The 288,358-nt window shown below is 43.7% G+C and overlaps 8 protein-coding genes across 11 annotated transcripts in view; 1 reads left to right on the forward strand and 7 right to left on the reverse strand.

The window, feature by feature from the left end:
• Positions 1-33,674: 33,674 nt before the first annotated feature.
• Positions 33,675-103,580, reverse strand: LOC311135997 (coxsackievirus and adenovirus receptor homolog). The gene is made up of 7 exons (XM_084170047.1): positions 103,420-103,580; positions 53,109-53,278; positions 44,165-44,366; positions 36,884-37,039; positions 36,225-36,347; positions 35,934-36,072; positions 33,675-34,328 (listed from the first exon to the last, which is right to left on the reverse strand). The coding sequence occupies exons 1-7, from the start codon at positions 103,568-103,570 to the stop codon at positions 34,043-34,045; spliced, it is 1,227 nt and encodes a 408-aa protein (XP_084026173.1). The 5' UTR covers positions 103,571-103,580; the 3' UTR covers positions 33,675-34,042.
• Positions 103,581-104,221: 641 nt separating this feature from the next.
• On the reverse strand, positions 104,222-112,316 carry LOC311136677 (protein BTG3-like). Of its 2 annotated transcripts, none has more exons than XM_084170893.1 (5): positions 112,228-112,316; positions 111,365-111,571; positions 111,031-111,168; positions 105,068-105,272; positions 104,222-104,931 (listed from the first exon to the last, which is right to left on the reverse strand). In XM_084170893.1, the coding sequence occupies exons 2-5, from the start codon at positions 111,538-111,540 to the stop codon at positions 104,707-104,709; spliced, it is 744 nt and encodes a 247-aa protein (XP_084027019.1). In that variant the 5' UTR covers positions 111,541-111,571; positions 112,228-112,316; the 3' UTR covers positions 104,222-104,706. The 2 variants fall into 2 exon arrangements, with proteins under 2 accessions (XP_084027019.1, XP_084027018.1); XM_084170892.1 differs by having other exon boundaries at positions 111,365-111,574; positions 112,228-112,315.
• A 5,078-nt stretch (positions 112,317-117,394) lies between these two features.
• Positions 117,395-172,421, reverse strand: LOC311136679 (protein EURL homolog). 2 transcript variants are annotated; one of them, XM_084170895.1, is made up of 5 exons: positions 172,333-172,421; positions 149,533-149,660; positions 122,598-123,116; positions 121,579-121,641; positions 117,395-121,103 (listed from the first exon to the last, which is right to left on the reverse strand). In XM_084170895.1, the coding sequence occupies exons 2-5, from the start codon at positions 149,657-149,659 to the stop codon at positions 120,928-120,930; spliced, it is 885 nt and encodes a 294-aa protein (XP_084027021.1). In that variant the 5' UTR covers position 149,660; positions 172,333-172,421; the 3' UTR covers positions 117,395-120,927. The 2 variants fall into 2 exon arrangements, with proteins under 2 accessions (XP_084027021.1, XP_084027022.1); XM_084170896.1 differs by having other exon boundaries at positions 149,533-149,664; positions 172,333-172,407.
• A 28,076-nt stretch (positions 172,422-200,497) lies between these two features.
• On the reverse strand, positions 200,498-218,713 carry LOC311136082 (receptor-interacting serine/threonine-protein kinase 4-like). 2 transcript variants are annotated; one of them, XM_084170156.1, is made up of 9 exons: positions 218,373-218,677; positions 212,403-212,482; positions 212,191-212,316; positions 210,972-211,120; positions 210,647-210,696; positions 205,108-205,266; positions 203,295-203,401; positions 202,456-202,696; positions 200,498-202,247 (listed from the first exon to the last, which is right to left on the reverse strand). In XM_084170156.1, exons 1-9 carry the CDS (start codon positions 218,377-218,379, stop codon positions 200,941-200,943), a joined length of 2,226 nt encoding a protein of 741 aa, XP_084026282.1. In that variant the 5' UTR covers positions 218,380-218,677; the 3' UTR covers positions 200,498-200,940. The 2 variants fall into 2 exon arrangements, with proteins under 2 accessions (XP_084026282.1, XP_084026281.1); XM_084170155.1 differs by having other exon boundaries at positions 212,191-212,482; positions 218,373-218,713.
• Positions 218,714-223,891: 5,178 nt separating this feature from the next.
• prdm15 (PR domain containing 15) lies at positions 223,892-237,843 on the reverse strand. The gene is made up of 25 exons (XM_084169914.1): positions 237,779-237,843; positions 236,464-236,500; positions 235,940-236,033; positions 235,591-235,744; positions 235,316-235,468; positions 234,992-235,094; positions 234,746-234,832; positions 233,526-233,753; positions 233,250-233,403; positions 232,548-232,669; positions 232,249-232,343; positions 232,031-232,118; positions 231,633-231,800; positions 231,012-231,109; positions 230,775-230,906; positions 230,490-230,630; positions 229,929-230,092; positions 229,645-229,724; positions 229,310-229,429; positions 228,750-228,881; positions 228,449-228,532; positions 228,155-228,330; positions 227,573-227,653; positions 227,270-227,473; positions 223,892-225,201 (listed from the first exon to the last, which is right to left on the reverse strand). Exons 2-25 carry the CDS (start codon positions 236,492-236,494, stop codon positions 224,668-224,670), a joined length of 3,423 nt encoding a protein of 1,140 aa, XP_084026040.1. The 5' UTR covers positions 236,495-236,500; positions 237,779-237,843; the 3' UTR covers positions 223,892-224,667.
• A 3,524-nt stretch (positions 237,844-241,367) lies between these two features.
• Positions 241,368-267,546, reverse strand: LOC311136572 (C2 domain-containing protein 2-like). The gene is made up of 13 exons (XM_084170758.1): positions 266,422-267,546; positions 265,583-265,678; positions 264,373-264,492; positions 249,921-250,022; positions 249,576-249,692; positions 249,187-249,298; positions 247,797-247,905; positions 247,539-247,603; positions 247,183-247,298; positions 246,839-247,019; positions 246,296-246,540; positions 245,864-246,167; positions 241,368-244,576 (listed from the first exon to the last, which is right to left on the reverse strand). The coding sequence occupies exons 1-13, from the start codon at positions 266,737-266,739 to the stop codon at positions 244,308-244,310; spliced, it is 2,154 nt and encodes a 717-aa protein (XP_084026884.1). The 5' UTR covers positions 266,740-267,546; the 3' UTR covers positions 241,368-244,307.
• A 323-nt stretch (positions 267,547-267,869) lies between these two features.
• On the forward strand, positions 267,870-269,587 carry LOC311136109 (autophagy-related protein 101). The gene is made up of 2 exons (XM_084170191.1): positions 267,870-268,479; positions 268,613-269,587. The coding sequence occupies exons 1-2, from the start codon at positions 268,228-268,230 to the stop codon at positions 269,012-269,014; spliced, it is 654 nt and encodes a 217-aa protein (XP_084026317.1). The 5' UTR covers positions 267,870-268,227; the 3' UTR covers positions 269,015-269,587.
• A 14,052-nt stretch (positions 269,588-283,639) lies between these two features.
• The window catches only part of LOC311136707 (zinc finger and BTB domain-containing protein 21-like), a 5,056-nt gene continuing 337 nt past the window's right edge, over positions 283,640-288,358 (reverse strand). Inside the window, exon 2 of the mRNA XM_084170952.1 lies at positions 283,640-287,344. Within this exon, the coding sequence (XP_084027078.1) occupies positions 284,262-287,339 (3,078 nt within the window). The 5' untranslated portion in view covers positions 287,340-287,344 and the 3' untranslated portion in view covers positions 283,640-284,261. The remainder of the gene's footprint in view (positions 287,345-288,358) is intronic.

The raw sequence follows: 288,358 nt of genomic DNA on the forward strand, positions 1-288,358 counted from the left end.
AATCATCTGTCCTCGGTTGCAACACTCACTACCGAGTTCCAAACTGCCTCTGGAAGCAATGTCAGCACAATAACTATTTGTCAGAAGCTTCATGAAATGGGTTTCCATGGCTGAGCAGCCATGGAAACCGCACACAAGCCTAAGATCACCATGCACAATGCCAAGCGTCGGCTGGAGTGATGTAAAGCTAGCCACCATTGGACTCAGGAGCAGTGGAAAAGCATTCTCTGGAGTGATGAATCACACTTCACCATCTGGCAGTCTGACGGACGTATCTGGGTTTGGTGGATGCCAGGAGAACGCTAGCTGCCCGAATGCATAGTGCCAACTGTAAAGTTTGGTGGAGGAGGAATAATGGTCTGGGGCTGTCTTTCATGGTTCGGGCTATGCCCCCTAGTTCCAGTGTAGGGAAATCTTAACGCTACAGCATACAATGACATTCTAGACGATTCTGTGCTTCCAACGTTGTGGCAACAGTTTGGGGAAGGCCCTTTCCTGTTTCAGCATGACAATGTCCCTGTGCACAAAGCAAGGTCCATACAGAAATGGTTTGTCAAGATCGGTTTGGAAGAACTTGACTGGCCTGCACAGAGCCCTGACCTCAACCCCATCAAACACCTTTGGGATGAATTGGAATGCCGACTGCGAGCCAGGCCTAATCGCCCAACATCAGTGCCCGACCTCACTAATGCTCTTGTGGCTGAATGGAAGCAAGTCCCTGCAGCAATGTTCCAACATCTACTGGAAGGCCTTACCAGAAGAGTGGAGGCTGTTATAGCAGCAAAGGGGGGACAAACTCCATATTAATGCCCATGACATTAGCAACTGTAATTTAATTTCTAGGGGTAAATGAGTTGAAATTAAATAGACAGAGAACAGAACTACCGCAACGTTATTGTTGTACCTGCCATCATAACAGCTGGCGAGAAGTGCACAATATCTGTCTTATCTTTCAACAAATGTACTATCAGACATAATTTCATGTTTGTGTCGATTTGAATAATTAATGCTATAGGTTCGAAATTTATAAAAATGAACCATGCGTCAACATCGCAATGTTGCGCATCCACAATATTTTGACTATTCATGCTTAGATCTACCAATCAGGTGCGTTCCAGCTGTCCTTGTCATGCGCGCTCCTCTTGTCTTGATGGAATAAACGTCTTTATTCTCTTCAGAAATGGCAAACTCATCACATTACCATGGCTTGACATAAGGAACTTGACTCCCAGAATCATAAACATATGTATTTTTAACCACTAACCTGTCGATAAAAGCTTATGTGAGAAGCTGATCCATCAAGTCAATTGATTAAGGGATAATTCTAATGATGTCATATATAATTTTCAAACATTCAGTCACTTGTTGATATTTTGCTAAAATTATTAAAACAATATGAACTAGAGGAGACAATGGCCTGTGCTTAAACGTTTTTATTTTTTATTCCAGGTCATCAGTTTACATTGTGTTACTTTCGTCCCACCCATCTCTCCTGTAACTTCTCCCAGGCTAACACCCAAGACTAGCTAGCATGATACTTGAAACCTATTATGTCATTTAGTCACTAGATGGGTTAAGAAAATGACATGTTTGGAACCTTAAAAAACTAAACACAACACTACAACCGAAAAATACTTCCAGGTCCGTTTTTTTACTTACATCACTCAAAACCACTTTTTGTTGATAACTGTTTTTTTTGCAGGGAGCTCGTCCTCCACATTAGGAACGTGCTGATTTCACTTCCTCATTCTAGTATCTGAGAAAATGGGCGTGTTACTTTCGTCCCAGCTCTCCCCTACTTTACTTTACTATTTATATTTTTGACAGCTTTTACATTTACTCCACTACATTCCTAAAGTAAAGATGTACTTTTTACTCCCAGAACTTTTTCCTGACACCCAAAAGTACTCGTTACATTTTGAATGATTAGAAGGACAGGAAAATGGTCCAATTCACACACGTATCAAGAGAACAAGTGGTCCTCCCTACTGCCTCTGATCTGGCAGGCACACTAAACACAAACGCTTTGTTTGTAAATGATGTCTGGGGGCTGGAGTGTGCCCCTGGTTATCTGGAAATAAAATAAAAGAAAATTGTGCCATCTGGTTTGCTTAATATATGATTTGTAGCATTTACTTGTGATACTTAAGTATATTTTACCTTTTACTTCTGATACATAAGTATATGTAAAACCAGATACTTTTAGACTTTTCCTCAAGTAGAACTTTACTGGGTGACTTTCACTCTTACTTAAATCTACCTGTGCCGGGCTGACTTCGGGCTTAGGGGCATGATGCTTTGCATTATACCGAAGATGATCTATTGACAAGATAGTCGACTGACCGCTCTAACAATGGAAATACATGTCCCCAAAGATGGAAGGCAGGCGGGAGGAGGCGAGAGCAGGTGGGACCATTCTAGCCAATGAGAGGACAGATACGCGTGTGAACAACAGGCACAACTCCAATATAACCATTTTTATACCAAGTCGCATAAATGCTACGTGCGTCCACTTCTATCAGTGCATTCGTAACAACCTAACCATAACGAAACTTATATTCGATCAAACAAGCCTCACATAGCAAATTAGCAATTACATTTTTTGTTGACCAAATTTGACACTTCGTGGTCTTATTTTCATGGACAGATTTTGGGCGGAGTAAACCCTCTCGCTTCGCCTCTTCTTCTCTGATTATACAGGGGCAGATTGGAGAGCACTGAAAAACCATCAATATCTCTATCACTCTAAATCAGCAGTTACTCACAGCACTGTATGGCATTCACATTTCCTGAAGTGAATTACGACCTTATGATAGATATTTATAGCCAAGCACCTCATATTTATCAATTGTCCTGTGATGGCCCAGTAGTCTCCCTGGACTGACTTGTTGCCTTCCAATGTGGTCGGGTTTTCGAGACTAATGGCCAAGTCCTCGGTCTTGATGACACCAGATTTGTGAAATGAGCTATGAATTTCCACACTGTTATCACGCTCAAGTGTGTTTGCTCAGCAGAGGGTGCTATAATGCAACAGCATAAAAGGGTGTTTTTTCATCAAGGTGTAGTTTATACATTAGTGCTTATCCTGTAAACCGTTGTATGCCTCAATTCAGCCTGGGATTCAATCAAACGTGCATTGTTGATAAGTAAACTTTCAATGTAATTTACATGGCCTGGCCGGTCCAGCGGTAATGCCGCAGCCTCCAACACATGTCTACGGTATCGGCATAGGTTCGAGTCTTGTCTACTGCCCTTTGACACAACATCTCTTATCTTTCGTCCTCTATTTCTATTTGTTCAATAAAATCAGAAAGTCTTTTATATAATTAATTTACGCTTGAGCCAACATCTGCACCAAAGTCATACATGTATGTACCCACTGTACAGAATGCTATATGTAGTTAGTACTGTTATCCCCATTTTCACAATGCTGATAGAATAATTAAGTAATAATGCCCGAGAAGCCGGTGTTTGTAGGATATATTGGCACGGGTGTTGTTAGGGCTGAGACGAAGTCCAGGACCGGCAAACCGTGCCAATATATCGAGGGCATACAACGGGTTAACCAACATATTCAAATAATGATTGACATATTTTCATTAAAAACGTTATTTTGATGAATTTATTCATACTATTTCATCCGTCCACAATATATAGTCCTGACACTAATCTAGGGTTGCTACCCAAGCCGGCTGGTCGTTCGTTCTATCGGTTCGGTTGCCAGAGATGCGACCCAGTCCTTCAGTCTTTTTCTTCTGTATTTATGGATGCGACCCATTCGTCCGTTCTAAATGTTCCATTGTCATACTGGCTGCCAATGTTCTTATCCTTTGCTTGCTAGCTAGCCAACTACGGCTAATTTACAGTCACGTCAAACAGTGCAGCCAGAATAACAACAGTAGCTGGATTTGCATTTGTTTAAGCTGTTTTCTATTGACATTTATTTGGATACATCCATAACAATGAGCTAATGAGGCCTGGCATAGAAAATGTGTTGTCTTGTCAGTACACTTTTGTTCACAGGAGCTAGCCAACAACACAGCTACCACAATCACTTCAAACTGAAGCTGGAAAGACTTCAAACTAGCTGCACTTCGTTTCGTTTCGCTTTACCTTTTTTCAATTGACATTTCTTTGTATATATCCATAAAAATGATGCCATCTGATTAATGATTTCGACTGGCTGAGAGAAGCTGCCTGCCTGTCTGTCTCATCCCGACTCCCAACAAGTTAATTACTGTGGTACAGCTGGAAATCTAATGTGAATATTGATCTAATTTGAATATTGAAACAATGTTGCAAATGTCGTAGATACAGACAGCATGGTTTATACAGATCTCCACTGTTGAAAACTAAATGTTAATCTAAAAGAAATGTGAGATAATGTCTACATGCTTTTTATAGTGGAGATCAAGTTTATAAATTGCCTGGCTGGGCTGATGAGACAGTGGATTGCGCAGTCAGATGGAACAGACTAAATAGGCATTTTAATGTCATAGATTTAGCTGGTGGTAACTTGTGGAATTGACTTTTAACCAATCAGCAATGTATGCAATGCACTTTTTAAAGGCAATGTTCCTGCGTTCGCTCGCAGAGACCAGATTCACGGTAAACCCTGCATATGTCATCTTAAATTACCTTTAAATGGCGTGTTGTCCAAATCCGTGATGAGCACAGTGAGGTGGCAGTTATCACTCTGCAGTTTCTATTGATTCATGTAAACGGTGTAGAGGCAGAGTTGCCAGAATGGTCTCGGAAGCGTAGCCAGAATGGTCCCAGGAGCGTAGCCAGAATGGTCCCGGAAGCGTAGCCAGAATGGTCCCAGGAGCGTAGCCAGAATGGTCCCAGGAGCGTAGCCAGAAGGGTCCTGGAAGCGTAGCCAGAATGGTCCCAGACGCGTAGCCAGAATGAAGCGCAGCCAGAATGGTTGAAGAAGCGCAGTCAGAATGGTCCAAGAAGCGCAGCTAGAATGGTCCAAGAAGCGCAGCCAGAATGGTCCAAGCGTAGCCGGAATCACTCCCGAAGGCGTAGACAGTCTTATTTGTAGAATTCTTCCTCTTAATCATATGACTAAACCAGCCAATATATATTTGTTTGTATAATTTTTTGTTTTATTTTTTAAACACCATGGCATGGGGCATATCGATCTCTGATCCCGAGTGGCACAGTGGTCTAAGGCACTGCATCGCAGTGCTAGCTGTGCCACTAGAGATCCTGGTTTGAATCCAGGCTCTGTCGTAGCCTGCCGCGACCGGGAGACCCATGGGGCGGCGCACAATTGTCCCAGGGTAGGGGAGGGAATGGCCGGCAGGGATGTAGCTCAGTTGGTAGAGCATGGCGTTTGCAACGCCAGGGTTGTGGGTTCGATTCCCACGGGGGGCCAGTATGAAAATCAAATCAAAAAAATAATGTATGCGCTCACTAACTGTAAGTCGCTCTGGATAAGAGCGTCTGCTAAATGACTAAAATGTAGATGAAAAGTTTACTATGAATGGAGAACAACAGTTCAGAGAATGGTTTCATTGAAAATGTGTGCTCTCCTTCTCTAACACTAGATGGAGATAAAGTATAATAAAACATTAAGTCATGAGCGCAGACAGAGGCAGAGAGCTCCCAGAATATAATTACTTGGTGTAGCGTTGTGCTCATGTATTTTCGTCACATAACGAGAAAGAACCAGTCTGGCAGGTATTTTGTTGATGGGAAATGTAAACCACTGTCATCAGCAGCGATGTATGCTGTCAAACTGGAAGAGCAGCAGTATGGCAAACAGAGAAAGGGAAAAAAAGTGTTTACCTTACATTGACTTTGGTAAGAAGTAAACAGAGAACCTTGGGAGATAATACAAATACACATATAAAAGCATGAACACATCCGTGCACATGCACAGACACACACACACAGCCAAGCCTTAACCCTTAGCCCTAACCCTTGACTGGTAATACAAGGCCTACTACTTACAGCAGTAGAACTAGCCATAACTCTAATCCTAACCCCAAACTGGTAATACATTGTACTTACAGCAGTAGAGCTAGCCATACCCCTAACCATACCTGGTAGTACTTACAGCAGTAGAGGTAGCCGGGCATTTGTGGGGAGTCCATGTGATAAGCTTCCCTAGGAGTTATTCTTCCCTCCTTCTTCATAGGTTGCCATTATAATGGTTTCTTATTGTGATATTATATGGCAGGGGAGGGCCCCAGAAGAACCCAGATGGAACCCCAGAAGATCATAAAAACGTAAACATGTTTAAAATTGACTACCCCTCCTCTACCCTTCAGATGCATAATCTGCAGCAGATGACTATTTTCCCTTTGGTAGCCTTGTGTTGCCTCCTCCACCACAATCCGATACAATGCACTGACTGCCCATGACAGCCAAAATAAATCTATAGAAAAGGTGATTAGGTGGGAATACACAGAATCTTTCCCCTGACAACAATCCTAATCACATCCATACGAACATGCTCCTTCCAGCTCTCCTAAAAATACTTTCCTTCTTATAAATGGTCAAATATCCCTGGCAGTCTCTGTGGTAATGTTCCCCTGATGTTTGTTCACCCCTCAGAGAAACAGGTTATAAACAGAACACTGTCATTAATCTGAGCTCTATTAAGGCTGGTGCTCCAGCTATTAAAATGAAAGTGATGCTAGGAATCACAGCAGAAAAAACGTTTATTTTGTACAGTTCTTAAATCATTAGAGGAGAGGCATGGGGTAATGTGTGCAAGGAAAAGGCTATGCATTTCGACTTCAATATGCATAACAGAGATTGTAAAACGGTATTCAATCAACATGCATTGCATTGTTCGCAAAATAGCATTTTACATACCTTTTTCGATTAGGAACTGTAGTCAACCTACCTCTTTGCTATAGGTACTATTGGCTATAATCACCTAATTTTTATTTTTATACCAAACTCACCTCACACTAGAACTAAATGCCTCCAGTTTTCTGAAATAAGGCATGGACACATGGGCATGTATCTGTGTTGTTGAGCAAACAAACACTGCATAAACATTGCTGAGGGAGGTTCAGTTGGAATCTGGCCCAAACTTTAAAACAATAGGAATTCCTTTGTATTATTGCCTGCATATTTTGAGAAAGGATGGGCAGGGCGGTGACAGTTGATGTGGAAAAAGACTAAATATATGGTGTGTGGGAGATGCTGTATAACACTATGTCCCCTGTGCAGTGTGGGGGAAGCTATACTGAAAAGACAGTTTACCAAGCTATCAATTACTTTACACTGAAAGAAGTTAAGCTACCCTTAAGAAAAATATAGTTTACTTAACTAAAGTTACTTTGAAAAAGTAGTTCTCTACATCCAAATTACCTCGTGAAAAAGTATCATTTAAATCTGAAATGTCATAGACTACAAATTGCAAGAACAGATCACTTTGGGTTCATATGTTAACATAATGTGTAATTTAGCCTATTAAAAACAAAAACGATGTTTCAAGTGAGAGTTAGGCATGTCTGATGCCGAAAAAGAAAGGAAATGATTGCCTACTGCCTACTTGCAAAAACATTGTCAGTAGTTCCGGTAGTTCTTGGTCTTGGCTAGAAGGAATACAGCTTTTGTCAAATTAAGGTCATTTTTTTCATTTGAGCTAACCCTAACCCCTTTCCTAACCTAATTCTCCTAACCTGCTACATAAATTATCCTAATCGGCGGCATAAATTCTCCTAACCTGCTACGAAAAGTCAAATCTGACGTTCATTTGACAAAAGCTGGATCCCTTCTAGCCATGACCGTAGTTCTTCCATATCAATGAGGTATCGTGGAAGATTCAAGTTAAAATGTAAAGGTAATTTATGATTGAGAAGACACATGCAGTGTTTACCAGGAACGCAGTCTCCGGCGAACACGGGAACATTGCCTTTCAATTTCAATTATGCTATGGAGCTACAACGCGCCGATCTCCCGGGATACGGATTGAATTGAGCCTTTAGTGCATATGGATTGAATTGAGCCTTAGGCTGCGTGCACAGGGCCGGCTTAATGCAGGGGTTTACCGGGGCTGAAGCCCCTGGGCCCAGGCCTGTGCGGGGCCCAAGAGGCAGTAAGAAATAAATAAATACAATTCTAAAAATAAAGGAAATATGTACAGTATATATTATATATGTAATATATATATATATATTTTACTGCAATGCCAACCACAGGAAGATTCAGGCGCTTGCTCTCAATGAGTGTAGAAAGCCTGCTCCTGCCTGCTGCTGATCTGCTAATCGTCAGATAGGGGGAGTAGAGGAGGAGGGGGCACACGTGGGTAACTGATTTATAAAAATAACAAAATAAACAGCATAATAAATAAATGTGACTGGTCAATTGTGTGAGTCAGGGGCCCAAGCCCATAGGGGGCCTAAGAGGCAAAAAAAAATTATTATAATTTTTTATTCAACAACAAGAGCCCGCTCTCAATGTTCAAAATACACCAAAGAGCATCAAAAGTTACAAAAAAATTACTTTGGATTAAATTTGATCACAAGCACATACAGTTAACTTCCAAAATAAATGAAACACCAACATAGTGTCTTTAAGGGTGTTGGGCCACCACAAGCTGCCAGAACAGCTTCAATGCACCTTGGCATAGATTCTATAAGTGGACATAAACCATGGCAGGAAAATGCACCCCACACCATAACATATTATTTGTATCCCTCATTTACTCAAGCGTTTCCTATATTTTGGCCGTTACCGGTTGCCTACAGTTGGGAAGGCCGCAATTTGTCAAGCATGCGCGCCAAATATATAGCTTGTTGTGTTGTGGCCATAGACATATAATCCATAAAAGGGGTTTGGAACCTCTTACCCTGGCAATTTGACTATTTAACTCATGGGTACACTAGCAATGGCTGCCAGTCCTGACTTGAATGGGAACTGCCATTTTATGGATTATATTTCTATGGTTGGTTGCAGCTCTATGTTTGCCTTTGACAAATTTCAAAATACAATCACAGGAAAAAGGTACAGTTTGGAAAGAAAATGCCTACTGCTGAAAAGAGAAGACTAATCTGTCTGTAGAACCACTAGAAAACATTTTTTCTCAACAACTCCCAATGTTTTGCAAACAGCAGCACTGTTTTTCAAAGTAGCTAATCTTGAGATAGGCTATTGCCAAGATGCACGCATCGGCCATCACCGTGAGTAGTAGCCTATGGTGAGTCACTGTGCCACTGGAAATGTTATTTAGTAGCCTACTGTAGCTTTTAATATATATATTAAATGGTGTGGGGGTGCTTTGCTGGTGACACTGAAATACACATGCGGAGATCATCCGTTCACCCACACCGCGTCTCACAAAGACACAGTGGTTGGAACCAAAAATCTCAAATTTGGACTCGATGTCAATTGGTCGTGTTTCTTGGCCCAAGCAAGTATCTTCTTCTTATTGGTGTCCTTTAATAGTGGTTTCTTTGCAGCAATTCGACCATGAAGGCCTGATTCACACAGTCTCCTCTGAACAGTTGATGTTGAGATGTGTCTGTTACTTGAACTCTGTGAAGCTGCAATTTCTGAGGCTGGTAACTCTAATGAACTTATCCTCTGCAGCAGAGGTAACTCTGGGTCTTCCATTCCTATGGCGGTCCTCATGAGAGCCAGTTTCATCATAGCGCTTGATGGTTTTTGCGACTGCACTTGAAGAAACTTTCAAAGTTCTTAAAATGTTCTGTATTGACTGACCTTCATGTCTTAAAGTAATGACGGACTGTCATTTCTCTTTCTTATTTGAGCTGTTCTTGCCATAATATGGACTTGGTCTTTTACCAAATAGGGCTATCTTCTGTATACCCCCCCCCCCCCCCCCCCCCCCCCCCTCTCTACCTTGTCACAACTGATTGGCTCAAACGCATTAAGAAGGAAAGAAATTCCACAAATTAACTTTTAAGAAGGCACACCTGTTAATTGAAATGCATTCCAGGTGACTACCTCATGAAGCTGGTTGAGAGAATGCCAAGAGTGTGCAAAGCTGTCATCAAGGCAAAGGGTGGCTATTTGAAGAATCTCAAATATAAAATATCTTTAGATTTTTGGTTACTACATGATACCATACGTGTTATTTCATAGTTTTGATGTCTTCACTATTATTCTACAATGTAGAAAATAGTAAAAATTAAGAAAAACCCTTGAATGAGTAGGTGTTCTAAAACTTTTGACCGGTAGTGTATATATATATATATATATATATATATATGTATATACAGTGGGGGAAAAAAGTATTTAGTCAGCCACCAATTGTGCAAGTTCTCCCACTTAAAAAGATGAGAGAGGCCTGTAATTTTCATCATAGGTACACGTCAACTATGACAGACAAAATTAGAAAAAAAAATCCTGAAAATCACATTGTAGGATTTTTAATGAATTTATTTGCAAAGTATCGTGGAAAATAAGTATTTGGTCACCTACAAACAAGCAACATTTCTGGCTCTCACAGACCTGTTGAATGATGTAGAATTGCATGAAATGCGTTTTTAAAAGGCAAAATAAAATCTGAACCCTGCTAACAAATCTTCCCCATGTGTGGAAATCCTAAAAACGCCTCTGCTCAACTGTAGCTTATGCCACATTGCAATCGTTATGGCTTTATTATAAAGGGGCTTTTTCTTCAACAGTCAATTTACCACGCATCGAATTGCATCTTGGAGCACGGATTTGTTTACCAAAAATGTAATTTAGATGTCTTAATCCGACCCTATGCGTGCACACAGGTTATTGCCATACAGTACATTTTAGGTAGTCTTTGAAATCCACTCACCGCATCACAACAAAAAGAATCACGCCACACATTATCAACGTCTTCTGTGGTTTACTACTGCGGCAAAGCAACGCACAAGTTGCAAAAATCCAATACATGTGACACACTGCAACCTAGTCTGGCAGATGAGTTGCAGCGGTGCGGATTGCCTCCCAATGATATTTAATGGACATCTGCCAGAACCGTACAGGAACACAACCAGTGTGCACAAGGCTTTGGGACCAGTGTTTCTAAACTGTACTGTCTTTGTTAGGGCTCTATTCGATACTTCCGGGATACGGATTGAATTGCAGCGTAGGGCTCTATTTAATATGTATAGTGGAAGTTCAGCACGGTAAACGCTGCATATGCCAGCTACATCTGAAATTACCTTTTCATTTCTATCTCGATACAGATTGAATAGAGCCCTTAGTAGCGGAAGTGATTTCTTGTTTGAACCTAAATTAGCCTGAGGGACCTGACATCCAGCTTATGGTCAAAATGTGCACAGACTGGTTCAGCCAATATTTCCATGCAGCCTCCCTAGAGCAATCCTTTTTCTCTGCAGGCCTACATCAGACAGACTGCTACATTGTTATGTTCTACTGAAAGTCATTTAGGAAATAACACACACCACACAGGAGAGGAATAGCTCAACACAAATCTTCCAACAGCAGTATTGTTTCACTGTAAATGTTTAAGGTTTTAATCATTTCAATGCCAGTAGACCTACAACAACAACATACTGTGGTAGACTAGCAAACACTTGTATTTTTTTCAGGTCTTAGAATTAGATTCCTGCTTGATGAATTAACTTAGCAGCAGTAGTTGGTCCTTATACAACTAGCCAATACTAAGCAGATCGACTCATTCCAGCCTTGACGAGACAAGGGGCTTTAATACATCAATTATTGATCTTCACCAGGCTCATTCATTTGCATGACACCTCTCCTCAGCCGTGCCAAGAAAACAATTCTTTATTCATGAAATTGGAGAAAGCGGTCGTGTAAGAACAGGCAGAGGAGAGGGAAGATGTGTGTAGTGTTCACAATGACTTATCTTTTCCTACCTGTTATGAGTTCCTGGTTCATGAATAGCAGCTAGAGGAGCAGGGTAGCTTTTTCTAGAAGGTGGAGCACTTGCATGTCAACTGTGAGTGTGAATGTAATTTTAAAGTAGAAACTATTTTTCATCCGTGAAAACAAAGTTTAAAGAGACTTCATTTTCTATCTACAGTTTCTAGCATGTACAGTAATGGTCAAAAGTTTTGAGAATGACACAAGTATTGGTCTTCACAAAGTTCACTGCTTCAGTGTTATGAGATATTTTTGTCAGATGTTACTATGGTATAGTGAAGTATAATTACAAGCATTCCATAAGTGTCAAAGGCTTTTATTGACAATTACATTAAGTTTATGCAAAGAGTCAATATTTGCAGTGTTGACCCTTCTTTTTCAAGACCTCTGCCATCCGCCCTGGCATGCTGTCAATTAACTTCTGGGCCACATCCTGACTGATGGCAGCCCATTCTTGCATAATCAATGCTTGGAGTTTGTCAGAATTTGTGGGTTTTTGTTTGTCCACCCGCCTCTTGAGGATCGACCACAAGTTCTCAATGTGATTAAGGTCTGTGGAGTTTCCTGGCCATGGTTTGTTCCCCGAGCCACTTAGTTATCACTTTTGCATTATGGCAAGGTGTTCCATCATGCTGGAAAAGGCATTGGTCGTCACCAAACTGTTCTTGGATGGTTGGGAGAATTTGCTCTCGGAGGATGTGTTGGTACCATTCTTTATTCATGGCTGTGTTCTTAGGGAAAATTTTATGGAAAATTGTGAGTGAGCCCACTCCCTTGGCTGAGAAGCAACCCTACACATGAATGGTCTCAGGATGTTTTACTGTTGGCATGACACAGGACTGATGGTAGCGCTCACCTTGTCTTCTCCGGACAAGGTGTTTTCCGGATGCCCCAAAAAATCGCAAAGGGGATTCATCAGAGAAAATGACTTTACCCCAGTCCTCAGCAGTCCAATCCCTGTACCTTTTGCAGAATATCAGTCTGTCCCTGATGTTTTTCCTGGAGAGAAGTGGCTTTTTTGCTGCCCTTCTTGACACCAGGCCATCCTCCAAAAGTATTTGCCTCACTGTGCGTGCAGATGCACTCACACCTGCCTGCTGCCATTCCTGAGCAAGCTCTGCACTGGTGGTGCCCTGATCCCGCAGCTGAATCAACTTTAGGAGACGGTCCTGGCGCTTGCTGGACTTTCTTGGGCGCCCTGAAGCCTTCTTCACAACAATTGAACCTCTCTCCTTGAAGTTCTTGATGATCCGATAAATGGTTGATTTAGGTGCAATCTTACTAGCAGCAATATCCTTGCCTGTGAAGCCCTTTTTGTGCAAAGCAATGAGGACAGCACATGTTTCATTGCAGGTAACCATGGTTAACAATGATTTCAAGCACCACCCTCCTTTTAAAGGAGGTTATTCTAACTCAATCAGCATGACAGAGTGACCTCCGACCTTGTCCTCGTCAACACTCTCACCTGTGTTAACGAGAGAATCACTGACATGATGGCAGCTGGTCCTTTTGTGGCAGGGCTGAAATGCAGTGGAAATGTTTTTTTGGGATTAAGTTCATTTTCATGGCAAAGAGGGACTTTACAATTAATTAGAATTCATCTGATCACTCTTCATGACATTCTGGAGTGTATGCAAATTTACATCATCAAAACTGAGGCAGCAGACTTTGTGAAAATTAGTATTTGTGTCATTCTCAAAACTTTTGACCACGACTGTAGGCTACAGGGGTGATTCCAGACCAGAAAAAAACACGGAGGCTGATGCATCATTAGGGTATAAGTTATTTGGTGAAGATGCTAGATTCTGCTCCTCAAAACAATTGGATGAAATTAAAATATGTAGGGGAGCTGACACGAATGCTTGTTACCATGCTTGTTACAAAGTGCACGTTTCCACAAAATTCAACAATTTAGTGTTTCGTTTCTTCTTAGCTGCATTCAATTCCGTAACAACTGTCACAAGGTTGTCATCTCTCTTCGACAGATGTGCTGGCTGTCCAAGATTACAAAGGTTGGAGGCTCAATAGGCATTAATTACCTACCTGTGAATGCACTCTTCAAAATCTCCACTCAATGTTGTTCCTAGCACTTGCCCCCCAAAAGTGTACCATCTGGGTTAACTTGAAACAGATCAGATATAGACGGGTTGGTTGTTTAGCAACAGAACCGATGCATGCACATCTATGGGGCAAAACAGCCGGGGTTGGCTTAGATTGTTGATCTAAACATAAATCAAGTTGCACAATGAGCACGTCTCTCAAATTGTCACGATCGTCAGGGAGAGAAGTAGACCAAGGCGCAGCGTGTGAAACAAACATGACTTTAATTAGTTAAAGTATACCAAAACAAAACACGACTCGTGAACTCCACGGTAAACAATACCGACACAGAACAAAAACCCACAACACCCAAGGGAAAACATACAGTTTAAATATGGCTCCCAATCAGAGACAACCAGCAAACAGCTGACACTCGTTGCCTCTGATTGGGAGTCACTCAGTCACACATAGAAATGAACACAACAGAAATACCAACATAGAAATACACCCAATGAATGAACACACCCTGGCTCAACATACTGAGTCCCAGAACCAGGGTGTGACAGTACCCCCCCCTAAAGGCGCGGACTGCGACCGCGCCTCAACTAAACAAAACAGGGGAGGGCTGGGCGGGCATACCTCCTCGGCGGCGGTTCTGGCTCCGGCCTTGACCACCACCCTTCCATAATTCCCCCGTAGCGCCCCTGGTCCGGTCTGACCCCGCTGGCTGGATCTGGACTGGACATTGACGGAGCGGATTGCTTACGCTCCGTTGTGGAGCAGCTGACCGGTCTTACCAGGCTGACGACTCGCACCCCGGGCTTGGTGCGAGTAGCAGGAACGGGCTGAAACAGGCTGACGACTCGCACCCCTGGCTTGGTGCGAGTGGCAGGAACGGGCTGAACCAGGCTGACGACTCGCACCCCTGGCTTGGTGCGAGTGGCAGGAACGGGCTGGACCAGGCTGACGACTCGCACCCCTGGCTTGGTGCGAGTGGCAGGAACGGGCTGGACCAGGCTGACGACGCACACCGTAGGCTTGGTGCGTGGAGCAGGGACAGGCCGGACAGGGCTGGCGACGCACCCCGTAGGCTTGGTGCGTGGAGCAGGGACAGGCCGGGCTGGGCTGACGACGCACACCGTAGGCTTGGTGCGTGGAGCAGGGACAGGCCGGACAGGGCTGGCGACGCACACCGTAGGCTTGGTGCGTGGAGCAGGGACAGGCCGGGCTGGGCTGACGACGCACACCGTAGGCTTGGTGCGTGGAGCAGGGACAGGCCGGGCTGGGCTGACGACGCACACCGTAGGCTTGGTGCGTGGAGCAGGGACAGGCCGGACAGGGCTGGCGACGCACACCGTAGGCTTGGTGCGTGGAGCAGGGACAGGCCGGGCTGGGCTGACGACGCACACCGTAGGCTTGGTGCGTGGAGCAGGGACAGGCCGGGCTGGGCTGACGACGCACACCGTAGGCTTGGTGCGTGGAGCAGGGACAGGCCGGACAGGGCTGGCGACACACACCGCAGGCTCGGTGCATGGAGCAGGAACAGGCCGGACCGGGCTGGCGACGCACACCGTAGGCTTGGTGCGTGGAGCAGGGACAGGCCGGGCCGGGCTGGCGACGCACCCCGTAGGCTTGGTGCGTGGAGCAGGGACAGGCCGGGCTGGGCTGGCGACGCACACCGTAGGCTTGGTGCGTGGAGCAGCAACTGGCCGGACTGGGCTGGCGACGCACACCGTAGGCTTGGTGCGTGGAGCAGGAACAGGCCGGGCTGGGCTGACGACGCACACCGTAGGCTTGGTGCGTGGAGCAGGGACAGGCCGGGCCGGGCTGGCGACGCACCCCGTAGGCTTGGTGCGTGGAGCAGGGACAGGCCGGGCTGGGCTGGCGACGCACACCGTAGGCTTGGTGCGTGGAGCAGCAACTGGCCGGACTGGGCTGGCGACGCACACCGTAGGCTTGGTGCGTGGAGCAGGAACAGGCCGGGCTGGGCTGACGACGCACACCGTAGGCTTGGTGCGTGGAGCAGGGACAGGCCGGACAGGGCTGGCGACGCACCCCGTAGGCTTGGTGCGTGGAGCAGGGACAGGCCGGGCAGGGCTGGCGACGCACACCGTAGGCTTGGTGCGTGGAGCAGGGACAGGCCGGGCTGGGCTGTCGACGCACACCGTAGGCTTGGTGCGTGGAGCAGGAACAGGCCGGACCGTACTGGGAACACACACCACTGGCCTTAAACGGGGATCAGGAACGGGCCGGACCGGACTGGCAATACACCTCAGTACCTCTCGCCGTGCCTCTACAACTTCCTTCCCCCTTCTCACCAATGGCTCCCGTAACCTGGTGGCCCTCTGAACTCGCCCCTTGTCTGCCTCCGTCAGCCCCGTCGTCCATGCCGTGTGCCCCCCCCTAAAAATTTCTTGGGGTTGCCTCTCGCCTGTCCGACGTTGACCCGTTTGGCGCCGCTGCTCCTCTCCTGCCTGGGTCTCCCCCTTTATCGCCTTCCGGTACCGGACGGCCTCCTCCTCAGTAATCTGCCCCCAACCGAGGAGGACATCCACAAGAGTCACCTCCTGCGTGTGTTCCTGGACACGCTGCTTGGTCCTGGTATGGTGGGTTTTTCTGTCACGATCGTCAGGGAGAGAAGTAGACCAAGGCGCAGCGTGTGAAACAAACATGACTTTAATTAGTTAAAGTATACCAAAACAAAACACGACTCGTGAAGTCCACGGTAAACAATACCGACACGGAACAAAAACCCACAACACCCAAGGGAAAACATACAGTTTAAATATGGCTCCCAATCAGAGACAACCAGCAAACAGCTGACACTCGTTGCCTCTGATTGGGAGTCACTCAGTCACACATAGAAATGAACACAACAGAAATACCAACATAGAAATACACCCAATGAATGAACACACCCTGGCTCAACATACTGAGTCCCAGAACCAGGGTGTGACACAAATACACCGTTACAGTTGTTAGTTAGCTAGCTAGCTAGCAAATAGCCACATAAGCACAGATGTGACATCAGACAACACACCTCAAAACAAGACATGGTATCAAGAACAAGATCAAACGAGCTGAAATGAGCCACTTACGATTCACTACATGGCAGTTTCTTGTCATTGTTGCTAGCTATCTGGCCATCCAGAACCATAACAACACATGGCCTTCTGCCCCTTAGAACGTGCATTGTTTTCTTGACATTGTCAGCTAACCCGTCTATAGGTCAACCTCACTAATCCCAGATTACAAAAAAAACAAAAAACACTTAGAATGAATGTTTACTTGACCCATTATGACAACCTGAACCTCCTTGCCATCTAAGTGGGAGGATAAACACATTGGTACACCATAGAGTACATGTAACATCTACCTAAGTACAATGTAGTTACTAGGTGTTACACAGGATTTAGCTACTTAAAATGAAGTGTATCTTGAGGGGTACTTACTTGTAATAATGTGTACTTACATAGTACATTTCCCATCCTAACAGCCTGGCCTTCATTTCAAAGCTTCTGGAAGCGCCATCCAAGTAGGATGATAATCACTAGTACAACACAGAGTACATGTAATATCTGCCTAAGTACAATGTAATTACTAGGAGTTACACAGGATGTAGCTAGTTAAAATGAAGTGTATCTAGAAGGTACCTACATAGTACGCTACCTACATAGCTCTCTGCCATCCAGGACCTCTATACCAGGCGGTGTCAGAGGAAAGCCCTAAAAATTGTCAAAGATTCCAGCCACCCTAGTCATAGACTGTTCTCTCTGCTACCGCACGGCAAGCGGTACCGGAGCGCCATGTCTAGGTCCAAGAGGCTTCTAAACAGCTTCTACCTCCAAGCCATAAGACATCTAATCAAATGGCTACTGTCACGTCTCCTCCCGTTGCTCCCCTCCGGCGCTCTGATTCGCCGGTCTACTGAGCCACCGGTCTGAGCGCACCACCTCGGCAACACCGGAATGGAAACCCAACGCACCCTAATCACCTCCAGCACCTCATCATCTCATCACCACCCCTATATAGCCCTGGACTGTTCAGTGTTGTGTTGTGTGTGATTGTTAGTGTCATGTCATGTACTCACTCTTTGTTGTTCTCTTGCTCAGTGTTAATTAAACCTTTACATTGTTGATTCCTGCGTCTGCGTCGTGCCTCTTCATGTCCTCAGTACTTGTCACTGCTACCCAGACTATTTGTATTGCCCCCCCTCTTTTACGCTGCTGCTATTCTCTGTTTATTGTCTATGCATAGTCACTTTAATAACTCTACCTACATGTACATATTACCTCAATTACCTCAACTAACCGGTGCCCCCGCACATTGACTCGGTACCGGTACCCCCTGTATATAGCCTCGCTATTGTTATTTTTACTGCTGCTCTTTAATTATTTGTTACTTTTATTTCATATAATTTTATATTGTATGTTTTAGTGATTTTTTTGGGTATTCTTTCTTAAAACTGCATTGTTGGTTAAGGGCTTGTAAGCATTTCACTGTAAGGTCTACACCTGTTGTATTCGGCGCATGTGACAAATAACATTTGATTTGAATTTAGCATAGGTAGCTGGCTCGCTGCTCTGGCACCCCAATGGTAGAACAAGCTCCCTCACGACGCCAGGAGAGCGGAGTCACTCCCCACCTTCCGGAGACACTTGAAACCCCACCTCTTTAAGGAATACCTGGGATAGGATAAAGTAATCATTCTACCCCGCCTTACCCCACCCCACCCCAAAAAACAAAACAAAAAAAACATATTGTAAAGTGGTTATCCCACTGGCTATAAGGTGAATGGACCAATTTGTAAGTCGCTCTGGATAAGAGCGTCTGCTAAATGACGTACATGTAAATGTAAATGTAGCTGGCTAGCTAGCTAGGGTTAGCTAGCTAGCTAGCCAACACTAGGCTAGCTAGCTAACATAGCTAACTACCTATGCTTAATCGTCCAGCACAATTTCTGTATCCAAAAAGCTAAACAAATTGCATAGAAAACCGCAGAGTTGTGTCAATGAGGTGGTTGGTTTTCAATTGGCTAACACATATAACATGGTTTGTGCAGGCTGAAAAATTGTGCATTCAGTTGCTATCGGAAACTTGAGCATTTGTAACAAACATGGTGACAAGCATTCAATGTTACACCTCTGTAATTACAGACTGCAATTACCACCAGTTTGTTGTTAGTACAATGTAACAATTAATTATTACAATGAATTACAATACTTGTTACAGTGTAATTACATATTAAAATGAAGTGTTACCATTTTTTTGTATACAATGCAGATGCCTGTAGAGTGACTCTTCCTTTCCCTGACCCCTCCACCCCATCAAATTCTCTGTCTGTCAGATCTAATGGTCTAGTGCCCCAGTCTCATCTTCTCTCTGATCACGTCTGCTCTCTTACCCCTCTCTGTCCCATGGAACCACTGGGTCCTACATGAAAACAATTTATACAATCTTTCTCCTGAGGGCAGCAAAGCCACCCTGCGATCCTCCAACCCCCATCACCCCACCACCCTTTGTATCGCGTCTGATCAAGCCCTGATGGGTAGGCTTGCGGGGACCAGGGAGGTCTCAATCTGTGGTGCTGGACAGCAGTACGTGTGCGGCATTGAGAGGGAAGGAAGGGCACTCTAATTGTCTGGTTGTAAATAGCCTGGGGTGGGCTACTATCATCTCCAGGGGACCGTGGAGGGAGAGGGATGGGCCCATATGACAAAATCACCACCCTGACCTACGACCTATACTGTGGCGACTCAGGGTGATGATACTGCACAGTGTATGGACACACACAGACAAGCACGCACGCACGCATACACACACACGCACTCACATACAAACATAAACACAGATTTATCATTGACATCACCATGGTAATTACAGAGATGACCCCAATCAAGGCGAGGAAAAAGGAAACACATCACATTCCGTCGCCAAGGCTACATTTTATTCCCTTTGCCATTGTACCCTCCTGATTACATGGCATTGGAGGTTGATCACTTGTAATTGAGTCCAGCAGAGGTGCAGATTAATAGCACAAATCAATGGGAAGGGCACTGTCTGTCAGGGTTCAGGGAACCTGTTTTTCTTTCAATTACTTTATCTGAGCTTGATTGACCTTACCTGGGCACAATGGAACCAGTGAAATAGATCCAAAAAGAACAAACCCACCCAGCCCGGCCAGACAGGCTCAATCAACTAAAATATCAAAGAAATTGAAAGAAAACCAATACTATTTGAATCTAGCAGGTCTGATCAGGGTCTGGGTCTGTGATCTCCAGGGTGAATAAATACAATTCCTGGAAGCAGGCAACAGTGGTCAGAGAATGGTGACCGGGAGACTCAACAGCCTCTGTGGAGCTCAATCTGTCTGATAAGAATAACAGAAAGTGTGTGCTTGTACGAGAGGGTGACAACAAAACGCAACTAGTTTCAAGTTTCAAGACTACCGTATAAAAGAACGCACCTCCATAAGTGTGAGAGCGAAAGAGACTTCACTTCCATGAATGAATGCCTGTGCCCTATCTGTCCATCGGCTCCCATTACAGTGGGCTACAATACAGATGTAGGATCTTAGTTTAATCACCTTGTTGCAGGAGAACTTTCCTGCAATGCAGGATATATAAAACTTGTAGTGTAAAACTGATCATTTTCACTTTGAAATCTAAAGGCCATCAACAGTCAAAATCATGTTTTTCATTAAATGTAATGATATTTGGATGAAACCAGATGAAAAATGACTGTTGCTTCTACATTGATAAAGTTTGATCATAAAGTTACTGGTCCCCTACCCCATGTCAAACACTTGGATTCAGGAGGTGGGATTATTAAGGGTATAGGGTGACATCACCCTAACTCTAATTTTAATACACCAATGGAAACATGATATTCTCTTACCTAATTTAAATATGTACAGCCTTGTAACCTCTGTAGTCCCCTGTAGCTCAGTTGGTAGAGCATGGCGCTTGCAACGCCAGGGTTGTGGGTTCGTTTCCCACGGGGGGCCAGTATGAAAATGTATGCAGTCGCTCTGGATAAGAGCGTCTGCTAAATGACGTAAATGTAAATGAGTAGCCAGCCAAGGCTCATTTGAGTTTCCAATCTGTGATTCACTAGGGAGGAAATTCAGACCTCAGTTACACCATTTATTTCACTTTTCTCTCTACCCGTATTCTGACCTTGAATTTAAGCACGGGGAAATTACCAGCGGCAGCAAGGTACATGTTTGGGGTGGAGATCAAAGAAATGGAGGCGTGGCGGAGGTGTGTCTACAGACCATGAATAAGGTTGAGTTAACCTGCCGTTTCCAAGTGGAAAAAGCATCTACTTTCTTTTTTTCTGATAGAAATAACAGCATTCTCCATGCACTGTAATTTATAAATTGATAAAAGCTAATGATAAGAGCTAGGTAAATGAGCAATCCGTTTGGAGAAGGGGATTGTAAATACACATAGCAATTGTTTTAGACGATTTTCCCTTATGATCCCTAGAGATCACTGTGAAACCAGTTATATGGAAGCAAACTGAAAATCATATCAACTGTGAAGTAGGCTATAAATAGCTGTGCCTATATTCAGAATTTGTATTGTATGCCCTCATAATGTGTTGGGAGGAAATTTGTAGACCCAAGCTATAGGCTTCTGTTGATTTATGGCTTTAGAATATTGGCCGGGTCGATGGCCGACAGGGCTGGGTTGAAGACTAGTGAGGCTGGCTCAAAGGCTGGGACGACGTCTGGTGGGGCCGGGTAGGAGGCTGAGGTCGAACACAGATGAGGCTGTGTCGAATACTGTGTCAAATTCTGATGAACCTGGGTCGAAGGCTGATGGGCTGGGTCGATGGCTAGCTGGGACTAGCTGGGACGAAGGCTGATGTCGAACGCCAATGGGGCTGGGTGGAAGTCTGGTGGAGGCTGGGTCAAAGGCTGGGATGAAGACTAGTGGAGCCGGGTCGGAGGCCAAGCGCTGGGGGAAGCATTACATTTACATTTGAGTCATTTAGCAAACGCGTTTATCCAGAGCAACTTACGGGAGTAAATAGGGTTAAGTGCCTTGCTCAAGGGCACATCGACAGATTTTTCACCTAGTCATCTCTGGGATTCAAACCAGTGACCTTTCGGTTACTGGTCCAACGCTCTTAATCGCTAGGCTACCTGCCGCCCCGGCAGGGCCGTGAAACGTGCTCGGGAGAGTGCTCTTGAGAATGGGCTGCGGACGCGCCGAGGTGAATAATTTCCTGAACCCAGACCTGGTCGGCTTGGCGGGAAGGAATTGTCGGGAAGGCAGGTAGCTTGCTGGTCCGCGAAGCGAGTGATGTGTTGTGTTCAGCACTGATTGTCTATTATAAACTGGGTGGTTCGAGCCCTGAATGCTGATTGGCTGACAGCCATTGTATATCAGACCGTATACCACGGGTATGACAAAACATGTATTTTAACTGCTTTAATTACTTTGGTAGCCAGTTTAATAGCAACAAGGCACCTCAGGGGTTTGTGGTATATGGCCAATATACTACGGCTAAGGGCTGTATCCAGGCACAATGTGTGCGTCCAGCATAAGAACAGCCCTTAGCCGTGGTATATTGGCCATATACCACACCCCCTCGGGCCTTATTGCTTAAATATAGCATTCATGATTCGTATCATCGATTGGACAGTCTATTTTGTTGATATGTTTTTATCGGAAATGACTGGGTGATTTGGTGGTTCTATTTCCGTTGTATTTTGAGATGCTACTCGTTGAGATAAACGTCAGCCTCAACATAGAACAAGTGTTTTTTTACATAACAGCGAGAGGAACGAGGGAGAGAGCCTGAAGGCAGCGATTTAACCGAAATAAAACTCTAAAGCATGACGCCAAGAGCCAAATGATATTAACAGCGAGAGATAAGAGGTAGAGGTTTAGTAAACGAGACCTGATGGGAGCAGGTGCGAAATGTAACAAAATATTACGATAACAGAAACTGGGTAGGGCATTGATTGGTGATGGGAGGAGTAGTAAACGGATTGATTAGTAGGAGGGGAGGAGTTGTAAATTGTTTGATTGTCGAGAGGGGAGGAGATGTAAATGTTTCAGGTGTGGTCTTTCCTCCCAAACTTTAGCTAAATTACACATAACACCATGAAGCTGAGCTGCTGCTGTGGGATGTAGATGTACAGATAGCAGCTCTGTCTCACTGACAGGAGATCAGAGCGTGTGGCATCTCTCCCCGCCTGCCTGCTGGGATTCACTCCACTGAGAGGGTATTAAACCAGCTCACCCACCCCCACTTCCCAGTCTGCCTGCCGCTGACCTCATCTCCTCCTCTTCTCTCCGCATTTATAAACACTCCTTTCTTCTTCACCACAATATGGAACAGAACTGAAGAGCAGCTCTCTGATGAAGATCAGTCACCACACGCAGTGTACTCTCCATTCCTGTGGTGCTGACTGACTGGCTGGCCTGATGATGTCCTTGGTAGTTATTATAATGTCATACTCATCCATTGACCACCATCGTCCTCTAGTCTATACCCCAAGCACTATAGTCCTCCATACAGTACAGTAACTACAGGAAACACTTGTAAAAGCAGCCTGGATGTCATTCTTTATAAGTTACATATCTGTCACCAAAATGTCTTGTCGTCACTAAGGGTTATGTCAGAGCTGACTTTAGTTTATGAACTTCAGCGTCAGCTAATAACACATGACCCTTGATCTAGCTAAGCTAAATGATACTAGTAGCCAAATGGTAGTGGGGAATAGGAGATAAAATAGGAATGACTGGGAAGAGGGATATGACTAATGAATGTTCAGCAGCTGGGAAAGTCTGGCATTCTAAATGCAATATGTTGGGAGTGGGTGGTGGTGTACACTCCTTCACTCTACCACAGTGACTCTAACTATGATTCTGGTCTAAAAAGGGAGGTTTTCTACAGAATTTACAAAATGTAGAATCGTTCTCCCTCTACAACATTACTGTTGCTAAAAATAGCACTGCTTTGCTGCGGCAGCAGCAGCAGGTGAGGAAACGACAAATTGGAGAAGAGTAAGTTTGATTAGACCAATGCTTTTAGAGGGTCCTTTTGTTAGCAGTGAGCGATTACGATTACAAGATAAATCATCCAGCTATGCAGCCGGCTTAGACTGTGTACAACCAGATAACGTTGCCAAGGAAACCTTCCTGGAGAACCAATAAGCACTCTCCCCCTCTTTCCCCATAACCCCTGATATGTGCAAACAATTAATACCTTGACTAGCAGGCAAATGGGAGGGAGCTGGGGAGGTAGGCTGCACAAATCCCCAGGTGCTTAACAAATGCGTCTTTTCCCTCTCTCTCTTTGTATGAGGTAGAATTTGTCACATATTGAGAATGGAACGAGAAAATACATTTCAATAAAATATATTAAAGACAGAATGGGACTAGGGAATTAAATGAGAATGGAATGGCACAAACATAATCCCATAAATCCAATCCCACATGAAATATAGGAGACATCTACTGAATGCCTTTTTAATGAATGTTGTGAATACACAGTTACTGTCATTATTATGCCAGTAGACAATCCATATGGACTATTATGATGATGATGGTAATGACTGTGATAATTCAAGGCAAGCTAAACAAACCCATTGCATAGCCCCAGTGTGTGTGTGTGTGTGTGTGTGTGTGTGTCTGTGAATGTAATTAGAGAGCTATCGGCTCCAGTCATTAGGGTCCACGATTGTTTTCAACACTCACCGCAGATCAGATCAATGCTCTGGGGTCCTATCCATTAACAAGCACCCAATTATAGCTATGGACGTCCTGCTTTAGTCGGTTTATTGGCCACCAGTCAAACACTCGGCCTGCCTACCCAGACAGACACAACAGGCACTCAGAGCTATTGATCCAGCCATCCATATGTCAAGATCATGAGCAAAAGGGCAACATAAAAACAGATTTAAAAATCTGGACGCACGCACGCACACATCAAGGTCAAAATTATACAATCCATAACATGGCTGATCCATCCAATAATCATTCATCTTAGTTACTCCACTGTATGCAACTCAGTTGAGCTGCTATCGGAGCTCATTTGTACCACACTGCTTATTGACTCGCCATGCAGTTAATTAGCAACCACATTAACTAAGGCAGGAAATTGTCTATAATTGAAAGCGGCTAAGTAAATGTTGACTTCTAGTTCTCCCTCAGTCCTTTCACAGAGTAGAGGAGTGATGACGTGTTGTGAGAGAGGAAAGTGCTACACTACAGCAGATGAATAACAATGAGTCAGTAGGGCTAAAGGACAAGTCAGTGGGTGAAACACAGAGCAAAGACATTACTCCCCTGTTCCCTAAAGTCAAACCAGGCCTGGAGTAGGGGAGACGGGGCAATTGTATATTTTTTTGGTCTTTTACTCTATTGCTGAGACCGCTTGAACTAGGCCAGTCATTTTTTATATAAGAAACTTGCATCTGTCTCCTAATCATTCATACCATTTAAATGTCTGTACATAAAACGGTTGGATCACAATATTGGTTTAAATCTGAAATGTCCGGACAATACATTTGGCCCTGTGCCAGGGGCAATTCTAACAGTAGTTGGGGTCAAATGTAACACTTAAAAAATGTACTAAATAAACACACTTTTATTCATTTATCTTTATTTTATCAGGGAGTCATACTGAGACCAAGGTCTATTTTACAGATAAGCCCTGAATTACATACAGTGGGGGAAAAAAGTATTTAGTCAGCCACCAATTGTGCAAGTTCTCCCACTTAAAAAGATGAGAGAGGCCTGTAATTTTCATCATAGGTACACGTCAACTATGACAGACAAATTGAGAAAAGAAAATCCAGAAAATCAGATTGTAGGATTTTTAATGAATTTATTTGCAAATTATGGTGGAAAATAAGTATTTGGTCACCTACAAACAAGCAAGATTTGCAAGCTCTCACAGACCTGTAACTTCTTCTTTAAGAGGCTCCTCTGTCCTCCACTCGTTACCTGTATTAATGGCACCTGTTTGAACTTGTTATCAGTATAAAAGACACCTGTCCACAACCTCAAACAGTCACACTCCAAACTCCACTATGGCCAAGACCAAAGAGCTGTCAAAGGACACCAGAAACAAAATTGTAGACATGCACCAGGCTGGGAAGACTGAATCTGCAATAGGTAAGCAGCTTGGTTTGAAGAAATCAACTGTGGGAGCAATTATTAGGAAATGGAAGACATACAAGACCACTGATAATCTCCCTCGATCTGGGGCTCCACGCAAGATCTCACCCCGTGGGGTCAAAATGATCACAAGAATGGTGAGCAAAAATCCCAGAACCACACGGGGGGACCTAGTGAATGACCTGCAGAGAGCTGGGACCAAAGTAACAAAGCCTACCATCAGTAACACACTACGCCGCCAGGGACTCAAATCCTGCAGTGCCAGACGTGTCCCCCTGCTTAAGCCAGTACATGTCCAGGCCCGTCTGAAGTTTGCTAGAGTGCATTTGGATGATCCAGAAGAGGATTGGGAGAATGTCATATGGTCAGATGAAACCAAAATAGAACTTTTTGGTAAAAACTCAACTCGTCGTGTTTGGAGGACAAAGAATGCTGAGTTGCATCCAAAGAACACCATACCTACTGTGAAGCATGGGGGTGGAAACATCATGCTTTGGGGCTGTTTTTCTGCAAAGGGACCAGGATGACTGATCCGTGTAAAGGAAAGAATGAATGGGGCCATGTATCGTGAGATTTTGAGTGAAAACCTCCTTCCATCAGCAAGGGCATTGAAGATGAAACGTGGCTGGGTCTTTCAGCATGACAATGATCCCAAACACACCGCCCGGGCAACGAAGGAGTGGCTTCGTAAGAAGCATTTCAAGGTCCTGGAGTGGCCTAGCCAGTCTCCTGATCTCAACCCCATAGAAAATCTTTGGAGGGAGTTGAAAGTCCGTGTTGCCCAGCGACAGCCCCAAAACATCACTGCTCTAGAGGCGATCTGCATGGAGGAATGGGCCAAAATACCAGCAACAGTGTGTGAAAACCTTGTATTGAGAAACTTTTGTTATTGACCAAATACTTATTTTCCACCATAATTTGCAAATAAATTCATTTAAAAAAATCCTACAATGTGATTTTCTTGATTTTTATTTCTCATTTTGTCTGTCATAGTTGACGTGTACCTATGATGAAAATTACAGGCCTCTCTCATCTTTTTAAGTGGGAGAACTTGCACAATTGGTGGCTGACTAAATACTTTTTTTCCCCACTGTAAATTACAGAAAATACACATTTCAAAATATAAATACAAAATCCAAGCAGAAAGAAAAATACCGTCATAAAAAAAAAACATTCATCAGTAAAAAGCTCCTCAATCAGCTTTCTGAATTGGCCTAGAGGCACAAAAACATCAAATGGAAGAACATGTTGAAGCTGATTTGGGCGGCAGGTAGCTTAGTGGTTAAGAGCGTTGTGCCAGTAACTGAAAGGTTGCTGGTTCTAATCCCCGAGCCGACTAGGTGAAAAATCTGTCGATGTGCCCTTGAGCAAGGTACTTAACCCTAATTGCTCCTGTAAGTTGCTCTGGATAAGAGCGTCTGCTAAATGACTAAAAAAAAATAAAAATAATAATATTACTTTTAACTCAGTAGAGACCTAAGGAATTTCCAGAGTTAGCCATCCCTGAGACCGAGTGTGGTAACTTGTATGTCTAAAGTTTAGTAATGATGTTAGGTACAGTGGGACTTTTTGTAAAAGGGCTTTATAAATGAAAACAGCAATGTATCAACCTATGTGACAATCAACCAACTTTCTGGTAGAGAATGCATTTAGTCATTTTTAGTCATTTTTTGCAGTGATGAGTACAAAAATTGTCGCCCGTAATAAGGCGCAGTGTGCTATGATAAACTGCCACTTTAATGAAGTGGCAGCTGCGTTCATATAGATGATGTCGCCATAGTCTAGGACCAATAGGAACGTTGACTGAATAATATGCTTTCTATTTGGCGAGAGGCAGGTCCTATTTCTATAGAGGAAGCCCATTTTTATCCTCAACTTCTCAATATGCTTTTTAAAAGACAGCTTTTCATCTATTCTGATGCCCAGATATTTGTAAGCAGGGACAAGATCAATATGGACATCATCCAAAGTACATATGCTTAAATCAGTTATTTTTATGTGCTCTAGAGAACAACATATACTTAGTTTTACCTGCATTCAATACTAATTTAAGGTCAAAGTTGTTCTGTATACAATGAAGGCAGACTGTAGTTCAGATAGAGCCTGGTCAACCGTGGGGGCAATAGCATTCACAACAGTATCATCGGCATACAAGTGCAGGTTACAATTTTTTACAGTCAATATTGTTAATGTAAACAGTAAAAGGTACAGGACCCAGAATCGACCCGTGGGACACCTTTCCTGATATCCAGGAAACCTGATTTAACACCATCAGGGCGGCAGGTAGCTTAGTGGGTAAGAGCGTTGTGCCAGTAACCGAAAGGTCGCTGGTTCTAATCCCCAAGCCGACTAGGTGAAAAATCTGTCGATGTGCCCTTGAGCAAGGCACTTAACCCTAATTGCTCCTGTAAGTCGCTCTGGATAAGAGCGTCTGCTAAATGACCAAAAAAAAAAAAAAAAAAAAAAAATACACATTGAGTTCTGTCAAGTAATTTTTTTAACAGTTACATGCAGCCTGATCTAGGCCACTTGAGGAAAGCCTTTGAATTAGCAGTGAGTGATCAACAGTATCGAAAGCCTTTGACAGGTCATGTAAATGAAGAGGGCAGCACAATGTTGCCTTTTATCCATACAGTTAACCACATCATTTATAACTAGGGATGCAGCAGAGATAGTGCTATGACCTGGTCTAAAACCTGACTGATGTACATTTAGAAATACATTTGAAAGATAAAGATCTTAGCTGAGAATTAATCAAGGATTCTAATATTTTAGCTAGGCAAGAAAGTTTAGAAATAGGGCGATCATTATTTAGGTCACAAGGGTCACCACCTTTGTGAAGGGGGAGTACATGGCCCGCCTTCCAAACCTTGGGGATGGTACGAGATATAATCATCCGGTTAAAAATATGTGTTAATGATTCAGCAATCAGGGGGGCAGAGAGCTGCAGCAAGAATGGATCAAGGATATCAGCCCCAGTGGATTTTTCAAGGCATCTAGCACATCACAGAAAGTCAATTGTTAAAATGAAAACAAAGATTCACTAGAAGTTGACGGGTTAACCGTCGAGTCAGCTAGAGGCTGGCAGAGGGAAGAGCAGTCGATTGACTGACCAGGGTCAATTAAACCACTGTTTCAAATAAGTCTGCCGAGATAAAATGATGATTAAAAGCATCACTTCTCATTCTTGTCAGTTATGATGCCAGAGTCAGACAGAACTTGCTTAGGCAGGGAAGAAGAGGAATTTGTACACTTTAGTGCAATTAACTTTTTAAAAATTAATGTTTATGAATTATATCATAGACATACAGTATGTAATGATTTTGCAAGAAATAAGTATTTTTATGTACATTACCAATATTTACAGTAACACCCGTTTGTGCGTGGCCATTCGGTTAGTCTCAAAACATCTTGAATAGTCTGATGGTTCCCAGATCACATCTGTTTACAACTTATTTGGCACTCTACAGGATCCCAAGGCTATTTAAAGTTACTATTGGTATAATTCATACCATCTTAAAATTAAAATCACTATTTTAAATAATTTGGCTGCTTGGCTCAGGGCCATTTTAAATTCAGATATTTGGCAAAAACCTTACTAGCAGGTAGAGAACCTAAACGGGCATGTACTGAGAGTTGCATTACTCTAGCTTGTTTCTGTTTGGAGAAATTCAAGGTGTTACAATTGCCCCCGGTTTCCCCTACACAGTTTTGATTCACACTATACGCCCAACCTGAACCACACTGTGCTTGCGCTGATAAAAATGTTTCACATTGTCCTTTCCAGCATGGCTCAAGCAACTCTTGTGGCAGAACTTTTGTAAAACATCACAGTACAGTTGAAAAATATATGGCAAATAGAAATCCAATATGGATGGTGTTAAGAGATAGATGGGTGGCGTTGAATGGAGTTGAAGGATGGGACTAATAACTAACAACAACTAATAACAACAAGATAACGCATGTAAAGCATACTGTGTCCATAATAAGTATATAGGTTATAGGTTGAGAGCTTTTGTGAAAGAGCACAGTTAGAAAGATATGGCATATAGAAGCAAACCGGATGGACATCATGAAAATGATCGGAGAGGTTGAGGAAGTCCATGAGTAAAAACAAACAAAATAGAATTATTGTAAAATTGACTGTGTCCATAAAATGTATATAGTATGTATAAGCTGGAAGTAGAGGCCTAAGCGTTGTTGTTCACTAGTTTACTCCAATTAGGGAAGGGGTGGTGGGGTTGGAAAGTAATAAAGGGAAATATATATTTTTAAAGGATATGTATATATATGTATGCATGCATGCATGTATATATATATATATATATATATATATATATATATTTGCGAGAAAAAAAACATGGGGGATTGGAAGTGATGCAGACAATTACATTGATGGAAGTTACAATCTATCTGCAATATTAAAGCTGATCTACACCCTAAAAAAAACAAAATTAAAAAATTAAAAAATAAACTGGTGGATGCGTACCCAGGCCAGTCCAGTCCAGCTCGGCTTGGCCCTATAGGGTTAATTCAGGCTAGTATACGTAATGCTCTAGTGCTGCCTGTTTCAATGGAGCTGTGGATTTTTGCCAGGCGGTTTCTGATCGTAGTGCCTCTGTGCTTCATTGATTAATTATAGTCATTAGAGGTTAGAAAGTCACCTCAACTGCCATTAGGGGTGAAAATCACTGCCTGATTAAAATTAATCACAATGGAAGCCTGCAGGAGGCCAGCCAGGGCCCCAGAGGATAAAGATAGGCTGGCTGCTGAGAGAAAAGCTCTGATTTAAGACAAAGTCAACAGCTGCTGCTATGGAAAAGAAAGGCAAAAGAACAAACTATTTTGATCATTTTGTGTCCTTTTATTATTTAAAAATACAGCACAAAAATTACACGCACAAAAAGAAAAATTTAAACAGGTTTGATCACACAATGTGCAAACGAACCCCCAAAGAAAAATCTTCATACAATATTAGTACACTTGTTTTAAAAGCTACAGTAAATATCATGTTAGTAGTTCTTATCATTACGTTTTCGGAGTTGAGAGGGACTGTACAATATGACTCCCTAATGGCTCTGTAAAGTTTGTCAGCAGTTGAAGGTCTATTCTACTAAAATACTATATCCAGGCCCATCCAGACAACCAAGACACACACACACTTGGAGAGAACTGGCAGGTTTTCCACCTTGGGGTAGTGTATAGGGTGGGTTTCACTTCACATCCTGCCTCGGTGCAGCAGGAGGATGTGGCTGCTGTCCCCATGGGTGTGAGGTTACACCTGCCACAACGAGGAGAGGCGCGGGGCTCCACTTTATCCACCCCAAATCTACTACATTCTATTCACACACAGAATTGGGCTCTGTTTCAATAACCATGCTAGTATACTATTTAGAATCTGGACACCCACATCCATGTAATAATAATATATAATAAAATAATAATCCATGTCAAACTTATACAATCCATAACATGGCTAATCCATCCAATAATCATTCATTCTAAGTAAGATGCTAATGTGGATCTTGAAACAGAGCTGCAGTAGTGCCCACCTGAATTAGCAGGCTTTCACCCTCTACTGTTATTGATAAGACCCAGCGATCATGTTTTAGATACACATTAAGCAAAGCACTGCCAGAGCATCATCATACATCCAGAGCATTAGAGTAAGTGTGGTGGGATAAGTTCTAGAGATAGTGTCACTTTTACAGTATATTTACACATACAACCAATTCTAATAATAATAATAATAATAATAATAATAATAATAATAATAAAATAAATGACTAAAAAAAGAAGCAACAACTGTATGAATCAATTTTGGGGAAAATATTTAAACATTGCAACAGTTTAAATACAGAGATAATGTAATTTTCTAAAAAAGTATAATATTCTGTCAGGTAGACAGAAACTTGGATGGGGGAACAAAGCAACCAACCTCTACTCAGTTGACTGAACTGCGATGCAGATTTACACAGGATCCGGAACCATGGACTGGTTATTATGCCTGATGTAGGCCTGATACTACAGGTCCATTAGAGCCATACTATATGTACTGAAGCCAACTATTGCGCCAAGCACCATACATGGCAATGATAGTTGGCTACAAAACATACATGTATGGCGCAGAGCAATGATACAAGACTAGCACACAACCTGGGAGACTTACAGTATGGAGTCTGGGTCCACTAAGACACCTACTTAGGGGCTTGTGGCTACAACAGTATGTGTGTAATAAAAGTCAATACGGACAAGGCACAGTGATGTCAATCACAGAAACAAGTAATCTGGGCTGAGTAGAAGCACTGGGGCTGTGAGTAAGACTGGAGACCAGCCTATTGTGACTGAGTATTAGAGTAATAGAGCATGGGTACAGCATGGGAACCCTGGAAAACAGACTTACTGTACTGTAGGTGCAGCCTAAACCTGTGAACACCTGTGACTCAGTATTCTAGCTTTTACTTCTTCCCCTTTACACTCACTTCCTTCCATATAGCATGTCACATACTTACTAACATTATATCATGTAACATACATGTACATCCTTCATTTATTCGTTTATCCTTCATAAATGGTGGTGCATGAATGAAACACTTAACTTAATAATGACCATTGAGAGAGGTGGTTCATTGCGATATTGAATCCTAGGTATGTGGTTACAACTAGAGAATGTTTTCTGGGAACGACTGTGGGGAGACCTTTGGGTTGGATGGTTAGACAACAGAGAGGGTTAATAATAGCTTACAGTGTAACCGCGGTCGTCCTGCTAATATGGAATGTGTGTTGGGGGAGGGGTGTACTGGTGGGGTCAGAGGGGTTGGGGGCCTGAGCTGGTGGCAGTTAAACACAATCAAATATGATTATTCAGTGAAGCTCACCCTTCACCCCACACTCCCCTATTCTTCAAAACACTGCCAGTTCTAGGAACTTGAGGAGAGGGGGGGGAGAAAGGGGGAAGATGGGGTGTAAGCCCGGCAAAGAAACAACAATCCACCAATCACAAGATGTGGCGGCTTTAACTCCCCCTCCTGTGTCGTTTACCAACCCTGTCCGTACATCCCGCCCAGCCCAAGCTGGACCTTTCAAATGGTCAACTGTAGAAATAACAACCCATTACAACAGCCAGTCCAACCAGTGGAATGAACATCTTTAAAAAGGTAACTACATGATAACAAATTCATTTAAAAAGCAGAAATCTTAAATCCCTTTGGCAAACCCTATTCTTAAGATAGATTTAACAAATGTGTGTGTGTGTGTGTGTGTGTGTGTGTGTGTGTGTGGGGGGGGGGGGGGGGGGGGGGTTATTGTCAAATATGTCATATATTAAAAAACAATTTTACTGAAGTGATTTGATAAAAACATTTGTGGGCATTTCATTCAAAGACAGTGGAGGAGAACTGTACATTTCCCACCCCCAGAAACATACACATACAGCTGTCAAACTTTCACAGTACACACCTACCATAGGCCAATCAGAGACCCTGGTCTGCTCTGCACACACCTCTACGGACAGGGCCAGCTGGATTAAAAAACTTAATGCATTCAACTATATACAAAGCAACCTTTCTGAATTGACCATTAAAATGTAGCTAGCCACCCTAGTATTTTTGTGTGTCTGCTTGTCAGAAAGATCAGGAAGTAAAATTCATAAAAGGATCTGTTGTTTTTTGTCTTCAGTAAATAGTTCATAGTGGGTCTGATGTGATATGGTACAGTACTGCATCTATTTTCTCCTCAGTACGGCACCACATCCAGACCTCCATAGAGCAGAGCAGAGTGGGGGCTCCCAGTTGGTGTTGAGTGGTGGAGGATATAAAATCAGTCAGCCCAGTCCTCAGCCAAGACACCCCACCTCCTCTCTGGCTAGTGTCCCCCAGCCCCTCCCCTCCATCTCTCCAGCCCAGACACCCCACCTCCTCTCTGGCTAGTGTCCCCCAGCCCCTCCCCTCCATCTCTCCAGCCCAGACACCCCACCTCCTCTCTGGCTAGTGTCCCCCAAACCCTCCCATCCCTCTCCCTTTCTCCTTCTCTCGCTCTCTCCATTACACGATGGAGCCGTCCCTGTTTTGGGCGGGGATCATGACGGGGATGCCGCCCATGCGGCTGAGGTTACGGCCGGCCATCTTGCTGGCGACGGGCGGTGGCAGGGGTGTGTGGCTGGGGGGCCTCTCGTACTCCTCCACGGAGGGGATCTTGTCGTACTGGGGCTTGAGAGCGTACTCGTGCAGGTTGGAGGGGGACATGGAGCCCAGGGAGGAGCGCTGGCTGCCCACGCTGGTGAAAGAGCGAGCCGTCGACACGCGGCTCTTCGGAGGGGGAACGTCCTCTCTGAGAGGGGGGGTAAGAGAGTGAGATGGGCATGTAAACAACAAGAGACAAGCTTTTCCACTCACCTTTCACATTCACTTGGGTTTCACCCAGGTGTCCAGCCAGACAGAGTCAGAGAGAGATAAACAATGAGATATAAGAAAAAGACAGAGAGACAGACAGAAAGAGAGAGGAAGAGACAGGCAGACTGAAAGAGAGGGAGAGGGGACAGACTGACAGAAAGAGAGAGGGGACAGACTGACAGAAAGAGAGAGAGGGTGAGGCGAGTGAAAGAGACAGAGGGAGAGACAGAATGACAAAGAGGGAGAAAGAAACAGACAGACGGAGTGAGTGAGAAGGGACAGACAGACAGAGAGGGTGAAAGGTTGTGAAAGAGACAGAGAAAGATGATAGCTAGTGGGGATGGGATGTAGTTCTAGCAGTACCAGCTCTGATCAGCCACAGTAAGAATCAGGATTCTCAAGTGGTAACTGAGCAACATTCATTCCCACCAACCCCCTTCTACTCCCAGAGCAACACAATTAACACATAATAACCCGCAATAATCCATTAAAGAGCTCAATCAAACTGAGCCTGAAGGGCCAGTGGCTTTCAATATGTTGGTAAATGTGTGTGCGCGCGTATATGCGCACAAGTGTTTGTCTGTGTGTGCCTTAATGTCACTAAGCGTGTATTAGTGTCTGTATGCGTGCTGCCGTGTGTGTGTCAGGGCTGGGCACAGACACAGTGCTCATTGGGCTTATCCTTATGGTGCTCCACTGTGCTGCCAGGCAGATAGACAGACACAGTCCAGGCTAATGCTAGCAGACCCAAAGACAGCGAGAGAGAGGGAGGATGCTGTGTGGATGGAACGCTGTGTCCAGAGGGGCTGGGGCTGGGCAGGACAGACACAGGATCCACAGAACAAACAAAATCACCCAAACTGATTAACACAGCCGTTTACTTGAGGTTGTCGCTGATGGGGCGACAACCTTTTTTCCTGGCCCTTTGCTGTGTGTGTGTGTGTGTGTGTGTGTGTGTGTGACTGGATAGGGAGGAGCTGGGGCCAGAGAACGTGGCATGGTCACGTTTTCTTTGTTTTATCTCAGGCTACAGCAGCCAAATAACCCAAATAAAAGACAACCTTTAGAGGAACCTATACACTCTTCCCACAATGCTATTAAGATAGTTGTAATGTACTGTATACTACACTGTTATATGTGGTTGTATGTGGAATCATGGACATTGAAAGTTAGGGTTGTGCAATAACATTATGTGCAATGCTCAGTGACCTGGACACTAAGGGGATGTGCAATAGAGTATATGAGGGCGGGGGGGGGGGGGGGGGGTTAGTTATGTTATGGGGAATGGAGGAGTAACGTCCTTAAGCTGTCATTTCTGTTGTTCTTCATGAATGTGTATGTTTGTTATGTCTCCCACTATTGCAGTGCATTCTTGTACGTAAAGCAAATATCTGAAAATCCAACCATAAAGAAATATCTAATCTAATCTAATAGCAGTTTGGTAGTTTGAAGCAATGTGTGCCAGTGCTGTACAATGAAAGTGAATTTGGGGGACCCTACACACACACACAGTATTTCTGGTGTAATAATGCAGTGACCGTACCTGATCTCGTAAGAGATCTCCTTCTCGTACTTCTTCCTGTTGCGGGCGCGGCAGCAGCAGAAGAGGATGATGGCGATGATGATGAGGGCCAGCAGCACAGTGATGATGGTTCCAGCTATGATACCAGCAGTGTTGGGGGCTGGATCACAGATCATAAAAAAATACATTATAATATTACACAATCCCACCATCTTGACTCTATACAGCCAGTACAGGTCCAAGTACGAATGCACGCCTGATAAAAAAAATAAGACCAGATAAAGGTGAATCAGGGTGTGGTGAAGGACTCACGGGGAGTGATGCCAAGCTGTATAATACACTCCTCCATGCCCACACGGTTCTTAGCTGTGCAGCGGTAGGTTCCAGAGGAGCTGGTGGACGCGTTCCTTACATTCATGGTACCTCCCACAGGGTCTACAGACAGAGAGAGGGGGGAGGGGTTACATGGGCACGTTCAGGAAGCCAAAACGTTTCAGAAACATTTCTGTCCATTTACTTGAATTGGCAGTGAATACCCATTCTGTTTGAAAGCATCTGCTCCATCTGGGGATTGTGAAACCTGGCTTGTGTAACCACGTGTTTTGTGAAAATATACAAAACATTAAGAACACCTGCTCTTTCCATGACAGACTGACCAGGTGAATCCAGGTGAAAGCTATGATCCCTTATTGATGTCACCTGTTAAATCCACTTCAATCAGTGTAGATGAAGGGGAGGAGACAGGTTAAAGAAGGATTTTAAGCCTCGAGAATTGAGACGTGTATGTGTGCCATTCAGAAGGTGAATGTGCAAGACAAAAATTGTAAGTGCCTTTGAATGGGGTATGGTAGTAGGTGCCAGGCGCACCGGTTTGCCAGGCGCAAGGAGGAGTTCCTAATGTTTGGTATACTCAGTGTATAATTACAACCCGTGTACACGTGTGTATGTGTGTTTACACGAGTGTGTGTTACCTAGCACGGCTGAGGCTGGCAGAATCTTGTTGTCGCTGGTCTTCTCCCAGGTGTACTGCAGGGGGTTGGTCCCCTCACTGGACGTACACCTCAGGACCACGTCCTTACCCTCCTGGGTGGGGCCTTCGGCATAGCATCTGGGCTTGGATGGCCTCACTACCAGGGGAGAGGGCATAAGCTATTAGAGATGGCAGACATGGCGGAAAACAGAAATTAGCTTGAAGCTACACAAACCCTTCCTGATTTTCCAACGCACACCCCCCTGGCAGGTTCCCGCGCTGTGTGTGTGTGTGTCCTTCATAGCAGCAGTCATCAGCGTAATGAGAGCAGTAATCAGGGTAATTGATACAGCTGCTGTCATTACAGGTGCTGTCACTAAAGATGAAGATTGGAGAGTGACGTGCGCGCACACACACAGACACATGGGGTAGGGCCTCTGTGAAAGCCAAGCGTACGCAAACAGTCTCCTCAGTCTGTTGGCAGGAGATGAGATGAGAATTCAAAAGCAAACAAAGCTCCAAATTCAAACCAGGCCAGATCCAGTGCAAGGCAAACATGAACAGACCAACTGAACTCGCTGTCTTTCTGTCTGCTGGAGAGGAGAAGTGGGGGTGGGATGAGGTAGGAGTACTAAGCTAGGGGTGGGAGGTGGAGGGGCATTCTAAATATTGGCGTCTTTAGGAAGCCTGATTGGCTGTGTGTGTCTCTCAGATAGAGCTTTGTGCTGGAGCGCTGACATCATGGTTTGGTAATGGGCGCTGTCACAACAAAGCCCAGGGAAAGGGAGGGGATAGAGGAGAGGAAGGGGAGATCAGGGACAGGGACTTATCAGGCAGAACCATGTGGATTAACACCAGACAGCCCTGTCCTGTGGGACACTAAAGCACATAGTGCAGCTCTAGTCTGAAAGGCAGGGGTCAGGATGGACAGAACGAGAGAGGGGAGTAGATATGGAAGAGAGAAATTAAACAAAATTAAACGAGTGGCTGATGGACGGTTGGTGGAGTGAAGGGGGCCAAGGCTGCTCGCTCTCCTGACATTTTGAATTCACATTAAAGCTCAAAGTCAGCTTGACATATCAAGTGTTACATATAGCTTTTCATCTGAGCAGATTGAAATGTGCAATAAGAGCGAGAGGAGGTAAAGATAATAAAAAAGAGAATGTCTTTAGAGATACAGTGAGGGGAAAAAGTATTTGATCCCCTGCTGATTTTGTACGTTTGCCCACTGACAAAGACATGATCAGTCTATAATTTTAATGGTAGGTTTATTTGAACAGTGAGAGACAGAATAACAACATAAAAATCCAGAAAAACACATGTCAAAATGTTATCAATTGATTTGCATTTTAATGAGGGAAATAAGTATTTGACCCCTCTGCAAAACATGACTTAGTACTTGGTGGCAAAACCCCTGTTGGCAATCACAGAGGTCAGACGTTTCTTGTAGTTGGCCACCAGGTTTGCACACATTCTCATGATCATTGCAACTCCACAAGGTGAGATCTTGCATGGAGCCCCAGGCCGAGGCAGATTGACAGTTCTTTTGTGTTTCTTCCATTTGCGAATAATCGCACCAACTTGTCACCTTCTCACCAAGCTGCTTGGCGATGGTCTTGAAGCCCATTCCAGCCTTGTGTAGGTCTACAATCTTGTCCCTGACATCCTTGGAGAGCTCTTTGGTCTTGGCCATGGTGGAGAGTTTGGAATCTGATTGATTGATTGCTTCTGTGGACAGGTGTCTTTTTATACAGGTAACAAGCTGAGATTAGGATCACTCCCTTTAAGAGTGTGCTCCTAATCTCAGCTCGTTACCTGTATAAAAGACACCTGGGAGCCAGAAATCTTTCTGATTGAGAGGGGGTCAAATACTTACTTCCCTGTAGCTCAGCTGGTAGAGCATGGCGCTTGTAATGCCAAGGTAGTGGGTTCGATCCCTGGGACCACCCATACACAGAAAATGTAGGCACGCATGACTGTAAGTCGCTTTGGATAAAAGCGTCTGCTAAATGGCATATTATTATTATAAAATGCAAATCAATTTATAACATTTTTGACATGCATTTTTCTGGATTTATTTGTTGGCAAAACCCTTGTTGGCAATCACAGAGGTCAGACGTTTCTTGTAGTTGGCCACCAGGTTTGCACACATCTCAGGAAGGATTTTGTCCCACTCCTCTTTGCAGATCTTCTCCAAGTCATTAAGGTTTCGAGGCTGACATTTGGCAACTCGAACCTTCAGCTCCCTCCACAGATTTTCTATGGGATTAAGGTCTGGAGACTGGCTAGGCCACTCCAGGACCTTAATGTGCTGAGCTACAGGGAAGTAAGTATTTGACCCCCTCTCAATCAGAAAGATTTCTGGCTCCCAGGTGTCTTTTATACAGGTAACGAGCTGAGATTAGGAGCACACTCTTAAAGGGAGTGCTCCTAATCTCAGCTTGTTACCTGTATAAAAAGACACCTGTCCACAGAAGCAATCAATCAATCAGATTCCAAACTCTCCACCATGGCCAAGACCAAAGAGCTCTCCAAGGATGTCAGGGACAAGATTGTAGACCTACACAAGGCTGGAATGGGCTACAAGACCATCGCCAAGCAGCTTGGTGAGAAGGTGACAACAGTTGGTGCGATTATTCGCAAATGGAAGAAAACACAAAATAACTGTCAATCTCCCTCGGCCTGGGGCTCCATGCAAGATCTCACCTCTTGGAGTTGCAATGATCATGAGAAAGGTGAGGAATCAGCCCAGAACTACACAGGAGGATCTTGTCAATGATCTCAAGGCAGCTGGGACCATAGTCACCAAGAAAACAATTGGTAACACACTACGCCTTGAAGGACTGAAATCCTGCAGCGTCTGCAAGGTCCCCCTGCTCAAGAAAGCACATATACAGGCCCGTCTGAAGTTTGCCAATGAACATCTGAATGATTCAGAGGAGAACTGGGTAAAAGTGTTGTGGTCAGATGAGACCAAAATGGAGCTCTTTGGCATCAACTCAACTCGCCGTGTTTGGAGGAGGAGGAATGCTGCCTATGACCCCAAGAACACCATCCCCACCGTCAAACATGGAGGTGGAAACATTATGCTTTGGGGGTGTTTTTCTGCTAAGGGGACAGGACAACTTCACCGCATCAGAGGGACGATGGACGGGGCCATGTACCGTCAAATCTTGGGTGAGAACCTCCTTCCCTCAGCCAGGGCATTGAAAATGGGTCGTGGATGGGTATTCCAGCATGACAATGACCCAAAACACACGGCCAAGGCAACAAAGAAGTGGCTCAAGAATAAGCACATTAAGGTCCTGGAGTGGCCTAGCCAGTCTCCAGACCTTAATCCCATAGAAAATCTGTGGAGGGAGCTGAAGGTTAGTTGCGCCAAACGTCAGCCTCGAAACCTTAATGACTTGGAGAAGATCTGCAAAGAGGAGTGGGACAAAATCCTTCCTGAGATGTGTGCAAACCTGATGGCCAACTACAAGAAACGTCTGACCTCTGTGATTGCCAACAAGGGTTTTGCCACCAAGTACTAAGTCATGTTTTGCAGAGGGGTCAAATACTTATTTCCCTCATTAAAATGCAAATCAATTTATAACATTTTTGACATGCGTTTTTCTGGATTTTTTTGTTGTTATTCTGTCTCTCACTGTTCAAATAAACCTACCATTAAAATTATAGACTGATCATGTCTTTGTCAGTGGGCAAACGTACATACAAAATCAGCAGGGGATCAAATACTTTTTCCCCCTCACTGTACTGTAGAGAGAAAGTGTGATTGGTTGTGGTGGACTATATGGATGTGGTGTAATATGAAGGGCTAAAGATTAGGAGATGTATTGGCTGTGCTGGACTACATTGAGGTACAGATAGGATACAGTATAGATAGAGGGAGAGTGATACATTGTGGTAGACCACAGTAGAGTGGCTATGAAGACAATGAGGGATCGGTTGGGACTGAGGCCAGGGAGACAGAAAGATTGGCTGTTGAAGGCTGTAGCGAGGTCAAGGCAGGGCTGATTGGTTGTTTGGACTCAGGTCAGGGAACTTCAGAGATTGGCAGGTTAAATACTGTAGTGGTGTATGGGTAAAGAGATAGTGATTGGTTGGTTGGTTGGGACTAAGGCCAGGGAGAGAGAAATTGTGATTGGCTGCGGAAAGCTGTAGTGAGGTGGCGGCGGACACTGATTGGTTGCGAGGGTTGCTGACGTGCCTGTCCGGTGTGCTGTACTGACTGCAGGTGTGCCCTCTCCTCCTGTTACCTTCACTGTCTATCTTCATACAGGGAGAGACACCACACATAGCTCCTAACGTTACCTGCACTCAGGACAGATGCCTCGGTGTGTGTGCACGCGCCCCTACTGCCTTAGAGTGCGTGTCTGTGCCTGAGAGTGTGTGACCATGTCTGTGTCCATCCCTGCCAATGCGCTCGGGAGTATTTATGTTCTGGTGACAATATCGACCTGAAGGTAAACTGCAGCGCAGGCAAGATGTCTTCCTGTCCCCTTGTCACACTGCTCTCCTCTAGAATAGGAATAGCTCTGCCCCAGGGGTCAATGGCTTTAGGCCTGTCAGAGCCACTACCTGGCGGCGGCACTAAACCAGTAAAGACAGACACTAGATCACCAGCTCTGTGGCCAAGAAATGCCTCGGCACAGCTCCCTAATGGCCATCGGCCTGCTTAGGTATTTGCTCTAGTCAGCTCAAGCCCATCTTTCCTTGGCTGGCTCAGGTACACTGAACAAATCTATCTTCCTTCCTGTAGACCTGAGAGAGAGGCTTCGAGCCAGCCTTACTAGTGAAGGAATGACTAAAAAGCAGTTTGTTTTAGTCTAGTTCCTGGTAAAGGAAGTTAAACATAACATCAACGGATCATGTCACAACACCAGTTTCTCAATAGAGAGATGTGGTTAACCAGGAAAACAACCTTGTCCTAATCACATTTTATCCATGCACACACAGCGTTTATGAGAAATCCATCATCAGTGCAGGGCTCTAATAATAGTTAATATGTTGTTTGACCAGAGCCGTCAGCCCACACACTGCTTTTCATATGTAAATATGCTGAAAGGTTGAGTGACTGAGTGAGTTTCTGTAAGTTCAGAGTGAAGTTAACTCATCGAGCAGCCATATACGACAAGTCTGTATGCGCAGACATCACTATGAATGTTCTGCCTATTCTACACCCACTGTCATGTTTGATACATGCTTAGCTAGCTGAGTGGCTGTCATAAGGCCTGTATCACTTCATTTTACACTACTTTACTGTCACTTAACAACAACAATGGAACAGCTGGCTGAGGTGACATTACATTGTGTGTGTGCTCATCAATCACACCATCACTTAATGGCAAAGCAAAGTACTTAGCATACAGTTGTGTTCAAAATTTTTGAGAATGACACAAATACTAATTTTCACAAAGTCTGCTGCCTCAGTTTTGATGATGGCAATTTGCATATACTCCAGAATGTCACGAAGAGTGATCAGATGAATTGCAATTAATTGCAAAGTCCCTCTTTGCCATGAAAATGAACTTAATCCCCCAAAAACATTTCCACTGCATTTCAGCCCTGCCACAAAAGGACCAGCTGCCATCATGTCAGTGATTCTCTCGTTAAGACCGGTGAGAGTGTTGACGAGGACAAGGCTGGAGATCACACTGTCATGCTGATTGAGTTAGAATAACAGACTGGAAGCTTTAAAAGGAGGGTGGTGCTTGAAATCATTGTTCTTTCTCTGTTAACCATGGTTACCTGCAAGGAAACACGTGCAGTCATCATTGCTTTGCACAAAAAGGGCTTCACAGGCAAGGATATTGCCGCTAGTAAGATTGCACCTAAATCAACCATTTATCGGATCATCAAGAACTTCAAGGAGAGAGGTTCAATTGTTGTGAAGAAGGTGTCAGGGCGCCCAAGAAAGTCCAGCAAGCGCCAGGACCGTCTCCTAAAGTTGATTCAGCTGTGGGATCGGGGCACCACCAGTGCAGAGCTTGCTCAGGAATGGCAGCAGGCAGGTGTGAGTGCATCTGCATGCACAGTGAGGCGAAGACTTTTGGAGGATGGCCTTGTGTCAGGATGGGCAGCGAAGAAGCCACTTCTCTCCAGGAAAAACATCAGGGACAGACTGATATTCTGCAAAAGGTACAGGGATTGGACTGCTGAGGACTGGGGTAAAGTCATTTTCTCTGACGAATCCCCTTTCCGATTGCTTGGGGCATCCGGAAAACACCTTGTCCGGAGAAGTCAAGGTGAGCGCTACCATCAGTCCTGTGTCATGCCAACATTAAAGCATCCTGAGGCCATTCATGTGTGGGGTTGTTTCTCAGCCAAGGGAGTGGGCTCACTCACAATTTTGCCTAAGAACACAGCCATGAATAAAGAATGGTACCAACACATCCTCCGAGAGCAACTACTCCCAACCATCCAAGAACAGTTTGGTGACGACCAATGCCTTTTCCAGCATGATGGAGCACCTTGCCATAAGGCAAAAGTGATAACTAAGTGGCTCGGGGGAACAAAACATCAAAATGTTGGGTCCATGGCCAGGAAACTCCCCAGACCTTAATCTCATTGAGAACTTGTGGTCGATCCTCAAGAGGCGGGTGGACAAACAAAAATCCACAAATTCTGACAAACTCCAAGCATTGATTACGCAAGAATGGGCTGCCATCAGTCAGGATGTGGCCCAGAAGTTAATTGACAGCATGCCAGGGCGGATTGCAAAGGTCTTGAAAAAGAAGGGTCAACACTGCAAATATTGACTCTTTGCATAAACTTAATATAATTGTCAATAAAAGCCTTTGACACTTATGGAATGCTTGTAATTATACTTCAGTATACCATAGTAACATCTGACAAAAATATCTCATAACACTGAAGCAGAGAACTTTGTGAAGACCAATACTTGTGTCATTCTCAAAACTTTTGACCACAACAGTACATCATTTCAGAACAAGGCTGCATTAATATACATTTTACAATACTTTATTAAATTTGCAATTAGTAGGCTATTTTGATTTCATCTGATAGTGACATAGCCGTTTCCCTACAGTATATGGATTGAATGGAATTGCAATATCAAGGGAAATTCTAGCTCTATACACCCCACTAGGAATATTAAACATACCATCACGCCATTCTAGAGGGCATTACATAAACACGTATCTAGTCAGCCACATGTACCCTTTAAAAAGCATTATGCTTGGAGTTTTTACTGAACAGATAGATAGCAGAGTAGAGGCTGTTTAAAATGTAAAAATGTCACCCATGGCACCCCACTCACCCATGACGGTCAGTATCATCTTCCTGCTGCGGATGCCTGGGGCCTTCTTCACCTTGCACTGGTAGGTCCCCGTGTCTGAGGACTTCAGACCAGTCAGGTTGATGGAGGCGTCGCCATTCTTAGGGTCGGGTGAGTTGAAGTGGGCCCGCCCCTTCACCGCAGGGTAGTCCTCATAGGCCCTGTCCCCAGAGTACAGGATCACCTGGGGGTGGAGGGAGGGGAAGGAGAGCGGGAGGGAGGAAGAAAAAATAAGGGAGGGAATAGACCGAGAATTAGAGGGAGATAGCTGCGTGTAAAAGTGTTACAACTTTTTTTTTTTTTAAACAAGCCTGGAGAAATAATCCAAGCTGTAGCTGGATTTTAAGAGTGAGTGCAAGGCCCCCTGTCTCTGTTTATTAAAACAAAAGACACTGAAATGGAGAGTCAGTGTATTGTTATCTCCCTAATGTCCTTCTACGCCTGGCTCTGGCTTGTTTTTGCCCTTTCCTTTCCGTGCTACTGCTGAGCTGAGGTATGGCAAGGAACAAACAAAGCACTACTGTGGAGTCAAATCAACACCTGCTGTGTCAACACACACACAGAGAGAGAGCGAGAGAGAGAGAGAGAGCGAGCGAGCTAGAGCGAGAGAGAGCGAGCTAGAGCGAGAGAGCGAGCGCGAGAGAGAGCGAGCTAGAGAGAGCGAGCTAGAGCGAGCGAGCGAGAGCGAGCGAGCGAGAGCGAGAGAGCTATGCCCTGGGCTCAGCAGCAGCCCCCAGCCCTAACTTCCTCCACCTCCCCTACCCACCGCCTGTCTCTCCCCCTCCCCTCCGACACAGTGCTCAGAGGAGAAGCCAGAAGATGGAGTCAAGGTGGAGCCAACGGACAACGAGCCGAACAGGAGCAGCACAAAACACCACAACCACAGCACAAAGGAGGGAAAGGAGGAGGGAGGGACAAACAATTCTCTCACATCGCAGGCAGACAACACGCACGTAGGTAGGCATATTATTCTCAATTTTCCATGGAGCTTGTCAGAGACAGGGGCTTGTGGTGTGTGCAGTGATCACCATCATACACACACACTGGAGAGAGTAAAGGAAAAACTGAGTAGGCATCCTAATGAACACAGAGGTAGCAGCAAGCTCCAAGGGAGAGCGAGGGAAAAGAAAACAAAGAGAGACGAACAGAACGGAAGGATGGTGGGCTGTGAGGGAGCGAGAGAAAAGAAAACAAAGAACCGGAGGGATGGTAGGCTGTGAGTTGTCGAGCAGCTCAGCTGGGGAGCCTTGTTGTTGACCCCACGGCAGGGCTGCCAAGGCTGTGTAGGCTAAGCTACATCTTGTACCTATTAGCCACGTAAACTGTAATGCATTCCACCTGGATCCCAGGAGAGACACGGAGCTTTCAAACTAACTTCACTGGGATGAGAACATCGGCAGTAATAACAACGCGATGAGAGAAGGTGGAGGAGAGGAAATTAAATTACCTGAGGCACTGGGGTAAAGACAGGCAACAAGCACTCACTCACACACAGACTACAATCTTGTACATACCACATGTAAGAATGGGGCTCAATAAAACAAATCCTATAAAAACTCCAAGAGGGCCTACGTACTTGAAATCAAAGGGCAGACGTTAGTGAGAAGAGAACCAGACAAGCGGAGTTGAAAACAAGGACACGTTCATTCCTGAGTTCTGATTCAGAATAGGTAGACCAGTACTACAGTATCCAGCTGGTGAAGTCAGAATGAAAGTCTCTGTGGACAAATATTGCACTAAGGGACCTCTATCATAATTATAATAGTACATTGTATTAGTTAGGGTGGCACCTGTGTGGACATTTAAAGTCACCTTAAATAGTAATGAACTAACAAAGAAAATAGTAAAAAGTGCAGAAGGGAAACAACCTCTATTATACTGGCAGCAGCTGTAGCAGCAGCAGGAGTGAGACAAAGGTTAGGTTATTTACATGGGACCATTTAAAGATGAGGTCATCGTCATGTGACTCCCCTGCACGGAGAGGGAGGGGCTAATTTGAGAGGCAAAACAGGGAGTGGCATCACCTGTGTACACGACACTCATTGTCCCGGTCTGTCCCAGACTCTGGCGACAGTGTTGTTGCGTCTTTGGTAAAGTCAGGCTTTTCTCCTGAATCGGCCATGCCCCTATAGTCAGTTTCAGAAATGTACCTTGGCTCCAAATTGATTCTCAAGGTTTAACCTGAACCACTACACTTCCATGTCAGATTTTCTTCAGTAAACAAAGCTCTAGTGCTTTCCACCAGGAATTTGAAGCAGCTAGCTACCGTTCCATTCTCCCAGCTACCCTTGAGTACAGCACTATAGGCAACTATCATTCATGTATTGTTATCATGACTGTAGTAACCATTATCGTAGTTGAGAATACAATACCCAGGGCGCACCCACATCTGTAATGTACCCTGTGATGAGTGCTAAATGCTAATTAGCTCTTACTGTAGGCATGGCATCTCCTCATTTCAGGCCAACAAAGAGAGGTGCATTAGCTATGCTTTACTGACTCCCTGAAGCCAGATATGTAGGGCTATGCCAAATAAACAGACCACAACCCCCAAATCTCTAAATTGAATATCTGATGTAAGCAGTGCATTGTTGTTTCCCTACTTTATGAATACAAAAAATGCCAGTTTGACTGTGCAAACTCATAGTAGTCTGTCATAGGGAGTGGCATGTAAAGGGTCTCAGATGGTCAGCTCGTCCTGCTCCTGGTCAACCTAAGCCCTTATCAGTTCTGAACCTCTCGAATCCCTCCACTCCCTCTCCTCTGCTACTTCCCCTTCTCTCATTTTGTCATATTTCCCCATCCTCTACTCTCCTTCCCCCCTCCATCTCCTCCCCCCTTCCAGCAGAGTAGAGCAGTACTACACGTCCAGTAGTCCAGTAGTCCGGCCTGCCACTCCATAATAGCCCCATCATCTCCCCTCCCCTTCTCTCTATCTTTCTCTCTCTGGACATCCAGTAGTACAGCATAGCCCCAGCCCCATCATCTCCCCTCCCCTTCTCTCTCTGGACATCCAGTAGTACAGCATAGCCCCAGCATCTCCCCTCCCCTTCTTGCGCTCTGGACATCCAGTAGTCCAGCCTGCCAGTACAGTGTAGCCCCAGCTCTGGTTTGCCAGCACTAATCCTACTGGGCACTGTCACATACACTAAGTCAGCCCTGCAGCCACTGGACTTAACAGGCCACTAATTACTGATAATACACATGACATCACCCCACCAGGGCGCAAGTAGGCTGTGTGTGTGTGTGTGTGTCTATGCACTGAGTGCCCCTCTGATTGGTCAATTAATATCTACCCACTCAGACGAAGATAGAAACTTGGCCATTGTGAATGTAAAAATGGTCTGGTGAGATTGTGGCCCTTGTAAACGATCGGCGACGGTTTGAGTGGCAAAGAAAGATTTTAAAAAAATAATGAGCCGTGAAGATAAACTCTGAGTCTGGAACATTGAAAACATGATGTCTACAGATGAATCAACTACAGAGGAGGAGGTAGACCACAAACGGAAAACCATCCACAACTGGCTCCTACAGTTATATCCACATGAGCATCGTTGTCTTTACACAGAAACGCCAAACCTTGGGAGCACAATAACGGCTCTATAATAATAATGTTGTTTTTTTGGAAATACGCCACTTCTTCCACCCCCACCCCTCCCAATTAATCATCAGTGGTTCCCACTGTAAATAAAATGAAGTAGGTCAAAAACAAATGGGGCTCTCCTGAGGCAATGCTCCCCAATAAAAAAAAAACTGAATTTAGCAGAGACAATGGAAGGAGAGGAAAGAGCAGGGCTGGAATGAATTTGAGCCAGGGAGGAATGGTGAGAGGGACAGCTAACGAAGGGCTCCTATACTGAGCTTCATCTACCCCTGGAAAAAAAACGAGAGAGAGAGAGATGCAGAAGCCTCGCTAGCGGAGGCGTGGAACGGAGATACACAGGAGAGACTCCCCCACCATTCAGAGGCCTGGAGTGAGGCCATCTATCCCTCTATAAGCTTCTAGCTACATGCCCTCAGGCACTGCATGGGCTATGTGGATCTATCTATCCTCTCAGCAGCCCTGTGCACCCCATACCTCCAGGCTATAGAGGGATGACTCTGCATGTACACAGAGCTGCTTGGTTCCCACAGCACGGCTGGGAGGTGGCATTCCACTCAATAGAGGTACCATGCAGAGAGCAGGTGGGTGAGGTCACGAGAGCCAACTAACACACCCCCATTCTCACGCACTAACGAGCATGCACAGTGCACGCTTGCACACACGCGCACACTGAAAGAGCAACTGAAAGAGTGATGCCACACACTCAAACCCATGTGGGATATTTTATAGAGCTTTAAAAACATGCACCAAGTAAAACATTAACTGCTGTTTTTATAGTCATGTTCAGGGGTTGTGTGGGAGTTTTCCCTTACCACACATAGAAGACAGAACTCGAGGGTTCCATCGACTGGTTAACAAAAAGGAACAAAACCTGACATCTCCTTTTACTTCTCAACTGACAGGCACTGTATCAAAGTTTGACATGATGGTGTGTCATAAAAAAAATAGATAGTTAACCACAGCGCCATAGAGCAACACATACAGTTTATGGCTCTTGTTAACCATATACAATTTTTTTGGGGAGGTGCTAGAGCTGGCCGATATGGACAAAAAGTAATCAGGATAAAATGTAACAATTTTGCTCGATAACAACAAATACAACAATAAAGAAAATGTTTGAATGGACAGTTACTTTACATTAACGGCAGGACTCTAGACCAGGGTTCCCCAACTGGCGGCCGGTGACCATTTTTTTCCAGTGCCAAGGAAGACAACCGAGATGGCAGCCTTAGCCTATGATTAAATGCTACACTAATATATATATATATATATACATACACACACACACACACACACACACACACACACACACACACACACACAGTGGGGAGAACAAGTATTTGATACACTGCCGATTTTGCAGGTTTTCCTACTTACAAAGCATGTAGAGGTCTGTAATTTTTATCATAGGTACACTTCAACTGTGAGAGACGGAATCTAAAACAAAAATCCAGAAAATCACATTGTATGATTTTTAAGTAAATAATTTGCATTTTATTGCATGACATAAGTATTTGATACATCAGAAAAGCAGAACTTAATATTTGGTACAGAAACCTTTGTTTGCAATTTCAGAGATCATACGTTTCCTGTAGGTCTTGACCAGGTTTGCACACACTGCAGCAGGGATTTTGGCCCACTCCTCCATACAGACCTTCTCCAGATCCTTCTCCAGATCCTTCAGGTTTCGGGGCTGTTGCTGGGCAATACGGACATTCAGCTCCCTCCAAAGATTTTCTATTGGGTTCAGGTCTGGAGACTGGCTAGGCCACTCCAGGACCTTGAGATGCTTCTAACGGAGCCTCTCCTTAGTTGCCCTGGCTGTGTGTAGGGTCGTTGTCATGCTGGAAGACCCAGCCACGACCCATCTTCAACGCTCTTACTGAGGGAAGGAGGTTGTTGGCCAAGATCTTGCGATACATGGCCCCATCCATCCTCCCCTCAATACGGTGCAGTCGTCCTGTCCCCTTTGCAGAAAAGCATCACCAAAGAATTATGTTTCCACCTCCATGCTTCACGGTTGGGATGGTGTTCTTGGGGTTGTACTCATCCTTCTTCTTCCTCCAAACACGGCGAGTGGAGTTTAGACCAAAAAGCTCTATTTTTGTATCATCAGACCACATGACCTTCTCCCATTCCTCCTCTGGATCATCCAGATGGTCATTGGCAAACTTCAGACGGGCCTGGACATGCGCTGGCTTGAGCAGGGGGACCTTGCGTGCGCTGCAGGATTTTAATCCATGACGGCGTAGTGTGTTACTAATGGTTTTCTTTGAGACTGTGGTCCCAGCTCTCTTCAGGTCATTGACCAGGTCCTGCCGTGTAGTTCTGGGCTGATCCCTCACCTTCCTCATGATCATTGATGCCCCACGAGGTGAGATCTTGCATGGAGCCCCAGACCGAGGGTGATTGACCATCATCTTGAACTACTTCCATTTTCTAATAATTGCACCAAGAGTTGTTGCCTTCTCACCAAACTGCTTGCCTATTGTCCTGTAGCCCATCCCAGCCTTGTGCAGGTCTACAATTGTATCCCTGATGTCCTTACACAGCTCTCTGGTCTTGGCCATTGTGGAGAGGTTGGAGTCTGTTTGATTGAGTGTGTGGACAGGTGTCTTTTATACAGGTAACGAGTTCAAACAGGTGCAGTTAATACAGGTAATGAGTGGAGAACAGGAGGGCTTCTTAAAGAAAAACTAACAGGTCTGTGAGAGCCGGAATTCTTACTGGTTGGTAGGTGATCAAATACTTATGTCATGCAATAAAATGCAAATTAATTACTTAAAAATCATACAATGTGATGTTCTGGATTTTTGTTTTAGATTCCGTCTCTCACAGTTGAAGTGTACCTACGATAAATATTACAGACCTCTACATGCTTTGTAAGTAGGAAAACCTGCAAAAACGGCAGTGTATCAAATACTTGTTCTCCCCACTGTGTATATATATATACACATATACATACATACATACATACACACACACACACACACACACACACACACACATACAGACAAAATTATGTGGACACCCCATGAAATTTGTGGATTCGACGATTTCAGCCACAACCGTTTCGACAACTGTATAAAATCGAGCGCACAGCCATGCAATCTCCATAGACAAACATTGGCAGTAGAATGGCCTTACTGAAGAGCTCAGCGGCTTTCAACGTGGCACCGTCACAGGATGACACCTTTCCAACAAGTCAGTTTGTCAAATTTCTGCCCTGTTAGAGCTGCCCCGGTCAACTGTAAGTGCTGTTATTGTGAAGTGGAAACGTCTAGGAGCAACAACAGCTCAGCCGCGAAGTGGTAGGCCACACAAGCTCACAGAATGGGACCGCCGAGTGCTGAAGCGCGTAAATAGTCTGTCCTCGGTTGCAACACTCACTACCGAGTTCCAAACTGCGTCTGGAAGCAACGTCAGCACAAAACCTGTTGGTTGGGAGATTCATGGCCGAGCAGCCGCACACAAGCCTAAGATCACCATGCGCAATGCCAAGCGTCGGCTGGAGTGGTGTAAAGCTCACCGCCATTGAACTCTGGAGCAGTGGAAACGCGTTCTCTGAAGTGATTAATCACGCTTCACCATCTGGCAGTCCGACGGACGAATCAGGGTTTGGCGGATGCCAGGAGAACGCTACCTGCTCAAATGCGTAGTGCCAACTGTAAATCAAAAAATGTGGACTCATCAGACCAAAGGACAGATTTCCACCGGTCTTACGTCCATTGCTTGTGTTTCTTGTCCCAAGCAAGTCTCTTCTTATTATTGGTGTCCTTTAGTAGTGGTGTATCGCTGCAGAATGCTGTGGTAGCCATGCTGGTTAAGTGTGCCTTGAATTCTAAATAAATCACAGACAGTGTCACCAGCAAAGCACCCCCACACCATAAAACCTCCTCCTCCATGTTTTACTGTGGGAAATACACATGCGGAGATCATCCGTTCACCCACACCGCGTCTCACAAAGACACAGCGGTTGGAACCAAAAATCTCACATTTGGACTATATGTCAATTGGTCGTGTTTTTTGGCCCAAGCATGTATCTTCTTCTTATTGGTGTCCTTTAGTAGTGGTTTCTTTGCAGCAATTCGACCATGAAGGCCTGATTCACAGTCTCCTCTGAACAGTTGATGTTGAGATGTGTCTGTTACTTGAACTCTGTGAAGCATTTATTTGGCCTGCAATTTCTGAGGCTGGTAACTCTAATGAACTTATCCTCTGCAGCAGAGGTAACTCTGGATCTTCCATTCCTGTGGCGGTCCTCATGAGAGCCAGTTTCATCATAGCGCTTGATGGTTTTTGCGACTGCACTTGAAGAAACGTTGAACGTTTTTGAAATGTTCTGTATTGACTGACCTTCATGTCTTAAAGTAATGATGGACTGTCATTTCCCTTTGCTTATTTGAGCTGTTCATGCCATAATATGGACTTGGTCTTTTACCAAATAGGGCTATCTTCTGTATACCACCCCTACCTTGTCACAACACAACTGACTGGCTCAAACACATTAATTCCACAAATGAACCTTTATCAAGGCACACCTGTTAATTGAATTGCATTCCAGGTGACTACCTCATGAAGCTGGTTGAGAGAACGCCAAGAGTGTGCAAAGCTGTCATCAAGGCAAAGGGTGGCTACTTTGAAGAATCTCAAATATAAAATATATTTAGATTTGATTAACACTTTTTTGGTTACTACATGATACCATATGTGTTATTTCATAGTTTTGATGTCTTCACTATTATTCTACAATGTAGAAAATAGTGAAAATAAAGAAAAACCCTGGAATGAGTAGGTGTCCAAACTTTGGACTGGTACTGTACATTCACAGAAAGCTGCGACTCTCCTCTCTGTAACAAGAACAGTAGTATTTTTTCCAGCAATAGCATTTTGTGCTTCTCAGAATGCATCTCGCCCTCCTCCTCCGTGCGCAAAGTTGGGAGAGGGAGTGAGAGTCAGCAGCCGACAGCGAAAGATGGACAGGCAGATACATTCATAGCAGAAATCAACAATGCATTGACTATTACTGTTGACCAAATAATGGTTTTAGAACAATCTACAGGGACGTTGTGAAGCAAAATCACCTATAATTACTGACTTAAGCAAAATGCTTCGGTAAAAAGAAGGCAATGTCGGTGTCAGTAATTTTCGGTTTATCGTCCCATCTCTAACATAACACTTCTGTTTTAACATTGGATAGTTCCGACATAATATGATGAATTCTGACATACCAAAAGCAGGAATAACCCCAAAAACCCTTTTCATGGATGAAAGAACACAAACCACTTGGAGGGACCCCATTAAACAAACAAACACACACACCACTTTGTCCTCTTTCTGGTTGTCTGAGGCCAGCAGGCTCCATTCGATGTCCAGGGGTCCAGAGTCCTCGGGGGCCAGAGAAAACTGGCAATCCAGCTTGACACTCTCACCGCTGGCCTTCTCTATGTTCGTGAGCCCCTGGGACGTGATCTCCAGGCCATGGCCTACACCTGGACACACAGAGAGGGAGGGAGAGGAAGTCCATTAGCCTAATAGCACACACACTGATTTCATGGCATTCCCTTCATGAGCACCTAGGGGCTACATATATAATTAGAATGACTAAATCTATGATGTTACTTCTAAAACAAAATCAGGATTTCATCTGAGTGCCTCGGTGTTCATACTTATGTTTCAGTTAAAAGTAACTGTCCAGTGTTACCAGATTTCTATGAAATATGATAATTAATTATGAGTGAAATAGTTTTCCTTCCAAAAAAATTGCAATTAAGTATCTTAAAAAGCTGCTTTTCTGTGTTGGAATGGTGTGGGCGTACCCCAACAACAGAATGGTCTGGTCATATTATACCAGTCATAAAAAATATTAATGCGAGTAGACCGACGATTGGCCAGCTCATCCTGCTCACGAGGATGGCATCATAATTTATGATGAAATGGCAAGCCTTTTTGAAACGGTCAGTTTTTTCTCATTTTTTTGTGTGTGCTCAAACCCTACACCCCAACCACAGCACTCCGTTCTGCCACCTCTGGTCTCTTGGCCATCCCACCTCTATGGGGGTCAACTCCCGCTCAGCCCAGTCAAAGCTCCTCTCTGTCCTGGCACCCCAATGGTGGAACCAGTTTTCCCCTGAAGCTAGGACAGCAGAGTCCCTGTCCATCTTTCGAAAACATCTGAAACCATACCTCTTTAAAGAGTAGCTTAAATGAATCCCACGGCACCCCCACAAAGAAAGAGAAACAAAAAGAGAACTGACTTTGCTGTTAACTACTTTATTGAGGGAAAATGTACTTGCTACGACTGTGATATGTTTGTCTCACCCAGCCATCTTAAAATGAATGCACTAATTGTAAGTCACTCTGGATAAGAGTGTCTACTAAATTACGAAAATGTAGATGCAACTTTGAGGTACGGCTGGGCGATATATCGAATTAATTCGATTCATTCAAATGTATGTTTTCTTGCGATATTCCAAATGCCTGTTTCGCAGAATCAAGGTTTTTTGTATTTTTCGTTTTTATGAGCGTTTATGTGCGTTTGTTCTCATGTTGTCTTTTTGGTCTCTGACAAGCGGTTTCAACTCGCTATTTGCATTTGAGGTTTGGTCCAACAGAATCGGTCATATGAACACCAAAACACATTAAGACATTATTTTACTGTAACAGAGAAGTTAATCTTTCTAACCATACCCTGTTTATGTTTCAACTCCTCAAATTTCAAGCAAAGTAGACTCTACTAAAGCGGATGTATCAATAAACATTCATTCTGGAAAATGCATGCCCAGTTTGTCGCGTGCGCCTTACGGTACCACGTATTGCTAGCAGCATTTTAGTCAAATAAAGATTGTTATACTATCTGTTAGTCTGTGTTTTATAAACGTGCAATAAGCATAAAACTATTGTATAACGAATTTCCATCTCGTTCTCATTCTGATAAATAAGGTAGGCCACTTGATTTCAACATCTGAACAAAGTCGACAAGCTAGTATGCTGTTCAAACATTTGGAGACTGACAGAAGGGTGTTTCATAACAATTCAACTGTTTTGCCCTGTTATCTAGCAAATATATCCAAGTTGGCTAAACTTGAAATGTAAGTATTAGCTGGCTACTCACTAGCACGTGGGCTTGTGCTTGAGAGATTGTTTATGAGACCTGTGTTAATTTTCTATAATGCCTGCTACATTATTAATGAATGTGCATTATGCATTGTTCTGGTTAAATCTGTAACAAAAAGGGCATTTATATAGACAGACCCGAAAGCCAGATCAGTGATTATCCCCCCCCCCCCAAAAAAAAGCAGGTAAAACGATTGAACCTAGTGGTTAAGAGCTTTGGGCCAGTAACCGAAAGGTCGCTGCTTCGAATCCCAGAGCAGACTAGGTTAAAAATTATATGATGATGTGCCTATGAACGAGGCACTTAACCCTAATTACTTCTATAAGTCTCTCTGGATAAGAGTGTCTGCTAAATTACTAAAATGTACATTTCTTATGGTTATGGAAGGCATATGCAATGGCTTGCGAAAGTATTCACTTCCCTTGGCATTTTTCCTATTTTGTTGCCTTACAACCTGGAATTAAAATTGATTTTGGGGGGGTTTGTATAATTTGATTTACACAACATGCCTACCACTTTGAAGATGCAAAATAATTTTTTTTGTGAAACAAACAAGAAATAAGACAAAAAAACAGAACACTTGAGCGTGCATAACTATTCACCCCCCCAAAGTCAATACTTTGTAGAGCCATAAGCTTGACACATCTAGCCACTGGGATTTTTGCCCATTCTTCAAGGCAAAACTGCTCCAGCTCCTTCAAGTTGGATGGGTTCCGCTGGTGTACAGCAATCTTTAAGTCATACCACAGATTCTCAATTAGATTGAGGTCTGGGCTTTGACTAGGCCACTCCAAGACATTCAAATGTTTCCCCTTAAACCACTTGAGTGTTGCTTTAGCAGTATGCTTAGGGTCAATGTCCTGCTGGAAGGTGAACTTCCGTCCCAGTCTCAAATCTCAAGAATTTCCCTGTATCTAGCGCCATCCATCATTCCTTCAATTCTGACCAGTTTCCCAGTTCCTGCCGATGAAAAACATCCCCACAGCATGATGCTGCCACCACGCTTCACTGTGGGGATGGTGTTCTCGGGGTGATGAGTGGTGTTGGGTTTGCGCCAGACATTATGTTTTTTCTTTAAGCAATGGCTTTTTCCTGGCCACTCATCCGTAAAGCCCAGCTTTGTACGGTTTAAAGTGGTCCTATGGACAGATACTCCAATCTACACTGTGGAGCTTTGCAGCTCCTTCAGGGTTATCTTTGGTCTCTTTGTTGCCTCTCTGATTAATGCCCTCCTTGCCTGGTCCATGAGTTTTGGTGGGCGGCCCTCTCTTGGCAGGTTTGTTGTGGTGCCATATTCTTTAAATTTTTTAATAATGGATTTAAAATGGTGCTCAGTGGGATGTTCAAAGTTTGATATTTTTTTATAACCCAAACCTGATCTGTACTTCTCCACAACTTAGTCCCTGACCTGACCTGTTTGGAGACCTCCTTGGTCTTCATGGTGCCACTTGCTTGGTGGTGCCCCTTGCTTTGTGGTGTTGCAGACTCTGGGGCCTTTCAGAACAGATGTATATGACAGATCATGTGACACTTAAATAAAGTCCACCTGTGTGCAATCTAACTAATTGTGACTTCTGAAGGTAATTGGTTGCACCAGATCTTATTTAGGGGCTTCATAGCAAAGGGGGTGAATACATATGCACGCACCACTTTTCCGTTATTTATTTTAAAGAATTCTTTGAAACAAGTTATTTTTTTCATTTCATTTCACCAATTTGGAATATTTTGTGTATGTCCATTCCATGAAATCCAAATAAAAATCCATTTAAATTACAGGTTGTAATGCAACAAAATAGGAAAAACGGCAAGGGGGATGAAAACTTTTGCAAGGCACTGTATTCAGGCAAGGTGTAATTTCACAAGCCCTGAATTCATTAGATTTTTGCTGACTGTTTGAAATGTAGTGTATTTGACCTTTAAATTGTACAACAAAGCTTATTTTGAGAAAACATAAAAATAAAAAATAAAAAGATATCATGAATCGCACATAAGTTTGAAAAAAATGTCGTTATGAGTTTTAGGCCATATCACCCAGCCCTACTTTGAGGTGTTTCTTCTCCAATTTATGCTTTGGCCATAAATATGAGTATAGGAAGAGTCAACAACATTATTTGAGTATGAGTTAACAGAATATTAACTTTTAAACTGTCCAGATCTTCACTGGACCGTTACTTTAAGGTTTAAATCAGTGTTTTGGTTAACTGGAGTATTTCATATTTTCGAAATAGAGCCTTCATAAAATTACATATTATTAGGATGTCAAGTGCTACTTCAATAAAGGCAAAACACATCTTTGTAAAATGTGAACCACACAGGGAAGAACAGGCTTATAATAAAGCAGGTTGAAAAAATAGGTTGATGTGTAAAAAAAAAAAAAACACATAAAAAAACAAAACACTGTAGCTCTGCTCATCATCCAAATGGAGCATCATATTTCTCAAGGAGTTATTCTTAGAATGAATAAACTTATTTTCCTGGTGACATCAACGGAGCTAAATATTTTCTCCATTAAATTCAATAAGAGCTTTAAGCCTTCAGCATGGAACCACAGTCCATAGAGAATGGAGTTGTCACATGCTGCCACCACATAGAAAAATCATTTTGACAGTCAGTCTATATCCCCTCGATGTAGCTCACAGATTACTAGTTGTGTATAATGCAATACCACTGAAATGATACTGTGTACAGAAACTACATTTTTACTACAACCTGGTGAAACGATGAAACAATCTGAATTAGCACACACACACACACACAGGCGAGAGACCAGAGCCTGGGTTGAAACTGCATTCTGTAATCTAAAAGTAAGCAGGGACCTGGAGCAGGTTTTGGACGCGGGCCATGGCCAATTCAGACCCAGAGCTACATCAATCGCACCCATCTGCTGCATGTTCTGCCAGCCCAATGTTTTAAAGTAATCCACCCCCCCGTGTGTCATTTGGTGGTAGGACCCATTCGTGCTGGGGGGCATGCAGCATCCAAGAACCCCTACAGAAGTCAGAACATACAGAATTTTCGGTCCTGCTTTATTTGAAGTGTATCTTCATAAAGCCTTCATAAGCACTAAATAGATGCTTCACAAATAATCTATAACCATATCATGCTCTATAAAGATGAATGTGGCATAACTATGTGACAACAATCAAACTATTTTTTCACATTTATTAATCTTTTATAGAGCATGAAATACAGTTATAGATGATTTGTGACACATTTATGCAGTGCTTATGAAGACTATATGAATGCTTTATGAAGCCTTCATAAGATGCACTTCAAATAAACCGGGACCGAATTTTCTATATGCTGAAAGTCTGTTTTCCCCTCATTTGTCTGCTGAGTCTAATGTGTTGCAGTTGTTTCTCCAACCTAGACAGCCAAGGGATATCATATTACATACACAAGCGCAACAATTATAATTTCCATGATGATGAGAAAACACTCATATATTCACTCATAAATACTGTATAGTCCCCATTACATAATGGTTCACAATCAGAGGTTGAACAAGAATGAAAAGCACAATGCAAATAGGAGTGGAATTCCCTTGTGTCATTCTTTGAACTGAAGGCACATTGTGTTTGTGGTGACTCAGTTTTAAGTGAGTGTGTTGTCAGCACAATGCTGCTTCCGACCTCCTGGAGCCTGTTTGTCCGGTCCTGGAGGTTAGGCCTAGTTAGTGATACAGGTGCACTGCCCTCACTGCTCCCAAGACCCTCATCATCTGTCTCCAACCCCGTCGCCTCACCTCCCTCTGGGGCATAACAGACTGGGATCACACCACACAGCCCAGTCTCAGTCACACCCACTATTGTGGAGAGAGAGATGGCCCTCCGAGCGTTTCATATGGTCACAGAGTACTAAGCTCTAACAGCTATGAACCCCACATTGCTGCGGTAGCTGATTCTGTTGTCCATTGGATCTGACAGATGTCCTTGTTCACAGTGACTCAGTCACAGCCCTGAGCAGTAGACAACAACGCCAGTGAAATGAGAGCAATAGAAACAAAGTGAGATGAATGTCTATCAAAGTCAACACTGATAGAGAGCCTGACGTCTACGTGACACAGAGTTATGTATTAATTCATTAGGTGCTGATAAATACCAGAGAAACAGCCTACATGCAGAAACAGAAAATGACATTTTCAAAACAAATTCCATTCAGCTAGAACTGTTTATCAGGGAATTGTTCTCTCTGACGTTTTATCAGGGGGCACCAATGTTGTTTTTTATCTAATTGATGAGTCTGGGATCTTGATGACCTTGGGCTGCTTTTGTCTTTATTACAGTTGATACTCACTGACGTCTCTCCCGCTCTCCACCACCACCACACACACGCACACTTGGGGAAAAGTGATATTTCATGCCATCATCTAATCACATTTAAGCTTTCCAGTAAATCTGCCATGCATGTTATGAGGGTTCAGATGAGAACAATGCAGGCAGGCAGGCAGGCAGCTCTGAAAAGAGGAGATAGCAGCATTGTGTGATTTAAGATTAATTCAACATTACATAAACAAAGTGGAATTTATGACCACCACTACCTCCCTAACCTAACATAGCAGGCGTAAAATAAAAAGCCTGAGCGGAGTTCCCACATCAGGTTTCCAGCAGAAAACGAAGCTAGGTTGAATTAGCTGTATCCCTGAACAACGCATACAGAGCCTTGCAAAAGTATTCATCCACCTTGGCATTTTCCTATTTTGTTGTATTACAACCTGTAATTTAAATGGATTTTTATTTAGATTTCATTTAATGGACATACACAAAATAGTCCAAATTTGTGAAGTGAAAATTAAAAAAAAAAAAAAAAATATATATATATATATATACGGAAAAGTGGTGCGTGAATATGTATTCACCCCCTTTGCTATGAAGCCCCTAAATAAGATCTGGTGCAACCAATTACCTTCAGAAGTCACATAATTAGTTAAATAAAGTCCACCTGTGTGCAATCTAAGTGTCATATGATCTGTCACATGATCTCATTATATATACACACACCTGTTCTGAAAGGCCCCAGAGTCTGCAACACCACTAAGCAAGGGGCACCACCAAGCAAGCGGCACATTGAAGACCAAGGAGCTCTCCAAACAGGTCAGGGACAAAGTTGTGGAGAAGAACAGATCAGGGTTGGGTTATAAAACAATATCAGAAGGTTTGAACATCCCACGGAGCACCATTAAATCCATTATTTTAAAAACGGAAAGAATATGGCACCACAACAAACCTGCCAAGAGAGGTCCGCCCACCATAGCTCACAGACCAGGCAAGGAGGGCATTAATCAGAGAGGCAACAAAGAAACCAAAGATAACCCTGATGGAGCTGCAGAGATTGGAATATCTGTCCATAGGACCACTTAAGCCGTACACTCCACAGAGCTGGGCTTTATGGAAGAGTGGCAAGAAAAAAATAAGCAAACACGTTTGGTGTTCGCCAAAAGCCATGTGGGAGACTCCCCAAACATATGAAAGAAGGTACTCTGGTCAGATGAGACTCAAATTGAGCTTTTTGGCCATCAAGGAAAACGCTATGTCTGGCGCAAACCCAACACCTCTCATCACCCCGAGAACACCATCCCCACAGTGAAGCATGGTGGTGGCAGCATCATGCTGTGGGGATGTTTTTCCATCGGCAGGGACTGGGAAACTGGTCAGAATTGAAGGAATGATGGATGGCGCTAGATACAGGGAAATTCTTGAGGCAAACCTGTTTCAGTCTTCCAGAGATTTGAGACTGGGACGGAGGTTCACCTTCCAGCAGGACAATGACCCTAAGCATACTGCTAAAGCAACACTTGACTGGTTTAAGGGGAAACATTTAAATGTCTTGGAATGGCCTAGTCAAAGCCCAGACCTCAATCCAATTGAGAATCTGTGGTACGACTTAAAGATTGCTGTACACCAGCGGAACCCATCCAACTTGAAGGAGCTGGAGCCATTTTGCCTTGAAGAATGGGCAAAAATCCCAGTGGCTCTGATTTTTGATTAGCCAATAATATACATAAAAATGCAAGTGAAGCTAATGGGTTATGAGCCATCACTCTATATTCTCCACTGTTCAAGTCCCTTGGTAATGAAGGTAGTGAAAAGACATTCAGGACATCCTCCACACTTTAACACTACATATAAAAACATACAGATGGCTGTGGCTTTCATAGACCATTAAATTTTTTGTAATGGAGATTGGAGATATGAGCCCACTAAACAATCATTTTAATAAACAAGCAATAGAATGGGAATTAACTGGCATCACATGGTGTAGCATGACAATGAGCTCTGACCAAAGATTATCTGCTAGATAAGCCGATAGGAAATAAATTCCTGCCAAGTAAATAACGATGAAACACAATATATATTTAAGGACAATGAAAGTGGTGGCGGATAGATTATGCTAGATCCTTTCACGCGGCAACTAGAGCCATAACAATGAAGGACAACAATTCTAACTAAGTATGTGGAACCCAGCGCTGCCAGAGAGAACTGTTCTATGGTTCTATGACACGTGGATGTTCCAACAGCTGGAACATAATTTCAACATAATTAGTTAATGCTATAATCCCCTTGATACAACACTCACTTATAGCAGAGTAACAAAACAGCCTACCCTACATAACACTGACACAAACAGACGGGGAGGTTGGTAGTTAGTGATTAACACTGAACACACACAGGCAAGTGATTGGGAAATTGCCTTTATTCCACTGTGCTTTGACTGAGGCCCAGTGAGATAGGGCTATGTGTGTGTGTGTGTGTGTGTGTAATCAATGGGTAATATTATGGGATGTCCTTCAGTCTTTATTCAGAGTAATGGCAGCCTAGCTCAGGGAAACGGCTCTGCTCTAATGGCAAATAGAGGGTGATAAGAGAACCTATTACTACGGTCTCAAGAAAAGGACCACTATGAAGATTAACCTGCTGGTAAATGTGGGTAAATGTACACACAATCCTTGAAAAATTGTGACCACATTAGTTAGGAACTGTCTGCCTCCTGTTGCGGTGGTGTGTTGAGTGTGTGTGTGTGTAGAGGGGGAGGGGAGCGAACAGTGGGAACGGAGTTACACTGACTAGCTAATTAAAAACTCCTCGAATGACTATTCATGCCTGCTTCCCTCCATGTGACTGAGTGACTGGCTCCTCTCCCCCACAAATTGTGTCTGTCTGACACAGCACATCCCAGCAGGATTACATTGCGACCAGCACTGGCTAACGGGAATTGTATGTCAGAGCCCCCCCAACCCCACCCTGTATCCCCTCTAGTCCTCCCTCTGTCCCCCCAGCAGCCCTACCCACCTACACCCCTGATTGTAGAGTGTAGGTCCCCAGGGCCCCTGATTCTCCCCAGTCGTGCAGATTGTAGACCCCCTTTATCACAGCACAATGGGGAGAGAATCCTGTCTCCTGGCAACTGATCCTACCAAGAATGCTGCTGCCGCTATGACACTTGAGAGACAGAGGAGAGAGGAGAGGGGGAAGGTGAAAGAAGAGAGAGAAAGGCAGAGGAGAGAGGAGAGGGGGAAGGTGAAAGAAGAGAGAGAAAGGCTAAGCAGGGGGAGGAAGGAAGAATGGGGATTTGTGAAAGAATGACATGTTGCGCAGAGGTTTATTATCTTTGTGGTAAAGGAAGGAAGAATCATCAGCTGGATCCAGTCAAGGGAGGGAGATGCCTGTATTAAAACTGAGATCATCTTAAAACAGGGGCCTGGAGGATAGAGCGCAATGAAAGCACCCACAAATTGAAGTGCCAAAACCATGGTTTTCAGTTGTCCTTCAAATATATCCATGATTAAAATAATGTCAGTCAAGAGGCGACTATTGTTCAGTATATTCCAGATTTTCTGTGCCTATGCACCCTACACAGCTAACTACTATACTAAGACAAAAATGACTATTTTCTAGCACAGATAACATTCTCAGTGCCTATGCACTTGTACACAGATAAAATACTGAGACAACACATGCCAGTGTCTGTGATATGACTGGCGCAGCATCATGTCCTCACAGTAGAACAGATTCTATAAGTAGTGTAATGCTGTTCTGTTCTCTTATCGACTTACAATATTTCATAATGTCGTTGGCTGGTATCTGTAAGTCATTGAACCGGTTTGATCCTGAGAGGTCTTAGAGCAGGAAGTGAGTTTAAGCGGTGCAGCAGTGGGAGTAGCAGCAGCAACACTAGACCCAAAACAGACACTAATAAACCCTAGAGGCTAAAGCCCAACGACAGTCTGACAGTGTCTATCTGCCCTGCTCTGCTAGCCAAGATAAAGACCTCCGATCAACCGTTGGCTGCATGGGCTGGCTGGGGCTACCACAGACAATAAGCCTATTTCTCAACCCACTTTTTGACCCAACGGAGCCTCACAGTGTGTGTATATGTGTCTTATAGACAGTGAGGCTATAGGTCTCTAGGACCAGGCTATTTCAGGCTCCAGGGCTAACAACGTGTAAACAAGGATGTAGAGAATTAAAGCATGTCAGGCAGGGTGAGAGTGTGTTTGCTTGTGTGTGTTTACTTTTGTTGAGGTAGCCTTTGTATCTCTGTAAAATTGTCTCATGAAGAGCATGTCTCTGTCCGTTTATGTAAAAACACCAAGTTACAGCCGTATTACATTGAGAGAAAGGTCTTGCTAGCTACAATTCTTCTGTTAAGAAGAAAAGTGGGTGACTGACAAGTGTGTGTGTGTTTGAGGGGGAATATGTTTGTGGATCTGGTAAGAAGACAACAGCCTGCTCCTCACGCTGTGACAGCAAGATACCGCCTGTGAATTTAACGAGCCTGTCGTTTTCTAAAACAGAGTTTTGGTCTTCGTTCTTTTACAGAACAATTTTGAATACAAGAGGGAGTTATTTTAGGGCCGCGATAGATAGGAGCTTCTTCCTTTCTTGGCTGAGTAGAGCCCTCAGTGACAGGACTTTTGAATAGCGAGCGTGGCTGGCTGGGTGGGCTGAGAGTCTGTTCTGTTGCTGCTCTGGTGGGATTAAGCTCTCATGGCAGTCTGGGGCCCCTGTAGCGAGCAAATTAAACAGCTACTGATAACACTTCTTTCATTAACGCTCTGCTCACAGACCCTCTGTGACCGTGTTGAAGCGTGTCAACTCCGCCGCCTGGCCTGTGCATTACGGAGATGACTTCATGGCACTAGAACTGTCGAACGTGAACGCTGCTCCACCAACCGCCAACCAGCTCCCCAGAGAGTGAAACCAATCAAATTTATTGCAAATCTGCATGCGTTCAGTGTGAGCGGGTTGTGGTTTGTTTTGTGTTGGCTGGTTGTTGAATCATACACAATGCACTATAATGCCGGCTGAAAGCTCAGCTAGTCAGCTAGCCACAGCAAGAGGGCTGGCTAGCTGGTTGTTGAATACACAATGCGCTATAATGCAGGCTGAAAGCTCAGCTAGTCAGCTACCCACATGGCAATGTCAGCAATTCTCAGAGCGAATGACCTGAAGGCTGTTTGGACATAATTGAACGTTAACAGACAAGCATGTGACAAATAACATACGTTTTACTTCCCCACTACAGTACATTAAAACAGAGCACTGAGGAACGCATGCCTATGGGAGTGTATGCATTTAGTGCCACTGGATTGAATGAGCATCCATTCAGGAGACATCCAGACATTGTTTTAAGGGTTACGTTACAGAGCTCACAATGAGATATCAGGAGGACATCATCATGACACTGACCTCAGCTGTGACAACCTTGACCTGCCTTACCAAGGAGCCTGGAATTATTACTACCAACAGCCCGTCTCTGCTGCCCTGAGAAATAGGTGTGTGTGTAGTAGAAGAAGGTCTAGTGGTAGTAGCAAATAAAGTAGTAGCAGGGCCACTTCAGCTCAGAGCTGTTAAAGGGCACAGCCGCAAGTAGCCTCCTTCACTTAAGAATACATTTGCAGTTTTTCTTGTTAAGAGGTAATATGCTAATCAGACTTGGATAATGCCATACACTGAGTAAATAAGCAGTGAAAAGTACAAGATGCCTCTAGCCTCACCCACTCACACACACACACAAACACTTAAATGGTCCAGTAATCAAAAGGTGAGAGACTCCTTATTCCATTGACTCCCTAAGACCATGGCCTTGGGAGGAATAGCTGCTTATTTATACAGTGAGGGAAACGTATAAGTATTTGATCCCCTGCTGATTTTGTACGTTTGCCCACTGACAAAGACATGATCAGTCTATAATGTTAATGGTAGGTTTATTTGAACAGTGAGAGACAGAATAACAACAAAAAAATCCAGAAAAACACATGTCAAATATGTTATAAATTGATTTGCATTTTAATGAGGGAAATAAGTATTTGACCCCTCTGCAAAACATGACTTAGTACTTGGTGGCAAAACCCCTGTTGGCAATCACAGAGGTCAGACGTTTCTTGTAGTTGGCCACCAGGTTTGCACACATTCTCATGATCATTGCAACTCCACAAGGTGAGATCTTGCATGGAGCCCCAGGCCGAGGCAGATTGACAGTTCTTTTGTGTTTCTTCCATTTGCGAATAATCGCACCAACTTGTCACCTTCTCACCAAGCTGCTTGGCGATGGTCTTGAAGCCCATTCCAGCCTTGTGTAGGTCTACAATCTTGTCCCTGACATCCTTGGAGAGCTCTTTGGTCTTGGCCATGGTGGAGAGTTTGGAATCTGATTGATTGATTGCTTCTGTGGACAGGTGTCTTTTTATACAGGTAACAAGCTGAGATTAGGATCACTCCCTTTAAGAGTGTGCTCCTAATCTCAGCTCGTTACCTGTATAAAAGACACCTGGGAGCCAGAAATCTTTCTGATTGAGAGGGGGTCAAATACTTACTTCCCTGTAGCTCAGCTGGTAGAGCATGGCGCTTGTAATGCCAAGGTTGTGGGTTCGATCCCCGGGACCACCCATACACAGAAAATGTAGGCACGCATGACTGTAAGTCGCTTTGGATAAAAGCGTCTGCTAAATGGCATATTATTATTATAAAATGCAAATCAATTTATAACATTTTTGACATGCATTTTTCTGGATTTATTTGTTGTTATTCTGTCTCTCACTGTTCAAATAAACCTACCATTAAAATTATAGACTGATCATTTCTTTGTCAGTGGGCAGTCGTACAAAATCAGCAGGGGATCAAATACTTTTTTCCCTCACTGTAAACTGCTCTGCATTATAATCTTACAAGGTGTCAGAGCTGTAGACTTTCAACAACTGCTGCTTGTCTAAGCCTCGGTCTCTGGTCTGGAGATAAAACACTACTACCACCAACTACCCACCTTCTCTCCATCCACTCTCCTTCCCTCCATCCCCCTCTCCTTTTGCCATCCCTTGAAGATGGGAGTTAATTTATCTAAGCACCCTGGACAGTCAGATAACAGTGCCCCCTCTCAAGTCCCTCCTCCCCACTCCCCTGTGCTCTCATTGGACACACACACACTTCTTAGGGACAGTGTGTGCCGTGTGCTGGCGACAGGACGGGGAGGCAGATGCAGTCTCTGGAGACGGGCTGATAGGCAGCATCCCAGGCCAGTCCAGGGAGCCTGATAACACCTCCATGGGAACCACAGACAACAGCCAGTGGGGGACAGGAGGAAAAGACAAAAGGAGCGGGTTGAATTATGAATGCATCCAGTGTCTCTGGAGACTCCAGTACATGTTGCCTTGTTTAGAAAATACAAGTCTTGGTAGATTTAGTTGGAGGCAGAGGGGATGCAAACAAAACAGACACGCATTCAGAGTGTTTTCTCCAGTCAGGGGAGCTAACTGCTGGAGTAATTACTAAATCGTGTCATCTTCATTCCTCAATTTGAAAAACAGTTCCCTGTGACCGATTACTACAACGCCAACTGAGGATGAATTGAGTGTTTAAAAATAGAACATGCACATCCGCACACACGTCGCAGTTAATGGAATGTGTCGAATTTCAACTAAAGTATTTCAAACTACAACAATGCTTTATGGTTCAGTACATTCATGCTGGTGGAAAGCATGGCACAACTTAAATTTAAATTCAGTCAGAGGAGTGGTATACATCCTTGAGTTAAAACTAATCTAGAGTGGAACGGTGCAATTTAATAAATGGAACACTAGTCACTTTAATAATGTTTACATTTCTTGCATTACTCATCTCATATGTATATACTGTATTCTATACTATATCTTAGTCTATTCCGCGCTGACATTGCCCGTCCATATATTTATTTATATATTCTTAATGCCATTGCTTTACTTAGATTTGTGTGTATATGTTGTGAAATCGTTAGATATTACTTGTTAGATATTACTGCACTGTCGGAGCTAGAAACAAGCATTTCGCTACACCCGTAATAACATCGGCTAAACACGTGTATGTGACCAATAAAATTTGATCTGATAGTTACAATTTAACTCATCAGGTTTAAAATAACTTTTGTAAGCAGGCTCCAGGACATTCCGTAGTGGTCAACGTCACTGACAGTGACACAGAGTGGTAAAATGGCAGTCGGTCAGGTGTCTTGGAAACTTGTTATCTCACATTCCCATTAGAAATAGCTGAGTGAATACGTCGGAAGACTAGGAAGTGTAACAGCGTAAGAACGACAACGTGTCCTGTGGCAGCTGGGTCATTAAGAGAGCAGTGCGATGGAGTAACACACACATTTATTTTACTATCCTTGTGGGGACCAAACAATTGATTCTCACAAAAAATCCTATTTCCCTAACCCCAACCCTTAACATTAACCACAAATCCCTAAGCCTAATTCTAACCCTAAATAGCCTTTCTTCTTGTGGGGACCAGAGAAATGTCCCCACAAGGATAATAAAACCAACACACACACACACACACACACTGTTCCATGAGGCTGTAAATCTTCACACTCCCTCTGGGAGATTGCAGATGCTGAATGTATAAGGTCAGTAGATGCAGACCACTAGCCTGTGGCTTCACATTTGTCTACATAGGCTACAGTACATTACATTTTAGTCATTTAGCAGACGCTCTTATCCAGAGCGACTTACAGGAGCAATTAGGGTTAAGTGCCTTGCTCAAGGGCACGTCGACAGATTTTTCACCTAGTCGGCTCGTGGGATTAGAACCAACGACATTTCGGTTACTGGCACAATGATCTTAACCACTAAACTACCTGCCTTCCCAAATACGCAAAGATGTAGCTAAAGCAGCTTATTGCAATGATTATTCTTAGAATTGGTGTTTTGATCTTTTAAATATACACTGATCAAAAATATAAAGGCAACATGTAAAGTGTTGGTCCCATGTTTCATGAGCTGAAATAAAAGATCCCAGAAATGTTCCATATGCACAAAAAGCTTTTTTCACTCAGATTTTGTGCACAAATTTGGTTACATCCCTGTTAGTGAGCATTTCTCTTTTACCAAGATAATCCATCCACCTGACAGGTGTGGCATATCAAGAAGCTGATTAAACAGCATGATCATTACACAGGTGCACCTTGTGCTGGGGACAATAAAAGGCCACTCTAAAATGTGCAGTTTTGTCACAACACAATGCCACAGATGTCCCAAGTTTTGAAGGAGCGTGCAATTGGCATGCTGACTGCAGGAATGTTCACCAGAGCTGTTGCCAGAGAATTGAATGTTCATTTCTCTACCATAAGCTGCCTCCAACGTTGTTTTAGAGAATTTGGCAGTACGTCCAACCAGCCTCACAACCGCAAACCACGTGTATGGCGTTGTGTGGGCGAGCGGTTTGCTGATGTCAACGTTGTGAACAGAGTGCCCCATGGTGGCGGTGGAGTTATGGTATGGGCAGGCATAAGCTACAGACAACGAACACAAATGCATTTTATCGATGGCAATGTGAATGCACAGAGATACCGTGACGAGATCCTGACGCCCATTGTCGTGCCATTCATCTGCCGCCATCACCTCATGTTTCAACATGATAATGCACGGCCCCATGTCGCAAGGATCTGTACACAATTTCTGGAAGCTGAAAATGTCCCAGTTCTTCCATGGCCTGCACACTCACCAGACATGTCACCTATTGAGCATGTTTGGGATGCTCTGGATCGATAGCGTGTTCCAGTTCCCGCCAATATCCAGCAACTTCGCACAGCCATTGAAGAGGAGTGAGACAACATTCCACAGATCATAATCAACAGCCTAATCAACTCTATGCGGAGGAGATGTGTCGCGCTGCATGGGCAAATGGTGGTCACACCAGATACTGACTGGTTCTGATCAATGCACATAACTTTTTTTTTTTTTAAGGTATATGTGACCAACAGATGCATATCTGTATTCCCAGTCATGTGAAATCCATAGATTAGGCCCTAATGAATTTATTTAAATTGACTGATTACCTTATATATACTGTAACTCAGTAGAATCTTTGAAATTGTTGCGTTTATATTAATGTTCAGTATACATCTGGTGAAGGATCCCATTTTTTTGATTGGAGATTAAAAAACAAGAAAAATAAAAGGAGTGAAACAGACAGTGAGCAAGAGAATTAGAATCCATGACTACCAACTTTGGGGGAGTTGAAACAGGTTGAGAGAGAGTTTCCAGGAGGTGAAGCACCTAATGCTTAGACAATTGAAACTAGGGCAGAAATGAGAGCCACATGTTTTTGGCATGTACCCCATAGCTCCCTCCAGACACAGGAAGAGCTATGGACAGGGGGTAAAATAGATCCCTCCCCTACTCACCCTAGATAACCTCCCACCCCCCAAAACAAATAGTCCCTGATAGGGCCCAGGTCTGCCACTCTCTGCGCCCCAGCCCCATCCTTCAGCTCTATCCCCCAGCCTTTGTCCAGGCCTTGGGGCACAATGCCCCTTTGATTGAGGGGACAGCGTCACTGATCAAACACAGAGAGCCATACTGCTGAGTGCAGCCACTTCATTCAGACAGAGGGCCAATGGAGTCACACACACCATTGCTCTACATCAGGGAGGGAAACAGACAGGCTGTTTGGGAGATGCAAAAATAAACAGGCACAGTCGACAAAAGCCTTGTTCACACTGCAGGCCTTAATGCTCAAATCAGTTTTGTTAGTTATTCAAATCGGTTTTGGAATACTGACTGTCTAAACAGCAAGTTACAAGTGACCAAATTGGATTTGTGTGTGTTCAGACAGCAGTCATTTGCTGACATGACTACGCTAGTTGTCACAGCCACGACGGGTAGTGTAGGCTGATTGGTGGTGGTGCTCATGGTTACGATCACTCAGAAGTTATGTAGCAAGCTAAGGTGACAATGCCTGCCATGGACGTTTCCCAGTTGCTTTTGAATGTTTAAAATCATAGTGTAAGAACACTTAAAGCCTCAAAAGGATAAGATGATCCAACTTTCAAAACAAGTCATTTTTGGCAAGCTACAGCAGTCAACTAGCTAGCTAGCTGGTTAGCTTTCTAGCTCGTTCACTAATTTGTTTGTAAACAATGAACAAACTAGTTAGTTTGACAAGAATGTGGTAGCTGTCAACAGAGTAGCTAGCAAGCAACAAGAAATGCAAAATAACTGTCTTTAGGTGAAATAAAATCAGATTTGACCACTCAGCCACATGTCATATGGCCAGGAATCAGATTTGTATCTGACTTCAAGCCACTTACGAAGGTCGTTTGAAATGTGACTTGAAATATCCAATTCCATGTGCTTTTTGTGATCGTGTCTCAATGCAAAATAATCTATTTTTGGGCTTACTTGTGGTCAATTTGTAGTGTACAAATGATACACATTTTGTTCCGGCCCCCTGACCATCAACTCTGACAGTTGCCTATCCCTGCAGTAGGAGATTGTCCCCCAGCTACAGACACACATCATAATAGCTTAATTTAGAGGAATCTGGAAAATTGACCTTGTGTTTCTATTGAACTGTGTGTGCGCCGTCTGTGGGTTCATTTGAAAATGGAATGCTGTGAAAAACGGTTCTCACAACAGTCCTTAATGATGTTGGCGAAGGGAGGGGGCACACCAGAAGTAACCAACTTAGACTGACGAAGCGTGAATATCATACCAGAACATTCTCCCTTGCAACAATTAAGGATTAAGAGTCCTCGCTAGCACTCCTTTCAAGCCTGGTTCTCAAACTTATCAGTAATGGGAGTTTATGAAAAAGACCGACGGGCTGGCCTGAAAAGGGGTCTCGGCTTAGCCTCTGACATCTCAACAGACAGGTCAGCCATGTCTGAAATGAGCCAAACTCATCCCCCTGGTATCTACTCTGATAGAACAAGCAGCAAAAAGGCAATTGGTCAGACTGCATCAGGCCTGTTACAGCAGGGCAGGGCAGTTTTTGAGATACGTTTTTTCCTTTACCTGATATGATAAACACTGCTGGCATGCCTCAGCTTCTGTCTAGATGACGCATACTTACAGACAGGGCTTTCAGGTTACGTGTTCATTAAGACCCTACAGTTTGACTTAAAGGGATACTTAAAGGGATTTTCTAGCGCAGCGCAGCTAGCAGATACCCATATACTTCAAGTCATTGCGTTAAGGCTAGTCAGCATTGGCTTGCGAAACTACCTCTAACTTCCTTCATACTGGACACAGACATAGAAATGGTATCCACAAGTTCATCTGAAACAAAGGGCCTCATTGCCAAAATCCCGAAGTATCCCTTTAAGGCCAGTTATGAGGAAGTCAACACACACAAACAAAGGGAGGGGTAAAGACGGTGGTGGTTGGTTGCCAAACTCAAAGGATTTAAGTGTGGGAGGCCTAGGCTATGTGCAGTACAGAGGTATGCAAAGACTTGCTGTACTAAGCACAAATGGATCCCTCCAAATACTACTAGGGAACTAGGATACTCCCTAACATAACAGAAGAGGAATCTTCAACTAGAGACAACTTCGGCAGGTTCTCTTCTATCTTTTTTAAGAACACTTATCTATGGAACTTTCAGTTTTCCAGGACATTTTTATTTTTTAATCAAATTTTATTTGTCACATGCTTAGTAAAACAACAGGTTTAGACTAAAAGTGAAATGCTTACTTACGGGTCCTTTTTCAACAATGCAGAGTTTAAGATTTAAAAAATAATATATATATTTATAGAAATAGTGACAAGGAATAAACACAGTGAATAACAATGATGAGTATAAATAACATGGCTATATACAGGGACTACCAGTACCGAGTCGATGTGCAGGGGTATGAGGTAATTGAGGTAGCTATGTACATACACTACCAGTCAAAAGTTTGGACACACCTACTCATTCAAGGGTTTTTCTTTATTTTTACATTATAGAATAATAATGAAGACATCAAAACTATGAAATAACACATATGGAATCATGTAGTAACCACAAAAGTGTTAAACAAATCAAAATATATTTGAGATTCTTCAAATAGCCACCATTTGCCTTGATGACAGCTTTGCACACTCTTGGCATTCTCTCAACCAGCTTCATTAGGTAGTCATCTGGAATGCATTTCAATTAACAGGTGTGCCTTCCTTAAAGTTAATTTGTGGAATTTCTTTCCTTCTTAATGCGTTTGAGCCAATCAGTTGTGTTGTGACAAGGTAGGGGTGGTATACAGAAGGTACCTTATTTGGAAAAAGACCAAGTCCATATTATGGCAAGAACAGCTCAAATAAGCAAAGAGAAACGACAGTTCATCATTACTTTAAGACATGAAGGTCAGTCAATACGGAAAATGTCAAGAACTTTGAAAGTTTCTTCAAGTGCACTCGCAAAAACCATCAAGCGCTATGATGAAACTGGCTCTCACGAGGACCACCACAGGAATGGAAGACCCAGTTACCTCTGCTGCAGAGGATAAGTTCATTAGTGTTACCAGCCTCAGAAATTGCAGCCCAAATAAATGCTTCACAGAGTTCGTCACAGACACATCTCAACATCAACTGTTCAGAGGGGACTGTGTGAATCAGGCCTTCATGGTTGAATTGCTGCAAAGAAATCACTACTAAAAGGAAACCAATGAGAAGAAGAGACCTGCTTGGGCCAAGAAACACAAGCATTGGACATTAGACAGGTGGAAATGTGTCTTTAGGTCTGGAGTCCAAATTGGAGATTGTTGGTTCCAACCGCTGTGTCTTTGTGAGACACGGTGTGAGTGAACGGATGATCTCTGCATGTGTAGTTCCCACCGTAAAGCATGGAGTAGGAGGTGTTATGGTGTGGGGGTGCTTTGCTGGTGACACTGTCAGTGATTTATTTAGAATTCAAGGCACACTTAACCAGCATGGCTACCACAGCATCCTGCAGCGATACGCCATCCCATCTGGTTTGGGCTTAGTGGGACTATCATTTGTTTTTCAACAGGACAATGACCCAACACACCTCCAGGCTGTGTAAGGGCTATTTGACCAAGGAGATTGATGGAGTGCTGCATCAATCAGCTGTCTTGCCCTCGTCACAACTGTGTGGGTGTGGCCCATATTCATTAGTGATGTCGACACAGAGGAACTTGAAGCTCTCGACATGCTACACTACAGCCCCATCAATGTGGATGGGGGCGTGGTCGCCCCTCCATTTTCTGTGGTCCACGATAATCTCCTTTGTCTTGCTGACGTTGAGGGAGTGGTTGTTGTCCTGGCACCACACTGCCAGTTCTCTGACCTTCTCCCTATAGGCTGCCTCATAGTCGTCTGTGATCAGTCCTACCACCGTCGTGTCGTCAGCAAACTTGATGGTGTTGGAGTCATGTGCGGCTACACAGTCATGGGTGAACAGGGAGTACAGGAGGGACTAAGCACACACCCCTGAGGGGTCCCAGTGTTGATGGTCAGCATGGTGGATGTGTTGTTGCCTACAGTCACCGCCTGGGGGCAGCACGTCAGGAAGTCCAGAATCCAGTTGCAGAGGGAAGTGTTCAGTCCCAGGGTCTTGAGCTTGGAGGGGACTATGGTGTTGAATGCTGAGCTGTAGTTAATGAACAGCATTCTTACATAGGTATTCCTTTTGTCCAGGTGGGTGAGGGCAGTGTGGAGTGCAACAGAGATTGTGCGATCTGTTCGGGGTGGTATACGAATTGGAGTGCCTAACTAAATTGCTTAAATTTGGTATAAGATTTATGGTAACAGGAATCGCATGTTTCAAGTTGTTCATATACAGACGTGCATATTTCATGCAGATTAAGCTATTAACATGTATTCTATGCATATTTTACACAGTAACCTATTTTTACCCTGCACATGAGCATGCATTACTGTCAGCTGGTTTGGCTAGCAGCAGTCAATGATGAGTCCGTCTTGCTCATGCTTCCCCCTCCCAGATTCTGGGTCCACACCCCAGGTTGTTGCATGGTGGTCCTCTGGACATATTCAGACAAAATACACATAACATCATGAATGTGTGTCCATGTGATGTAGGCTAGATAGCTAGTCCACGACTAGTATTGGCAACACATAACATAGGGCAATTCCACGGTAACGGAATTACGCTTTGATGCTAAGATTTTTCACTTTAAAACAGAAAACATTGATTTCAAAGTATAATAAACCATACAACTCTATGCACAAGGACTACTTTGAACAATTGACACAGAGCATTTCACAAAAACACATTTACTGGAAGAACTGTGCAGACGCAAAGTTTGGTGACAGAATTAAGGTGAGAAAAATACAAAACCTGTACACTGCTCTTGCTAGTATCACTGCTCTTTATTAAGCTTTACGTATCGGCCTCAAGGCCTTCGTCAGAGCTTTTGTGTGTTTTTAATTTGCACCCTTATGTAGACATTGTTCCACCCACATCCGTTCAATACATCGAATGGGGTTGGAGTATAATGAAAACAAGCATATGTTACCAAATATAACAATGTGCATTTCATAAGTATTCTAATAAAGTGTGTACATAAAACTTATTAAACAAGACTGTGAAACCACGAGGCTATCGACCTATCAAGCAAGTTTTCATAAATCATTGGGTACAGTACAAGAAAAAACGCAGAGCAATCTGAAGTGGTGGCATTAACAGAATTAAGGTAAGATCTCCATCAGTTTTTTAGGCGACCACGTTTTCCAGAAACTCTTAAATATCTGCTCCGAATTAAGATTCAAAGTTGTCTGCAGAAAGAAAGGGGTGTCAGCTATAACATGACAACTTCAGTAATTATTTTTAAGTTGGTTATTGAACTACAGTAGGTGAAGTGGATTTACATCCGGCAATGGAATTACGGTAAAAGACGTGACATCATTGGCCCCTGATCTGTACTATACAGAAATGAATAATTATGGATATGAATACCCTTCTCTTCATGGAGAATAAGTATACACAAAAAGGTAGAAATATGCAATATCCTTCTTTTGCATATTTGGGTATTATTCTACACACTATTATTGTAATGAGCTCCGCCCCCAAACAAGACCACATTTGGTTGGTCCGGACCAAATCATAGTAATCTTTGTTTCACAAGTTTGGACATCACAGCACAGTACAGTACACTGTACTCTACTCTAGTGTGCTTTACTGTACTGTTGTCCAATGTGTTCTACTGTTCTGTCCAAAGTTGTGAAACACAGATGTCTATGATTGGTTCAGAGCTGGTCCGACCTGACCAAATTTCCACGTCCATGGACGTCCGGTGCTCAGTGGGTGAGGATGCTTGTTACAGGAGAGAGAGAGAAAGAGTACGTGAGTGAGTGTGTGTTTGAGAAAATGCTTTTCTTTCGAAAACAAGGACATTTCCAAGTCACCCCAACCTTTTGAACGGTAGTCTATATGCCTTAATTTCTCAAAAATATAGACTGCTTTCATTTGACATGCTCTTATGAACATCACATGTTGGTGCTCATGTGTCCTTTTAGATGGAAATGCCCCCTACACAATTAAATCAAAAAAAATATTGTATTTCCAATAATGGAGCTTTGGGGACTGGTGTATTGATAAAGTACCTGGTAACCACAAAATATCAATATCACTTCAAAATGGATGTGCAGCATCCCTCCCTCCCAAATGCCCACTCATCCGGTCTCTCTCCACCAGGGAGAATGCATGCTCTGGGACCTGGATTAAAAATACCCACTCTTCCTGTCCTCTGTGAGGAGACGACATACAACAGGACATCAAGATAAGCTCTCTGTCAAAAGATAACAGGCCTGCTTTATGCCTTCCTGATAATCATCCTTTGACTCCAGCAGCATCCCTTTTCTCTCTCGTCACTGTTAGGGAAACCCGAGCTCCCGTTTCCCTATTGAGTACCGTAGTATCCCCACTCTGTGGACTCCAAGGCACCAGCCAGCCAGGTGAACTAAACACACCTGAGTGTTCATGCCCGTTAGGTAGAGTTGCAGAGTCTGTCAGTTGCCATTACAGCTAAGCTGAGCCCACTGGGTATATTCATCCCTCCTCCAGCTCTCATTGTGAGCCTGAACATGATGAGAAAGACCGAATGTCCCACCCCCCACCCCCTTGCCTGACTTATTCAGTAAGTGAGTGACAAAGAACAATAGGGAATAGAGAAATAAAAAAAATCTAAACCGCTAGAGCTTTAGTTAAGCAATCTCGCACAAACAGATATTGCAAAAGATTTCTACCCACTATCCGCTCCCTCCATGATTCTGCCATGACATCTAGTCTTGGAGGAGGTATTTATTCTTGATGTTGAGTTGTATTACAGCGTATGTGAGATGAGGCTTGTCAGACTGATATAAAGAGGAGACGGTAGAGTCTGGACGGCAGAGATAAATGCAGTAAGACCCTTACCTCTTAAGGATCGAATCATTTTTTTCAGTTTTTGCCTAATATGACATACCCAAATCTAACTGCCTGTAGCTCATGACCTGAAGCAAGGATATGCATATTATTGATACAATTTGAAACGAAACACTTTGAAGTTTGTGGAAATGTGAAATTAATGTAGGAGAATATAACAATTTTTTTTGCATAATCTTTGAAATGCAAGAGAAAGGCCAGACAGTGATGTAGGATTCTAGATGTAATTTAGATGTTGTCCACCAGCAGTGTTGTCCACCAGAGTGTGTGCAACGTTTGACTGATCAAATCAAATTTTATTTGTCACATGCGCCGAATACAACAGGTGTAGACATTACAGTGAAATGCTTACTTACAAGAAAGAATACCAAAAATACTAAATGAAAGTAACAAATAATTAAAAGAGCAGCAGTAAAAATAAACAATAGCAAGGCTATATACAGGGGGTACAGGTACCGAGTCAATGTGCGGGGGCACCGGTTAGTCGAGGTAATTGAGGTAATATGTACATGTAAACTGAGTTATTAAAGTGACTATCCATAGATAATAAACAGAGAGTAACAGCAGCGTAAATGGGGGGGCAATGCAAATAGTCTGGGTAACCATTTGATTACATGTTCAGGAGTCTTATGGCTTGGGGGTAGAAGCTGTTTAGAAGCCTCTTGGACCTAGACTTGGCGCTCCGGTACTGCTTGCCGTGCGGTAGCAGAGAGAACAGTCTATGACAAGGGTGGCTGGAGTCTGACAATTGTTAGGGCCTTCCTCTGACACCGCCTGGTATAGAGGTCCTGGATGGCAGGAAGCTTGGCCCCAGTGATGTACTGGGCCGTACGCATTACCCTCCGTAGTGCCTTGCGGTCGGAGGCCGAGCAGTTGCCATACCAGGCAGTGATGCAACCAGTCAGGATGCTCTCGATGGTGCAGCTGTAGAACCTTTGGAGGACCCATGTCAAATATTTTCAGTCTCCTTAGGGGGAAAAGGTTTTGTCGTGCTCTCTTCACGACTGTCTTGGTGTGCTTGGACCATGTTCATTTGTTGGTGATGTGGACACCAAGGAACTTGAAGCTCTCAACCTGCTCCACTACAGCCCCGTCGATGAGAATGGGGGCGTGCTCGGTCGTCCTTTTCCTGTAGTCCACAATCATCTCCTTTGTCTTGATCACATTGAGGGAGAGGTTGTTGTCCTAAATATGCCATTTAGCAGACGCTTTTATCCAAAGTGACTTAGTCATGCGTGCATACATTTTTGTTGTCCTGGCACCACACGGCCAGGTCTCTGACCTCCTCCCTATAGGCTGTCTCGTCGGTGATCAGGTCTACCACTGTTGTGTCATCGGCAAACTTAATGATGGTGTTGGAGTGGTGCATGGCCATGCAGTCATGAGTGAACAGGGAGTACAGGAGGGGACTGAGCAAGCACCCCTGAGGGGCCCCCGTGTTGAGGATCAGCGTGGCGGATGTGTTGTTACCTACCCTTACCACCTGGAGGCGGCCCGTCAGGAAGTCCAGGATCCAGTTGCAGAGGGAAGTGTTAAGTCCCAGGGTCCTTAGCTTAGTGATGAGCTTTAAGGGCACTATGGTGTTGAATGCTGAGCTGCAGTCAATGAATAGCATTCTCACATAGGTGTTCCTTTTGTCCAGGTGTGAAAAGGCAGTGTGGAGCGCAATAGAGATGGCATCATCTGTGGATCTGTTGGTGCGGTATGCAAATTGTTATTCTACCATTAGCTGTAAGGCTCTAGACTGACTTTTTCCAATGCCAAGTAAAACACGAAAGATGTTCGGGGAATGCATGATGGCTATTTTTACGTGCAACATCTCAAAATAGGCTCCAGTGCTTAGGGTAGTTGTCCTGTTGGAAGGTGAACCTTCGCCCCAGTCCGAGGTCCTGAGCACTCTGGAGCAGGTTTTCATCAAGGATCTCTCTGTACTTTGCTCCGTTCATCTATCCCTCGATCCGGACTAGTCTCCCAGTCGCTGAAAAACATCCCCACAGCATGATGTTGCCACCACCATGCTTCACCGTAGGGATGGTGCCAGGTTTCCTCCAGTCTTGACGCTTGGCATTCAGGCCAAAGAGTTCAATCTTGGTTTGATCAGACCAGAGAATATGGTTTCTCATGGTCTGAGAGTAATTTACAGTTGAAGTTGGAAGTTTACATACACTTAGGTTGGAGTCATTAAAACTTGTTTTTCAACCACTCCACAAATTTCTTGTTAACAAACTAAAGTTTGGCAAGTCGGTTAGGACATCTACTTTGTGCATGACAAGTAATTTTTCCCAACAATTGTTTACAGACAGATTACTTCACTTATAATGCACTGTATCACAATTCCAGTGGGTCAGAAGTTTACATACACTAAGTTGACGGTGCCTTTAAACAGCTTGGAAAATGCCAGAAAATGATATCATGGCTTTAGAAGCTTCTGATAGGCTAATTGACATCATTTGAGTCAATTGGAGGTGTACCTGTGGGATGTATTTCAAGGCCTACCTTCACACTCAGTGCCTCTTTGCTTGACATCATGGGAAAATCAAAAGAAATCAGCCAAGACCTCAGAAAAAAAATTGTAGACCTCCACAAGTCTGGTTCATCCTTGGGAGCAATTTCCAAACGCCTGAAGTTACCACGTTCATCTGTACAAACAATAGCACGCAGGTATAAACACCATGGGACCACGCAGCCGTCATACCGCTCAGGAAGGAGACGCGTTCTGTCTCCTAGAGATGAACGTAATTTGGTGCGAAAAGAGCAAATCAATCCCAGAACAGCAGCAAAGGACCTTGTGAAGACGCTGGAGGAAACGGGTACAAAAGTATCTATATCTATAGTAAAACGAGTCCTATATCGACAACCTGAAATGCTGCTCAGCAAGGAAGAAGCCACTGCTCCAAAACCGCCATAAAAAAGCCAGACAACTGCACATGGGGACAAAGACCATACTTTTTGGAGAAATGTCCTCTGGTCTGATGAAACTAAAAAAGAACTGTTTGGCCATAATGACCATTGTTATGTTTGGAGGAAAAGGGGGGGTAGCTTGCAAGCCGAAGAACACAATCCCAACCGTGAATCACGGGGATGGCAGCATCATGCTGTGGGGGTGCTTTGCTGCAGGAGGGACTGGTGCACTTCACAAAATAGATAGCATCATGAGGAAGGAAAATTATGTGGATATATTGAAGCAACATCTTAAGACATCAGTCAGGAAGTTAAAACTTGGTCGCAAATGGGTCTTCCAAATTGACAATGACCCCAAGCATACTTCCAAAGTTGTGGCAAAATGGTTTAAGGACAACAAAGTCAAGGTATTGGAGTGGCCATCACAAAGCCCTGACCTCAATCCTATAGAAAAATTGTTGGGGGAACTGAAAAATCGTGTGCGAGCAAGGAGGCCTACAAACCTGACTCAGTTACACCAGCTCTGTCAGGAAGAATGGGCCAAAATTCACCCAACTTATTGTGGGAAGCTTGTGGAAGGCTACCCAAAACGTTTGACCCAAGTTAAACAATTTAAAGGTAATGCTACCAAATACTAATTGAGTGTATGTAAACTTCTGACCCACTGGGAATGTGATGAAAGACATAAAAGCTGATATAAATAATTCTCTATTTTATTCTGACATTTCACATTCTTAAAATAAAATCCTAACTGACCTAAGACAGGGAATTTTTACTAGGATTAAATGTCAGGAATTGTGAAAAACTGAGTTTAAATGTATTTGGCTAAGGTGTATGTAAACAAAAGTGTTGTGGTCAAAAGTTTTGAGAATGACACAAATACTAATTTTCACAGTCTGCTGCCTCAGTTTTTATGATGGCAATTTGCATATACTCCAGAATGTCATGAAGAGCGATCAGATGAATTGCAAAGTCCCTCTTTGCCATGAAAATGAACTTAATCCCCAAAAAACATTTCCACTGCATTTCAGCCCTGCCACAAAAAGGACCAGCTGCCATCATGTCAGTGATTCTCTTGTTAACACAGGTGAGAGTGTTGACGAGGACAAGGCTGGAGATCACTCTTATGCTGATTGAGTTAGAATAACAGACTGGAAGCTTTAAAAGGAGGGTGGTGCTTAAAAGCATTGTTCTTCCTCTGTTAACCAGAGGTTTGCACAAAAAGGGCTTCACAGGCAAGGATACAGTGGGGAAAAAAAGTATTTAGTCAGCCACCAATTGTGCAAGTTCTCCCACTTAAAAAGATGAGAGAGGCCTGTAATTTTCATCATAGGTACACGTCAACTATGACAGACAAATTGAGAAGAAAAAAATCCAGAAAATCACATTGTAGGATTTTTTATGAATTTATTTGCAAATTATGGTGGAAAATAAGTATTTGGTCACCTACAAACAAGCAAGATTTCTGGCTCTCACAGACCTGTAACTTCTTCTTTAAGAGGCTCCTCTGTCCTCCACTCATTACCTGTATTAATGGTACCTGTTTGAACTTGTTATCAGTATAAAAGACAACTGTCCACAACCTCAAACAGTCACACTCCAAACTCCACTATGGCCAAGACCAAAGAGCTGTCAAAGGACACCAGAAACAAAATTGTAGACCTGCACCAGGCTAGGAAGACTGAATCTGCAATAGGTAAGCAGCTTGGTTTGAAGAAATCAACCGTGGGAGCAATTATTAGGAAATGGAAGACATACAAGACCACTGACAATCTCCCTCGATCTGGGGCTCCACGCAAGATCTCACCCCGTGGGGTCAAAATGATCACAAGAACGGTGAGCAAAAATCCCAGAACCACACAGGGGGACCTAGTGAATGACCTGCAGAGAGCTGGGACCAAAGTAACAAAGCCTACCATCAGTAACACACTACGCCGCCAGGGACTCAAATCCTGCATTGCCAGACGTGTCCCCCTGCTTAAGCCAGTACATGTCCAGGCCCGTCTGAAGTTTGCTAGAGTGCATTTGGATGATCCAGAAGAGGATTGGGAGAATGTCATATGGTCAGATGAAACCAAAATAGAACTTTTTGGTAAAAACTCAACTCGTCGTGTTTGGAGGACAAAGAATGCTGAGTTGCATCCAAAGAACACCATACCTACTGTGAAGCATGGGGGTGGAAACATCATGCATTGGGGCTGTTTTTCTGCAAAGGGACCAGGACGACTGATCCGTGTAAAGGAAAGAATGAATGGGGCCATGTATCGTGAGATTGAGTGAAAACCTTCTTCCATCAGCAAGGGCATTGAAGGTGAAACGTGGCTGGGTCTTTCAGCATGACAATGATCCCAAACACACCGCCCGGGCAATGAAGGAGTGGCTTCGTAAGAAGCATTTCAAGGTCCTGGAGTGGCCTAGCCAGTCTCCAGATCTCAACCCCATAGAACATCTTTGGAGGGAGTTGAAAGTCTGTGTTGCCCAGCGACAGCCCCAAAACATCACTGCTCTAGAGGAGATCTGCATGGAGGAATGGGCCAAAATACCAGCAACAGTGTGTGAAAACCTTGTGAAGACTTACAGAAAACGTTTGACCTGTGTCATTGCCAACAAAGGGTATATAACAAAGTATTGAGAAACTTTTGTTATTGACCAAATACTTATTTTCCACCATAATTTGCAAATAAATTCATTAAAAATCCTACAATGTGATTTTCTGGATTTTTTTCCCTCATTTTGTCTGTCATAGTTGACGTGTACCTATGATTAAAATTACAGGCCTCTCTCATCTTTTTAAGTGGGAGAACTTGCACAATTGGTGGCTGACTAAATACTTTTTTCCCCCACTGTATTGCTGCTAGTAAGACTGCACCTAAATCAACCATTTATCGGATCATCAAGAACTTCAAGGAGAGAGGTTCAATTGTTGTGAAGAAGGTGTCAGGGCGCCCAAGAAAGTCCAGCAAGCGCCAGGACCGTCTCCTAAAGTTGATTCAGCTGCGGGATCGGGGCACCACCAGTGCAGAGCTTGCTCAGGAATGCCAGCAGGCAGGTGTGAGTGCATCTGCATGCACAGTGAGGTGAAGACTTTTGGAGGATGGCCTGGTGTCAAGAAGGGCAGCAAAGAAGCCACTTCTCTCCAGGAAAAACATCAGGGTCTGCTAAAGGTACAGGGATTGGACTGCTGAGGACTGGGGTAAAGTCATTTTCTCTGATGAATCCCCTTTCTGATTGTTTGGGGCATCCGGAAAACACCTTGTCCGGAGAAGACAAGGTGAGCGTTACCATCAGTCCTGTGTCATGCCAACAGTAAAGCATCCTGAGGCCATTCATGTGTGGGGTTGCTTCTCAGTCAAGGGAGTGGGTTCACTCACAATTTTACCTAAGAACACAGCCATGAATAAAGAATGGTACCAACACATCCTCCGAGAGCAACTTCTCCCAACCATCCAAGAACAGTTTGGTGACGACCAATGCCTTTTCCAGCATGATGGAGCACCTTGCCATAAGGCAAAAGTGATAACTAAGTGGCTCGGGGGAACAAAACATCGAAATTTGGGTCCATGGCCAGGAAACTCCCCAGACCTTAATCTCATTGAGAACTTGTGGTCGATCCTCAAGAGGCAGGTGGACAAACAAAAACCCACAAATTCTGACAAACTCCAAGCATTGATTATGCAAGAATGGGCTGCCATCAGTCAGGATGTGGCCCAGATGTTAATTGACAGCATGCCAGGGCGGATTGCAGAGGTCTTGAAAAAGAAGGGTCAACACTGCAAATATTGACTCTTTGCATAAACTTAATATAATTGTCAATAAAAGCCTTTGACACTTATGGGATGCTTGTAATTATACTTCAGTATACCATAGTAACATCTGACAAAAATATTTCATAACACTGAAGCAGCTTACTTTGTGAAGACCAATATGTGTCATTCTCAAAACTTTTGACCACGACTGTAGGTGCCTTTTGGCAAACTCCAAGCGGGCTGTCATGTGCCTTTTACTGAGGAGTGGCTTCCATCTGGCAACTCTACCATAAAGGATGATTGGTGGAGTGCTGCAGAGATGGTTGTCCTTCTGGCAGGTTCTCCCATCTCCACAGAGGAACTCTGGAGCTCTGTCAGAGTGACCATCGGGTTCTTGGTCACCTCCCTGACCAAGGCCCTTCTCCCCCGATTGCGGTTTGGCCAGGCAGCCAGCTCTAGGAAGAGTCTTGGTGGTTACAAACTTCTTCCATTTAAGAATGATGGAGGCCACTATGTTCTTGGGGACCGTCAATGCTGCAGAAATGTTTTGGTAACTTTCCCCAGATATGTGCCTCGACACAATCCTGTCTTGGAGCTATACGGACAATTCCTTTGACCTCATGGTTTGGTTCTTGCTTTGACATGCACTGTCAACTGTGGGACCTTATATAGACATGTGTGTGCCCTTCCAAATCATGTCCAATCATTTGAATGTACCAATGAAGTTGTAGAAACATCAAGGCTGATTAATGGAAACAGGATGCACCTGAGCTCAATTTCGAGTATCAAAGCAAAGGGTCTGATTTTTTTTATTTTTTATACATTTGCAAAAATGTCTAAAAACCTGTTTTCGCTTTGTCATTATGGGGTATTGTGTGTAGCTTGATGAAGGAAAAAAATAATTTCATCCATTTTAGAATAAGGCTGTAACGTAACAAAATGTGAAAAAAAAGTGAAAGGGTCTGATAACTTTCCGAATGCACTGTATGATAACCATCATATCGAAGTAAACTTGGGAGGTGTGTTGTCCTCCAACTACGACTCGGGAAACTGTGCAGTGTATTAGGCTACAGATTAAATAAATTAATGATAAACTTCACTGGGTGGTGAAAGTGCACAGTGATTCTGATGCTCCTTTCCAATAAATATTGAGGGTCTGGTGACATGACGATCGATGCTTGGCTGCCGTTTGAGAAATACAAATAATCTTGCTCTTTTGTCCATAATAATCTCATCAAGTAGGCTATACCCGCACTGTATCTGCAAGCGGTTGGCTAGAGTACACATGCCAAGACCAGAGTAGGCACATTTGCCATTTAACGCAACAGTTTGTGACAAAGCTATCAGTAGAGTTTAAAATGTGATGGAAACACACCGACATTTTTATTCAGTAGAAGAACACTTAAGCGAAAAATTACATTGTGTGCACTACGTCATCACGCACTGATTTTTATCAGCAACAAGTCTGTTTGGTGGAAACACCACTGGTGGGAAAATGTTAATATTTTTATACAAATATTTCATTATTTGCATGAAAATCTGTGGCCAATTGGATGGAAACCTAGCTAGTGACTACATACCTAGGGATAGGCTATGCCAAGGCCTGACACAGCTGCATATTCAAGAAAAACTATCTTGATCTTTCACAGCCTCACAGTGAAATATTACTCACTAAAAATACAGCCGCCATGACCTGAATTACTACTAGCCAAATGTTGTCAAACACCCCAGGGAACACACACTGAGATGGCCGTTGTTGTTCAACACAATTGAACTATGTTAGCCAACCACTCATCAATCAAGGCAAAAAAACTCCATTGTATGAAATCACTACGCTTAGGTAGCCACAACAGAAATAAAATTTGCAAGGTCAGTGCAGGTATCAACCTTTAAGTTTTATGCCTCAATCTGAAACTATTTGCTAGCTGTGCCACTAGAGATCCTGGTTCGAATCCAGGCTCTGTCGTAGCCGGCCGCGACCGGGAGACCCATGGGGCGGCGCACAATTGGCCCAGCGTCGTCCAGGGTAGGGGAGGGAATGGCCGGCAGGGGATGTAGCTCAGTTGGTAGAGCATGGCGTTTGCAACGCCAGGGTTGTGGGTTCGATAAAATAATGTATGCGCTAACTGTAAGTCGCTCTGGATAAGAGCGTCTGCTAAATGACTAAAATGTAAATGTATTTGAATTGATAGAAGACATCTAGCAGCCAGGTAAGAGTGCTTTGCTTTAACATTGGGTGCACACAGCCCAACACTCCCAGACAATCTGGTAACTCTCCAGGTCTAGTGACATCTAAAAGGGCTGAGCCTTGAGTGGTCCAACAGACAGACAACCCTACAATGATTATAGAGCACCCTGGGTCAGTCTAGCAAGCACATTATCGCAGGGAACGTGTCCGATGTAAACTTGGAAAGCAGATGGAGGATCTTATCACACAGGTAAGCTAGTTATCAGGTAGGAAAGGAGCATAAACATACTATACAACTGTATGAGGAGAGCATGTAGCAGTGCCTTCAGAAAGTATTCATACCCCTTGACATATTTCACATTTTGTTGTGTTACAGCCTGAATTAAAAAATTGATTAAATTGATTCTTTCTCACCCATCTACACACAATAACCTATAAAGACAAAGTAAAAACATGTTTTTAGTAGCCACCATTTGCCTTGATGACAGCTTTGCGCACTCTTGGCATTCTCTCAACCAGCTTCATGAGGTAGTCACCTGGAATGCATTTCAATTAACAGGTGTGCCTTCTTAAAAGTTAATTTGTGGAATGTCATTCCTTCTTAATGCGTTTGAGCCAATCAGTTGTGTTGTGACAAGGTATTGGAGGTATACAGAAGATAGCCCTATTTGGTAAAACACCAAGTCCATATTATGGCAAGAACAGCGCAAATAAGCAAAGAGAAACGACAGTCCATCATTACTTTAAGTGATGCAGGTCAGTCAATATGGAACATTTCAAGAACTTTAAAAGTTACTTCAAGTTCAGTCGCAAAAACCATCAAGCGCTATGATGAAACTGGCTCTCATGAGGACCGCCACAGGAAAGGAAGACCCAGAGTTACCTCTGCTGTAGAGAATAAGCTCATTAGAGTTAACTGCACCTTAGATTGCAGCCCTAATAAATGATTTACAGAGTTCAAGTAACAGACACATCTCAACATCAACTGTTCTGAGGAGACTGCGTGAATCAGGCCAATTGCTGCAAAGAAACCACTACTAATGGACACCAATAAGAAGAAGAGACTTACTTGGGCCAAGAAACATGAGCAATGGACATTAGACCAGTGGAAATATGTCCTTTGGTCTGATGAGTCCAAATTTGAGATTTTTGGATCCAACCGCTGTGTCTTTGTGAGACGCAGAGTAGGTGAACGGATTATCTCTGTATGTGTGATTCCCACCGTGAAGCATGGAGGAGGTGGTGTGATGGTGCTTTGCTGGTGACACTGTTGGTGATTTATTTAGAATTCAAGGCACACTTAACCAGCATGGCTACCACAACATTCTGCAGCAATACGCCATCCAATTTGGTTTGCGCTTAGCCGGACTATCATTTGTTTTTCAACAGGACAATGACCCAACACACCTCCAGGCTGTGTAAGGGCAATTTGACCAAGAAGGAGAGTGATGGAGTGCTGCATCAGATGACCTGGCCTCCACAATCACCCGACCTCAACCCAATTGAGATGGTTTGGGATGAGTTGGACCGCAGAGTGAAGGAAAAGTGGCCAACAAGTGCTCAGCATATGTGGGAACTCATTCAAGACTGTTGGAAAAGCTTTCCAGGTGACTACCTCATGAAGCTTCAGAGAATGCCAAGAGCGTGCAAAGCTGTCATCAAGGCAATGGGAGGCTAATTTGAAGAATCTAAAATATATTTTGATTTGTTTAACACTTTTTTGGTTACTACATGATTCCTGTGTTATTTCATAGTTTTGATGTCTTCAGTATTATTCTACAATGTAGATAATAGTAAAAATAAAGAAAAACCCTTGAATGAGTAGGTGTGTCCATTTGCATTGATGTCAGAGTGATTAGAGGGAAAATAGAGTGCTGAGTATCAGGCAGTTTTTCTTTTTTTTCATAGGGGGTAGATCAGCTTAATATTGCATTTAGATTGTAACTTCCATCAATGTAATTGTCTGCATCACTTCCAATCCCCTATGTTTGTGTGTGTGTGTGTGTGTGTGTGTGTATACACATACACACACACACACACACACACACACACACACACACTCTTAAAAAATATATATTCCCCTTTATTACTTTCCAACCCCACCACCCCTTCCCTAATTGGAGTAAACTAGTGAACAACAATGCTTAGGCCTCTACTTCCAGCTTATACTTACTATATACATTTTATGGACACAGTCAATTTTATAATAATTATATTTTGTTTGTTTTTTCTCCTGAACTACTTCTACTCTCAACCTCTCCAAATCATTTTCATGATGTCCATCCGGTTTGCTTCTATATGCCATATTCTTTCTAACTGTGCTCTTTCACAAAAGCTCCCAACCTACAAACGATATACTTATTATGGACCCAGTATGCTTACATTATTAGTTATAGTTATTAGTTGTTGTTAGTTGTTATTAGTCCCATCCTTCAACTCCAACACCATCCATATAGGATTTCTATTTGCCATATATTTTTCAACTGTACTGTAATGTATTACAAAAGTTCTGAACCTTTCTATTCTCATTGTTTCTACAGATTGTAAATTGAAAATAAACATTTTTGCTAAAAGTATTATTATATTATTGATCGATTGACTAGGACATTTCAGATCACCCAGTAATGCTATCTGCAAGGTTAGCTCCAGGTAAATATTGCAATCCTTTAGCCATTCCTGGACCTGTGTCCAAAAACAAGCTACAAATGGACAGTACCAAAACAAATGATCTAATAATTCTGTCTCTTCGCAGCAAAATCTGCAGAGCTGGGAAGATTGTAGGCCCCATTTAAATAACATTATATTGGAAGCAAGAATTGTATATAATAATTTAAATTGAAAGATTCTAAGTTTTGAATCCAGTGACGTTTTGCGTATCAGTTCATAAACACTATGCCATGGGATCGGTACATCAAAAATCTCTTCCCAACTATTTTGCAATCTATATGGGACGGCTGTCAATCCTTTGGTCCTTAAATAAAAAAGAATACCAGTTTCATTTATCACAGTTTTCTTTAACCAATTATGTTCTTTAATGCAAGGCCGACAGACAAGTTCCTTACTTTCTCCCCCTTCCACTTTCCTCTTCTATTTTTGCGGTAAGGCTGCAATTATTTGGTTGTAATTTTGGGTAGAGCAGACATTTCCATATGTTTTTGTTAGCTGTGCGACATAACTCCACCAGTCCTACCGATGATATCATTTACGAAGATTATACCCTTTATAAACATTTTGTCCCAAAACAATGGGTTTTTATCAATTAGTATATTTGAGTTTAACCACAATATTTGTTGCATTATTTGTTCTGTGGTTTCTGGAGGATTAAATTGAAATTGCAACCAACTTTATATGGCTTGTTTTAGAAATAGTGATATTTGGGAGATGATTTCCTTTTCAAATAACTGAAAGTGAGAGGTTGTGATCTGAATAAAGGGAAAAAGGCCATTCTTGAACATTGGGTGAGACAATCTTACTAATTTGCTAGAGAACCAGTTCGGATTTAAGTATAACTTTTGTATGACTGAAGCTTTTAGTGATAGGTCTAATGCTGTAATATTTAATAATTTCTGTCCTCCGAATTCATATTCATTATATAAATAGGCCCGTTTAATTTTGTCTGGCTTGCCGTTCCAAATAAAATTGAATATTTTTTTCTCATATAATTTAAAAAAACAGTTCGCTAAGCGTAGGCAAGACCATAAGCAAATAGGTAAACCGGGATAATACTAAAGAGTTAATCAGGGTGATTTTTCCACAAATTGACAGGTATTTACCTTTCGATAGCAAGATCTTATCTATTTTTGCTAACTTTCTATTAAAATGTATTGGAGTGAGATCATTTATTTCCTTTGGGATATGTATTCCGAGTATATCCACATCACCATCAGACAATTTTATTGGTAAACTACATGGTAATGTACAATTTGTATTTTTTAGTGATCCAATACGTAATATAGTACATTTGTCATAATTTGGTTGTAATCCAGAGAGGTTAGAAAATGTATCTAGATCCTCTATGAGGCTGTGGAGGGATTCTAGTTGTGGATTTAAAAGAAAACATGAATCATCAGCGTACAATGACACCTTTGTTTTTAAGCCCTGGATTTCTAATCCCTTGATATTATTGTTGGATCTGATTTTAATAGCTAATCTCGATGGCCATAATAAATAGATATGCCGATAGTGGACCTCTTGACAGTTTAAAACGTTGAGAAATAGCCATTATTTAGTACCAGGCAGTAAGCAAGTTTGGTAGGCTACTAATGACCAGCAGCAGCATCAGAGCTTGGAGAAGCCTAATTACCATGACTAAACGGAAATGTGGAATCAAATCAAATTTTATCGGTCACATACACGTGTTTAGCAGATGTTATTGCGGGTGTAGCGAAATGCTTGTGTTTCTATCTCCGACAGTGCAGTAATATCTATCAATTTCACAGCATATACCCAATACACACAAATCTAAGTAAAGCAATGTAATTAAGAATATATAAATAAATATATGGACGAGCAATGTCAGAGCAGCATAGACTAAGATACAGTACAATAGTATAGAATACAGCATATACATATGAGATGAGTAATGCAATATATGTAAACATCACAATTATACTAACAAATAATAACAACAAGATAACTAATGTAAAGCATAATGTGTCCATAATAAGTATATAGGTTATACAGTGAGGGAAATAGGTATTTGATCCCCTGCTGATTTTGTACGTTTGCCCACTGACAAAGAATCGATCAGTCTATAATTTTAATGGTAGGTTTATTTGAACAGTGAGAGACAGAATAACAACAACAAAATCCAGAAAAACGCATGTCAAAAATGTTATAAATTGATTTGCATTTTAATGAGGGAAATAAGTTTTTGACCCCCTCTCAAATCAGAAAGATTTCTGGCTCCCAGGTGTCTTTTATACAGGTAACGAGCTCAGATTAGGAGCACACTCTTAAAGGGAGTACTCCTAATCTCAGTTTGTTACCTGTATAAAAGACACCTGTCCACAGAAGCAATCAATCAATCAGATTCCAAACTCTCCACCATGGCCAAGACCAAAGAGCTCTCCAAGGATGTCAGGGACAAGATTGTAGACCTACACAAGGCTGGAATGGGCTACAAGACCATCGCCAAGCAGCTTGGTGAGAAGGTGACAACAGTTGGTGCGATTATTCGCAAATGGAAGAAACACAAAAGAACTGTCAATCTCCCTCAGCCTGGGGCTCCATGCAAGTTCTCACCTCGTGGAGTTGCAATGATCATGAGAACGGTGAGGAATCAGCCCAGAACTACACGGGAGGATCTTGTCAATGATCTCAAGGTAGCTGGGACCATAGTCACCAAGAAAACAATTGGTATCACACTACGCCGTGAAGAACAGAAATCCTGCAGTGCCCGCAAGGTCCCCCTGCTCAAGAAAGCACATATACAGGGCCGTCTGAAGTTTGCCAATGAACATCTGAATGATTCAGAGGAGAACTGGGTGAAAGTGTTGTGGTCAGGTGAGACCAAAATCGAGCTCTTTGGCATCAACTCAACTCGCCGTGTTTGGAGGAGGAGGAATAATGCCTATGACCCCAAGAACACCATCCCCACCGTCAAACATGGAGGTGGAAGCATTATGCTTTGGGGGTGTTTTTCTGCTAAGGGGACAGGACAACTTCAATGCATCAAAGGGACGATGGACGGGGCCATGTACCGTCAAATCTTGGGTGAGAACCTCCTTCCCTCAGCCAGGGCATTGAAAATGGGTCGTGGATGGGTATTCCAGCATGACAATGACCCAAAACACACGGCCAAGGCAACAAAGGAGTGGCTAAAGAAGAGGCACATTAAGGTCCTGGAGTGGCCTAGCCAGTCTCCAGACCTTAATCCCATAGAAAATCTGTGGAGGGAGCTGAAGGTTCGAGTTGCCAAACGTCAGCCTCGAAACCTTAATGACTTGGAGAAGATCTGCAAAGAGGAGTGGAACAAAATCCCTCCTGAGATGTGTGCAAACCTGGTGGCCAACTACAAGAAACGTCTGACCTCTGTGATTGCCAACAAGGGTTTTGCCACCAAGTACTAAGTCATGTTTTGCAGAGGGGTCAAATACTTATTTCCCTCATTAAAATGCAAATCAATTTATAACATTTTTGACATGCGTTTTTCTGGATTTTGTTGTTGTTATTCTGTCTCTCACTGTTCAAATAAACCTACCATTAAAATTATAGACTGATCATGTCTTTGTCAGTGGGCAAATGTACAAAATCAGCAGGGGATCAAATACTTTTTTCCCTCACTGTAGGTTGACAACTTTTGTGAAAGTGCACAGTTAGAAAGATATGGCATACAGAAGGAAACAGGACGGACATCATGAAAATGATCGGAAAGGTTGAGGGTAGAGGAAGTTCAGGAGTAAAAATAAACAAAATAGAATTATTGTAAAATTGACTGTATCCATAAAATGTATATAGTATGTATAAGCTGGAAGTAGATGCCTAAGCATTGTTGTTCACTAGTTTACTCCAATTAGGGAAGGGGTGGTGGGGTTGGAAAGTAATAAAGGGAAATACACTGCTCAAAAAAATTAAGGGAACACTAAAATAACACATCCTAGATCTGAATTAATGAAATAATCTTATTAAATACTTTTTTTCTTTACATAGTTGAATGTGCTGACAACAAAATCACACAAAAATTATCAATGGAAATCAAATGTATCAACCCATGGAGGTCTGGATTTGGAGTCACCCTCAAAATTAAAGTGGAAAACCACACTACAGGCTGATCCAACTTTGATGTAATGTCCTTAAAACAAGTCAAAATGAGGCTCAGTAGTGTGTGTGGCCTCCACGTGCCTGTATGACCTCCCTACGACGCCTGGGCATGCTCCTGATGAGGTGGCGGATGGTCTCCTGAGGGATCTCCTCCCAGACCTGGACTAAAGCATCCGCCAACTCCTGGACAGTCTGTGGTGCAACGTGGCGTTGGTGGATGGAGCGAGACATGATGTCCCAGATGTGCTCAATTGGATTCAGGTCTGGGGAACGGGCGGGCCAGTCCATAGCATCAATGACTTCCTCTTGCAGGAACTGCTGACACACTCCAGCCACATGAGGTCTAGCATTGTCTTGCATTAGGAGGAACCCAGGGCCAACCGCACCATCATATGGTCTCACAAGGGGTCTGAGGATCTCATCTCGGTACCTAATGGCAGTCAGGCTACCTCTGGCAAGCACATGGAGGGCTGTGTGGCCCCCCAAAGAAATGCCACCCCACACCATGACTGACCCACCGCCAAACCGGTCATGCTGGAGGATGTTGCAAGCAGCAGAACGTTCTCCACGGCGTCTCCAGACTCTGTCACATGTGCTCAGTGTGAACCTGCTTTCATCTGTGAAGAGCACAGGGCGCCAGTGGCGAATTTGCCAATCTTGGTGTTCTCTGGCAAATGCCAAACGTCCTGCACGGTGTTGGGCTGTAAGCACAACCCCCACCTGTGGACGTCGGGCCCTCATACCACCCTCATGGAGTCTGTTTCTGACCGTTTGAGCAGACACATGCACATTTGTGGCCTGCTGGAGGTCATTTTGCAGGGCTCTGGCAGTGCTCCTCCTGCTCCTCCTTGCACAAAGGCGGAGGTAGCAGTCCTGCTGCTGGGTTGTTGCCCTCCTACGGCCTCCTCCACGTCTCCTGATGTACTGGCCTGTCTCCTGGTAGCGCCTCCATGCTCTGGACACTACGCTGACAGACACAGCAAACTTCTTGCCACAGCTCGCATTGATGTGCCATCCATGATGAGCTGCACTACCTGAGCCAATTGTGTGGGTTGTAGACTCTGTCTCATGCTACCACTAGAGTGAAAGCACCGCCAGCATTCAAAAGTGACCAAAACATCAGCCAGGAAGCATAGGAACTGAGAAGTGGTCGTGGTCACCACCTGCAAAACCAGTCCTTTATTGGGGGTGTCTTGCTAATTGCCTATAATTTCCACCTGTTGTCTATTCCATTTGCACAACAGCATGTGAAATGTATTGTCAATCAGTGTTGCTTCCTAAGTGGACAGTTTGATTTCACAGAAGTGTGATTGACTTGGAGTTACATTGTGTTGTTTAAGTGTTCCCTTTATTTTTTTGAGCAGTGTATATTTAAAAAAAGGAAATATATATATATATATATATGCGAGAGAAAGAAAAAAAACATGGGGGATTGGAAGTGATGCAGACAATTACATTGATGGAAGTTACAATCTGCAATATTAAAGCTGATCTACCCCCTAAAATAATAAAGAATTATATATATATATATAAAATCATCATTAAAGTGACTAGTATTCAATTTTATTAAAGTGGCCATTGATTTCTAATCTATGTATCATTAAGGTAGCATTCTCTAATGTGCTAGTGAAGGCTATTTAACAGTCTGATGGCCTTGAGATTGAAAAACAGCTTCTGTCTCTCTGTCCCAGTTTTGATGCACCTGTACCAACCTCGCCTTCTGGATGATAGCAGGGTGAACAGGCAGTGGCTCGGGTGGTTGTTGACCTTGATGATCCTTTTGCCCTTCCTGTGACATCGGGTGCTGTAGGTGTCCTGGAGGGCTGGTAGTTTGCCCCCGGTGATGCGTTGCGGGCGGTGCAGTTGCCGTACCAGGCGGTGATACAGCCCGACAGGACGCTCTCAATTGTACATCTGTAAAAGTTTGTGAGAGTTTTAGGTGCCAAGCCAAATTTCTTCAGCCTCCTGAGGTTGAAGAGGCACTGTTGCACCTTCTTCACCTGTCTGTGTGGGTGGACCATTTCTGTTTGTCAGTGATGTCTACGCCGAGGAACTTGAAGCTTTTCACCTTCGCCACTGCGGTCCCGTCGATGTGGATAGGGGGGTGTTCCCTCTGCTGTTGCCTGAAGTCCACGATCATCTCCTTTGTTTTGTTGATGTTGAGTGAGAGGTTATTTACATGGCACCACACTCCCAGAGCCCTCACCTCCTCCCTGTAGGCTGTCTCGTCATTGTTGGTAATCAGGCCTACTACTGTTGTGTCGTCTGCAAACTTGATGGTTGAGTTGGAGGCGTGCTTGGCCACGCAGTCATGGGTGAGCAGGGAGTACAGGAGGGGGCTGAGCACGCACCCTTGTGGGGCCCCAGTGTTGAGGATCAGCAAAGTGGAGGTGTTGTTTTCTAACTTCACCACCTGGGGGCGGCCCGTCAGGAAGTCCAGGACCCAGTTGCACATTTGACTCCCTTCATGACTTGTAACAGCCGGTGTGGCGGTAATACGGTCACCGCAACAGCCCGGTGTGTGGATACTTTCTGAAGGCACCGTAGCTACAGAATGTAGGAAATGAGTTGTTTTATCAATGTTATGTTAAAACATTGTTTACAAATGTAACATTACCCTGGACAATCTAGAGAAATGTAACATGTAACACGTGTAATATTTGTGTGACACGTGTAATCAGCTATTGTATTGTTGACCTTGGCTATTTTTCCCACTTCTAAAAATATGGGCAAAACATTCTAAAAGAATGTGTCTCTACCCATTTCAGAAGTGATACACTGAGTTAACTCAAGGAAATATCTGTAAAGTACTCCTTGTTCTTTGTTGGGCATTTTACCGTAATAAACAGTGTTCCATGTTGCAAGAGCAACTCCCTGAATTCCAAGAACAATCAAATGTTTAAATGTTTGTTTTGATGCGAGTGAACATTTGGTCCCCAGCATATTGGAATATATACCAACTTTTGTTCTGACCTCAACTCCAGAGAATAATTCCATAGGCTAATTGTCACATTACGTTGTCCACCCAGTCACCCCTTTGTGCCTTCATATTACATTGTGGCTAAGTCGGTAAGAGTGTGGCGCTACCAACGCCAAGGTCGTAGGTCTTATTTCCATATTGATCACATACTCACTGTACAGTTAGTCGCTTTCGATAAGTGTCTGCAAAGTGGAATATATTACCATTATGTTATAAAACAGGAGCACATGCATGTGATTAAGGTCATACAGTACTAACATATTCTAATGAAACTCGTTTAAATGCACTGAAGACCCATTAAGAGGTGAAATTAAACATTTATACCAGGGCTTTGTACTTCCACGCTCACTCTGCCACTCTAAAGCTATCCTCCCTTGAATTTAAGAAATCAGAAATTGAAATGTAATGCTCTTTGACGACAGAACATGAAAGCTCTGCCTGATTTATTTATACTCCCAAATCACAACAGATTAGAGGTCTTAACAAAAGGTTATACTGTAAAATGTCACGATAGTTACCCAGCTTTGTGCAATTACAGCTAAAGAGCGAACGCAATCATACTTGTGAAGAGTATTCAGAAAAGGACAAAAAAAGGAAATGTGCGCATATTAAGTCATCTGGGGAAAACAATTCACTTTCCCATGAAAACAGGGGTCATTTACAGATGTATACACGTAATAATAATTTGCATCGATTTAACACTAGACAAGGAATGACTTGAATACCAATGCCAGAGGGTAGGAGTAGAGAGGGAGCTTTGAATCAAGGAAGAAGCTTTTAGCCTACAGTCTGTGCATATTTGCCTTTTTCCCCCGTGTGCTGGCAGTCGACAATGCATAATGTTTCTCAATGAGATACAGGCGTTAAAAATGGCTCCTCCAACAGCTGCTTCAACTCCCTCCTCCCCTCCTAAATCCAGCCCCACCTGCCTGTGCTGCTTATTTTCTGAGCCATATTTTAAGATTAGACTTGCAATTAGCTCTGTTCTTAGTGGGAGGGGGGCACATTGTGTAAAATACAATGTGTGGATATGTTAACAATAGCACACACACCTTAAAAGGCAGACTGACCCTGCTCAAATGACTGCATGGCAGGGGTTCTTGCTTTGAATATGCCAGGGAATAGATGGAGGTAGTCTTCTGTGGAACCCATTTCATTATATTTTTATTCCATCTTTATTTTTCCCTGGGTTTTTTGTGCAAGAGAGACCTGGTCAGGATCTAGCTGGCAGGTAGAGAGCAGCTGACTGCCCACAAACACCTGCAGATGCAGAACCCTGGGGCAAGGCCTGTCACATTGTGTACCATCACACTGTGGTGGTCCAACATGCACAACGAAGGAAGAGGCCAGTATTAACCTAGAATACTAGAATCATGTATTGGTCCTCTGTAGCTCAGCTGGTAGAGCACGGCGCTTGTACGGCGCTTGTAACGCCAAGGTAGTGGGTTCGATCCCCGGGACCACCCATACACAAAAAAAAATATATAATAATGTATGCACGCATGACTGTAAGTCGCTTTGGATAAAAGCGTCTGCTAAATGGCATATTATTTATTATTATTATTATTTATAAGCCGAATAACCTGAGTTAAACCAAAGAAAGACAAAGATGGTTTACATAATAAGCGGATCAGGGAAATAGAAGGGCTGTCCTTAGCCTTTGGGCCGAAGGTATGTTCAGTGATTAACCCTGTCCAAAGCAGTCCTGTTCCTTTTCCTCATCTGAAGACACTTCATCCGGACTGATGAACGTCAACATCTTCAGAGGAGCAACATCCCTTGAGAGAGGATCAAACAAACTCAAAGAGCCTTAATATGACAGCCAGCTGGGGACCTTTTTGCTTAGGCAAAAATAATGTACAGGTAACTGCCAAAATAAAGGAAACACTAACATAAAGTATCTTAATAGGGCGTTGGGCCACCACAAGCCAGAACAGCTTTAATGCACCTTGTCCATGGCTTAGAGTCTGGAACTCTATTGGAGGGACGCGACACCATTCTTCCACGAGAAATTCCATCATTTGGTGTTTTGTTGGTGGAAAACATTGTCTCAGGTGACGCTCCAGAATCTCCCATAAGTGTTCAATTGGGCTAAGATGGCAATGGCATACATCGTTTTCATGCTTATCAAACCATTCAGTGACCACTCATGCCCTGTGGATGGGGGCATTGTCATCGTAGCCAAAATACATGACCCTAAGCATGATGGGATGTTAATTGCTTAACTAACTCAGGAACCAGACCTGTGTGGAAGCACATGCATTCAATATACTTTGTATCCCTCATTTACTCAAGTGTTTCCTTTATGTTGGCAGTTACCTGTACATTGTGTGTTGTCTTGAGGTTTGCCGTCTTTTCTCAGACTAAACACGAACAATCTGGAAAGGCTTATGGTTTGTCTCGCTCCACAAGCTATTAACAGCATCTTTTACGTTTCAGATCCATTGTGTAGGCCTACCTTCTAACATAAGCTCTACCAAGGAATAAAAGGAAAAGAGGCAGACTTATTTAAGGTTTTTGGAGACCTGCACACTTGACCTTAGGATTCTGCCATTGACAGTAAATCCATGCGCCATCTTTAAAGAAAAGAGAAGTGGGTAAAAGATGGTAGGGCAGTTTGTGTGATAAATATCAAAAGAGACGAATTTGAAAAATCCCATTTCCCAGTTATCCGTTTAGCCATCAGGGTGACCATTATTCCTCATTAGGGGATGGAGGGCGTTACGGGGCTGTGCGTATCTGAACATTGAGTGGCCAAGTGATGTGGTGGGGTGTTAATCGTCTTAACAGACCGACGGCCTGATGATGACTAATGAGAGTGGAGAGAACCAGCTGCACCGTGACCTTGTTTTTATTTCTGGGAGGGAGGGAGAGCGAGAGAGAAAGGAGGAAAATTATTCGCCTCCAGTTCCGTTCACAAGTGCATGTCCAACTTTTCATGGCACATCTGCATTGTAATCATTAGGCACGCAACTAAAAGGAGTGTTTCTTATAGTCCAGGTAGTCCCTCCCTGTTTCAGTCCGTTTTATTTTATTTGGTTCCTAATGAATATCAAATCAAATTGTATTTGTCACATGCTCCGAATACAACACCTTACCGTGAAATGCTTACTTACAAGCCCTTAACCAACAATGCAGTTAAGAAAATGCAAATAGTCCGGGTGGCCATTTTATTAATTGTTCAGCAGTCTTATGGCTTGGGGGTAGAAACTGTTAAGGAGCCTTTTGGACCTAGACTTGCCACTCCGGTACCGCTTGCTGTGCGGTAGCAGAGAGAACAGTCTATGACTTGGGTGACTGGAGTCTTTGACAATTTTTTGGGCCTTCCTCTGACACCGCCTAGTATAGAGGTCCTGGATGGCAGGAAGCTTGGCCCCAGTGATGTACTGGGCCGTACACACTACCCTCTGTAGCGCCTTACGGTCGGATGCTGAGCAGTTGCCATACCAGGCGGTGATGAAACCGGTCAGGATACTCTCGATGGTGCAGCTGTAGAACTTTGAGGATCTGGGGACACATGCAAAATCTTTTCAGTCTCCTGAGGGGGAGAAGGCGTTGACGTGCCCTCTTCACGACTTTCTTGATGTGTTTGGACCATGATAGTTTGTTGGTGATGTGGACACCAAGGAACTGGAAGCTCTCAACATGCTCCACTACAGCCCGTCGATATGAATGGGGCCGTGTTCGGCCCTCCTTTTCCTGTAGTCCACGATCATCTCCTTTGTCTTGCTCACGTTGAGGAAGAGGTTGTTGTCCTGGCACAACACTGCCAGGTATCTGACCTTCTCCCTATAGGCTGTCTCATCGTTGTTGGTGATCAGAATATGAATACCCCATTCCAATCCCGCCTTCTCTCTTTACCAATCACATCTCAGTGACACATCACTTTATGCCCTCATTAAAACAATGATGGGCTAGCCGACCAACTCTTCAATAATTGGCCAGAAGTTCAAACAAGTTTGATATGACTACTAACACCATCTGTTAATATAAAATGACCATGCCAGGCTTTATGACCAGGAGGGTTCAAATGAAGGGTTACAAATATCTCCTCTCTGTGTAGTGCTTTGGATGCCAGCCCAGTGGCAGGCGGAATTATTGCTCCCAGTACCTGTGAATAAGGAATGAACTCTGAAAACAGTGGCCTCACCGCCAGCCAGCATTTAAATAGGGCTTGAAAACACAAGCTACTATTAAATCATTATCACTGGCCGTAATGGAATGTAATCGGCACGCCTTAAATGGTCTACTCGCTCTCTAAGTCAAAAATGGATAAAAACAAATAAAAAAGGAACAGGGTTAGCGGGTACGTTCTGGTTAAGGGATCAGCATTGTTTCTCACTCCTGGGCAGACGAGGGAACAAGAGTAGTCACTCGACAAGGAGCCTGTACGACTCCGGCATGTTAAAATATTTAGGGTCCGCCTGGGTCTCTGAATATTCATGAGCCGTCGTTCTCATCATTCAATTGTGGATGACACAGCAGCGGTGTCCCCGGAGTGTAATCCGATTCTACATGTTCTTGCTTTATTTTCTAATAAAGCAAGGGGCTTTGGGCAGATTTTGGTTTGGAGGGGAAGCTGGCTGCTACCAGAGCTTCTTTGAAGCGAGAGGGATGGGACAGTTTCAGCCATGTCACGAGAACTGAATGTGAAATCATGACCTCAAGCCAAAGCTGCTCGTCTACATTGGGTCCATGCATGACTATAGCTCAGGCTGAACAGTACATGATGCCTTCTCTTATCGCTCTTGCTGTGTCACTTTCTAGATTTTTCCATGGGCCAGACTTTCCAAACCATCAAATATAAAATTATATGTTCTCCTGCAATTGTGTTATTACCTGAGCAAATATATCTCAACTTCTTTCAGACAGTGGAACTGAAAACTAGGCTGACTGGCTGCCTGAAACCACATACTACTTTTTGAGATACTACAATATGATATGCTTGTTTCTGAGTCGAAACCGGAAAGGGTGAGTTTAAGTTAGGACAAAAGAACCTCACCCTGGCCGTGATCAGCGAACAATAGACTAAGTGAACATTTAGAAAAATGCATTTGTGTGTAAGAATTTAGTTTTGATGAGTGACTCAAAAGGAATCCCTTCATATCCACCAATATAAGGGGAGAATGGCTTAATTTAAATGAAACCCACACCCAAACACACTCCCAGGATCTACTGAACAGGTAATCAAATGGCTACCCGGACTATTATCATTGACCTGTTATTGTATTTTTTTGCACCGACTCTTGCACTGGCTCTACGCACACTCACTGGACTCTACTCACACACTTCAACACACACACACTCCACATACGCTGCTGCTACTCTGTTTATCATCTATCCTGATTGCCTAGTCACTTTTACCTCTACCTACATGTAGATATTACCTCAACTACCTCGTACCCCTGCACATTGACTGTCAGTACTCCTTGTATATAGCCTCATTATTGTTATTTTATTGGGTTAGTATTTTCTATTTTATTTAGCAAATTTTTCTTTTTAACATTGTTGGGAAAGGGCTCGTAAGTAGGCATTACACAGTAAAGTTGACACCTGTAGTACTCGGCGCATGTGACAAAAAATATCAAATTGATTTGCTTATTTTGAAAAGGTATCCTAGCAACGAGCTCCCAGCTGAGGTGTGGAGTGCAGCAAGCTTATCAGGTAACAACATCCTTGGTCTGCTGCACTCTGAGTCTCTCTGTGTTTACCTTACCCTAGGTCCCAAGTTTCACTCAGCGCTGACCAGCCCACAGCCAGAGATGAAGGGGGGCAGAGTAGGCCAGGGGTGAAGGGGGAGGAGGACCAGAGCTGGCCAGAGCCGGCTCTACAGGAGACGACCTCAGGTTTCAGGGAAAATAACCATCCAGGCCCCAAAACTCAAACAAACAGTCAAAGTGCTGACTGGCTGGAGGATGTCTACCGGCATCTGCTTAATGCAGTCAGGACTAGACAGGGCTGTCAGAAACTATTGAGAAGATCTCAAGAGTATGCCTCTGACATGACAAACACAGAAGCGCTTTGGACACAGCCTTGACACAAGCCTCGGGAAAATGAGAATCACCTTTGATGTTGAGCTCCCTGTAAAAGCTTATTTGTTTCAGTAGGCAAAGCTAGTCTATATGAAGGGTTTTAAGAAACCGTTACATCACATATCCGGAAACTAACCATAACCTGCTTGACATCCTTTGCTTTATATAGTATGATATTTGGGGGTAAATGTTTTTGTTGAAGCATTTAGGTACACCTAATAAAATAACGAAAGCTTTATGAAGTCTAACATATAGGCTAGACTACTTCATTTAAAGAAATGTCCTAGTTGCATAGAATCCCCATTGTGAAGAGGACGCCTATGCATAATTTCTGGGCCCTACCCTGTGCAATGTCAGATGAATGCCACGATAAGGCTGACAGCGCCCCAAATGATGGGCCCATGAAGCCATTATGATGGTAATGAGCCTCTACTCATGTAGAAAAATGTATTGCATTAGAGAAAAATGCACTGCTGGGAAAGTATAACAACACCCCTAACCAGACCTTTAAACATTACCCTCCCTGTCCCAGGGCTTTAATACAGCATAAAGACTTGTGCCTGCCTGTGTAAACGAAGCACTTCATTATTGCAGGGGTTTATCAGTAACCAGTGGAGCGGAATGTCATTGCCCTAACCATGGCTCCATCCGCAGTGGCAGCTCCCCTTTAAAAGCTCAGGGAACCTTTGAGCTACAGAACACAGGCTGATACTAACAGCAACACAATCTATCTACAGTACCATAGTTTCACTTCTGTGGTGAGAGAGGGAGGGGTGAGCTGGTTTCAGTGGAAATTCCAGGACAGTGACAAGTGTGCAAGTGACACACAAATAATAATAGGAGTGCTAAATTCCCCTCCAGCAGTGAGCTCCCATCTAGCAATAATACAAACTGTCTAAAGGGCATCCCAGATGACAAACGTTTTAGCTGTATTGTTTAGTTTTATTTTATAGGTAATCAATGTTAACAACCCATCAGCCAGACCTGCTGATAATAAGAGGGCGATGTCCATCCCAACTAGATGTCATGAGAGTCAAAACGCATTTCAACAGTTCCCAGACAGTTCAAGCAGCGTTTCTACATGCATCTCTGGCCTCAATATCTTTTCATCACTGATTCATAAGAGCAGGACAGTGTGTGTTGTAGTGGCAGATTACTTTGGGGAGGAATAGTGACAGAAGTGTGGGATATTATTAGCAGGCAGGCAGGAGAAAATGGACCTCAACAAATCAATCCTCATATCTTAACTGGTGAAGGATTGTGAATTAAAACGAATTAAGCCCTCTCTGTTCTCCATCCATGCGACTAAAGGAAACATTAATACCAAAATGGGTTACACTTACTGTTGGCCTAATAGTATAAAGTTCCCACTCACATACAGTAACAACATATTTCAGGGACATGAATGTGGGACGATACTCATCAAACAACACGTGATTAAGATTAATTTCTGTCTGGGCTTAGAAAGCACCTACATGGCATTTAAGACCTTCGGACCCCTGCCTAGCGCGGGAGGGGGGATACAGTTTAAATTGTCTTGGCAGATGGCAGACAGAAAACGCAGCACTTTGAAGCCCTTTACAGGTTTTAAGGCGGATCAGGCTATTGTGTGAGTGTTAACTACCAGTTGCTAAACAAAAACAGCTAACGTTAGGTAGCGTTCAAAAATGCTTTGCAACGTGATGTAGGAAAACAAATATCCCACGATGTAATGTTAACCTCTATCAATTTAGCAACTATGTTAACAGTAAAAAAAAAACGACTTCTAATTTAGCACATTAACCATAATAAGTAAGTTAATTCAATAAACCATGTGTTGAAACATAACGTTACCTAGTTACATGTTATTCAATTCAAAAGCATTTCCAGTAATTTGAATAATAAATAGCTAGGTTACTTTATGCACAATGCGCCTACATTTGGGATTCCAGAATTAAAGCATGGAATTTTTGGGGAATCACACATTTTCACCAGTGTTATTTTGTTAGCTAACGTTAGCTTGCTACAATTTTGAATTCCTTAGTTAACAATACTATGCTAAACTAGTTAGCCATTTTGAATATAAGTAAAAACAGGCGTAAACAAATTAGTATAATCTAAAGTACAGTTATTTTTAAACGTTATTCAATAGAGCAGCCAACCAGTTCGTTATTTTATTCACAAACATCTAGCTAACTTTTTTGCATGTTGCTCGTCGCCAGCACTCTATTTTCGCTCGCGTTTATGAAAATGGAGGATTAAAAAAAAAGTAGCCTGTGGACGCCAAACTTACCTGCGATAAGACTAATCAATACACAGCAGAGGTGGGGTATCGTGAAATACATTCCTTTCTGTCTATTCCAATACTTTTCCTTCAAGACACGGGTGAAAAATAAACTTATGCGGTGCCTCTGACTGCCAGACAAACCACTCTCCCGAAACATCAAAACTCTCCGATCCCTCTACGCCTCAGCAGGTGTATTATAGGAGAGCTGGAGTCTGGACACGTGATTTCCGGAGGGTACCAAAGTCGTGTTTTCCAAGACACTTTCACGCCCCCTGCCGTATTACATGCGTTTACGTTTTACGTTAGTCATTTAGCAGTTACAGTTGGTGCATATTTTTTTTCTTTTCTTTCATACTGGTCCCCCGTGGGAAACGAACCCACAACCCTGGCGTGGCAAACACCATGCTCTACCAACTGAGCTACACGGGACTACAACACTGAATGGACACAGCTTTCTAATCAATGGTTATAGAAATTATAGTAATTTTACTGTTAAACTTTGAAACACTGAACAAGACAAGCTAAAGCTATAAAATAGTTATGAAAAGCTTTAATTGTAAGCCTGACAGTGCACACTTGTTTTTTTATCAGAAAGTCTAAATTCAACAGGTGCAATACAAATATGTACATGCTTCTTTTGACCGTCTGCCATTGACAATATTGTATATGCATATAATATGGTTTACTGTAAGCCTATGGGTCTTTAAAATATAAAGGTGTTAAATATTTACCAGACATGGTCTAATGGTGTGAAGGCAATAAGCATTCAAATTACACAGCAGTAAAATGTATCAAAACAGCAACCGAGAATGATTAGAAAATGTGTTTAATGTCTCATAATTTAAGTGGTTGGCACAATTCATAATATGAGTACACTGTGAATAAATAAAACAAATTCTCATTGGAACAATTGATGGACAGTACAGTAGGTAACATACAATTTTCCCATCAAATATAAATACAGTACATATATCTTCATAGCTATAAAATACATCAAATTCCAATATTCCTTCTCCATTACAACTGTAGATTCCTTTACTCACACGATTACAAATTATCTAAAGTGCAAAGAGTTAATGTTCTTATCACAAAAAAATAAAACAAATTCAAGAGTTTCCAGAGTGACTATTAAACTACTAAAATAGTTTTTAAAAATATGGTCAGTCATGTTAGTGAATTTAGTTTGCTCCCTCATTCCCCTCCAACAAGAACTATATTGCTTGCTCTAGTGGTCACCCTTTCACAGCTCAGGGAACAGGCTAATCCTAACATTAACACTTTCTACAGTGGTCCCTAACAGTGAGCCAGGCCTGGAGTGCCACCCCAGTATCCGTATCCATGCCCCCTTCTGTGGCCAGACGGGGCCCAGTCGTTGTGTCTGAAGGGCTGGGTGGGTCTACCTTGGGTTCTGAAGTCATAGTGAGGAGGACGTGGAGGTCCATTATATCCTTTACCTGGCCACATCTTCTTCTGCTTGGGCACTGGAGGACGCCACAAAGGAGCAGCTGGGTAGATCATCTTTGAACAATAAAACATGGGTCAATTTCAATTATATTTCCCCCATTGTCAGAGCTGACCAAGGAGGTATTCAGACAAGACTGTATGTAACACTAAATTGTTGCAACACAACCTCTATGTTCATTACTTGTTGTACCTGGTATTTGTGGCGATTTTGAGGGAAGGTAAGGGGAGGACGGGTTTCCCTGAGGCCACTATCCTCATCTGAGGAGGAACAAGAGTGGTAGTCAGACGTCACCCTCTCGACAGCGCTGGTCACCTTCTTAGTCACATCCTCTTTGTCATCCTCATCATCACCAGAGAAACTGGCAACAGTGAAAGCAATGTTTTTCTCTCCATACCTGCGCGAGAGGAAAAGAAGCCAACAAGACAATGCTTTGTCACTGAATGTATATCAACAATTTAGTGACTCGACTGGTGACCCAGAGAGGGATTTAACATGAATGGTGTAGCTACAGAGGTAAACATTGGAACCACCAAGGCTGCAAAATGACTCAGGTTTTGTATAGACAGTGGCAAGTCAAATTCAAGGACTTAAGTACTTTTTCAAGCACTAATATTTATTTTTCAAGGACCATCAAATTTGTAACAGTTCCTATTATGAAATTGTTTCTAGTCGCCACCAGACGGCTGTATATAGCCACAAGCTCATAAAAAATATTTATCACCAGTTGTGTTTCACTACATGAGTGGTAAGTCAGTAGTGATGTTGTAATTTGAGTAGAGATTAGCAGTTTTGGGACATGTACTGGTTAACAAACATTTCCTATTCGCATTACTACATAATTCCAGCTTAATGACTATTGCATTACTATTGGGCATCTACTATTTAATAGCTACTAAGTAGTGTGGTGACTATGCAATTGTGTTCATGCTATGTAACATTGTCTAATTGATGTGTGACAAATTTTATTGTCAAACCGTAGCAGCAATAATTTTTGAAGCCACAACAACCTGTTGCTGGAGAAATCAAATTCATAAAATGTAGCTATGGATTAAAGATCAGGACAGTCAATGAGATCAACATGATCGTTTAAAACGTACTCAATGACAACAATAAAACTGAGTGGGAAAAACTTTTAATTTTAGGTTACAGACCAAAATGTACTCATTGAGTGAGTGAGTGTTCACAACGGTCCAGTAAGCTCATCCTTTTTATCTTTGGAAACTGTTGAACTTGATTATGCATTCTCTGGACTTTGGGGTGGTCTCTGCCTACCCTTTCCATTTATTTTTGCAAGTTTCATGTCCTTTTCGAGGCGTCTCTTCTCTTTCAGGTCTTTGTTGTCTCGCTTTTCTTTTCTCTGCCCTCCTGTGGTCCTACATCTAGGTAGTCTTGATATTTCTGGCTGATTTGCAGGAAGATATCATTGGTGGCGTTATGTTGACTTTCTTTAGTCTCTGTGCTGTGTAGGACTGCTCCTTTTTGTTGACAACAGTGAGAGCAGAGCTGACTGCCGAGGCCTATCCGTAGGAAAGCACAAGGACAATTTGAGTTACTGGCCACAGGTCTCGGTTGTTCTCCTTACCCTTCAGACGCTCTAAAAAGAAAGATGTCCAGATTAGTTCTCTGCGGATCATACTCGCTGAACAGACAGTGGTCAACACCACCTGTTGTATGAAGCACTTCAACTGCCTCTGGGCATCGTCACATCATGCCTCAGGAAAACGCTTCAGGTCAACTAAGTTTGTGAGAAGACGTTTGAATTTGCGCTCACAAATTTGCTTCAGGATTCCTTGTCATCCGTTGTGGGATGAGACAAGCGGCATTGTCACAAAACTGGACATGATTGGGGTTTTAAGCATCAACCTCAACAACTGGAGGCACTTCTTTATGTCACTCTGAAACTCAAAAATCCTCCTCTCACTCACTTTGCTAGCCGCTTGTTTAAGCATCATACATGTTGAAAACCCAGAGTCAACTTTGGAGGGGCCCCATGGCCTAATCCTCAGTCACAGTGTATTTCAGGGAGTCTAATGTGTGTCACCTCTTCTTCAGGACTCTGCTCATGACATTAGTCAATAGGTCTGCCCAGTCTGCTGTCAGGAATGGGACTGTCTGTTTGGTAGCTTTGAAGGTACCCTTGAATGTGTTGCTACAGCCAGTGTCAAGTCAAATTCAAGGACTTAAGTACTTTTTCAAGCTCTAATATTTATTTTCAAGGACCATCAATTTGTAATAGTTCACTTATGCAATTGTTTCTAGGTCGCCACCAGATGGCAGTAGCCTCATGGGGGAAAAAATAACTTAGTATTCATCCCTACCGTACAAGTTCTACTCAATAATATGTTGTTTCACTACATACCTCTCATGTAAGTCAGTACCGATGATTTTGTAATTTGAGTAGTGATGAGCAGAGTTTTGGGACATGCCTACTGGTGAACACACATTTCCTATTCGCATTACTACACAATTCCAGCTTATAAATGACTGTTTTTATTGGGCATTTGGGAATCTACTACTTAATAGCTACGAAAAAGCATCCTGCTTCCGACTGGCAGCTTTAGTGTCAACGGTCGGAAGGGCTGTGTTAGGAAAACAGAACGTGAACAACAGGAGCATGGCTGCCACTTGATAAAACGGAATATCGCAGGTGCCCCATGAATGAGGCGATTGGGGAAAAAAAGCTCTAGATGTTGTTGCAGAGAAAAAAGGTCACATGTAGAACTGGCGCCAGCGCAGGATGCAGCGTTGTGTCTTTCCCCCTTCATGTGGCTCTTCAGGGCCGATTCACCAATGCTTGCAATGCCAAATTCTGACTCATTTTTTGCACCTTACACGGTACGGTGTGGGTTGGTTGGGTCCAGTGATGTAGTAGTAAAAAAAAGGTGGATAAACTATACTGAAACAAAATATAAAAACGCAACATGTAAAGTGTTGGTCCCATGTTTCATGAGCTGAAATAAAATAACCCAGATATTTTCCATATGCACAAAAGACAGGATTGAAACATTTGCCAGGCATTTTAGCTATCGATGTGATGTTGTGGTCCTCTGTAGCTCAGCTGGTAGAGCACGGCGCTTGTAACGCCAAGGTAGTGGGTTCGATCCCCGGGACCACCCACACACAAAAATGTATGCACGCATGACTGTAAGTCGCTTTGGATAAAAGCGTCTGCTAAATGGCATATTATTATTATTATTATGTTTGGCGGTGCCTAAACAGTCAGTTCTGTACCTGCCTGGCTGAGTGGCAGTGTGGGTGGAATTAGCGAGCTCGCCTAGCAACCGCAGCGCAAAACAGGTGAGGAAATAAAACTCTGTAGTCTGCCCGGAAATTAATTCACAAGACCAATACATTTATTCTAATATTTTTCATAAACATTTGATCATTATATGTTCTCCTCTCATTTTAATTCAAGTACCAACTTGAGAAAATGCCTGATTGTCAATGTATTCCAGTACTTGAATTTCAGAGTGCCAAATGAAAGTACTTTAAGCACCTTGTGCGAACCCAGTGGGAGAAGTTTGTCTGCCATCGCTTCCTTTACAGTTGTGAATGTAATGCATGTCGGTGTTCTGTAGGATTTGTCGCTTTCGACTGCTTGTACAAATGTTATTAGGTTTGGCAAAACCTCTAAGGCTCTAGTTGCAACCGCTATGTTTTCTACCCAGTGATGTCCACAAAACTGTAGGCAAAACTGAGGAGCCTGTGATTGTCACAAAATCATCCCGTCTTGCAGGGACGTCATTCATCAGTCTATAGAAAGCATTTAATGTGCCCTCTATGTCCCAGTCTATGAAGTCAAATGCATTTCGAAATGCATTGTGGACACTGTGCAAGGAACATGTTCCAATGTCAATTAGCTCTGTCTGCGGCTTCTGCAAAGACATTAGATATGAATTCTGTAAAACTTGTGGTTAACATTTGGTCCATCCATTTAAATTTGTAGGAGGTGAGACATGTTAAGTTGATCTGTCAACTCTGAAGTGAGAAAGACAGTCCTTAGCTGTGCCATGTCCCATAAAGGATGAGTCCAGGTAGTGAGAGTGGTAACCTTGTTGGTTGTGGGGTCTACAAACCTTAAGTGGACATCCATTTGCTTGAGCTGAAGTGGTTTTTTCAGCAATTTGTCAAAAAGCAGCACATAACGGTCGTTGTTCTGTAACTTGTCCAGGAGGTGGTGCCGAAAGTAAGGTGCAAGACCATGATTGATCACGTAGGCAGTCTTCTTTTCCCCACGGGCATATGACTTGGCATTAGCACTGTCAGGAAACATCCAGGGGGAAATTGTGGCATTGTCCTCATGCACTTTTGTAGTGGGAGACGCGTCATTGTCCATAGGATCTCTGCGCGCCATGAATCATTGTTTCGGACCCATGAAGAGAGGTTAGAAAATAACTTGGGTAGAGGAACCTGAAAGCAATACAATTCTGCTCATGTTAGGTTGTATTTGTAATGTACTATCCCTTCGACATTTACACTGAGTGCACAAAACATTAAGGACACCTCTTTCTATGACAGACTGACCAGGTGAATCCAAGTGAAAGCTATGATCCCTTATTGATGTCACTTGTCAAATCCACTTCAAATATGTGTAGATGAAGGGGAGGAGACAAAGGATTTTTAAGCCTTGAAACAATTGAGAGAGTTCTGTGTGTGCCATTCAGAGGGTGAATGGGCAAGAAAATATGCAAGTGCCTTTGAACAGGCTATGGTAGTACAACTCAATATTAGGAAGGTGTCCTTAAAATGTTCTGTACACTCAGTGTATATGCAACTACCTCTTACATTTAATTTTCAACCCTTAAACCCATAGCATATGCTACATACTGCATGTATTTTTATTTCCCCTTCAAACCAATGCCTTTGGCTATATTACCATTGAACAGACAAACCAAACATAAACAAACAAATAGAACAATGACGGTAATTAAAACCATGGTTTAAAGAGAAATTTATTACATGTGTAACGTTATAGCTTGCCATTAGGTGCAGCTGTAGAAACTACTTTCAACAACGGTGCTGAAAAATGATGCCAAGTTCATAACTCAGCAGATCTTGACTGGCTTTGATGGAAAAATTTACTCTTCTGTATCCAGACATGTACAGAGTTCGAGTTTGCAAGCTAACTAGCTAGCCAAATGTTAGCAAGCTGACTACTCAATGTTAGTTAGCTCGCTATTTTAGCCAAGTTGGCTAACGTTTGCTGGCTAGCATAATTTCGCCCAAATCATTCAACACACTCACTAACCCAGATCAACTGCCTTGAAGGAGGCATAGATAAAGTGCTATAGCTATCTAGAAATCATTTAATACTCCAGCTTCAGTTCCCTTAGCTAAGAGTTCTAACTATCTATCTAGCTTAAGCTAGCTGGTAAACTCTAGCTTGCTAACATTAGCTAGTAGGCTAGCTAGCCCTTTTCATCACTCAAATGTGGCTATACAGAGAACTACTTAATGTTTGAAACGTTTCTTTACCTGTTGGTCTGGTTGAGCTGTTGCTGCTGAAGCTCTGGAGGTTGTTGCAGAGAAAAAGTCACAAAGTAGAACTGGTGCCATCCCAGGGTGCAGCTTTGTGTCTTCCCCCTTCATGTGGCTCTTCAGGGCAGATTCACCCATGCTCGCAATGTCAAGTCTTTGACACATTTTGTACACCTTGCATGATGTGGGTTGGTTGGGTCTGGCAACACTCATTCATAAACATCAATATCCTGCCAGGCAGGATTTAACCTACATTTGCCCGGCATTTTAGTGTCATTGTGACGTTTGCCGGCGCCTCATCAGTCAGTTCTGTACCTGCCTGGCTGAAAGGCAGTGTAAGTGGAATGAGCGAGCTCGCCTGGCAACCTGAGTGCGCAACACGAGGGAAAAAAAAAACTGCCTGGAAATGTATTCTTAAGACCAATACATTAAACAAATATTTTTCATATTAACATATTTTATAATTTTCTGTTCTCCTCTCATTTTAATTCAAGTACTTTTTAAGTACCAACTTGAGAAAATGTCAGATTTAAGGTATTCCAGTAATTGAATTTCAGAGTGTGAACCCTGTGACTGCCCATCTCCCAAAGTGAGCACTTGCACACTCCTCGTCATGGATTCAACTCCCTCCAGCCAATGCATACACCAATCCAATGCTTTTAAATAAGACTGACCTGCAACACACCTCCCCTGGATCCACCCACAGGGTGAGTTCTCTGGGCAGGCCAAGGTCCTTGTACTGAACCCCACTCTCCTGGCAGGCCCGCAACAGCTCTGGATCCTCCCTCTGCAACCTGTTCACCCGAATACACCTGCAAAGTAATAGAGTATGCAACACAGACCTTCGATAACTCCAATCATACAAATCACTGCATATCCAAAATACACCCTATTCTTCTTAGGGCATGATGCCCAAGACTAGAGGTTGATAAAACTACTGATATGGTCGTCAAGATAGGGGGAGTGAGAGCAAGGCCACAGACAGGCATCTGATCCATAGCTAATTACCTGAAGGCCTGTCCTTTGCTGGGGTTGTCAGGATACCAATGCCCTCTGAACTTCTCCTGCAGTGCAACAGTCAACCGCTCCACAAACAAGTCCACTTTCTGGGTATCCAACTTTTCCACCTTCTTGAACAGCTTTTTCAGGAAAAACACCACTGCTGCAATCTCCTTCATCATCATGTTTCACAGATGTGTTGTAACGATGGTCCAACTTCTGGAAATATGAGGATTAGTAACTACCACAAATTTTGACCAGAAACAGTAAACTCACAAACAAGTTAATAGCCTAGAAACAGTGGTTTTATCCATCACTTCACCACCATGTCCTTCATATTATGCAAAGTATATTAACTATGTAGCAAGCAAAGCCTACCTAACAACACAAAACAAACTTACAAGAATTCGTTGAATGTAAATATTCAGTTAATTTAATGGGTTAACCATTGTTAAATCCAAACGACATTCCAGTTTGGCGGGACATCTTCCAGAAATGCGCGCTGTGACCAGTGGCTGTGATGCATTATTTCCGTTTAGCCATGTGACCGCCAATCATTCATAGCTGGCTAGCTAACAGTGCTAGCTAGCTAACAACAAAACCCACACAAAAGCTTAAAAAAGATATAGATACATACATTATGTACATATTAATTGCAGACGTTTTGGTGACAAAACTTTTCAAGTGAAGTAACGTTAACGTCATCCTAGCTAGCTACTGTAACGTTAGCTAACGAGAAAATGTTCAAACAGCTTGCTAGAAATAATGATGAATACATTCGTCGGGAAACTAGCTAAGTAAACGTTGTAAAATACACATCAAAATTTGTTATTTGATTATCCACAATAACAATTAAAAGGCCATCATATTACCGTAATTGCTGTTCATCACCATGTGGAAAACTGTTGCCAGCTCAGCTCATGAATGTCTGAACCTCCGTATGAGATCACAACTTGCCCGGGAGGCGGTGCGCGCGATTCCTGGACTAGCCCTACGTCACGGTCGTCACTAGTTATCACAACCACAGAGTCATAATTATGGCTAAACCCCGCCTATTTCTACAATGTATATTTTTATAATCTGATTTTAAACCTAACCGTAACCAAACTGCTAACCATATGCCTAACCCTAACCTTAAATTAAGACCAAAAAGCAAATTTTTGTTTTAATTAATTTTTACAATATAGCCATACTTTGTGGCTGTGGTAACTAGTGACAATCTGACGTCATCCGCAATGAGCAACGCGACCAAAATGGCTGACTTGAAATCATCCTTCAGCTACAAAATAAAGTTAAACAATGTGGGGACGTAATAATGTTGTTTGAAACTATGAAAGTGCGTACTATATTTTAACTGCTCCAAAATTACATTGCGCTGCTTATTAGTACACGTCCTGTGTGAACCAAAATACAGCTGCAATCTTTTTCCACAGGGGGGTGGTCAACCTCCATCTAAATCACTGGCCTGTATGTATCAAATCAGAGTGGGTAGAAACCTTGTAGAAGACTGTACGTAGTTTGGATTATTAATTATCAAAAGGTTTAGAGGGCTCCAGGGTCTCGAGACCACATATTGAGTGTCGGATACATTAGTCTCGGTCTCGGACAGTGAGGACTCGTGTAATTTCTTCCCGAGACCAGCCGAGTAAAAAACTCATAATTTTCAGCTTCCATTCCGTTAGCGCATAAAACCTCTTCGCCAGGCCAAATATATACACTCCTTTCTTAAAACATTATCTTAACAGTCTTTATATCTATTATAGACATGTTTGGGCAGTGGCGAACCTATAGGCCTTCAGTGTGTGCCAGATTCGTGATTCTGAAAGGACAGCAATCGCAATACCAGCACACTAATGTAGGAGAGTGCACTGGGCCAGTGACGTAGTGGAGGGTATATGCAGGTTTAACCATATACCCACACCCGTCGCTATGGGCGGGCCATAGTAAATGCTAACTAAGGCAACAATGGGTATGCAACCAGGTATTGAAAAAGTTTAGTGTTTGTTAGTAGGCTATTTGTGATGCCCAATTGTCGTCATGCGCTTTTTGCATCAGAGGCGTAGACATGGGTGGACAGAGGCGCACCCACTGGGGAGCCAGGCCCTCACAGGCCCACCCAATCAGATTGATGTGGTTTAAGCATGGTCGTGGACTTAAACCATACATTTTTTGTATTTAAAAAAAAAAGGTATGATTTTGAGAGTGAAAATCTGTCTATAGGAAAACTCATATACAACCATAGGAAAATATAGGATTTGAGAACTTTTGGCCCAAATTAGAGTATACCCACTTCTCCAGGCACCACTACACCACTGCATGGGGCCAATGGAAAGACAGCAGTCACACACAGCATAATGTTAAAGGATAAGCAGTCCATGAACTGGGACATAATAAGCCTGTAGGTCCCAATCATAAGAATACAAAAATACAACCACTAAGCATTTCCCAATCAAAATGTACAACTATTACTTCCCGTTGCAAAAAACATTTCACGTTCAGCACACAAAGTAACCGGTGACCTAAAGTTTAAAGTGGAACTGACAGCGTTTTAACTACTTTGCAGATATGAAACAAACAGACAATCATAATATCAGTCAAAAATATCAAATTCCCAGTTTATGCTACAAAACCAACTTTCAGTCATAACGTGGCTGATAGGCTAGCGTATCTATTTATGTAGCAAGCTAAAAACATGGAGCCTAACGTTAGCTAGATAGCTAGCTAGCTACACTACATGGCCAAAGGTATGGCCTCCTGAGTGGCGCAGTGGTCTAAGGCTGTGCCACTAGAGATCCTGGTTCGAATCCAGGCTCTGTCGTAGCCGGCCGCGACCGGGAGACCCATGGGGAGGCGCACAATTGGCCCAGCGTCTTCCAGGGTAGGGGAGGGAATGGCTGGCAGGGATGTAGCTCAGTTGGTAGAGCATGGCATTTGCAACGCCAGGGTTGTGGGTTCGATTCCCACGGGGGGGGGAAATAATGTATGCACTCACTAACTAGATAGCTAGCTAGCTACACTACATACAAGTCGCTCTGGATAAGAGCGTCTGCTAAATGACTAAAATGTAAATGTATGTGGCTCCTCAAACATCTCATTACAAAATTATGTGCATTAATATGGAGTTGGTCCCCCCTTTGCTCCACTCTTCTGGGAAGGCTTTCCACTAAATGTTGGAACATTGCTGCGGGTACTTGATTCCATTCAGCCACAAGAGCATTAGTGAGGTCGGGAACTGATGTTGGGCGATTAGGCCTGGCTCGCAGTCGGCATTCCAATTCATCCCAAAGGTGTTCGGTGCGGTTGAGGTCAGGGCTCTGTGCAGGCCAGTCAAGTTCTTCCACACCGATCTCGACAAACCATTTCTGTATGGACCTCGCTTTGTGCACGGGGGCATTGTCATGCTGAAATAGGAAAGGGCCTTCCTCAAACTGTTGCCACAAAGTTGGAAGCACAGAATGTCATTGTATGCTGTAGTATTAAGATTTCCCTTCACTGGAACTAAGGGACCTAGCCCGAACCATTAAAAACAGCCCCAGACCATTATTCTTCCTCCACCAAACTTTACAGTTAGCACTATGCATTCAGGCAGGTAGCGGTCTCCTGGCATCCGCCAAACCCAGATTTGTTCGTCGCACTGCCAGATGGTGAAGCGTGATTCATCACTCCAGAGAACGCATTTCCACTGCTCCAGAGTCCAATGGCGGCGAGCTTTACCCCACTCCAGCAGACGCTTGGCATCTATGGCCATTGTTGTTCCTAGACATTTCCACTTCACAATAACAGCACTTACAGTTGACCGGGGCAGCTTTAGCAGGGCAGAAATCTGACGAACTGACTTGTTGGAAAGGTGGAATCCTATGACGGTGCCACATTGAAAGTCAGTGAGCTCTTCTGTATGGGTCGTTCTAATGCCAATGTTTGTCTATGGAGATTGCATGGCAGTGTGCTCGATTTTGGTTGGGACAAGTATGCATTTCCAGGCAAGCAGCTGAAGGACGAGGAGGCTACAATTCCCCATCGTTTATCAGTGCAATTTTGACGGCCAACTAGCTGAAAAAGTTTGAGAGGGTTTATCAAATGTTCCTTCGTTAGATTTTAGCTCATCTTGCTCTGGCTAGCATTAGTTGTTGATGTTGTTGTTGTTGATGTGCATAACTGAGGGAGAGAGAGCCTACCTTTTCATGGTTGTTTGATCAATAGGACTGTAAAGTTCCCAAATGTAAGTGAACTACCGTGGTGTTTACATATTTGCAGAAATCCATTCAGGTGTATTTTGTTGCTTTTGGCAAATGCGTTCCAATGATCTAAAGTTGTGCTATTGCAACTGCCTGTAAACACACAGTAAGGTTCAAGGTGAATGATGGCAGGCCCGTGTGGAAAATTACTTGTTTGTATAAAGGCCTACTATAGCTCCGATTGGCTATAGCGCACCGATCTGTGTAGACTCCGGTCCTGACAAGACAGATGTTTTTGTTCGGTTTTATTTACTGCAGTGTCTATTAATTGTCCAAACGCATGACCGCTTTCCCACTCTATATTGCTATAGAATATTCACAAATGCCTTAGTATACGTAATTCCCAAACGTTCTAAGAATTTATGAAAACATGAAGTGTCATTCTTCCTGAGGGTGTATATGAACAGATTTTAATAAGAATTCATGTTGCTAAAATGGTGTCAGTTCCACTTTAAATGCAACAATGTTTCACACACATAAGTTATTTTCAAAGAGATGCCTAACAACAGCAAGCGCGCTGCAATAAAAAACAGTTCCACTGACCAGATGATGATCATTTGAAAGTTAACTTCTTGTTGAAAGTTATTCTTGAAAAGGGAGAAACTAACAAACTACAACAACATCCTCTTTGATAACACCTGCTGCAGCCGCTGCAAACTAGCCGACAACAAAAGCTAACTAGCTAGACTGTGGGAAAACTACTGCTCGCTATTGCACAGTGACCTGTTGACCTTCAAAAAGGCAGCAGTTTCCATACGTTTTTGTAAAAACAGTCGCATCCATTAAGTCAAAATGTGATTGGTTGATTCCACTGTCACTCCAAAATGTTGCCCTAATACATTTGAATGGCAAATGCCTTTATCTAGCTTCTGATGGCCTAGCCAATGGCTGATTGGATCTTTTTTCTCTTCAACCCTTTCCTTTACAGAAAAAACTTAAGAGATTAAATCAGAACATCATTGAAAATATAATTATCATTATAATAATTATTTTATAAATTCTTAGCCCTTCTCTGAAGGCGTAGAAGGCCCATTGTTCACCACGGTGTTTGGGTTAGTAATCATTTGTGGAGTGGCTCTATTTTCCCTCAGCATGCATTCTTTCACTATTCTGAATGTCTAAAGAATCCATATGTTGTTCTGAAATATGAACACAGAAATACTGGACATTTTGAACTCTATTATGGTGGTGATAGACTCCCGAGTGGCGCAGTGGTCTAAGGCTGGTTCGAATCCAGGCTCTGTCGTAGCCGGCTGCGACCGGGAGACCCATGGGGCGGCGCACAATTGGTCCAGGGTAGGGGAGGGAATGGCCGGCAGGGATGTAGCTCAGTTGGTAGAGCATGGTGTTTGCAACGCCAGGGTTGTGGGTTCGATTCCCACGGGGGGCCAGTATGAAAAAATTATGTATGCACTCACTAACTGTAAGTCGCTCTGGATAAGAGCGTCTGCTAAAATGTAAATGTAAAAATGTGATTTGACAAAATTACAATAATAGTCTTGAATTGGACTCGCATTTTTCTGGTCTCGGTCTTGACTGTCTTGGATCCCTTGTCCCCCTCCCGGTCTCAGTCTTGCCCCCACTCTGGTCTTAGTCTTGACACAGACTCGATTTGCTCTGGTCTTGGTCTTGAATCAGTCTCGCTTTAGGTGGTCTCGAACACAACACCGGAGGGCTCTGATTAGAGACAATTGGTAATTGACAAGATATCATAGCATGGTCTCATAAGTTGTTCTGTAGCCAACTCGATTGGTTGTCATACCATGCCTACATCTACTCAGCCAATATGACACCAAAGAAAATGTAAGAAAAATATGATAATTTTATTGAAATATTTTGGAAAAAATACAAAACAATTAGACACATTTCACATAGGCAGTCAGCTCCACAAATAAACATTTTCTACAAAGAAATCCACACAGCACAAGCACAGGCCACACAAATTACAAAATGTAGGATAGTTCGCCCAAATTATAAAAATGTAGGATAGTTCACCCAAATTACATATTGGACAATGATGACAGCAATCCATGCTTTGGTTTAGTTTCCCTGGCACTGTTTCCGAATGCTAACGTTGGAGCGTTTGTGGCACAAATCCCATTCAAGTCCTGATACCGATATTAGCATTTTTTGCACATCATGTTCAAAACATCTAAGTGACTGAGTTTCACAATACATTTGAGATACTTTCGAATGAGTTGGACATAATGCGTGAAAAAGCTTATGTGCCAAATGCTGGAAACAGTGCCAAGGAAATAAAAACAAAACATGCATTGCTGTCATACCTTGTCCATAGACTGCTTACAGGGTAAAGAAAGCAATGTCATTTTGTAACTTGGTTCAACTATCCCTTTAATGTATCAGACCACCAAGAAAATCATGAGTCAAGTCAAATTTAGCAGAAAGGGGAAAGCAATGCAACAGGTATGTACACATATCCAGATACACACACACAGCTAATGACATTCACCCCAGACAGACACAGATGGCTCACGAGTCTTTCCAACCAGGGAAGCAACCGTTCAGACATATATAAAACTTTACCAAACCTATAAACCACTCAGTGGGCAAATCTGAAATGGCACCCCATCCCCTAGTATAAGTGCACTACAGAGTACCACAATATGAGTCACAATAACCATAAAACCAAGCGGTAAAACAGGGAAATGGTTCAAATCGTTCTTCCACCATTCATTTTTCCCCTTAGGGGATTTTTACAAAACCTTATAATAAGGGCTGTGTTTCATGTAGGCTTACCCTGGCGTGATGTTTTGATAACCATGTAAATCTGTATTTACCCTCAAACTACAAATGCCATGATGATCTGGGCGAGACTGCCGAATCGAAGCAAAGGCAACAATCTCTGGATTAACTATCTAATGTTAGCTAAATGTAGTAATGAATAAATTGGATACATTTCTTTAAAAATAGACAATTCTGTGAACTGTCTTGATCAAGTTTTAAATTGACACAATACCTGTTAGCAAAGGTGTCAGCTAGGGATGACGTGCAGGAGCTTGTAGGGATTTGTAGTTTTGCATGATGTCTACTTTGATGCTAATTAGCATTTTTGAATCAGATAAAAGTCACCTTGTCCGAGAGAGATTTACATGGTTATCAAAACGTCACGCCAGGGTAAGCCTACACGAAACACAGCCCTTATTTTAAGTGTTTCTTAAATCCACGATGTGGAAAAATGATTGGAACCATTTCCCTGTTTGACCACTAGGTTTTATGGGTATTATGACAACTCCACTGTGGGGTTCTATAAAGGGAAAAAGGTACTTTTGCAAACACCCAGGAGTCAAATCTCAAACCCAGACTATAGGGAAAATGAGAATGCGCATAAAATGTGTACAACATACCAGACATTTGATGTACACTTACAGCAACTCATGCTCAGAAAAAAACACAGGATAAGAGTCAAAAGCAGAGCTAAAACCTTTCTTGTAAACCCCAAAGGGGTCAAATCTGATCTCTTATAAAGAGGGAGACTAACATTGGGAGATTCAAATACATCACAACCTGATTATAATTGTTTCTTTGTTCCCCAAAATATACAAATTCATTTTGGGCCCAATATATAACTTTCCCAAGAGGCTCCACCTAAGTGGTAAGAACCTCTGCAGTAATTTTAAACCACCACCAGAGGGTGCCTAAATTTCAAATGCACATCAATTATTGACCAGACATAAAATCCATGTTCTTACTACAGCTGTTTCCCAAATATTCATGAACAGTTCATTTGTTTGTCACATTTGTTTTCTTCCAAAATCACTGATCTGACCAGGCTGGATGGGTGAAACTAATCATTATTTGGGTTTTCTTTCCGCTATATTGGTTTCTTTTCTTTTCCGCTATATTGGTTCCTTCCGATCAGTGCCTTTAAAGCAGGAGGCAAGGGAAACTATTGGACACATCCTGTTAAGATAAAACATGATTCGGCAGTCTAGTTAGAGTTCACATATCCATAATTTGAACTCCACACAGCATAGGCCTACCCCCAGAAAATAATTTGTTAAAATAAAGAATAAAATAACATGTAAAAACCAAAGCACATTTGAAACACGCAACCACAAAAGAGTAAAACAATATTAAAATAATTGCCTACATAAATTCAGTCACACAACATAACATCAACTTGACGTCTGTCTGAAACCAGGGGAGAAGTGTTGAACGGTTCATAACATAGGACATTACAGCTAAACCTGTTATAGAAGTTTATAATTGAGCCACATTTCAAGTGAATTTGGTATCAGTGAATTCTATTGCATTTCACTATCAATTCTAGTTGGTCTAGCGTGGCCTATACTTGTAGGCCACAAGTAAAATAATAAATACTGACATTTACTGCCCTGAAGCAAATAAAATACTTTGGTTTGGCGATTGGACCATATTACGCTTACAGAGTTGAGCCTTCTCTGCTATCAGCATGCATTTCATGTCACTCCCTTGTTCAACTACAGGCATGACTTGTGCTCGACAGTCATAAAATACCTTACCAGTTGAAATCAAGAGAACTTAAGTTAAGACTATCAGAGAATAGCATTTGCAGCATGCCACTAACAAAACAAACATCAAAATTCAACCCCAATCCATAACTGGCTAAATAATAAAAGCAACAAACTGTAAACCGCTGGACTTAAAATCCCACCTCCACTTAGAACTAGATTGTGGGTGATGTAACATAATTTCTTCAAACCTCAAGAGTAGGTTTCACTGCACGGATTACAAAATAAAATCTCACTCCTCCTTTCGTAACAGTTACCAAAGCAACAACAGAATAAATCAACCAAATATTTGCTGAAGAGGAGCGAGGAAATGGTGTGATTAAAATAACAAAAGAAAGCTCAAATGTAAAAGATATGAGGAAAACCAAAAAATTAAATGTTGGTGAAAAGAAAACAACTTTAGCTAGATATATGCAAACAAGATCTTTCTCATGTCACTGAATCAAATACATTTGAATAGACATTCTTTAAAAAATACTTTATATCTGCATAGGCAACAGGTCCACCAACAGCGAGGATCAACAACCCACAGTTCCCATTTGGAAGTCGATGGATCCCAAGGTCCTTCAATTTTATTGCCTTTCCTCAAGCCCCTTATTCAAGTACTGCAGTCAGAAAGCCTTAAGCATGATGAGAGGAGGCCATGTCCATTCCTCTGGGACAAACCACACCTCGCAGCAAGTCTTTCGCAATACAAAGGGCACTGGCTACAGTGGCCAGCCTGTCTGTCTGTAGCCCTGGGAGTGAGACAGCCAGCCCCCTGAGAGAGAGACAGCCAGCCCCATGAGAGAGGCAGCCAAGCCAGGTAGGTACCCCCAGACTCCCCTCACTCCACGGGGGCATTGCTGCTGGCCTTGACCCCGGACCCGGCTCGGCTGATCTGCAGCCAGGGCAGCTTGGCACAGTTCTTGAAGAGCTGCTCGATGGCGATGTGACGAACGTGCAGCTCCGACGCCAGCGAGTCTTTCTCCTGTACAGCCCCCGTCAGCTCCTCAAACACCTCTGTAGGGAGGGGGAGGCAGAGATCAGTATACCACAGGGTTAACACACACACACACACACACACACACACACACACACACACACACACACACACACACACCTCTGTGGATGGCATGACAGAGATCACAGAGCAAGGCAGTATATTGCAAGCCAGGGACCACACACAGAGACAACAATTAGTTAATAAAAAAAAAAGTCAATCAATTAAGCAGAGGGGGCAGACAGCAATGACAACACAGTACCGCCGAGACATAACAACAATACCACCTCACAAAGACACGTCACATCAAAGACACCAGCACAGAAGAGACGCAACAAAAAAATAATGCAGCATATTCAGTTCCTTCCATTTATGGTCATTTACAATTAGATATTTCAAACCCATGCACTCCAAAATAGATGATATGTGCAAAGCAATAATTCAGATATCTGGTCACAGTTAACTTCAATTGATGGCTATTAAAGTGTATCTTACTTTGAATCTGTAGCAGGAGCTGGCTGTTCACCTGGTGGAGCTCATCCACACTCATTTTAATCACTGGAAGATAAAACAGATTGGGTCACAAAACAAGAGAAACATAGCATGTGTGATAAAGTAAAGCAAACTCGTTCTAAACCGTCCTCTAACTAACCAACTAACGCAACCTCAGGCACTTGATGCATAGCAACAACGAACTATGCAGAGAGAAGAGTTAAGGGTCATATAGCTACACTGTCGTCATTTACAAAGGAATGGAATTCTAAGAACGGCATGAAAGAACCACCATCCTTGGGAGATATCCCCCCTCTCTCCTCTCCCAGAGCGCGTGCAGCAGGCACAAACAACATTGGTGCTGTTACAGTGACAGGACATGGACACTGAGGTAGGAGAGAGAAAGGTTTTCTCTGGTGTGATGGTTTGGGGAAAGGAGGGAAAGTGGTGGTCGAGGAGGAATGTGTGAGGAGGATGCTCTAAAAACGGAGCCCTAGCCTGCATCACTACATTGTCGTGTGCCATTAATGAGTAGGGGAGATGGAAGAGATAGGAGTCCATATAACAGAGAACAGATCAGAGAGGGGAGAGAAATGGATGCGGCGCATCCCATCTGTCTCCCTCCCTCTTTTCCTCCCTCTTCAACACGCCTCCTCCCACTCAATGCCATTCATCACAGAGACACAGACACCTTCTGATCCAACCTTGAGATGCCTCTTTGATGAAGGGAATGTATGCAGGGAAGACAGATACCCTGAAGCATCTCCAGTGATGACTCTGGGCTAAATAACACTGGCTATAGTCTGACTTCTCTACCCTCCTAAAATGGTGCACTCGTTCCCAGAGGCTTCCTCTAGCCCCATGCTTAGACTACATCAATACAATGTTGTGTTTTTTTTTTTGAATGCAGAGAGCTCACATCTGAAGAACAGAGGGGTAGAAAATCTGACCACAGCCAGTGTGGTGTGTTGGGAATAGAGGTAGCCAGTTAGTGTTCATTACAGGTGGTATAAAGAACTCACACTCGTGTCTGCTGTGGCCATTGTTTGAGTGCAGCATCTGGTGGTCTCCTCCAGAACACCGGCTGTGGCAATGAAGGACCCTCCTCCCTGTGGCCCCCCACAGGCCCTGCCCGTCCTCCAGTAGTCCCAGCCCATCGGCCGAGTGGCACTCCAGCATGCTCGTGGCGTAGTCCGGCAGCCCTCCTGCCCCCGTCCCCTGGTTCCAGCATGGGGTGTAGCGAGGCACCTGCGCGTCTGACTGGGGAAGTGGTTTACGGTCTCCATTCTGGCTGTAGCAGAGGAGCTGGTGCTTGCTCCCCCGGCAGCCCGGACCTCCCTCTGAGCCGACAGAGTCTTTGTTCTGGGCGTACTGAACAATGCGGCTGATCTTCTGGCTCAGGGCCAGCTTCATTCCCTCGTAGGCACTACGGGAGACCTTGGAGCGGGACAGCTTCTGGTTGGCGATGAGGTGGTACTTCTCAAAACACTCCCGGTGGCCCCGTAGGGATTTGGAATGCAGGAGGGTGGCATGGGACACACCTGCAGCAAGCAGAGTGAGAGAGAGACACATAGCAATCAGTTAGAAAAGACAATTAGCTACATGTTCTGTTTAGCAATAAATGCTATACAGTGGGGAGAACAAGTATTTGATACACTGCCGATTTTGCAGGTTTTCCTACTTACAAAGCATGTAGAGGTCTGTAATTTTTATCATAGGTACACTTCAACTGTGAGAGACAAAAATCCAGAAAATCACATTGTATGATTTTTAAGTAATTAATTTGCATTTTATTGCATGACATAAGTATTTGATACATCAGAAAAGCAGAACTTAATATTTGGTACAGAAACCTTTGTTTGCAATTACAGAGATCATACGTTTCCTGTAGGTCTTGACCAGGTTTGCACACACTGCAGCAGGGATTTTGGCCCACTCCTCCATACAGACCTTCTCCAGATCCTTCAGGTTTCGGGGCTGTCACTGGGCAATACAGACTTTCAGCTCCCTCCAAAGATTTTCTATTGGGTTAAGGTCTGGAGACTGGCTAGGCCACTCCAGGACCTTGAGATGCTTCTTACGGAGCCACTCCTTAGTTGCCCTGGCTGTGTGTTTCGGGTCGTTGTCATGCTGGAAGACCCAGCCACGACCCATCTTCAATGCTCTTACTGAGGGAAGGAGGTTGTTGGCCAAGATCTCGCGACACATGGCCCCATCCATCCTCCCCTCAATAAGGTGCAGTCGTCCTGTCCCCTTTGCAGAAAAGCATCCCCAAAGAATGATGTTTCCACCTTCATGCTTCACGGTTGGGATGGTGTTCTTGGGTTTGTACTCATCCTTCTTCTTCCTCCAAACACGGCGAGTGGAGTTTAGACCAAAAAGCTATATTTTTGTCTCATCAGACCACATGACCTTCTCCCATTCCTCCTCTGGATCATCCAGATGGTCATTTGCAAACTTCAGACGGGTCTGGACATGCGCTGGCTTGAGCAGGGGGACCTTGCGTGCGCTGCAGGATTTTAATCCATGACGGCGTAGTGTGTTACTAATGGTTTTCTTTGAGACTGTGGTCCCAGCTCTCTTCAGGTCATTGGCCAGGTCCTGCCGTGTAGTTCTGGGCTGATCCCTCACCTTCCTCATGATTATTGATGCCCCACGAGGTGAGATCTTGCATGGAGCCCCAGACCGATGGTGATTGACCGTCATCTTGAACTTCTTCAATTTTCTAATAATTGCGCCAACAGTTGTTGCCTTCTCACCAAGCTGCTTGCCTATTGTCCTCTAGCCCATCCCAGCCCTGTGCAGGTCTACAATTTTATCCCTGATGTCCTTACACAGCTCTCTGGTCTTGGCCATTGTGGAGAGGTTGGAGTCTGTTTGATTGAGTGTGTGGACAGGTGTCTTTTATAATGGTAATGAGTTCAAACAGGTGCAGTTAATACAGGTAATGAGTGGAGAACAGGAGGGCTTCTTAAAGAAAAACTAACAAGTCTGTGAGAGCCGGAATTCTTACTGGTTGGTAGGTGATCAAATACTTATGTCATGCAATAAAATGTAAATGAATTACTTAAAAATCATACAATGTGATTTTCTGGATTTTTGTTTTAGATTCCGTCTCTCACAGTTGAAGTGTACCTATGATAAAAATTACAGACCTCTACATGCTTTGTAAGTAGGAAAACCTGCAAAATCGGCAGTGTATCAAATACTTGTTCTCCCCACTGTATGTATTTCAAGGCATTGAACTGAGGGATATACACTGCTCAAAACAATTAAGGGAACACTAAAATAACACATCCTAGATCTGAATGAATGAAATAATCTTATTAAATACTTTTTTCTTTACATAGTTGAATGTGCTGACAACAAAATCACACACAAATTATCAATGGAAATCAAATGTATCAACCCATGGAAGTCTGGAGGTCTGGATTTGGAGTCACCCTCAAAATTAAAGTGGAAAACCACACTACAGGCTGATCCAACTTTGATGTAATGTCCTTAAAACAAGTCAAAATGAGGCTCAGTAGTGTGTGTGGCCTCCACGTGCCTGTATGACCTCCCTACAACGCCTGGGCATGCTCCTGATGAGGTGGCGGATGGTCTCCTGAGGGATCTCTTCCCAGACCTGGACTAAAGCATCCGCCAACTCCTGGACAGTCTGTGGTGCAACGTGGCGTTGGTGGATGGAGCGAGACATGATGTCCCAGATGTGCTCAATTGGATTCAGGTCTGGGGAACGGGCGGGCCAGTCCATAGCATCAATGCCTTCCTCTTGCAGGAACTGCTGACACACTCCAGCCACATGAGGTCTAGCATTGTCTTGCATTAGGAGGAACCCAGGGCCAACCGCACCAGCATATGGTCTCACAAGGGGTCTGAGGATCTCATCTCGGTACCTAATGGCAGTCAGGCTACCTCTGGCGAGCACATGGAGGGCTGTGCGGCCCCCCAAAGAAATGCCACCCCACACCATGACTGACCCACCGCCAAACCGGTCATGCTGGAGGATGTTGCAGGCAGCAGAACGTTCTCCACGGCGTCTCCAGACTCTGTCACGTCTGTCACGTGCTCAGTGTGAACCTGCTTTCATCTGTGAAGAGCACAGGGTGCCAGTGGCGAATTTTCCAATCTTGGTATTCTCTGGCAAATGCCAAACGTCCTGCACGGTGTTGGGCTGTAAGCACAACCCCCACCTGTGGACGTCGGGCCCTCATACCACCCTCATGGAGTCTGTTTCTGACCGTTTGAGCAGACACATGCACATTTGTGGCCTGCTGGAGGTCATTTTGCAGGGCTCTGGCAGTGCTCCTCCTGCTCCTCCTTGCACAAAGGCGGAGGTAGCAGTCCTGCTGCTGGGTTGTTGCCCTCCTACGGCCTCCTCCACGTCTCCTGATGTACTGGGCTGTCTCCTGGTAGCGCCTCCATGCTCTGGACACTACGCTGACAGACACAGCAAACCTTCTTGCCACAGCTCGCATTGATGTGCCATCCTGGATGAGCTGCACTACCTGAGCCACTTGTGTGGGTTGTAGACTCAGTCTCATGCTACCACTAGAGTGAAAGCACCGCCAGTATTCAAAAGTGACCAAAACATCAGCCAGGAAGCATAGGAACTGAGAAGTGGTCGTGGTCACCACCTGCAAAACCAGTCCTTTATTGGGGGTGTCTTGCTAATTGCCTATAATTTCCACCTGTTGTCTATTCCATTTGCACAACAGCATGTGACATTTATTGTCAATCAGTGTTGCTTCCTAAGTGGACAGTTTGATTTCACAGAAGTGTGATTGACTTGGAGTTACATTGTGTTGTTTAGGTGTTCCCTTCATATTTTTGAGCAGTGTATTTCTAGGAAACAGAGGACTAAGAACTGAAATGATACAGTAAAAGGTACTGTTGGCTTTGATATTTTTTCAAAGTCAAGCCACTGCATATTTCAATGATTTCCTGCTCTAGATGCTGTTCTCTATTAAATTAAATTTTTAAATTTTAGTCATTTAGCAGACGCTCTTAACCAGAGCGACTTACAGTTAGTGAGTGCATACATTTTTCATACTTATAGTGGGCTTAGCTTCTGAACCATTGAGAGAGCAGGGCTGGGAGATTGACCGATCTTAAAATGCACAGATACCTGCTGGGCTGAATTTACCATTTGAATAGAGACCTCTCTCCTATCTAAAGATTGTGCTGGCAGGTCACTGCAGCCTAACCTAAATGACCTAACCTAAATAACTATAATCTTCTCAATACAGTCTGCTGTCCCCACATGCTTCAAGATGGCCACCATTGGCCCTGTACCCAAGAAAGCAAAGGTAACTGAACTAAATGACTATCGCCCCGTAGCACTCACTTGTCATTACGAAGTGCTTTGAGAGACTAGTCAAGGATCATATCACCTCTACCTTACCTGCCACCCTAGACCCACTTCAATTTGCTTACCACCCCAATAGATCCACAGACGATGCAATCGCCATCACGCTGCACACTGCCCTATCCCATCTGGACAAGAGGAATACCTATGTAAGAATGCTGTTCATTGACTATAGCTCAGCATTCAACACCATAGTACACTCCAAGCTCATCATTAAGCTCGAGGCCCTGGGTCTGAACCCCGCCCTGTGCAACTGGGTCCTGGACTTCCTGACGGGCCGCCCCAGGTGGTGAAGGTAGGAAACAACACCTCCACTTCGCTGATCCTCAACACTGGGGCCCCACAAGGGTGCATGCCTAGCCCCCTCCTGTACTCCCTGTTCACCGACGACTGCGTGGCCATGCACGCCTCCAACTCAATCATCAAGTTTGCAGACGACACAACTGTAGTAGCCTTGATTACCAACAATGACGAGCCCGCCTACAGGTAGGTGGTGAGGGCTCTGGGAGTGTGGTGCCAGGAAAATAACCTCACTCAACATCAACAAAACAAAGGAGATGATCGTGGACTTCAGGAAACAGCAGAGGGAACACCCCCCTATCCACATCGACGGGACCGCAGTGGAGAAGGTGGAAAGCTTCAAGTTCCTTGGCGTACACATCACTGACAAACTTAAATGGTCCAACCACACAGACAGTGTTGTGAAGAAGGCGCAACAGTGCCTCTTCAACCTCAGGAGGCTGAAGAAATTTGGCTTGGCACCTAAAACCCTCACAAACTTTTACAGATGTACAATTGAGAGCATCCTGTCGGGCTGTATCACCGCCTGGTACGGCAACTGCACCGCCCGCAACCGCAGGGCTCTCCAGAGGGTGGTGCGGTCTGCCCAACGCGTCACTGGGGGGCAAACAACCAGCACTCCAGGAAACCTACAGCACCCGATGTCACAGGAAGGCCAAAAGGATCATCAAGGACAACAACCACCCGAGCCACTGCCTGTTCACCCCGTTATCATCCAGAAGGCGAGGTCAGTACAGGTGCATCAAAGCTGGGACCGAGAGACTGAATAACAGCTTCTATCTCAAGGCCATCAGACTGTTAAATAGCCTTCACTAGCACATTAGAGGCTGCTGCCTATATACATGGATTAGAAATCACTGGCTACTTTAACAAATGGAACACTAGTCACTTTAATAATGTTTACATATCTTGAATTACACATCTCATATGTACAGTGGGGAGAACAAGTATTTGATACACTGCCGATTTTGCAGGTTTTCCTACTTACAAAGCATGTAGAGGTCTGTAATATTTATCATAGGTACACTTCAACTGTGAGAGACGGAATCTAAAAGAAAAATCCAGAAAATCACATTGTATGATTTTTAAGTAATTAATTTGCATTTTATTGCATGACATAAGTATTTGATCACCTACCAACCAGTAAGAATTCCGGCTCTCACAGACCTGTTAGTTTTTCTTTAAGAAGCCCTCCTGTTCTCCACTCATTACCTGTATTAACTGCACCTGTTTGAACTCGTTACCTGTATAAAAGACACCTGTCCACACACTCAATCAAACAGACTCCAACCTCTCCACAATGGCCAAGACCAGAGAGCTGTGTAAAGGACATCAGGGATAAAATTGTAGACCTGCACAAGGCTGGGATGGGCTACAGGACAATAGGCAAGCAGCTTGGTGAGAAGGCAACAACTGTTGGCGCAATTATTAGAAAATGGAAGAAGTTCAAGATGATGGTCAATCACCCTCGGTCTGGGGCTCCATGCAAGATCTCACCTCGTGGGGCATCAATGATCATGAGGAAGGTGAGGGATCAGCCCAGAACTACACGGCAGGACCTGGTCAATGACCTGAAGAGAGCTGGGACCACAGTTTCAAAGAAAACCATTAGTAACACACTACGCCGTCATGGATTAAAATCCTGCAGCGCACGCAAGGTCCCCCTGCTCAAGCCAGCGCATGTCCAGGCCCGTCTGAAGTTTGCCAATGACCATCTGGATGATCCAGAGGAGGAATGGGAGAAGGTCATGTGGTCTGATGAGACAAAAATAGAGCTTTTTGGTCTAAACTCCAATCGCCGTGTTTGGAGGAAGAAGAAGGATGAGTACAACCCCAAGAACACCATCCCAACCGTCCATCCCAACCGTGAAGCATGGAGGTGGAAACATCATTCTTTGGGGATGCTTTTCTGCAAAGGGGACAGGACGACTGCACCATATTGAGGGGAGGATGGATGGGGCCATGTATCGCGAGATCTTGGCCAACAACCTCCTTCCCTCAGTAAGAGCATTGAAGATGGGTCGTGGCTGGGTCTTTCAGCATGACAATGACCCGAAACACACAGCCAGGGCAACTAAGGAGTGGCTCCGTAAGAAGCATCGCAAGGTCCTGGAGTGGCCTAGCCAGTCTCCAGACCTGAACCCAATAGAAAATCTTTGGAGGGAGCTGAAAGTCCGTATTGCCCAGCGACAGCCCCGAAACCTGAAGGATCTGGAGAAGGTCTGTATGGAGGAGTGGGCCAAAATCCCTGCTGCAGTGTGTGCAAACCTGGTCAAGACCTACAGGAAACGTATGATCTCTGTAATTGCAAACAAAGGTTTCTGTACCAAATATTAAGTTCTGCTTTTCTGATGTATCAAATACTTATGTCATGCAATAAAATGCAAATGAATTACTTAAAAATCATACAATGTGATTTTCTGGATTTTTGTTTTAGATTCCGTCTCTCACAGTTGAAGTGTACCTATGATAAAATTTACAGGCCTCTACATGCTTTGTAAGTAGGTAAACCTGCAAAATCGGCAGTGTATCAAATACTTGTTCTCCCCACTGTATATACTGTATTCTATACTATTCTACTGTATCTTAGTCTATGCTGCTCTGACATTGCTCGTCCATATATTTATTTATATATTCTTAATTCCATTGCTTTATTTAGATTTGTGTGTATTGGGTATATGTTGTGAAATTGTAAGATATTACTTGTTAGATATTACTGCCGTCGGCGCTAGAAACAAGCATTTCGCAACACCTGCAATAACATCTGCTAAACACGTGTATGTGACCAATAACATTTGATTTGAACAGTTTTTCAAAGAAACTAGGCCATTACTGCATTTCAGGATCACTGAATTTGTGAAAGAAGAACAGAGTTTTAAGTACCATCTTTGAAAAGATAAATGCTTTAGTCTGTTTCTGAAATCCTTCTGAAGAATCTCATTGAGTAACTATTAAGAGAGAAGTTGCTCTGCTGTTGTATGAGCTCCAGAGATTGTGAGCGTTGGGTTGAGTCATAATATTACCAGAACCGCCAGCTTCCTCTGAGGGTGAGGATCACCTGGGATTAACAGCACTTCCTCAACTCTGACTGCAAAAGGCCATTCTCTCTGTAACCCATTTAACACAGAGAAAATGCAGGGGAATTTACCACAGATACCACACCCAAAGTCAAACTAACCTTGAAGTAAACCGGGGGCACTGGTGGGATTGGCAATCATGTAAACACTGAATGGAGTGTGATAAAGTGTGTGTGTGCACAGCATGTGTGTGAATGCGTTCATGCGTGCGTGTGTTGTGAGACAGAGAGAAAGTGAGCAAGCAAGCGAGCTAGTGAGTGTTTGTGTACAGGCTTTGTCTTCAGTCTTTCTCCTCCTGGCCTACATATTTATCACACAGACAGACGTGCTAGAACCTGCAGCTAGGGGATTAGTCGAGGTCAAGACTGAGTGCAAGGCAGTAAGACAGATACTCGTTAGGTATACTATAAACTACCAGTCATCAGAAAGCATTAGCCTCAGCTTTAAGATAAAGGATGAAAGAAATGTGAAAGCTCAAACTAAATCATGTCAACGTGATAAGGCTATTTCCTGCTCTTTTACGTTCATGTCAGGGCCAACAACAGGAAGACATTTAACTTAAGCCATATCCCAGATAAAGAGGAAGTGGAGGCCAAGAACTTTAGCCAGCCCAGCTCTCAAACACACGCGCACACACTAGGGCTGGGTGATATGGCCAAAATATCATATCACAATATTTTATGTTTCTGAATAATAAAAAGTTTGAAATATGTTATGGTTAGTGCATGACCCTAGAATGGCAACAAAGGAATTCGTGATTTTTATGGTCTTTCTCCATTCTGAGTTTTATACTCAACCAAACTTGGACAAAACTGACAGTGACGTAGTCCAATTTGTAGAACTTTTCATTTATACTGAACAAAAATATAAAACGCAACATGTAAAGTGTTGGTCCCATGTTTCATGAGCTGAAATAAAAGATCCCAGAAATGTTTCATAAGCACAAAATGCTTTTCTCTCTCAGATTTTGTGCACAAATTTGTTTACTTCCCTGTTAGTGAGCATTTCTCCTTTGCCAAGATAACCCATCCACCTGACAGGTGTGGCATATCAAGAAGCTGATTAAACAGCATGATCATTACACAGATGCACCTTGTGCTGGGGACAATAAAAATGGCACACTAAAATGTGCAGTTTTGTCACACAATACCTTGCCACATATGTCTCAAGTTTTGAGGGAGTGTGCAATTGGCATGTCTACCAGAGCTGTTGCCAGAGAATGTAATGTTAATTTCTCTACCATAAGCCACCTCCAACGTCATTTTAGAGAATTTAGCAGTACGTCCAACCGGCCTCACAACCGCAGACCACGTGTAACCACGCCAGTCCATGACCTCCACTTCCAGCTTCTTCACCTGCGGCATTGTCTGAGATCAGCCACCCGGACAGCTGATGGATCTGAGGAGTATTTCGGTCTGTAATAAAGCCCCTTTGTCTGGAAAAACTCATTCAGATTGGCTGGGCCTAGCTCTCCAGTGGGTGGGCCTGGCTCCTATGCCCTCCCATGTCTGCACCCCTGCCCAGTCATGTGAAATCCATAGATTAGGGCCTAATTTATTTATTTCAATTGAGTGATTTCCTTATATGAACTGTAACTCAGTAAAATTGTTGAAATGGTTGCATTTATATTTTTGTTCATTATATTTTAGCACCATCAGAACATTGTTATAAACTGTATTATAAAAATCCATACCGGTACGTTGGATCCATACCCGTATTCACGATATATCGGCCAACCCTAACTAACTAACTAAAACACACACGCACACCTTGGCTGCCTGTCACAGAAAACAGAAAAGCATTGTAGGCTTTAAGACACAATCATCAGCTGACTTGCTTGTGCTAACCAACCCGTCACCCAAGCACACTGTGTTTATACTAAGAACGAGCCAAATTAGGCCTATACAATAATGATGTGTGTGTATGTGTGTGTGTGTACTCTGAAACAGACAGCTCTGTGGTGGATTAGTCTTATAATGAGGAAGCCGTGAGGCTAGAAAATACTTGAGGCTTGGAGAGCTGGCCTGGGACAGTGTGTGTCTGTCTGTGTCCCTGGCTACTGAACATTCCCTAAATCCACCAAGCCAAAAGCAATGTATTAAGCTGATCAGATAATCAGGCTTCGACCACCGACTGGTCCGTCCCATCACAAAATAACACACAGGCCCAACAGTCAAATTACAGGCCCACAACCAGAGCAGTGTACCATCAGCCAAACAGAGCAGAGCTGAGCTCCCAGCCCAGAGTTAAGCAGCTTAGCAGCTAGCTAGCTAGCACTACTCTCTATCACACAGACACACACACAATTCAGAGGTGAGTCAACGTCTTTGGCAGTGGCAATCAACTCGTCAGGGGTATAAGCAGCAGCACGACGCTGATGAGAAATAGGCTCCAGAACACAGGCCTGTGAATCATCCTTTTGTTGGCTTTAGCACATCTCTGGTGGAAGCCGTTTACCTGGCCTTCAGAGAAACAAAGCCACAGAGCAGCCACAGAACAGTCTCATCTGAGCACTGTGTAAACCATTCACCATGCCCTCAGAGTCAGAGTACCGTTTGAATGGTGTCGGTCTGAGTAAAAGCTAAGGGAGCATAGATAGGGCAGGCAAACACGAACGATCAGTGAGTAGGCTAACCCGTTTGAATTGAATGGTGTCAGAGTAAAAAACTAAGGGAGCATATATGGAACAGGCAAACATTACATGAAGAATGATCTCTGTCACCATGCCATGGTTAGTAGTAACTAACTCCAACCAGAAACACTACAGCTAATCCCCAGGGCTAAGGAAGTAGAGAGAGAGACGTGCTCCATCCATCTAATCTAATCCTGCTCTGTCTATTTAGCAAACACACTTTGGCACAACTCTCCAGACTGGAGGCCGGGAGGGTCAGTGAATGTGGTGGCTGTCATGGAAACCGTAGGCCTAATTTTATCATATGTAATCTATCTAGGCCCAGACAGCCTGTATTTTCATGGCTCAGCCTCGTTCACTGCATCAGAACCTGTTCCTTTCCTTCTCTACTATTAATCAATGCTGTCCTGGACTGGAGATAGTAGGACACGCCTCTGACTAGATCTCTAGGAGTATGGCCAGGCGTAGTTTCAGGGGATCAATAGAATATCACCATTGTAAATCTACTGTAGCCGTGTAGTTGTTTACTGTACATGTCACTAACAGGCCATTTAGAACAAAGGGTGACAAATTCTGTTTTCTGAAAACAACTCATGGTTTCTTATAGTGTTCTTGGCAAAAACGAGTTGAATTTTATCATGACGTGACGTTGGTTTAGCCTACTTAGTAATACACTCCCTTGGTCCCAAAGAACCAGACTACGCCTCAGTATGCCCATGACTAGCTATAGGTAGTCTGTGTGTGTAGGCTTACATTGGGCAAGGACATTCGATTCTTGACACAGTTTAGGAGTCGTTGGGGCCGGGGTAGGAGGTTGGTAGTAAGAAATGGGGCAGGGGTCATGGTGATATCATGTCCAAATAGAGCTTGGCTGAAAGTGGAGCAGATGTCAACAGCTGCAGAGCTAACCCTGGAGAACAGACAGAGCTCATATTTGTACAGTACACCAGACGTACTGCACTACTGAGTGGTGAACGGGGAAGAAGAGGGGCTTTTAACTATTAGGGGTGAACCGAAACTAACCCCAGGGGTTAATATAGTGGGTTAAGCAGACATCTATTGCCTTTTTACATTCAGTTACATTGCATTCATATATGGGTGATTATGTATTTAGGCAGATCAATCTAGATAGAGCTGAACAGCATATGGTGCAAATGATTAATGGATTAGCCTACATATTCTACTGTATTCGCAAAACATAGGCCTATTACCCCAATTCATAAAAGGCATTTGGTCCAAAGCTGGAATTAGTACTGAAAGCCGCAGATTACTCTTTACCACCCCAAAATAAATACCCCAAATGCCAGAACTGAAAGCCATTAGGGGGGGGGGGGTGTTACAAATCGCTGGTCCACAATTCTTTTTTGCTCAAATTACTTTTTCTACCTTCCAAAAATACCTCATCTTTTGTGACAACTGCGTCCTCTCCAGTGTCGAGCCAAGTATGTAATTACGTTGACAGTCATTGATCTACAAGTCATTTAGAATGCCAAACTACCCCAGACAATATCAGTAGCTTAGTCAAACTGCGCGCTGTGCGCAGCTTCGTGCCCTGACCAACGAGAGGTAGGCATATTCCTGATTTGGCACATCTGCGCATCACCTTCAGCATTCAAATGTTTGTAAAATGGCTTGAGCAATATTAGGCTTTATTAGTTGAGTGACATCCAATGTAATTTGCTAGGTTATTTTTATCAAATGCACTGTTGAAAATTGTGTTTTACCGGAATAAAAGTAGCCTAAGCTACCACCGGAGACAACTCATCTGGCTATTGGTAGGCTACATGCTGATCGGGGCTTACATTACATTTTATTTTGATTATTCAGTTTCACCCTCGCCAGTTTTAGTAGTTTTGCTTGAAACAATCAGTACATACACATAAACTCAGCAAAAAAAAAAAAAAGAAACGTCCTCTCACTGTCAACTGCGTTTATTTTCAGCAAACTTAACATGTGTAAATATTTGTATGAACATAACAAGATTCAACAACTGAGACATAAACTGAACAAGTTCCACAGACGTGACTAACAGAAATTTAATAATGTGTCCCTGAACAAAGGGGGGGGGGGGGGGGGCAAAATCAAAAGTAACAGTCAGTATCTGGTGTGGCCACCAGCTACATTAAGTACTACAGTGCATCTCCTCCTCATGGACTGCACCAGATTTGCCAGTTCGTGCTGTGAGATGTTACCCCACTCTTCCACCATGGCACCTGCAAGTTCCCGGACATTTCTGGGGGAGAATGGCCCTAGCCCTCAACCTCCGATCCAACCGGTCACAGACGTGCTCAATGGGATTGAGATCCGGGCTCTTCGCTGGCCATTGCAGAACACTGACATTCCTGTCTTGCAGGAAATCACGCACAGAACGAGCAGTATGGCTGGTGGCATTGTCATGCTGGAAGGGTACCACATGAGGGAGGAGGATGTCTTCCCGGTAACGCACAGCGTTGAGATTGCCTGCAATGACAAGCTCAGTCCGATGATGCTGTGACACACCGCACCAGACCATGACGGACCCTCCACCTCCAAATCGATCCCGCTCCAGAGTACAGGCCTCGGAGTAACGCTCATTCCTTCGACGATAAACGCGAATCCAACCATCACCCCTGGTGAGACAAAACCACGACTCGTCAGTGAAGTGCACTTTTTGCCAGTCCTGTCTGGTCCAGCGACGGTGGGTTTGTGCCCATAGGCGATGTTGTGGCCGGTGATGTCTGGTGAGGACCTGCCTTACAACAGGCCTACAAGCCCTCAGTCCAGCCTCTCTCAGCCTATTGGGGACAGTCTGAGCACTGATGGAGGGATTGTGCGTTCTTGGTTTAACTCGGGCAGTTGTTGTTGCCATCCTGTACCTGTCCCGCAGGTGTGATGTTCGGATGTACCGATCCTGTGCAGGTGTTGTTACACGTGGTCTGCCACTGCGAGGACGATCAGCTGTCCGTCCTGTCTCCCTGTAGTGCCGTCTTAGGCGTCTCACAGTACGGACATTGCAATTTATTGCCCTGGCCACATCTGCAGTCCTCATGCCTCCTTGCAGCATGCCTAAGGCACGTTCACGCAGATGAGCAGGGACCCTGGGCATCTTTCTTTTGGTGTTTTTCAGAGTCAGTAGAAAGGCCTCTTCAGTGTCCTAAGTTTTCATAACAGTGACCTTAATTGCCTACCGTCTGTATGCTGTTAGTGTCTTAACGATCGTTCCACAGGTGCATGTTCATTAATTGTTTATGGTTAATTGAACAAGCATGGGAAACAGTGTTTAAACCCTTTACAATGTGAAGTTATTTGGATTTTTACAAATGATCTTTGAAAGACAGGGTCCTGAAAAGGGGATGTTTCTTTTGTTACTGAGTATATACAGTGGGGAGAACAAGTATTTGATACACTGCCGATTTTGCAGGTTTTCCTACTTACAAAGCATGTAGAGGTCTGCAATTTTTATCATAGGTACACTTCAACTGTGAGAGACGGAATCTAAAACAAAAATTCAGAAAATCACATTATATGATTTTTAAGTAATTAATTTACATTTTATTGCATGACAATTATTTGATACATCAGAAAAGCAGAACTTAATATTTGGTACAGAAACCTTTGTTTGCAATTACAGAGATCATACGTTTCCTGTAGGTCTTAACCAGGTTTGCACACACTACAGCAGGGATTTTGGCCCACTCCTCCATACAGACCTTCTCCAGATCCTTCAGGTTTCGGGGCTGTCGCTGGGCAATACGGACTTTCAGCTCCCTCCAAAGATTTTCTATTGGGTTCAGGTCTGGAGACTGGCTAGGCCACTCCAGGACCTTGAGATGCTTCTTACGGAGCCACTCCTTAGTTGCCCTGGCTGTGTGTTTCGGGTCGTTGTCATGCTGGAAGACCCAGCCACGACCCATCTTCAATGCTCTTACTGAGGGAAGGAGGTTGTTGGCCAAGATCTCGCGATACATGGCCCAATCCATCCTCCCCTCAATACGGTGCAGTCGTCCTGTCCCCTTTGCAGAAAAGCATCCCCAAAGAATGATGTTTCCACCTCCATGCTTCACGGTTGGGATGGTGTTCTTGGTGTTGTACTCATCCTTCTTCTTCCTCCAAACACAGCGAGTGGAGTTTAGACCAAAAAGCTATATTTTTGTCTCATCAGACCACATTACCTTCTCCCATTCCTCCTCTGGATCATCCAGATGGTCATTGGCAAACTTCAGATGGGCCTGGACATGCGCTGGCTTGAGCAGGGGGACCTTGCGTGCGCTGCAGGATTTTAATCCATGACGGCGTAGTGTGTTACTAATGGTTTTCTTTGAGACTGTGGTCCCAGCTCTCTTCAGGTCATTGACCAGGTCCTGCCGTGTAGTTCTGGGCTGATCCCTCACCTTCCTCATGATCATTGATGCCCCACGAGGTGAGATCTTGCATGGAGCCCCAGACCGAAGGTGATTGACCGTCATCTCGAACTTCTTCCACTTTCTAATAATTGCGCCAAAAGTTGTTGCCTTCTCACCAAGCTGCTTGCCTATTGTCCTGTAGCCCATCCCAGCCTAGTGCAGGTCTACAATTTTATCCCTGATGTCCTTACACAGCTCTCTGGTCTTGGCCATTGTGGAGAGGTTGGAGTCTGTTTGATTGAGTGTGGACAGGTGTATTTTATACAGGTAACGAGTTCAAACAGGTGCAGTTAATACAGGTAATGAGTGGAGAACAGGAGGGCTTCTTAAAGAAAAACTAACAGGTCTGTGAGAGCCGGAATTCTTACTGGTTGGTAGGTGATCAAATACATATGTCATATGTCAAAATGTAAATTAATTACTTAAAAATCATACAATGTGATTTTCTGGATTTTTGTTTTAGATTCCGTCTCTCACAGTTGGAGTGTACCTATGATAAAAATTACAGACCTCTACATGCTTTGTAAGTAGGAAAACCTGCAAAATCGGCAGTGTATCAAATACTTGTTCTCCCCACTGTGTGTGTGTGTGTGTGTGTGTATATATATATATATATATATATATATATATATATATATATATATATATATATATATATATATACACGCATACATACATACACACACACACACACACACACATACATACATACATACACACACACACACACACACACACACACTACCGTTCAAAAGTTTGGGGTAACTTAGAAATGTCCTTGTTTTCCATAAAAACATACATGAAATGAGTTTGAATAGGAAATATAGCAAAATGCATAGGAAATTTAGTCATTGACAAGGTTAGAATAATGATTTTTAATTGAAATAATAATTGTGTCCTTCATTTGCAGCAATTACAGCCTTGCAGACCTTTGGCATTCTAGTTGTCAATTTGTTGAGGTAATCTGAAGAGATTTCACCCCATGCTTCCTGAAGCACCTCCCACAAGTTGGATTGGCTTGATGGGCACTTCTTACGTACCTTACGGTCAAGCTGCTCCCACAACAGCTCAATAGGGTTGAGATCCGGTGACTGTGCTAAGCCACTCCATTATAGACAGAATACCAGCTGACTGCTTCTTCCCTAAATAGTTATTGCATAGTTTGGAGCTGTGCTTTGGGTCATTGTCCTGTTATAGGAGGAAATTGGCTCCAATCAAGTGCCGCCCACAGGGTATGGCATGGCGTTGCAGAATGGAGTGATAGCCTTCCTTCTTCAAGATCCCTTTTACCCTGTACAAATCTCCCACTTTACCACCACCAAAGCACCCCCAGACCATCACATTGCCTCCACCATGCTTGACAGATCACATCAAGCACTCCTCCAGCATCTTTTCATTTGGTCTGCCAGCTCAGAGGGCCAGCTCATGAGCTCCATCAGCAGCAGATTTGAATTTAGAATGGAAAATGAATGTGTTTATGAAACAAATGTTAGTGCATTGAATCGTATCACATTGATTCGTTCCTCTAATCAAACCGAATCGCACTGAATCATTTCAAACTAAAACGTATCGTTTCTGTATCGTAACCCATGTATCTAGATATGTATTGAATCGTCTTGAAAGGGAAAGATGCACATCCCTAGCAGCACCATTTAAGACTTCCAGCATTTTGAAGAGGTGGTCAACTGGATGGGACTTCGTATGGGTTAAGGAAGGATCACATAATTCCATCCAGGTCATCAGGAGGGATCAGCCCTCAACATACAGTGAGGGAAAAAAGTATTTGATCCCCTGATGATTTTGTACGTTTGCCCACTGACAAAGACATGATCAGTCTATAATTTTAATGGTAGGTTTATTTGAACAGTGAGAGACAGAATAACAACAACAAAAATCCAGAAAAACGCATGTCAAAAATGTTATAAATTGATTTGCATATTAATGAGGGAAATAAGTATTTGACCCCTCTGCAAAACATGACTTAGTACTTGGTGGCAAAACCCTTGTTGGCAATCACAGAGGTCAGACGTTTCTTGTAGTTGGCCACCAGGTTTGCGCACATTCTCATGATCATTGCAACTCCACAAGGTGAGATCTTGCATGGAGCCCCAGGCCGAGGGAGATTGACAGTTCTTTTGTGTTTCTTCCATTTGCGAATAATCGCACCAACTGTTGTCACCTTCTCACCAGGCTGCTTGGCGATGGTCTTGTAGCCCATTCCAGCCTTGTGTAGGTCTACAATCTTGTCCCTGACATCCTTGGAGAGCTCTTTGGTCTTGGCCATGGTGGAGAGTTTGGAATCTGATTGATTGATTGCTTCGGTGGACATGTGTCTTTTATACAGGTAACAAGCTGAGATTAGGAGCACTCCCTTTAAGAGTGTGCTCCTAATCTCAGCTCGTTACCTGTATAAAAGACACCTGGGAGCCAGAAATCTTTTTGATTGAGAGGGGGTCAAATACTTATTTCCCTCATTAAAATGCAAATCAATTTATAACATTTTTGACATGCGTTTTTCTGGATTTTGTTGTTGTTATTCTGTCTCTCACTGTTCAAATAAACCTACCATTAAAATGATAGACTGATCATTTCTTTGTCAGTGGGCAAACGTACAAAATCAGCAGGGGATCAAATACTTTTTTCTCACTGTAGGCTAATCAGAGCAGTTTGCACCTCGAGGTGAGAAGTTCAGCCACAATGAGCAGGCCGTTTAGACCAGAGAGCAGCACAATGAACCCTAACAACAGCACATAGCGGCAGCATCAGCTCCATCATTCCACTGTATTTTGTCTGACTCTGAGCTGCTGAGCCCCTCTCGTCTCTTCTCTGGCGTTGGCCCCTGCTCTTTTTCACTGTCATGTTCCCAGCTGTGTGTGTGTGTGTGTGTGTGTCACTAGCCTCAGCAAATATTCCATCTCCATTATGTAACGGGATGACGTGGAAAGAGGAATGCTGCTGTTTGACTTGGACTGAACCCTGCTGCTGCTCAGCTGAACCCTGTCTGCTTTCTAGAGTCTGTGAGAGAGGAGACTGAGGTCACATCACAACTGTGTGATAGCCAGGAGAGACAGGCAGGAGGACAGGACACCCAACAGCCCTCAGGTTAGAGTGGCGGCTCTCTCAGGTGGTTAGCCTACTCTGACTCAATAGCCGGAGGCCTGTCAGCTCCAGGGAAAAACAGGGAGAAACGTATGTATTCTGACTCATAGCAGGTTAAATCTTCTAAGGATATTGGATGTGTTTAGCGCTCTTCTGAAACTGCTCCCTGGAATATATTTACATAGAGGGATGAGCACTCACTGCTGTGGTGAATGGCACTCAGAGGCGCAAAATCACCATTCAAAAAACAAAAGAAAGATTGCTCAAATGTCCCCTAAACTAAAATATTGAAAGGCACAATATCAGTTTGGCTTAGACAGAGACAAAACATAGGCTAGGCTATAGCCAACCACAACTCCTTTAAAACAGCCTCATCTCTCCCACAGAAGAACGTCAAACTGGAGCTTGTCTGGACTGGAGGACTGTGTTGGGGGGTGTGAGGGAAGGACTGCAGTAACAGTCACATTCCATTGTCTGCACTGTGTTAATACTCTGGGCCCCAGTGCAGCAACCAACCTCCATGAAACATCACCACACACAGCTGGTGCAGGAGGATACAGGAGAGGAAAAACACCCAGCTAGCACTGAAGTAGCAGTGTATAAATAGCCACAACCATTACTGTTGTAGCTACTGACAGTTAGAAGCACATGAACAAAAACACACACACACACACACACACACACTAGAGCTCTGCTACCCGACCTGAGCCCGACAGCCCCCAACACTATACATTGGGTTAGGGCTGGGTAGGGCATGTTTTTTCATCAATAGCTAGGGTACAGGCTCAGGTATCATTTTCAAGAATGACTAAATTGATGACACATTTGCTTCTGCCCTGCAGTGCAATGTATCTGTACAGTCATATCCTACTAAGGTCATAACATGGTGACCAGAACATTGTCTGAGTTGACAGGAGACTTTCACAGAAAATAAAAAATGTCTGTGAGTTGTCTGAGTTTAAAGTGACGAAAAGTAGCTAGCTGACAGCTCTCTCACGTCTCGTCATTGAGCAGCCCAAAGCGGAGCCGTTGCTATGGATACACACACACAGAGCAGCAGCTCAGGGAGCAGGGGACAGACAGAGATGAGTAGCTAATGGATATGGACAAAGTTATTTCTGATTCGGCAGGGCAGGGCCGTAAATTTGGTGGAAGCAATCGGACTGGGTAGGGTAGGGTAGGGCCTGAACGTCACGAGCATGGGTAGGGCCGGTCTTAAATGTCATGCTTGTGCAGGGCTCCAACACACACACACACACACACACACACACACACACACACACTCCTACTGTAAGTCCTAAAGAGGACCTCAAAGCCCAAACATAAGCAAGCACACTCAGACATGACAAAACAACAGAGGTTGTTCTTCATATCCTTTCTTCACTCTGAAGGGGCCAGGCAGGCTGCACAGTTCCCTCTCCCAACCTATTCAAAACAACAGAGACTGCTACTGCTCCTACTGGACCTGCCCTGTTGTCTGCGGGGTTTGGACGGTCAATAATTCAATTACCACAAAAAACAGTGTCTCTGTCAACGTCTGCCTCTTTTTTAGTTGAGTTGATATGTTATCACTGGACCCTGACAAGTCTTCCAACTAGCTACAGTGTGTGTGTGTGTGTGTGTGGACTAGAGCTTGTTAGTGCTGTATGTCAGTGCAGTGTGTTGTCTGACTCTAGCTACATGTAAGGAGTGTGCGTGTCAGCAGCTAAAAACAGACAAGTCTGAACATCCATCCTTCATGCTACGTTAGGGGGAAGCTGTGGGTGTGGAGTTGAAAGTGGTTAGACACACACAAACAGCCCTATAGGCCTGCCCTCCGCAACAACAGTGCACTGCTGCGGTATAAACACTGTCTAAGGGCAACCTCTGTCTTTCTGTTCGAGCATGTAGGCCTAAATAACATCTCATAGTCTTGAACGATCAAGTGTATCCTAGTAGATGAATATTCAGCAGCGCTAATTCACCCATGAGGTACAGTCCTAACGAGAGAGAGAGAGACTGTGGGTGTTTCTCAAAATGCATACTACTGTGCTCCGAGCACGCAAACTGGAGCACGGGAGGGTCGGAGTATGAGTCCAAATCAAAGTATGCGAAACGGAGCACAGAGGGCACTTCTCAGATGTGTACTCCGTTTGTACATATTTTGAAGCGTGCATAGATGCAAGCTTCAACGGAAAGTATTCACAGAAATATGACACAACCACGTAAAAACAATGCAAAATGTCTTGCAATTAATGGCGGCGATTATTTGAGCTGAAGAGAGAGAAAATAAACTGATTTCGGAATTAAATGTTCCCATTCACATCTCATATGTTGCCTGACTACAATGTTTTATCTTGATATGTTAATAAATACATACTGCGTTAATGTTGGCATGTTTACCTGCCTACAATACCAACTGTAGTGTACGTAAATCACAAGCACATAGTAAGTCAATAGGGCAAACTGGCTAGCTACTAACGTTACTGTTAGTTAGCTAGATAGCCACAAAGAATTGGTAGCTAGCTACCCATGAAGAATTTACATCTAACCTTGCATAACATTAGTTGTAGGTCATGTTTGCCTGTTAAACTATCTGGTTAGCTAGATTATTACAATTCACACATAGCTAGCTGATAATTATGAAGTAAAACGTTTGCTTTGTGTTTATCTTGTTCTGTCTTTATTGCCATTGTCCTGGCTGGAAGAAGGTTCAGTGAATGGGTAAGTCCATAGTAAGTCAATGGGGCTAACTGGCAAGCCACAAATAAATTGTAGCTAGCTACCCACGAAGAATTTACATCTACCTTGCATAACATTAGTTTTAGGTAATTTTTGACTGTTTAACTAGCAGGGATGCACATTTTGGTCAATGTTGCTGCCGACTAACGGACCCTCATTAACCGGTCAACAAACGCTAAAAATAATTGACATGCCAAACAGAAAATACTATCAGAGATCCGTATATAATTCTTATGTTTCCGCCCTAACAATGGGAGGCGTCCCAAGGCGGGAAAGCAGGCAACAAGCTTAGGCCCAAAATAAGCCCATTGAAACGCATTGGTCTTATTTTGGATAGATTTTGGCGAGAGTGAAACCTCTTGCTTCGCCTCTTACTCTCTGATACTATGCATGCATACAAGGACCGGATATTTTTCATTAAAGAGCTTAATGGAAACATGCAACAATAGCAAGCCGATCATCTTTCAGTGAAAAGGCTATATAGCCTATTATTGAACATGCAACTCCTGTAATGAAGCAGCTACTAAAATGTCATTTTCAAAAACATTTGCCAAAATGTAATTAGCTGAAAACTCTGTTCTAAATAGCGCACCTAATGCGAGCAGTTCCATATGTGACAGAAAGAGGGGGAATCTAATAGCAACAACTATGATGGGTTGCTAATATGACTTGGCTTCTGGAAAACAAAATAAAGTTGATATGAAAAGCTATAGAACAGGAGAGAAATGCTGGTTAATGGCATGAGGAAGCCTTTATAAAATAATTGCCTCCGTGTTTCTATGGATGGATTTCCGCAAGGCTACTTTTGAAGCAAGGTAAGACATGCCTCATTATTTGAAGTAAAGTAAAACGTTCAGGTTTCAAACAATTATACTGCCTCAAGCGCACATTGCAAAGTGGTGGGTTACGCGCTGATAGTCAACGGTAGGCAGGCTATATATAGCCTATGCACCTGAATGGCGAATGGTATGCGTCCTTTAATGAGGAGTTGAGATTAAGAAATAAAATTTGCTCCTTTAAAATCATGGCCACCAAAGTTAACACGCGATTGCATTTAGAATAGTTATTTGTTGCGCAATGACTGGACTTACAAAAGCTGGTTTCACTCCAGTAGCCTACAGGCTTTTTGAGGAGCTCTCGCACTGCCTGACAGGTGGTAGGCTATTCCGCTCCTCAAACTAGGCTCTGTATGATGGGCGCGTGTGATAAATAAGATGCATGACAACTAACAAAAATACACACGTGCCAATTCAATTCCCAATAGACCAATAAGCATGACCGGTCAACAGCATTTTCGGTGGCTAACCGATTAACAGTTAACATCACTTCCAAACCAGGGTCTAAAATTAACACCTGCGGGTAGATTTTGGCACTGGCGGGTAAGATGTCTATTTCACCAGCCACGTTGGCAGGTGGTCAGGGCTCCACAGTGCAAACATTTCACTCGCATTTGTGAATAAAGATAGTCAAGTATGATTACATTTATAGTAAAATAAATGCTGCAGTAGCTGGTTTCAAAGTATTTCTGCCGTTTTGTTTCATAGCTGGTAAATTAATCGCACAAATTCAAAGTACTACGAATCCTATATAGCCTATTCCACCTCGCGCTGCAACACTGCCTGGCTGGGGGCTGTGCACACGTGAAGAGCTGAGTGAAAGATTCATTTTCAGAAGCACTGCGCACAGGCATAAAAGTTAGTCTAATTTACTTGAAACTAAAGTCTACTGAAGTTAGACTTTGTCCTTGTGTTTCTTGGCTATTTACATTGTTTTGTTCACAAGCTATGTTGTTTTTCTATTTTGAGTTTCAACTGCTAGGGAAGAGAAGACAACGCTTCTACTAGTCAGACTCAATCTCACAGGCACAATCATGACTAGAGTCGCGCTACCACCGTAACCTCCCGCCCTTAAAGGGGCAGGTGAAAATGTTTGTCTCATCTGTGATATTTTGGCCACAAGACTCATGTCACAAAAACATTTATTAAACAATATACCACATTATTTCTTACTAGTAATAAAAGTATTGTTTTATAAACATTACAAAGCATGCTCATCTGTTTTTTTGTGGTGTTTTGTTGGTGTAATTCCAACAGGGGGAAAAAATATTTTGGCTGGTAAAAAATCTGAATGGCAGGTAGATTTTTAAAACCAAAAATAGAATGTTATGCCCTGATCCCTACTAGCTAGATTATTACGATTCACATATAGCTGGTTGATCATTATTAAGTAAAAATGTGTATACCTTATTTCATCTCTATTGTTGCCATTGTCCTGGCTGGAAGAAGGTTCAATGAATGGGGAGATGCAGCGTGATATAATACAGTAGGGGGAGTGCTACTGCTTCTCAAATGTAATGTTTTATGCGTTCTCTACACTCTCTTCCTAACAAGAACGTACTCAACAGAATGTCCTAAGAGAGTGCACTCTGAGCATGAGTGTGGAACACGTTAGTATGCATATTGAGAAACACCCTGTACTTCTGCATGGCCTCCTCTACTCTGAGCAGCTTGGACAGAGAGCAGTTCTTTGTTCCCTCCCGGTCTACCTTAATGAAGTCAAGCAGAATCAGATGAGCCGTGGGCATTAGCCTAGATGGGCATTAACCTAGATGTTCAGTGGGCATGTAGCCTAGCGTGGCCAGGGAGGGATTCAACAGAAAGCAGGGCCTAGACACAGATCCCTCCCATATATCACTATTACAGTCAAGTTCTTCCACACTGATCTCAACAAACCATTCCTGTATGGACCTCAATTTGTGCCTGGGGGCATTGTCATGCTGAAACAGGAAATGGCCTTCCCCAAACTGTTGCCACAAAGTTGGAAGCACAGAATCGTCTAGAATGTCATTGTATGCTGTAGCGTTAAGGTTTCCCTTCACTGGAACCACGAAAAACATTATTCCTCCCCCACCAAACTTTACAGTTGGCACTGTGCAGTGGGGCAGGTAGTGTTCTCCTGGCATCCACCAAACCCAGATTAGTCCGTCGGACTGCCAGATGGTGAAGCGTGATTTATCACTCCAGAGAACGCGTTTCCACTGCTCCAGAGTCCAATGGCGGCGAGCTTTACCCCACTCCAGCCGACGCTTGGCATTGCGATCTTAGGCTTGTGTGCAGCTGCTCAGCCATGGAAACACATTTCATGATGCTCCCGACGAACAGTTCTTGTGCGGAGGTTGCTTCCAGAGGCAGTTTGGAACTCGGTAGTGAGCGTTGCAACCGAGGACAGAATTGTTTTGCGCGCTGCGCGCTTCAGCACTCCCGTTCTGTGAGCTTGTGTGGCCTACCACTTCGCGGCTGAGTGGTTGTTGCTCCTAGACGTTTCCACTTCATAATAACAGCACTTACAGTTGACCTGGGCAGCTTTAACAGGCCAGAAATTTTACGAACTCACTTGTTGGAAAGGTGGCATCCTATGACGGTGCCACGTCGAAAGTCACTGAGCTCTTCAGTGAGGCCATTCTACTGCCAATGTTTGTCTATGGAGATTGAACGGCTGTGTGCTTGATTTTATGCACCTGTCAGCAACGGGTGTGGCTGAAATAGCCGGATCCACTAATTTGAAGGGGTGTCCAGACTTTTGTATATATAGTGTATATTGAATGCTCAATAAAATTGTAATACTTTTTTTCTCACCTTGCGAGGATAACAGCACTGAGCCTTTTTCTCAAATGTTTTATGAGAATACATCGGGAGGGATCTTAGACCATTCCTCCATACAGAATCTTTCCAGATCCTTGATATCCCTTAGTCTGCGATTATGGACTGCCCTTTCAATTCAAACCACAGGTTTTCAATGGGGTTTGAGTCCGGAGACTGAGACGGCCATTGCAAAATGTTGATTTTGTGGTCAATTAACAATTATTTTGTGGATTTTTATGTGTGCTTGGGGTTATTGTCTTGCCGGAAGATCCACCTGTTGCCAAGTTTCAGCCTCCTGGTAGAGCCAACCAGGCTTTTGGCAGAAATTACCTGGTACTTGGTCAAGTTCATGATGCTGTTGACTTTAACAACCAGTGGAAGCAAAATAGCCCCATAACATCAAAGATCCACAACCATATTTTGCAGAAGGTATGGGGTCTTTCCTGCTTACGCATCCTTCTTTCGATGCAAAACCCACCACTGGTGTGCGTGGCCAAAGAGCTCTATTTTCAAGTCATCCAACAAATGTAAATGCCTGGAGCCTCATTTATGAACGTTGCGTACGCACAAAATATGCCCCAAAACATGTGCAACAGTTTTCATGCAAAAGTTGGCATTTATAAAAACTGAACTTGACTTGAGAATGTGCTTATCCTCCTGCAAACTTTAGACCATGCGTAGGCCTACGCACAGTTTCTAGAGGTTGAAGTATTGCACTGCAAGAAGGCAAAAGTACAGTGGGGAAAAAAAGTATTTAGTCAGCCACCAATTGTGCAAGTTCTCCCACTTAAAAAGATGAGAGAGGCCTGTAATTTTCATCATAGGTACACGTCAACTATGACAGACAAAATGAGAAAAAGAAATCCTGAAAATCACATTGTAGGATTTTTAAATGAATTTATTTGCAAATTATGGTGGAAAATAAGTATTTGGTCAATAACAAAAGTTTCTCAATACTTTGTTATATACCCTTTGTTGGCAATGACACAGGTCAAATGTTTTCTGTAAGTCTTCACAAGGTTTTCACACACTGTTGCTGGTATTTTGGCCCATTCCTCCATGCAGATCAACTCTAGAGCAGTGATGTTTTGGGGCTGTCGCTGGGCAACACAGACTTTCAATCCCTCCAAAGATTTTCTATGGGGTTGAGATCTGGAGACTGGCTAGGCCACTCCAGGACCTTGAAATGCTTCTTACGAAGCCACTCCTTCGTTGCCCGGGCGGTGTGTTTGGGATCATTGTCATGCTGAAAGACCCAGCCAGGTTTAATCTTCAATGCCCTTACTGATGGAAGGAGGTTTTCACTCAAAATCTCACGATACATGGCCCCATTCATTCTTTCCTTTACACGGATCAGTCGTCCTGGTCCCTTTGCATAAAAACAGCCCCAAAGCATGATGTTTCCACCCCCATGCTTCACAGTAGGTATGGTGTTCTTTGGATGCAACTCAGCATTCTTTGTCCTCCAAACACGACGAGTTGAGTTTTTACCAAAAAGTTCTATTTTGGTTTCATCTGACCATATGACATTCTCCCAATCCTCTTCTGGATCATCCAAATGCACTCTAGCAAACTTCAGACGGGCCTGGACATGTACTGGCTTAAGCAGGGGGACACGTCTGGCACTGCAGGATTTGAGTCCCTGGCGGCGTAGTGTGTTACTGATGGTAGGCTTTGTTACTTTGGTCCCAGCTCTCTGCAGGTCATTCACTAGGTCCCCCCGTGTGGTTCTGGGATTATTGCTCACCGTTCTTGTGATCATTTTGAGTGAGATCTTGCGTGGAGCCCCAGATCGAGGGAGATTATCAGTGGTCTTGTATGTCTTCCATTTCCTAATAATTGCTCCCACAGTTGATTTCTTCAAACCAAGCTGCTTACCTATTGCAGATTCAGTCTTCCCAGCCTGGTGCAGGTCTACAATTTTGTTTCTGGTGTCCTTTGACAGCTCTTTGGTCTTGGCCATAGTGGAGTTTGGAGTGTGACTGTTTGAGGTTGTGGACAGGTGTCTTTTATACTGATAACAAGTTCAAACAGGTGCCATTAATACAGGTAACGAGTGGAGGACAGAGGAGCCTCTTAAAGAAGAAGTTACAGGTCTGTGAGAGCCAGAAATCTTGCTTGTTTGTAGGTGACCAAATACTTATTTTCCACCATAATTTGCAAATAAATACATTAAAAATCCTACAATGTGATTTTCTGGAAAAAATTCTCTCATTTTGTCTGTCATAGTTGACGTGTACCTATGATGAAAATTACAGGCCTCTCATCTTTTTAAGTGGGAGAACATGCACAATTGGTGGCTAACTAAATACTTTTCCCCCCCACTGTAGCTAGTAAAAAAAATACGAAACTGTTTCAAGTTTTGTCCCTCAGTAACTTTCTTACTCATCCTTGTTCACGATTCATGCTAGGAATATGGGACGAAATACTAAACTTTTGACTACTTTATTTTAAAGAATATTTAGGGGTGTCAACCCGTACCATTGAGAAGAAGAAGAAAAAAACACTTGTTAAACTAAAATCTTTCTCTGAGCTATTTTATTAGTATAAAACATTTTCCCCATTTGAGCATACAATCTAGCTCAGTATTTGAATTACTTATTTTATACAGTCAATATTGCTCATCTTTATCAAGGGTGTCAATCATTTCAGACCCCACTGTATATTGACCACTTTGTTTACTCTTCATTCCCACTTGCTAAACAAGCCCTTGGGACTGGGGCCTCTCTCTCACCTTCGATACTGAGCTCAAAGCAGACATGGCAGAAGGACATGGTCCCCGTGTCGGTCTCCAGCTTGCAGACACTGCAGATGTTGTCGTCGTTTAGGTCGATGTTGACAAACTGCTCCTCTTCGTCCATACTGCCTCAAAGGGAAAAACAAACACAGAGACAAGAGCACATGGCAGGACATGAGGCATGAAGAGCTTGCACAACATCCAACATTTGTTAAGACATTTAGAAGTGAAGAGTTCTCCTTCATGCTTGAACAGAATCTCTTTCAAACTAACATCTTGGCTTGTATTAGTTAGATGTAAAATAACACTGACGTTAGTGGCTCATCATGAGACGGTCATTACTATGATGATAGTAGCGAGAGTTATGGTTTGCTCAAGGCAGTGCCCTGTAAGCATTATGCCTAATGAAATATCAAGACACTGATGGACACTGCAGAAGATAGGGATCACATTTTTTGAGAGAGGAGAGATTTTAGTTATCCTGTTTAGAAAAAACGATACTAAATAATCTATTAAAACACACCGTTTTGCAATGAAGGTCTACAGTAGCCTCAGCAATACTCTGTAGGGTTCCATAGACTTACACAGTAACTACAACAACTTCCGGAGGATGTTCTCCAACCTATCAGAGCTCTTGCAGCATGAACTGACTTGTCCACCCAATCAAAGAATCAGAAAATGAATCTAATACTGAAAGCATAAGCTACAGCTACCTAGCACTGCCGTGCATAAAATGTGGTGAGTAGTTGACTCAAAGAGAGAGAAAGACAATAGTTGAGAACAAATTATTTCTTCCAAAATTAAGGAGAAGTGAGCGAGCTAAATTTCGTATAATATATATATATATATACAGTGAGGGAAAAAAGTATTTGATCCCCTGCTGATTTTGTATGTTTGCCCACTGACAAAGACATGATCAGTCTATAATTTTAATGGTAGGTTTATTCGAACAGTGAGAGACAGAATAACAACAAAAAAATCCAGAAAAACGCATGTCAAAAATGTTATAAATTGATTTGCATTTTAATGAGGGAAATAAGTATTTGACCCCTCTGCAAAACATGACTTAGTACTTGGTGGCAAAACCCTTGTTGGCAATCACAGAGGTCAGACGTTTCTTGTAGTTGGCCACCAGGTTTGCACACATCTCAGGAGGGATTTTGTCCCACTTCTCTTTGCAGATCTTCTCCAAGTCATTAAGGTTTCGAGGCTGACGTTTGGCAACTCGAACCTTCAGCTCCCTCCACAGATGTTCTATGGGATTAAGGTCTGGAGACTGGCTAGGCCACACCAGGACCTTAATGTGCTTCTTCTTGAGCCACTCCTTTGTTGCCTTGGCCGTGTGTTTTAGGTCATTGTCATGCTGGAATACCCATCCACAACGCCCTGGCTGAGGGAAGGAGGTTCTCACCCAAGATTGGACGGTACATGGCCCCGTCCATCGTCCCTTTGATGTGGTAAAGTTGTCCTGTCCCCTTAGCAGAAAAACACCCCCAAAGCATAATGTTTCCACCTCCATGTTTGACGGTGGGGATGGTGTTCTTGGGGTCATAGGCAGCATTCCTCCTCCTCCAAACACGGCGAGTTGAGTTGATGCCAAAGAGCTCCATTTTGGTCTCATCTGACCACAACACTTTCACCCAGTTCTCCTCTGAATCATTCAGATGTTCATTGGCACACTTCAGACGGCCCTGTATATGTGTTTCTTGAGCAGGGGCACCTTGCGGGCGCTGCAGGATTTCAGTCCTTCACGGCGTAGTGTGTTACCAATTGTTTTCTTGATGACTATGGTACCAGCTGCCTTGAGATGATTGACAAGATCCTCCCGTGTAGTTCTGGGCTGATTCCTCACGTTCTCATGATCATTGCAACTCCACGAGGTGAGATCTTGCATGGAGCCCCAGGCCGAGGGAGATTGACAGTTATTTTGTGTTTCTTCCATTTGCAAATAATCACACCAACTGTTGTCACCTTCTCACCAAGCTGCTTGGCGATGGTCTTGTAGCCCATTCCAGCCTTGTGTAGGTCTACAATCTTGTCCCTGACATCCTTGGAGTGCTCTTTGGTCTTGGCCATGGTGGAGAGTTTGGAATATGATTGATTGCTTCGGTGGACATGTGTCTTTTATACAGGTAACAAACTGAGATTAGGAGCACTCCCTTTAAGAGTGTGCTCCTAATCTCAGCTCGTTATCTGTATAAAAAGACACCTGGGAGCCAGAAATCTTTCTGATTGAGAGGGGGTCAAATACTTATTTCCCTCATTAAAATGCAAATCAATTTATAACATTTTTGACATGCATTTTTCTGGATTTTCTGTTGTTATTCTGTCTCTCACTGCTCAAATAAACCTACCATTAAAATTATAGACTGATCATTTCTTTGTCAGTGGGCAAACGTACAAAATCAGCAGGGGATCAAATACTTTTTTCCCTCACTGTATATACAGTGGGGGAAAAAAGTATTTAGTCAGCCACCAATTGTGCAAGTTCTCCCACTTAAAAAGACGAGAGAGGCCTGTAATTTTCATCATAGGTACACGTCAACTATGACAGACAAATTGAGAAAAAATAATCCAGAAAATCACATTGTAGGATTTTTAATGAATTTATTTGCAAATTATGGTGGAAAATAAGTATTTGGTCACCTACAAACAAGCAAGATTTCTGGCTCTCACAGACCTGTAACTTCTTCTTTAAGAGGCTCCTTTGTCCTCCACTTGTTACCTGTATTAATGGCACCTGTTTTAACTTGTTATCAGTATAAAAGACACCTGTCCACAACCTCAAACAGTCACACTCCAAACTCCACTATGGCCAAGACCAAAGAGCTGTCAAAGGACACCAGAAACAAAATTGTAGACCTGCACCAGGCTGGGAAGACTGAATCTGCAATAGGTAAGCAGCTTGGTTTGAAGAAATCAACTGTGGGAGCAATTATTAGGAAATGGAAGACATACAAGACCACTGATAATCTCCCTCGATCTGGGGCTCAACGCAAGATCTCACCCCGTGGGGTCAAAATTATCACAAGAACGGTGAGCAAAAATCCCAGAACCACACGGGGGGACCTAGTGAATGACCTGCAGAGAGCTGGGACCAAAGTAACAAAGCCTACCATCAGTAACACACTACGCCGCCAGGGACTCAAATCCTGCAGTGCCAGACGTGTCCCCCTGCTTAAGCCAGTACATATCCAGGCCCATCTGAAGTTTGCTAGAGTGCATTTGGATGATCCAGAAGAGGATTGGGAGAATGTCATATGGTCAGATGAAACCAAAATAGAACTTTTTGGTAAAAACTCAACTCGTCGTGTTTGGAGGACAAAGAATGCTGAGTTGCGTCCAAAGAACACCATACCTACTGTGAAGCATGGGGGTGGAAACATCATGCTTTGGGGCTGTTTTTCTGCAAAGGGACCAGGACGACTGATCCGTGTAAAGGAAAGAATGAATGGGGCCATGTATCGTGAGATTTTGAGTGAAAACCTCCTTCCATCAGCAAGGGCATTGAAGATGAAACGTGGCTGGGTCTTTCAGCATGACAATGATCCCAAACACACCGCCCGGGCAACAAAGGAGTGGCTTCGTAAGAAGCATTTCAAGGTCCTGGAGTGGCCTAGCCAGTCTCCAGATCTCAACCCCATAGAAAATCTTTGGAGGGAGTTGAAAGTCTGTGTTGCCCAGTGACAGCCCCAAAACATCACTGCTCTAGAGGAGATCTGCATGGAGGAATGGGCCAAAATACCAGCAAAAGTGTGTGAAAACCTTGTGAAGACTTACAGAAAACGTTTGACCTGTGTCATTGCCAAGAAAGGGTATATAACAAAGTATTGAGAAACTTTTGTTATTGACCAAATACTTATTTTCCACCATTATTTGCAAATAAATTCATAAAAAATCCTACAATTTGATTTTCTGGAAAAAAAATTCTCATTTTGTCTGTCATAGTTGACGTGTACCTATGATGAAAATTACAGGCCTCTCATCTTTTTAAGTGGGAGAACTTGCACAATTGGTGGCTGACTAAATACTTTTTTTCCCCACTGTGTGTATATATACACACACACACACACACACACACACACACACACACACACACACATACATACACACATACACACATACACACATACACACATACACACATACACACATACACACATACACACATACACACATACACACATACATACATACATACATACATACATACACACACACACTTCTTTTTTTTACTTTCACAGCTAGCGAATGCAGCTAGATAGTTTAGCCTACTGAAACACCCGGTTCAAACAGAGAGGGATGTTATGTTAGTTAGCTGGTTATGGCTATCCAACACTGGAACTCTTCCAAGTCAAGGTAAACTTTTGGTTGTATTAATTTATTGCCACCGGGGCCTGCCGGTAACTGCTAAACTGTTTGCTGTACTGTTAATTTGTTGCCACCTGATGCCCAGGGCAGAGACACCCGGGTTGGAAATTCACACCCGCCAAATGAGAGTAGATTTTGTAATTGGCGGGTAAGAATGTCTTTCACCAGCCACATTGGCGGGTGGTCACACCGGCATTTGGGAACAGTTTTTCAAAAATCCAAAGGCCACATGTAGAAGTTGGTCGAATTGACAAGAAAGGCTACTAAAGTGTGACTTTGTCCTTGTGTTTCTTGGCCAGTTATATCGTTTTGTTAGGTGCTAGGTTGCTTTTCAATGATAGAGGTTTTTTTTGTTGTTTTACATCACAGACCATGGTAATGGCCCTTCCCTTAAAAGGGGCAGCTGAACATTTGTCTCACCTAATGATTGTGCTTGATTGAGCATTGATCACACCTAAAAACTTTTATTCATGAACTTTTAGTCATTTCTTATCATTAAAACAAATACTTTAATTGTTCTCCAAGATTTGTGTGTGCTTCTACATTTCTACTTAGGAGCACATCATGTACTCCTTGTAAAAAATGTCAGCGTAGAGCCATGAACTATAATAATAAATAAGACATATCACTCAGCCTTTTGCTTGTCCATTCCCAGCGCGCCTCTCCAGGGTGCTGTTGGAGATACATAGCTGCGGCACTTCACAAACGTTCCGTCAAATAAAATCGAATAAATCACGTAGCAGATATAGGATATGGTAGAAAGAGTATGTGGCCTTTTCTATAGCCTATAGGCTGGAGATAAAATGTATGACAATGTAATGAGACGGACACTTTTTACATCATGTAGGTTTCTCCGATCAAATAGCCCAACCTAAATGGCTTAATCAAAAAAAAAAATGCGCTGTCATGTTAACTAGCATATCCTACAAACAGCACAGGTCAAAGTAAAATGGACAATCACAACTGTTGTCCAGGAGTTTCACCTCATTGTTATGATCAGTGGTTTCAAGTTTGTATTCCTACATTTTTGACAAGCTGATCATAGCGAAAAATTGAATAATTCTGCATTTCCCGCTGTGTAAACACATTGCAAATAGGCTCATGATAACTCCTGATAAAGTTGGGTAGCTGATATTCAGAGCTTAAATAAAAAAGTGATTAGTCACAGGAATTAGGACTAATAAAGCCAATGCAACAGCCTGTTTTACAAACGGTGGGCCTACAAAATGGATGGACATTCATAAAATTCCATTGTGGGCCGACATGTTAGGCTACACCCCAGTAAGCACGGGCCGACGTCTTTTTCTGGTCCTGTCCAGACTTCTTTTTTTTTTGTGTTTTACAAACGGTAGGCTTACCACATAGATGGGCATTCATAAAATTCAATTTCAGGCAACACCTCAGTAAGCACGGACAGACGCCGACGCCTTTTGGACATCTTCTTTTGGTGCGGTCCCAAACATCCTTGATTTCCACATCCACGGACATTGGTTTTTGGTCATATGTTTGGTTCAGATTTTGTCCGGTCTGGACCAACCTTGATTTGTCTATAAATTAGCTATTTTACACTTTAATTCAAAACCAAAAATGAGGCCGATCGTACCAGTCAAAAGTTGACACCTGCTCATTCAAGGGTTTTTCTTTATTTTTACTATTTTCTACATTGTAGAATAATAGTGAAGACTTCAAAACTATGAAATAACACATATGGAATAATGTAGTATACAAAAACATGTTAAACAAGTCAAAATATATTTTATATTTGAATTCTTCAAATAGCCACCCTTTGCCTTGACAGCTTTGAACACTCTAGGCATTCTCTCAACCAGCTTCACCTGGAATGCATTTCCAACTGTTTTGAAGGAGTTCCCACATATGCTGAGCACTTGTTGGCTGCTTTTCCTTCACTCTGCGGTCTGACTCATCCCAAACCATCTCAATTGGGTTGAGGTTGGGGGATTGTGGAGGCCAGGTCATCTGATGCAGCACTCCATCATTCTCCTTCTTGGTCAAATAGCCCTTACACAGCCTGGAGGTGTGTTGGGTCATTGTCCTGTTGAAAAACAAATGATAGTCCCACTAAGCCCAAACCAGATGGGATGGCGTATCGCTGCAGAATGCTGTGGTAGCCATGCTGGTTATGTGTGCCTTGAATTCTAAATAAATCACAGACAGTGTCACCAGCAAAGCACCCCCACACCATAAAACCTCCTCCATGCTTTATGGTGGGAAATACACATGCGGAGATCATCCGTTCACCCACACCGCGTCTCACAAAGCCACGGCGGTTGGAACCAAAAATCTCAAATTTGGACTCCAGACCAAAGGACAAATTTCCACCGGTCTAATGTCCATTGCTCGTGTTTCTTGGCCCAAGCAAGTCTCTTCTCTTCTTGGTGTCCTTTAGTAGTGGTTTCTTTGCAACAATTCGACCATGAAGGCCTGATTCACACAGTCTCCTCTGAACAGTTGATGTTGAACTCTGTGAAGAATTTATTTGGGCTGCAATTTCTGAGGCTGGTAACTCTAATGAACTTATCCTTCATGTCTTAAAGTAATGATGGACTGTTGTTTCTCTTTGCTTATTTGAGCTGTTCTTGCCATAATATGGACTTGGTCTTTTACCAAAATAGGGCGATCTTCTGTATACACCCCTATCTTGTCACAACACAGCTGATTGCCTCAAACACATTGAGGAAAGAAATTCCACAAATTAACTTTAAAGAAGGCACACCTGTTAATTGAAATGCATTCCAGGTGACTACCTCAAGAAGCTGGTTGAGAGAATGCCAAGAGTGTGCAAAGCTGTCATCAAGGCAATGGGTGGCTACTTTGAAGAATTTCAAATATAAAATATATTATTTTCCAATAGAAAAAGACAGATACAAACATTGACATTCATTGTAGTGTTGAATGGAATGGCAAATTTTGAGGACAAAACAAAACTTAACTCACATACACACAAAAATATATATATAATAATCCTATTAGGTACATATTATAAAGACAGCAGTCATTACAAGCAGTGTAGTTAAACCAAAAATAAATATTGAGTAGAATACAGCACAGAGTAGCAACAGATGAACAACCCAGTTATGAAGGGGGAATAGACCATTTATCCAGTATCGTCTGCCAAATTTTGTACAACATTGGACTTCTATTGGAGGTATTGTATCGAATCTTTTCCATACGCATTACATTCCCTAAATCCCGTAACCACATTTCAAAAAGGTAGGTACAGTCTCCAATTACCAAAATTGCAATATGAGCCTTTTTGCTAATAGAGTACAAAAGAGAGACCGCTGTCCCTTCCTGGTTATTCCCATCAACTGTACCAAACAGAGCGATCAATGGGTCTGGGGCTATAACTATCAAAAGCTTTAGATAAGTCATCAAAAATGAGAACCCAGTAAGAATGTAACTTAGGATATGTGCAAAATAAGTGGGTCAAAGTCCCCTCATCCTGCTTGCACCTCTCACCCTGTGGTGAGGTGTCTGGGAATATTTTATGCAGTTTAACCTTTGAGTAATGTAACCCGTTTACCACCTTAAACTAAACAAGGTTGTGTATGGCATTCACTGAACTGTTTTTTACAGTTGTAGTCGGAAGTTTACATACACTTAGGTTGGAGTCATTAAAACTTGTTTTTCAACCACTCCACAAATTTCTTGTTAACAAACTATAGTTTTGGCAAGTCGGTTAGGACATCTACTTTGTGCATGACACAAGTAATTTTTCCAACAATTGTTTACAGACAGATTATTTCACTTATAATTCACTGTATCACAATTCCAGTGGGTCAGAAGTTTACATACACTAAGTAAAAAAAAAAATTTTTTTTTTTTTTTTTTTCTTCTTGGGGGGATGGATCTGCTTAATATTGCAGATAGATTGTATCTTCTATCAATGTAATTGTCTGCATCACTTCCAATCCCCCATGTTTTTTTTTATATTTTATATATATATATATATTCCCCTTTATTACTTTTCAACCCCACCATCCTTTCCCTACTTGGAGTAAATTAGTGAACAACAACGCCCAGGCCTCTACTTCTGGTCTATACCTTATGGACAGAGTTCATTTTACAATAATTCTATATCTATATATATATATATATATATTTATTTATTTGCTCCTGAACTTCTTCTACTCTCAACCTCTCCGATCATTTTCATGATGTCCATCCGGTTTGCTTCTAAATGCCATATCTTTCTAACTGTGCTCTTTCCCAAAAGCTCCCAACATACAACCTATATACTTATTATGGACACAGTATGCTTACATTATTAGCTATCTTTGTTATTATTTGTTGTTATTAGTCCCACCCTTCAACTCTATTCAATACCTCCCATCTATCTCTTAACACCATCCATATAGGATTTCTATTTGCCATATATATTTCAACCGTACTGTGATGTTTTACAAAAGTTCTGAACCTTTCTATTCTCATTGCTTCTACAGATTGTGAATTAAAAATAAACATTTTTGCTAAAAGTATTATTATATTATTGATTGATTGACTATGACTTTTCAGATCACCCAGTAATGCAAGGTTAGTTCCAGGTAAATATTGCAATCCTTTAGCCATTCCTGGACCTGTGTCCAAAAACAAGCTACAAATGGACAGAACCAAAACAAATGATCTAATGATTCTATCTCTTCACAGCAAAATCTGCAGAGCTGGGAAGATTGTATCCCCCATATAAATAACATTCTATTGGTAGCAAGAATTTTATATAATAATTTAAATTGAAAGATTCTAATTTTTGAATCCGGTGTCGTTTTGCGTGTCAGTTCATAAACACTATGCCATGGGATCGGTACGTCAAAGATCTCTTCCCAACTATTTTGCAATCTATATGGGACTGCTGTCAATCCTTTGGTCCTTAAGTGAAACTGATATACTTTTTTATTTATCACAGTTTTCCTTAACCAATTATGTTCTTTAATGCAAGGCCGACAGACAAGTTCCTTACTTTCTCCCCCTTCAACTTTCCTCTTCCACTTTTGCGGTAAGGCTGCAATTATTTGGTTGTAATTTTGGGTAGAGCAGACATTTCCATATGTTTTTGTTAGCTGCATGTGCGACATAACTCCACCAGTCCTACCGATGATATCATTTACGAAGATTATGCCTTTTTTAAACATTCTGTCAAAAAATAAAGGTTTTTTGTCAATTAGTATATTTTAATTTAACCACAATATTTGTTGCATTATTTGTTCTGTCGTTTCTGGAGGATTAAATTGAAATTGCAACCAACTTTCTATGGCTTGTTTTAGAAATAGTGACATTTGGGAGATTATTTCCTTTTCAAATAACTGAAAGTGAGAGGTTGTAATCTGAATAAAGGGAAAAAGGCCTTTCTTGAACAGTGGGTGAGACAATCTTACTAATTTGCTTGAGAACCAGTTCGGATTTAAGTATAACTTTTGGATGACTGAAGATTTTAGTGATAGGTCTAATGCTTTAATATTTAATAATTTCTGTCCTCCGAATTCATATTCATTATATAAATATGCTCTTTTAATTTTGTCTGGCTTGCCGTTCCAAATAAAATTGAATATTTTTTTCTCATATAATTTAAAAAACTGTTTGCTAGGCGTAGGCAAGACCATAAGCAAATAGGTAAACTGGGATAATACTAAAGAGTTAATCAGGGTGATTTTTCCACAAATTGACAGGTATTTTCCTTTCCATGGTAGTAAGATCTTATCTATTTTTGCTAACTTTCTATTAAAATTTATTGAAGTGAGATCATTTATTTCCTTTGGGATATGTATTCCGAGTATATCCACATCACCATCAGACCATTTTATTGGTAAACTACATGGTAATGTAAAAATTGTATTTTTTAGTGATCCAATACGTAATATAGTACATTTGTCATAATTTGGTTTTAATCCAGAGAGGTTAGAAAATGTATCTAGATCCTCTATGAGGCTGTGGAGGGATTCTAGTTGTGGATCTAAAAGAAAACATGAATCATCTGCGTACAATGACACCTTTGTTTTTAAGCCCTGTATTTCTAATCCTCTGATATTATTATTGGATCTGATTTTAATAGCTAACATCTCGATGGCCACAATAAATAGATATGCCGATAGTGGACAACCTTGTTTCACTCCTCTTGACAGTTTGAAACTTTCTGAGAAATAGCCATTATTTACTATTTTACACCTAGGGTTACTATACATGATTTTGACCCATTTTATAAGAGATTCTCCAAAATTGAAATGCTCCAGGCATTTATATATAAATTCCAGTCGAACTTTATCAAATGCCTTTTCGAAGTCTGCTATGAATAGCAGGCCTGGTTTCCCATATTTTCCATAGTGTTCTATTGTTTCCAATACTTGCCTTATATTATCTCCAATGTATCTTCCATGTAAAAAACCTGTCTGATTAGAAATGAATAATATCCGACAATACCTTTTTAATTCTATGCGCTATACATTTTGCTAGGATTTTTGCATCACAACACTGAAGTGTAAGGGGCCTCCAATTTTGTAAATGGACTGGATCTTTATATTTTCCACTTGTATCCTGTTTCAGTAATAATGAGATCAGACCTTCTTCTTGAGTGTCAGATAATCTACCATTTACATAGGAGTGGTTAAAACATGCTAATAACGGTCCTCTTAGTATATCAAAAAAGGTTTGGTATACCTCGATTGGTATGCCATCCAACCCTGGAGTTTTCCCGGACTTAAAGTCTTTAATTGCATCCAGAAGTTCCTCCTCTGTAATTTCACCTTCACATGAGTCTTTCTGTGTGGCTGTTAATTTGACATTATCAAAAAAAATCAGAAAAAAAATCTCTACAATTAGCTTCAGTTAGAGGAGATGGAGGCGACTGAAAAGAAAACATATGCTTAAAATACTTTGTTTCTTCCTTCAAAATATCATTAGGTGAATTATGGGTGACTCCGTCAATTGTAACCAGTTTCATTAAGTTCTTTTTGGTAGCATTCCTATGTTGAAGATTAAAAAAGAATTTTGTGAATTTTTCCCCATATTCCATCCAGTTTGCTTTATTTTTATAATATATTACACTTGATCTTTCTTGAATAAGTTTTTCCATTTCTTTTTGTTTTTCCTCTAATTTATTCTGAGCCTCTGTTACAGTTTTTATTGCCATCTATCTGTTCTGTTAGACTTTCTATTTCCTTTCTTAGTATAAACTCTTTTGACCTAAATTGCTTTTGTTTTCGAGATGAGTACTGAATTGCATGGCCTCTAAAGGCACATTTAAAGGTGTCCCATACAATAAGGGGATTCGCTGTACCTATGTTATGTTGGAAAAAGTCAGTTATAAATTCCTTTGTTCTAATTATAAATAAATTATCATCTAATAGGCTTTGATTAAATTTCCAATATCCTCGCCCACGTGGAAATTCAGTCAGAGTAATGTATATGCCTATTATATGATGGTCCGACCGCATTCTGTCCCCTATCAACACTTTTTTTTACTTTTGGTGCCAACGAGAATGAGATAAGAAAGAAGTCAAGACGACTAGCTTGATTCAGTCTCCGCCATGTATATCTCACTAGATCAGCATATTTAAGCCTCCATATATCTACTAGTTCTAATGTATCCATGACATTCACAATTTCCTTAAGAGCATGTGGGTGATTGTTTGTGGTGTGATTTCCTTTTCGGTCCATTGAGCTATTTAAAACAGTATTATAATCCCCCACCATAATAATATTGTCTTGAGTTGCTTGCAGGCTTGATAATTTATTATATATATTGTCAAAGAATTGTGGATCATCATTATTTGGTCCGTAAAGGTTAATGAGCCATATCTGTTTATGGTCCAATACCATATTTAAAATAATCCATCTACCTTGCGTATCTATTTGGACAATTTGCACATTCGGATCGAAATTACTATTAATTAATATCATCACCCCTTTTGAATTTCTTTGCCCATGGGAGAAGTATATTTCCCCCCCCCATTCTTTTTTCCACGCTACTTCATCTCGAATTGTTGAATGAGTTTCCTGTATACAATAGATATTATATTCCTTCTCTTTGAGCCATGTAAATATTATTCTTCTTTTGTTATTATCAGCTAAGCCATTACAATTATAACTGGCTATACTTATTTCACCATACACCATAATGAGATACAAGTTTCAAGTCTATTTATCATTATATATGTTTGTAAATTTACCAATAAAAAATAGCGTAATGATTGAGTGTCCATATAGCTGTACCGTGATATTTGCATTGCTACGGAGTAACCCTTCAATTGTTCTCCACTAATTCCCCCGCTAAAGCCCCTCCCCATCCCAAGTTGAGCCGTCATCCCAGTGATCAGCATCCCCCCCACGTCCCTCCGTATCCCTAAGTCCCCGAGAGGCCAGGACCCATCCATCGAAAACAGCACACAGTGCCACCCACAAAACAGAAGCAGGTTAACCGCCAAAAGCATTTCCAATGCTTTCACCTCTATATATATATATCTATATAACTATTTTTTTTATTTTTTTTATTATGCATATCCTATTTTCCATCATTATCAATTAATATGCGTAATAATGTCTGCAGTTCACGCATAGGATTCTAACATATAACCAGGATTGCCATTGTATTACATTTAATTCATTGACAAGCAATTATTATCCTAGCAAATAATCCCTGCGGTCCATCCCATACCCCCCCCCCCAACATCCCCACCCCCCCCACAACAGATGCCAGACCAGCACACACGCACATACTCACATACTCCAACACACTCAACCCCCCTCCTCCACAATCCACCATAAAATCCGATACTCAACGGCTGTTACATCCCAGAGCCCAACTCGAGAAATAACTTGATCTACGAGTGCACATACAGTTAAAGCTGATTGAGAAAGCATGCAAATTGAGCAGAAATTGATAACAATGTGAGATTTGATTAATCTACTTAATCTATGTCAAGTCCTAGGTGATGGAGATCAGATCCACCCTCTTCACCTGAGACACAAACACTCTGATCCCCTGTTGTAACCATTTTCCCAAGCATCTCCATGCGGTCAGACCTTTGATTATTTTGTGCCACCTGGGCCACAATGATAAACCCCCTCTCTGATTGTCCGAGTGTGACCCCCTCCCCATGGGTTACTGCAGCCAGTGTTGCCAGCACTGCCACTACCTGGGTGGGCGTACCCCACCGGAATCCTCACCGGCTAGGTAAAAGGTCGTCAAGGTTCTCATTAGCAGCTTTGAGAATTTCCTTGTATATTATGCTCTCCCATCAGGGGGCTCTGGCTTTGTAGGACCAACCCTGCCAGGCAGGCTCAGAATCTTGAGGGGGCGGTGCTGCTCAAGTAGGTCTCTGACCGCATTTATTTCTCTATTTAGGCTGCATATTCACAGCAGGTCCATAAAATAGATGGGAACTTCTCTTTGGTGTATGGGTCGCGCTCAGGTGGGTGTCCAGGTTATAGGGTTAGGGATCTTTCCATCATGATAGGACAATGAATAATTAGATTAGATGTATACTATATTTAAAAATGTATATCCCTCATCTACACAAAATTGAAAGCTCTCTCTCTCACTACCCCTGTTCATAGACCCCCGGTCGGCTCTGGGATATGCAACCATTTCCCCTCTCACTCACTTAACGCCGTACCTTTTCAAACACAAAAATGCACACCACATGGTTGACTGCGGAAGAAATGGGCAGAGCGTGCAAACGCACCCGCATCCACATCTGCTGCAAGGGGGAAAGGACGCCAGAGAGAACACAGGACCAACCACAACAACCATCCGCCAAAACAACAACCTCCCGCCAAAAAATCCATGTTCTAATTATTTGTATATAAAGATGTATTATTCTGCTTGTTATATCGTTTTATCCATTTATAAAATACTATACTTACTATAAATATTATTTAATATTACAATCCCTATCATTGCTAGTATCAGGTGCTCCAATATTTGACTCCTCCATTACAACTTTTAGAATAGCCATGGAGTAGTCTTTGTGTCTCTGAACATTTGGTTGTCAATATATAATTTATCCACCACTAGTGCAACACGTTTCCCTTTTAATCTGTTTTCCTTGAAGATTGGATACAGAACTTTGCGCCTTTCTACAATCTCCTTCGGGAACTGATCATTCATGCCTATTTTCGTGCCAGCAAGTCTTTTTCCCAGGCTTTTCACCATAGCTTTGTCCTTAAAAAAAGCAAATTTGGCAACGATTGGGCGCTCATATTTCTGTCCTCTTTTTCCGAAACGATGTACACGTTCGAGTTGGATTTTATCGACAGCCTCGAGTGGGATTTGTAGCGCTGTATGCAGGAAGTCCTTCATAATATTCTCTGTTATTTCTCCCTCCTTTTCCTGAATACCCGTAAGTACTAGATTTTCCCTCATCGATCTAGTTTGGATGTCTAGTAAGGCTTCTCTCAGAAGATTGTTCTCCTTTTTTAATTCCCTAACGTCCGTTTCCATTTTAGAGACTGTCACTTTTATTTCTTTGGTTTCTTTCTCCATTACCAAAGCTTTTTCGTCACTCATTTGAAGACTCGCTTTCAACTCTTTTACGTCTTTACTGACCAATTCTAATATGCCCAATTTGTCATTTATCGACTTCAACAGGTCGCTTTCCACACTTACCATACCTAGTGGTGAAAAGCATATATCATCTGTATCTGTCGATGAGTCGCGTTTTCTTTTGGGGATCGGCTCTCCACGCTTGTCTTCAGTCATGTTTGGGTGTTGCTTGTTGTAGTAATATTTGTCGATATATTTCTCTAGCCTTATGATCTTATTTCTGTTATTATCCAGATTGAATTATATTAACTGCGAATATATGAAATGCTAATATTTAGTCTAACTTACTGATTTTGAATATTATGTTTTTATCTTGGTGTTTTGTACCGATTTCTATTCAATACGCCATCTTGTTTACGCGTGCCAAAGTACGTTCATCTCTAGGAGGCAGATTTTCCCATGATGACCCCTTGACCTTTAAAAAAAAAAAAAACATTAAAACTTGTTTTTCAACCACTCCACAAATTTCTTGTTAACAAACTATAGTTTTGGCAAGTCGGTTAGGACATCTACTTTGTGCATGACACAAGTAATTTTTCCAACAATTGTTTACAGACAGATTATTTCACTTATAATTCACTGTATCACAATTCCAGTGGGTCAGAAGTTTACATACACTAAGTAAAATTCCAGAAAATTATGTCATGGCTTTAGAAGCTTCTGATAGGTTAATTGACATCATTTGAGTCTCCCGAGTGGCGCAGTGGTCTAAGGCACTGCATCGCAGTGCTAGCTGTGCCACTAGAGATCCTGGTTCGAATCCAGGCTCTGCTGTAGCCGGCCGCAACCGGGAGACCAATGGGGCGGCGCACAATTGGCCCAGCGTCGTCCAGGGTAGGGGAGGGAATGGAATGGCCGGCAGGGAGGTAGCTCAGTTGGTAGAGCATGGTGTTTGCAACGCCAGGGTTGTGTGTTCGTTTCCCACGGGGGGCCAGTATGAAAAAATATATATAGAATAATGTAAGTCGCTCTGGATAAGAGCGTCTGCTAAATGACGGAAATGTAATTGGAGGTGTACCTATGGATGTATTTCAAGGCCTACCTTCAAACTCAGTGCCTCTTTGCTTGACATCATGGGAAAATCATTAGAAATCAGCCAAGACCTCAGAAATAAAATTGTAGACCTCTGGTTCATCCTTGGGAGCAATTTCCAAATGCCTTAAGGTACCACATTCATCTGTACAAACAATAGTACGCAAGTATAAACACCATGGGACCACGCAGCCGTCATACCGCTCAGGAAGGAGACGCGTTCTGTCTCCTAGAGATGAACGTACTTTGGTGCGAAAAGTGCAAATCAATCCCAGAACAACAGCAAAGGACCTTGTGAAGATGATGGAGGAAACAGGTACAAAAGTATCTATATCCACAGTAAAACAAGTCCTATATCGACATAACCTGAAAGGCCGCTCAGCAAGGAAGAAGCCACTGCTCCAAAACCGCCATAAAAAAGCCAGACTACGGTTTGCAACTGCACATTGGGACAAAGATTGTACTTTTTGGAGAAATGTCCTCTGGTCTGATGAAACAAAAATAGAACTGTTTGGCCATAATGACCATCGTTATGTTTGGAGGAAAAAGGGGGTTGCTTGCAAGCCGAAGAACACCATCCCAACCGTGAAGCACGGGGGTGGCAGCATCATGCTGTGGGGGTGCTTTGCTGCAGGAGGGACTGGTGCACTTCACAAAATAGATGGCATCATGAGGAAGGAAAATTATGTGGATTTATTGAAGCAACATCTCAAGACATCAGTCAGGAAGTTAAAACTTGGTCGTAAATGGGTCTTCCAAATGGACAATGACCCCAAGCATACTTCCAAAGTTGTGGCAAAATGGCTTAAGGACAACAAAGTCAAGGTATTGGAGTGGCCATCACAAAGCCCTGACCTCAATCCTATAGAAAATGTGTGGGCAGAACTGAAAAAGCGTGTGCGAGCAAGGAGGCTTACAAACCTGACTCAGTTACACCAGCTCTGTCAGGAGGAATGGGCCAAAAGTCACCCAACTTATTGTGGGACGCTTGTGGAAGGCTACCAGAAACGTGTTACCCAAGTTAAACTATTTAAAGACAATGCTACCAAATACTAATTGAGTGTATGTAAACTTCTGACCACTGGGAATGTGGGTCAGAAGTGAAATAAATAATTCTCTCTACTATTATTTTGACATTTCACGTTCTTAAAATAAAGTGGTGATCCTAACTGATCTAAGACAGGGAATTTTTACTAGGATTACATTTTAGGAATTGTGAAAAACTGAGTTTAAATATATTTGGCTAAGGTGTATGTAAACGTCCGACTTCAACTGTATATTCATGGAGCCTTCTACCCAGTCCTCATCTGAGATTTCTGAATCAAGTTCCTGCTCCCAAGCCCTTTTAATAGTGTCTGAGGATACCTTTATGTGGGCCTGTAGCACATCATAAAGTCTAGAGACCAACACTTTTGAATGGGGTTTGATAAGGCTATCTAATATATGATTTAATGCCATACTGTGGGATATGTGTCCTTAAGAAATTCCTGATTTGGAGGCATCTGGAAAAAAATGTGTTGCTGGCATGTTAAACTTACCCTGTAATTGTTGAAATCTCCCTCTTTGCAGACAACGTTCTTTTGTATTTATCCATATACACTACCGTTCAAAAGTTTGGGGTCACTTAGAAATGTCCTTGTTTTCAAAAGAAAAGCAATTTTTTTGTCCATTAAAATAACATCAAATTGATCAGAAATACACTGTAGACATTGTTAACCACGTGGTCCTCTGTAGCTCAATTGGTAGAGCACGACGCTTGTAACGCCAGGGTAGTGGGTTCGATCCCCGGGACCACCCACATGTAAAAATGTATGCACGCATGACTGTAAGTCGCTTTGGATAAAAGCGTCAGCTTAATGGCATATTATATTAACGTTGTAAATGGCTATTGTAGCTAGAAACAGCTGATTTTTTATGTAATATCTATATAGGCGTACAGAGGCCCATTATCAGAAACCATCAGTCCTGGGTTCCAATGGCACGTTGTGTTTCCTAATCCAAGTTGATCATTTTAAAAGGCTAATTTATCATTAGAAAACCCTTTTGCAATGATGTTAGCACAGCTGAAAACTGTTGTGCTGATTAAAGAAGCAATAAAACTGGCCTTCTTGAGACTAGTTGAGTATCTGGAGCATCAGCAATTGTGGGTTCGATTACAGGCTCAAAATGGCCAGAAACAAATAACTTTCTTCTGAAACTCGTCAGTCTATCCATGTTCTGAGAAATTAAGGCTATTCCATGCGAGAAATTGCCAAGAAACTGAAGATCTCGTACAATGCTGTGTACTACTCCCTTCACAGAACAGCGCAAACTGGCTCTAACCAGAATAGAAAGAGGAGTGGGAGGCCCCGATGCACAACTGAGCAAGAGGACAAATACATTTGAGTGTCTAGAAAAAGCCATATCTCAGACTGCCCATCTTAATATTTAATTTTTATTGGCCAGTCAGATATGGCTTTTTCTTTGCAACTGCCTAGAAGGTCAGAATCCCGGAGTCGCCTCTTCACTGTTGACGTTGAGACTGGTGTTTTGCAGGTACTATTTAATGAAGCTGCCAGTTGAGGACCTGTGAGACAGTATTTGAAGGCGCAGATTGCTTTTTTCCTTGGAGCTAATGACACGGGGGATGTTGATGACTCTACCCTTTGTAAATCTCTCAAGGCTGTGATTAGAGGTCACATTATTTCATATATATCGAAGAGGAAGAAACGTGCCAATACTACATCACGCGAAACACCCACAAGTGTCTGTAAGAGTGTCCATGATTGAGTCTTTGAATGTAGAGATGGAGATAACTGCCCAGTTTTAGTGTTTTTTGCAGCTCGTTCCAGTCGCTAGCTGCAGCGAACTGAAAAGAGGAGCGACCCAGGGATGTGTGAGCTTTGGGGACCTTTAACAGAATGTGACTGGCAGAACGGGTGTTGTATGTAGAGGATGAGGGCTGCAGTAGGTATCTCAGATAGGGGGGAGTGAGGCCTAAGAGGATTTTACAAATAAGCATCAACCAGTGGGTCTTGCCAGTTTACATAGGAATATAGAGTGCAGTGATGTGTCCTATAAGGAGCATTGGTGGCAAATCTGATGGCCGAATGGTAAAGAAGATCTAGCCGCTCTAGAACACCCTTACCTGACGATCTATAAATTACGTCTCCGTAATCTAGCATGGGTAGGATGGTCATCTGAATCAGGGTTCGTTTGGCAGCTGGGGTGAAAGAAGAGCGATTACGATTGAGGAAACCAAGTCTAAATGTAACCTTAGCCTGCAGCTTGGATATGTGCTGAGAGAAGGACAGTGTACCGTCTAGCCATACTCCCAAGTACTTGTATGAGGTGACTACCTCAAGCTCTAAACCCTCAGAGGTAGCAATCACACCGGTGAGGAGAGGGGCATTCTTCTTACCGAACCACATTACCTTTGTTTTGGAGGTGTTCAGAACAAGGTTAAGGGCAGAGAAAGCTTTCTTAGTGTCCAACAAGCGTTTTTGTAGTGTTTAACACAACATCTGGGGAGGGGCCAGTTGAGTATAAGACTATCATCTGCATATAAATGGATGAGAGAGCTTCCAACTGCCTGAGCTATGTCGATGAAAATTGAGAAGAGCATGGGGCCTAGGATCGAGCCTTGGGGTACTCCCTTGGTGACAGGCAGTGGCTGTGACAGCAGATGTTCTGACTTCATACACTGCACTCAGAGAGGCAGTTAGCAAACCAGGCCAAAGACCCCTCAGAGACACCAATGCTCCTTAGCCGACCCACAAGAATGGCACTAACTGTAAGTCGCTCTGGATAAGAGTGTCTGCTAAATGACTAAAATGTAAAATGAACGGTCTACCGTATCAAAAGCTTTGGCCAAGTCAATAAAAATAACAACACAACCTTGCTGAGAATCAAGGGTGATATAATTTAGGACCATTAAGGTTGCAGTGACAAATCCATAACCTGAGCGGAAACCAGATTGCTACCAGAGAGAGTACTATAGACATCAAGAAAGCCAGTCAGTTGATTATTGTATACGTTTTTTCCCAACACTTTTGATAAACAGGACAAAATAGAAATTGGCCTATAACAGTTAGGATCAGCTTGATCTCCCCCTTTAAATAAAGGATGCACCATGGCTGCCTTCCATGCAATGGGAACCTCCCCAGAGAGGAAAGACAGGTTAAAAAAAGGTCAGAGATGGGCTCGGTGATGATAGGGGCTGCATCCTTAAAGAATACTTTTTTGGGGGGTAACGTTTAAGGAGCTCCTTTAGCATCTCAGACTCAGTGTCCGCCTGCAGGGAGAAACTGTGTAGCGGGGCAGGGGAAATGAGGGAGGAGCATCGGGGCTAGTCGCATTAGACGGGCTGGGAGATGAGGAAATGTTGGACGGGCAAGGAGGCATGGCTGTGCCCGGTCACTATGTGGCATTACTTATTTTAGAGCAAATGGTTGCTGTCATATAAAACCCAAAACAAAAACGTCCTGCTGTGCGGGATCTTGTCATGCCACCTGTACTAAAAGTGAACATAAAACACAGACCTCATCCTCCCTCCCGTCCCATTACTGAGTGACTTCCCCAAATGAAGTACTCCTTGACTAACACACACAAACCTTTGGGTGACTAGACATAAAACTTAAACTCGGCATCTATAGATGCTCTGCATATAAACAAAGATTAAATAACACTTAACTGTCACGTTAGGGGTGAGTGGGCCTAAAACATGATAGGCTAAACAATGCTATATAAAGCAATAACATCTCACCCATCATTTTAAGTCCCAATTTCTGATCTTCTGATGGAAAAGACAGACATCGGCAGGAAATTCAAACACATTCCTGGCCTATATTTGGCCACTTAGCCGGCTGACACAGCAGTTCTGTATCCACAGCCAGGGAGCTTGCTTGACAAGAACAGTTCGGCCTCTTTTGGGGTGTCAAACGTACGTGTTGATCCCTCGACTGTCACCTTAACTCCCGAGTGGCGCAGCGGTCTAAGGCACTGCATCTCAGTGCTAGAGGCATCACTACAGACCCTAGTTCGATCCCGGACTGTATCACATCCGGCCGTGATAGGGAGTCCCATTGGGCGGTGCACAATTGGCCCAGCGTTGTCCGGGTTAGGGGAGGGTTTGGCCGGGGTAGGCCGTCATTGTAAATAAGAATTTGTTCTTAACTGACTTGCCTAGTTAAATAAAAAGGTTCAATATAAAAAATAACTTTTTTTAAACGGACTGGGAAGAGGAATCCATATCGGATGTTGGGCGCCCTGCATTTCTTGCGCAACTCATCATACTCTTTCCGTTGGTTCCTCACCTCCAGCTTGAGGATGAGATCCCTGGTCTGGGGGTAGTGCAGCCGTGCAATGAATGGCCTTGGTGGTGCGCCCTTGGCCTGCTTCGTTGTCTGTGATCTGTGTGCGCGGTCAATCAGGATGGGCATTTTGAAGTGTTCAATATCCAGCAGTGCCTGTATCAGCTCCGATACAAATTCAGTGGGTTTCTCTTTCTCGGTGTCCTCCTGGATCCGAAATATTCAGGCATCTTGAATGCGATTCGAGCATTTCCAGACGGCCTTTCATGGTTTTGTTGTCATTTTTTAACGTTTTGCACTGATTCTCAATGTCCTGTAGCCTGGCCTCGTGATCAACTGTCATCTGCTTCACAGTTTCAGTCAAAGTCCCAATACTATTCGAGATATCAGGCAATCTTGTGTCCACCTTCTTGCTTAGTGAGTTTATAGCGGCTAGTAGGTCAATCGGAGTGGGTTCTGTGGGGAACTCTTGGGAGCTAGCATCTTCAGCTAACTCCTCGTGGGTCGGCGATGTTGACATCGGTTTGTTGTCTGTCTTGTCCAAATTATCTTGTTTAGCGCCCCCTTTTTTGGTGCCTTTTCCTTTTGTCATATCGTCAGACAATGGTTTGAAATTATAGGTCGTGAGAGATTAAGATAAATATGAATTTGTTTAAAAATTTAGTGGAGCTTTAACAAAACACTTCTATTCCATAGCACGCTCTCTCGCATCCCTGAAAAAAAGTATTTTAAACTGTCATCCAGAACCGAATATGAACCTGATTTCAACATCCGGATAATAGGTATTTTTCAACGTCCGGAAAAGATGCCTTTTCAACGTCCTGGAAAATGTGTATTTTAAACATACCCTTTAACCTTTCATTCAGAACCTAAAATTAACATCTGAAAAACAGGTTGTTTTATGTATATTATCGCCTAGGGCGGCAGAACGGTAAGGACCGGCCCTGCATGGAGATATGACTGTGTTGGAACACTAACCCTATAAATGTGTGTATCAAATTATTTATTGCTGATATGAAAGATAAGGTCCTTATGCTTCCAAAACCGTACCGCGAGCAATGCGTGTTAATGATGTTCAGACCGAGCTCTTAACTAAACTCCCCTGTATAGAAGACTCTTTCGTCCAATGACTTATGTGTAACGTATTGGAACTGAGTCATGATCAAGGGCTAGCTAGCTACCCAACTAACCATCTAGCTAGCTAGCCCTATATAATACGCGCGGCGTCCTTTATAGGTCTAGCTAGCTACCAACACATTGAACTAGTTAGGTAGTTAGCTGAGTGAATGGCTAACCAGCTAGCTACTGTAGACGACTTTGCTTGCTGCTAGCAAAACCTTGTTATGACACTTGCTGCTGCCAGTACTGGCTAGCCAAGATAGCTACTAGATAACGTTAACTGAATCGTGACCCATTATCTGGTCGTCAAGATGAATAATTTCCAGCAGGAGCCAAACAAAATAATAGTAGCTAAACGATTTAAAAAATAAAAAAAGGGTAATGTGATACGATGTAGTTAGCTATTTCTTCTGTCTAACGGGCATTTACCTTGTAATCCTTTGTCAAACCTTCAGGTGAATTCACGGGTATTCGGTTTCCCTTTACTTCTGTCCTCGAGCGCCTGTAGGGCAGTAAAGTATTATTGATGGTAGCTCGCAGACCAGCACATTACTTTCAGCGGAGGGGAAACCCCCCACCTTTTCGGAACGAACCACTTATACATCAGCGGGTGGGTTAGGATATCAATATAGATTCAATACAAATTGTTCTGCATATATAATACATTACACACTTTTGAAACAAAAGACAACGTTTATGTCGATGTATTATCTAGGATCATCATTATTCGAGCTCTATATTTGCCTTTTCAAATGTATTCGTCATAATCTAACCCCTTTAGACTTGGTATATTTAAGAAACGTCAACAAAATAGTGGAACATTGGTGGAACAATAGAATAATAGGTACATGTATGACCAAACATTATTACATAGGGGAAATGTTTACACTATAATTTGGTATTCAGATTTTACCAACATAACAAAGCAAGCGAATTATGAGAAGAGAAACTGATCTATCAACGACTGGACTCTCCAACACCCCCTTCATTTTCGTTTCACATGAAGTCACAGGTGGGGATTCCTTTTGAGAAAATAACGTGTCTATGGTGGATTCCCATTATTGTCAACGAGGATACAGTATAACTCTTCCTTACGTCTTCCTTTGAAACAATGACACCTGTTGCAAAATATAAGTTTATTATAATAATGTTTTATAATTTCTGTTTTGTTTTGACATGTCTGTATGACAGTACACAAAGACTACACATTAATGTGGTTTATTGAGATTCATGTTGATCCACAGTATGTTATTTCTGCTTCATCCTATTCCATGTTAGAATTATACTGTAGGGGAGAGAGGGGTAAATTTAGAATTTTTACATTCAGCATCACTCCATAAAGGGAAATATAGTATTCTTTCTAACAAAGATACAGTATTTACATATATTTTTAGGATGTTGTGTATTCCTGGAAATAATCAGAATTAATGTAAACCTTACAGTTTTGAAAACATAGCTTGTCCAAAAAAGTGGTCTCTTGGCACATCTTACCCCGGATATGGGGTAAGTTGAGCCACGGGACAGGGTAAGTTAAGCCGTCTACACATTTCTGTACTGAATGAAATATAACCACTACCTTTTTTTGTCTTTAATAATTTTAAGCATCTTTCAACACAGACTTAAAACCTAACAAATACATTGTACTTTTTTAAAACACTTTTAACATAGGCCAGGCCCTGTTGTTACCTCATATCCCAGAGATAATTCCTTGCATTACGCCTGGGAAGAAAACACTTCAATTTGCTCAACTTGCCATTGGCTCAAATTACCCCATGGTCATTGGCTCAACTTACCCAAAGGCAAACATTTTGACTATATTAGGCCACACAGCTACAAGGATGCACTTTCATGCTAGGTTTAGGACCTCATATTGAAGCTTATAGAGACCCCAAATGATTTATAGAACAATCTTAAAATGATCTACTTTGGTTTAGATACAAGCATCATGAAACCTCTAACACAAATTCATTTGACTTGGTGAAAATCCGTTTTTTTAACCTAACTTATCACTTTTTCCATGTAGTTTCTTCCTTTACAGACTCCATGAAATGATGACCTGGTTTCCTAAAAACAAGGGTGGCTCAACTTACCCCACTCTCCCCCTATGTGCATGCATGCCTGTCTGCTCTGTGCTCATTAATTGTAACAGGATCAGCCATGTAGTCTACCTGTCATATTCTGTTGAAGCTTGCAGGTGAAATAGTCATTTCTAAAGAGACAGGACCCAGAGCTGGAGGACTTCTCAGCACAAGCATTAAAAATAGTTTTCTGGCGCAGTCGGTTGGTTCTCTTCAAGTTCTGAGCCACTAGCGGACCTGACGTCCTCACTGGTTGGCTGAAAACACTTAAAATTGTCTGTCATTTGCAGTTGATGTAGCCTGGTCCCAGATTGGTTTGTGCTGTCTTGTCAACTCCCCAATAACCAAAAGACATATGCAAGGATATTGTGTGTGGACTTTAGCTCTGCGTTCAATAACATCATCTCAGAACTGCTACAAGACAGCTCCATCTGTCAATGGATCACTGACTTCCTGACCAACAGGACGCGACACGTGAAGCTGGGAAAACACCTTTTAGATTATTTATCCCATAGCACCGGAGCTTCGCAAGGATTCTTGCTCTCACCTCTACTCTTTACACCATAGGTGAAATTGCCACGGGGGTTGGCGGTCAAGAAATTGTCAGCCGGTGATTGTCAAGCAAATAACTGCCAGTCTCATTGACTCTGTACCGGTATCCCCTGTATATAGCCTTGTTATTTTGTGTTATTTTTTTATTTGTTACTTTATTTAGTAAATATTTTATTAACTCTATTTTGTGAACTGCATTGTTGTTTTAAGGGCTTGTAAGTAAGCATTTCACGGTAATGTCTACACCTGTTGTATTCGGCGCATGTGACAAATACAATTAGAATCATCATTAACATAAACACATTTAGCATCTCCTGGCTTCCATGCATAGCCTACAAGCCACTGATGAGACCTTTTATCAAGGCTCAACCTAAGACCCAGATGCAGACACAGGAGGCGGATAGTACGAGTCTCAGAGTTTATTACATAACAAGGGGCAGGCAAAAGGTAAGTCCAGGCAGGCAAAGAGTCGTAATCCAAATCAGAGTCAGGCAGGAACAGGACAGGCAGAAAGGTCAGAACTGGGGAAAAACTAAAACTAGTGCACAGGAAACACACTGGTGGGACAAGATGAACTGGCAACAGACAAACACAGGAGATAATGGGGACAAATGGGTGTCACCTGGTTGGGGGTGGGTAAACGTAGTTTTACCTGATCCCAACACTTTCTCACTAAAGCATACTTACCAGAAGTCCACTGGCATGCTCTGATAATAAAATGATGTGCATGCAAGCAAATACGGCTCTGGACAGTTAGCTCACAGTTGTAAGGTGCCAAGTTTCTAACGTTTATTGCCACTTGCGGTGTAAATTTGAATCCCCCATGGGGTGCAAAAAAACATATTTCAAATGTAGACTCACATTTATTGCAGTATTGTGTTGAGAGGACAAGTGCAAATCATCACCTTAAAAATAAAGATTATGGGCTCAATTCAATTGAACCCGCATTGCAGTATTTACGCAGTAGCTCTTTTTCAAATGGTCCAATTAACTCACAGATTGGTCTTGGGTACTGTATAAAAACCTACAACTACTACCAGGGCGACCGCTCTCACAGGTATGCTTTCACATTTCAGAATTCGAAGTGTGTGGGCACATTATGAATATTGTAAGTAAAGGATTTGAGGAAAAAATAGATAACTGCCCCATGTGGGAATATAACTCACAACCATTAACCTATGAGCCAACTCTTTGTGGACTGTGCCACCAATCAGTCATAGTGGTTGGGAAAAAATACAACAATTTGACATGAGCACCATTATCATCAATTTGTTGTTATGATGGATGTAGCTACGAATATAAACGTATAATCCTTATATCCTACATGTTTTGTTTTCTTCTGAAAAGCAAATAGATGTGTCACGCCCTGACTCTGGGGACTCATATTTGTTGAGTCAGGGTGTGTATTTTCTGTGTGGTATGTTCTATGTTGCATTTTCTATGTTTAGATCTAGATCGTGTAGATCTATGTTGGCCAGTGTGTTTCACAATCAGAGGCAGCTGTAGCTCGTTGTCTCTGATTGGGGACCATACTTAGGCAGCCTATTGGCACTAGTGGGTTGTGGGATCTTGTTCCGTGTTAGGTATGTTTGTTTTGTGTACCTTGGACTTCACGTTTCGTTTGTTGTTTTGTCATTGTGTTTATTCGGAAAAATAAACATGTATGCATATCACGCTGCGCCTTGGTCCGTCCCGTCGATGAACGAACGTGACAAGATGTCTATGAAACGATAAGCAAATACGTTTTATTTGGTCACATGCGGTAATGTGCCTTACTGCCTTTTGAATTTTGTGTAACGTCAGTAGTCTAGTCAAGGAAGTGCCATGCAAAATATATTGTCACACTCCACTTACTAAGACCATTGCCAAATAAGGCGCACTGTCACCTGTTTTTATAAGCCTTGAGGTGGTACCACCCAGCACATCTAGAAGGGAGTATATTTCATACCGAACCCCTCCCTTGAGATGATGTAGACTCCTTACATCACAATTTCAATAGATACGCACGGCGAGGCGTGGCTTAGCATGACCACACCCCAGAGTAGGGTAGAGTCATAGGGTACTCCCGTTACTCCCGTGTTAAATTGCCTACTTTACCTACAGTGCCTTCGGAAAGTATTCAGACCCCATGACTTGTTCCACATTTTGTTACGTTACAGCCTTATTCTAAAATGGATTAAATTAAATTAAATCCTCAGCAATCTACACACAATACCTCAATACCTAATGACAAAGCAAAAACAGGATTTTAGATTTATTTTGCAAAAAATTAAATAAAATACAAATAAATATATTTTTTACATAAGTATTCAGACCCTTTGCTATGAGACTCGAATTGAGCTCAGGTGCATCCTGTCTCCATTGATCATCCTTGAGATGTTTCTACAACTTGATTGGAGTCCACCTGTGGTAAATTCAATTGATTGGACATGATTTGGAAAGGCACACACCTGTCTATATAAGGTCCCACAGTTGACAGTGCATGTCAGAGCAAAAACCAAGCCATGAGGTCGAAGGAATTGTCCGTAGAGCTCCGAGACAGGATTGTGTCAAGGCACAGGTCTGGGGAAGGGTACCAAAAAATGTCTGCAGCATTGAAGGTCCCCAAGAACACAGTGGCCTCCATCATTCTTAAATGGAAGAAGTTTGGAACCACCAAGACTCTTCCTAGAGCTGGCCGCCCGGCCAAACTGAGCAATCAGGGCAGAAGGGCCTTGGTCAGGGAGGTGACCAAGAACCCGATGGTCACTCTGACAGAGCTCTATAGTTCCTCTGTGGAGATGGGAGAACTTTCCAGAAGGACAACCATCTCTGCAGCACTCCACTAATCAGGCCTTTATGGTAGAGTGGCCAGACGGAAGCCACTCCTCAGTAAAAAGCACATGACAGCCCACTTTGAGTTTGCCAAAAGGCACCTAAAGACTCTCAGACCATGAGAAACAATACCTTCTGGTCTGATGAAACCAAGATTGAATTATTTGGCCTGAATGCCAAGCGTCACATCTGGAGGAAACCTGGCACCATCCCTACGGTGAAGCATGGTGGTGGCAGCATCATGCTGTGGGGATGTTTTTCAGTGGCAGGGACTGGGAGACTAGTCAGGATCGAGGGAAAGATGAACGGAGCAAAGTACAGAGAGATCCTTGATGAAAACCTGCTCCAGAGCGCTCAGGACCTCAGACTGGGGTGAAGGTTCACCTTCCAACAGGATAACGACCCTAAGCACACAGCCAAGACAACGCAGGAGTGGCTTCGGGACAAGTCTCTGAATGTCCTTGAGTGGCCCAGCCAGAGCCCGGACTTGAACCCGATCTAACTCTGGAGAGACCTGAAAATAGCTGTGCAGCAACGCTCCCCATCCAACCTGACAGAGCTTGAGAGGATCTGCAGAGAAGAATGGGAGAAACTCCCCAAATACAGGTGTGCCAAGCTTGTAGCGTCATACCCAAGAAGACTCAAGGCTGTAATCGCTGCCAAAGGTGCTTCAACAAAATACTGAGTAAAGGTTCGGAATACTGCAAAATGTTCTCTCAGACTCATGACAAAAGTTGTAGAATAGCATTATAAAAACTGCACATTTTTCTCTTCGCCCATGGCAAAGAGTGTTGAAATGCAGGAAGTTAACTGTTTTCAAAATACCCCTCGAGTCATGTCAAAATAAGTCAAGCCATAATTATGGCTAAACCCTGCCCATTTCTACAATTTATCTTATTAAAATTGAATTTAAAACTAACCCTAACTTAACTCTAACATTAACCACACTGCTAACATTATGCCTAACCCAAACCTTAAATTAAGACCAAAAATGGTATGTCATAACAAAATATGTAGAATTTCAGGAAATTAGGAAAATGCTAAATGTTCTCTAAGACTCATGATAAAATGTGTAGAATAGCATTATAAAACTGCAAATGTTTCTCTTTGCCCATGGCAAAATGTGTTGAAATGCAGGAAGTTAACTGTTTTAAAAATACCCTTCAAGAGAGGCATAATAAGTCATGTCAAACTGTGTAGAATTGCAGGAAATGCGTTTTAAAATGTCCCAGACACCCCGTCTACTGTTAGCACATCTGAATCATTCAAATTCCTGGGGACCATCATCTCCCACAACCTTAAGTGGGAGGAAAACATCACAGAGGTCACCAGGAAGGAACAGCAGCGGATGTATTACATGCAGCAGCTGAAAAATCATAAAATCTCCCAGTCAATTCTGATCCAGTTTTACGCATCAATTGTTAAGTCCATCCTCACCTCCTCCATCAATGTCTGGTTTGGGTCTGCGCGTTCCCGCTGCAAGGGCAGACTGTAACGCATTGTCCAGTCTGCAGAGAGGGTCATCAGCTGCCACCTGTCCTCCATCGAGGTCCTGCATGACTCCAGGGCAAGGAAGCGTGCAGGAAAGATAATCGCCGACCCCTCCAACCCCGGTCAACCCCTCTTCCAAAAATCATCCTCTGGCAGGCGGTTCAGGTCAATCATGACCAAAACCTCCCACCACCTGAACAGTTTCTTTCCCCGGGCTGTGGCCCTCACCAACTGGCCATCTGGACCATAGAGACTAGAGGACTATGCACTCTATGCTGCACAACGCATCAAGCCATCTCTGAACTGTACACAAAATAACTGCACTATACTGCATTTGCACTCTGTTAATCTCTCTGCATTTAGATCTATTCATACTGATACTGTACATTTGTACATCCATGGTAGATCAACTGTATACCTACTGTAAATTTGTATATCCACTGCCCATTCTCTATATCTCTATGCTCACTCTACCAAGTTGTATATAATGTATGTAAACTATGTTTAAACTCTGCTGTCTGTATTCTGTCTCTAAATGTTGTCTCACTACCAGCACCATATCACCAAGTAAAATTCTGAGTATGTGTAAATGTACTTGGCGAATAAAGGTGATTCTGAGGTAAATTGTCACGCCTGTCCATAATAGTTGATAAGACAGCACACACATCTGGGACAAGGCTACAGATTATGGGTGGGTGAGAAAGAGAAGCTTTGTATTTAAACAAAATCTCACCCAAACCTCTCCAAACATCTCCATTAACCACTCTACAAAGACATGCAATTACATTAAACTTGAATCCAGCCACAAAGTCATAATTATGGCTAAACCCGCCAATTTCTACAATTTATCTTATTAAAATTTGATTTGAAACCCAACCCTAACTTAAACCCTAACCTTAACCACACTGCTAACATTATGCTTAACCCTAACCTTAAATTAAGACCAAAAATGGCATGTCATGGCAAAAATATGTAGAATTTCTGGAAATGAGCTGTAACACTTAAAATGTGTCTCTCCGCTGTCAAGAGGGGGTCCACTGAAATGTTTTACCTCAAGACAAATCCCACTTAGGGCCCCCAAAAGAGTAGTGTTGGGCCTGAGAAGCAGTATATAAAAGAGGCCTTTGTCCTATTTTGGAGTGGTGCTGTGAATTTATGATCCCCTTGACAAGCAGTGAGTGATTATGTCTCTGGCCTCCTCTGTTAGGCCTCCCTACTACATCCTGCAGTTGGTGATCTCTGTTCATCCTGACCATGAAGCCATGACAATATTTATGACCTACTATGCCCCATCAGGGTTATTATGGCCCCATTGGAAACTGACCATTGAGTGTTTTCCCCATTGCCACACAGCAGTTGCAGTGTCAATATTATCAGCCACCATTAATTGGCCCATATAAAGGGAATTATTACTACAGGAGGGTCCACCTGTACACTACCGGTCAAAAGTTTTAGAACGCCTACTCATTCAAGGGTTTTTCTTTATTTTTACTATTTTCTACATTGTAGAATAATAGTGAAGACATCAAAACTATGAAATAACACATATGGAATAATGTAGTAACCAAAAAAAGTGTTAAAGAAATCAAAATATATTTTATATTTGAGATTCTTCAAATAGCCACCCTTTGCTTTGATGACAGCTCTACACACTCTTGGCATTCTCTCAACCAGCTTCATGAGGTAGTCACCTGGAATGCATTTCAATTAACAGGTGTGCCTTTTTTAAAGTTAATTTGTGGAATTTCTTTCCTTCTTAATGCGTTTGAGCCTAACAGTTGTGTTGTGACAAGGTAGGGGGGGTATACAGAAGATAACCCTATTTGGTAAATCAAGTCCATATTATGGCAAGAACAGCTCAAATAAGCAAAGAGAAACCTTAAGACATGAAGTTCAGTCAATACTGAACATTTCAAGAACTTCAAGTGCAGTCGCAAAAACCATCAAGCGCTATGATGAAACTGGCTCTCATGAGGACCGCCACAGGAATGGAAGACCCATAGTTACCTCTGGGTCTTCCACTCATTAGAGTTACCAGCCTCAGAAATTGCAGCCCAAATAAATGCTTCACAGAGTTCAAGTAACAGACACATCTCAACATCAACTGTTCAGAGGAGACTGTGTGAATCAGGCCTTCATGGTCGAATTGCTGCAAAGAAACCACTACTAGAGGACACCAATAAGAAGAAGAGACCTGCTTGGGCCAAAAAACACAAGCAATGGATATTAGACCGGTGGAAATTTGTCCTTTGGTCTGGAGTCCAAATTTGAGATTTCTGGTTCCAACCGCCATGTCGTTGTGAGACGCTGTGTGGGTGAACGGATGATCTCCGCATGTGTAGTTCCCACCGTAAATCATGGAGGAGGAGGTGTTATGGTGTGGGGGTGCTTTGCTGGTGACACTGTCTGTGATTTATTTAGAATTCAAGGCACACTTAACCAGCATGGCTACCACAGCATTCTGCAGCAATACGCCATCCCATCTGGTTTGGGCTTAGTGGGTCTATCATTTGTTTTTCAACAGGTCAATGACCCAACACACCTCCAGGCTGTGTAAGGGCTATTTTACCAAGAAGGAGAGTGATGGAGTGCTGCATCAGATGACCTGGCCTCCACAATCCCCTGACCTCAACCAAATTGAGATGGTTTGGGATGAGTCAGACGGCAGAGTGAAGGAAAAGCAGCCAACAAGTGCTCAGCATATGTGGGAACTCCTTCAAGACTGTTGGAAAAGCATTCCAGGTGAAGCTGGTTGAGAGAATGCCAAGAGTGTGCAAAGCTGTCAAGGCAAAGGGTGGCTATTTGAAGAATCTCAAATATAAAATATATTTTGATTTGTTTAACACTTTTTTGGTTACTACATGATTCCATATGTGTTATTTCATAGTTGTTATGTCTTCACTATTATTCTACAATGTAGAAAATAGTAAAAATAAAGAAAAACCTTTGAATGAGTAGGTGTTCTAAAACTTTTGACCGGTAGTGTATGTATTCCTAAGCAGTCCTATAAAAAAGGCCGTCCTGCTCCTTTCCTCTCTACCTAACTTCCCCTCACAGTCCCTTCAGTTTCCCTTAAGTCCCGTTCGTTTGGCTGCTCAGCCTACCCAAGTTATCCCGCACCCATCATAGCCCTGCCATTCCCAACCAATCAGAGTGCTTGGAAATGCGCATCTGGACACCGCACCGGCACACTCAGGTCAGAGTGTTATCATCGTCCGAAGGGAGAAGACGCATGTTTCTGAGGACTTTTTGTTGTCGACAGTAACACAAATGTCTGAATGTTGTGCGTGCATCAAAATGTTAAGTTGCAGGGGGGTTTATTGGGGTTTTTACATGCTGTGTAATAATGGGTAATTACCACTGATTACTTACTGTTACTTTGATAACTTTCAGACAGATGTTCTACTGTATGGCTGTTACTATTCTTTAATTTTATAGTTGCCAAAACTGCTTTGCCTATTGTTTATCATATGTAGTATTATTCCGTACTGCCATAAGTGTTATTGCATTGGTTGCATAAGTACTTTTGCAGAAGTGGTTTAATTGTTGTATTGGTAAACATAGTATTTTGCATGCACACGCTACCACCGCGTTTTCCATAGTGGCCTTTATTAAGGTGTTTTATTGCGCTGCCATGGGCGAGCTTCTAGAGTCATCCCAGATAGTTCTTGGAGCTTGCTCATGCGCAGAGTAATTTACAACCCTGTGGCGCCAGGGCAGATCTGATAAGGTTTCAGCCTGGCAGATTCTCACACAAGGTTGGAGAGAAAGGGTGCCATAAATCTTGACCCTATGTCAATCAAAGTAATTTGTTTCTCTCTCTCTCCAAGAGGTGAATGTTTAAGTTGATGTTTATATTGATGCTGTGTTTATAATGCTTTATAGACATGTTGTAAGTGTAGTGTCATTTGCCATTTATTCATGTACATATATGTATATTGAATAGTTATAACCCTTAACTAATACTGTTTACGTGTTCATATCTTTGCTTTATAGAACCACAACAATAAGATTCCAAGTCATTCGGATTACCACAATCATATAAACATCCTCAAATAGAAACAGCTGTGGGTGCGTGTGTGCGTGTGTTGGTGACCAAGTGTTCAGTATGGGCCTCAACATCATGTTCTAACCGGACAGCACTATAGTGGGCAGAACCAAACCAATCAGTTATAAGTATATAGCGGGTGAGGGCATTCACAGCCGACCGCTCAGACAGGTGAGGGCATACCAGCCAACCGATTTTACATGGACGGATTTGGTGACCAACAGTTTTTTACATGGTCCGTCATTTCTCCGGATTTAGCCCTCATTTTACCAATACCAAAACACATGGACTTTCATATGCAGAGATCTACTGCTGCTCAATGATTATATGGCAGCAACATATTGTAGCGACCCGCACAGACAGCTGTGTGTTATGTGTTAGGCTAGTAGATGGTTGTGTTGTACCTACCAGTACCCAGTGTTCGCGGGGTCCGACATGTCAATCAACCTGCTATCTGCCAATCACGGGAATGCCTGGAATGTTCTGATGCCGGGCATCCTGGCGGTTGGCGGAGTGGCGTGGAGGGGGGTTGGGCAGGGGGATGGAGCATTGGAAGTTAAGACCAGGTTTAGCCTTTGTTCTCTCTCTTTACGTCTGGGCTTCACAAGAGAAGGTCACGATTGGCTTGTGGGTTATCTTTCATTTATTTGGCGTGGGCTACGGCCAAACAGTAGCCTGTGTAAAGTTGGTTTAATAAACCGTCCATTCGTAAACTCAATCCTCTGTCTGGACAGTTGTTCTTTTATGATGTAGTCAGGTCATTACATTGGTGTCAGAAGTAAAAACGTTGATAAAAGTTAGCCAGCTAGCTAGCTGACTTCTGTGGCTAGCTACCGTAGGTGAGAACGGGGGTTGAAGATGCTTCGAGGGAATCCGAAAGTGAAGGTGGAGGTAGGGGACGATTATGGCCAAGGAGGTACGTGTGCATGGACGTCGGGGGTTCTGGCTGAGGAGATCGCCAGGGCATCGGAGCCCAGAGGCCGCTTGAGGGAGGACGTTAGAGTGATGGCGGCTGAAGCGGGCATGAGTGCTTCGTCGACTGTGTTTCGCGCGGATTCTGGTGGGCGGACCGAAGGGGTGACGTCGACGCGGCGGGACGAGGAATCTGGGGCTCAGGATGTAAACAAACATGGCGGCGCCCAGTTCCCGGCTGCGTCCGTATCCGTTAAGACCCCGAAGTATTCCGGTAAGGCGGATTGGGAAGCTTTTCATGCTCAGTTTGAACTGTTAGCTCATTTTAGGGGGTGGTCGGATGAAGATAGGGCACTGCAGTTGGCTTTATGCCTCACGGATGAAGCTCTGGCCTGTTTGATATTGATTAGCCCCGAGGACAGATGTGATTATGGTGCTTTAGTGGGAGCACTGAGGAGGCGCTATGGACAGTGTGTACAGCCCGGGCTACTGCGCTCCGAACTGAGTAATAGACGCAGGCAGCCTGGAGAGCCTCTACGGGTGCTAGCTAATGACATTGAGAGCCTCTCTCGGCGGGCATATGCTCACATGCCCCCCTCCGTGCAGAGCAAGCTAGCACGGGACCAGTTCATACAGGCGCTCTCGCCTACGGAGCTGCGCATACAGACCCAGCTGGCTCATCCTGAGTCATTGCAGGTAGCCTTGGAGATGGCTTTGGAGAGGGAGCTGGTGTGGGCTGGGGCTTCAGCTGGGGCTTTGGTGGGGGTGCAGGGAGACAGACCCTCTGTGCGAGCTGGGGGGCAGAGCAGCCCGGAGCCGGAAAAGCCTGCATGGGTGGCTGAAATGACAGAACTCATTCGTGCTGTGTCGCTACAGGCGGCACGAAACACACGCCCTGGTCCGAGGGTCTGCTGGGGTTGTGGCCAGCCAGGCCATCTGCGCCGAGATTGCCCCATGTCCCCCAGAGCTCAGGGAAACGGCTCGGAGTCCGCATAGACCGGGTAGTGCGGACCCCTGGCTTTCTATCCCAACCACCATCTTCTTCAGGAGGAGCCCACCGGCACAGACGGGGAAGCAAGGCTCCACTTCCCCCAGAAGCAGATGAGGGCAAGCGGATGGAGCCTGTTGTTGTGGTGGGCCGGACCTGTGTTGGGGACTTTTGTCATGTCCCTGTCACTGTGGAGGGGGTGCCCTGCTCCGCCCTGGTGGACACTGGGTCCACAGTAACCCTGGTGAGGCCAGATATTGTGCCAGGTTGGACTCAGTGTGAGCCTACAACTGTGCAGCTCCGCACAGTCACAGGTGAGCTGGCACCCATGAAAAGGAAGGGAATAATGACTCTGACAGTAGGGGGCAGGACTGTGCATCATCCTGTGTGGGTGGCGGCTGTGCAGGACCCTTGTATCCTGGGGTTGGACTTTCTTAGGAGCACAGGCTGCCAGTTAGACCTAAATAGGGGCATACTGAGCTTCCAGGGAGGGCCGGAGGTCACCATGGCCCCTAATGTCACATTCACTCAACCCAACAAACCCTTTACTCCAACAGTTAAAGCAGCAGAGACTCATGGCTGCCCCCCCTCCCCCACATCTGGGTGTGACTTTTCCCCAGCTCCCCTGTCACCTACGGCGTTGTGTTACATTCCCCCAGCTACCTCCACGACACAGCCCTCTGTGAGCCCGGGCCGCGCCCCCCCAGCCCAGCTACCCCAGATGGGAGGGGAGAGGACACTGTCTGCAGTGAGGGAGATATGGGGGAGGAACTGTGTTGGTCTTGACCCCGAGCAGCAGGAACGGTTGAGGCAGTTGCTGTTTGAATTCAGAGACAGCTTTGCGCTGAGTGAGGAAGAGGTGGGTCAGACTGGTGCAGCATGAGATCGACACAGGTGATGCTCGACCTATCAAGATGCGTCCCCGCCGTATCCCGCTGGCACGCCAGGAGGCGGCAGACAAGGCTGTGTTGGAGATGCAGCGGGCAGACTTCATTGAGCCCTCAGACAGCCCCTGGGCGGCGCCAGTCGTCATGGTTCCGAAGAAGGGGGGCAAGCTGAGGTTCTGTGCGGACTACAGGCGGCTGAATGAGGTAACCAGGAAGGACTCATACCCCATACCACGTATCGATGAGTCGCTGGACCTGGTTAGGGGGTCCTCCTGGTTCTCCTCACTAGACCTCCGCAGTGGCTACTGGCAGGTGCCCCTCTCCCCAGAGGCCAGAGCCAAAACTGCGTTCTCCACTAACAGAGGACACTGGCAGTTCAAGGTCCTGTGCTTTGGCCTGTGCAACGCTCCAGCTACTTTTGAGCGTTTGATGGACAGGGTGCTGGATGGCATCCCCCGACAGCAGTGTCTGGTATACCTCGATGACATCCTGGCCCATGGCAGCTCCTTCCAGTCAGCCCTGGGGGCGCTACGGTGTGTGCTGGAGAGGGTGGCTGCCGCAGGTCTGAAGCTCCACCCCGAGAAGTGCCACTTCATGAGGAGAGAGGTGTCCTTCTTGGGCCACCGAGTGGGGAAGGAGGGGATCAGCACCATGGAGGACAAGGTAGCGGCTGTCAGAGACTGGCCCACCCCCACCGACCAGCGTCAGCTGAAGAGCTTCCTGGGCCTGGCCTCGTACTACAGGAGGTTTGTACGGGGCTTCTCAAGCGTTGCTGCTCCACTGAACCGCCTGCTGCCGAAGGACAAGGCTTTCACTTGGACAGTGGAGTGTGAGGAGGCGTTCAACACCCTCAAACGTGCACTGATCGAGGCCCCCGTGCTCGCCCCCCCTGACCTCACATTACCCTTTATCCTGGACACAGACGCGAGCAATGTGGGCATGGGTGGGGTGCTGGCCCAGGTGGGGCCAGAGGGGGAGAGAGCGGTGGCGTACTTCAGCAAAACATTTGACAAACATGAGCGCCGCTACTGTGTCACCCGGCGGGAGCTCTTGGCTGTTGTGGCTTCCGTCAAACACTTCAAGTACTACCTGGGTGGTCTGCCCTTTACTGTAAGGACTGACCACTCTGCTCTCCAGTGGCTCATGTCTTTCAGAGAGCCAGAGGGGCAGGTGGCACGCTGGTTGGAGGAGCTTCAGCCGTATGACTTCACGGTGGTGCACAGGGCAGGGGCACGCCACTCCAACGCCGACGCCATGTCCCGTCGGCCCTGTACTGAAGACGGCTGCCGCCACTGTGAACGGAGAGAGGGACGGGAGAGAGAGCTGTGTGCAGAGGAGGGGGTCTGTGCCACAGTGTGTCGGGCGAGCGGGCCTGTCTGCTGTGAGCTGCAGACTGTCGACGTGGCTGAATGGGGGCAGCAGCAGGGACGGGACACAGACCTACAGCCAGTGCTACAGTGGGTAGAGGCGCAGGTGAGGGGAAGAGCCATGGGAAGAGGTGACAGCACTCTCACTCGCGACCAAAGGGTTGTGGTCAAAGTTTGAGCGACTGCGGCTGGCTGATGGCGTGTTACAGCGGGCATGGAAGGAGTCAGCTACGGGGGAGGAGAGGTGGCAGGTGGTGGTCCCAAAAGCATTGCGGGAGGCTGTGCTCCAGAGTACTCATGGGGGGGTGGGGACTGGACACTTTGGGGTCACAAAAACACTGCGCCGCCTCCGTCAGGGCTTTTACTGGGGGCAGCACAAGAGGGATGTGGAAGACTTTTGCCGCCGCTGTGACAACTGCACAGCGAGAAAGGGCCCCCCAGGACGCTCTCATGCTCAGCTCCAACAGTTCCCAGTGGGGGCTCCCATGGAGAGGGTGGGAGTGGATGTAGTTGGGCCGTTCCCCACCACAGACAGTGGAAACCGCTGGGTGCTCACGGCCATGGACTATTTCACAAAATGGCCCGAGGCCTATGCTCTGCCTGACCAGGAGGCAGAGACCATCGTCGATGCCCTGACAGCGGGGATGTTCAGCAGGTTTGGAGCTGCAGAGTCCATCCACAGCGACCAAGGCAGAAACTTTGAGTCCCGTGTGTTCGCCACCATGTGTGAGAGGCTGGGTATGCACAAGACCCGCACTACTCCTCTCCATCCTCAAAGTGATGGCCTTGTGGAGCGCTTCAACAAAACGCTTGGACAGCAGCTGGCCATCGTCTCTTCCAAACACCAGCGTGACTGGGACAAGCACCTGCCTATGGTCCTCATGGCATGCCGCTCCGCTGTCCAAGACTCCACCTCCTGCACGCCTGCCCTCCTCATGCTGGGGAGAGAGATCCGTACCCCTGCGGAGATGGCGTTTGGTCGGCCCCTGGATAGCCCTCATGTTTCCCCGGGGCCGGAGTATGCCCGGAGACTCCAGGACCGCCTGGAGACAGCCCACACCTTCGCCAGAGAGCAGCTGCTGAATGCAGGTGTGAGGCAGAAGAGGAACTATGACGTGCACACCCGGGGAAGGCACTTTGTGGCTGGGGAGCTGGTCTGGGTCTACAGCCCGCTAAGGAAAAAGGGCAGATGCCCCAAGTTGGACAGTCACTGGGTGGGACCCTGCAGTGTCCTGGAGAGGGTAGGGGAGGTTGTTTACCGGGTGCAGCTTCCTCCCAGGGGGAGAAAGGTGACACTGCACCGGGACAGGTTAGCCCCATATAGAGGGGCCTCTTCTCCCCAAACCCCAGGAACCCCCACAATTCCCCTCTCTGGCAATGACATTCTCCAGGCACCCACCCCCAGGTGCCGCAGACAAGGCTCCAGACAGCCCACTCCCCCTGTGTCACCGCGTGGTTCCCCAGAGCCACGGACTGTATTACCTGTTCCCGCTTCCTTGTCCCCCATGTCCTTGCCTTCATCCCCTGGTTCCCAGAGGGGCACTCTGCGCCCATCACAGCCACGCAGGCAAAGGAGACCTCCGGGTCGCTTCAGAGACTTGGTTTGTTCCCTCGGGGACGAGGGACTTTGTGGTGGGGGGGCTGTGTAGCGACCCGCACAGACAGCTGTGTGTTATGTGTTAGGCTAGTAGATGGTTGTGTTGTACCTACCAGTAACCAGTGTTCGCGGGGTCCGACATGTCAATCAACCTGCTATCTGCCAATCACGGGAATGCCTGGAATGTTCTGATGCCGGGCATCCTGGCGGTTGGCGGAGTGGCGTGGAGGGGGGTTGGGCAGGGGGATGGAGCATTGGAAGTTAAGACCAGGTTTAGCCTTTGTTCTCTCTCTTTACGTCTGGGCTTCACAAGAGAAGGTCACGATTGGCTTGTGGGTTATCTTTCATTTATTTGGCGTGGGCTACGGCCAAACAGTAGCCTGTGTAAAGTTGGTTTAATAAACCGTCCATTCGTAAACTCAATCCTCTGTCTGGACAGTTGTTCTTTTATGATCTAGTCAGGTCATTACAATATCTTGAAAGTGGCTTGATGGTCCACAGAGATGTGTTTTTCAGGTAGAAAATGTCCTTAATCCAACATATTTGTCCTCTAAAACAATGTATGTTGATTCAGTGCAGCCTGCTGCTGTATCTATTTCAGGGCATGTTGACAATGGTCGTTAAAACGTGACATGCACCAGCCTGTACTAGTGTTTCATCTCATGCCAGCATCATGGAAACAACACACAGCACCTCCAATTTGGCACCAGAATAAAGAGCTGTTTTGGTCTGAATGATTCTGCTTGATCAAACCAGATATATGCCTTCCCCATTTCAAATCAGAGAAATCTGATTTATGTTGAATTGCTTGTTCAGTAGCCATCACCTTTAGCTTTATTATAGGGACTAAAACAAATAAACAGCTGTAGCTTCAGTAGACTTGTGTAATTGAGATTGTTTTGAACCATAAGAACTGTACCATAACGCTAATATTCTCTTTGTTCTCTAAAAATCATCATCATAATTAACACACATCTTAAAGACAGGGTAACAGAGACACCTCCTGGTCAGACAAAGTGCTACAGGTACACAACCTGAACAAAGTCTCTTATGACCTCCAGCAGGTGGGGTGATGATTTTGGTTCTCCGCATATTAGGGGGGAAAAGTTAGCAAAAAATATTTTTGTTTAATCATGTAAGCAGGGCCCAGATTCACAAAACACTTCTTACGCAAAAACTGAAGAAACTTCTTAAGAAAAGAAAAAAAAAATTCATAAGATAATTCGTAAGTGCAATTCCTCAACAATATCTTAAGATGTGATTATTTTCTTACAAACTTCTCAAATATGTTCTTAGGAATCTTCTTAAGATGTTTGTTGCTAGGCAACCGATATAGCTATCTATCTTGCTAGCAATTGCAATCATGTTAGCATATTTCCTACAGAGATTACTGTTCTAAAACATATTCTTGGGTTTAACATAATCAATACTGAAACTTTCAGATGAAATTTGTGAGTGAATTAAACATGTTCAATTGCTTTCATGAGCCTTTTCCCTCACTGCCCTGAGGTTAAGACAAGGGTTTAGCTATCTTGGAATTAAGAACATTTCCAATAATTTTATTTTCAAGAATCTAATTTCTTCTTAACTTTTTGCTTAAGGAGAAACATAAGAAATAGTGCAAGAACATTTCCTAGAACCTTTTTGAGGAATAGCAACTTTGCTTAACTTTCTTCTTAAGTCTATAGTTAAGGAAAAAATGGCAGTTAAGAAGACATTTCTTCTTAAGAAGGTTTTGTGAATCTGGGCCCTGCTCCCCAAATGGATCTCATTCACTATAAAGAAGCACTTGGTTTGGAAGAGGATTAACAACTCAAATGATTTATGCAGGCATGCACCATATGTGGGCATACAACTACAGAGGCATAATGTATTATTTTAATCTGTAAATAATGTAAAATAATAATAACAGATTGAAAATAGGTACATCAATAATAAGATACACAGTAACATAGTTGTTTATCTAGACACGACAGAAATAATATCCATTAAACTGTTTGCTTTCCAATTCACTGGATATGATCCTGGTCATGCTTGTGATTACACACACTAACCAACCCCCTTCTCTCTCTGCCTCTCGACTCAGTCAATGAGTAACTTTCCATGAGTTCAACACCGTGCTTTTAGCGTCTACATATCCAGCCATTAATCTACATGAAATCATCATGTCTGCCTCAGTGCACCAACATCTTAACCCCGGGGCGATCTCTTGTCTACCGGTTGCTGCTTGTTCACAACTTCAGAGACACCAGCTCAGATCTGGTTAGACGAGCTCGGTCAGGTTACAAAAAAAGGAAAGAAAAACAGTCCTCAGATTTCAGTGATCATGTGATATTTTTAGCTCTAGTGTGTAATAGATGTGAGGCTACTGTTATGTTACCACTGTTTCAGATAACCCACTTCTGAAATCAGGTCTCTCAATTTGGTGTATTTTTTCTTTTTTAACGGGTCAGTCTATATGGCCAATGCTACAGTTGTGTAACTGACTACTAACTAGAGTGTCTGATGAGATGACAAATAGCCTACAGGCTTGCATAATTTCAACCTTTAGACTCATGGGGGAATGTTGCTTTGTTCAAATAACTGGGAACTGGGAACTTGGAAATCTCAGACGTCCGACTTCGTGGCGTTCAAAACAACTGAGAAAACTGGGAAAAATTGATTTGAACGGTCATCCAACTCAGAATTCCAACTTAGGAACTCGGGCCTCTTTCTAGAGCTCAGATTTTCCGACCGCAAGGTCACTGACGTCGTGATTTGACCTCGTATTTTTACGAGTTCCCAGTTGTTTTGAACGCGGCATTAGTCTCCTGTCATGACTCCACTCATCACAAAAAGTCCCTGTAATAGCATCCTGTGACGAGTACTAAGGATACGAAGAGGTAGGACGCAGGAAAGTAAAGGTTTACTTAACACTGAGCAAGAGAACAACAAAGAGCGAGTACACGACATGACACTAACAATCACACACAACACAACACTAAACAGTCCAGGGCTATATAGGGGTGGTGATGCTAAGGCACTGCATCGCAGTGCTAGCTGTGCCACTAGAGATCCTGGTTCGAATCCAGGCTCTGTCGTAGCCGGCCGCAACCGGGAGACCCATGGGGCGGCGCACAATTGGCCCAGCGTCGTCCAGGGTAGGGGAGGGAATGGCCGGCAGGGGATGTAGCTCAGTTGGTAGAGCATGGCGTTTGCAACGCCAGGGTTGTGGGTTCGATAAAATAATGTATGTGCTAACTGTAAGTCGCTCTGGATAAGAGCGTCTGCTAAATGACTAAAATGAAAATGTAAATGTAAATGAGATGATGAGGTGCAGGTGCGCTGGAAGTGATTAGGGTGCGTTGGGTTTCCATTCCGGTGTTGCCGAGGTGGTGCGCTCAGACCGGTGGCTCAGTAGACCGGCGAATCAGAGCAATGGGAGGAGACGTGACACATTCAGGTGAGCACAACCTGTACGGGTGTCTTCCAGGGTGGGAGTCCCATTACCTTTGAGACAGACCCCAAACGGTAAAGGCCGGGCTAGCCAGATGACTACACAGAGAAGGCAGACAGTCTTATTTCCAATTAAATACAGTTGGGGGTTATTCACTTTAGGATGGAATCACCTCAGGAATGTATCAGTTGTACAAACTAAATAGGTTACCATTAGAGATTATATTGTAATGACCTCAATAGATCATGATTAAACAAAATTTCCAGGACATAGGATCAAGCTCTCTGCGAAACCCAGAGCAAAGGGATAAACGTGTCCTAATCACCACACAGCAAAATAACATCAGAACACAGGCACATAATTGTCCAAGCAGGTCGCTACAATATGATTCATTGGGTGCATTCGTAAATTCACTCTGGCTATCCACTGCGATTTCAGAGCACTCTCATCTGCGTGTGCCAGAGTGCAGAATAACTGAGGAATTTACGAACGCGCAACACCCGTTGAATATAACCGGTATCAGTAAACCTCAGCAAAAAAACGTAATTAAATTGTTGCCAGCAACACAGTTACATGCTGACCACACCGCTGCATTGCGTGAGCGACTGTTGCAAAATAAATGTACACATATAGTACCAGTCAAAAGTTTGGACACACCTACTCATTCAAGGGTTTTTCTTTATTTTTACTATTTTCTAAATTGTAGAATAATAGTGAAGACATCAAAACTATGAAATAACACACATGGAATCATGTAGTAACCAAAGAAGTGTTAAACAAATCAAAAAAATATATATATTTGAGATTCTTCAAATAGCCATTCTTTGCCTTGATGACAGATTTGCACACTCTTGGCATTCTCTCAACCAGCTTCACCTGGAATACTTTTCCAACAGTCTTGAAGGAGTTCCCATATACAGTGGGGAAAAAAGTATTTAGTCAGCCACCAATTGTGCAAGTTCTCCCACTTAAAAAGATGAGAGAGGCCTGTAATTTTCATCATAGGTACACGTCAACTATGACAGACAAAATGAGATAATTTTTTCCAGAAAATCACATTGTAGGATTTTTTATGTATTTATTTGCAAATTATGGTGGAAAATAAGTATTTGGTCACCTACAAACAAGCAAGATTTCTGGCAAACACAGACCTGTAACTTCTTCTTTAAGAGGCTCCTCTGTCCTCCACTCGTTACCTGTATTAATGGCACCTGTTTGAACTTGTTATCAGTATAAAAGACACCTGTCCACAACCTCAAACAGTCACACTCCAAACTCCACTATGGCCAAGACCAAAGAGCTGTCAAAGGACACCAGAAACAAAATTGTAGACCTGCACCAGGCTGGGAAGACTGAATCTGCAATAGGTAAGCAGCTTGGTTTGAAGAAATCAACTGTGGGAGCAATTATTAGGAAATGGAAGACATACAAGACCACTGATAATCTCCCTCGATCTGGGGCTCCACGCAAGATCTCACCCCGTGGGGTCAAAATGATCACAAGAACGGTGAGCAAAAATCCCAGAACCACACGGGGGGACCTAGTGAATGACCTGCAGAGAGCTGGGACCAAAGTAACAAAGCCTACCATCAGTAACACACTACGCCGCCAGGGACTCAAATCCTGCAGTGCCAGACGTGTCCCCCTGCTTAAGCCAGTACATGTCCAGGCCCGTCTGAAGTTTGCTAGAGTGCATTTGGATGATCCAGAAGAGGATTGGGAGAATGTCATATGGTCAGATGAAACCAAAATAGAACTTTTTGGTAAAAACTCAACTCGTCGTGTTTGGAGGACAAAGAATGCTGAGTTGCATCCAAAGAACACCATACCTACTGTGAAGCATGGGGGTGGAAACATCATGCTTTGGGGCTGTTTTTCTGCAAAGGGACCAGGACGACTGATCCGTGTAAAGGAAAGAATGAATGGGGCCATGTATCGTGAGATTTTGAGTGAAAACCTCCTTCCATCAGCAAGGGCATTGAAGATGAAACGTGGCTGGGTCTTTCAGCATGACAATGATCCCAAACACACCGCCCGGGCAACGAAGGAGTGGCTTCGTAAGAAGCATTTCAAGGTCCTGGAGTGGCCTAGCCAGTCTCCAGATCTCAACCCCATAGAAAATCTTTGGAGGGAGTTGAAAGTCCGTGTTACCCAGCGACAGCCCCAAAACATCACTGCTCTAGAGGAGATCTGCATGGAGGAATGGGCCAAAATACCAGCAACAGTGTGTGAAAGCCTTGTGAAGACTTACAGAAAACGTTTGACCTGTGTCATTGCCAATAAAGGGTATATAACAAAGTATTGAGAAACTTTTGTTATTGACCAAATACTTATTTTCCACCATAATTTGCAAATAAATTCATAAAAAATCCTACAATGTGATTTTCTGGATTTTTTTCTTCTCATTTTGTCTGTCATAGTTGACGTGTACCTATGATGAAAATTACAGGCCTCTCTCATCTTTTTAAGTGGGAGAACTTGCACAATTGGTGGCTGACTAAATACTTTTTTCCCCCACTGTACAGTGGGGAGAACAAGTATTTGATGCACTGCCGATTTTGCAGGTTTTCCTATTTACAAAGCATGTAGAGGTCTATAATTTTTATCATAGGTTCACTTCAACTGTGAGAGACGGAATCTAAAACAAAAATCCAGAAAATCACATTGTATGATTTTTAAGTAATTCATTTGCATTTTATTGCATGACATAAGTATTTGATTACCTACCAACCAGTAAGAATTCCGGCTCTCACAGACCTGTTAGTTTTTCTTTAAGAAGCCCTCCTGTTCTCCACTTATTACCTGTATTAACTGCACTTGTTTGAACTTGTTACCTGTATAAAAGACACCTGTCCACACACTCAATCAAACAGACTCCAACATCTCCACAATGGCCAAGACCAGAGAGCAGTGTAAGGACATCAGGGATAAAATTGTAGACCTGCACAAGGATGGGATGGGCTACAGGACAATAGGCAAGCAGCTTGGTGAGAAGGCAACAACTGTTGGCGCAATTATTAGAAAATGGAAGAAGTTCAAGGTGACGGTCAATCACCCTTGGTCTGGGGCTCCATGCAAGATCTCACCTCGTGGGGCATCAATGATCATGAGGAAGGTGAGGGATCAGCCCAGAACTACACGGCAGGACCTGGTCAATGACCTGAAGAGAGCTGGGACCACAGTCTCAAAGAAAACCATTAGTAACACACTACGCCGTCATGGATTAAAATCCTGCAGCGCACGCAAGGTCCCCCTGCTCAAGCCAGCGCATGTCCAGGCCCGTCTGAAGTTTGCCAATTACCGTCTGGATGATCCAGAGAAGGATGAGTACAACCCCAAAAACACCATCCCAACCGTGAAGCATGGAGGTGGAAACATCATTCTTTGGGGATGCTTTTCTGCAAAGGGGACAGGACGACTGCACCGTATTGAGGGGAGGATAGATTGGGCCATGTATCGCGAGATCTTGGCCAACAACCTCCTTCCCTCAGTAAGAGCATTGAAGATGGGTCGTGGTTCGGTCTTCCAGCATGACAATGACCCGAAACACAGAGCCAGGGCAACTAAGGAGTGGCTCCGTAAGAAGCATCTCAAGGTCCTGGAGTGGCCTAGCCAGTCTCCAGACCTGAACCCAATAGAAAATCTTTGGAGGGAGCTGAAAGTCCGTATTGCCCAGCGACAGCCCCGAAACCTGAAGGATCTGGAGAAGGTCTGTATGGAGGAGTGGGCCAAAATCCCTGCTGCAGTGTGTGCAAACCTGGTCAAGACCTACAGGAAACATATGATCTCTGTAATTGCAAACAAAGGTTTCTGTACCAAATATTAAGTTCTGCTTTTCTGATGTATCAAATACTTATGTCATGCAATAAAATGCAAATTAATTACTTTAAAATCATACAATGTGATTTTCTAGATTTTTGTTTTAGATTCCGTCTCTCACAGTTGAAGCGTACCTATGATAAAAATTACAGACCTCTACATGCTTTGTAAGTAGGAAAACCTGCAAAATTGGCAGTGTATCAAATACTTGTTCTCCCCACTGTATGCTGAGAACTTGTTGGCTGATTTTCCTTCACTCTGCAGTCCGACTCATCCCAAACCATCTCAATTGGGTTGAGGTTGGGGGATTGTGGAGGCCAGGTCATCTGATGCAGCACTCCATCATTCTCCTTCTTGGTCAAATAGCCCTTACACAGCCTGGAGGTGTGTTGGGTCATTGTCCTGTTGAAAAACAAATGATAGTCCCACTAAGCCCAAACCAGATGGGATGGCGTATCGCTGCAGAATGCTGTGGTAGCCATGCTGGTTAAGTGTGCCTTGAATTCTAAATAAATCACAGACAGTGTCACCAGTAAAGCACCCCCACACCATAACACCTCCTCCTCTATGCTTTACGGTGGGAAATACACATGCGGAGATCATCCGTTCACCCACACCGCGTCTCACAAAGACACGGCGGTTGGAACCAAGAATCTCCAATTTGGACTCCAGACCAAAGGACACATTTCCACCGGTCTAATATCCATTGCTCGTGTTTCTTGGCCCAAGCAAGTATCTTCTTATTATTGGTGTCCTTTAGTAGTGGTTTCTTTGCAGCAATTCGACCATGAAGGCCTGATTCACGCAGTCTCCTCTGAACAGTTGATGTTGAGATGTGTCTGTTACTTGAACTCTGTGAAGCATTTATTTGGGCTGCAATTTCTGAGGCTGGTAACTCTAATGAACTTATCCTCTGCAGCAGAGGTAACACTGGGTCTTCCATTCCTGTGGCCGTCCTCATGAGAGCCAGTTTCATCATAGCGCTTGATGGTTTTTGAGACTGCACTTGAAGAAATTTTAAAAGTTCTTAAAATGTTCCGTATTGACTGACCTTCATGTCTTAAAATAATGATGGACTGTCGTTTCTCTTTGCTTATTTGAGCTGTTCTTGCCATAATATGGACTTTGTCTTTTACCGAATAGGGCTATCTTCTGTATACCCCCCCTACCTTGTCACAACACAACTGATTGGCTCAAACGCATTAAGAAGGAAAGAAATTCAACAAATTAACTTTTAAGAAGGCACACCTGTTAATTGAAATGCATTCCAGGTGACTACCTCATGAAGCTGGTTGAGAGAATGCCAAGAGTGTGCAAAGCTGTCATCAAGGTAAAGGATGGCTATTTGTAGCGCCATACCCAAGAAGGCTATAATCGCTGCCAAAGGTGCTTCAACAAAGTACTGAGTAAAGGGTTTGAATACTTATGTAAATGTGATTTTTCAGTTGTTTTTGCTTTGTCATTATGTGGTATTGTGTGTAGATTTAAGATCTATTTAATCCATTTTAGAATAAGGCTGTAAGGTAACAAAATGTGGAAAAAGTCAAGGGGTCTGAATACTTTCAAATGCACTGTAGCTAGCAAGCTAGCCAACTTTGGGTGCTTGACTGCTGTTGTGAGGTCAGAACGCTCGGACCAACCCTACTCCTTGGCCAGAGCATCCAGTGTGCGCTCTGATTGCTCCAAGAGCGAAACACTCTTAATTTACAAACGCCCAGAGCGCACTCTGGCACTCCAGAGTGAATTTATCAACACACATTTAGAATTTTTGAATGTCAAAAGATCAAAAGAACTTGGTTTCCACAGGAACAATAGCAGACAATGTTCAGAAATCATTTGAATCATAACAAAACAAAATAGTTATCCCACTAGAATATCTTATGTCATAAGGGCCTTCATCCATAGAACATGGTTGCCCCAGGAATGATGCCAAACAGAATGTTCAGAAATCACTTGAATTACAACAAAACCAAATGATCACTCACCATTTACTCTTGAAAGAAAGTGCCATGTTTCAATTCCCAACCTTGAAAAACCAACTTCTTCCTATCAGAATAACTGATGGCCTCTCTCCAGGTGAGACCTAGCTATCTCTTGAACTGAATTGATAGTCATTCAAGTGAAAGTAGCTTGCTTGGTAACCAAAATGTTGTGCTGTAAATTCAGGGAGAAACTTTCCCTCTGGGCTCAGACGTCATTTCAACATCTAGTTTTGATTTACATTTGGTTGAGTTGTCAACTAACGTGAATTCATTGTGAAATCAACAAAAAATGTTACCATGTTATTGGATTTAGGTCCAAAGTTGGGTGATAAAAAGACAAAATTCTCTTTTGGTGATGACTTTTTGCAAATCCAATTCGTTTTCCACATTGATTCAATGTCATCACATATAATTTTTTGTTCACATGATGTGGAAACAACGTTGATTCAACCACTTTTTGCCCAGTGGGTTGTTGACATTCCATATTCATCTCTGTCTAGTGTGTGACATGAGACAAATGAGCTCCTCAGCCATGCTGGGCCCCACTAGCATGCAGATGCAGGCTCCATACATGTGGCCTCAGCAGCCCAAGGGGACATGGGTCCACAGTCCTGCCCAGCTGTACTACCCACAGACATGGACAGTGAGGACCCAGGGCCACCTATCCCATTCTGCCACCCAGGCCCAGCGGGTGTCTGCCCAGTACATGCACAGTGCGTGCTGCTGGCTGCCTCAACACCAGCTACACCAAGACCAGCGTGCCACACAGTGGAGGCCTGAGTCAAACAGGATGGCCTACCAGGCTGGGGTCCCATGGTCCTACAGGCAACACCTCACAGGATGGCCCATGGATGCTATCTTCTCCACACCGCCCCAACAAGCCCCCACTGGCCTCCTCCCTCAGGCCGGAGACAGCAGTACTCACCTGGCCCCTCACCATCAGCTTGGAGGTCCCTTCCAGGCAGGCACCAACCACCCTCTGTTCGAGTTCCAGAGCTATAACCTCAGGGCTGCAAGAGTCTCCCAGGTCTCTCTGACCCAGGTCACTGGTCCCAGCCTGTCCCTGCAGGGGTTAGGGGATAGTTCCCTGCCTGCAGTCACCTCCCTGGAGGAGGCTATGAAGATTTTTCACTGTGGGTCTGAAGATGAACCCAGCCAGCAGGCTGAGGCTGGGCTGAGTGTTCTGGTGCCACAGGGAGTGTTGTCCAGCCCCGCCCAGCAGGGTTCAGGCAGGGGTCAGTGTCCCTCCACCCTGGATCACTCCCTGGACCAGGATGACCTAGAGGCCTGTATGCAGCGCCTGCTGGAGTCCCAGGGATCAGAGGGGTCTGTGGGCATAGCCGCAGCAGGGAAGTCTGGCATGGAGTTCTTCTATGAGGTGGACAGCCTGGGCAGCCTGTGTGACCTCCAGCTGTTTGGACAGTGTGTGTCCAGCAGCAACACAGAGGAGGGCAGTGCCAACAACAACATGGAGAACTGAAATAACCACATCTTTTAGCCTTATTTTCATTACCAGGCATAGTATTATACATGTTATTTTTCATTACAAAAGCATTATAAAAAAAATGGATTGTTGAAAAATCAAAAGGACTCATGACTGCTTCCTTACTGAACTATCAAGTACTGTAGATTATATATTTGAGTGGGAAAACATTCTGCACATTAACACGTGATTAATCTTGACACAATCAAAAGATGAAGTAGAGATGAGGGCCATTAAGAGGGAGCAATGAGTCATAACAGTGTGTGTTATTCCCATGAGAGGCATAAAGAGTCAAATCCATTTAAATGCTCTACTTACTTATCCATCAAACACTATAAGGGTGGCACAGTGCAAATATAGGGAGTGTACTTGAATAACAAACTACTGTGTAAAGTATGTAGAAAGGGTAAAGTGAAGGAACATAATAGAATGCCATGATAAGCGAGAGGGAAGATTGAGTAACGCCATCTTCCCCAGATTGAGTAGTAGATGTTCCACACCACTGATGCTTTTGTAGGATCACTTAGCAACAGGACAGACACACACACACACACACACACACACACACACACACAAAGCCTCTGATTACACAGAACTCATCACGAAACCAGGGCAATTACGAGGCTCGCCAGTGCTCAGCTCAAGAGGGCTTCAGACTCGGGTCCTCAAGAGGCCCAGCCCTGCAGGCGTCAACATCAAGGATGGAACGTTGGTTTAGGAGAGTGATGAAAAGTTGAAATGGTCTGAGGAATTAGCCAACAGCCTGGAAAGGCAGGCACGTTTCTCCATCCTCACCCCACTCCCCTCCCACTAACCCATCTGCCTGGCCTGTGATCCCCCCCGAGGGCAGTTCCCATGGATGGTGCCAAGTTGAGCATGCTCTGTAGGGTCTGGGGGAGAGGCAGGCAGGAATGATAAGAATAAAGCCGGCTGCAGATAGAGACATGCCCATTCTGCCTGGCAGTGAAGATGGCCATCATTCTTTCATTCACACATTTACAGGCGCACGTGGGTGCGCACACACACACACACTTGTATTGACACTGTTGTTTTATTATAGAATATAGCTTATGGACATGTTTAAACATACCAGCTAGAGTAAGTAGATAGGAAAGGAAAATACAAATGGCATTCCACAGATAATGTCAACATTATTTTTATTGGGGGCCATGAATGTGCATATGCAAAGTAGAAAAGTTACACTATTAAGGGAAAACGTTAGATGGAGTCTATATTTAACATAAAGGAAAAAAGTCAGTGATTTAAATGAGCTCATGGTTCTATATACAGTATACATATTTACATTAAAGCTTTCCTTCTCTGATAAGATACCAAAGTAATGATGGGTGATAACAGGGGCTTTGAGAGGCCCAAATAACCAAAGAATCATAACATCTGGCAATGAATGATCAATCAAAGACTGCCATAAAAATAAGACACAATCAAAATACTATGTACAAAAAAAATCTAATACAACTGCTGGTCTCTTTAGTTGGAGACACCTCTCCCATCACATCCATGAGGAAGGGAATAGAAGAGATCCCTGACTGTTTTCAATTCCAGGACAGTTCTGTACAATCCAGTCACAGCGTGACTCCCTCCTCTGGACAGTCGTTTCCTTCACGCTCTGTCAGTTTCAAGATTACAACGTTTCTCTGGAGACGCTTGGCCAACGAGCTTGGCTGACGATCCAGAAGCTTTGGGCAGTCCTCTGCTGCTGGCTGCAGTGTGTCATGGGGGATGGAGTCCTGTGGTACTTCCTGTGGTAGGGGTATGGAGTCCTGTGGTACTTCCTGTGATAGCTCCACCCCCTGGGCCAGCAGCATGCTGGTGATATCTGTGTAGCCTCCCATCACAGCCAGGTGCAGAGGGGTGAGGCCCTGCTCGTCTGACAGACTGGCACCCTCAGGGCAGTGGACCAGAAGCTCTTCGAAGACCTCACAGTGCCCCCCTTCTGCTGCCAGGTGGCAGGGGGTACGCAGGTTTTGGTTGGTGCAGTAGGGGTCTGCCCCTTCCTCGATCAGCATCTTCACTGTGGGCAGGTGGCCACGCTGAGCAGCGAGGTGGAGGGCGGTAAGACCCTGGGTAGTCTGGGCCTGGATGTCTGCATCATGCTTGACTAAGAGGCGGGAGGTGCTGGTGTGGCCTGTTTCAGCCGCCACATGCAGGGGGGTGTGGAGGTCCGTGGAGGTCACGTGGATGTCTGCCCCCAGCTCTATCAGGATCCTTGCCACCCTGTAATGCCCCCTATGGGAGGCCATGTGCAGCGGCGTGCGCCCATTAGTCGTCTGCCCGTCTACGTCCGCCCCAGCCTGCTTCACCAGCAATTTGACGATGCCCAGGTGGCCCTGCCAGGCAGCCAAGTGAAGCGCCGTCCAGTCATCTCTGCCCTTCACGTGGACGTCTGCCCCGCGGCTCAGAAGCACCCTGACCACGTTCTCCTGGCCATGCTGGCAGGCGATGTGTGCGGGTGTACGGCCCTGGGCATCCGTCTCATTGATGGAGGCACCGCGGTCCAGCAGTAGGCGGGTGATGGCCTCATCCCCGTTCTGAGCAGCACAGTGCAGGGCTGTGTATTGGTCCTCGTCCCGGGCGTTGGCGTTGGTGTTCCGGCGGCCCAGCAGCAGCTCGGCCAGGCCCTTCAGGTGCTTCTCGGTGGCCAGGTGGAGGGGGGTGGAGCCATGGGCGTTGGCCAGGTTGGTGTTGGCGTGGTTGAGGAGTAGGAACTTGACGGCCTCCTCGTTGGCCTGCGTGACGGCGTGGTGGAGCAGGCTGTAGCCGCCCTCCAATAGGAGGTCCACGTCCTGAGGCTGCAGGATCTTCATCAGCTTGGACATGTCCTTGGTACGGATGGCGTCGCACAGCTTCCTCCTCTGCACCTCCCCAGAGTCTAAACAACAAGGAGATAGAAGACACAGTATAGAGTCAGGGCCAAAACCACAAAGAAACTGTTCTAAAGTTAAAGAAACACTCTGCATGCTCCAGAAGTCATTCAGAACTGTACTACTTATATGTAGGATATAACACCGTGAGAAACGAGAATTCCTGTCATCTGTTAAAGGAAACCATAGACAATGCCATGACACAGCCATTCTTACCACATGTGTTCTCTTTCTCAAAGGAGAGGGTAATGGAGTCTTGAGAGGAGAAGGCAGAGTCTACAGAGGAGATTCCTGACAGTCTCTTGCTGGTGTTGTCTTTGCTGGGACAGCAGTCCTCCTTCACATGGTCAAAGCTCCGAGATATCCCAGAGTCTACCTGACTCAGCAGCTCTGATAGGCTGTAGTCTTTCTCTGGCAACATGGCAGACCTGGGCCTGACTGGCTTCTGCTCTTTATTCTGTTGGAGACACAGCTATGTTAGAAATACAATAACAAACCCATTGACTCCTTGGCTCTTTGACAACCTTTATGTTGTTAAAACATCTAGTTATGTAGCTATGTATCTTAAAATAGTTTTCCTCTCAAACCTAGTCCATTTATCATCTTCACTAATCATCACTGATCGTTTATTATCTTTACACATTGCACAATCGCACTAGTAATTTCTTCTAAACGGATGTCTAGTCAGTTCGTCACGTACACCCAGTACCCGGCATCCAGGATGTGAAACAGCAAAGAGTTAACCTAGTTAAACAATGCTTCTGGACGGCATTCTTATGTCATGATGAAACCATTTGTCAGGATCAAACATTGACTGTGTGTCTTATGGAAACAATAACAAGTCCAGTCCACAGGAAAACAATCACACAGATTTTAGACATACAGTACCAGAGGGTTTTCTAATTACATTATAGAAGAACACCAAAGCAGACTAGACTTGGACAGTTCAGTATATAGAATGGGGTGTCAGGGAAAAGAAGAGGATAGAAATCAATAGAAAAGGCAGAGGGAGAAGGCAGGGGAATATAAGTGAATGGTATGTGTGGAGGTTATACCTGGTCAGTGGTTAGTCCATTGCAGTGGTTATTCTCAGGCTCAGGGGTTTGTGTCTTGGACTCCTCTTGGGGTTTAGAACACAGCTCCTCGGCTTCTGATGTGATTTCTGCAGACAGAAGACAACAAAGGTCAGGTTTGATGTATAGAATAGCATCCCGTGGTTTAATTTTCACCTTTTCAGAAAACTATATGTACAGTACATCATGACTTTGTGTATGTACACTACCAGTCAAAACTTTGGACACATCTACTCATTCAAGGGTTATTCTTTATTTTTACATTGTAGAAAAAAAGTGAAGACATCAAAACTATGAAATAACACATATGGAATCATGTAGTAACCAAAAAGTGTTAAAGAAATCAAAATATATTTAATATTTGAGATTCTTCAAATAGCCACCCTTTGCCTTGATGACAGCTTTACACACTCTTGGCATTCTCTCAACCAGCTTCATGAGGTAGTCACCTGGAATGCATTTCAATTAACAGGTGTGCCTTCTTAAAAGTTAATTTGTGGAATTTCTTTCCTTCTTAATGCGTTTGAGCCAATCAGTTGTGTTGTGACAAGGTAGGGGGGTATACAGAAGATAGCCCTATTTGGTAATAGACCAAGTCCATATTATGGCAAGAACGGCTCAAATAAGCAAAGAGAAACAACAGTCCATCATTACTTTAAGACATGAAGGTGGGCGGTAAGAAAATAAAATAAAAAAATAATGTATGCACTCACTAACTGTAAGTCGCTCTGGATAAGAGCGTCTGCTAAATGACTAAAATGTAAAATGTAAATGTAAAAGGTCAGTCAATACGGAACATTTTAAGAACTTTGAAAGTTTCTTCAAGTGCAGTCTCAAAAACCATCAAGCGCTATGATGAAACTGGCTCTCATGAGGACCGCCACAGGAATGGAAGACCCAGAGTTACCTCTACTGCAGAGGATAAGTTCATTAGAGTTACCAGCCTCAGAAATTGCAGCCCAAATAAATGCTTCACAGAGTTCAAGTCACAGACACATCTCAACATCAACTGTTCAGAGTGGACTGTGTGAATCAGGCCTTCATGGTCAAATTGCTGCAAAGAAACCACTACTAAAGGACACCAATAATAAGAAGAGACCTGCTTGGGCCAAGAAACACGAGCAATGGACATTAGACCGGTGGAAATGTGTCCTTTGGTCTGGAGTCCAAATTGGAGATTCTTGGTTCCAACCGCCGTCTTTGTGAGACGCGGTGTGGGTGAACGGATGATCTCTGCATGTGTATTTCCCACCGTAAAGCATGGAGGAGGTGTTATGGTGTGGGGGTGCTTTGTTGGTGACACTGTCTGTGATATATTTAGAATTCAAAGCACACTTAACCAGCATGGCTACCACAGCATTCTGCAGCAATACGCCATCCCATCTGGTTTGGGCTTAGTGGGACTATCATTTGTTTTTCAACAGGACAATGACCCAACACACCTCCAGGCTGTGTAAGGGCTATTTTACCAAGAAGGAGAGTGATGAAGTGCTGCATCAGATGACCAGGCCTCCACAATCCCCCGACCTCAACCCAATTGAGATGGTTTGGGATGAGTCGGACGGCAGAGTGAAGGAAACAAGTGCTCAGCATACGTGGGAACTCCTTCTAGACTGTTGGAAAAGCATTCCAGGTGAAGCTGGTTGAGAGAATGCCAAGAGTGTGCAAAGCTGTCATCCATATGTGTTATTTCATAGTTTTGATGTCTTCACTATTATTCTACAACGTAGAAAATAGTTAAAATAAAGAAACACCCATCCTTTACAGACATAGGCCCCATTGGGTCTCTACTCACCCTGGAAGCTGGGTCTGGCATCAGGTAAGGGGGCCCAGCAGCGCTGCATGAGGCTCAGAAACCCTGTGCAGGCCTGGGGTCGACTCCGGGGCACAACATTGAGATCAGGACGCACCCCTCTCACCACCTTCAACATGATCTGCAGGATGGTGTTCTCCCCTGGAGGAAATAGAGGACATAGAGATACAATCAACACAAAATATAAGACACATTGATACACTTACAAACAATGGCAGAAGACAAATGTCAGCTGGCGTCGGGTAAGTTTGGCTTTATACATAGCTTGGGCTTTGTCGAGTAAGGCTTAATTATGTATTTAGATTGTAGTTAGGTATTGTAGGTAGGCATCGCGGGCTGTTGTGGGTAGTTATTGTAGGTTAGCATTGTATTCGGCTCTGCCGGGTGTAGCACGAAGCTAGCTAGCTAGCTAGCCGTTTCTCAAACAAAGTCAACACAGTAGCCATTGCTAGCTAGCCAACACGACCAGCTAATTGTACTGTAGCAGCTAAATACAATATATTTGTGCTAGCTAGCCAACGTTTAATTATTGCTGCGTTATGATAGGAACTAGACACGGACACGAATTATCTGTTTAGTGTGTTAACACACTATTGGTAGTTTGTTGTAACCAAGTATTGGTGCTAAACTGTGTGTTATTGGATGCTAGCATGCTAGTTAGCTATGGCGTCATAGTTAGGCATCGTGGGCTGTTGTGGGTAGTTATTGTATGTTAGCATTGTATTCGGCGGTCCCGGGTGTAGCACGAAGCTAGCTAGCTAGCCGTTTTTCAAACAAAGTCAACACACTAGCCATTGCTAGCTAGCCAACACGACCAGCTAACTGTACTGTAGCAGCTAAATACAATATACTTGTGCTAGCTAGCCAACGTTTAATTTTTGCTGCGTTATGAAAGGAACTAGACACGGACATGAATTATCTGTTTAGTGTGTTAACACACTATTGGTAGTTTGTTGTAACCAAGTATTGGTGCTAAACTGTGTGTTATTGGATGCTAGCATGCTAGTTAGCTATGGCGTCATAGTTAGGCATCGTGGGCTGTTGTGGATAGTTATTGTAGGTTAGCATTGTTTTCGGCGGTGCCGGGTGTAGCACGAAGCTAGCTAGCTAGCCGTTTTTCAAACAAAGTCAACACAGTAGCCATTGCTAGCTAGCCAACACGACCAGCTAACTGTACTGTAGCAGCTAAATACAATATATTTGTGCTAGCTAGCCAACGTTTAATTATTGCTGCGTTATGAAAGGAACTAGACACGGACACGAATTATCTGTTTAGTGTGTTAACACACTATTGGTAGTTTGTTGTAACCAAGTATTGGTGCTAAACTGTGTGTTATTGGATGCTAGCATGCTAGTTAGCTATGGTGTCATATTTAGCTAGCTGAATAAAGTAAGTTGAGTCTATTCCTTGAAACATTGAACCGCTGTAGTTCACAACAATTCTAATTTCTAAAGTGGAAGTTGGGAGAGTTTTTATTCGGGTGGTTCAGTGAAACAATTATAGTTTCTGAGGTGGAAGTTTTGGTGAGGGAGGCCCTACTCTCTCCTTTCCCAGATGTTTAGTTCATTTCATTCCGATCTCCTCTGCATTATTGTAGCCATTTGCTACAGCCTGTCAACTATGCCTCTGCCTATCCCTGTTCTCTCCTCTCCGCACAGGCTACACAAACGCCTCACACCGCGTGGCTGCTGCCTCTCTAACCTGGTGGTCCCTGCACGCACCCCACACCTGGAGTTCCAGGTCTCAGGCAGCCTCTGGAACTGCCGTTCTGCTGCCAACAAAGCTGACTTCATCCCAGCCTATGCTAACCTCCAGTCCCTCGACTTCCTGGCGCTGACGGAAACATGGATTACCACTGAAAACACTGCTACTCCTACTGCTCTCTCCTCGTCTGACCATGTGTTCTCGCATACCCCGAGAGCATCTGGTCAGAGGGGTGGTGGCACAGGAATCCTCATCTCTCCCAAGTGGACATTCTCAATTTTTCCCCTAACCCATCTGTCTATCTCCTCATTTGAATTCCATGCTGTCACAGTCACTAGCCCATTTAAGCTTAATATCCTTGTCATCTATCGCCCTCCAGGTTCCCTTGGAGAGTTCATCAATGAGCTTGACGCCTTGATAAGTTCCTTTCCTGAGGATGGCTCACCCCTCACAGTTTTGGGGGATTTCAACCTCCCTACGTCTACATTTGACTCATTTCTCTCTGCCTCCTTCTTTCCACTCCTCTCCTCTTTTGACCTCACCCTCTCACCGTCCCCCCCTACTCACAAGGCAGGCAATACGCTTGACCTCATCTTTACTAGATGCTGCTCTTCTACTAATCTCACTGCAACTCCCCTCCATGTCTCCGACCACTACTTTGTTTCCTTTTCTCTCTCGCTCTCCTCCAACACTACTCACTCTGCCCCTACACAGATGGTAATGCGCCGCCGCAACCTTCGCTCTCTCTCTCCCACTACTCTCTCCTCTTCCATCCTATCATCTCTTCCCTCTGCTCAATCCTTCTCCCTCCAATCTCCTGATTCTGCCTCCTCAACCCTCCTCTCCTCCCTTTCTGCATCCTTTGACTCTCTGTGTCCCCTATCCTCCCGGCCGGCTCGGTCCTCCCCTCCAGCTCCGTGGCTTGATGACTCATTGCGAGCTCACAGAACAGAGCTCCAGGCAGCGGAGCGGAAATGGAAGAAAACTAAACTCCCTGCCGACCTGGCATCTTTTCACTCCCTCCTCTCTACATTTTCATCTGTTTCTGCTGCTAAGGCCACTTTCTACCACTCTAAATTCCAAGCATCTGCCTCTAACCCTAGGAAGCTCTTTGCCACGTTCTCCTCCCTGCTGACTCCCCCCCCCCCCCCCCCTCTCTCTCTGTGGATGACTTCGTCAACCACTTTGAAAAGAAGGTTGACGACATCCGATCCTCGTTTGTCAAGTCTAATGACACTGCTGGTCCTACTCACACTGCCCTACCCTATGCTTTGACTTCTTTCTCCCCTCTCTCTCCAGATAAAATCCTGCGACTTGTGACTGCAGGCCGCCCAACAACCTGCCCGCTTGACCCCATCCCCTCCTCTCTTCTCCAGACCATCTCCGGTGACCTTCTCCCCTACCTCACCTCGCTGATCAACTCATCCTTGACCGCTGGCTATGTCCCTTCCGTCTTCAAGAGAGCGAGAGTTGCACCCCTTCTCAAAAAACCAACACTCGATCCCACTGATGTCAACAACTACAGACCAGTATCCCTTCTTTCTTTTCTTTCCAAAACTATTGAGCGTGCCGTCTTTAGCCAACTCTCTTGCTATCTCTCTCAGAATGACCTTCTTGATCCAAACCAGTCAGGTTTCAGGACTGGTCATTCAACTGAGACTGCTCTTCCCTGTGTCACGGAGGCTCTCCGCACTGCTAAAGCTAACTCTCTCTCCTCTGCTCTTGTCCTTCTAGACCTGTCTGCTGCCTTTGATACTGTGAACCATCAGATCCTCCTCTACACCCTCTCCGAGCTGGGCATCTCCGGCGCGGCTCACTCCTGGATTGCGTCCTACCTGACCGGTCGCTCCTACCAAGTGGCGTGGCGAGAAGCTGTCTCCGCACCACGTGCTCTCACCACTGGTGTCCCCCAGGGCTCAGTTCTAGGCCCTCTCCTATTCTCCCTATACACCAAGTCACTTGGCTCTGTCATATCCTCACATGGCCTCTCCTATCATTGCTACGCTGACGATACACAACTAATCTTCTCCTTTCCCCCTTCTGATAACCAGGTGGCGAATCGCATCTCTGCATGTCTGGCAGACATATCAGTATGGATGACGGATCACCACCTCAAGCTGAACCCTGGCAAGACGGAGCTGCTCTTCCTCCCGGGGAAGGACTGCCCGTTCCATGATCTCGCCATCATGGTTGACAACTCCGTTGTGTCCTCCTCCCAGAGTGCGAAGAGCCTTGGCGTGACCCTGGACAACACCCTGTCGTTCTCCGCTAACATCAAGGCGGTGACCCGATCCTGCAGGTTCATGCTCTACAACATTCGGAGAGTACGACCCTGCCTTACACAGGAAGCGGCACAGGTCCTAATCCAGGCACTTGTCATCTCCCGTCTGGATTACTGCAACTCGCTGTTGGCTGGGCTCCCTGCCTGTGCCATTAAACCCCTACAACTCATCCAGAATGCCGCAGCCCGTCTGGTGTTCAACCTTCCCAAGTTCTCTCACGTCACCCCGCTCCTCCGCACACTCCACTGGCTTCCAGTTGAAGCTCGCATCTGTTACAAGACCATGGTGCTTGCCTATGGAGCTGTGAGGGGATCGGCACCTCTGTACCTTCAGGCTCTGATCAGTCCCTACACCCAAACGAGGGCATTGCGTTCATCCACCTCTGGCCTGCTGGCTCCCCTTCCTCTGCGGAAGCATAGTTCCCGCTCAGCCCAGTCTAAACTGTTCGCTGCTCTGGCACCCCAATGGTGGAACAAGCTCCCTCACGACGCCAGGACAGCGGAGTCACTCACCACCTTCCGGAGACATTTGAAACCCCACCTCTTTAAGGAATACCTGGGATAGGATAAAGTAATCCTTCTACCCCCCCCCCCCCCCCCAAAAAAAAAAAAAAAACATATTGTAAAGTGGTTATCCCACTGGCTATAGGGTGAATGCACCTATTTGTAAGTCGCTCTGGATAAGAGCGTCTGCTAAATGACGTAAATGTAAATGTAAATGTTAATTAATTGATCTACTGTTCATATGATAACTCAGTCCATAAGGTGTACCAGGCCCCATTATTTAAAGCCTGGATCATATCAATGAATAATGCCTTGATCGCGTGCTGGTGAAAGTATGGAAAAGCAACATAAACGAATGTCTGGGTAGGACCGATTCTAGTATGTACACTTTATTATTATCATTTTTCTGTATGCTCAGATAAGGAAGGCGTTTAGATGTTTTGTTTCTCTCTCCCACCAGGCCTGGAAAAACCTCTCAGACTTTCTTGGTCATGGTCTCTTTGTTATCAAGCATTGGGACCAGCCAGACAGCCAGCCAGCCAGCCAGTCAGTGGAGTTAAGCTCAGATCACCTTGGCTTATTTTGTAGCTTTAATACCATTCAATAGAAGGAGGAGGAACATGGGAGGAGGAGATGGAAAAGTACTTTTCTAGGGCTTCATTAATGGCGGACACAGGTGCCAGTGCCAACGTTGTCACTGCCCTGATCAAGAGCTTTCAATTCAAAGGATATGCCTGGGGAAAACACCTGTCAGCCTGCCTGCCCTGGAATTCACCAGGTAAACACTCAACGGCACCGTCAATATGTGCACTGTGACTAAATGTCTGTTACCTTCACTTAGTGAGATGCCGGACAAACTAACATGGGTGGTCATGTCACAAGGAGTCTATGGGCTTAATCGCGGTCCAGGAACCTGGCCATTTGAGTTTAAGAAAGACTAGGAGTGAATCTTATAAGACAAACCCTAAAGGACTACAAGGTGTCTCACACCAATCCTCAATCTATCCATCAATTTCCTCAACATGTCTCACCTTGGTAAGGTTTCTTCTGTGTGAGAATTCCCCAGATGACGATCGAAAAGCTGTAACAGGAAGGGAACAACAGGTCAGTATCAAGGAATACTAATAAAAGTGATCAATTAATGAATGACCTACTCACTATGTGTTTTCCAAGCATAATTTATAACTGGTTAATATACATCCATTTCATATTCATAGTGATTAAAACAAATATTGTCAAAACAAACAATGGAGGGGAGAAGTGAAAAAAACTAACATCAAGACTAAGCATTAAACAGACAACGTTCCACTCCTCTGGCAGACAAGGACAGAGAGAAGTGAAGGTGAAGACTCTCACCTGTAGACGTCATGCTTGGTGTCTGACACCCTGTCCTTCTCGATGATGCTCTCCGGCGGCAGATAGGCGATGGTGCCACAGAAACCATCACGGCTGATTTCATCAACCCTGGATAGGCCGTTCCACCGGGCCAGACCAAAATCTGATATCTGAAGGGGGAGATACAGAATATATCTTGTTAAGACAAGAACCTACTTGATCTCTCCCTTTCCCATTTGTTGTCATGGCTATGGCTACCTATGACTAACTTTACCCTCAACCTGATGGCTGAGCCCTTATTGTATTCTATGCATCCAGAGCCATGATGAGGGCAGTGGCAGCCATGTCCTGTCCCAGCCTGAGGGTGCTTTCCTTACCTCTCGTGTCAGGAGTTGAGGCCCTGTTTGACTGTGAGTTACATGCGTGGGCGAGCAGCTGAACACACACTCAGTCAGTGTTGGCAGAGTACTGTACTCAGCCTGTTAAGACAGGCCCAGGCTACGTGTTTACATGAAGGTATTAAAACAGAAGAGGTTCCCACCCATTTCTCCTCCACCTCCAACCATTAGTCATCCAGTGTGAGGTAGGAGAGCAAGTGGGATGAAGGCTGGGAGGGAGACACCTTTCTGCCCGTAGCATGTGTGTGCAGCAGGGCGGCCGTTTAAAGCAAAATGAAAGTGTATAACAGATTTCCTCCCTTCATACCTCTCAGCTGAAATTAACGCCTGAACAAATCCTATTAAAGGACACACTGTACCACATGAAAGCTCTTGAGTTTGGGCTGTTGTTTTAAAGAGTCATTCTGTAGTAGAAATTACATAATTTGAGTGAAGGTTTGCTAAATGCTCACCATAAGGTAAAATCAGACTTTTCTATTGGACAGTGTATTGATTTTTACATATTTATGTTAATTAAATGGTCTAAAATATTTTGGCAGCTGAGACTCAGGCCTTTACTACATCAGCTCTGCTCAATATGACTCAACATAACACACTATGACATAATACTGTGGCTAGGTGTACCACCAATCTGCTGAACCAGTAGCAGTAGTAACAGTTACGGAAGCAGTAGCAATAGGAGTGTTTGGTTTAGTTCACCCGGCGCATCAGGCAGGCAGATTCAGCATTGAGAACCAATGCAATGTGTATTTTAGGACCAATGGTCTCAAATGTGCAAGCACTGCCCACACCGTGCCCTGTGCGAACTCCAACCAACACACCAAGTAACTGTTGTGTCTCACCTTGACGTGGTAGTGTGCGTCCAGTAGGATGTTGGCAGGTTTTAGGTCCAGGTGCAGGAGGGGTGGGCTCATGCAGTGCAGGAAGTTCATGCCCACTGCAGTCTCGTGGATGATCCTGAAGCGTAGCTCCCAGGGCAGAGGCTCAGCAGCCAGCAGGGTCTCTAGGGAACCTGTCTCCATGTACTCCATCACCAGGCCCTGGGAGTTCCCACAGATCCCATACACTGGCAGGATGTAGCGGAACTTAGCCGCCTCCATCTTCTTAGCCTCCTCCAGTAGCACCGCTCGCTCCCTACAGAGGACATGCTTGTCTGTTAACTTACTTCGACTTCATCACGCCAAGTGGGCATAAAGGCCTTGTATACCTGTCTGTTTAGACTGAACTACATAACTCATACAGATAACAGAGAATTTAAATGTAGCTGTCTTCCTAAATCTACCCATCCATCTACGTCCCTTGATCCACACAACAAATTCAGAAAATGCTGTTATTTTATTTTATCTTACTTACACAGGTATTCAAAGGCTTGTTAAAACAGCACCATTTGAAAAACCTTTTACCATCGACCCAAATTACACCAGGGAATACAAGGAGACAGCAAACTGAGATGCATGGGCTTTCCCATGCATTAACCTGTCTCTCTGACAGGTTAAATCAGTGAACCCCCTGCAGACATGAGGAATTTATGGGACAGAGATTCTCCAAGTATGTCAGCCAGGCAGATCTGTCCGAGCGACATTCCTCAGAGAGCCAAAGCATCCAGCTTGGTTTGGAGTTATGAACACAACAGACCTCTTGTTCCCTATGCCCTTGTTGCTCAACCTTTGAACAATTACCTATTATTACCTTTATCAGTGTTAGCTCGGCTAGGCTAGCAGACTCAAAAAGAGCCGTGTAGCCCATCACCATAGAGATCTAAAGGGAGGTGATAAACTGCTTAATCATCATGAATAATGTGTGTGTATACAGTAGTGTCTTCACTACAAAGGCAATGAGCAACAACTTGGGTTTTCAAAGGATTCATTGAATATTAAATCAGCATGCTGATAAGATCTTAAAAAGTAAAAAGTAAAATAAACGATGTAGTGTAGTCTCTCTGTCACTAAGGCAGCCATTTCTTTATGTTTCGAGGGGGGCAATTCCATGGTAACGGAATTACGAAGAGACTTAGACTTTTTACTTTAAGATGTATACCAAACAAAAACCATTGACTTCAAAGTTTAAAAAACCATACAACTCTATGCACAACCACTACTTTTAACAATTTCCACTGAAAATTTTACAAAAACACACTGGAAGAACTGTGCAGATACAAGTTGTGTAACAGAAAACTGAGGGAGATTTTACCGCAATTCTATTACCAAACTTTTGCGTCCGTACTGTTTTTCCAGTAAATGATTTTTTTATTAATTTACTGTGTAAATTGTTCAAAGTGTCATTGTGCATTGAGTTGTATGGAGTCTCAGCGTAATTCTGTTATCTTGGAATTGCCAAGGGGTAAATTATCAAATCATTCAAGTTCAATAAAAGTGTAAGCCATTTCATCAAATAAATCTGACAAGCATGAAAAATCTGTGTAAATGTGTGGAGTTAGGAGAGTGTTTTACCCAAGAGGCTCAGACTTTTCTGTTACCATCTACACGGCACTAGTGTCTCATTCGCACCACCTCCTCACCCCGACCCCACAAACAATAAAACAAGACTTTCGTGAACTAAACACTCGCACTTGACTTTTTTCCCCCCTTACTAGCTCTGACCTTGCTGATAGCTTTGAGGAAAAATGTACTTACTATGACTGTGATATGTGGTTGTCCCACCTATCTATTCTAAAATGAATGCACTAATTGTAAATTGCTCTGGATTAGAGCGTCAGCTAAATTACTAAAATCTAAAAATCTAAAATGTAAATTGCAGGCTGTCTTTTCAAACAGCTATTACACTAAAAGGGCATTATCATCATTTTCACATTATTATTCCAACATCATAGTGTGTAAATATATATAAAACAAGTTGAGACCGGTGGGTCCACCCCAAAGTGCCACGTGTCATGATGACGCTCACCTGTCTCGATCAATGTGAGAAGATTTGAAAGACAAGATGGCGGCATACACATTGTTGGATTACTTCATGGAGCAAAACATTTATTTTAATAACGGAGCATTTTCTAAATTCAAACGAACCACCTGCAACTGGACACTGACATTTTAGAAGGTACATGTTTGGCCGAATCGAGAACAAAGATAGTATTCCCAAGTTAAAAGTGTTTTACATATATTTCAATACTGAGGTTGGAATAATACAGTGAAATTGTGAAAATGATGATAATGCCCTTTTAGTGTAAGAGCTGTTTGAAAAGACTGCCTGAAATTTCAGCCTGTTTTAGTGGGATGGAGTTTTGGCCTGCCTTGTGACATCACCAGGCGGTAAATTAGTTAATAGACTAATAAGAAAGAGAGTTCCAAACCTCTCTGCCAATAACAGCTAGTTTTCAGTTTTCCCCTCCCCACAGTCCTAGCAAAATTATTGCTTGAGAAATTGTTCTTTGCTATGAAGCTATGTGTATTTTGGGTTCTTTTTGACCATTTTAATGGAAAACAATCACAGTACGTTACTTAATTGTAAACAACTGCATTGGACCTTTAAGGTTGGTTAAAAAGTATCTGTGCTATGCCAAACAGTACCTATCCTGTAATGGCTAATGGAGCATCACATTAGCCCGTTACAATTCGCTAGCTAGCTTTGAGTCAGAGGACTGTGTGGAAGCAGGGAGCAGGCAGGCAAATTACAGTTTATGTACTTTTCAGTTGTTGAGAGAAGATAGCATCTTTAGTTCAGGTTCAGTGGGTGCCATGAGTCTAGCTACTATGGATTGGAGGAGGATGTCAATGATTGTCATTGGCAAAGCTAAAGAACTTCCTCCTGGTGCTGTGTATGACATATTTTTCTCTGTGAATGTTTTGCAAAAGCAGTAGGGTAGAGAAGTGAGATAAATGGTCATAGGAAGTAACACAATCAAACACAAAAAAAGGAGGCAATAAACTCTGTCGTGTTTGTGAGTTTCTGCTAACGGACGATTCCCTGTAAAAAAGTCAACCTGAGCATGCACAAATAAAGTTAGTTATATACCTTAAGGATAATTATGAATGTGGTTTCATTCGGAAATATGTTGGAGTTCAGGCTTTATTCGAAAATGTTGACCATTACAGAGTAGGTGGCCAAGTCTCAAAAAAGGCTTTTCAGTCAATCATATTGAACTACTTTTAGAAAGGGCTCACAGTCTTTGTTTCTCCACTCACAGCTCTCCCCCAGTATTAGTTAAGAAGATGTTAATTAAGCAATATATACCGAATTGAAGTGTCTTGAGTTTTGTTTGCGTGTTCTACAGTCTTGTAAAGATAGGTGACTGGGACTGTAACATACATAACCTTTTTTAGGAAAAGTTAAAAAAAAACAAGAACTACATCGGATCATCTTGAAACTTTCTCTTTAAAGCCAACTTTCATCGAGGTTTTATATGGTGTGCAAAGCTATCATCAAGGCAAAGGGTGGATACTTTGAAGAATCTCAAATAGAAAATATATTTTGATTTGTTTAACACTTTTTTGGTTACTACATGATTCCATGTGTGTTATTTCACAGTTTTGATGTCTTCACTATTATTCTACAATGTAGAAAATAGTAAAAATAAAGAAAAACCCTGGAATGAGTAGGTGTGTCCAAACTTTTGACTGGTACTGTATAACGGTTGATTTTCCTCTCTGAAGTAATAATGTAAATGACAATCTTTTCAAAATTATAGTTTGTGTTCAGCCACGCCTTTCCTTCGAAAATGCAATCCATGTTTTGACCTAAGACTTACAAACTCACAGACTTCTGCTAATATGTTCAGTCTCCCCAAAAAGCTTGTCCATTTAATGTAACATCCAGAACGCTTCTTATTTGCTTTATTTCTCCAACATATCAATATTTACAAGTCCACTTTTTTGGGGTATACACTACATTTACGTCATTTAGCAGACGCTCTTATCCAGAGCGACTTACTACCCCCAAGGGGTACTATAGACACACACACACACATCAAACGTTTAATTTTTTTGTCCATTCTCTGAGACATTTAAGTTGTGATTTTGCGTGCAACTGTAATATCCATAATGCTGGAATTGCCCTGAATGACTCAAATGTAATATACACTGAGTGTACAAAACATTTAGAACACCTTCCTAATATTGAGTTGCACCCCCCCTTTTGCTCTCAGAACAGCCTCAATTTGTCGGGGCGTGGACTCTACATGGTGTCGAAAGCATTCCACAGGGATGCTGGCCCATGTTGACTCCAATGCCTCCCACAGTTGTGTCAAGTTGGCTGGACGTCCTTTGGGTGGTGGACCATTCTTGATACACACAGGAAACTGTTGAGCGTGAAAAATCCAGCAGCATTGCAGTTCTTGACACAAACTGGTGCGCCTGGCACCTACTACCATACCCAGTTCAAAGGCACTTAAATATTTTGTCTTGCCAATTCATCCTCTGAATGGCACACATACACAGTCCATGTCTCAATTGTCTCAATGCTTAAAAATCCTTCTTTAACCTGTCTTCTCCCCTTCATCTACACTGATAGAAGTGTATTTAACAAGTGACATCAATAAGCGATCATAGCTTACACCTGGGTTCACCTGGTCAGTATGTCAGAAAGAACAGGTGTTCTTAATGTTTTGTACACTCAGTATAAGTGTCTGTGACTAAATCTCTCAACAAGTCAACAGCAGAAAGTTCAGCCTTTGGTCTGTGGGTATATTGCCTCAAGTGAAATGAAGTTAAGGAGCAACCTGATCCAATCATTGTCTTCAAAGCTGTAAAAGCTCTCAAAATGACAGAGGGTCAGAATGGTTAAAGTGCTCTACATTGTAAGCCTCTTGAATACAATGTTCCCAACCTCATGCTCTGACACCTTTAGAAACATTAACTTGATATGCCACTGAAAAATGCCAAATGCACTAATATTTTCCACTGCTGGTGAATGTAAATAACACTTTTTGTGCCAAAGGAATTAAAGGATATTGTACAGATTCTTTAGATAATGTCATTTGCACATCCACTCTGCTACATTTTGAAATCAAGTTGAAAGTAGGAAAGGAATATTGAAAGTAAATTAAGACTTGGTAGTCCTCTTTGAGGTTTCTGGAGGGAGAGATTGTTTCCTCCTGCTGTTGATGTACAGAGGACATGGGTGAACCACGCAGGAGGGCAGAGAGGTGTTGTAAGAGAGGAAGGAACGTGCTAGCATAATGTTGAACTTTTCCCCCCAGCACACCATGACACATGCACGCACACACACTTGGTACTACACATGGCATAAAAGTCATACTACTTCTCATAATCATGAGTCAATACAAACATCATCACCAAACTGAAGAAGCGGTTACATTCCAGAGACATAGTGTAGGGTCTCCTGGAGAAAGGGCCAGGCATTAGAGTAAAGAAGACTGATCTGTTTATTGGAGCCAGCCGCCTTTGTGACTGGGCTTGTTGTTGGGTCATTTTGATATGGACAGCATAATTCAGCCCCAGGGAATTGTGGTGGTGATGCCACCATTGGTGAAATGGTCCTCTTTCCCACAGTACAGCAGAGCATGAGGGGGCATCACGGTCCTCTGTAGCTCAATTGGTAGAGCATGGCGCTTGTAACGCCAGGGTAGTGGGTTCGATCCCCGGGACCACCCATACGTATAAATGTATGCACACATGACTGTAAACCGCTTTGGATAAAAGCGTCTGCTAAATGGCATATTATTATTACATTTAAAAAAATATATCCAAACATTCTTGAACTGTCAAACATTCACAGGTGTACTGATCAAGGGCCCTCCATTGTAACCGCATGTGAATGACTGCTCAGTGCTCACCTCAAAAACATTTACATAATAGAAATGTACTCCCATACATATCCAGAATCCAGAAGATGATGAGTCTGTGACATAAGCCTGAATAAATTCCCAGCATACGTCAAACCCTCTGATAGATTAACAAACTCATAATCACAGAGAACTACAGCTTTTTACTCTGAAGCCCACGGAGGATATCAAAGAGATAACATGTAGTCTAGGCTTAAATACTTGAAACAACATTCTTCACACTTTTAACACCATCAACCCCAGAATAAAAACAGCTGTCCAACTTACTTATCATCTACCTGAGGGCAGGGTGGGCACTTGATAGCCAGCCATGTTTTCCACTGTACATGTCGGACTTTGTATACTTGTCCAAAGCCGCCCGAGCCTATTTTCTCCCAGCTCCCAAACTCAGAGGAATCAAAGGTTCTCAGCAGCCCCATATTCCCATGGGAAGGGTCCGGAACATCCATATCCGTCTTTAGAAAGGCTTGCGTGGTGTTAAAATCTCCAAATCCTTATTTTTTCCCTCTTCAACACACATTCAGAAGACGTAAACATACACACCTGCCTAACTACTAAGCGCTCCCTTCCTTGTTTTTCCCCGCTTGCCTAACACAATCTTGCCCCTCCTTCTCTTCAGGTGAAAGGAGGGGAAGAGCCTATAGTTGTGACATCATTTCCTGGGTCTGGCCAGACAGACAGATAACAGTCTTTCCAGGTAGCACGCCACTGACCAGGTTTATCATTAATCCAAGCCCCTGAGCCCCAACTCGCTCATATTTCTGGCAATATGTATTTATTTATTTGTAAATAAGATGGAATTCAAGAACAGTGAAATGTTGGGAAATCACCCAATAACTTTGTCCCTCTTGAGAACCCTAACACTACCAAAGACCCTGTAAATACCCTGAGGAGTCGTTGGGAATATCCTTCAACAATGGTTTGTTGCGTGATATTGCCCAGGAGGCTCTGGTTTGGAATGTGTTCATCTGGGAAGTATACTAGCCTATTCATTTGAGGTATACTACTGGTATAAATTTATCCAAAACCACCTGCCTGATTCCTTTCCTGTTCACACTGAATGAGACATGCCAGTGACTCAGCAGGTGTCATATATATCAGCAAACATGAACAATGACTGTAAGTAGAGAAGACCTGTTCCTCAGAAGTATCAGTGGTGGAAAAACTACCCAATTGACATACTTTTTAATAAAAGTTAACTTAATAGAAAATGACAAGTAAAAGTCACCTAATAAAATGCTAGTTGAGTAAGTCTAAAAGTACTTGGTTTTAAATATACTTAAGTATCAAAAGTAAATGTAATTGCTCAAATGTAATTAGGTATAAAAAATAAAAGTACAAATAATTTCAAATTCCTTATATTAAGCAAACCAGAAGGCACCCTTTAATCTATTTATTTACTGATAGCCAGGAGCACACTCCAACATAATTTACAAACGAAGCATGTGTGTTTAGTGAGTCCGCCAGATCAGAGGCAGTAAGGATGACCAGGGATGTTCTCTTGAGAAGTGCGTGAATTGGACCGTTTTCCTGTCCTGCGAAGCATTCAAAATGTAACAAATACTTTTTGGTGTCAGGGTAAATGTATGGACTAAAAAGTACATTATTTTCTTTAGGAATGTAGTGAAGTAAAAGTTGTCAAAAATATAAATAGTAAAGTACAGATACCCCAAAAAACTAATTAAGTAGTACTTTAAAGTATTTTAACGTAATACTTTACACCATTGAAAAGTATTACGTTTATAGAAGCTCCTCCATGAATTAAGAAGTACGATTTATAATGAGAGCGGTTCGAAAATGTGATTGTCTTGGTTTATGGTTTACATATTCAGAGGGAAATCCCCCCCAAAATCAGATTTTTCTTATAACACATTTACATTTTAGTCATTTAGCAGACGCTCTTACCCAGAGCGACTTGCAGTTAATGCATTCATTTTAAAATAGCTAGGTGAGGCAACCACATCACAATCGCAGTAAGTACATTTTTCCTCAATAAAGAAGTTATCAGCAACGTTAGTGCTAGTAGTGAAATACAATATAATCCCTCAACCTGCGCTTCCACAGACCCCCTCGAACTACAGAACACTTCTTATCCTGATTTCTATTAACATACAGGGGTGTAAATGGGCCATGTGGGAAACAATAATGAAATCTTAGCAGTTTATGAGGCAGCCTACTTCACACCATAGTGACGCACATCACCACAGAGACAGTGTTTAATACTTGGGGCTAATAGACAACACATCACATAGGAACATTAACAACAGTTGAAGGTGTCAACCCTGAAAATGAGGGTCTTTTGAGGTGATGGTCCATCTAGTCCACACCTCAATTTAATGTGGATGTTTATCCTTCTTGTGGGTGTTGACACACACCTTGGCCCCTGACTGTGGAAGGAGACAATAGCAAGAACCATACATACAAAAGACTGCTCTATTTCTCAGTCCTTCAAACACCTTTCTTAGACAATGTATTTGCATAAACTAATGCATATATCCCTTTATTTTATTCACTACAGAGTGGATGATGCAGAACTACACGGCCCTGTGTAGCTCAGTTGGTAGAGCATGGCGTTTGCAACGCCAGGGTTGTGGGTTCGATTCCCACGGGGGACCAGTATGAAAAATAAATAACAAATGTATGCACTCACTAACTGTGAGTCGCTCTGGATAAGAGCGTCTGCTAAATGACTAAAATGTAAATATGTAACCCATGTTCTGTAGGGGTCTCTCAGATAAATCATATTTGTGAAGATAGCGCCCCCTTCTGGTTGATCTAGGTTCTGACTCCTGGTGGGAAGCTACAAGTGGGCTGTTCGTAGCCTAGTGGTTAAGAGCGTTGGGCCAATAACCGAATGGTCGCTGGTTCGAAACAGCTGGTTTGCGCTGACTAGGTGAAACATCTGTCTGTGCCCTTGAGCAAGGCACTTAACCCCAATTGCTCCTGTAAATCTCTCTAGATAAGAGCATCTGCTAAATGTAAAAAGACTGACTGGTGCTTTTGATACATACATACATAAACAGACATCTGAGATGAAGGTAGCTATTGGAGCCTTGGGCAGTGCTGTGGGAAGATGACCCCCATTCTGTAAGCAGACAAACAACACTGATTACAATGATGCCAGCAGTGGCGGCTCCTGAAAAAATTCTCAGGGGGGGCAATTTTTCTGATGATTTAGGTGACCTACACACATTTAAAAAAAGATATGTCCAGCAACAACATGAAGACAGGGGCAGCATATAAGTCAATACCAGAAGCATTTATTGACTGATCTCAAAAGTGTTGGCTTACCAGGGTTGGTGGAGCCCTCAGTTTCATCTTTGCCTCGCAAAGCTAACTCAAACACGCCGCAAAACTTCACACACTGGATTAGCCGGCTGAGGATGTGGCGGTTCTTGCTAATGTCGTAGTAAATATATTTGTTATAGTGAATATGGAATATGATATGTTGAGTAAAATGTTGTGCTAAGATCTATTTAGGTCAGGAGCTGGTTATAAGTTCTGTTCCTATCCAATAACAATGGACAAAAGGGTCCTATCTTGTCAGCCTTGTCAGCAGGTGGCCAAGGACAACACCCACGCCATAGGCCTCTCAGTTCTTCCAACTCACGAGTTCTTGCTCTGAGGACACACACACACACACAAACACACACACACACACATCATCACTGTTAAACACACACACACACACACACACACACACACACACACATCATCACTGTTAAACACACACACACACACAAAAATCCCCTCTCTTAGGCTGAACATTTGAAGACAGAGAACCCGACTCAGAGCCAATGCAACAGTGACAGTAGCCTGGAGGGGACCTCGCCCAACTCATCAGGACCAATCAGAAGATCAGAACTACTAGATTCAACCTACTTCATTTATTGCATAAAATGTCAGCACACAATGTTTCGGGGCTCTCTTCAGATAATAATAATAATAATAATAATATGCCATTTAGCAGACGCTTTTATCCAAAGCGACTTACAGTCATGCGTGCATACATTTTTGTGTATGGGTGGTCCCGGGGATCGAACCCACTACCTTGGCGTTACAAGCGCCGTGCTCTACCAGCTGAGCTACAGAAAGTGGATACTCATGGATGCGCATCGCAATTGTAAAATGTCAACACAATTGGAGACACCACGTCATTTTTGGAGACATGTTATTGACAGTAAACTATTGTAGATGCGACTGCTAACTAAATAAAACATTTTAGCTGGCTAGCTAATCATCTTAGCTAAATGTGGGGCAAACAATTCAGTTATTTACCGTTCATTTGAGGGATTGGGGTGAAAGAAATCGAGTTACATAGTGATACTTTACGATATACTGTATTGACAATATCGCAATATTTTAGCGCTAGTTGGCTGTACCTGCACCAAAACACCATTATTGTTCCTTCATAGCTTGTTCTCAATCTTTTCACATTGGGAGCCAATTTGTTTTCAGCACTTTTATTTCCATGACTGATCAAAACTCGTTCTCATGGCTTTCTGATCCCTCTGCAACAGACATATGGTGCGCAATAAAATCACAGTATCGAATCGCAATACGTATAGAATCATGAGACTCGCAATGCTGATGCATATATCTTATCGTGAGGTTCCTGGCAATTCCCAGCCCAAGTTCATTTGCCACAACAAATCTCTTCGCTAGCAAACGCGATGTCTTCTCCAAAACGGCAATGTGTCTCCAGCAATGTTTACTTTTTTGACGTTCTATGGCATCTCCACTTTCCAAGCATATATGACCACATGTAATATTTTGGTAAGTGATGCAAATAGTGAACTATGTAGGGCCAGGATGTAAAATATATGTAGCTGCAGCAATTTCTCTTATCTGATATGGTAAGTAATGGGGCTTAATTTATAGCTCCCTAAGAGTTTGACGAACGGGTCCGTGCACGCGATTCCAGATATCTTTACCTCTGAATAAACTGCCTTTATTATACCATATCCACCCTGTCCAAAGTCTCTACTTGGTCTCAGTTCTCCAGTAAACTTGTGATTATCAACACTAACCTCATCGTTGTGGCGGCGGACAGCTAGCCTGTATCCCTCATCAAGTTGAGTGGCAATGTTATTTTTCCGTTCGTACCAATTTTTGGAAAATCCTCGGGTGTAGGACTTTCCGCCTTTAGTAGAAACCTGTTGAATTATTAAATTTGGTCTGGGAGGTCCAAATTGTTTCGTTGCCAATTTATCTTCATTTGTTCGCCGACAAAAAGGAACTTCTTTCAAAGACACAATCCGCTCTTTTCTCAGTTACGTTCATGGTTACGTTACGTTACGTATGACGAAAGCGCGTAAGTGCAAGCCCTCAGACACCCATAGAGATTGTATTGAAGGCTCTGAAATTTGAAAAAAATAGATTTTACATTAGAGGCTATGAGAGACTTCTGGGCGATTTTCAACCTGACTGAAATCGCCCCAAAAGGGGGGGGAGCCATTTGAAGCACGACTTTAGCCTGATTCGACATTTAGTGGCAGTGTGGCACTGTGGCAGATCAGACGTATAGATTACAACACTGATAACTACTGTTGCCGTGATATAATTGATTAGAAAAAAAATCCCTTCCTTTTCCCGTTTGGCAGTGCGTCGCCCATATCGCCCTATTGAACAGGCCGCCCCTGGATGCCAGTCGAGTTTCCCAGTTGGATAAATCATAACTAACACTAGAAATAGTCTAGAAAACAAGTATGCATCATATTTTCTAATGTATTACTCAATTTAAACATTGATATTTAGACAGAAACGGGGTAAAACATTTCATTTTTGTGAAATTTAATTGAAAAAAACAGCAATAAAAAAGGCTTCCAGTATTTTTGACAATTGCTCAACAATGCTCTTAAGTTTCAATGCTTTCAGACATTCAAAAATAAAATATGATTTTCTCTACTGGATAAATGCTGTGTCTTGGCTGCTTTACACTCATGATCTACTCATAAAAAACGCTCAGACTCATCTAATCGGCTTCTATTAACCTCTTGTGCAAGGCATTCAAAGTTGTGTGCCAAAATCATTTAATATTTTTATTTTAACCACCAATGACAGAATTTCAAAAAATCATTACACTTTTTTGCATCTCAATAACCTAAATAATTCTGTAGTGAAAATATGTAAATATTGCGAGACGTGCATGTTAAATTCACAAATTGGAATATTCAATATCTTGCTTAGGTTTATTTTATAACTATTACATTGATCTGTTGATCAGTCAAACTGTGTAGTTTTGACCAAAGAAACAATGCACCCAAATAATTTCATTATTTTTAACTGTACATGCATCTCAGTAAACTATACAGTTCAAAACAACTTCCTCTGCAGGGTTTTTGACAAACAACAACTCAAGAGAAAGTGTCTCTTGGTTCATGTAAATGCTATCATCCTCCATTAATGTTCTCTTATTCAAGGAGTGTATTTTGGGGAATGTAACATAGGCATTAGGGTGAGAGCATTCAAGGCCTCTAGTCCACACAGTCCTTCCATGTGTCTGGAGTCTACCCACTGTCCTTCACCAGGACTGAGGTGACCAGCACCTCCCCTCTCCAGTCTAGTAGCTGAACATCTGCTGTGTTGTGTTGGCCTGCTGTTGCTGTGCTGCCTGGGCTTGTCTAGCCTGCTCTGGGGTCTGGGTCTCAGAGTCCTGGGCGTCACCTGGAGCCCCCTCAGCCACAGGGGTGACCTGGACCCCCTCAGCCTGCGTGACAGGCCTCCAGGCCAGGGTGGGGTTCTCCAGGGGGTGGCCCATTGGGTTGACAAAGGTGGTAAGGTTGATAAAGTGGGCGACCGACTGTTGCCCAGTACTGGCACCGCCCAGCCCCACCGTCTCGGTCGTGAGCTCGGCGGGCCGGTTGTGGAGCATGGCGGAGCCGCTGACCGTGTCGAAGGTGACAGTGAGGATGGAGCTGTCCAGGGTGAGGGGCCGGTGGTCGCTGGCTGACAGTTGGCCTACGGCTACGGGCTGCAGGCTGGTGAACTGGGCAGGGGCATGGGAGGTGATGGGGGTCACTGTGATGTTGGTCAGCCCCACTGAGCTGTTGGGGGAGGAGGCTGAGGACACGTTGGGGTCGGCCAGCACCACCACCTACAACAACAGCACCATTAAAACTGGGTCAGATCATTCACTACTAACAGTATGATACTCACACAATCTACAAATGATGTTGTGGACAATATGGAAAACTTTAAGGCCAAGTGCAGTCCAAAACATGATTTTCCAGTTTTTTATATACACCGAGAATACAAAACATTAGGAACACCTGCTCTTTCCATGACTGACCAGGTGAAAGCTATGATCCCTTATTGATGTCACCTGTTAAATCCACTTCAAATCAGTGTAGATGAAGGGGAGGAGACAGGTTAAAGAAGGATTTTTAAGCCTTGAGACATGGAATGTGTATGTGTACCATTCAGAGGGTGAACGGGCAAGACAGAATATTTAAGTGCCTTTGAACCGGATATGGTAGTAGGTGCCAGGCGCACTGTTTTGAGTGTGAAAAGAACTGCAATGCTGCTGGGTTCCTCACGCTCAACAGTTTCCCGTGTGTATCAAGAATGGTCTACCACCCAAAATACATCCAGTCAACTTGACAACTGTGGGAAGCATCCCTGTGGAACACTTTCAACACCTTTTAGTCCATGCCCGACAAATTGAGGCTGTTCTAAGGGCAAAAGGGGGTGCAACTCAATATTAGGAAGGTGTTCCTAATGTTTTGTACACTCAGTGTATTACAGTGAGCTATGTAAAGAATCCAGTATATAAATAAGCGGTATAAACAGTAACAAAAATGCAATGTACAGTAGTAGATATATTAGAATGAGCAATTTGAAGAATACAGTATATAAATACACAAAGTGAAAAACAGTATAAAAGAAACAGGAATTGTCCAGTGTTTAATGTCTCTATATACATGGGACAGCAGCGTTGGCTATGTGTGTGTATGCGCGTGTGTTTGTGAGTATAGGCGTATGCATGTGTGTGAGTGTATATGTGAGTATAGGAGTCTGCTTTTGTATGAGGTGTGTGTGTGTTGTTAAGAATGCTATTTTCTGATGATTATTCCCTATTGGAATTTGGCCATTAGGTACCCTCTCTAATGCCAGAGGTCACCATAAAGTAGGTCTTACTAACTGGTATCTATGTATGCCCTTGAGCCATAAAAATCAGCCAATGGTGTCCTTAAGCGATAAAGATGTTTCAAATGTATAGTCTATTCAACCCCAAGGTCTCAGCCTTGATTTAATGCTTTGGCACCAGGCACAGAAGGATGAAACAGCGAACAGATAAGGCAAGAGTATTTAGGTCTGCCCTCCCCTCTGTAGGGGGAGAGATTTGCTGCGAACCGGTTTGAGTTTGTCAAGAACTGCAACGCTGTTTTGTTTTTCACGCTAAACAGTTTCCCGTGTGTAACAAGAATGGTCCACCACCCAAAGGACATCCAGCTAACTTGACAACTGTGGGAAGCATTAGAATCAACATGGGCCAGCATCCCTGTAGAACGCTTTAGACACCTTGTAGTCCATGCCCAGACGAATTGAGGCTGTTCTGAGGGCAAAAGGGGGTGCGCAACTCAATATTAGGAAGGTGACCCTAATGTTTTGTACACTCAGTGTATATTTCCACACGAGGTTAGAATAATACTGTGAAATGGTGAAAATGATGATAAGTCCCTTTTAGTGTACGAGCTACTTGAAAAGACCGCCTGAAATTTCAGCCTGTTTTGGTGGGAGGGAGTTTTGGCCTTCCATGGTGACATCACCATGCTGTAAATTAGTTAATAGACCAATAAGAAAGTGAGTTCCAAACCTCTCTGCCAATAACAGCTAATTTTCAGTTTTCCCCCTCCCCAGTCAAACCACTCCCAGACAGTCCTAGCAAAAATCTTGCTTGAGAAATTGCTATTTGCTAAGAAGCCATTTTATTTTTTAACATTTTAATTTAAAACAATCACAGTAATGTACTTAATTGTTACCCAGAGATGATTTGATATTGAGATAAAAACTGCTGCATTGGACCTTTAAAAACACCACTTATCCACAACACTATTTAAAGACATTTATCATGGACAGATGGACCCAATTGTAATAAATATAATCTCTAACCTAATATAATTGCTAACATAGATGATCAGACAAACACATGACCCACCCACCTGCTGTATACTCTGCACAGCAGAGCTGGTCTCATCTCCCACTACAGTGGTGGTGTACTGTACTCCTTTGCCTGTGAAGTCAGCATACTCATCAGAGTCCGACAGCGCCGGCTCCTCCAGCTGTTTCTGCTTCTTCCTGGGCGGCCGGGGGGTCCGCTGAGGCCTCTCCCCAGAAACAGCCTCCTTCTCCAGGGTTAGAGTGGGCTATGAGGGGGGTATGAGAACCAAGAGTATTAAAATAGTTCCATCTCTGCATATACTGTACTTAGCTCACCACCATATGCGTTGTATGGCACTTCGTACCTGCACTATGCTGATGCTTGACTCATCGATTGTTGAGTCTTCTTGGAGCTCGTCAAACTCATCTATTCTCACAGTGACCACCTGGGGTAGGAGGAGAGAGCAGAAGTTTAAAGAAAGCTGAGGCTTCACTATCAATAACAGGTGGGATAGGAAATTATGTTTCAAAGAGAGATGGGCCTGGTCTGGAGAACATGACAGAGAATGGCAGTTTCAGCTGATACTAATCAAATCAAAATCATATTTTATTTGTCACATACATGTGTTTAGCAGATGTTATTGTGGGTGTAGCGAAATGCTTGTGCTTCTAGCTCTGACAGTGCAGTAATATCTAACAAGTAATATCTACCAATTTCACAACATATACCCAATACACACAAATCTAGTAAGGAATGGAATTTAAGAATATATACATATATGGACAAGAATTACATTCAAGTTGTGGTAGATCTCATGCATATAATGTCTCTATGGTTTAACCCCTACTGTCCCAGCTCACCTCAGGGTGTCTATTTGGTTTAACCCCTACTGTCCCAGCTCACCTCAGGGTGTCTATTTGGTTTAACCCCTACTGTCCCAGCTCACCTCAGGGTGTTTGCGCCTCATGTGGCGGTTCATGGAGGCTCGGGTGGACACCTTGGTGCCACACATGTGACAGCTCTGGGCCTCCACCTTCTCATGAGTCAGCTGCACATGCTTCTGGAGCATGTATTCTGTAACATACTTCTTATCACACACTGCACACGACCACGTCTTCCCCACTGGGGAGAGAGAGAGAGAGAGAGATCTAATAACGGTTCTCAAACAGAAGGTATTCATGGAGTTGTCCAAAACAAAAACACACAATATGAAATGGTGAGTATTCATCCAGGAACTTGCCTGTGTGAATGAGCTTGTGTGTCTCCATGGTGTTCCTCTCACTGAACGTCTTCCCACACAACTCACACATGAAGTCCTTTATTCCTGCAAGAGTAGAAACGGTACATCTGTCAGTGCAAACCATAACCCAATAAGCCCTTTGTACAGACTCTCATTAGCTTTGTTGTATCTGTAAAATATGACCAATGTTTGGCAATGCATGTCAGCTTACAGTGCCAAACCCATGTTTATAAATTAAAGTGGCCTTTTTTCCCCCCTGCCACTGGGTTGTTTTGTATAGTTGTTGCTGGGCCCGTCTCACCTGTGTGTCTCTTGTAGTGTTTCAGCATGTTGACTTTTTGGGCAAACTTGCGGTTGCACTCCTTACACTCGTACTCTTTGATGCCCTTATGCAGTTTCATATGGTGCCTCAGCGCATGCTTGGTCTTCATCCCTGCAGAGAACACATTGGCTGAAGTTCTTAGCTTACCCCTTGTGGATGCGTTTACCAAAAAAGTACATGCATGCTTTGATCAGAATATTTTTCCAATTCTTACAGCCACATATTTCAAGTAATATCTAACAATTTCACAACATATACACAATACACACAAATCTAGTAAGGAATGGAATTTAAGAATATATACATATATGGACAAGAATTACATTCAAGTTGTGGTAGATCTCATGCATATACTGTCTCTATGGTTTAACCCCTACTGTCCCAGCTCACCTCAAGGTAAGTGCTTGGTAAAGGCAAAAACAGCAGTTGGAAATGCCACCACCAATGTAGGTCAATTTGGTCTCCATTTCTAGTCTATTATGCAAATGCCTGTACCACTAATTATTTGACAAGGATAGTTGTCATGGTGACGGCCTCACCTTTGCCACACTCAGCACATAGGAAGTCTCTGACGTTGTCATGGACCCTCAGGTGTTCCTTTAGCATGTCCTTCCTGGCAAACGACTTCCCACACTGGTCACAACCATGGCTCTTCACCCCTGGGTGAAAAACATTACAGAGGAGACGGCAAAAAAATAAAAATAATAAGCCCATAAAAATCTGATATTCTTTATTATGCATATCATGCCTTCAAGACAAATATTGGGTGGATATCATAGTGCCAAAATATGTGACTCGTGTGTTAAAGTACAACATTGAATGTGGTCCAGTATCAAGAAAGTATCTTGGTAGAGATGAAGGGTTCGGTTCATACCTGTGTGAATGACCTTGTGTCTCTCCAGGTTGCCGATGCTGTTGAAGATTCGGCCACACATTTCGCAGGGGTGGATGTACCTTTAGAGCAAAATGAAAAGTGTAACAGACAGGGTTATGGTCAGAGTGCTAGTAACTAACCAAGAAGTAGAGTGTACAACAGTGCACCTGTTCTAGATCTCTGTGTCCTGGTCCTCTCATCTCTCCACCCCTGTCCCATGTCACGGTCTCTCATCGCTCCACCACTGTCCCATGTCCCTGATTTATCTCTGCACCCCTTCTCACCTCTGCACTGCAGGGTCTGGGAGCTGTTCTCTGTGGATGACCAGGTGGGCATTGTAGGTGGCTTTCAGAGCGAAGCGCCGGTTACAGATGATGCAGCCATAACCCCTCTCTTTGTGCAGGTCCATGATGTGCTTCAGGTAGTCTCTGCCCTTGAAGAACGTCACCTAGACAAACACAAAGACAGTAGATTCGAACAGTGGCCATGGAGAGTGTGAGTATGTTTGTTTAACCACCACAGTGGTGTGAGTATGTTTGTTTAACCACCACAGTGGTGTGAGTTTGTTTGTTTAACCACCACAGTGGTGTGAGTTTGTTTGTTTAACTACCACAGTGGTGTGAGTTTGTTTGTTTAACCACCACAGTGGTGTGAGTTTGTTTGTTTAACCACCACAGTGGTGTGAGTTTGTTTGTTTAACCACCACAGTGGTGTGAGTTTGTTTGTTTAACCACCACAGTGGTGTGAGTTTGTTTGTTTAACCACCACAGTGGTGTGAGTTTGTTTGCGTGACAGAATGTGTGTTGGGATGTGGCATTTGTGCGAGTGCGTGGTCTGTGACTGACCTGACACTTCTTGCAGTTGTACTTGTGGGTCTCTTGTCCGTAGTCTTCATCCTCCTCATCAGTGTCGTCGCTGCTGTCCACTGAGATGCCAATCTTCCTGATGAACTCCTCCCTCTCCTGCTCGTCCATCAGGGCTATGTCCTGGAGAACACACACACAGGAAGTTGAGCAACGACACCACTATGGACCTAGTGTCAATCTCTTTCTCTCTCTGTCATTTTTGAGTGTGTGTCAAATGTGTGGTTATGTAAGAGTTCAAAAGAACCATGAACTAATCTCTCTCACTTTAAAGTGCACATGAATATGGTCCCTCAGGACGTCCACTCTGAAGAACTTGCGTCCGCAGATCTCACAGGTGTACTTCTTATCCCCGTGAGTAAGCAGATGCTTGTTCATGTTGCTCCTGCAGGAAAACACCTGGACACACACAGTCAGGGTAAATATCTTCTTTCAAGTCTTTATTTTGACTCATTTGATCCAATGCCAAAATAGTTATATTTTCTGGTATCCGCGTCACCTCACCTTGCCACAGATAGGACATGCTGAAGGCTCCTTCCTGTATTTGGTCCCTTCCTCCCCATTGGCCTCCAGCTCTTCTCTCTTCAGGTGCTTTGGGTTTGCTGAGACATACAATAACAGTACAGCTGAGCTCTGAGAGAAGGTTGATTAACGCGTTGCGATAGAACACATTATTTCAGGATTCTGAGCCATGCACTTGTAAAAGTTGCAAGCTCTGCTCTGTTGATATAAACTAATCAAGAACATCATATACTATAATATACTTCAAACTTATAATAAACTCCAGACACACTGGGCAAAAGATTGTATCAACGTTATTTCTACATCATTTCAACAACAAAAATTAAATGTGAGGACATTGAATCAATGTGGAAAACTGATTGGATTTGCAAAAAGTCATCAACGTAAGGGAATTTAATATTTTTTTCACCCAACTTTTAACCTAAATCCAATGACATGGTGAAATGTGTTTATTTCACGTTGAATTCACGTTAGTTGACAACTCAACCATATTTTAATCAAAACTAGACTTTGAACTGACGTCTGTGCCCTGTGGGGAGTATCAACAAAATAGTCATCAATAAAGATGGCTCATGCCCCCCTGGTCCCTCTGCCAGTACTGACCCACAGTATGTCTCTTCTGGTGGTCCTGCATGACGTCCTTGCGGTAGAACATCTTGCTGCAGATCTCACAGGCGTACAGCTTCTCTCCGTGCTTCTTCTTGTGCTTAGACAGGTTACTGTTGGTGGAGAAGAACCTCGAGCAGATCTCACACTGGAATGTCTTGTCATCTGCCACCACAGGAACAAGAACAAACAATCTGACTAGTCATTCAATGAAACAAATAATGAATGGATAGGATATTGTTTCAACAAAGTCACAGACAGGACAATGCAGATGCTGTACGGTTTGTACAGTACAACAAGTGACAACAGTAAAGTAACATCAGAAGTATTTCAAAGATGGATAAAGATAGCGGACACCCAAACAAATGGTGTTTTCTAATTCATACTGCACTTACCTGTCCGACAGTTGTGGAACTTTAATGCATTCTCCACACGGAAGGCTTTGTCGCATGTGTTACATTTGTACCTATACTCCACGTCGGGCTGAGGGAGAGACGGACACACACACAATGTACAGTGAATCAAGGAGCTAGCCACTGCAACACAAACAGTGACTATCCTGGTCAAAAAAATTAAAGGCCAAAATGTTGAGCATTGATCTAGGTGCGCCTACCTCGTTTTTGCTGTGCTTGTATGAGATGTGCTGCTTCAAGCTCTCCTTGCGGCTGAACATCTTGTCACATTCATCACATTTAAAGAGCTTATCACCTAAGAGAGCACAGACAAAGAAATCAAAACATATGCACTTTTGTGTTTATGTGTATATGACATGATTAGTAAACACAGTGATCTCCATATATACACCGCTCTTCAGAGAAAATAGATGGAATTAGTCTTACATAATTGTTCCTGCCACAAAAAAAAGACCAGGACAAAAAAAAACGATGGAGGGAGGAGTGGAGAGAGCATTACCGTGGGAGCGGATGTGTCTGTTGAGGTTGCTGCTGTTCTGAAAGACCTTGTTGCAGAGGTTGCACTTGTACAGCCTCTTATGGTCTCCTCCCTGCCTCAGAAACCTCTTCCTCGACCCAGGCCTGAGGAAGAGGGAACAAGGACAAGAGCGAGTGAGAGGAAAGGGGGATAATGCAGAGTGGAGGGAGTGAGAGGAAAGGGGGATAATGCAGAGTGGAGTGAGTGAGAGGAAAGGGGGATAATGCAGAGTGGAGGGAGTGAGAGGAAAGGGGGATAATGCAGAGTGGAGGGAGTGAGAGGAAAGGGGGATAATGCAGAGTGGAGGGAGTGAGAGGAAAGGGGGATAATGCAGAGTGGAGTGAGTGAGAGGAAAGGGGGATAATGCAGAGTGGAGGGAGTGAGAGGAAAGGGGGATAATGCAGAGTGGAGGGAGTGAGAGGAAAGGGGGATAATGCAGAGTGGAGGGAGTGAGAGCGAGGAGAGGGACAGAGTGGAGAGAGTGAGAGCATGGTATCTTTCCAAGTCTACAGAATAACTGATTGATTGATGTTTATTGTCCTTCAAAATAAAATATGTGTACTGTAAATAAAGCATGCAATTGAAAGGTGAACTGCAGTTGAAGTATAGCAATGGAAAATTATTACTCTACTAAGAGGCATTTACTTTGGCTATGTAAGTCATGACATTATAGTTGATCCTTACATCCCAGCAGAGAGGAGGGTGCGGGTCACCCTGGGCATGGTGACAGCCACACCGTCAGGGCCGATCTCCAGGTCATTGCCATCCAGCATGGCCTCTCCTCCGTCTGCAGGGACCATGTTGAGGGCTTTCTCTGCTGGCTCTAAAAAGGCTGCAACTAGAAGCAGGAAGGTATCAATAAAAATCACATTTGAGGAGAGAATGTGATGGAAACTTAACAGTGCATGTGATGGGGTAGTCAATAATGTAACAATGTAAAAAAGGTGGAATCTGTCTCACTTTTCTTCTTTGCTGCTATAGTTGCAGTGCTAGGTTTCCGTCCTCCTTTGGCCCTCTTCCCCGGCCTGCCCAGCATTCTTTTGGGAGCTGGCAGAGGAGGAGCAGGGATGGGCTCAGCACTGGGGCCGTCATCAGGGGTTACCAGTTCTGCTTCTTCCTGCTGCTGGGGTTGGTCATCAGGGGGTGGGGCTACAGCCTTCACTTCCTGCAGGTGGCTCAAAAGGTGGTCTGGGAAGAAGACAGGTGGAAGGATGGGGAAATTGAACTTTTCATGTAAATAGAGAAGAGCACCTCTTCCTCTTCACTACTGTCCTGATTAAAACGAGCCATTCAGCCGCCTGTCTTAAGCCAGCTCTGAAGCCATCAACCATCATGGCTACCTTCTATGTAATGCAAGTGCTAGTGTTCATGAGGAGGAACTTTGTTTCCCAGCTCCAGCACCAGTTATAACAATATGAGACCATCTACTCCTCCTTCCCGGTCTTTCTATGGTTAGTCTTGGTGGTGTGGCAGTCACTGACCGGTCAGGAGCTGTCGCTCCACAAACACAGCCCTGGCCCTGGCCTACTGGACACAAAGCATGGGTCGGGTCAACCCAGCAAGAGAAGGAATGTAGGGCCGTGTGGTGGTTTCTCTAAAACCTAACATACTCACTGTCCACTACAGCTGTTGGAAACCCTGAGGCAATTGTTCATTTCTGAAATGTATTCTGATCATGCGCAGTGGTCTAAGGCACTGCATCGCAGTGCTAGCTGTGCCACTAGAGATCCTGGTTCGAATCCAGGCTCTGTCGTAGCCGGCTGCGACCGGGAGACCCATGGGGCGACGCACAATTGGCCCAGCGTCGTCCAGGGTAGGGGAGGGAATGGCCGGCAGGGGATGTAGCTCAGTTGGTAGAGCATGGCGTTTGCAACGCCAGGGTTGTGGGTTCGATAAAATAATGCATGTGCTAACTGTAAGTCGCTCTGGATAAGAGCGTCTGCTAAATGACTAAAATGTAAATGTAAATGTATATCATTCATATGAATGATAGTTTATGATGGAGAGTTATTCCTCAAATGTTAAGGGGCTTAATAATATGTGGCTGAACTGTTACTGTAACAGAAACGGCTCATTATTCACTTATTTACAGCAGAGGTATTTCATCTAACAGTGGTTTCATGAGAAGGTGTTGATGTATGCCCGGAAAATATTTGTGGCATCCCTGGGAGTGAGCTCACCTGCATCATTCTCTCCAACCACTAGGGGCTGTGACGCACCAGCTTTACTCAAAGCCCCCTCTGGCATGGTAGAGGTAGTATCCACATCTGAGAGATAAGGGAGGGACAAAAATAGGACAACGCTGTCACATATTTCATATTGAATATGTGCTTAGCAATAGAACAGCAGGGTTAAAGCTACAGTACACCAGTTTGCATCTCAGGAGACAATGATGCAGAATCCAGTCTGCCAGTGGGGCTCCATACCTGCTGGAGGTGGAGGGTCTGGGGCCTTCAGGATGGGCCTCTCCATCTTCTTGGCATAAAAGGCCCCATACCAAACCCTCAGCTCAGACCCTGGCAGCACATCCTGGGGAAAAGACAGAGGGTTACAATATGAAAGAGGAGGGAACCATCTATGTGTCTCCAGGAAGAGAAGAGCTCTCTCCCATTTGTACACCACCTAGTATGTAGTGATGTATTGGCCATGAACACTAAATAGTATGCTAGTGTGGATATCGGGACATATCCAATAAAGAATGACCAAAACTGTTCTCAGTTGCTTTGTTTGGGGGAGTTGGTATATGATACCTGTGAGGTGTTGAAGTAGACCTCATCATCCTGCTGGTAAGCAGTCAGGTTCTGGTGCTGATGGTCAGTGGCGGGCCGAACCAGCATCATCCAGTTACAGTCATCCTCATTGGCTGAGTCAAAACAGACTACCAGGCCATCTCTCTGGAAGATCTGTCCAGGTCACAAACAAAACCAAAGAATACAGAGAGTGGGATTTTAACACCATCGCAAACAACACACAACATATAACAAATATTTCTCCATAATAACAGCAGCCTAAGTTGAGAATGCACCTTCAGAGGGAACAGGCCTTCTTTGTCCAGGTGGGATACTCTCCTAGCCTCGAAGGGACCAAACCTAGTCCTCTTGACCAGACGTCGGAGGACAAACACTCCCTCCCTCCCATCTGGCACCTGTCTGATCTCCAGACTCTCCGGCAGAGAGGACCTGACCCATGACAAACACACAATACAACTTCTATCAATACATAGCCTCCTCCATTCCTGTTCCTCCAATATCAGGTTAAAGATTTGCTGCTTTAAATACACTATTTGTAAGATTACCAGCTAAGGTGGAAACCCACTCAACACTGGTGTCAGTAACCCTCTCACTAGGTAGCTTGCATGGTGGACTTTTACTCACCGTGCTCTGCTGAGAACAAATGAGTCCTGTACAGTCACCACTGGTCCCAGCTCTGGACACTCAGAGTCATGATACTGCCCACAGTCCTCACACCCTGACGGGTACCATCAAAAAGTAACATATCAGATACCACATACTCTGATGTGTAAATAGGCACAGGCATGCAATGTGAAATACCTACACATACGCGTGTAGGGCTAGATACACACCACAGGCACGCACACATAGGGAGCAAAAGAGCTACAATAGTAAATCAATGTGCACTATGCCTATATGTGCATAACTACCTCAATTACCATTGACGCGGTACTTGTCCTACCTGTATATAGCCATGATATGTTTACTCGTTATTGTTATTCACTGTGTATTTATTCCTTGTGTCACTATTTCTATATTTTATCTTTAACTTTGCATTGTTGGACAAGAACCTGCAAGTAAGTTAGTCTACACCTGTTGTTTACGAAGCATGTGACAAATAAACTCGGATGCCATTTCAAAGGTGTTGAAGTTTTCAGTATACTCACAGATAAACTCATCTGGTTGCTCCGTCATCATGACAATCTGCACATTCAAGAAAGAGACGTTGTTACAAATCTTCGTAAAGTGTGTATTGTGTATCATTTGCTTTATCTAAATCAAAACTTTTTAGAGTTTAAAGGGGATATCCGCAGTTGATACATCAATTTCTGGACTTTTAAATTAATAATGTATATGCATTGATTCTTGAAGGATATAACTTGAATTTAGTGCACATGTCAAACTCATTCCACGGAGGGCCGAGTGTCTGCAGGGTTTTCACTCCTCCCTTGGACTTGATTGATGAATTAAGGTCACGGATTAGAAAGGAACTCCCCTCACCTGATTGTCTAGGTCTTAATTGAAAGGAAAACCACAAACCCTCCATGGAATGAGTTTGACTCCCCTGGCTTAGCGCAAATTTCCATCAGAACCCTAAATAGAAGCTTGTTTTACGCCAATGTTTGTAAACATTGTAACTGTAGGGCCTAAACAACACTGTATAGCCTCAAGATATTCTTAATACTATTATTTTGATATCTTGGATGGTCAGTCCTTGCATCAATAGTTCTATGAAATGCAGTGGTTACATTTCTTCAGGCCCATCCCTCAGCTTTTTACCAAAAAGGTGGAGTTGCCGATTTGTTATTTACAAGCTACATTATTACTTAGAGATTATCATTACATTTTCACTACATGATCATAGATACTACTATATTTGTTGACACTGTTAGTTACAACAGAAATACATTAAGACATGCCAAATGGATTGGTCAAATGTATGAATTCTGAAGAATGTGAGCAATCCTCTGAAGCAGTCCAAGAGTGGCAAATGTGAGGCCTACACTTCTTGACTAATGTGGATAACTCAACCTGGAGCTAAATTCTGGTCAAAAACAGTGGGGTGGTAAATGTATGGGGACCTCACTAAAGCAAAGGCCATTCTTCTCCAGTATGAAAATTACACTGTGTATTCCACGCTAATCACAATTCAGCAGAGTAGCTACATATTAATAAAGACGATCCAGTAAAGAACGGGATCCAGGATTTCAGCAGATTCCAAACTCTAGCCGGGTTTTAACTCCGATCTCAGCCTACTCCGTCTTCTGCAGTCATGCAAATGTAACAAAGAACAATCGGCATGGCGGCTGGATTGGAGACGCAAACCCCATCTGGAGCCAGTTAATTTCAACGTCAGAACGGCGTTATACTGGCCTCTCCAGGAGATTCCGTGTGCACCTCGCACACTAAAAATATATATTTCTGCACCTTGGCACAATTATTGTTTGTTAAAACTGCAGAAGTTAGAAATAAACACGTTACCTGTTTTCCAAACGACTACACATTTATTGAATCCTGACTCCGGGTTGCAATCCGCTCCAGAAACCGCGCAGGACCGGAAATGCAGTGAAGTGCACCCTGGGAATCGTAGTTTTGCTCAATCGCTCGAGTTATCAATGGGAATATCTCATTCATGACTCGATTGCTTTACACAATTAACGCACCTCTTTGAATGCACTAGATCTATATTACGTTAAAATTTAATTGCTTAAAACAGGTGTGGCCTTCAAACATAAAATACATATAGCCCTAATAATCAGAGAAAGGCAATAAGCATTTTGTCACAGAGATTCAAAGAAAACCGAACACTTGGGTGGTTATTCAGTTAATATTTATTGCTCAAGATGTTACACCTTTTATGTCAATAATTAGTAATAATCCCTGCATGGCATTGACTCCCATTCAATATTAGCAGGCAACCAGGTTCTGTGCATTTCACAGAGCCAATATAAAATGTCAGCAAGCTGTTTAATAATATACAGGCCCACTGCTTACTGAAATGCATAATCTTGCACTTGTCAGTAGCCATCTACAGTGAGGGAAAAAATAATTTGATCCCCTGCTGATTTTGTACGTTTGCCCACTGACAAAGACATGATCAGTCTATAATTTTAATGGTAGGTTTATTTGAACAGTGAGACAGAATAACAACAAAGAAATCCAGAAAAACACATGTCAGAAATGTTATGAATTGATTTGCATTTTAATGAGGGAAATAAGTATTTGACCCCTCTGCAAAACATGACTTAGTACTTGGTGGCAAAACCCTTGTTGGCAATCACAGAGGTTGTTTCTTGTAGTTGGCCACCAGGTTTGCACACATCTCAGGAGGGATTTTGTTCCACTCCTCTTTGCAGATCTTCTCCAAGTCATTAAGTTTTCGAGGCTGACATTTGGCAACTCAAACCTTCAGCTCCCTCCACAGATTTTCTATGGGATTAAGGTCTGGAGACTGGCTAGGCCACTCCAGGTCCTTAATGTGCTTCTCCTTGAGCCACTCCTTTGTTGCCTTGGCTGTGTGTTTTGGGTCATTGTCATGCTGGAATACCCATCTACAATCCATTTTCAATGCCCTGGCTGAGGGAAGGAGGTTCTCACCCAAGATTTGACGGTACATGGCCCCGTCCATCGTCCCTTTGATGTGGTGAAGTTGTCCTGTCCCCTTAGCAGAAAAACACCCCCAAAGCATAATGTTTCCACCTCCATGTTTGACGGTGGGGATGGTGTTCTTGGGGTCATAGGCAGCATTCCTCCTCCTCCAAACACGGCGAGTTGAGTTGATGCCAAAGAGCTCGATTTTGGTCTCATCTAACCACAACACTTTCACCCAGTTCTCCTCTGAATCATTCAGATGTTCATTGGCAAACTTCAGACAGCCCTGTATATGTGCTTTCTTGAGCAGGGGGACCTTGCGGGCGCTGCAGGATTTCAGTCCTTCACGGCGTAGTGTGTTACCAATTGTTTTCTTGGTGACTATAGTCCCAGCTGCCTTGAGATCATTGACAAGATCCTCCTGTGTAGTTCTGGGCTGATTCCTCACCGTTCTCATGATCATTGCAACTCCACGAGGTGAGATCTTGCATGGAGCCCCAGGCCGAGGGAGATTGACAGTTATTTTGTGTTTCTTCCATTTGCGAATAATCGCACCAACTGTTGTCACCTTCTCACCAAGCTGCTTGGCGATGGTCTTGTAGCCCATTCCAGCCTTGTGTAGGTCTACAATCTTGTCCCTGACATCCTTGGAGAGCTCTTTGGTCTTGGCCATGGTGGAGAGTTTGGAATCTGATTGATTGATTGCTTCTGTGGACAGGTGTCTTTTATACAGGTAACAAACTGAGATTAGGAGCACTCCCTTTAAGAGTGTGCTCCGAATCTCAGCTCGTTACCTGTATAAAAGACACCTGGGAGCCAGAAATCTTTCTGATTGAGAGGGGGTCAAATACTTATTTCCCTCATTAAAATGCAAATTAATTCATAACATTTTTTACGTGTTTTTCTGGATTTTTTTGTTGTTATTCTGTCTCTCACTGTTCAAATTAACCTACCATTAAAATTATAGATTGATCATTTCTTTGTCAGTGGGCAAACTTACAAAATCAGCAGGGGATCAAATACTTTTTTCCCTCACTGTATTAGGCGTAGAATCAAGTTTGCAAGGTTAAAACACCCCACATTATTTTTATGACTTTGGGTTTCGGCACACAGTGGCTTGCGAAAGTATTCACCCCCCTTGGCATTTTTCCTATTTTGTTGGCTTACAACCTGGAATTAAAATGGATTTTTGGGGGGTTTGTATCATTTGATTTACACAATATGCCTACCACTTTGAAGATGAAAATATTTTTCTTGTGAAACAAACAAGAAATAAGACAAAAAAACAGAAGTCAATACTTTGTAGAGCCACCTTTTGCAGCAATTACAGCTGCAAGTTTCTTGGGGTATGTCTCTATAAGCTTGGCACATCTAGCCACTGGGATTTTTGCCCATTCTTCAAGGCAAAACTGCTCCAGCTCCTTCAAGTTGGATGGGTCCCGCTGGTGTACAGCAATCTTTAAGTCATACCACATATTCTCAATTGGATTGAGGTCTGGGCTTTGACTAGGCCATTCCAAGACATTTAAATGTTGGGGATGGTGTTCTCAGGGTGATGAGAGATGTTGGGTTTGCACCAGACATAGCATTTTCCTTGATGGCCAAAAAGCTCAAATTTAGTCTCATCTGACCAGAGTACCTGCTTCCATATGTTTGGGGAGTCTCCCACATGCCTTTTGGCGAACACCAATTGTGTTTGCTTATTTCTTTCTTTATGTAATGGCTTTTTTCTGGCCACTCTTCCGTAAAGCCCAGCTCTGTGGCGTGTACGGCTTAAAGTGGTCCTATGGACAGATACTCCAATCTCCGCTGTGGAGCTTTGCAGCTCCTTCAGGGTTATCTTTGTTGCCTTTCTGATTAATGCCCTCTTTGCCTGGTCCATGAGATTTGGTGGGCGGCCCTCTCTTGGCAGGTTTGTTGTGGTGCCATATTCTTTCCATTTTTAACAATGGATTTAATGGTGCTCTGTGGGATGTTCAATGTTTTGGATGTTTTTTTTATAACCCAACCTTGATCTGTACTTCTCCACAACTTTGTCGCTGACCTATTTGTAGAGCTCCTTGGTCTTCATGGTGCCCCTTGCTTGGTGGTGTTGTAGACTCAGGGGCCTTTCAGAACAGGTGTATATATACTGAGATCATGTGACAGATCATGTGATACTTAGATTGCACACAGGTGGACTTTATTCAACTAATTATGTGACTTCTGAAGGTAATTGGTTGCACCAGATCTTATTTAGGGGCTTCATAGCAAAGGGGGTGAATACATATGCATGCACCACTTTTTCATTATGTATTTTCTAGAAATATTTTTAAAAAGTTATTTTTTTCATTTCACTTCACCAATTTGGACTATTTTGTGTATGTCCATTACATGAAATCCAAATAAAAATCCATTTAAATTACAGGTTGTAATGCAACAAAATAGGAAAAACGCCAAGGGGGATGAATACTTTTGCAAGGCACTGTACATCTCAAGCTGCAAGATGGCTCTAAAAGAGACCTTATTTACTGAAACAAGCTGCAGTCTGGTCATTGGTAACACTACCAGGAGCTTATGTCAGTATTTGACCCACCCCTGTTCAAATATGTGACCTGTTACAGGAACTGAGGCGTTTGACACTGGTTCCTAATTCACAGTAGGGCCGTTAAAAATAAAGCATAATCTGGACACATATAACCCATACAGTATCTACAGACAGAGAACTTAGTTAATGCGGTTGTTCAATAAACATAAATGGCATACCCCAGTGTAATCAGTCAGTCATCCATGGATATGATAAAAACAGGGCTCATTGATTATAGTTTTCATATGGGTTGTTGAGGGGAAATCGAACTGGCCCCTCAATCTAATTTTAAAGCCATTCAGCAACATTGTCAAGTACTCCGAAAACACCAGATGATAGGTATAGATAGCATGGCCAGGGAGTCCCAAGTCATTCCTGAACAATTGACAATTTCCAAGAGGTAATCCCACTACAGTTTGTCACTACTACACAGGTAGAAGAACTGTTCTCCAGTCTTTTCAAAAGCCTTGTAAACAGTAGGGCATCTGACTACCATGTCCATCTTGAGTAATGCCGTCATGTCCATAAGAGTATAGCAGTCCTCTCAGTAGGTTCATTAGATGAGAAGAAAAACAGTAGCTGGCAGGGAATTGATCTTAGACAACTCATTTCATTTACCTGTTTAAATTAAAGTACAATCATTAGCTAGATAAAATCCCAAAGCAGTCAAACCATTCAGATGTCCTAAAGATTTTAATTATCATCCTTTCTGTTTAGACAATTTTTAAAGCTCTATGATACATTTCATTTTTAAAACAATAAAAAACATAGCAAAAACATGTAATTCAGCAGAAATGTATGAGTGAATGACCACTGCGTTTTTAGTGAACAGTGAACACTGCACAAGTGTGCCTTGGGGTAGTGTCACGTTAGTTCCCTCTCTCAGCACGATGTCATTGGGGTTCCATTTTCCACCTCACCAACCCCAGGCAGTTGTAGTGTAGGGAATCTTTAGGTTGGAAAACTAGAGGAAATTGCATATAATTTTAAAACACTGCAATATTTAAAAGAAAAAGTGATAATACAAAAACATTTTTGTTGTTGTTGTAAATATCAAACAGAAAATTGCACTTTTCATGTTCTCCATTATGTCACTGCACTGTTTTGAAATAGTGTTTATGGTGGAAATTCCAAAACTCAATGAATTCTTTATTACCAACCGTAATTTTGGACTTTCCAAAACTGTATGAGATAACCAGTGAATGACATACATCAAATATGTCATTTACACAGATCTGCCATAACAGTTCATGTCTGAAATGTTTAGTCTGGCATAGGATTTTCACAGTAGCTCTGAAGTTTGTATGTGAATTTACTTTAGATAAGATGTCTTGAATTAAAATGTTAGGCTTTATCATCTCCCACTAGTATCAGCCTTGCACAGGAACAAACTGTCTCCCTTTGTCAACACAAACTCCTATCTCAATCATATAGGGCCTACACAAGCTGCTTGCTATTTATATAGATAGCCTCTATCACAAGAGCAGTTCAAGTAATTGCTCTTAAAAAGCTTAAGAATCAAACCTTGAGTGTAAAACCTAGAAAATGTATTTAGCAATGTGTACAAATCATGTCAACACCACTCTTCTCTCCTTCTTTGGTCCCTCTGGACCACCTTCCAAAGGTCAGGGTTGACCTTACTACCAAAGATTTTTATAACCAAGATTGACCAGAGCCTGTCGTTTCCAATGAGAGCAAATTAATCATAGTGGGCAGAACAAGCAAGGAGGTGGGCAGAGCCAAGCACGAGCTAGTGAGATCCTATTGGTGCGTTCTAGCATTTATTTTAATATTTCCATTAGGGAAACACCTACTCTGTGAAGTGTGCGTGTGCAATAACCAAATTTGCATTTGCACTCCTAAACAATGCCATTTTTAAAACTTTGGCAAAGGGTAAAGTCTACAAAATGCAGTCCACTCGGTTTGTTACAGATTCTAGTTTTGGAAACAGAAAACTGTATGGAGATCAAATGTTTCTTCCATGAGAAAAGTAGCAGAATGTTGGCCAAAATCCATCTCACAAAATCTTCTCCCACTGATGACCACTGAGCTTCCTCTCATCACCATATTTGGTAGTGAGTGGAAACACCAACCAGATGCTTCACATTTATACATCCGGTGAAATATCTGGCTCATTGTTCTATCTGTGTTACTACCCTCTCTAATAGGATGAGGGTGCAGGTTGGCCACCAGTAGTTATTCTGGTTTAGAAGGCCACAAATACAGAATATGTTGCAAGAATGTTGCCAAAAAATTATCATGACATTTTTTAAATTAGCATTACCCAAAAACACACTCTCTTTATCAAATATTTTGCTCCAAAAAAAAGTGAGAGTTGAGGAAGAGCAGGAGGGAGGGCGATGAAGAGAATATTTTACCTCCATACTGCCTTCCAACCAGTAATGGAAGATTCACGGATTGGGAAGTGGGGTCTCTTAGTCAGTGCAAGGTGGTAGAGGTGGAGGCGACGTGGGGGGCTGGAGGACTATCAGAGGGGAAGGAGAGGAGTGGGGGGCTGGAGGACTATCAGAGGGGAAGGAGAGAGAGGTAGGGGTGGAGGAGTGGAGGGCTGGAGGACTAGAGGAGGGGAAGGAGAGGGTGGTACGGGTGGTGGAGTGGGGGGCTGGAGGACTATCGGAGGGGAAGGAGAGGGTGGTACGGGTGGTGGAGTGGGGGGCTGGAGGACTATCGGAGGGGAAGGAGAGGGTGGTACGGGTGGTGGAGTGGGGGGCTGGAGGACTATCGGAGGGGAAGGAGAGGGTGGTACGGGTGGTGGAGTGGGGGGCTGGAGGTCTAGAGGAGGGGGTAGAGGCAGTAGCGGGGGCGGCTGGCGGACTATCGGAGGGGGGGGGGTCATGCTGCATGCTGCTCCCCCGGGGTAGGAGCGGGTGTCAGGGTTTGGGTGGTGGTGGTGGTGGTGGTGGTGGAGCCGTTGGCTTTGCTCTTGGGCAGCAGCTTGCGGTTCAGCATCCGGCTGAAGGTGGCCGTGCGTTTCTCCCGTTCTACCGTCACAGGCTGCTCCAGGTACACCAGGTCGTTGTGCGACTGGCTCATCCCCGGGTCCTTGCACTGGCGGCGCCGGCGGAAGAACAGCTTGGCACTCCTGTGCAGGAAGCTGCCTCCTGGTGGGAGGGAGAGGAGGAAACCAGAGAAGGTTGTCCTAAATTAATATAATTCATTTTACATTTTAGTCATTTAGCAGACGCCCTTATCCAGAGCGACTTACAGTTAGTGCATTAAATCTTAAGACAACCACATATCACAGACAGAAAGTACATTTTTCCTCAATAACGTAGCTATCAGTAGAGTAGGGAGGGGTGGGTGGGGGGATTTTTTAAAATTATGTTTGAAGAGGTAGGGTTTGAGATGTTTTGGGAAGATGGGCAGGGACTCTGCTGTCCTCGCTGACAGTAACTGTCAGATAGTGTCCTCTACTACCCTCATAATGCCACAGTCTATATTCACTAATACGATAATGCAAAAAACATGAATTCTTGTTTGCACAATGCACCTCATAAATTGGAGCCAAGTTATACGCAAGAGATACTGTGAATATGTGGGCCAACGTTCACCCTTTGGGCTTGTTTTGAGCCCAGAGGAAAATCCCGGCTCCATTTGAGCGTTTAGGAAACTTGACACACGCTTCAATACAAAGCCTTGCCAGATACATCCAGATACCGATAATTTTACCTTGGGAGGAGAAGAAAGGTGGACCACATCTTTATGCAAACCATATGTTGATGAATGGGAGTTAATTAGGGTAAGTGGGTAAACAACAAACACCATTGAACAAGGACAAAGTCTCAAGGTGAAAACAAGGACAATCAAACACGGACAAAGAAGAGGTCAAAGAGAGAAAGTGGATTAACTAATAAATCTGGACTTGAAAAATAGAACCGACCTTGACAGAATGCACCTAAAACTGCTCCTTACAACCAAACTAGGCACTGTTCCAGCCTAAAATTTAATGGATGTTATACCATCTGAAAGCAAATGTGAATGTCACACTTCACAGATGGATAGCATTTTAATCTAGTCACTACTGTACCAAGCTACAAACAGCTGTTCGTGAGGTAACTTACTCTTCAGGAAATAATTTCTGATTAGTTTCCTCTAAGATGGCAAAGAAGAAAGTGACAAGGGAAGACATGATGAGAAATTGTGACAGGAGGAAGGAATGATGAGAAATGACATAAATGAGATGGAAAGAGAGAGGGGGAGAGAAAGACAGAAAATAACAGACAGGAGTGTTGACCAGGATCATTAGGAATTGAACAGTGTAAGATAGGTACAAAAGTGATATGCCCAGTAGAATATTTTATGACAGAATAAGGCCAAAAATAGACACAGCAATGAGATGTTGAAAGTCTGCACGGGGCTGGCATAGGGCACATTCCATAAAATCTCACCTCTGCTCTTTTTGGATCCAGACTCTGAGATGCAGAGTGACATTGAGGTTTTGTCTGCATCTCTGTCTGTGTCCTCTCCTGCTTGGCACTCCCAGTCCTCCGGGACCTGCTGGGCTTGAGCCTGGGACACTCCACTGGGGCCCTCCTGGGGGTCCGACGACACCTCCGGGGGGTTGCTACTGGCTTTTACTACTGACGCAGTTGCCACAGCAATCTCCTGAGATCCCCCATCTGACATAGAGGCGTCCATCGCAGCAGCGTAGCCTGCCATCAGAGCCATCTCATCATCCTGAGACAGAGGAGTCTGGGAAATGGAGTACAGAATAGAAAACCCACTGTTGGAGGTAGAGAGTGTACTGCCTAGCTGCTCTGTATGGTACGTCTTTGGGTTTCAGAAAAGCCCTATACAAATCCTATGTATTATTATGGTACCTTGGTCACTCCTGAGATGATGATGGTGCTCTTCTTGACCGGGGACTTGAGCTTCTGCTTGGCGGACTCGTGGAGCTGGCGGATGGCGGCCTCGGCCACAGGGTCGGTCCCGTTGAGCATGAGCAGCTCTGTGTCAGAGGACGACAAGGCCTTGCTCCCCATGGTCCCCAGCATGGACGGCTTCTCTGACACCCTCCGTCCAGACACCTTGGACATGGTGCTGCTGGGAGGATTGGAGGGAGTCTCTGAAAACATACAAGATCACTTGGATAATTGCCTTATAAACGAATAACTTAATACAAATATCTTTTTTATTTTTGATACATTTTATTTGAAATAATCTAAGCCCATCTCCTGTAAGAAACATCTCATAGTAAGGATAAGACTAGACTAGAGACAGTAATGTGTCAAAAAGCCTGAACATCAAAGCCCCAGAGAACGGTTGTCTGTAGTATGTGGATAAGAAGGACTATATTACCTCCAAATGAGTCTCTTCTTGCCATATTTTTGGTGTTCCATCTTAAACGTTAATTCAATACGTACGCTGGGTTGTATTTATGCTGAGTCCAGGCAGTAGTAGTCGTCCTGGTTTACTCTTCACTGCAGTGACTGTGGTGACCACAGTACCGCAGGGCATGACTGTGCGGTCCATCTCCACTCTCTTAGTGGGGGCTGGAGTAGGGGGCTGCCAAGACCGCACCTCACTGGGTTCCAGGTAGGTAAACTGGGGTACAAGAGAAAGGAGGTAAAGACATGATTATCATATGTGTTCAAGTATAACTGGTTGGAATTTCAATAAAACTTCTAAAACATTGTGTAAAACATGAAGGTGTTGGAAAAGACATGCATTTGATATGCATTAAGAAGTTAAAAGGTAGTGATCTTACCTCAGTAGTAAGTGACCCAGTCACTTGGTCTTTGGTCATGAGTGCAAATGTTTGCGGTCCTTTGGGCTGCTTCTTCACCAGATCAAAAGGCACGGACACTTGACCCAGTATGGAGTCTGTCAGGAAGACAACACATCCCAATCAGTTTGCCATTACAAGACTTCATACATACAGGAAAAATATCTGAGTAAAATGACAGACAACAGAGGACATTTTAAGGCTGTCAGACATATAAAGCTTTCATTGTTCTTAAAATCAACTTCAAAGTAAAACTATTTTGGGTGTGTATCAGACAGATTATTAGTGTCATTCCCTCTCCTTGTGCCTAAAGAGATACAAAACAAAGACATACTTACTCTCCTGAGGTTTCCCATCATCCAGCAGCTGAATATTGAGCTCTTTTGATCGTCCATTCAGCTCACTGGTGAGAGAAAGAGAAAAAGAGGAACATTTACTCTGAAAACGAGCAATAGAAAGACAATGAAGGCGAGAGGAGGACTGTGGGTTGGATATTATGCAACTGGTGGCAAGTGTTTACTAAGCGATTGAGCTCACAGGCTACAAATTCATTTTTGTTTTCCCTATAGACAGGGCTCTGTAAAGACTGGACTCACAAGATGAAGGGCTGGTCCCAGGCTGGGCTGGCTGTGTTCTGTAGGACTAAAGTGGAGAATTTCTGTGGAGGGTCGTCTAGCTGCAGCACACACAGGGGATTCGTACTGCCTGCAAAGTGCAAACAACAGAAGATGAGTTGAACAGAAATACATGTTCACATACAAATCAAACATTGGGGTTGGGGATATTGAAATACCAGTCAATACAGTACACTGACAACCCAATTTATGAGCATTATGATTTTTGAACATTAGATCAAATTGACTTTAGATATATGAACCACAGAACTGGAATGAGTTCATTCTATTTCTATGGTCTGAACACTTTAGTTTAATAGCATGCTAATAACTTTGAGTGACTTTGTGACTAGTACATGTCAATGGATGAGCTAAATTGGTCTGGCTATCAGGCTCATAACGGAATGAATAATGCATCAACTGGAAGAGACACACGTTGCCCTAGCTATTGGCTAACTAAACACTCAGCTTCAGGCTGGACTGAGGCTAAGCTAAGGGGAATAAAGCCATTACAAGATAGCAGGAAACTTTATTAGTGACTGACAAGCCAGGTTGAAACTCAATGAAAGGGACCTGGATTGCTTTAATTAATTAAATATCTACAGTTAGGTAGAGCTTTTCAGACAGCACACCCCAAAAAGCTGCTGCCTCCTTAGCTTTGGGCCACAGCCAATTTCATAACAAACCCTACCAGCATAATTACCCTCTTTGCTTTAATGAAAAATAAGCAACTTGGGAGAGAAGTGGGGAACACCACACATCTAATTTATCAACCATAATGTATTTAGGGAGTGAGGGAGAGACGCTCTGCCCCTGCTGTGGGGTGATGAGCTGCAGCTATGACAGCCTTGCTACTGTAGGAAAGTGTAGAACCACAGTGATTCGGGTTCAATGGGTTAAACAGGTCAGAAAAGAACACAAGTCTCAGTGGCTCCTTGGGTTGCATGATGCAGTCATCTCTGCTGGCAGCCACCTCAAGATGAGGCACATTTGGAGCTGTAACAACACTTCAGTGTTTTGATCACATTTTACATTTACATTTGAGTCATTTAGCAGACGCTCTTATCCAGAGTGACTTACAGTTAGTGAGCGCATACATTTTCATACTGGAATCGAACCCACAACCCTGGCGTTGCAAACACCATGCTCTACCAACGGAGCTACATCCCTGCCGGCCATTCCCTCCCCTACCCTGGACGACGCTGGGCCAGTTGTGCGCCGCCATGTCTCCCGGTCACGGCCGGCTACGACAGAGCCTGGATTCGAACCAGGATCTCTAGTGGCACAGCTAGCACTGCGATGCAGTGCCTTAGACCACTGCGCCACTCGTTTCCATAGTTGAACCAGGTTGTGACCCAGTGGTGTCCCTCACCTGCAGCACCATCCTCCTGCTCCTTACACGTCACCCGGATATTCTTCACCAGCAGCTTCCAGTCATGAGCGCGGGGGGGCTTGGGCGGTGATGTCACCTTGTTATTGGCCTCCTACAGAAGGTGACAGAACATGCCGATACTACGCACTTCCATATACCATGTAGTGCAGAGTAGAAATATAGAGCTAGAGGGTGTGCAGGCTTTTGTTCCAGCCCAGCACTAACACACCTGACTCAAGAACATGGGGTGTAGAGACTAAGCAACCTATCTATGTTGCTATCTAGCGCTTCGGCATATCTATCAATGGAGAGGTATAGAGATGGCCACTGGGTGACAGGAGCACGATGTGCTGACGGGGTGTTTTTGTTGTCGTATGTCCTCCTCTCACCTTGACCTCTGTGGCCTGAGCAGGCCTGCAACTCAGCATCACGGAGGGACGCACCACACACAGTAGCTGTCTCAGCCTGTCCTTTACTGCAGCCACACTGGGGCCTGTGGCATTGTCCTGACAGAGACATAAAACAAACAAACCGATCAACGATCCCATCATATCAATAGCAATCATCTCCATTACACTTTGACTTGTCTGGACTGCTGGTTTTGGGATACATCATAAAGAATTATGTTCAGGTTTGCAGTTTACACACAAGAAGTATTGAAGCGCTTACTTTGTTTTTCAAATGTGTATTGCCTCTTTAACACTACAACTGAGACAGTGGGCTATGGGCCGTACCGGTGTGAAGATGGGGGTGAGCTGCAGGTCCCATGTCTCCAGATGGGACACCCCCCAGCCCACCTGGACCTGACCTTCAGCCTCCCTCATCTGCAAGTTCAACTGGGGAACAGAGGGCAACAGAACCACCATAAGCAACAACACAGTCACACACACACTGCTCAGAGTGCAAGCCAACACAATGAGCTGTAATTGAGCAGTCCAGCACAGAGAGACTAAGTGAGAGACAGGGAGCGAGAGTGGGGGTGATCGACAGAGAGGGAGGACTGTGTACTAGTGACTGGGCCATCCTAGGGCTGTTACGGTGACCGTATAACCGGCGGTCACGAGTCATGACTGCAGTCAAATTCCACATGACCGTTTAGTCACGGTAACTAGGTTAATTAGTAGCCTACAAAACTTGCTAACTGCCTGGTACTCAGTACTCTATTGTCCCTCTAATCACTCGGACATCAATGCAAATGTGATCGGAAATCTAATCAAACACTTCATGAGAGCCCATGAGGTCATGTTGCGCAACATTTCTATAGGCTACGCAATTGTGTGAGAAAACAGAGTTGATGGCCTCTATTAAAAAGAGGATCTCATCAGCTTTCTATAGGCTTACTATATTTATTTATCCACTTTCCTAATATTAAACACATTGCTTCGCTTTACAACAGGAGTATAGCCTAATTGGCTAGCATGAAAATGAACCACAGGAAAAGCATCCTCCATTCGCTATTTAAGTGCATAGATTACATTAATTTTTTTGTTCCGAGACAGTTGCATGATAATGGTCCATCCTAAATCCAAACTAATTTCACACATACACTACCGGTCAAAAGTTTTAGAACACGTACTATGTTATTTCATCAAAACTATGAAATAACATATATGGAATCATGTCGTAACCCAAAAAGTGTTAAACAAATCAAAATATATTTTGATACATTTCAATTAACAGGTGTGCCTTGTTAAAAGTTACTTTTTGAGATTCTTCAAATAGCCACCCTTTGCCTTGATGACAGCTTTGCATACTCTTGGCATTCTCTCAACCAGCTTCATGAGGTAGTCACCTGGAAATCAAATAAAATTTTATTTGCCACATACGCCGAATACAACCTTACAGAATTAAAGTGACTATGCATAAACAATAAACAGAGTAGCAGCAGCGTAAAAGAGGGGGTGGGGGTAACAATGCAAATATTCCGGGTAGCCATTTGATTAGCTGTTCAGGAGTCTTATGGCTTGGGGGTAGAAGCTGTTAAGAAGCCTTTTGGACCTAGACTTGGCACTCCGGTACATTACAGTGAAATGCTTACTTACAGCCCTTAACCAACAGTGCATTTCTTTAACAAAAAAAAGTGTTGAGAAAAAAAGAGCAGAAGTAAAATTAAATAACAGTAGGGAGGCTATATACAGGGGGGTACCGGTGCAGAGTCAATGTGCGGGGGCACCGGCTAGTTGAGGTAGTTGAAGTAATATGTACATGTGGGTAGAGTTAAAGTGACTATGCATAAATAATTAACAGAGTAGCAGCAGCGTAAAAGGATAGGGTGGGGGGGCAGTGCAAATAGTCCGGGTAGCCATGATTAGCTGTTCAGGAGTCTTATGGCTTGGGGGTAGAAGCTGTTGAGAAGCCTTTTGGACCTGGACTTGGCACTCCGGTACCGCTTGCCGTGCGGTAGCAGAGAGAACAGTCTATGACTAGGCTGGCTGGAGTCTTTGACAATTTTGAGGGCCTTCCTCTGACACCGCCTGGTATAGAGGTCCTGGATGGCAGGAAGCTTGGCCCCAGTGATGTACTGGGCCTACGCACTACCCTCTGTAGTGCCTTGCGGTCGGAGGCCAAGCAGTTGCCATACCAGGCGGTGATGCAACCAGTCAGGATGCTCTCGATGGTGCAGCTGTATAATTTTTTGAGGATCTGAGGACCCATGCCAAATCTTTTCAGTCTCCTGAGGGGGAATAGGCTTTGTCGTGCCCTCTTCACGACTGTCTTGGTGTGTTTGGACCATGATAGTTCGTTGGTGATGTGGACACCAAGGAACTTGAAGCTCTCAACCTGTTCCACTACAGCCCCGTCGATGAGAATGGGGGCGTGCTCAGTCCTCTTTTTTTTCCTGTAATCCACAATCATCTCCTTTGTCTTGGTCACGTTGAGGGAGAGGTTGTTGTCCTGGCACCACACGGCCAGGTCTCTGACCTCCTCCCTATAGGCTGTCTCATCGTTGTCGGTGATCAGGCCTACCACTGTTGTGTCGTCAGCAAACTTAATGATGGTGTTGGAGTCGTGCCTGGCCATGCAGTCATGGGTGAACAGGGAGTACAGGAGGGGACTGAGCACGCACCCCTGAGGGGCCCCCGTGTTGAGAATCAGTGTGGCAGATGTGTTGTTACCTACCCTTACCACCTGGGGGCGGCCCGTCAGGAAGTCCAGGATCCAGTTGCAGAGGGAGGTGTTTAGTCCCAGGATCCTTAGCTTAGTGATGAGCTTAGAGGGCACTATGGTGTTGAATGCTGAGCTGTAGTCAATGAATAGCATTCTCACGTAGGTGTTCCTCTTGTCCAGGTGGGAAAGGGCAGTGTGGAGTGCAATAGAGATTGCATCATCTGTGGATCTGTTGGGGCGGTATGCAAATTGGAGTGGGTCTAGGGTTTCTGGGATAATGCTGTTGATGTGAGCCATGACCAGCCTTTCAAAGCACTTCATGGCTACAGACGTCAGTGCTACGGGTCGGTAGTCATTCAGGCAGGTTATCTTAGAGTCCTTGGGCACAGGGACTATGGTGGTCTGCACCTCCCTGCTGTGTAAGGGCTATTTTACCAAGAAGGATGGTGGCAGAGTGCTGCATCAGATGACCTGGCCTCCACAATCCCCTGACCTCAACCAAATTGAGATGGTTTGGGATGAGTCGGACGGCAGAGTGAAAGAAAAGCAGCCAACAAGTGCTCAGCATATGTGGGAACTCCTTCAAGACTGTTGGAAAAGCATTCCAGGTGAAGCTGGTTGAGAGAATGCCAAGAGTGTGCAAAGCTGTCATCAAGGCAAACGGTGGGTATTTGAAGAATCTCAAATATAAATTATATTTTGATTTGATTAACACTTTTTTGGTTACTACATGATTCCATATGTGTTATTTCATAGTTTTGATGTCTTCACTATTATTTTAAAATGTAGAAAATAGTAAAAATAAAGAAAAACGCTTGAATGAGTAGGTGTTCTAAAACTTTTTACCGGTAGTGTATATTACTTAGTATATGTGGAGACATTCAATTAAGAATAGTCTGATGGGTGACAATATTATCACTTGCGAATGATGCCCAGCGTGTGCAGTAGGGCAAGAAACAGTGCATGCCTTTTTTTGGGATTTTTTCAAATCATAGTCGCACACCTCATGTTTTGATAAGGTTTGTATCACAACTAAAGTGGCCAAATAACTTCTGAAAATTAAGCACATTAATCCACTTTACAACTGGTGTAGAACCTAACTGGCATGCATAGGCGGCACGTGAGTTTCAAGTTTGGGGAATATCATTTTCACCATAGAAATGCACCTTTATAGAGCGACTTACAAATTGGTGCATTCAATTTATGATAGCCAGTGGGACAACCACCTTTAAAAAAAAAAAAATGTATGGGGGGTGGGGGAAGAAGGATTACTTGATACTATTCCAGGTATTCCTTAAAGAGGTGGGGTTTCAAGTGTCTCCGGAAGGTGGTCAGTGACTCCGCTGTCCTGGCGTCGTGGGGGAGCTTGTTCCACCATTGGGGTGCCAGAGCAGCGAATGGCTTTGACTGGGCATAAAGCATTTCATGCATAATCACATTTGCGGTCGCTTTTGAGAACAGTGTTTTCCCGCTAATTGATTGCATTTTGGAACAATCCCGCTTATAGCCTACTGCCGTGTGTGCATTGCTGCGCTTATGTGAAGAAATAGCCTAATAGTTTATCAACATAGTTTATCATCGCTTTAAAAAAAAAAAGTGTTATCTAGCGACTTTTTCTGGTGTTATTGGAGACTGACGTGAAAGCACGTATCGTTCCTCCTTTTCTCAACGAGCAGCCCGTCCCAAAGCACTCACAGGCGGCGCAGTCCTCGCGTAGCAGTCCCTCCCAGCTGCAGTCAGAGCAGGAGATGTTCACCCCTCCACGTCCAGACTGCAAATGAATCGCGCATGCGGGAAGCCGCCGCTGGCTGATCCCGCCCTGGCTTACATTCAGGGCGGGATGTAAATGTAGGGTGTTTTTTTACTCACTTTTTGTCTCTCCCACAGCGTTATTCCTCTCTCCTACAGCGTCCATCACAATTACATGCACATGGCCAATTATGCAAATTAGGTGATGACATCATTTAGCGACTTTTAGGACAGCCAATAGCTACTTTCCTTACTGGGGAGTTGGCAACACTGTCTGAGAGAGCCATGAGAGTGAGAGGTGCTTCGGAGCACTACAATTGACAACCGGGAGGAGGGAATTATATTATTATATTCAGCCCAAGGGCACAACGCATGGATATTTTTGGGGGGCATGTTTGTATCACAACTAAAGTTGCATAAATAACTCTAAATTAAGCATATAGGAGGACCTGTTTCTTTGTTAACCGCTCAACACAGAATAGCCACATGTGCGGACTCCCAAGGAAAACGGTTGGAGAAAACATCATTTATATTTTATTCAGCCATGTTTAATTGTATTCTTCATACTATAATATAAAATAATGCCAAGGAATTGTAAGCAAATCTTGTCTGCTAAATTAACTAGTGAAGCCCACAGCCATATGGCATAGCCAGATCAGGGCTTAACATAAGGACAACTCAGAGTATGCTATGCTGTTCTTCTGAAATAGACTACATTTTCTTCATTTCTTCAAGCAGTTGCCATACCAGGCGGTGATGCAACCAGTCAGGATGCTCTCGATGGTGCAGCTGTATAATTTTTTGAGGATCTGAGGACCCATGCCAAATCTTTTCAGTCTCCTGAGGGGGAATAGGCTTTGTCGTGCCCTCTTCACGACTGTCTTGGTGTGTTTGGACCATGATAGTTCGTTGGTGATGTGGACACCAAGGAACTTGAAGCTCTCAACCTGTTCCACTACAGCCCCGTCGATGAGAATGGGGGCGTGCTCAGTCCTCTTTTTTTTCCTGTAATCCACAATCATCTCCTTTGTCTTGGTCACGTTGAGGGAGAGGTTGTTGTCCTGGCACCACACGGCCAGGTCTCTGACCTCCTCCCTATAGGCTGTCTCATCGTTGTCGGTGATCAGGCCTACCACTGTTGTGTCGTCAGCAAACTTAATGATGGTGTTGGAGTCGTGCCTGGCCATGCAGTCATGGGTGAACAGGGAGTACAGGAGGGGACTGAGCACGCACCCCTGAGGGGCCCCCGTGTTGAGAATCAGTGTGGCAGATGTGTTGTTACCTACCCTTACCACCTGGGGGCGGCCCGTCAGGAAGTCCAGGATCCAGTTGCAGAGGGAGGTGTTTAGTCCCAGGATCCTTAGCTTAGTGATGAGCTTAGAGGGCACTATGGTGTTGAATGCTGAGCTGTAGTCAATGAATAGCATTCTCACGTAGGTGTTCCTCTTGTCCAGGTGGGAAAGGGCAGTGTGGAGTGCAATAGAGATTGCATCATCTGTGGATCTGTTGGGGCGGTATGCAAATTGGAGTGGGTCTAGGGTTTCTGGGATAATGCTGTTGATGTGAGCCATGACCAGCCTTTCAAAGCACTTCATGGCTACAGACGTCAGTGCTACGGGTCGGTAGTCATTCAGGCAGGTTATCTTAGAGTCCTTGGGCACAGGGACTATGGTGGTCTGCACCTCCCTGCTGTGTAAGGGCTATTTTACCAAGAAGGATGGTGGCAGAGTGCTGCATCAGATGACCTGGCCTCCACAATCCCCTGACCTCAACCAAATTGAGATGGTTTGGGATGAGTCGGACGGCAGAGTGAAAGAAAAGCAGCCAACAAGTGCTCAGCATATGTGGGAACTCCTTCAAGACTGTTGGAAAAGCATTCCAGGTGAAGCTGGTTGAGAGAATGCCAAGAGTGTGCAAAGCTGTCATCAAGGCAAACGGTGGGTATTTGAAGAATCTCAAATATAAATTATATTTTGATTTGATTAACACTTTTTTGGTTACTACATGATTCCATATGTGTTATTTCATAGTTTTGATGTCTTCACTATTATTTTAAAATGTAGAAAATAGTAAAAATAAAGAAAAACGCTTGAATGAGTAGGTGTTCTAAAACTTTTTACCGGTAGTGTATATTACTTAGTATATGTGGAGACATTCAATTAAGAATAGTCTGATGGGTGACAATATTATCACTTGCGAATGATGCCCAGCGTGTGCAGTAGGGCAAGAAACAGTGCATGCCTTTTTTTGGGATTTTTTCAAATCATAGTCGCACACCTCATGTTTTGATAAGGTTTGTATCACAACTAAAGTGGCCAAATAACTTCTGAAAATTAAGCACATTAATCCACTTTACAACTGGTGTAGAACCTAACTGGCATGCATAGGCGGCACGTGAGTTTCAAGTTTGGGGAATATCATTTTCACCATAGAAATGCACCTTTATAGAGCGACTTACAAATTGGTGCATTCAATTTATGATAGCCAGTGGGACAACCACCTTTAAAAAAAAAAAAATGTATGGGGGGTGGGGGAAGAAGGATTACTTGATACTATTCCAGGTATTCCTTAAAGAGGTGGGGTTTCAAGTGTCTCCGGAAGGTGGTCAGTGACTCCGCTGTCCTGGCGTCGTGGGGGAGCTTGTTCCACCATTGGGGTGCCAGAGCAGCGAATGGCTTTGACTGGGCATAAAGCATTTCATGCATAATCACATTTGCGGTCGCTTTTGAGAACAGTGTTTTCCCGCTAATTGATTGCATTTTGGAACAATCCCACTTATAGCCTACTGCCGTGTGTGCATTGCTGCGCTTATGTGAAGAAATAGCCTAATAGTTTATCAACATAGTTTATCATCGCTTTAAAAAAAAAAAGTGTTATCTAGCGACTTTTTCTGGTGTTATTGGAGACTGACGTGAAAGCACGTATCGTTCCTCCTTTTCTCAACGAGCAGCCCGTCCCAAAGCACTCACAGGCGGCGCAGTCCTCGCGTAGCAGTCCCTCCCAGCTGCAGTCAGAGCAGGAGATGTTCACCCCTCCACGTCCAGACTGCAAATGAATCGCGCATGCGGGAAGCCGCCGCTGGCTGATCCCGCCCTGGCTTACATTCAGGGCGGGATGTAAATGTAGGGTGTTTTTTTACTCACTTTTTGTCTCTCCCACAGCGTTATTCCTCTCTCCTACAGCGTCCATCACAATTACATGCACATGGCCAATTATGCAAATTAGGTGATGACATCATTTAGCGACTTTTAGGACAGCCAATAGCTAATTTCCTTACTGGGGAGTTGGCAACACTGTCTGAGAGAGCCATGAGAGTGAGAGGTGCTTCGGAGCACTACAATTGACAACCGGGAGGAGGGAATTATATTATTATATTCAGCCCAAGGGCACAACGCATGGATATTTTTGGGGGGCATGTTTGTATCACAACTAAAGTTGCATAAATAACTCTAAATTAAGCATATAGGAGGACCTGTTTATTTGTTAACCGCTCAACACAGAATAGCCACATGTGCGGACTCCCAAGGAAAACGGTTGGAGAAAACATCATTTATATTTTATTCAGCCATGTTTAATTGTATTCTTCATACTATAATATAAAATAATGCCAAGGAATTGTAAGCAAATCTTGTCTGCTAAATTAACTAGTGAAGCCCACAGCCATATGGCATAGCCAGATCAGGGCTTAACATAAGGACAACTCAGAGTATGCTATGCTGTTCTTCTGAAATAGACTACATTTTCTTCATAACAGGTTTCTTTAGAGCTGTCTAAAATAAATAATGGATTTATTGTGATGGTGTAGGCTATATTAAATGGATTTAATATACTTTTTAAAATGTAGATGTTCCAAAGGTCTGCATCAGTGGCTTGTTTCAGCGGCTGACAAAATGCCATGACCGCCACAGCCCTGGGCCATCCTGTCCCAGAACGCCTAGACTCTGCTCTGGCTGTACAGCCAACTCAGTGTTACCAAACAAAGGCTTTGTCTGATACCACTGAAATACCCTGTTAAAATGCCTGAATTAAGCAAAATTGATAGCGGTTTGATCAGTAAAAGTAGATTTCGGTCAGACTGGAAACAGTGTAGGCCTAAGTGTTACATAAAGCACAGTACAAGTGGACTTAAGTAATGTTGCATTCGGAAAGTATTCAGATCCCTTGACTTTTTCCACATTTTGTTACGTTACAGACTTATTCTAAAATGGATTAAATTAAAAACGTTCCTCATCAATCTACACACAATACCCCATACTGACAAAGCGAAAAAAGGTTTTTAGAAATGTTTGCAAATGTATTAACATAAAAAACAGAAATACCTTATTTACATAAGTATTCAGACTCTTTGCTATGAGACTCGAAATTGAGCTCAGGTGCATCCGGTTTCCATTGATCATCCATTAGATATTTTACAACTTGATTGGAGTCCACCTGTGGTAAATTCAATTGATTGGACATTATTTGGAAAGGCACACAACTGTATCTAAAAGGTCCCACAGTTGACAGTGCATGTCAGAGCAAACACCAAGCCATGAGGTCGAGGGAACTGTCCGTACAGCTCTGAGACAGGATTGTGTCGAGGCACAGATCTGGGGAAGGGTACCTAACAATTTCTGCAGCATTGAAGGTCCCCAATAACTCAGTGGCCTCCATCATTCTTAAATGGAAGTAGTTTGGAACCACCAAGACTCTTCCTAGAGCTGGCTGCCCGGCCAAACTGCGCAATCGGGGGAGAAGGGCCTTGGTCAGGGAGGTGACCAAGAACCCGATGGTCACTCTGACAGAGCTCCTCTGTGGAGATGGGAGAACCTTCCAGAAGGACAACCATCTCTGCAGCACTCCACCAATCAGGCCTTTATGGCCAGATGGAAGCCACTCCTCAATAAAAAGGCACATAGCAGCCCGCTTGGAGTTTGCCAAAAGGAACCTAAAGGACTCTCAGACCATGAGAAACAAGATTCTCTGGTCTGATGAAACCGGTGTGCCAAGCTTGTAGCGGCATACCCAAGAAGGCTGTAATCGCTGCCAAAGGTGCTTCAACAAAGTACTGAGTAAAGGGTCTGAATACTTATGTAAATGTAATATTTCCATTAAAAAATGTCTAAGAACCTGTTTTTGCTTTGTCATTATGGGGTATTGTGTGTAGATTGATGAGGGAGAAAAAAACAATTTAATCCATTTTAGAACTTCCCTCATACTGGACACAGAGACATAAAAATGGTATCCACGAGTTCATCTGACTCTGGGAAAGTAGATAAAGGGCCTCATTGCCAAAATCCCCAAAGTATCCAATTAACCACTCACTGGACTTGTATTTATGGCAGAATCCGATCAGGACCACAATGAGGCAACAAGTAAAGCACCTTATTGGTTTCAAAATAGCTTTAGTTCAAGCAGAGAGAAAAAGGCTTGATTACGTAAACATTGTGGGTGAGCCTGAGATTTGACTGTAAATCGTGCCACGTCAGTTATGGGCCGTGCTACTAAAATAGATGAATCAAGCCATCTCTACTTTGTTTTGCATGAAAGAGGGACCATCACTCAACGTCATGACCTTTACTTTTTGGAAAATTCTTAATTCCATTAGTATGAGAGGTAGTAGGGAAAGTGGGCCACCTTAACCAAGAAGTGAGGGAGCTGGGAACTAATCCCCTCCAGTATTTTCAAATCAAATCACATTTTATTGATCACATGCGCCAAATACAACAGGTTTAGACCTTACAGTGAAATGCTTACTTACAAGCCCTTACCCAACAATGCAGTTAAGAAAAATAAGTGAAGTAAAAAACAACTACAAAATAAAAATAATTAAAGAGCAGCAGTAAAATAACAGTAGCGAGGCTATATACAGGGGGTACCGGTACATGAGGTAATATGTACATGTAGGTAGAGTTAGTGACTATGCATAGATAATAAACAGAGAGTAGCAGCAGCGTAAAAGAGGGGGTGGGGGGGAACAATGCAAATATCCGGGTAGCCATTTGATTAGCCGTTCAGGAGTCTTATGGCTTGGGGGTAGAAGCTGTTAAGAAGCTTTTTGTACCTAGACTTGCCGTGCGGTAGCAGAGAGAACAGTCTAAAACTAGGGTGGCCGGAGTATTTAACAATTTTTAGGGCCTTCCTCTGACACCGCCTGGTATAGAGGTCCTGGATGGCAGGAAGCTTGGCCCCAGTGATGTACTGGGCCGTATGCACTACCCTCTGTAGTGCCTTGCGGTCAGAGGCCGAGCAGTTGCCATACCAGGCAGTGATGTCACCAGTCAGGATGCTCTCGATGGTGCAGCTGTAGAACCTTTTGAGGATATGAGGACTCATGCCAAATCTTTTCAGTCTCCTGAGAGGGAATAGGCTTTGTCGTGCACTCTTCACGACTGTCTTGGTGTGTTTGGACCATGATAGTTTGTTGGTGATTGGACACCAAGGAACTTGAAGCTCTCAACCAGCTTCACTACAGCCCCGTCGATGAGAATGGGAGCGTGCTCTGTCCTCTTTTTCTTGTAGTCCACAATCACCTCCTTTGTCTTGATCACGTTGAGAGAGAGGTTGTTATCCTGGCACCACACGGCCAGGTCTCTGACTTCCTCCCTATAGGCTGTCTCATCGTTGTCGGTGATCAGGCCTACCACTGTTTTGTCGTCGGCAAACTTAGCGATGGTGTTGGAGTTGTGCCTGGCCATGCAGTCATGGGTGAACAGGGAGTACAGGAGGGGACTGAGCACGCACCCCTGAGGGGCCCCCGTGTTGAGGATCAGCGTGGCAGATGTGTTGTTACCTACCCTTACCACCTGGGTGCTGCCCATCAGGAAGTCCAGGATCCAGTTTCAGAGGGAGGTGTTTAGTCCCAGGGTCCTTAGCATAGTGATGAGCTTTGAGGGCACTATGGTGTTGAACGCTGAGCTGTAGTCAACGAATAGCATTCTCACGTAGGTGTTCCTTTTGTCCAGGTGGGAAAGGGCAGTGTGGAGTGCAATAGAGATTGCATCATCTGTGGATCTGTTGGGGCGGTATGCAAATTGGAGCGGGTCTAGGGTTTCTGGGATAATGGTCTTGATGTGAGCCATGACCAGCCCTTCAAAGCATTTCATGGCTACAGACGTGAGTGCTATGGGTCGGTAGACATTTAGGCAGGTTACCTTAGTGTTCTTGGGCACAGGGACTATAGTGGTCTGCTTGAAACATGTTGGTAATACAGACTCAGTCAGGGACAGGTTGAAAATGTCAGTGAAGACTCTTGCCAGTTGCTCAGCGCATGCTCGGAGTACACGTCCTGGTAATCCGTCTGGCCCTGCGGCCTTGTGAATGTTGACCTGTTTAAAGGTCTTACTCACATCGGCTACGGAGATCATGATCACACAGTCGTCCGGAACAGCTGATGCTCTAATGCATGCTTCAGTGTTGCTTATCTTGAAGCAATTTAGCTGGTCTGGTAGGCTCGTGTCACTGGGCAGCTTGCGGCTTTGCTTCCCTTTGTAGTCTAATAGTTTGCAAGCCCTGCAACATCCGACGAGCGCCGGAGCCGGTGTAGTACGATTCAATCTTAGTCCTGTACTGACCCTTTGCCTGTTTGATGGTTCGTCGGAGGGTATAGCGGGATTTCTTATAAGCGTCCGGGTTAGAGTGCCGCTCCTTGAAAGCGGCAGCTCTACCCTTTAGCTCAGTGCGGATGTTGCCTGTAATCCATGGCTTCTGGTTGGGGTATGTACACTAACAGTCAAAAGTTTGGACACACCTACTCATTCAAGGGGTTTTCTTTATTTGTACTACTTTTTAAATTGTAGAATAATAGTGAAGACATCAAAACTATGAAATAACACATGGAATCATGTAGTAACCCAAAAAAAGTGTTAAACAAATTCTTCAAAATAGCCACCCTTTGCCTTGATGATAGCTTTGCACACTCTTGGCATTCTCTCAACCAGCTTCATGAGGTAGTCACCTGGAATGCATTTCAATTAACAGGTGTGCCTTCTTAAAAAGTTGGAATTTCTTTCCTTCTTAATGCGTCTGAGCCAATCAGTTGTGTTGTGACAAGGTGGGGGGGGGGGGGGGGGGTACATAGAAGATAGCCCTATTTTGTCCAAGTCCATATTATGGCAAGAACAGCTCAAATAAGCAAAGAGAAACGACAGTCCATCATTACTTTAAGACATGAAGGTCAGTCAATATGGAACATTAAGACTTCAAGTGCAGTCGCAAAAAACATCAAGCGCTATGATGAAACTGGCTCTCATGAGGACCGCCACAGGAATGGAAGACCCAGAGTTACCTCTGCTGTAGAGGATAAGTTCATTAGAAAATTGCAGCCCAAATAAATGCTTCACAGAGTTCAAGTAACAGACACATCTCAACATCAACTGTTCAGAGGGGACTGTGTGAATCAGGCCTTCATGGTCAAATTCCTGCAAAGAAACCACTACAAAAGGACACCAATAATAAGAAGAGACCTGCTTGGGCCATGAAACACGAGCAACGGACATTAGAACAGTGGAAATGTGTCATTTGGTCTGGAGTCCAAATTGGAGATTTTTGGTTCCAACCGCTGTTTCTTTGTGAGACGCAGTGTGGGTGAACGGATGCTATTTTACCAAGAAGGAGAGTGATAGAGTGCTGCATCACATGACCTGGCCTCCACAAGCATTCCAAGTGAAGCTGGTTGAGAGAATGCCAAGAGTGTGCAAAGCTGTCATCAAGGCAAAGGGTGGCTATTTGAAGAATCTCAAATATAAAATATATTTTGATTTCTTTAACACTTTTTTGGTTACTACATGATTCCATATGTGTTATTTCATAGTTTAGATGTATTCACTATTATTCTACAATGTAGAAAATAGTAACAAATAAAGAAAACCCCTTGAATGAGTATGTGTGTCCAAACATTTGACTGGTACTGTACATACGGGTCACTGTAGGGACGACGTCATTGATGCACTTATTGATGAAGCCAGTGACTGATGTGGTGTACTCCTCAATGCCATCGGAAGAATCCCGGAACATATTCCAGTCTGTGCTAGCAAAACAGTCCTGTAGCTTAGCATCTGCGTCATCTGACCACTTCTTTATTGACCGAGTCACTGGTGCTTCCTGCTTTAGTTTTTGCTTGTAAACAGGAATCAGGAGGATAGAGTTATGGTCAGATTTGCCAAATGGAGGGCAAGGCAGAGCTTTGTACGCGTCTCTGTGTGTGGAGTAAAGGTGGTCTCGATTTCCCCCCCCCACTGGTTGCACATTTAACATGCTGGTAGAAATTAGGTAAAACAGATTTAAGTTTCCCTGCATTAAAATCCCCGGCCACAAGGAGCACCGCCTCTGGATGAGCATTTTCCTGTTTGCTTATGGCCTTATTCAGCTCATTGAGTGCGGTCTTAGTGCCAGCATTGGTTTGTGGTGGTAAATAGACAGCTACGAAAAATATAGATGAAAACTCTCTTGGTAAACAGTGTGGTCTATAGCTTATCATGAGATACTCTACGTCAGGCGAGCAAAACCTTGAGACTTCCTTAATATAAAATGTTGTGCACCAGCTGTTGTTTACAAATATACACAGACCGCCACCCCTTGTCTTATCGGAGGCAGTTGTTCTATCTTGCCGATGAAGTGTATATCCCGCCAGCTGTATGTTATCCATGTCGTCGTTCAGCCACAACTCGGTGAAACAGTTTCTAATGTCCCGTTGGTAGGATATCCATGATCGTAGTTAGTCTATTTTGCTATCCAATGATTGTACGTTGGCTAATAGGACTGATAGTAGAGGCAGATTACCAACTCGCCGTCGGATCCTTACAAGGCACTCCGACCTATGTCCCTGATATCTCTGTCTCTTTCTCATGCGAATGACAGGGTTTTGGGCCTTGTCGGGTGTCTGAAGAAAATCCTTTGCGACCGACTCGTTTAAAAAAAAATATTTGTCCAGTACGAGGTGAGTAATCGCTGTCCTGATATAGAGAAGCTCTTTTCGGTCATAATTTGTTACTTTTTATTTTACCTTTATTTAACCAGGTAAGCCATAAGAGACAGTGGCAGAAACATTATGTACAAAATAAGTTACAAATAACGTGAAAAAACACACATAATAGCACAATTGGTTAGGAGCCCGTAAAACGGCAGCCATCTCCTCCGGCGCCATTCTAAACAAGGTCTCCAGGACATTTATTAACCTCTGGGTCCTCGCCATTTAATCTGATACTCGTAGCAGAAGAGAAGCTATGCTGAAGTGCGTCACGTTCAATAAATCAGCGCTTCCTCCATTAAGACAACGCAGGGAGACAACCAGGAGCCCCGGGATAGATTATAGCTGCAGATGTAGTGAACAGAACTGTTGTGTTCATTTACCTGCAGTTCAAGTGTAGATATCTTCACGCTGTACCTACAGGGCTCTCCTGGAGACATGGCTGATGGTGAGGCACTGAGGGAGAACTGAAGCTTGTCCCCAATCACCTTGCATTGTGCAGCCTAGGGGAAGACAAGACAGTAAACAGTTACAATAGTACCATACAATAAGCGAGGGAAAACTCAAAAATGTATTTGAGGTAAAAAGGTGCTTGGTGCTAATCATGCCTAACCATAATTGTGGTATTCTTGCAAAGTGCATACATGGTTCACATTTCAATTGGTTAACCTGGTTTTCTTCCTTAATAGTTACTATGTGTTGCTTATTTTGGAACCAATTCAGTGTGTGAGAACAATCAACTAGAAATCTCAAACATGAAGCATCTCATTAAAGGCAGGTACATTTCTCCCTGCTTGACCCTCCTTGTCATTGGTTCACTCGTCTCCTTATGGTGCTTTCAAGACAACTGGGAACTCTAGAAAGATGCCTGAGTTTCCCACTTGGAATTCCGAGTTGGATGACCGTTCAAACAATTTTTCCTAGTCGGAGCTACCCCCCCCACCTTCCTTTTAGAAGAGGGCTGGTTGTATGAGGATCCCATAAACTTAGAGCTGGAGGTAGTAAAAATGTCCTTACTGTATGAAAACTGCAAAGAGGCTGCTATTGGCTCCAGCCAGACAATTTAAGGGGGGGGGGGGATGTCTGGAAGTGCCAGTGAAGCTAATGGACATTGTGTGACTCAGGATATTGGCCACTGCAGACCTGAAATTAAGTTAAATGGCTGTAGCACCAGTAGAGCAGCCCCTCTACATTGAATTACAGTGGAAGAGTGGATAGACTACAGATCCGGGTTATGACATTAGGGCATGTTGATTAGGAAAAGGCAACAGCATAAATGCTTGCTTTTCTAGCTGTAATGAATGTTAAAGAGGCCAACACTGCCAAATGAAAAATAACTGCAAAATCATGTCAGTGGCTACAGGAGAAGGAGGACGCTGCACTGGGTTCAACAATGACCCCATTGATCCAGATTCCCCCTCTTACCTCAATCTTGATTCTATCAGGAAAATAAGCATTCAAAAACAATGACAAAACCATGTTTGGGCTATAATGCATTAATGTACTGAGCTTGTCATTCTGTGTGCAATTCATTGAGAGCCAGTCTGAGCCATTGGATGAGAGCCAGTCTGATACACAGGGACTTTATCTTACCTTCTGACCAGCAGACTTCTTGAAGCTGGACACTTGGCCAACCACCAGCTCTGATGACTGAAGGCCATCCTCTTCTAATGTTAGTTGCACTGGGCACTGTGTGAGTTAGGAGTACACAGGTCAGGAGGTGATCAGCAATAGGCTATGCCCCAACAACTGCCATTATCTCAACATTACACTTCATTTTGACAGTTTCAAGTAAAGAGACAGAGAACATGGAAGAAATGGATCACGTTTTCAATTTCGTATGTTGGGAGTTTGTAGGTAGAGGGGCTTCAAGTCTTGACGGTAGCTTGAGAGATGAGGAGGTTTCAACAAGGCACAGCATCAATGTATGGGAATCAAGATTGTTGACACTATTCCGTGACAAGGAGCTTGTGCTGTCACGATGCTCACCTATGTGCTTAGGTCGTGTTAGTTTCATACAGATCCTGTAATCATATCTTGTTTGTTTGGCTACAGTGGATTCTTTGTAACGTCTGTCAGGGACAATTTAAAAAAAAAATGTGTAGCTACAGTCTGCTCTGTAGTTTTATAATAGTAATTTGGTAAGTGAAACAATCCTTTGGTCGACATGGGACTTGAATTTCTCAACTAACCTGCTATTAGCGATACTGTATTCGTTCTCGATTCGGGGGAAATGGTATCTTATAAATGTCCGTGTCCAGTTGCTTCTACAAAAACCAGAGGAAACTCAGATAGATTTTAAATCCACAGTAGCATCAACAACAGGTTATTTGAAAAATCCATGGCGTCGTTTTGTATAAGCTAACCTGTAACGCCCGGTAATGGAAACATATTTATCACACATCTGGCGTACGAACGGTAGCTAGACTTACCCCAGACTTCTTCGATTCGTCATTCAAAGCTCTGCACCAAGCCCCTCTCCATTTACTTTCCCAACTGTTCAGTGAAAGAGCCCATCCCAACAGAGCGTCCGCTTCCTCCGAAACCACATTGTTTTGCTCAGTCGTCTGTATCCGTTGATCGCTGTAATAATACTGTACTAGATACAGTATCAATGTAATGATGGAGGCAATGAACAGTGTAACAATGCAAAACCACTGCAAGTCTCCCAAACCGGAATTTGAAGGGAGACTATCTGAGTCCAATTCTCCCAAACCAGCATTTGAAAGACGCATTTCTGAGTCAGGCATCCTCAGCAACTGACTTGGTTAGCTAGCTATATATTTAGCTAATAACAATGGCCCCTTGAAAGTAAGACCAGTAGAAAAACATGGTCTGATGATCTTTGCAAGAAAGTCCCTGTCAGGACTAGATCCAGCTATTATAGCAATGGGAGCTAGTCTTCACAGCACAAGTTCAACCACTGAAACAGTATGCAAGCTAATGTTAGCCTCTTGTCAATAATATCCTAGTTCCTGATTGAGGCTCAACTTTCAACGAAAATACCTAAGACGATCAACTTGGCTGGCGACAGACTTCTCAAGGATGTAATCTTGCTATCTATCTGGTTTGAAAACTGCAGTCAGAAGAATGCTAGTTAGGTAGCAAACAATATAAATTGTTTCCTTTAAGTTATTGCAAGTAACGTTAGCTAGATAAAATAACGGAGTATTATTCGAGTACGTTAAATTAGACCAAGCTTCTAAGCAAGTTCCACTCATCTCTAGCTGAACAACATTGTATCAAATGTCTGTCTTTGGCTAGCTAGCCAACAACAGTATATTAGCTACACATAGCTACGAGCTTTTCATAACAGTTAGCTAGCTTCAGACCTTTCTCTCGTTCACATTGCTAGCTATATAGTAGCTAGCTAACTTAGTTAGCAAGTTAGATAGATGCTACCTAATAACACGTAGTCCAAAATGTAATATCCATGAATTATTTCTGACGTCCGTGGTGTAAAACAAAGTGAAAGTAATTTGTTGCCAGCTTTAAACGACGGGAAAACAAATGATAATTATAAATCCTCATCACAAGTTTGCAGAACACCTCCGATACCAACGATGACCGAAATCGAAAACTTGCGAATGTAATATATGTGGCATGAACTGTTATTCCCAGAGTGCATAGCGATATTTTAAAGTACCCCATGTGCGCCTTGTTTTAACCTCTAGTGGGTCTTTCGAAACTATCAATTATATCTTCAAATACATTTTCTTATATAATAAAATCAGTTTTTTGATGCAGAAATAACTGCAATTACATAGCTATTATCGATACACATTTTTACACATTTTGTTACGTTGCAGAGATACAAGGCTCGGATTGGACCAAACTACAATCCGTAGATTTTTCAGTGTTGTGTTTACAGAAATGGCTCCTCCCCTCTTTAGTATGAACGACGACATTACACTTTGTGTCAGCAAGTTATTATGAATAAATATATTTAAAGAACATAGCTAGCTAGCAACAACATATTTTGCAATATTCATCAAGGGGGTCTGAAAGTTGCGCGTTCTCTTGATAACCATCGAACTTGCTCGAGGGAAATAACGTTTGATGCGCGTTATAGCTAGCTACTCGCAATAGCTATCTAACAGTAGCAGCTAACGTCCGCTAGCTAGCTCATTTTGATGTTAGGCCAGTTTTATGCAACGTAAACAACCGTTGAAGGGTGTTTCAACAGCTTGCTAGTTTCCCCATATATTCAATCTGCCGCTGTGGGGAAGCAGATCACCATGAACTGCCGTTCAGAGGTTCTGGAGGTGTCGGTGGAGGGAAGACAGGTCGACGAGGCTATGTTGGCTCTGTTGCACACTATCCTATTGCATCGCAGCACTGGGAAATTTCACTACAAGAAAGAGGGCACCTACTCCATTGGCACTGTTGGCACACAGGACATTGACTGCGACTTTATTGATTTCAGTTTTGTTCGTGTTTCTTCAGATGAGCTTGACAGGGTCATCAGGAAAGCAGTGGGCGAATTCAAGGTAGGCCTCTCAGATGAATCTGATTGTTTGGCTATTGAAATTGATATTGACATTATACATTAAAACATGTAGCTAGCTGTAGTTGTTTTTTACTGGCATCCATTGACCTCTGGATCTATGTTGTGCTTTACAGGATGCCATGGGCAATGGGACTGATGGAATGGGACAAATTTCACTGGAGTTCTACCAGAAAAAGAAGTCTCGCTGGCCTTTCTCTGATGAGTGTATTCCCTGGGAGGTCTGGAGCATCAAGGTCAATGTCGTCAACCTGGCCAACGAGCAGGAGAGACAGATCTGCCGGGAGAAAGTGGGAGAGAAGCTGGGCGAGAAGGTGATCAACATTGTGGAGGTGATCAACCAGCACGAGTACCTACCCAAGATGCCCACCCAGTCGGAAGTGGACAATGTGTTCGACACCAGCCTCAAAGACGTACAGCCTTACCTGTACAAAATCACTTTTCAGATCACTGATACGCTGGGCACCTCAGTGAGCACCACCATGAGAAGGCTGATAAAAGACACCTTAGCACTGTGAGGGAGCCTCAAGATGATTTGCATCTTAAAACATGGCTTTGGGTAGCCTGGTTCCAGATCTGTTTGTGCTGTCTTGCCAACTCCTATAGTTGTGACCGTAGGATGACCATAGAAGTTGCCAAAACAACACAAACAGATCAGGGACCAGGCTGTGGGCTTTATTGACTATGGGATGTAATTGCTTCATGTTAGAAGCACTGGTAGTACGCTAGAAGTACCACCATCAAATGTCTAATCCGTTTTATTCACATTTGTAAGCAGTCATTTTAGGATCCTAGTTATCTATCCCTATTCTTTCACTAAATGCCTTCGTCAACACTGAAACATGACCTTTCACATCCGATAGTACAGAGTATAAAATTGAAGGACAATTTGAGCTTTTATGTTTTTGTATGAAGAAAGTGCTGCAAAAGTAGCAAGTCTGTCTGAAACAGGTTTTCATTTAATAACTGCTTTAAGTAATTGTAAAGTAACTATCTTATTTATGTTTGACATTTGCTTCTGTTATAAGAAAATAATGTGCAGAAAGATGTTTCACTTTTGAAAATAAAACGGGTCATCCTAATTAATTTCACATTCCCAATTGTTATTCTAGAAAACCACCTGGTTCTGTGCTTACTGATGTTAATTAAGGACAAGACAGACCAACACGAACTTCGGCCGTGCGCAGTGGGTTGCCGTCCTTTTGCATCTGACCACAGAACATCGGTCGTAATTTTCTGTTAATTTCCTGACTCTACACGTTGAATCGCCACGCTTCTTCCACACCCAGCAGGTGATTTACTGCAGATGGCCGACATTCGTGTTGGTCTGTCTCGTCCTTTACGGGTTCAAATTTGTGCAGTATATTCAAAGACAGTACAGTTTGAAGATAGGCAGAAACTGCTTCTACAATAGACAGTGGCGATTTTAGCATGTAAATGTTGGGATGTTTTTTGGGATGATTGCCATTAAAGCCACTACACAACACAACACTAAACAATACATTAATTGGACTATAACGGTGACAAACGGTGTCCACAAACTGTTAGGGCCTACATAAAGCTGTCCCAACAGCAGTCCCAACACCTTACCAATGTTACACCTGGCTATCAGCAGAGCCTTGTCTGGCAGCGAAACAGTTCATTCAGCCTCATTTACTGCCTTTTAAAAAAACATAGCTGATATGGCTGACTTGCTTAAACAATTGTGGTTTCTACTGACAATTGAGATGTACAAACTATGGCATACGGAGACAACGAGCGGATAAAAGCCAATCCGTAATTTTGATTAAGACATTAATGAACGAGCTAGGACGGACGTAGTTTTTTATTTATTTATTTTTATTTCACCTTTATTTAACCAGGTAAGCCAGTTGAGAACAAGTTCTAATTTACAACTGCGACCTGGCCAAGATAAAGCAAAGCAGTGTGATAAAAACAACAACACAGCGTTACATATGGGGTAAAAAAACAAAGTCAAAAAATACAACAGAAAATATATATACAGTGTGTGCAAATGTAGCAAGTTATGGAGGTAAGGCAATAAATAGGCTATAGTGCAAAATAATTACAATTAGTATTAACACTAGAATGCTAGATGTGCAAGAGATTATGTGCAAATAGAGATACTGGGGTGCAAAAGAGCAAAATAAATAACAATATAGGGATGAGGTAGTTGGGTGGGCTAATTTCAGATGGGCTGTGTACAGGTGCAGTGATCGGTAAGGTGCTCTGACAACTGATGCTTAAAGTTAGTGAGGGAGATAAGAGTCTCCAGCTTCAGAGATTTTTGCAATTCGTTCCAGTCATTGGCAGCAGAGAACTGGAAGGAATGGCGGCCAAAGGAGGTGTTGGCTTTGGGGATGACCAGTGAGATATACCTGCTGGAGCGCAGACTACGGGTGGGTGCTGCTATGGTGACCAATGAGCTAAGATAAGGCAGGGATTTGCCTATCAGTGATTTATAGATGGCCTGGAGCCAGTGAGTCACAGTGGTGGGTAGTGTATGGGGCTTTGGAGACAAAACAGATGGCACTGTGATAGACCACATCCAATTTGCTGAGTAGAGTGTTGGAGGCTATTTTGTAAATGACATCGCCGAAGTCAAGGATCGGTAGGATAGTCAGTTTTACGAGGGCATGTTTGGCAGCATGAGTGAAGGAGGCTTTGTTGCGAAATAGGAAGCCGATTCTAGATCTAACTTTTGATTGGAGATGCTTAATGTGAGTCTGGAAGGAGCGTTTACAGTCTAACCAGACACCTAGGTATTTGTAGTTGTCCACATACTCTAGGTCAGACCCGCCGAGAGTAGTGATTCTAGTCTGGTGGGCGGGTGCAAGCAGCGTTTGATTGAAGAGCATGCATTTAGTTTTACTAGTGTTTAAGAGCAGTTGGAGGCTACGGAAGGAGTGTTGTATGGCGTTGAAGCTCGTTTGGAGGTTTGTTAACACAGTGTCCAATGAAGGGCCAGATGTATACAAAATGGTGTCGTCCACATAAAGGTGGATCCGAGCGTCACCAGCAGCAAGAGCGACATCATTGATATACACAGAGAATAGAGTTGAGAATTGAACCCTGTGGCACCCCCATAGAGACTGCCAGAGGTCCAGACAACAGGCCCTCCGATTTGACACATTGAACTCTATCTGAGAAGTAGTTGGTGAACCAGGCGAGGCAGTCATTTGAGAAACCAAGGCTATTTAGTCTGCCAATAAGAATGCGGTGGTTGACAGAGTCGAAAGCCTTGGCCAGGTCGATGAAGACGGCTGCACAGTACTGTCTATTATCGATCGCGGTTATAATATCGTTTAGGACCTTGAGCGTGGCTGAAGTGCACCCATGACCAGCTCGGAAACCGGATTGCATAGTGGAGAAGGTACGGTGGGATTCGAAATGGTCGGTGATCTGTTTGTTAACTTGGCTTTCAAGTACTTTCGAAAGGCAGGGCAGGATGGATATTGGTCTGTAACAGTTTGGATCTAGAGTGTCACCCCCTTTGAAGAGGGGGATGACCGCGGCAGCTTTCCAATCTCTGGGGATCTCAGACGTTACGAAAGAGAGGTTGAACAGGCTAGTAATAGGGGTTGCGACAATTTTGGCGGCTAGTTTTAGAAAGAAAGGGTCCAGATTGTCTAGCCCAGCTGATTTGTAGGGGTCCAGATTTTGCAGCTCTTTCAGAACATCAGCTGTCTGAAGCGGGGGGGGGGGGGGGGGGGGGGGGGGGGGCATGGGCAAGTTGCAGCGGAGGGTGCAGAGTTGGTGGCCGGGGTAGTGGTAGCCAGGTGGAAAGCATGGCCAGCCGTAGCAAAATGCTTGTTGAAATTCTCGATTATTGTAGATTTATCGGTGGTGATAGTGTTTCCTAGCCTCAGTGCAGTGGGCAGCTGGGAGGAAGTGCTCTTATTCTCAATGGACTTTACAGTGTCCCAAAACTTTTTGGAGTTAGTGCTACAGGATGCAAATTTCTGTTTGAAAAAGTTAGCCTTTGCTTTCCTGACTGATTGTGTATATTGGTTCCTAACTTCCCTGAAAAGTTGCATATCGCGGGAGCTATTTGATGCTAATGCAGTACGCCACAGGATGTTTTTGTGCTGGTCAAGGGCAGTCAAGTCTGAGGAGAACCAGGGGCTATATCTGTTCTTAGTTCTGTATTTTTTGAATGGGGCATGTTTATTTAAGATTGAGAGGAAATTACTTTTAAAGAACAACCAGGCATCCTCTACTGACATTTTACATTTACATTTACATTTTAGTCATTTAGCAGACGCTCTTATCCAGAGCGACTTACAGGAGCAATTAGGGTTAAGTGCCTTGCTCAAGGGCACATTTACGTCATTTAGCAGACGCTCTTATCCAGAGCGACTTACAAATTGGTGCATTCACCCTATAGCCAGTGGGATAACCACTTTCCAATATTTTTTTTTGGGGGGGGGGGGGGGGGTAGAAGGATTACTTTATCCTATCCCAGGTATTCCTTAAAGAGGTGGGGTTTCAAATGTCTCCGGAAGGTGGTGAGTGACTCCGCTGTCCTGGCGTCGTGAGGGAGCTTGTTCCACCATTGGGGTGCCAGAGCAGCGAACAGTTTTGACTGGGCTGAGCGGGAACTATGCTTCCGCAGAGGAAGGGGAGCCAGCAGGCCAGAGGTGGATGAACGCAATGCCCTCGTTTGGGTGTAGGGACTGATCAGAGCCTGAAGGTACGGAGGTGCCGTTCCCCTCACTGCTCCATAGGCAAGCACCATGGTCTTGTAACGGATGCGAGCTTCAACTGGAAGCCAGTGGAGTGTGCGGAGGAGGGGGGTGACGTGAGAGAACTTGGGAAGGTTGAACACCAGACGGGCTGCGGCATTCTGGATGAGTTGTAGGGGTTTAATGGCACAGGCAGGGAGCCCAGCCAACAGCGAGTTGCAGTAATCCAGACGGGAGATGACAAGTGCCTGGATTAGGACCTGTGCCGCTTCCTGTGTAGGCAGGGTCGTACTCTCCGAATGTTGTAGAGCATGAACCTGCAGGATCGGGTCACCGCCTTGATGTTAGCGGAGAACGACAGGGTGTTGTCCAGGGTCACGCCAAGGCTCTTCGCACTCTGGGAGGAGGACACAACGGAGTTGTCAACCGTGATGGCGAGATCATGGAACGGGCAGTCCTTCCCCGGGAGGAAGAGCAGCTCCGTCTTGCCAGGGTTCAGCTTGAGGTGGTGATCCGTCATCCATACTGATATGTCTGCCAGACATGCAGAGATGCGATTCGCCACCTGGTTATCAGAAGGGGGAAAGGAGAAGATTAGTTGTGTATCGTCAGCGTAGCAATGATAGGAGAGGCCATGTGAGGATATGACAGAGCCAAGTGACTTGGTGTATAGGGAGAAAAGGAGAGGGCCTAGAACTGAGCCCTGGGGGACACCAGTGGTGAGAGCACGTGGTGCGGAGACAGCTTCTCGCCACGCCACTTGGTAGGAGCGACCGGTCAGGTAGGACGCAATCCAGGAGTGAGCCGCGCCGGAGATGCCCAGCTCGGAGAGGGTGGAGAGGAGGATCTGATGGTTCACAGTATCAAAGGCAGCAGACAGGTCTAGAAGGACAAGAGCAGAGGAGAGAGAGTTAGCTTTAGCAGTGCGGAGAGCCTCCGTGACACAGAGAAGAGCAGTCTCAGTTGAATGACCAGTCCTGAAACCTGACTGGTTTGGATCAAGAAGGTCATTCTGAGAGAGATAGCAAGAGAGTTGGCTAAAGACGGCACGCTCAATAGTTTTGGAAAGAAAAGAAAGAAGGGATACTGGTCTGTAGTTGTTGACATCAGTGGGATCGAGTGTTGGTTTTTTGAGAAGGGGTGCAACTCTCGCTCTCTTGAAGACGGAAGGGACATAGCCAGCGGTCAAGGATGAGTTGATCAGCGAGGTGAGGTAGGGGAGAAGGTCACCGGAGATGGTCTGGAGAAGAGAGGAGGGGATGGGGTCAAGCGGGCAGGTTGTTGGGCGGCCTGCAGTCACTAGTCGCAAGATTTTATCTGGAGAGAGAGGGGAGAAAGAAGTCAAAGCATAGGGTAGGGCAGTGTGAGCAGGACCAGCAGTGTCATTAGACTTAACAAACGAGGATCGGATGTCGTCAACCTTCTTTTCAAAGTGGTTGACGAAGTCATCCACAGAGAGGGAGGAGAGGGGGGGGGGTGGGGGGGAGGATTCAGCAGTGAGGAGAATGTGGCAAAGAGCTTCCTAGGGTTAGAGGCAGATGCTTGGAATTTAGAGTGGTAGAAAGTGGCCTTAGCAGCAGGATACCTGGGCCAGGTCAATTAGGAAGGCCTGCTCGCTAAAGTGTTTTAGGGAGCGTTTGACAGTGATGAGGGGTGGTCGTTTGACCGCGGACCCGTTACGGATGCAGGCAATAAGGCAGTGATCGCTGAGATCCTGGTTGAAGACAGCGGAGGTGTATTTAGAGGGTAAGTTAGTCAGGATGATATCTATAAGGGTACCCATGTTTACGGATTTAGGGTTGTACCTGGTAGGTTCGTTGATAATATGTGTGAGATTGAGGGCATCTAGTTTGGATTGTAGGATGGCCGGGGTGTTAAGCATATCCCAATTTAGGTCACCAAGCAGTACGAACTCTGAGGATAAATGGGGGGCAATCAATTCACATATGGTGTCCAGGGCACAGCTGGGGGCTGAGGGGGGGCTGTAGCAAGCGGCAACAGTGAGAGACTTATTTCTGGAAAGGGGGATTTTTAGAAGTAGAAGCTCAAACTGGTTGGGCACAGACCTGGATAGTATGATAGAGCTCTGCAGGCTATCTCTACAGTAGATTGCAACTCCACCCCCTTTGGCAGTTCTATCTAGACGGAAAATGTTATAGTTGGGGATGGACATTTCAGAATTTTTGGTGGCCTTCCTAAGCCAGGATTCAGACACTGCTAGAACATCAGGGTTGGCGGAGTGTGCTAACCAGTGAATAACTCAAACTTAGGAAGGAGACTTCTGATATTAACATGCAAGAAACCAAGGTTTTTACGGTTACAGAAGTCAACAAATGATAGCGCCTGGGGAGTAGGAGTGATACTGAGGGCTGCAGGGCCTGGGTTAGCCTCTACATCACCAGAGGAACAGAGGAGGACTAGAATAAGGATACGGCTAAAGCCTTTAAGAACTGGTCTTCTAGTGCGTTGGGTACATAGAATAAAGGGGGCAGATTTCCGGGCGTTGTAGAAAAGATTCAGGGCATTATGTACAGATAAGGATATGGAAGGATATGAGTAAAGTGGAGGTAAACCTAAGCGTTGGGTAACAATGAATGAGATAGCATCACTGGAGGCACCGATTGAGTCGGTCTCCGCGTGTATGGGGGGTGGGACAAAGGAGCTATCTAAGGACCCCCAGTCCGCCTGGCCTTGCTGCTATTCCAGTTTCAACTGTTCTGCCTGCGGCTACGAAACCCCTACCTGTCCCAGACCTGCTGTTTTCAACTCTAAATGATCGGCTATGAAAAGCCAACTGAGAGACCTGAGCCCTAGGACCATACGTCGGGACTACCGGCCGTGGTGACTCCTTGCTATCCCCAGTCCGCCTGGCCTTGCTGCTATTCCAGTTTAAACTGTTCTGCCTGCGGTTATGGAACCCCTACCTGTCCCAGACCTGCTGTTTTAAACTCTAATGATCGGCTATGAAAAGCCAACTGAGATTTATTCCTGATTATTATTTGACCATGCTTGTCACTTATGAACATTTTTGAACATCTTGGCATGGTTCTGTTATAATCTCCACCCGGCACAGCCAGAAGAGGACTGGCCACCCCTCATAGCCTGGTTCCTCTCTAGGTTTCTTCCTAGGTTTTGCCTTTCTAGGGAGTTTTTCCTAGCCACCGTGCTTCTACACCTGCATTACTAGCTGTTTGGGGTTTTAGGCTGGGTTTCTGTACAGCACTTCGAGATATTAGCTGATGTAAGAAGGGCTATATAAAATAAAATTGATTGATTGATTGATAAGGCAGGTTTAGCTGGGCTGGGGGATCTACAGTGAAATAGTACAATTAGAAATAACCGAAACAGCAATAAGCAAACCATATTGACATGGGAGAGAGGCATAAAGCAATCACAGGTGTAATTTGAGAGAGCTAAGACAACAGCTGGTAATGGCGACACAGTTTGGGCTGAGGCTAAACATAAACAGGATGCGGTACCGTAAAAAGGAACAGTCCAGCAGGCATCAGCTGTATAGCTGAGTTATCATAAGGTCTGGTGAACAGCAATAGGATAGTTCGGAGGTAGTTCGGGGGCTGCTAAAGTACTAGCGAGCAAGAGGCCACGGCTAGCGTGTGCTAGCGGGCCGGGGCTAGCAGATGGAATCTTCGTGGAAAATCAGCCAACAAGTTCTCAGCATACAGTGGGGAGAACAAGTATTTGATACACTGCCGATTTTGCAGATTTTCCTACATACAAAGCATGTGGAGGTCTGTAATTTTTTATCATAGGTACACTTCAACTGTGAGAGACGGAATCTAAAACAAAAATCCAGAAAATCACATTGTATGATTTTTAAGTAATTCATTTGCATTTTATTGCATGACATAAGTATTTGATACATCAGAAAAGCAGAACTTAATATTTGGTACAGAAACCTTTGCTTGCAATTACAGAGATCATACGTTTCCTGTAGGTCTTGACCAGGTTTGCACACACTGCAGCAGGGCAATATGGACTTTCAGCTCCCTCCAAAGATTTTCTATTGGGTTCAGGTCTGGAGACTGGCTAGGCCACTCCAGGACCTTGAGATGCTTCTTACGGAGCCACTCCTTAGTTGCCCTGGCTGTGTGTTTCGGGTCGTTGTCATGCTGGAAGACCCAGCCACGACCCATCTTCAATGGTCTTACTGAGGGAAGGAGGTTGTTGGCCAAGATCTCGCGATACATGGCCCAATCCATCCTCCCCTCAATACGGTGCAGTCGTCCTGTCCCCTTTGCAGAAAAGCATCCCCAAAGAATGATGTTTCCACCTCCATGCTTCACGGTTGGGATGGTGTTCTTGGGGTTGTACTCATCCTTCTTCTTCCTCCAAACACGGTGAGTGGAGTTTAGACCAAAAAGCTCAATTTTTGTCTCATCAGACCATGACCTTCTCCCATTCCTCCTCTGGATCATCCAGATGGTCATTGGCAAACTTCAGACGGGCCTGGACATGCGCTGGCTTGAGCAGGGGGACCTTGCGTGCGCTGCAGGATTTTAATCCATGACAGCGTAGTGTGTTACTAATGGTTTTCTTTGAGACTGTGGTCCCAGCTCTCTTCAGGTCATTGACCAGGTCCTGCCGTGTAGTTCTGGGCTGATCCCTCCATCCCTTGCATGGAGCCCCAGACCGAGGGTGATTGACCGTCATCTTGAACTTCTTCCATTTTCTAATAATTGCGCCAACAGTTGTTGCCTTCTCACCAAGCTGCTTGCCTATTGTCCTGTAGCCCATCCCAGCCTTGTGCAGGTCTACAATTGTATCTCTGATGTCCTTACACAGCTCTCTGGTCTTGGCCATTGTGGAGAGGTTGGAGTCTGTTTGATTGAGTGTGTGGACAGGTGTCTTTTATACAGGTAACGAGTTCAAACAGGTGCAGTTAATACAGGTAATGAGTGGAGAACAGGAGGGCTTCTTCAAGAAAAACTAACAGGTCTGTGAGAGCCGGAATTCTTACTGGTTGGTAGGTGATCAAATACTTATGTCATGCAATAACATACAAATTAATTACTTAAAAATCATACAATGTGATTTTCTGGATTTTTGTTTTAGATTCCGTCTCTCACAGTTGAAGTGTACCTATGATAAAAATTACAGACCGCTACATGCTTTGTAAGTAGGAAAACCTGCAAAATCGGCAGTGTATCAAATACTTGTTCTCCCCACTGTATCTCCCTGGCATATTACATTATTTATGCAGCAGCATACAATACATTTTTGGACTCACCTTAAGGTGCTATGCTCACTTGAACACGAAGGGGGTGCAGCGGTCCTTTGCGGGCAAATTTTGTCTTCAAAGTCTGGCATTCTCTGGATTTATGGTGCTTTCAAGACAACGGGGAACTCGGGAAAAAAATAAGGTAGAATCATGACGTTAGTGATCTTCAGGTCGGAGCTCTAGAAAGAGGCCCGAGTTCCCGACTTGGAATTTCCGAGTTGGATGACCGTTTTTTTCCAGAGTTCCCAGTTGTCTTGAACTCACTGAAGTCTGAGATTTCCCAGTTCCGAGTTTCCAGTTGTTTTGAAAGTGGCAAAAGTCATGCTGGATTGACAGCATGGCCAATGTTTATCCTTTTAAGCTTGGAAAAGATACCCTTAAACACAGACTTGGACCACACATCCACTCCACTGAATAGCAGACTAGTGATTGCTTTGCAATGCTTGCACATAGCCACTGATTCCTTCCAAACCACTCATTGTTGAATTTGCGATTTCCAACTTGTTGTGTAATGGTTATGTCCAATGGATGATGAGCACCTATTCGTTTTATCTATAATTTATCTTCATATGACAAGGATTGAAAAGGATTTGCCAGTAGATTGTCGACTTGATTTAATGTATACACTCACTAACTGTAAGTCGCTCTGGATAAGAGCGTCTGCTAAAATGACTAAATGATGATGACTGCTAATATTTTGAAAGTATGATGTTGACATGATCAGTCCAATCAAAGCTACTGTAGATATAAGGTGATTTGACGTCATTTTATCTGTGGCCAATGACCTTGAGCCTTCTTGGATGGGCACTTCTAATGTAACTCTATGGCAGCACCGAAGGGGCTTGAATTTTTGAGCTCTCCCCATAGATTTTGCGATCACGTAGCGTCCCTATGAGTGACAGAACACTGAGCTAATCATGGCGCAACTAGAGAACATTACCAACCCCTACGCTTCGTATTTTCTGCTGGCTGCCCCACCACCACAGAAAGCACTGAGCTAGGCTGAAACACCTGTATTTTGGAGCTGCCTTACTCAAGAAAGCAAAAAAGAGACCATGTTTGTATGCGGCTTTATTAACTCAATTATTATTTTTATTTTGTTTTACATTGTTTGCAAACTGATATGTGACACGTATTAATGACAAAATAACATGCAAAACAGCCCCACCTGCCCTGAATGACGGGTCGCCACTGATAATAAAAATCCCCGATCACACTTATAGATGATGTCATGGCGATGTTAGCTAGTTAAGCTCATGCGCAGAAACACGTCTTCGGGTATAACGGTCATCTCGTGCCGAACTGCACATGTGCAGGCCTTCAAATCATAGGCACTCCTTCGATATAAACCTGGTCTGTTAGGTCTGTTTCACAAGCGTTCCGGGAAGTCTTGCCATTTTGCGCCTCTGGGTTTAGAAACTCTGTGCTATACTGCATACCAAGCATGCGGCATCAGACAGGTCAAGTTGTAAAGATGTTGAGGAAATCTTCAAATAAAGAATTAGGAACTAAACAGTCAGGGCATTTTTTAGGTTGAGAGGCCAGATGCTTTATTCAAAAGCATTATTTGTCATTCAGCTGTGTGGATGTTTTTCCTCATCTAAGTTGCAAAGGTTTCCTCTCCAATCATGTATTTTTCATTCACAGGATGACCTTGAACAATAATGGAGAGCAAAGGATTTCCAGTCTCTATATCCTCAAGGGTCACAGAGCAGACAGCAAATTCACTTCCTGGTTCACAGCCAAAAATTAGTCACCACTGTCCAAGTGGCTAAATAGTTAGAAAAACAGCTCTGTGACCCATGGCAGTGACCATCTGTCCAAGGAATAACGTTGGCACCATTTCTCTTGGTCACATTAGTGAATGTTCAGCTCTTTTGCATTGTTATCTGTAACAGCTTTGGTCATGCCTTAATAATGGAGCAACTAGTGCAAACATGATGTCACGATCCTCATTTGAAGAAACGGGCCAAGGCGCAGCGTGGAATGCGTACATATTTTATTAGAGTACTTACACAACGAACAAAAACGACAAAACGAAACGTGAAGTCCTCGGTTTAACAAACAAACCAACACGGAACAAGATACCACACCACACAAATGCCAAACGACTACCTAAGTATGGTTCCCAATCAGAGACAACAAGCAACAGCTGATTCACGTTGCCTCTGATTGAGAACCACCCCGGCCAACATAGAAACACATCAACTAGATCCTGAACATAGAAACACAAAACATAGACTCTACACACCCTGGCTCAACATAACAGAGTCCCCAGAGCCAGGGCGTGACACATGATTGCAGTTTCAACCGTTCCATAGTGGAAACCAAAGCCAAGTAGAGACATTACTCATTTAAACACATACCAACTTCTCCTGAAAACAATCATGATTCAAGGTACTGATGGGGGGGTATTATTTTTTGACGATATATCGTATAGTTTTGACAATAGAACAATATATTTTTTGCACTAGTTGGCTGTACCTGCACCAAAACTCCAGTATTTTTCCTTCTCCATCTTCTTTTTAAATAAGGAGCCAATTTGTTTTCAGCACTTATTTCAATGCCTAATAAAAACTTGTTTTCTCATGGCTCTCTCTTGTCCCTCTGCAGCAGACATATGGTGAGCAATATATTTGGAACATCTAATCGCAATAAAATCACAGTATCGAATCGCAATACATATAGAATCATGAGAATCGCAATATATATCGTATCGGCACCTAAGTATCGTGATAATATCGTATTGTGAGGTCCCTGGTAATTCCCAGCCCTAATTCAAGGGTTAGTTTCTTATAAATGCAATCCAAACAATATACACACTCAATACCAAGGCAGCTACTGCATTATCATCTCTTTATTACAGAAAGAATTCAAGCACAAGAACTGTAGAAAAAAACAAAACTGCTGCAGTTCATGTAAAGCAACCATACAAATATTAATTATTGCAGGAATAGCACAGTAATACTAAAAGTATGCATTTTCATAAACAAACAAATTATAGGTATACAATTATACAAACACTGCCATATACACAAAATTATATTACATTTATTTGCACTCAATTTCTTTTTTTAATGATCTTGCATAAAATTCAGAGCACAAATATAAATACATACTTTGTTTGAACCTAACCACCGAATTTAAACATAAAAAAAGTTACATTTTTAAAATCTGAATATCAATATCTGTGGTTACTGTGGTCTCCTCAATAAATGTACATAGAGGTCACAGTTATCATGAAACGAACAAATCATTGTTTAAAAACAATTAATCTTATTTTAAAACCCCTTTTCCAGGTGTAACAGCAAAAAGTACACACTTAAACAACCAAAATATACAATTTAAATACTGACTCTGTTATAGGACAGGGAATTATTTTACAAATCTCACTTTTTCCCCAAGAGCAGCAATCTTGCTTTCACTTATTTATTATTATATATACAGTAGCAGTCAAAAGTTTGGACACACCTACTCATTCAAGGGTTTTTCTTTATTTTGACAATTTTTTACATTGTAGAATAATAGTGAAGACATCAAAACTATGAAATAACTCATATGGACTCATGTAGTAACCAAAAAAATCAAAATATATTTTGATGCATTTCAATTAACTGGTGTGCCTTGTTAAAAGTTAATTTGTGGAATTTATTTCCTTCTTAATGTGTTTGAGCCAATCAGTTGTGTTGTGACAAGGTAGGGGGGTATACAGAAGATAGCCCTATTTGTTAAAAGACCAAGTCCATATTATGGCAAGAACAGCTCAAATAAGCAAAGAGAAACGACAGTCCATCATTCCTTTAAGACATGAAGGTCAGTCAATCCGGAAAATGTCAAGAACTTTGAAAGTTTCTTCAAGTGCAGTCGCAAAAACCATCAAGCGCTATGATGAAACTGGCTCTCATGAGGACCGCCATAGGAAAGGATGACCCAGAGTTGCTTGGGCCAAGAAACACGAGCAATGGACATTAGACCGGTGGAAATCTGTCCTTTGGTCTGATGAGTCCAAATTTGAGATTTTTGGTTCCAACCGCCGTGTCTTTGTAGTTCCCACCGTAAAGCATGGAGGAGGTGGTTTGCGCTTGTGAGACTATCTTTTGTTTTTCAACAGGACAATGACCCAACACACCTCCAGGCTGTGTAAGGGCTATTTTACCAAGAAGGAGAGTGATGGAGTGCTGCATCAGATGACCTGGCCTCCACAATCCCCCAACCTCAACCCAATTGAGATGGTTTGGGATGAGTCGGACGGCAGAGTAAAGGAAAAGCAGCCAACAAGTGCTCAGCATAAATGGGAACTCCTTCAGGACTGTTGGAAATCCATTCCAGGTGAAGCTGGTTGAGAGAATGCCAAGAGTGTGCAAAGCTGTCATCAAGGCAAAGGGTGGCTACTTTGAAGAATCTCAAATAGAAAATAGATTTTGATTTGTTTAACACTTTTTTTGGTTACTACATGATTCCATATGAGTTATTTCATAGTTTTGATGTCTTCACTATTATTCTACAATGTAGAAAATAGTCAAAATAAAGAAAAACCCTTAGTAGGTGTGTCCAAACTTTTTACTGGTACTGTATATACTGTATATGTGTACATTTATTGGCTCTTGGTTGTAAATCATTTTAAATATCTAAGTTAAATATTTTTTATCTGCAACAACTCTTACTGTGCTTCATTGTCTCAGGAAGTCTATGCTATCAATTCATACGATTACTTGTGTAATTATCAACCTCATACAAACTATTTCAGACTTAATCATACTGGTATTGAGCCGACAGAGAGCAATATACCCATGTTCTTGCCCATTCAAATTCACTCCTGTCTATGTATCTACTATACAAGTCGCTTGTGTGCTGTTGTATTTGTGTACCAAATGAATCATAAAAAACAACAACAAAATCTACCATACACCACACCCAGTGGGCAGAAGGTAAACAAAACTCCTTTCCCAATAAAGTACATATTTTCCATATTCTTTACACAATAATCCACTAATGATAATCTGTAATTTAATGATATCTAATATTAAAGAAGAAAATAAGATACATTATTTATTTTACTCAGAATCTACAAAATAGTGTCAGTTGAAATACTGCATGCGTTCCCAGTTCTTATTCCCCTGCTAATCTAACTGCTCTTTGGTCTTGTTTTCGTGTATAATCTTCATGAAATATCACTAAGGCAATGACAAAATCTGAATGAAGAAGAATTAACACGAATAGACAATATTAAAACCATAATTTTATGGTACAAAACAGATTACAACTGAAATGTTAATGGAATGCAGAGGATCCAAAATAAAGATTCATATAACAACAATTAAATCAATGTAATTTGACCATTATATGCAATGTAAATATTGAACAGAATTGCAAAGTGCATATCAATAAACATGATGCTCGAGGCCACTAATATCATCTTCATAATGTCATCTTCACGCATCAATCAACACAAATTCACAACTTAAGCAAAAGCACGTAACTGATCTTGAATTGTACAGTACAGCAATTTTTGAATCAAAATAGTTTTATAGGTGAAGACAACTCAAAGGGGGTTATCTGAAATAGATTTACACAGTACTAACCTAATGTCAAAGGCAAAGTAACCATTGTATGGAGCCGATGAGGCAAATAGCAGTTCATTGCACACATTCACTTTCACACCTCTATGACACATGGCCACTGGAAAACATAACATGAAGCCAAGCCACTATCAACAGCAATAGATACATTCAAAATCTTTCTTGTGTAGGCTGAGTTATATTTGATCTCTTACGATGCTGTGAGCATAAAGTATCATCTCAGAGGCTCAAAACAGAGTACAGGTGTTTGAGTGAGACACACTTAAATGTGACTATGGCTCTTCTCATGGCTCCAAAGACTAAAGGCAGTCTTGAATGTTCTGTGGCAGAGCTTACACATGTACTGCCTCTTAAATGTGAGGGCAGAGAGAGTGGGGGCGTGGTAAAAAAGGGTTTCTGATTCCTGAGGGGTGAGGGGATTATCCACACTATCCATCTTGGGTAGGGGGCTACTGTGTGATCTGTCCATCTCTGGCCTCTTGGTCCTGGGCATTGACGATGAGCTTCCAGGCTTCTCCTCCTCTTTCGCTATCACAGCTTTAGCTACCACTGGCTCTGCCTCCACTGGTTTAGGTGGAGAAACTTGTGGGGCAGGACGTCCAGTTGCTTGTGTGACCGCCGGTGGTGGTGAGGGGGAGGGAGACGAAGGGCGCCTGTCATCGACCTCTCTCGCTCCAGGTTCATCGGAGGTGGACATGTGGGACTGGAAGTGGCTCCAAAGGCGGAAGTTGGTCCTGAAGGCCTTGTTGCAGATGTGACAGATGAAGGGTTTGATGTGACACAGCAGCTCCTGGTGACGCTCAAGGTCTTTGTGGCCACCGAAGAGCTTGCCACATTTTTCGCATGGCCACACACCTGGCTCCTCGGGCTCGACGGCGGCCCTAGACGTCATGTCCTCCCTCTCGCTCACGGCCTCCTCAATGGGCTCGTCCTTCACTGTCAGCTCGCCGTGATGGTCGTTGTGACGCTGGCTAGCACTCAGGTCCTCGGGCACGAATGATAAAGAATCCTCTGAATCTAACATAGGCGGACCTGAGGAGTCACTGTAGATGATTTCCTCTCTGGAGCTCCCCGCTCCCACAGACTCCTGGGTATGGAGAGGCCTTCCGACGTGGTCAGATACTTCTCCATTGTTCTCCTCCCGATGGCTCAGCAGCTGCTCCTTAACAGTCATAATGTTGTGGTTGTGAACCTCCACCTGGTGTCTCCATATGCTGAAGGAGGACTTGAAGGTCCTCATGCACTCCAGGCAAGTCAGTTTCTTGTACTTGCAGTGTGCTTCGTGCTCTTTTTTAACCGCTGGGCTGGAGAATCGGAGGCCACAGTAAGGGCACACGGTTGCGTGTCGACAGCCCCTCTCGTGGTCTCCCAGCTCAAAGAGAGAGGACAGCTTCTCATTGCAGAGCCTGCAGGAGTAAATCCCTGTGTCTGTGTTCTCTCTCTGACTGGGCTGGTCCTTTTGGTAGAGACTGCTCTCTCTCTCAGTCTCTTGGTTGTCTCTCTCCGCAGGGTGTGTCTTCAAATGCTGCTTGAACTGATACAGAAACACAAACGATTTCCCACAGTAAGGGCATATCAAATTTGACCTTGAACTCAGGCCACCTTTTTTGGCAAACACCTGAGACTGCGAACCCTGCTTATTTCTCCTCAGCTTCATGAGCAAGGCTTTCTTTATTTCTCTGTCCCGCACAATATCAATCAGCTTCCTCTGAAACTTCTCATCCAGCTGGAACGAGCTGGAGGATGAAGCAGGGTTTTGTACCACTCCGTGCTGGGTTTGACAGTGGGTCCATACTTTGAAGTTAGTGTGGAAGCGTTTGTGGCAGATGTCACAAGCATACGGCTTATCTGGGTTGTGATACATGTTAACATGGCGGTGCAATCCAGCGTTGGATCTGAACACTTTCAAACAGTTCCAGCATTTAAACATCTTGCTCTTCCTGGGCTCATCAGTCCAGCCTTCATCATTGTCGTCCATGTTGGAGTTGTGAGGTACAGATGCTGACATATCGTCTTCATCATCTTCACATAGGAAATCATGTTCGTTCACCCCTTTAGACTTTTTGAATGGGTACCTTCGATTGTCTCGCCTCACCTTTCTCTTTCCAGGGAGATTATAAAATGGCTTAGTAGGGCCTTGTTCAAAATCCATTTCAATGTTTTTGAGGTTAACTGGTAGAGAATCCCCCACTGTGATTCTAATGATCTCAGAGGGGTCAGACAGTGGGCTGCTAGGCTCGGTCTTCACATGGAACTCCTTTCCTGGAGTTTCATCTTTATCATCATACCTACTGTGGTGCCTTGACTTGAGAAGAAGCGGCGGAAATACTTTCACACTGCGTTTGTGCTCTGTCGGAGTCCCTTCCTCTGTATTTGCCACCATCTTAACAACAGACTGTTCTCGGCCTTGCAGTTTATTGAGCTCCAGTGTGGGGGAGAAGACTGGGACGGGACTGTCCATGGATAATGACCTGCGTAGCAGGCTTTTTATGAGTGGGCCACTCCTGTCAATGGTCTGGCTAGGCTCCCCTGCTTGGCCCTGAAAGTGTGGTTTGGGTCTGTAGAGCCTCTGCTCCTCCTCCACTTCTTTAGTGCTTAGATCAGATTGTAACATGACTGTTGGAGATTCACTGAAGGAGACTGAGGAGGTGAGCTGTGGCCTTCCTGATGACCCTGTGTGTGATGATGTCTTCCCCTTTAAGATGGAGGCATATGAACTGATGGGCTTGCTATTAGAACCCTCATCAGTTGCTTCAGCTGATTTTCTGGGATTGGATGCAGTGTTCCTGGATGATTCGTTTGGTTTCCTGTGTCCTGAAGCTTGAGTCTGTTCTCCTTGATAATTTGAACCGTAGCGACCGGGGCCGGGAGCATCACCACCTCGGCTCTGGCGCACAATGACACTCCTCGGCTGGCTGTCGTTATCGTCCTCTGAGAAGGACAGCCTTTTTCTGGAGACGCAGTAGGACACATGCGGTCTTGTTGACATAATGTTGGTTAGAAAAGGGATTCCTAGACTGTAGCCCAGCTCCTGGATGGCTGCAAGGCTGCCTCTGTCCACGAAGATAGAGGTTGAGTATATGTAATTCAGCACTATCTCAAAGGCGTCAGGCTCACAGAAGTCCAGCTGTATCACTTTGTGAGGCTCAGACTCCCTCCGTGTGAAAAGGGATTGGAAATACTCACTGCTAGCGGCGAGCACACTCCTGTGGGCCTTGTATCTCTGATCCCCCACAACCAAGACTGTGTCACAGAGCTGCCCCCTCAGGCGCTGCTCATTGAGCACCCCCAGCACAGAGAGGCCGTGGGATGGATTACTGTAGTGCACCAGACTCTCCATTCTGGCTGAAAGGCAAGAACAAAAAGGAGATCATTTTTATTTCAAGGCCCCTATTTTGATTCACGTGTTCTCAGTAAAAAAGTGAAAGTAAGGAGTTACCTAAAAATGGATTGGCTTATACATAAAATCAAACAAATAAATAGAATCTGAAGAAATACATAACAGCAAAAAAGTTGCTAAAAGTATAAGAATCTAATAGCATTATGCTAAATTCATATTTGACAATGTTTGAGAAATGTATGAATGAATGAATGGGATATAGATGAATGCATGTATATTTGTCAGTACTGTATTTATTTTGCGATGCAGTCTGTGCCAACTGATTGATAGAAATATATTAGTGAAAATAGCCTATTACTTAGCTAGTTATTAAATCCTTCCTTTTAGAATACCAAAACACATATATATTCTGTAAAGCAGCATTTTGACTAAAAGGACGTTAAATGTAATTGAGTAGTTTAGATCAGCTACTGGTAGGAGCTACTGTATCTAGGCCTATCTGTGGTATAAGCACAAATAACATGACGCATGCGCATTTATAGGTTCTATTTCGATTACATCATGTCTTTAATCAGAAGACATGGCATGCCATGGGGGCATATTTAGCAGGGACGCAGGCAGCGTTCATTCCTTTCCGCACACAACTGTGGACACGGCTATCAATTCCACATGATAAATAAACGTGTCTGACACGTTCCATATCAGAAAAGTTTAGAACGCTGCGCATCCACAGAATGTGTCTGATGGGAAGTCAGGGAAGCAAGCATTAGATCATCGCGAGACGTGGCTAAAATTCCTGATGACACATAAGTTAAACTGAAACTGGTTTTATCACTCTGGCAAGTATCTCCTCGTTACGGTCTAAATTGATGAGTGAAAATGGAAACAAAAAACGCAGTGCGTGGTCTGTTTGTTACTGTTGCTGGCGGTGATATCACATGATCACTTTGTGTTACAATGTTTCCGAAAAAGAAAAGTTGCATCAGAACTGCGCATTCTGAGAATGATTCCGAGCTTTC

This window comes from Coregonus lavaretus (assembly GCF_964263955.1).
Source record: "Coregonus lavaretus genome assembly, chromosome: 10".
NCBI lineage: Eukaryota > Metazoa > Chordata > Actinopteri > Salmoniformes > Salmonidae > Coregonus > Coregonus lavaretus.

Coding starts and splice junctions, on each gene's coding strand:
- LOC311135997 (XM_084170047.1), bottom strand. CDS start 103,570: ATGTTTCGGGAGAGTGGTTTGTCTGGCAGTCAGAGGCACCGCATAAGT. Junction 37,040..44,164: donor GATGATACTGACCGTCATGG/GTGAGTGGGGTG, acceptor CTCCCCTGGTAG/TGAGGCCATCCAAGCCCAGA. Junction 36,348..36,883: donor GCCAGCCTCAGCCGTGCTAG/GTAACACACACT, acceptor CTCTGTCTGTAG/ACCCTGTGGGAGGTACCATG.
- LOC311136677 (XM_084170893.1), bottom strand. CDS start 111,540: ATGATGATGAAGGAGATTGCAGCAGTGGTGTTTTTCCTGAAAAAGCTG. Junction 111,169..111,364: donor AGCAAAGGACAGGCCTTCAG/GTAATTAGCTAT, acceptor ATTACTTTGCAG/GTGTATTCGGGTGAACAGGT. Junction 105,273..111,030: donor CCAGGGGAGGTGTGTTGCAG/GTCAGTCTTATT, acceptor CCTCTCGCGCAG/GTATGGAGAGAAAAACATTG.
- LOC311136679 (XM_084170895.1), bottom strand. CDS start 149,659: ATGGACGAAGAGGAGCAGTTTGTCAACATCGACCTAAACGACGACAAC. Junction 123,117..149,532: donor CTTTGAGCTCAGTATCGAAG/GTGAGAGAGAGG, acceptor TGCTTGCTGCAG/GTGTGTCCCATGCCACCCTC. Junction 121,104..121,578: donor GCTCCTGCTACAGATTCAAA/GTAAGATACACT, acceptor CCCTCCCTACAG/AGGTGTTTGAGGAGCTGACG.
- LOC311136082 (XM_084170155.1), bottom strand. CDS start 218,554: ATGGATGTTCCGGACCCTTCCCATGGGAATATGGGGCTGCTGAGAACC. Junction 202,697..203,294: donor ATGGACTAACCACTGACCAG/GTATAACCTCCA, acceptor TGTCTCCAACAG/AATAAAGAGCAGAAGCCAGT. Junction 202,248..202,455: donor TGAGAAAGAGAACACATGTG/GTAAGAATGGCT, acceptor CTTGTTGTTTAG/ACTCTGGGGAGGTGCAGAGG.
- prdm15 (XM_084169914.1), bottom strand. CDS start 236,494: ATGATGACGGAGCAACCAGATGAGTTTATCT. Junction 235,095..235,315: donor TCTACTTCAACACCTCACAG/GTATCATATACC, acceptor TCTTTTCCCCAG/GATGTGCTGCCAGGGTCTGA. Junction 228,882..229,309: donor ATGTGCTGAGTGTGGCAAAG/GTGAGGCCGTCA, acceptor TGTTCTCTGCAG/GGATGAAGACCAAGCATGCG.
- LOC311136572 (XM_084170758.1), bottom strand. CDS start 266,739: ATGCCTGACTCAGAAATGCGTCTTTCAAATGCTGGTTTGGGAGAATTG. Junction 249,299..249,575: donor CTCAGGCCACAGAGGTCAAG/GTGAGAGGAGGA, acceptor CACCTTCTGTAG/GAGGCCAATAACAAGGTGAC. Junction 247,604..247,796: donor TGGGACCAGCCCTTCATCTT/GTGAGTCCAGTC, acceptor TTCTCTCACCAG/TGAGCTGAATGGACGATCAA.
- LOC311136109 (XM_084170191.1), top strand. CDS start 268,228: ATGAACTGCCGTTCAGAGGTTCTGGAGGTGTCGGTGGAGGGAAGACAG. Junction 268,480..268,612: donor AAGCAGTGGGCGAATTCAAG/GTAGGCCTCTCA, acceptor TGTGCTTTACAG/GATGCCATGGGCAATGGGAC.